The sequence below is a fragment of the Rhinolophus ferrumequinum genome, chromosome 13, assembly GCF_004115265.2.
Source record: "Rhinolophus ferrumequinum isolate MPI-CBG mRhiFer1 chromosome 13, mRhiFer1_v1.p, whole genome shotgun sequence".
Taxonomy (NCBI): domain Eukaryota; kingdom Metazoa; phylum Chordata; class Mammalia; order Chiroptera; family Rhinolophidae; genus Rhinolophus; species Rhinolophus ferrumequinum.
In genome coordinates this window covers 52,320,782-52,583,284 of record NC_046296.1, presented here as the reverse complement: position 1 = coordinate 52,583,284, position 262,503 = coordinate 52,320,782, and the positions used below count along the sequence as shown (strand labels likewise).

Here is a 262,503-nt window from a genome sequence, read left to right as displayed (position 1 = left end):
CTCCAGGAACTGCAGCACAGGCCCAGGGCTGGGGAGGACTCCCCACCAGACCCCATGCTGAGGCTCTCGGCCTGCGTGGGCTGGCGGGTTGCACAACCCAGCCAGCTGCCTCCGCCTGTCTCCCCTGCCTTTTCTACCCACACTGACACCCCAGGCTGCCCTCTAGGGCACCTCCTCTGCCTCGCCTGTTATTGCCCCAGCCACCCAGGCACAGTGGCCCCCCCCCACCCACTCCAGCTGCTGTCAGTCAGCAGACGGCAGCCACCAGGGAGCGACCCCTTTGTAAAACTAACTCCACACTGGAGCCTAGCTCAGGTGAAACCAAGCCCTTGGCTAATTGGCTTGTTGTGGGAGTTGAGGCCGGTGGGCTCTGGAGCCAGCCCACCTGAGTCAAATCCTGTCTCTACCACTTACTAGAGGCGTGAACTTGAGCAAGTCACTTGACCTCAGTTTCCTCCTCTGAGCAATGGGCCACTGCTTACCTCATCCGCTGGCGGAAGGGCTGGGTGAGTTTGGACTTGTGAAATGCTTAGACCAGCACTGGCACATAGTAGGTACTCGGAAAAGGCTGTGTAGTATTACTGCCTTTTGGGTTTGTCTTCCTTACCTTTCATATCCTTGCCCTTAAGCTTCTACTGATCAAAAAAGTCCTTTCGTGCCCCTGCCTTGTCATATAGACGCCAGTCCCTCCTAGAGAGTCTGTGACACCCCCTTCACCAGAGTCTCTCCGTGAGCCTGTGCCAAGCAGCTTGACCTGCGGCCTCCAATTCTTCACTCCCATTAAGCTGCTGGGACCCCTTGTTTCAAAGGTTTTGGCTCTTAAACTGCATGTATTAAGTAATCCTTCATTTCCTCCTCTTTTAACCAATGACATACACTTGCTCACTAGGGATTCCAATGAGCACTAGAGACTGGAAGTTACCTCACTGAGCGGGCATGTTTCCAGTCAGAACGAGAACACGTTATTAGCCAGAGGTTCTTTCTCTCTGGGAAACATACAAAAACCTTAGCCTGCCTTAACATCTTGACTGTCCGTCATGGACCCTTTCACTGCTTTCCAGACTCCGGGTCGGAGAGCCTGGTCTGCCCCAGGCCAGGCCCACAGTATAAGTGGAGAAGCAGGATGAACACGCAGCGCAACCATCACAGCTGTCAGAGATGAAAGCTCCCCTCCAGCACCCTCTCCCACTCACTCGCAGGCCAGCTGCCCTGGTCTGAGAAGCAGGTTTCCAGGGCTGGAGAGAGTAGCGTCATCCAGAAAACTTGAGGAGTGGCCCACACCCATGGAAGGGTAGCCAGGTCTGCAGAAGCTGTAGGAATAGATGCCAGGGCCCTACAGAGCCAGAAGGCCTTGACGAAGATGGGCCTAGTGCGAGCTGGACACAGGTGAGGCTATGCGTCCAGGTTCAGACTGGTTGGGACAGACTAAACACATGTAAACTGGAAAAGCAGTGCTGAGTCAGGCAAGACCACCCGTTTATTGAGCACTTTCTATGTGCCCAGAGGTGGGAGCTGCTGCTTCCAGGGAGAAGCAGGAATTGAATCCCATTTATGCATTTGACAGATGTCTGTGGAGTACCCCTCTGTTCTTGGCACTAGGGGTGTACAGATAAGACCAGCCCTGCTCCCGAAGAGCCAGAAGATAAGGTGAGTACACAGCCTCCAACAAGGGAGGTGGTGATAAGCTGTGTGGGAGAGTAATAGATCTGCACTGTTTACGTTCAGCCCAGGTAAATCAGGTAGGGCTTCCTGGAGGAGGGGCCAGCTGGGCACAGATTCAGCCTCTTGGCCCCACCAATATTTTATCTCTTTGCCTCACTGTGGTGGTTTAGCTTCCTGGTGGGATCTCTCACTGGCCTGTGGAGCACGTGATGCCTAGTTCTCATGCATTGAATTTATTGAGCATCAACTGTTCTAGACACTGGAGATATTAGCATAACAATTCCTGCCCTTGTAGAGCTTCCATTCCCATCAGGGGAGAGAGAGCAGGAACAAGGTACACTGTAAGTTGTGTAGTACAAGAGTGGAGAAGAAAATAGAGCAGGGATGGGTGGGAGTACACTTTTAACTAGGATGGTCGGGGAAGGCCCCATTGAGGTGACATTTGAAACAAGACCTGAGGAGGCAAGTGAAAGAGGCGGGCACAGCTCCCCTCTGCCTCCTCCCGCTCCCAAACCTGCTCCGTTCCCAAGCCCCAGTATGAGCTTGGCTCCTCTCCCACTCCCCCACCCCCCAGGAACCCACCCAGTGGAGTCAGTCCCTGAATCCGGAACATCCAGAGGTGACAGGCCAAGAGCAGTGAAGCAGGAAGCCTGGGCTGAGTCCTAGCCGGCCGCTCGCTGACCACACAGTCCACTAACTTTCCTGAGCCTCAGCTCCCTCCTCTGTAACGTGATGAGCCCTCTTCATAGGCTGGTTATGAGAATCGGCAGATCAGGCTCGGTTATACTCCGGGAAATAGGAAATGTCACAGCTATGTAAGCAGATTGCCACCACTTGACACAGTCTCTACCACTGCCAGGCCTGGGCAGGGACCTGGTGGAGGTGCCCTGAGGACGTGGTGAAAATACCACGAATTGCAAAGGAAATGGGTGCTGACGCCCTTCCTGCCTGCGCTCCCCGGCCCCAGCCCGCCCCTGGAGCTGCCCTGGCACAGACCTGCCAGGTGGAGGGGAGAACAGGGAGCAGGTGTGCCTTCTCCTCCTACTCAGCCCTAGAGGACCTGAGGTGGGCAAACAGGGTGCCTGAGAAAGGCCCACAGTGGGTCCTGCCTGAGAGCTCTGCTTCTGGGGTCGTGGGTCAGCCCGAGGTGGCTGTGACCTGGAAGGCAGGCACCTGGACAGGCGTCACAGTCAGAACGAGTTGCCCACCCTCCCACATCATTTCCATCAAAGCTGTTAGTAGTGATGTCTTTTTCGTGTCATGAAAAGAGCAGAGAACAGAAATCGCTCGAACCCCTCCTCCTAGCAGAACCACATTTAGTGTATACATGTTAACACTGCAACAAATGTTATGTACCTGTTCTGTGGCAGGAAGTGGTATCCCAGATGAGGTCTGAGGAACAAAGGAATTGCCTTCCAATCTTTCGTCCTACTCATTTTTAACATGTTTGAAAACAATATAAAACAATTTTGCATCTGGTTTGGTTTTTTTACCTGATATTATTTCATACATGTTGGCCATCTTGCTAGTGTTTAACCATCTTTAGAATGCTTGCCTCTTATTTCTCCATTGGTCACATACTACTTTCCTTATTTTTGGCTCTTCCAGTTATTTTCCCTGTTACAAATATATGCAATAAATGTTTACTTGTAACCTATTATACTAGAGGCACTTGGGAAGACCAATGCAAGGTGATCAATGAGCAAGGAACAGGGAAAATGAGAGTTTGGGTGGGTGCCAGTTCGTGCCTCAAAGACTTCAGAGTAAGGGGAAATGGGAGAATGTGCTGGAATATTCTGGCAGGGTGGTGGAGGAAGCACTGAGATAGGTGTCTTCAGTGAGACAGTGAGGAGGGTGCTGCAGTTCCAGGCTGGACGCAGGGTGGGGAGTGAGGAGAAGAAAGCAGTCATTGAAAAGGTTGGCTTACCAAGGCTTATGAAGGCCTTCCCAGGAAGGCTGAGGTGTCCAGCTGCGGCAGGCGGAAATGGGGATCCCCGGAAGGCTTGGGAGCAGGGGAGGAACAGGATCCAAGTGACGTTTAAGAAAGGTTCGTCAGTGTGGTGGCTGAGGTCAACCAGCAAAGGGTAAAGGGAGCCTAGGCGGGCAACTTCTGAAGAAATCACACCTTGAAGTGGGGTGGGGGAGGCACATGCAGGGAGTGAACAGGAAGAGATGGGAATGAGAAGGCATTTGAAGAGGTTTCCTCCAGCTTTGCGACCTGTGGGCACAAAGCATGAACAGGGAGGTGAGCAAGGAAAGGTACTGACGCCCAGGCCACATGCCCAGCTGGAGGGTACAGCAGGGAGCAGGGAGCCAGAGCCCTGCTGCCTGGCTGCAAGCCCTGGGAATGGAAGCAGCCCAGAGAGTTGGCATGGGGGCAGGCCTGGGTGGGGGCCCCAGGGAGTGCCCTGAAACCTGGGTCTGTACAGACAGGTGTGGGTGTGAAGGTGGGAGGAGCTCGGAGACCAAAGGGAAGGCTTGGGAGCCCAGAGAGTAGTGGGAATGCCCTCCTCTGCCAGTCTCTTGCCAGCCAGGACTGGGAGGAGGCACAGAGGGTTTTGCATGAACACAGCCCAGACCCCAGGCTGGAGGAAAGGCAGGAAACAGTCAGGGTTATGAGCCCAGGTCTGGAGCCAAAGAGATGAAAATCCTTGCTAAGCCTGTCACTGGCTACCTGACCTTTCCCTCTCTAAACCTCAGTTGCTTTGTCTATAAAATGGGATGATAACAGTACATACCTAACAGGCTGGTTGTACCTACTGGGTGATGTAATGGGCATAAGAAGGAGCCATTGGATGGGAGCTGCTGTTACTATTATTAGTACGATGAAGGAGCCCGGGCACACCTGGGGCCTGGGAGGCTGCAGGCCTGGCTCACTCAGGGCCAGGGCTCCATCCACAGGCCTAGCACATGGCCTGAGCTTCCACGGTGAGAGCCCCGGCCGTCAGCCTCAGTGTTGGGCGTGCCACACTCTCTTCTAGAGCACCCACTATGTTGCCAGGCTCTGTGCTGGGCGCTGAGAGACCACCTCCAAGAGGCAGCAGACCTGGCCTGCTCCCCCAGGGCCCACACAGAGCAGCGACTACATTCCCAGGATGCTCTGGAAGAGGGAGAATCTACAGCAAAGGTAGAAAGGGCTCTTTTTCTTTTTTTTTTCCTTTTTTTTTTTTTTAGTTTCACGTATACAAGTACACAAAGCAACGCAATAGTTAGACATTTATACCCCTCACAAAGTGATAAACCCTCCCAATCTACTACCACTCTGACATCGTATATAGCTGTTACCAATACCATTGACTACATTTCCTATACTGTACTTTACATCCGTGACTATATATATATATTTAATTACAGTTGACATTAATATTATTCTACTCCAGCTTCAGGTGTACAGCGCAGTGGTCAGGCATCTGCACAGTCTATGAGGTGATCCCCCTGATAAGTCCAGTGCCCATCTGGCACCCTACATAATCATTACGACATGATTGATTATATTCCCCAAACTGTACTTCATATCCCTGTGACTATATTGTGGCTACCAATTTGTACTTTCTAATCCCCTCACCTTCTCCCTCATCCCCACCCCTCTCCCATCTAGCAACCATCAGTTTTTTTCTCTATATCTCTAAGTCTATTTCTGTTTTGTTTGCTTGTTTTTTCTATTCTTTAGGTTCCACATATAAGTGAGATCATATGGTATTTGTCTTTCTCAGTCTGACTAATTTCACTTAGCATAATGTTCTCTAGGTCCATCCATGTTGTTGCAAATGGTAAGATTTCATTCTTTTTTGAGGCCGAGAAAAATTCCATTGTATAAATGTACCACAGTTTCTTTATCCAGTCGTCTATCGATTGGCATTTCAGTTGTTTCCATATCTCGGCTATTGTGAATAGTGCTACAATAAACATAGGGGTGCACATATTTTTTTGAATTAGTGTTTTGGATTTCTTTGGATAGATACCCAGCAGTGGAATTGCTGGGTCATACGGTAGTTCCATTTTCAACTTTTTTAGGAATCTACATACTGTTTTCCACAGTGGCTGCATCAATCTGCAATCCCACCAACAGTGCACAAGGGTTCCCTTTTCTCCACATCCTCACCAACACTTGTTGTTTGTTGATTTATTGGTGACAGCCATTCTGACAGGAGTGAGGTGGAATCTCACTGTGGTTTTCATTTACATTTCTCTAATGATTAGTGATGTTGAGCATCTTTTCACATGTCTGTTGGCCATCTGTAAGTCCTCTTTAGAGAAATGTCTCTTCATGTCCTCTGCCCGTTTTTAAATTGGGTTGTTTGTTTTTTTGGTGTTGAGTTGTGTGAGTTTTTTATAAATTTTGTTTATTAACTCCTTATCAGAAGTATCACTGGCAAATTCTTCCCCCATTCAGTAGGATCCCTTTTTGTTTTATTGATTGTTTCCTTTGCTGTGAAAAAAACTTCAGTTTGATATAGTCCCACATCTTTATTTTTTCTTTTGCTCCCCTTGCCTGAGGGGATATATCAGTAAAAATACTACTAATGGCAATGTCTACAAATTTACTTCCTATATTTTCTTCTAGGAGTTTTATGGATTTGGGTCTTACATTTAAGTCTTTAATCCATTTTGAATTTATTCTTGTATATGGAGTAAGAAGGTGGTCCAGTTTCATTTTTTTTTTTTGTATGTATCTGTCCAGTTTTCCCAGCACCGTTTATTAAATAGGCTGTCTTTACCCCAATGTAAATACTTGCTTCCATTGTCATAGATTATATATAACCGTATAGGCATGAGTTTATTTCTGGTCTCTCTATTCTGTTCCATTGATCTATGTGTCTGTTTTTATGCCACTACCATGCTGTTTTGATTACTGTAGCCTTGTAGTATAATTTGATATCAAGTAGCATGATACCTCCCATTTTGTTCTTATTTCTCAAGATTGCCATGGCTATTTGGGGTCTTTTATGATTCCATATAAATTTTAGGATTATTTGTTCTAGTTCTGTGAAAAATGTCATTGGTAATTTGATAGGGATTGCATTGAATCTATATAAGGTCATATTAATAGATGCAGAAAAGTATTTGGCAAAATTCAGTATCCATTTATGATAAAAACTCTTAGGAAAGTGAAAATACAGGGATTGTACCTCACCATAATAAAGGCCATATATTAAAACCCACAACTAACATCTAACTCAACGGGGAAAGGCTGAAACCTTTATCCTTAAGATCAGGAACAAGACGAGGCTGCCCACTTTCACCACTTTTATTCAACATAGTGCTGGAAGTTCTAGCCACAGCAATCAGACAAGAAAAAGAAATAAAAGGCATCCAAATTGGAAAGGAGGAAGTAAAATTGTCATTATTTGCAGATAACATAAAACTATATAGAGAAAACCCCAAAAATTCCACCATAAAACTATTAGAACTGATAAATGAATTTAGTAAAGTAGCAGGATACAAAATTAATATTCAGAAATCAGTTGCATTTGTATACACCAATAACAAACTATCAGAAGGAGAAATTAAGAAAACAACCCCATTTACAATTGCTTCAAAAACAATAAAATACTTAGGAATAAATTTAACCAAGGAAGTAAAAGACCTGTACTCAGAAAATCATAAGACATGGAAGAGAGAAATTAAAGAAGATACAAATAAATGAAATGTACCATGCTCATGGATAGGAAGAATTGATATAGTAAAAACGTCCATTTTTACTATAGATTGAAATAGATTCCAGCTAGGGGATCAAAAAATAACTGGGGAGAAGTGGCACTTGTCTGTCCCAGGGCCTCTGACTGTCAGGAGGGGGCATGGAGAGTTAGGGATCGTCCCAGATAGAGGGAGCCACAGGGGGCCGGCTGGGCCTGGGCAGGGGGTGATGGTGACAGTTCCCGTCTGTTGAGCGTTCTAGCCTGTGCCAGCCCCAGGGCCGACATGCTGACCCACATCATCTCTTGCCCCCACAACGACTCTAAGAGGTAAAGGTTTTTCCCCAATTTTATAGAGAAGAAAACAGAGGCCCCAAAGAATGACTACATGGTTCATAACAGGCATTGCAGGACTGGAACTCTGTCTGGCAGCCCCAAACTTTATGATGCCAGGCTCCCTCTCTCAGATCTCAGGCTGGGCACGTGTGAGGGGCTGGGGTCTGAATGGGGGAGGAGAGGAGCTGAGTCAGGAGGCCACACCCACCTGATCTGGGGGTGTCATCCACTCTGGAAGGGCCATGGAGTCCCTTCTGAGGCATCTCCGAGACCCAGGAGACTCAGGCAGTGGGGAAAGACCTGGAGCCCAGCCCTTCTCATGCTCTCCACATCCTCGATCCCCCTCTGCCTCTTTCCTGGCCAGCCCTCGGGTCCCTGGGTCTCCATTCCTGCCACTCTGTGGGAAAGGCAAGCACAGGGAGCCTCACCCAGGGCTGGGGGCAATCTTTACTTTGGCACCTATCAGTGGGTCGCCCAATGTCTGGGCTTTTAGGGGCCATCAACACCATCTGGTCCAATACTAAGACAGGTGAGCAAATAGGCCAAAGCCCGATCTGACTCCCAGTTTAGTGCTTTCTCACCTGGTCTTTGACTCAGCAAGGCAGGGACCAAGCAGGATGACCCCATCACCATGGGAGTTGGGGGCTGGGGGAGGCGTATGAGGGTAAGGTGAGGAGGAGGACCACAGAGGCCTCAGGAAGGCAGGAGGGTCCTGTACCTGCAGGAGACATTCCAGGTCAGGCCTACCTTATACAGTGAGGTGTGGGGACAGACACCTGTACCCTTGTACGAGGTGCAGTTGGGGAGGGAAGGTGAAAGGGCAACCCAGTCCCCCATCCACTTAGCAAACCCAGGCCCAGGACCACAGCTGCCGGATAGGGGGGACCTTTCTCCAATTCTCCCACAGGCCCTGTATGGCCCACCTGCAACTCTGGGGACTGGCATCACCTGCTCCATTCTGAGCAAGTGGCTACCTCTGGAGCCCCTCTGCCTGGGGGGAGGGTAGGAAGGGCGGTGGCACCTGCGCTGGCCTGGCCCTGGGCTGTTTTTCTCGTTCCCCTGCCTGGCCTGGGAGCTAAGGTTCTGCTTCTGTTTTCAGAGGCTTGTCTGTCCCCCAGGACGGTTAGCTCACACTGTACCCATTCCTGCAAGGGCTGCGGAGACCAGCTTTGGGCTCCTGCCTCTTCTCACCCTGGCCCCTGGCCCACACAGAGTCCCACTGGGGCTGCCCTCACCCAGTGTGTGGGGCTGCCACACCTCTCCGGCAGCAGTGTGCTCTGGACCCCAGGGGGCCTGGCAGCCTCCCCACCCATGCTGTGTGCATGCATCACGTCCCAGCCCAAGCTGGCGAGGCCCTCCATGCATGGGTCAGAGCTGGCCCCCCTCTGCCTTGTGGGCTATGTGACCTGGGGCAAGACGCGTGTCCACGCCCCTTTCTCACAGGATGCCATAGCGGTGGACATGACAGAGGTGACTATCTTCTGCCTGGTGGGACTGGTCACCTCCAGCCCTGTCCCCTCCTCCAGTAAGAGGCTCAGAGCCGCCTGACTGTGACCTGAGACAGCTTTGTGAAGCTTTGTGTTTGGTGCTTCCTTTCTTCAGGGCTCAAAGCACTTTTACAAGCATGCCTTCATCCACCCCAGCTGTTGTCTTGTTTGTGCTTTATACTTTATTGTTAGCTGGGGGTTGTGTTGACCCTTTGGACACCCAACTAGGGGGAATTCCCTAAGCCAGAGCAGGCAGAGGACGCCTCCCCTCCCAGCGTGTCTGGGACCTCTTTTTCTCCTTTCCTGCCTTTGGCCAGGTGTCTGCCGCCAGCACCCACTGCAACCAGCAGGATGAGCTTTGAGACGGTGGACCCAGAGGCAGGGAGGTGTTGTGGGGGGAACATTAAATGGGGAGGGGGAAGCTGGGTTCTGCCAGCTGCTGTTATATGACCTCGGGCAAGTCCCTTCACCTCTGAACCGGGTTTTATTGAAATACACAACAGGGGTAGAGACTCTCGTAAATATCAAATCAGAGCCTGTAAAGGCTAAATAAAGTTCTGTGTAAACGTCCAGGGCCTTGCACCCCACCTGTAGGATGGGGGCTGGAAGAGATGGGGATGTCAGCCTACACCTCTTACTGTGTTCTAGATGGAGCTTGTTTCCTACCTCCCACCCCACCCACCGCACGGCCCTGAGCCTCACCCCTTGGTCCAAGTGGCCAGAGTAGGCTGCAGGGAGGGAGATGGGTTAGAAATCAGCCTCGGGTGCCACCAATAGCTGGCCTGACCTAACGGGGCTCCTTCCGGAGCTCTGAGCCAGGGGGAGCCTATCTTATTCATGACCCCTCAGACGCAGGCCTTCAGCGCATGTCCACACGGGGTAAGGGTGGTATCAACTCCACCAGTGCCCGTGGGCTGCCGGGCCACCCCGTCAGGCTGTGTGGTTTGCTGGCATGGTGCTGGCCTGCCCAGAGGCAGGGATGCCTTTTCTGTGCACAAGGTTGCTGTTTGCCAAGCCTTTCCCCGTGGGCGCTGAGCTTTCCGGGAGGCGCGCTTTATTCTAACTCACACAGAGGTGCCAGTGTCTAATGGAGGCCCTGCCTGTCTGGGATAGTTTCCAAGGGCAGGCCACGGGTGGGCAGCCCAGCTGGGCAGGAGATGTCCAGCCAGCCCTCTCCACGGGGGGCTTACCTTTCCCCCTCTGCCTATACCACCATCGAGCAATGGAAACCATTTTTAGCGTAACTTGTCCTAAACAAGTTTTTATAATAAAAGTACTGTTTCCTCAATCCTATATCTGAAATTCCAAACTCCCCAGAAGCTCTAAAAACCCAAAGTTTTTGTGTGTGTGTGTGTGTTTTACCTTATTTGGCAGCAAAACCTGGCTTGATCAAACGGAAGGCTGCCCGTAACCTTTATTTTTCCCACCTACGGTAATTGTCACAAGTGTTAATGAGGAAGTACCGATGTGTTTGATGATGGAGTATTGCCCAGACCTCACTGGATTAGAAGTGACATAGGGATGTGCATAATATTAACTTTCTAAAAATGCAAAAACAGATAAACTCTGAAATACATGTGGCCAAAGGTTTCAGATAAGAAATTATGGATCTGTGATAAGCAGCATGTAGTAGTATAGGCCTTGTGATACCCAAACCCTCTGCTAAGCATGTCACAGGTCTTGGGTCATGTACAGTGGTCCCTCAGTATCTGGGGGGATAGGTTCTGGGACCCAGCGGATACCAAAATCTGCAGATTCTCAAGTCCCTGATGTAAAATGACGTAGTATTTGCATATAACCTATATTTGCATATAGTCTACTGCAGGGTCTGCCTACACATCACTTTATTCGCGGGGATCCAGCGTAGTGCTCGGTGCATGGCAAATTCAAGTTTTGCTTTCTGGAACTTTCTGGGAATTTTTTTTTTTTTTTTTAATTTATGGTTGGTTGAATCCGTTGATGCAAAACCTGTAGCTGTGGGGGGCCAATTGCAATCTAAACAAATCAATTTACTTCCATTTTATGGATGAAGAAATTGAAGCCTGGGAGGTTTAGTAACTTTGCCAAAGTCACTGAGTTCACTAACGGGTAGTGTCCAAATTTGAACCCAGGCAGTCTGGCTCCCTGCTCTTAACCGTCTGCTGTACAGAAGAGGAGACTGGGGCGCACACGACAGAGGGGTCTTACTCAGGGTCACCCAGTGAATCTGCAGTGGGGCTGGCCCTAGGTCCTGGAGGCCCCCAGCCATGCCTGCTCGTGGGCCAGTGGGGGGGCGGGGGTTGCAGTGGCAAGTCCCCCAGCAGCCGCCCAGGAGCTCCCAGTCCTCCTGGCTGAGTCTGTCCAGCCCATCCGGGAGGTGTTTAAAATAGAAGATGTTCCCGTGGAAAGTTTTAAGATTTCACTAGATTGAAACCAGATGACCCCGTGCAAACAGACCCCAGCAGCAGGCGCAGGGTCTGGATGTGCGCTGAGCTCCCCATGTCTGTTCCCAGCCTGCTCCAGGGAGGGAAACTGCCCTGGGGATTCAGAGAGGCCAGCAACACAGGACACTGGATAGGACTGGACGGGACAGGCATCAGCTGTTGGGAAGGGGCCGGAGACCCTCTTTTCTGCTGATGGAGAAGCAGTCCTACCACTTTCACTGGTCCATCTGTTTTCCAGTTTCTGAAGATGGACAGAGAACTCGGGGAGAGCCTTCCCCCTATTCCCACAGGTTCCCAGTCATTTCTCTGTTCCTCCACTGACTTGTTCTCCCTCAAATTCACTCCTTTATTTGCACCTTTAGTCATATAGCCAACATGCAGAACATCCCCGATGGAGAGCTGGCTGTGTGTGAAACCCTAGGGACACAGAGACGAAACAGACACAATCTTGCCCTTTGGAAATCCCCAGACACACTGAACAGTCATCACAGCAGGGCCGGGGGTTTATGCTGGGAATACAGGCTGGTCAGGGAGGGCTTCACAGAGGAGGTGATGAGCAGGACTCTGAAGGGAGGGAGAAGAAGGGGTGTTCCGAGCCAGGGGACAGGTCTGGCACAGGGGCCTGTGATACCCAAACACTCCAGCAGGCTGGTGCACAGGGCACACACAGAGGGCACACCATGATAAAGGAGATGGAGGAAGACGTGGGGCCTGCTGAAGGGCCTCCCAGCCCCGTCAAGTTGATTCTGAGGGTTCTGGGGAGGCAGGAGAGGATTTTGCTCTTCCTGGATCCAGGCTGGTCTGGAAGACTCCTCTCCAAGCAATGGCCATACAGAAGCGACCTGAGCATTTTCCATGTCATCTCCTCTGGGGCAGTGCCTGTCTTTTTCACCTGTGTAGACTGGCCCCTGACACAGGGCCGAGCTTTTCAGGAAATGATTTCTGAATTGATCTGACCCTGGGGATCATGATACTCTTTCTGCCTTCTTTGTGTGTGTTTGGACTTTTTCATAATTTTAGTTTCAAGTAGAGAGGAACGTGTGAGTTTCTAGGTCACTGACCCCACAAAGCAACTGGCGCTGGGCAGATGTGAACTCGCTCATCCCACATAGGAAGTGGATGGGATTGGGGATCCTCTGGAGTTGGGGTACAAGAACACAGGCCCAGAGGGTCCTCAGGCCTCTGGGTCAGACAGGGCACCCCAACTCCCCCTCTCTCTAATCTACACATCCTACCAGTCACTGGTCCTATTTATTCTATCTCCAAAATCTGTCTCCAATCCACCTACCGACTCCATCCTCTCTGCCCCCATTCGGTCCCCATCGTCACTCACCCATCCTACTCAGCAGCCCCTGCGTGGACTCCCAGGCCGCCCTCCTGCCCCACCAGTCCTAGCACTGCCCACTCCACCCTCGTCCATCCCAGGCCACACACAGCAGGTAGGGACAGTTAGGTCAGCACATGGATACTCATCCCGGCTGTGGGTTTGGTGCTCTGGAGGTTGATGAGATGAACAGAAAAGGCCCCAGGTTGGGAGATGGGACATTGAAGCAGAGAGCAGTGCCCAGGGATGGGGTCCACCTGGGCATCATGCTCTTTGAGAGCAGAGCTTGAGTAGCAGTTCTGCCAGGATGTAGAGCACTGGGCTAGATGGCTTCCATAGAAGCCAAGAGGCTGCTCATTGGCCCCTGTGCCACCCAAGCTTGGCCTGTGCGTGGGCCTCACCTGGCCGGCCCACTATGGGAATGGCAACTGTATCCCATGGGCCTTGTTCCTCCTCGGTTCCAGAGTCAGGGACTGCAGCCCAGCAGCTGGATGACTGGGTGGTATGGAAAAGGCCACCCCCACCCCACCCCACCCCCACCCAGAGCAGCCCCAATTCATTACTGTGGCAGGAGGGAGAGCAAGGAGCATTCTAAAGGACCGAAGGAGGCAAACCTGCTGGGCCCGGCTGCCAGCCCAAGTCTGGATAATTGGAAAAACATTCCTGCTGATCCCTTCAATCTCCACCCAGATGTTTAATGAAGAAAACGGCTTTTCTCTGCCTCCCCAGCTGCCACACACAGCCTGGGCAGGCCCCACGGGGCCTCGAAGGCCCAGCAGCTTGCCTTTCCCAGGCCCCTCCCACCCAGAGCAGGGCCCAGGAGACAGTCTCTCAGTCACGAATCAGCCTGTGAGGCCAGCTCTGCGCCTGGGCCTCCTGCCAGGAGCGTGAGCAAGGAGGAGCCGGGCTCAGACACCGTCTCTGTCCCTGGCGCCTTCGCTCGGGGCTTGCTGTCCTTGGCTCTGCCCCTTCTCCACCTCCAGTCGCCCTTGGACCTGCAGTTCAGCTCAGGGTCTTGCCTGCCTCCACTCTGGGGCCCCAAAGAGCCACTTAGCTGAGATCCAACTCCTGATGATAAAGGAGCAGAGGACGGGGTGACAGGAGAAGGGGGTGGCGGAGGGCAGTGGGCAGAGGAGCTGCTCTGGGCTCTGGCTGTGGAGTGAATCCCAGGAGTGCAGGAAAGGTCTCCCCTGCCCCCCTTCGCCACCCCCCCCTTCGCCACAGGCAGAGTGGGCAGGCAGGCGGCTGTGGTGGCCTAGGAGTAACCCCTGATGACCAAGCAATAACTTTGGGAAGAGTGTGTGTGTGTGGAGGGGAAGGGAGTCTGGAGGCCCTGCAGTCAGCCCAGCCTGCAGCAGGCACACCACTCCCGTTCCAACTGAGCTCCCAGAGCCCAGGCCAAGGACAGAGCCGCCCTGCCTGGTTCTCTCCCAGGCTCTCCCAGAGACCACCCACATGGGCTCTATCAGCTCGGATTAGTCTCCAGATCGCTGGCTCAGCCCACAAAGCCAGCCATCTCCAAGCTGCTGGGCCTTCCTCTCTGGGACTACTTAGTCCTCACAGCTGCCTGGCGACGGCATCTGGACCACAGGGAGGGATGTGAGAGGTTGACGCAGAGAAGAGGAGAGTGGCACATTGCCAGAGGAACTCCCGCCTGGACTGGTCTTTGACCCTGAGGACGCAGCCTTCTGTGAGGAACCCAAGCCTGAGCCAGGGTGGGTGCTGTCACCCAGCCCCCGCTTTGCCTTGGTCTCCCTTCCCAGCCCTGGCTCTGTCCCAGTGGGACTCTGCTGTTCCTCACACCTGCACCATGCACCTTGGCTCGTGCTGGTCCCCTTCTGGAGTACCTTTGCCTGGCATCTGCCAGCCTGCGTGCTGCCTGCCTAGCGTCGCCTCCTGTGCACACTCAACACATCTTTCTGGAACGTGGGTCGCAGTTATTGGGGTGCTGTGGTCCAGAGCACAGTCCTACTGTCTGATTAATGGTCCCAGAGTCAAATCCCAGCTCTGCCACTTCTTACCTGGGTGACCATGAACAAGCGACTGAAGCTCGGTTATGTCATCTCTAAAATGGGAATAATGGCCACTTCACAGGTTGTTTTTCGACAGGGATTAAGTGAGACGTGTGTGACATGCCTCGTATAGGACTTGGCACACAGGACTGCTAGGCAAATACGGGGAATATGAACACAGTGGTGGCGGTGGAGGTGGCCACTGTTGCTGTCACTATCCCTGGAAAGAGTATATGTTCCCTGAGGCTGGGAGCCCTGTCTTTTTGCCCTCATTTCTCATAGTGCCCTGAAGAGTGGATGTGACTGGCACAGGGGGTAGAGGCACAATAAACATTTGGATCAAGTGGAAGGAAATGCGGCCCCGCTGGGAAGACAGAAGGGCCATCGTGTTCCCTAGGAGTGGACAGATCTGAAATAAGATGACTCTGTGTTGCTCTGGCCACCCCCAGCTCCAGCCCGACATCCAAGCTCCTTCCGAGGAGGCCCCAGTCAGTCAGGGCCCTGCGGGAAATGGTCTTGCCCTGTGAGCCCTGGACACCTCTGCTTCTCTGAGGAAAGGTAGCGTCTTGGCTTCGTGCTATTTACCAAACATTCCTGAACACTGACTGTGTCTGCGTTCCAGGCGCATTGCTAACTGGGGCCTTGGGCAAGTCCCAAACCTCTCCGAGCCTTGGGTCTGTCATCTGTCAGCTGAGCACTCTATAAATTATCTACTTCAAAGGGTTGTTGGAACATTAAATGAGAGCCTGGGACAAGGTGGATATTCCACAGATAGGAGCTGCCCCTTCCCATCCCCCTTCCCTGGCACACGGCACCCCTAGTCCGGTGGGCAGCAAAGAAGAGTGGGGAGGGCACGTGCCCTAGTCTGAGGAAGGGGAGGTCTCCCTGAGCTCCCTTTCTGTGTGGATGGTGGCTCAGGGCCTGGTGCTCTGTCACCTGGGGAGAGGATGGGGGAGGGACTCCCAGAGGAGACCTCAGCCCCTGGCCTGTGCCTGATTCCTACATGGAGAGAGCGCTGTCTGAGCCTACGCTAACCCGAGTCCTCAGGGCTCCAGAACCGCCTTCAGCCATCCCAGGTCAGCCTGGCCCTGGGCCAAGCCTGGGGATACATTCCCCAGCCAGGCCACAGCCCAGCTGCCCTCTCTGAACCTTCAGATGACGAGTCAGAGCAGGCACCATTTCCCCAGGACCAGCTGAAACTTTGAGCAGTAAAGTCTCTTCTGGTTTATCTGGAGGAAGGAAAATGACGTCATGAGGTAAACCGCACAGCCTGAAACCACGAGGCTGGGTGTCCTAGTGATGTTTGCTTTTCAGCAACAGTCACTCGTGTGCATGGAGGGGCAGAGAACCTGAGACATTCTGGTCAGAGGGTGGCTGGGAAGACAGAGGGAGATTTTCAAACATGGAACCACAGGAAAGGAGAGGGCCCCAGAAAGAGCGGACGTCAGAGGCCAGCAGAGTGGCTTCCTGGGGGTTGTGGGCAGGTTGCCCACTGGGTGGAGCGACTCTGCTGGCCACTCACGAGGTCCGGGCCTTGGCACCTGAGGTGCTGAGGATCGTGTTGGCTGGTGGGTGTAATGAGAGCCAATAATAATAATAGTACTGATGATAAGTACCATGTGTGTGGGTCAGTACCCTGTTAGCGCCTCCACGGCCCCCGTGAGATGACCCCCACGTGCAGACGGGGGGAGGAGGCTGGTGGGCCTCAGCCCTGTGCCTTCAGCCTCAGAACCACAGAGCTTCTTTGCGGACAGGCTGGGTGTCCGCTCTGGGGTCTGACTGGAGGGGTCCCAGGTTCAAGGCCCAACGCTACCTGCTAACTGCGATACCCTCTGGGAGCCTGGTTTCTTTATCCCCCCCATGTCCTGCCTCACAGGAGATTTCATAAAATGGACCCTGTTCTTCAATATCGTTCCTTACTTTTCAACTCTTTGAGCAGGTTTCTCTGGAGACATTAGCTCCAAAGAGTATGCCCCAGCACTGGTCCTGCTGGGCTAGTGGGTGTGTTGGCTTGGGGGTGCCCACTGTGTAGTGGGGCCCAGTGGACAGAGTGAATGAGGACCGAGAGCTGTCTGAGGAGATCAGGAGGGGCCTCCACACCCCCACTTCAGGGCTGCATGAGTCGGGGGTGGTGCCTAAAGGAAGTCCACGGCGTGTCTAGGTGTGTCTGGGTGGGAGTGTAAGGATAGGTGTGATGCCCACCACGGTGGGTGAGATCCCTGGCCATGCGCACTGACCTGCCCCAGGCGAGGGCCCCAGTCCTGCTACCTCAGGGCAGGGCCACGGGTCCACCTGTGACCAGCTCTGAGGGCCTGCAGGGACTGCTGTCATAGTAAGGGGACTGACGGACGCAGTGCAGGGCATTGGCCCAACTCCTCCTCCCAGGGACATCCTGATGCCAGTGTTTCTTCACTGGAGTCACAGCTGTTTAGACTGAAGCTCACCCTTTTCAGTTCTTTTCCTTTATAACGTAAGTCCGCTAAGGGTGAGGTCGCACCTCATCGTCTTCGACTGTCAGGGTGCAGAGGGATATGTAGACAGCAGCACAAGCCTCTCACTTTACCGAGGAGGAAACTGAGACAAGAGGGGAAAGGATTTGTCTGGGGCCCCACAAAGAGTCGACAGCAGCACAGGAGTGAGAACCCAGGTGTCCTCTAGCTCACAGTGGGGTTTCCCTCCCTGTCAGAGCTGTTATCATTCGAGTAGGAATTGCCCATGAGATCCTTTCTAAGACACCACCAGCTGCAAGCAGAGGGTCAGGTTGGGGTTGAGGAGCATTGGCGTGTGGCTGGGGAGCTGAGGGAGGGTCCCAGCGGTCCTGAGTCAGCTGCCCAAAAGAGACGGAGCCTCTTTTGCCACTTTTCCAGGGCCAACTCAGCACCTTATGTGTGAGGATTAGTCATAAGCCACTACTTGACCCCAAAAGTCATAGTTCACTGAGCTGGTGTCTCAGTGATGCTTTTCTGACTCATGGCCCAGGAGGACAAAGCCCCAAGGGACCAGCTGGAGATCCCTCTGGTCCCACCAGGTGCTCTGGGGTTTCTCTTGCCTGCACCCGCTTGCCTGGTGGCTGGGGCTTTGAGGAAAGAGCGGTGGGCAGTGGGAAGGGCAGGCTGACAGGCGGGCAACCAGGTCCAGCCCTGCATATGCCAGTCGTGAGTTGGGGGCCCCTGGGAATTCTCCTCCCTTCCCCAGCATCAGTTTCCTTGTCGGTAAAATGAAAGGTCAGGTCAGATGGTCTCTGGGTTCCTTCCCAGCTCTGAGAACCAGCTCTGCCTCCGCTGTTCTCAGGGAGGACAGAGTGGCTTGGGCTTCAGGTCTGTGCCCCGCTTCCAGCTCGAAGTACGGCCAGAACTTGGAGCCCTCCCTCCCTGACTTCTCCCGTCCTCAGGGTCTCACTGGGGCCAGGCTGCCGACCTCAGAGCTCACCCGCTGCTTTGGCTCCGTCAGAAAGAAGAGCCACAGTAGGTGTAAACGGACAGGCCTCCCAAGTCCCTGAATCCCACTGTTTCCCAGATGAGCAGAGTGAGGCCCAGAGAAGACAAGGAACCATCCGCAGCCACAGGCAAGTCGGTGACCAGGAGCCCCCGGCCCCCGCGTTAGCTGCCTGGTGGTAGCTCCTGAAGGAACCCTCTCACAGGAGCGCTGCAAACAGCCAGGTGAGGGGGTTCCTCAGGCTCCCACCATCGTCATTACCGGCGTCACGCTGTCCTTCGTCCTCCTCAGTGAATGTGGGCTTTTTTCACTCGCTCTTCCTCAGAGGCAGCATAATGCCAGTGAGGAGGATGCTGGAGCCAGGCCGCCTGTGTACCTGGGGTGAGCTTTAATTGTCACTCTGCTTTAGTCCCTTGGCTGTAAAATGGGCATGCCCATGTCTTCTCATAAGGCTGTTGGGAGGCTTAAGTAAGTCAACGCTGTCGAAGGCGTAGAAGAGGGCCTGGCACTTAATGAACACTCAGTAAATGGCATCATTCATTCATTCACTCACTTGTTCATTCTATCCCCCCTGATTCTAAAAAAAAGATTATAGATGACTCAATGGAAAACACAAATATCATAGGCCTTTTGTAAGGTTAAAGGAATGCAAGGCTAGGATTACGGAGGAGACGGTTATCCCAGAACCCTGCCTGGGCTGAGAAAGCTATTGCATCTGAACACTACTTCCTGGCTGTTTCGCCCAAAAGGTAACGCTGTTGGTATCAACCTCTCCCTTTCTGAGAAAAGGAAGCATACCAGCTTTTCAGGACAATAGGAGATTTTTCTGGTTCAAACTTTTTCAATGCCATTAAACAATGCAGTGGGCAGAGCCTCCCCTCACCTCCTCCCTTCCACCTTTTTGATTCAACCCCAGAGAAACTCGGGGTCTCCTCTTCATCCTATTCCACTCCCCACCTCTAGAGGCTTGGGGAACTGGGAACCAGAATCGTTGCCCAAAGCAACGCTCTCAGCCGTCCCAGAAGAAGGTGCTCAGGGGGCTTGAGGGGGCAGCTTCTGGCACCAGGATAAAGTCTGAGCAAGAGCCAAGCCAGTGAGAGACACGAAGGGCCTTCCCTCTGATGCCGAGTCAGCCCCCTTCCCATTAGCCTGAGAAGTAAGTGCCCGGAGGGGGCCTGTGAATGGCCACTGAGAAATCCCAGAGCTGCCCACACACTTCCCCTTCTCTCAAATGCCAGGAGGACTCCTGCAGCACACAGGAGAGGGAAAGGTGAGCAAGGTACTCTGTCACTGGAAGATTAGGGGACCCAGTTGGGGAGGGTCTCATTTGTCTCCTCCAAGCCCCCTGTTTCTAGGTGTGACCTGAGACCGTCTCCACACACTTAGGTAGACCAGAGAGTGGAAACTTCCCCCCAGTCCGCTTTCCCATCTCCCCACAGTGTATACACACTTCACCAGGGCTCTGCTGCCCGGTCCAGGGGACACTGAGAATCTGGGGTTCTGTGAGGCTCTGCCTCATTTGTCAAAGACTCTTAGAGCCCCCAAGTCTCACCTACCTCTTAACTTGAGGATTCCACCTGAGCGACCTCCCACTCCCCTTCCCAATCCAGGGCCCCCACGGTGTTTTCCCAGCAGCCTGTGGGTTTCCATCCTTAACTTTGGCCTTTGTGCAGTGGGGAAAAAACCCTGCTTGTGTTCCTCACTGCAGAGAGCAGGCAAAGGATCCACTGCTACGTGCACCCACTCCTGGGGCCTCCATCCACTGAGGCCCTAGGACACAACTGCCCCCCAGGCTCCCAGCCCTGTCCCCCGAGTCAGCTGCAGGCAGCAGAGAAGCTGGCCCAGCCATTCTCCCTAGAGCTCTCCCACTGGGTTGGGGAATGCCTTTGGCAGCAGAATGTAACCGGGCAGGATGTGATGATTCGCCCACATGGAGGTCTGCCCATACACCGGTCATTGGAATAGTTTGCCCAGAGGGGTTTTTGAGGGCCAATGCCAGACATGAGTGTGAGGGAAGTCCCAGCCAGTCCTTCAAGCCATCCTATAAAGCTGGTATCCCGAGGCGGGTGGTAATGGGGCGGGGGGGGGGGTGCTGTGTTGAGACAGGGTGGGATTTGGGCTTGGGGCTCGTTGGGTGGGTAGTAGGTAGAGCAGCCAGTCCCTTCTCTCCAGCTTTATCACGTCTTACCTGGACTGTGGCAATAGCCTCCTCACAGGCCTCCCTGCCCAAGCCTCGCCCCTCTGATCAACCCACCCACCTTTGCAATCCTGAAGGATTGTTTAGCTATGCCTGGTGAGCTGATCAAGGGCTGAGTCTCTCTCTGGCTCATAAATCTTCAATGGCTCCCCATTGTCAGTGGAAAACAGAAGACTCTCAAGATCTTGCAGTCGGCCTCAGCCACATTTCCAGCCACTCCTCTCCCCTCCCCTAAGAGAACCGTCTACCTCAACCAAAGGACCTGGGCTCTTCTGGCTCCAGACCTCTCCTGCCCCCGGATGGTCCTCCCTCTCCTTCCCCTTAAGGCACAGCTCAAATTCCACCTCCTCCACAAGGCTTTGCCTGACATCCCATCACCACGGAGAACATTCTCTGAACACTCGGCATTCATTTGTTGGGAGAGCCCAGTGTGGGAGCCAGATAGGCCTGGGTTAGTGTCTCAGCTCAGTTCTGATTCCATTAACCAGCTGGAAGTCACTTTGAGCTTTCATCTCCCACTCAGTACATGGGAGGAAGTCCCGCCCTGCAGGGTGCCTGCGACTGCTGAAGGCTGAGTGACGTCTGTTATTGCGGCCTTCCCAGTGTCCATTCATCTTTCCTGTAATATCGCCTGGGATTTTTGATGGATATGTGGTCCAGGTGGAGCTGACCTCACTTCCTGGTTTCCAGGTGAGGCCTGGCCAATGAGAATATTCCATTGCCCTGGCCACAGAGACAGAGTAACAAGAATGGACAGGTAACTCAAACCAGGCCCGTGGAATCATACTTGGGACTTTGGCTGGAGTCACTGAGACTTTCTTTCCATCCAAGTTACTAGACTGATAGAAAGAAACTACGGTTGTAGGTTGAATTGTGTCCCCAGAAAAGATGTGTTCAAGTCCTAACTCCCTTTGAATGTGGTTGTGTTTGGAAATAGGGTCTTCATAGATGTAAACAAGATAAAGCTATACTAGATTAGGGTAGACCCCAATCCAACGACTGGTGTCCTAAGAAGAGGGAAATTGGGACACACATACTGGAAAGAAGCCACAGGATGACAGAGGTAGATGAAGCTACAAGCCAAGGAACACCAAGGATTGTCCATGACGACCAGAAGCTAGGAGAGAAGTCCGGGACAGTTTCTCCCTCAGCCTCCAGAAAGTACCGACCCTGCCAACACCATGATTTCAGATTTTGGCCTCTATGACTGTGAGAAAATAACTTCCTGTTGTGTTAAGTCACCCAAGTTTGTGGTGATTTGTTACGGCAGTCAAGGAAACTAATACAGCCACCAAATGGTGAGACTGTGCGTGCGTCTGAAGCCAACACTGGAAATCAGAGCCACGGATATATGACAACACTTGGATCCAGTAGTGGCTCAAGCAAGAGGTCTACTTCAGTTACATGAGCCAATATAGTCTCGATTTTACTTAAGCTGTTTCAGCTGAATTTCTGTCTCTTTCAATTGAGAGAGACCTGACTCATCCAGAGACAATGGATGTAGAATACGTGACACAGTGCCTGGCCCATAGGAAGCAGGGTCTTATAATTCCTGTTGTTGATTCTATTCACAGAGTGAGCACTCACAAGAACATGGCCACTCTCTTTTGTCTCTGTCGCAGGCTGGGTTTCCCAGAAGCAGGCTCTGAGACAGAGTTAGCATGCAGGACATTTCTTAGGGAATGGCTTCTGAATCAAGCCCTGTGGACAAGAGGGCAAGGATACAGGACCAGGCAGAGGGAAGCCCACCAGGGACGCCCACCAACAGCCCCATGGTAGTTCTAGAACTAGAACTGCTCTCCAGAGTCATTCGACATTAGCCCTTTATACCCTTGAATCCATCCCTCACTGAATCTGGGCTACCCTGAGAAACAGTGAGATCTTGGGAGAGGCATCTCCCTGCGGCTGAGGCCATCCCTGAAGGGGCAAAGAGTGACCAGCCCTCCCACAGCTAGGGCAACAAGTCCTTTACCAAAGGGAACCTGGGTGGGCCATCACAGGGCCCACCACACTCAGAGCATAACTCAGAGCCTGGAACTTGATAACTTCATTGTTGAAAACATTCATTCATTTGCTCATTCATTCATTTATTCCTTCATTCAAAACCCAAGTTTGATGGGGCAGTCAGGTGGCCCGGTGGTCTGAGCTGATGGAGTCCCTCGGGAGGGAGGTCCTGGCGTGGCTGGGGGTGGGATCAGAGCACGATGGAAACACCAACGGGGCTGGCTGGGACGTTGCCTGGCTCTCGGTAGTTCCAAGTCAGTGGCGAATAATCAGGGTGCTGTGGGCAACCATGTCAATGGCTTTTCTTTAGAACTACAGGGCTATACAACTTCTCTTCTTTTCTGATGTTGACTTCTTTGTGTGTAGGGTGGAAGCTGGAGGCTGGTAAGTCCTTAAAGCCTCCTTTCTTGAGTCTCTCCTGCCTCCTCGGCAGCTCTTCCTACAGTTGTGGTGTCCCCCATATCCCAGCCCCCGGCCCAGCCCCTCCTGAGAAGCCAGGCAACTCCCTCTTATCAGATGAGAGAGGAAGCTAACTGTTCAAAGTAACAGTCAGTGGTTGAGCCAGGAAGCAGGACGCACTTCTCTCTCCTCAGCCTTCCTCGTGCGCAGTGCAAACCACAGCTCAAGCCACAGTCCTGTTTAAGGAGTGTCCGGCCCCTTGGCCTGCAGCTGCTTTGCGTACAGTGGCCCTGGCAGGGGCCAGCACGGGCACCCCTCCCAGGGCTTCTCCAGGACGTTGAGGAGCACCCACGAGGTCCTCTGAGGCCACTGTCCTGCCCCTCCCCCACCTCCTATCACAGGTGAAGGGAAAGTCAAGGTTTCTGAAGTGAGCGCTTTCTGAGGCCACACAGTGAGTTGTCAGTGGGAGCAGAGCCCAGGCTGGTTGTCTTGTTTTCCCTAAAATTGCTCCCATCTCTGAGTTTACATAAAGCCCTTAACTCTATTTTATTTTATCTTATTTTCAAACGGTCTTAAACAACACAAGACTTGGTTTGATTATACCAACTAGACCACAGACTTCTTAAGGGCAGGTTGCCAGCAGGGAAGGGTGTTGGTGCTGGCAAGGGCAAATCACTTCTGTGCTCCCCTGCCCCCCACTCTTATAATCCAGACTGCTCTCTAAGAAGGGGGTTCCTTTTGCTCCGGTTGACTTGGATATACAGAGAAGGGTCTAGAAGGAGTCAAGCAGGAGGAGATGGAGAAGCTAAATGGCCTTCTAACAGAGAGAGGAGACTGGAGAGGGCACGCAGGGAGGGAAAAGGTGGAGGAGGAGACAGGGGAGAGGGCAGAGGGTGCAGAGCCCCTGAGAAGCTGAGGGACTTTGGGACCATGAAGGGAAAAGGCAAGTGAATGTCTCCCAACAGTGAAGTGACCCAGGGCATTGGAAGAACTGAGCGTGCTCTGTTCAGATGGAAGCTCTTTGCTTTTCTGTCCTCCCCATCCACCGCATCCCCACCTCCAGGAGTGGGAGCGGGCTTTTGATGGAAGCCGAGGAAGCGACAGATGAAGTGCCTGGGTAAGCAAGGCTGATGGTGAGGGAGGCCACAGAGGCGGGGCCCGGAGGCTGAGGGGTCCCAGAACCTCATCCCCACTCTGAGCGATCTGCAGAAATCTTGGGGAGGGCTCTGGATTCCTTGGAGCCCAGTATGGAGCTTCATATAGATCTCAGGGCGCTGGGAGACCCCCGCTGACTCTGCGTTATACCTACATTTTCTGATTTGCTCTTTTCCACATCTCTCTGTGGGAGCTAGTATTATCCCGGTTTTCCACCAGAGGCACCTGAGGCCCAGAGAGATTAAGTAACTTGCACGAGACCCTTGACAGTTAGTAGAGTCCAATCTATTGCCCCTATTTGCAGCTCAGCTGTGCTACCTGACCACCCCCCCAACCCCCCAGTCAAGTGCTGGGCTCACCTCGGATGCTCACTAAATATTTGTACACTTCATGTGGGGGGCACCAAAGCATGGGCACTAGGGCTTCATAGATCTAGGTTCGAATCCTGCTCTGACACTAACTCTATTGTTCTAGGTAAGTCAAACTCTCTGATCTTCAGTTTCCTCATCTGTAAAATTGGGGTTCTGATACAGGCACTTGCTGGATGCTGAATGAGTGTTCATATCATCATCATTACTTGCCAGCCAGAGCCCTGACTTGGTCCTTTCCCTGGGAGGGGCTCGTCCTACTGAGGGAGTCGCACCCTTCCTACCCTTTCCTTTTGCTCCCTGGCTCTGTGATAATGTGCTTTAAAGCCTTCAAGTCCACCTTGGCTTTTCCTGCGTGCCCTGTCCCTTGAGATGTGAGGGTTCTACTCACAGGAGGGGCAGCCCTGGCAGGGACCCTAGAAAGGCCTGTGACCACACACGCCTCCCGGAGGAGCCGTAGGATGAGGACCACGGCCAGAAATGGGCGGGATGGAGCCGTGTGGTCATGGCTGGTTGCTTGGTTCCCAGCATAAATGGGGAACTGCAGAGACCACCCACGTAATCACAGGCGAAGGACCTGTGCCTTTCTGTGCTATTACGTCACTGAGTTCCCAGTGTCTGGATCATGTTCCTGGATCGTAGGAATGATGGGTTACTGCCTATATGGACTGAAAAGCCCATTCTCAACACTCTTTTCCTTCTAACTCTTCTGTCTGGGCTACAGGAATCCAGACCCTGGCTGAGGCCCCTTCTGTCTTCCTTTTTCTGCCCTGGGATCTGCTCAGCCTCTGAGCAGCTACCCACCCTGCAGTGCGAATTGGTCTTTGGCTCAGGCGCTAGCAGGATTCAGGTGGCCCGTGGTCCTAGACTGATGCCTTTTTCTAACTCCAAGAGGTGTCATTACTCATTTTACAAATGAGGCCCAAGTTTGTCCAAGTCTATGTAGCTTGTCGGTGGGGCCACTGGAGTTTGAGCGCAAGGACTGGCTGATACCGAAGGCTACCTGAAGGATGTGGAAATAAGAAAGGAAAAGGGAGGGAGGAGGAAAGAATATCTGATTCTTCCTGTAAGCAGATCGTGTCAGGAGTCTGCCTGGAGGTTAAATCTGGGACATTTTGAGCATCAAAATAAATAGTGGTGATAACAGATTCTAACCCCTTGATTAAAATAAGAATCCACGAGTCCATATTGATATAAATGAATGAATGAATGAATGAATGAATGACAGAGAAAGGAAAATTCTTCCTTACAGTAGAATGACAACTAAAAAGTGTAGAACAAGTTGATGAATAGATATTCACCATTTGGCAGCCATCACAGCTGTGGTTGAATAAGGCTGGAGGCATCTAAGGATGAGAAGGCTGGAGGGTGGAGGTTTGATAAGGAGCAGTAGTCTTGGAGGACCTCCCCACCACATGTGTATCAAAGACAAAGGAAAAAATGGTGAGTTCTTGGTGGAGAAACCTGGCAGGCACCCACCTGACCTGGTGATGGAGGTTAACATCCTTACTGGCAGACAGGTCAGTACTGCGTGCCCTGATGTGATACCCTAGGAAGACCACAGCATCCTTTCCGTGGTACTCTTGGGAAGAACGCACAGCCTGAGTGTGGACACAGGACATATTGGGTGGGTCCAGGTTGGGGGGACATCCTGCATAATGAGTGGCCTGTGCTCTTTAAGACTGTCAGTCATGAAAGACAGGCAAAGACTGAGGGTCTGTTCTGGAGTGCAGGAGACTAATGAAATGTGACAACTAAATGCAACTCAGGATCCTGACTTGGATCCTGGACCACAAAGGCAAATCAGGCATCATTGGGCCAGTTGGAGAAATTTGGATGGGGTCCATGGATAGAGTGATGGCATTAAACTAATTTTGATTTCCTGATGTGGAGGTTTGAATGATGGTAACAGTAATTGTAATGAGGAGAGGGTGTAGTTTTGGAGAAATACAGACTGGAGTATAGGGGGTCTTGGGGCACCCTGTCTACAACTTGTTCTCAAATGGTTCAGGGGGAGAAAAGACATATCTATCTATCTATCATCTATCTATCTATCTGGAGAGAGAGAAGAGAGAGAGAAATAGAGAAGGCACAAACGTAAAATATTAACAGAAGATCTGGGTAAAGGGGCTAGAGAAGTTCTTTGTACTGTTCTTGAAATGTTTCTGTATGTTTGAAGTTATTTCAAAATAAATTATTAGTGAATAAACCTAACACCCGCTTACCCTGCTGACGGCTTTCACACAACTCTGCCAACAGGCACCACCATATGAGTGATGCCCAGTGCTCAGGAGTTTTTGACTTCTGGTCAACTGCCCCATTTCATTCCTGACACAGAATTTCCAAACTTCTACCACAGGCCTCAGGCCTCCATCTGTCTCTTTCCTTCCCCTTTTGTCAGATGATCTAACCCATTTTTCAGAGAAAATATAGGCCATCTGAGGGTCTCTCCAAATTCCCCTACATTCTACATTCATCCTTAGCATTTGTTCTCAACACACTGCAGTATGTCTCATTTAACTGGTGACAGAGTGTAAAACTCCCTTCACTATGGCAAATTGGGTAATGGGTCAAGTCCATGACTTTTTTACGCATGGAGACACCCCTTCTGGAGACCTCCATCCTTTGGTTCCAGTCTGGATAGGTTGCTTTCTGTGCCGGACACAGCTGTCACCTGAGACTTCTCTTCACCACTCACCTGTTTAGAGTCCTGATTTCCTAGATCTTCCTCCTTTCCCCCTTGTTTTGGAGAAAGTACATCAAATAACAGAGAATGGATTCACAGAATGTAAACTTCTTTGAGATTGTGCATATCTGAAGATTTTGCTTACTGAGATTTTATATATATATATATTTTAACCCTGACATTTATTAGTTTGAGCATAGGTTAATCATTTTCCTTCACAAGTTTAAAAATATAGCTCCATTGTCTTCTTGTTTTTAACATTGCTGTTGAGAAATCTGATTTCAAGCGAATTCCTGATCCTTTGCACGTGACTAGCTTTCTTTCCACTCCAGAAGTTTGTAGGTTCTCCTCTTTATCTCCATTCTGAAATTTCACAAAGATGTTCCTTGGTGTACATCTTTTTTCATTTAATTGTTAAGCACTTGGTGAGTTCTTTCATATTGATCCCCCATGTCACAAGTCCTGGGAAATCTTTCTTGTATTATTTATTATTTCTTTCATTATTTCTCTCTTCCAATTTCTTTGTTTTTGTTTTTTTTTGTTTTGTTTTCAGGATTATTTACAGGCAGATGTTGGAGCTCTTGGATCCATTCTCTAGTTTTATTATCCTTTTACTTTTTTCTCTTTTCTAATTTTTTGCCTTTTTATTTGATTTTTCCCCAAGTTTTTCAACTTTATCTTCCAACTATTCTATTGGATTTTTTAAGTTTTTCTATAACATTAATTTCAAAGAACTGTTTGTTTTCCAACAAAACCTTTTTTTATTATATCCTCTTGTTCTTATGTCATGGATACGGTAGCTTCTCTCATTTCTCTGAATATCATAGGTCATTCAAAAAAGCGCTCTTGTACTCACTTAAGAGTCTGAGTTTTCTCTTGTTAGTTAGAGGCAGGGGCAGGCTCAGGATTCCATGCTTCAGGTTCCCAGCCAGAGCCTCTATCCTGAGGACTCTTCGTTTGACAGTTCCCTGTCCCCCTTACATTCCCTTCCTTTCATCAAAACCTACCCATCTTATGCTCATTTCCTCAGCAACCTGCAGCCACTTCTCAAGGAAACATCCCAGGAATATAACCCTTGGGGCAGGGATCTCAGCACTCCTTCTCTCCACGTATATCAGGACTCTATTGGAAACAAGGGTTTCATAGCAATTTCTGGTGACTGAGAAAGAGCAATGAAGGAACTACTTTGGGTGAGAGGGACCTCCCAGTTCCCTTCCTATGGTACCAGATAAGCTCCCCCTCTCCTTGGAGAAACAAGTCTTAGGGGAGAGCAGTGTGCAGGAGTGGGCTTGAACCAGTTTAAGAGAGCCAATTGTCAGAGATTCAAGAATTTGGTGAGCTGGTTGATGTCACATGGGTAGCTTGAAGTCAGCCACGGTAAGAGGATTTATACCATGGAAATTGGCAAGCGCTATACATCAGGGATGTTTTGTTTCCTTTCGAACTTGTTCTTAAAGATTCACCAGCATACCACTGAATTCCCTCCATCAGTGCTCTGGTACCTAAAGAGTGGGGTTGAGGAGCAGGACAAGTGCCTGGAGTTGTGCAATATGGCAGCCCTGGTGGGGATTCCTGCTCTGAGGCTGGGTTTGCTGTTGAATACCTCTGCAGCTTGCTGCATTCATGAATTGATTTTACTTTATGTACTTGGGATCATGGGTTGTTATGCAAATAAGTGCAACCTATCTTCAAATTACTAGCTTTGGGACACTCTTTAAAATTATAAATATATAATCACTGTATCCACATAGCAGGATGCCAGAGAGCCAGTCACTAGCATCAGAGGCTCCTGCTTGTTCGCAGGAAGCAAATGGGCCTCTTCCAGGAAAGGCAGACTGGGGACTCTTGTCCACTGAGCTCTCAGTGGGGATGACAGCCTGGCGCCACCTACTTCATCAGCCTTGGAGCTTTGTTCTTCTTCCCTCTTTCGGATGGCCCTGTAGAGGTAGCTTGGGAGGCTGGGCTGGGCTTGGTTCACCTGAGCCTGAATGTGATGCCACCCCCACTGTGACAAGGGGAGTTTGGGGAACCAGGAGAGAAAGGGAGAATCTGTGCTTAGTACCCCAGGGCCATGGGCTGCTCTGGGTCTTGATTCTCCCTGCCCTTCACGCCCTCTGCTTCCATCTCCTGCTGCTGCCCTCTTTCCAGTTCCCTTAGCACCAGCTCTGCTGCCCAGCCAGACTGGAGAGGAGCTGTCCCAGGCATACTCCCGGGGACAGTGTAATGAGGAGGGAAGAATCAGGGAAACAGGTGATGAGGTGCTGCCTCCGAGCCCCTCACCAGCCTCTTGTGGACCCTGGCTGACTGCTCCAAAGAAAAATGCCCAAGTGGACCCTGGGGGTACAAGGAGCCAGGGTGGCAATAGATCCTAGGAATAGTGGGCCAGCTGTTGCCCCTCCTGCCCTGCTCTGATTTAGCTTCTCTCTGTGCTTTGGTTTTCCCATATGTAAAATGGAACCAACCAACCTCAAAACACCCCTGCAAGGTACTAATTATTGTCTGTAGGAGACTTTGAGATCTTTGGATGGAATATAACAGTACTAATAATGGATAATAACACTCTGTCCTTCTCCAGGGCCTTTCATCCATGGATCTCAAAGCCTTTTACAAACCTTAATTAATTCTCACAACACCCCAGTGCAGGAGGCTGATGGTCATTAGCCCTATTTTACTGGTGGGGAAACTGAGAGAAGCCAGGAAATTGGCTTGAGGCCACACAATAAGTTGGCACCCCCGTGAGGGTTAGAACTCACAGCCCCCGGCCCCTTGGAGAGACTCAGACAATATGGGCTTCCACCCAGCCCAGCAGCGGGCAAGCAGGCGGGTGGCCAGTGGCAGAGCCGCCGGCCTGCTGGGGCCCCAGAATGGCTGCCGAAGGGAACCTGGCCTACTGAGCTCTGGGAAGCCTTGGGGAAATAGGCATGGGCCCATACGCACGGGTTTTTCTGGCTTGGCCTAGGAATTAGGGAAGAAAAGTAACATTTATAGGGCACCCAGCGTGCAGACCCTGTACAAGGCATCTTTGTGTTATTTAGTCTCATCCTACCTGTGAGGTAGGGCGTAATGCTGCCAGGGAAGAAACTGGCTTGTTGAAAAAAACCACCATTTATTCTCACCTACTGTGGACCAAGCAGCTTGCTTTTGCCTTCATTGTCACTAATACAATGACATCCAGGCATCCAGGTAGCACTAGGTGTTATTAACCGTCATTTTAGAGATGGGGAAACTGAGGTACATGTAAGCAAGCTGACTTGCTCAAGGGCATGACATTGGACAAGCAATTGTCTTAAACAACCTCTCCCTTCTCCCACCCCACCCCCAAGTCCTCAGAATCCCCCAGCCCCAACTCCCTCCCAACCCCAGTGGGCAGGTGAGGCTGAATGAGATCATGTCAGGAAGGGCTTTGAAGTGCTCTGAGGCCGCAGCCCAGGTCGTCCCAGGGGAAGATGAAAAGCCTCCTGTCCTGGGCTCTGTGTCATCCCACAGGGAAGTTCTCAGAAGAATGGAAATAGCAGGGTCACCTGGGCTGATGGGGGATCACCTGGGGACAGTGGCCCTGTGGATTTCCCTCCAGGCCTCTCGGGTGGCCTCCCATGTCTTGCCTGCGGGCCTCTCTGGGGAGGACCACGCTTCCTGGGACAGAAGGCTGAGCAGTGTACTCCCCACTGGTATGGGGCAGGGAGGGTTGAGGTCCGGGGTGTGACAGGCAGCTCTTGGTCCTCTCCTGACCCAGTTCTCCAAGGGGATCATCTGGGAGACCTCTGAGGTCCCTTCCAGCTCTGACAGTCCCCAATACCCCGCTACCCTGACTCAGAGCCATGAACCCCAGAATCCTGTCTGTGTTTAATAATTGTCCCTGCATGAGCTCAAATAATTCGTTAGAAAGCAGGTTCACCCCAGTGACAGTGGCAGGACCTCTGGGGCCGAGAAGGGTGATGGGAGCCCCTGGCTCTCACAAACATGCTGTATATGGTCTGGACAAGGGCCTGCCTGCTCCTTGACTCAGTTTCTCTGTTGGCAAAAACAGTGGGGAAGGCCAATAGAGTAACTCCCGAGGGGCCTTTTGAAGCCCAGGGGAGAAATGCAGGGGATGGCAAGATCAGCTTCTGTCTTGGTTGGGGAGACAGTGTGCAGAGTAAAATGGGTGGGGTGCAGAGTGTAGTATGGGGAGAGGAGAGTGGAGCAATCTTTGGGGGGAAATGCTAAAATCTCCATTAGTGGTTTTGCTCACAGCCTACTTAATCTTAGTAGAAATACTATGTAACATTTGTATAGCCTTTTACCTAAGTTAGCAAAATAATCTCTCTTATGCTGTCTCTTTGAATGCCCCTCCACATTTGTGGGAGAGGTAGATTAGTACTCCCAATTTACAGATGAGGAAACTGAGGTTCAGAAAGATGAAATAATCTGCTCAAGGACATGTAGATAGTAAGGGGCAGACCGAGGCCTCCAACCCAGGTCTCTCTCTGAGACACACTTTTCTAGAAAGTTCTGCACCACGGAGTCCTTCCTGGAGTCAGTGCTCGGCAGGCGTGTCCTAGGGGTTGAGGGCCTGGATCACAGAGTCCACTTACTGGACCCCTTTCCTCCTCCCAAGGCCCCTTGCGGTAGTGGGCCTGCCCCTGCGGGAGGAATCTTGGATGGCGAGTCCAGGGTGCGGCCAGCAGTGGGCGGGAGGTGCTGGAGGCTTCTGCTGGCTGGGCTGGGCAGGGCAGGGCGGGCACCGGGAACAGTGTGACCTGGACAGTGTGACCTGCGATAATTGAATGAGGCACGCAGTGGTGGCGGTGGCAGGGAGGCCCCTCGATGCCCACAGGTGGCCTCTCAGAGACTGGGGGCCTTCGTGCCTCCCATCCTGCTGATTCCCCTTTGGCCACTGCTGGGCAGCTTCCAAGAGGCGATGTTCTCTCTCCCTCCCAGCAGATCCTCACCTGAGAGCCTGCTCAGACCTGCCCTCCTCACAAAGCACAGTAGCAACTCCCTGGGGCAGAAAATGTCTCTTCTGAAAGCAAGACAAGAGTTTAATTAAGCCCTAAACGCGCACAGTTGAGCCTGAAATTAGGGTGGTGAAGGGAGGGGGAGAAGGCAATAGAGGACAGGGGGTGCTTCAGCCCAGCACTGCCCCAGCTGAGCAAAACAACCCTGCAAGCAAACATTTACAGAGCCCGAGGGCTTGGTTACAAAACATTTCTGACCTAGAAAGGGGAGGATGCCATATTCCCTTCCCCCTGAATTCGTGTTTTGGGTGGGTATTGGGGTTTGTGGAGAATTTGTAAAGTGGAAAGAGGGAACCAGGAAGTCAAGACAGGCCACCTCTGGGACTATCCAGGGTCTCAGAGGGGCCTGTGGGGAGTCCTGCTGAGTGAAGCTGAGCAGGCGGGAACCTTCCCCATCCCTGAGGGCCAGCTGGGCCGCAGGTGAGCCAGTCACACCACATGCACAGGTGTGCCAGGGTTGGGGCTTCTGCCCAGCACCCTGCTTGGCTCGCCCAGGTGGGCAAAACTCACTCTGCTCCCCAAGGAGGGAGGCAGCAGCCATTCCTGATGTCCCTGCCTGTCTGGGCTCCTGGCTTTAGGGACAAAGCAGCCAAGACTTGCTTTACTAATGGCTGTGGGCATTTGGGCAGTCAGCAGCTTTGAGGGGGCACTGGCTGCAGCCTCTCTCTCTCCTGTCCCCAGGTCTCCCCAGGTTGCTGCTGAGACAGTCAAAGCATAGCCTCCTCCTTCACCTGGCAATCAATCCTCCTTTGCCCTGCAACTTGGGTTTGTTCTTACTTTGCCAGGGACTAAAGGCAAGAGGAGACGGGCAGGTGGGCGTGTTATTGCTTGTCTTGGGGCAGAGAGGCTGTTGCGACAGAGCCCAAGTGCGTGTAAAAGTGCATGCATGCAGCAGTGAGGGAACAGGCTGTGCACAGGGGTGCATGCCTGCCCTCCTGTGTGTGTGTGTGTGTGTGTGTGTATGAAGGGGTATCAGGGTGATTTCTGTCACTGAGGCAGGGCACCCAAGGACAGAGAGGGGACCCAAGGACAGGGGGTCCTGCCTGTCAGGCCAGCTGGTCACTTAGCGGAGATGGTCTAGCCCACCGGGGGCCAGAGCCGCTGTAGGTTCTATGAACTTCTGGGATACTATGTTGAAGAGGTCAAAGTGGGGGCCTTTGTTGGTGGCCATGGAAGTACCCACCAGGCTTCCGCCACGGAACTGACTGGGAAGTCCTGCCACAGCTTTCCCAATACGGAATCACAGGTACCTTCCCGGGATGACGGCCGGTGGGCAGCTGGTCAGGAAAGGCCCCGAAGGTCATTCGGTCAGACTCCCTTACCATTTGTGCATCCCTCCCTCTATCGGTTTCCTGTGGCTACCGAAACAAATGACCACAAGCATGGCAGCCTAAAACAACAGAAATATATTCTCTCACAGGTCTGGAGAGCTGAAGTCCAAAATCACGGTGTCGGCTGGGCCTCTTCCAGCGTCTGGAGGCCGTGGCATTCCTTCGCCGCGTCACTCCCATCTCTGCCTCTGCCCTTCCATCTCCTTCTCCTCTGTGTGTCTGATCTTCTCTGTCTCACTCTTGTCATTGAACTTAGGGTCTACCCAGGTAACCTGACATGACCTCCTCTTGCTGAGATCCTTAACTTTATTACATCTGCAGAGAACCTTCTTCCACAGAAGATCACATGCACGGGTCCCAGGGGATTTGGATGTGGACATATTTTTTTTCAGATCCACCATTCAACAGCCTACACCACCCAGTGGTCAGTCAGCTGTGGCCTGGACCCCGCCTGTGGTGGGAAGCTCATTACGTCATGAGTTGGTTCAGTTCACGTCCAGACAGATCTAATTACTTTAAAGTTCTTACTTGGGTGGAGCTGCAGTTCTACTCGGAAGGAACCTCTACCCACTGGCCCTAGTTCTGACCTGCAGAGCACATAAAATACATCTAAATAAATAAACTCCACTCCCACTACCCTCTGTCCCTGATTACAAAGCAAACACAAAGTCAGAAAAGGGGTGAGCCTGCTTAATCCTGATATCGGGGACAGTGTACAGATCCTGAGATCAGGAGACCTTGACTGGCTGGTGGCTCTGTCCCCAAGAACTTGTCCCTCCGTATCCTCACCATAACGCCAGAGCGCTGGCTGAATCATTCTTTCCATGGGATACTTTTGGGAAATGCATCCTGAATATTCACAATTTGCACTGGCATATGAAAAGCTCTGAGAAGTCCTGAGCAGAGAGACGGACTTAAGTCAGTATTTTCCAAACAGTTTGAAAACATAGTCATGTCATTGACTGCCACCTTCTTTTCTCACCCCGCACATCTCCCAAGCTTCTCTGGGAAGCACAGTCTCTGTGATGCCACGCAGTCTAGTCCTGCTTTTACGATCTGTTGAGGTCAAACCAAAGGGTGAAGTGCAGAGTCTTTGGTTCCCATCCTGAGTTGTTGCTAAGCGTTTTTGCTGGAGGTAACGAATGATCCATCACAGGATGAGAGTCAAGAATCTGGAAAATGAGAAGCTCCTCACCCCAGATGGCTAGGCAAGGTTGGGCAATGGCCTCTCCTGCCCCTGTCTGACCCAGAAGTACCACAGAGACAGCATGAAGGAGGAAGCCAGGGGAGGAAGGAGCATTTCCACTGCTCTGCCCTGTAGGACCCGCTCAGATCCAGACCTCACCTTGATCTCAGACTCCACCTGCTCAGACCTCCCACATTAGGTAATGCCACCTCTGAATCTGGCTCTTCCAGAAGCTTTTGCTGAAGGTTCCAACTAAAGCTCCTACCTTTGCTGGGAGACGGGGGTCGGGGGGGGAGTCTCATAAAAGTTGGATCTTATGAGATGGGAGCAAGGATACCTGGACCTCCCAAGGGAAAGACCATGCTGGTGGGGGGAAAGACCCTAAAGGGTGTGTCCTAAGAGGAGAAGGGGAGAGCCTGAGGATGGGATGGGTGGCGGAGGGGACTCCATCGCTGGGCCCAAGAGAAAGACTGAAACCTTGAAATGAATGTTAAATAGGGAGTGTGGAGTGAATTGAAAAGGCCACCACATTTATTCCCCTGTCCTCAAGTGAGCTTATGCCACGGCTGCTATCCTCTACTGTCCTTCAGGCCCCCAGAAGGGTAAGGCTGCTCAGATTCACCTCTCACAGAGCCCATTGCCTGACAGTTTCATTTGCAAATACAGGCTCATTGTGCTCTCAGATACAGCTTCTGGGCTGTTTATTACAGAGTGCTGTGTATCAGGCACTGTACCAACTACTTTCATGCTTATGTTATTTATTCCTCACGACCTCTAAAATTTTACATGCGAACATACCAAGGCTCGGGGAGGTTAAGTATCTCACCAAAAGTCAAGAAGCAAAGTGAGGAGCAGGACTAGCTCTGTCTGGCTCCCAATCCCACCCCACAACTTTCGATGTCATTTAATAATGCACACAGTCTCTGGACCCTGCTGGTGGGGGCAGTTCTCCCTTACATCTGCCCTGAGTCTCTTCTATCCTCATTTGAGTTATAGCCAAAGGAAGCACCACGTAAGTAGGCTGGATCTGCTCCCCACCCAGCCTCGAGACACATTGCCCATCCTCCAGTACAGGTAGTAGCCTTCCAGTTACTGGGGTGGGGAATGTTTGCCTCCTGTTAATGAGAAGAAATAGATGTGATAACAAATAAATGCCCAACCCAGCGCAGTAATCGGTGTCCCTAACAATAGGCCTCTGTGTTTGCTCTCGGCTGTGGGTTCTCTTCATTGGCTGTAGTCACTGCTCGGGAGCCCCTGGGCATGTCATGAGGGTAGGGCCCCAGGCACACTTACGGGGTGAGGGGCAAGCCTTCTTGCCTTAAGCTTCTGGACTTCACCCTGAGAAGTAAGGCTCCTGCAGTCCTGCCTTGGGGTGCCCCAGACTGGAGTGAGGGCGACGTACAAGGCTCTGGTTCATGGGGCCATGGAAATGGTGCCCTGCACTTGGCATCAGGAGTCTGGTCCAGCTCTGCCTCTGCCACCTTGGGTGACCCGAAGCAAACCTGTTTCCCTCCCTGAGCCTCAGTTTCCACATCTGTATAATGAAGGGTTGCAACAAATGATCTCTCATTCATGTTCCTCCAGCTCTGACATGACAGGACCCTGTAACCATGGCTTTTCCTGGAGTTGCTTTATGCTTTAAGCTTGTGGGCTCCTAGCCAGTGGGCGGAAGATCTCAGAGCTCCAAGAACGCAAGCTCTTCCTCTGGGAGGTAGCTGGACGTCCATTCCCACCTCGGCTTCCCTGAACCCATCCCTTCTTCCCCACTTTCTCTAGCTCTCATGTGTACGGAATATTCCAGTTGGAGACATTTTCAGAAACATTATCCCATTTGAGCCTCCGTACAACCCTTCGAGGCAGGCAGGGAAAGGAGTGCATGAGCATAGCAAGCCCTTCCCGTGCTGTCGCACTGAAGCTTCCCCACAGCTGCAGAAATCCTTTTGGGAGTAAGGCAGAGTGCAAATAGACGGTGCATGGATATTTAGATAGATGCATCCATGCCTAATCCTTGGAGATCTTGGTGTTATTATCGTCATCACATCACAAGGGAGGAAAGTGAGGCTCGGAGGGATTCAGTAACTGCCCGGGGTCCCTTGGCTCTCAGGCAGCAGAATCAGGATTGGAACCCAGGCCCTTTCTGTGCATTGAGCTGTGCCCCAAGCAGCATTCTTCACTTCACTTTGCAGATGAATGAATTAGGTGTAGCAGAGATGAAGTGACTTCGTCGAGGTTTTGCAGCTGAGTGGCACACTCAGGGATCAAATTGTCTTTTGCCTACAAACCTAGGGCTGTTTCTGGAAACATCACAGCTGCCCCAAGAGACAAGTGGAGTGTCTTCCTCCCTCCATCTTTTTCTCCCTCCTTCTCTCTTTCCCTCCCTTCCTCCCTCCTTCCTTCCTTGTGTCCTTCTCTCCAGGAACCTCCCCTGCCCTCTAAGTGCTTCTGTGTCCCAGGCAGGAAATCCATGATGTGCTCACTTGTGCAGATAACAGAGCCACCACTCCCAGGCTCTGTGTGTCTTTAGGAGCATTGGGGGTGGGGGTTGGGGGTGCAAGGCCCATGTGGCCGCCCATGTGCCCAGAGACCCACAGTGTGCCAGGGTGGGGTGTGCTGACACATGGGAGGTGGGGGGTGCTCACTCTGTACACTGGCAGTACCTTGTCCCCCGCTGGGTTTCTTGTCTTTGGGGCGTCCCGCTGAGTCTGTGCAGGTCTGCCCTCACCGTCTGAGCATACCCCAGACAGCTGGAGTGGCGGGAACTACCCAGGTTCTGCATTGAACTTGGGACTCTTCCCATCCTCGGCCTACTGAGGTCCTTCCCTACCTGTCTCATCTCAGTCTCCATGCTGGGCTCTTCCTGCCCCCTTCCACCCTCTACCCTGCCACCAGGGTGATCTGCTTAAAGGGAGATTTTTCCAATTCAGGATGCAGCCCATTATATGTCTTTGGAGTGATGAGGAAAAAAAAAATCTCCCCCCGGGGGATTCAACATGATTCAAAATCATTTGGAAATTCAAGCTTATAAGCATAGTTCAGATCACGTCTTCTCTCTCTTCTCAAAAAATTATCAATGGAGGAGGCATATTTGCTTCAGGTTGCTTGCTCTCCCTCCTACATATATATCACAATGCAGATCTCACGTCCTCTCATACACACACACACACACACACGTATATATACACACGTATGTATGTGTATATACATGTATTTATATATACACAGTCACAAAGGATGTGTGAAAAATATATATAATTTCTTCCCCGTTTCTTACTGCAATATTTTAAATCAAAACCCAAACATGACGTCATTTCATCCCTACGTGCTTCAGTATGCATCTAAAAACTACGGATATTATCTGACGTGAGCACAAGGAATGCCACTATCCCACCTAGCAAAATTCCTGGGCGTCATTTACTATCCAGTCCATATTAAAAATTCCCAAATTGTGTATTTATAAAAAATTTCACGGACACAGGTGAAGCTCTGCCCCCATCACTGGTCCTGCCTCTTTTCCTCACTCCTCAAGTTGGTGTGAATTAGCATTGCCTTTGGAATGAAATCCAACCCCTCCAAGGTCAGCCACGGGAGATTTCCATGTCTGGCGCAGAACTCACAAAGCTGCCAGGGTCAGCTGATTCAGACTCCCATCTGGTTTGTGAATCCTCTTTACAACGCCCACCACATCCCAGCCTCTTTTTGAGCATCTCCTCCAAATTTCCCCGGATATTTTCAGGCAGTACAGGCGTCCTCGACTCTACCTCCCTCGACCGTCAGCCTTGGCCTTTGGGGCCATGCTAAGTAAGCCTCACTCTTTTTCCACAAAGAATGCCTTTGGATTCTTGGAGACAGCACAGGGCCAGCCTCTCCTCACCCCAACCCACCCACACCGTACATTTGACACCATTCTCCGGCTCTCAGTCTCATCCGCTTATTCTTGCCCCTGCATTTGCATACTCTCCTGAACCTGGACCGTTCTGAATGCTGTCTGCTCTGCAACCTCCCCCACCTTCACCTGTCAACTTCCCATCAGACTCTTGAGCCCAGTGTCTCTGCCACCACCCTCAAGAGGACTTCTCTGTGTTCCATCTGGTACGTTCTCATCCTCTGCATTAACCAGAGAACCCTGGTAGTTGTCTTGTGGCATGTGTTGTGTTCTGACTTGTTTTCAAGGTATTTGAGAATGTTTCTCATCCTCAGCAGATTCCAAATTCTTTAAAGACAGCCACTTCCTTACCTGTCTTTGTTTTTTCCTTGAAACATCTAGTAAACTGTGCCAACAGTAGGTGCTCTCTGTGTGCTCACTGGTGTGTTAGTCAAGACTCTTGCTTCTGACTGATACCTACCTCAAACTGGCTTGAAAAGAAAAGGGAATTTCTTGCCATATAATTGAAATTCCAGGAGCAGAAACACTTGAGGTGCAGTGGAGTTCAGGTGATCAGACTGTGTCCTCAGCAACTTCTTGTTGTGCATTGCTTGGCCCTGCTTTCCTCTGGGTTGCCTTTCTTCCTCGTAGCCTCTCCCCGAGTAGTAGCAAAGAGTTGGTGTCCCAGTTGAAAAGAGAGTGCTTCTTTCCCAAGGGTTTCAGTCCGAGCGTCAGGTCTGACTCGCAAAGGCCAGTGTTGGGCTAGCTGCGCAATCCTGAACCAATCAGTAACAGCAACAGGGAAGTGGGGTGTCCTGTTTGGCCAGCACTGGATCATGTGTCCTTGTGCCAACCCCTAGAGCTCAAGAGTGGAGTCAATCTATGCCACATAGAATGGCAAAGTGGAGGTTCCCCAAAGGAAAATCAGGGTGCTCTTACCAGAAGAAGGGGAAATGCATGATGGGCCAACCAAATGACAGCAGAGCTGGAGGGAGCCAGAACAAGCAAACGGGCCTCCTGCCCTCTCTTTTCTCTGGGCTCTTCCTGTATTCCCTATGAGCCCAGGACATAGAGGACAAAAGCAGAAGGCCTGGCAGGAGGGAGTCAAGGGACCCGAGTACACCCTGCCCTGCATGCAAGATTGGTGTGACCTTGAGCCCATGACTTACCTAATTTGACCCCCTCAGTTTCTTATTTGGAAAACACGGCTACTTGTGGGCCCTGGCTACTGGATCGGCTGTTCAAAGGATCAGATGAAACCCTGTGTGGGTGACGTGTGTGTGTGAAGACATAATTTGTAATGGTTCAATGCCATACTAACTGGAAGATTGATTAACACCTTCTGGACCAAGAGCCTGGGGCCTGAATGCACACATTCAAATTCCAGCTCTTTTTCTCTTTTGCTCTGAAAACTTGGGTGAGTTTACCCCTCTTGACTTCGGTTTTCTTCGTCTCTTCAATGGGCATAGTAATTGTAACTACTTCATAAAGTTGTTGTGAATATTAACTGAGTTAATATACATGACTCAATTAAAATACTGTCTGGTGCAAAGGAAGCCCTATAAAACGTGTTTATAGGTGTCACCACTGTTATTGCTCCATGCACCCCCCACACACTATTTTGAGTTTTATTCTTTATTCTTCTCAGCGAGATTGCAAGCTGCCAGAGGGCAGGGCCCATCCAGGCTTCAGGATTCTCTTCTGCTCTCCGTTCCCCAATAAGTGCTAGGAAAATCCTGGGGCCAGGCTGATGGATGGCTGTGCCAGTGGGGCAAGGTCCTGGCTCTGACCAAATTAGAAGTGAATGGAGCCTGCCTAGAGCCTCTGGCCTGGACATGGAGCAGGAGAGGGAAAGCTCACACTAGGGCCTGAATAGCCCCTTCCCCTCGACTCCCAGGTCCGCAGAATAAGAGGGTAGGAGAGAGGTGCTTCCAAGTGGGACTTGAAGATGTCTGGCAGGGGACCCATCCTGAATGGAGTAGTGGGAAAGTTTCCCCTTCTTGGCCTTCTGTGCCTCCCTCGCCCTATGACAGGTTCTAGGTTCAGTCCATCGTCTTGATGGCAGACGAGGAAGAGGTCTGAAGATGTCAAGGGACTTAGCCCAGGCCACACAGCCGGCCATAGCTGGGCCATCCTTGGACCTCCGTTCCCCCAACCCGGAGCTGTCTCTCGCTGTGCAGATCTTAGACCCAGAAGGTGAAGCAAGGGAAGTTGTTCTGTTCTTCCTCTCTGGACTCGAAAAACATTCCTACTAGGGGTAACTTCTGTTCTGACTCATAAAGATATTTTTGAATAATAGCACTAGTTACTTTATCTCTGGAATGTATCCGGCATTAAAAAGAAAAAGAAAAAAAAAAGCCTGGGGAAGTACCCTGTTCTGCCTGACTTTTTCTAAGGCAGTGACTTCTCAGAGTCTGCTGGGCTCTGAGCAGGTGGCCAGAAAGTCCTCATTTGCATACGAAGTCTGACAATTAAGATCCCCCGAACTCATCCTAGAAAAAGTGCTACATACCTCATTGTTGAATGTCACTACAGTTACCTTCGAAGTACTCCCCTTGGGAAGCTATGCACCGAAGCCAGCGCCTAGTCCACCCTTCAAAGCAACTTTGGAACTCTTTTTCTGGAGTGGTCATCAGAGCTGTCATCGTATTATCCTTGATGTCCTGAATGTCATCAAATGTCTTCCTTTCAATATTTCCTTTACCTTCAGGTAAAGAAAGAAGTCATTGGGGGCCAGATCAGATGAGTAGGGAGGGTGTTCCAATACAGTTATTTGTTTACTGGCTAAAAACTCCCTCACAGACAGTGGCCATGTAAGCTGGTGCATTGCTGTGATGCAAGAGCCATGAATTGTTGGCAAAAAGTTCAGGTCTTTTTCATCTAACTTTTTCACGCAGCCTTTTCAGCACTTCCAAATAGTAAACTTGGTTAACTGTTTGTGTAGTTGGTACAAATTCATAATGAATAATCCCTCTGATATCAAAAAGATTAGCAACATTGTTTTGACTCTTCATTTGAACTGATGGAACTTTTTTGGTTGTGAAGAATTGGCTGACTTCCATTGTGCACTTTGATGCTTTGTTTCAGGGTTGTATTGATACACCCATGTTTCATCACCAGTGATAACATGGCCCAAAACATCCTCTTGCATGTCCAGAAGGTCTTGGCAAACTTTGACTCTCCTTTGCTTTTGTTCATTGGTGAGCTCCTTCGGGACCATTTTTGTACACACGTTTCTCGGGCCAAGATTTTCATTTAAGATATTCCTAAGTGTTTCTCTATCGATGTTTACTTAGTCTGCTATGCTTTTCACAGTCAGATGACAATTTTGACACACAATTTGATGAATTTTTGCAATATTTTTGTCAGTTCTGCTCATTACTGGCCGCCCTGACCTCTCTTCATCAGTGACGAGTTCTCTCCCTTCAGAAAAACATTTAATCCATTTGTACACAGCTGTTTTCTTCATGGCATTATCCCCATAAACTTGGACTAACATGTCCCTGATTTCGCTTCCACTCTTGCCAAGTTTAATAAGAAAGTTAATGTTTGTTCTTTGCTCTAATTCAAGCTCAGACATTCTCATGATGGCACACAAAAACATGCAACAACAATAATGAACGCCACTCAGCAAGACACCGCCACACGTCGACACGAACACAGCTATGAGACACTGATATACCAAGGTTATGAAACCTCACTGAGCTGTTTGTACAGTGCTGCCAATGTAAGCACACGGTGGCAAATTCATGAACTTAATTGTCAGATCTCGTATGCTTTCTGAGAAGGTTTGTACAAACTTCAGTATAACTCTGAATGTGGTCTAAGGCAACAAAATGATTTCTGTTGTTTGCTTGTTTTTCTTTCAATTGAAGGTAACACACAGTAAAAAAGTGTCCTCATCTTAGAGTCAAGCTTGATGAATTCTTTACATATATGCAGGTGTAACCACCAGCCAGAGGCAGAACGTTCAGTTTTAATATTGCTATTACAATTGCCTCTAGACTGATAGTATCTTGACTTCTTTGTTCTAATTTCTTTTCATTGGTGTATCTCCCATACATGAAATGGGAATCATGGTGGACAAAAGGTACATGTCACATCTCAGAATACTTAAGCTGGGAGGACCCTGTACGGAATTTAAAGGAGGTCATGTAAGGCTACAGAGGAGAGAGTCAGCATTGCTTATTCATCCAGCTGTTTCTCCCAGATGCTGATCTCTTTTGATCAGTGGTTCCCAACTTTTTTCTGCCCCCACACCTGAGGGATACAATGCATCCCCTCCAGATTAGTGGTTCAGTGCATCAGTGACGTTTAAAAAGAGGAGAGGTGTACTTTGAAAAAGCTGTGCAGGTTGTTTTGACGTTCACCCCCACTTCGGGTGAGGTATGAGACTCACTGATTGACTGGCTTTCCCCCAGCCTGAAATGCCACCCATAAGAAGATACATCTGGGTTTAATAGCATCTACACTGGTTATTCCCATTTGCTGAGTGTGTGCCTTCCCCAACACCACCAGATCCACTGTCCACACTCTTCCTCGCCCTTCTCTGTGCCCTGAGAGGCTGACCTCAGTGGACTGCCTTTGGCTAGAGATGGGGGAAGAGATGGGAGAGATGCGTCTGCTGTCCTTCCCACAGCCCCTTCAGCACTCTCTCTGGCAGTGGTTATTTCTTTCCCTCCTGCTGCGTGGCTCTCTTCCATGGCCCCAGTGTACACTCGGCTCTAATAACACTATTTCCTCCCCTTTTCAACCCCAGGGTGGTCAGTTTCCAGCTGCTACTGTGTGAAGTGTCTTTCCCGATGGACTCCTGACTGATCCAGAGGCCTTTGGACAAACAGAAACACTTCCATATTAAACAGTCATTGCTTATAAGATGCACACACTTTGAGAAATGTTAAAACATCATCAAAATGTATGGCTTACTATACAGAAATGATGGCAGATTTGCTTGGGTTTGATGGATAGAGGGCATTTATCATTAAGCAACAGTGTTTGCTTCTGACCTGACAAGGCTGAAGCTGGGAGCACAGGTAACAGGCAGAGAACTGGGTGTAAAGTCAGATGAGATAGGTCTGAGTACAGTTCTGACACCCACAGGCTGGGAAATCTTGAGTAGGCTGCTTTGCCACTCTGTTCCCTGGCCTCCTCTTTGGCAGTCCAGAGTCACCCCAACTGCCATCACATCCCTGCTGGGGATGTTGTGTGTGAGGACAAGTAAGGCCAGGTATGTGAGAAGGCTTCCTGAACTGTCCAGGCTTCAGATGTGTGGGCTAGTGCAGCCCAGAGAAGGCAGCCATTCCGGGACTCAAGTCAGGAGCCAAACACTGGGCTAGAGGGACAAAGGCGGAAACTGGCAAATGGAGGGCAGGGAAGTTACAGAGACCCAAAGACACAATGAGAGGACAGCGCAAGGACCCTTTACTCTGCCTGTACCCCAGCTTCCCTCCTTCCTGTCCCTCACTTGATGTGACCTTTCCTTAGGCTGAAGGATGCTGCGAGGCTGTTTATTTATTCAGCAGAGAATTAAGGAGCACCTCTAGGTATATGACAAAGCCATGTACCAGATGAAGTCCATGCTCTCTGAAGACCTGTAAGAGAAACCAAGACATTCCAGTAGGAGGCAGGTCATGCAGTATCCTGGGTAAGAGGAAGAGCAGGTGTCACAGAGGCCTAGCTGCACTTCCAACCGGGTCACTAGCCAACTAACCAATTCTCCTGGATAAGTGCCTTAATCTCACTTTCTTGATCTGCTACCAGGGAATAATACTCAAAGGTCTGTTGGGAGTTCTGCAAGAGACAATCCCTATAAAGTGTTCAGCCTGGTGTCGGACTCTTGGTAAGCGCTCAATAAACGTTGGCCTCTGTTCTTCTTAGCATGTTATTCCAGGGAGCCCGAGTACTCTAACTATGTGATCTTGGAATGATTTCCCACGGAGGGGTCAGTTAACTGGACTTGGAGTCTGAACTCACAGTTTGGCACACATAGCCTGGCCGAGGCACCAGCTGGACCAGCAGCGGTTCAGTCCCCACAGCACCGGAGCGCAGCTCTGTGTGTCTGGCTCTCCGAGGACTGAAAGGTGAGGGCAGGCTGCGGAAGACAGGCCTCCCCGCGGGCAGAGGGAACCAGCCAAATTCTGGAGCAGGGGAAGACCGGGATCAAAGCGCTCCGAGGTAGGCCCGGGCTCACCAAAGGGAGGCTAGCGACTTGCATCAGCACAGATTCCGTGATGCTCTGCAGACGTCTCGGGGCTGCTGGGCTTTACGGGAACCCACAAGAAAGGAAAGGGCCGGGGAACAGGCAGGGCGGGGGCGGGCGAGGGTGCGCTCTCCCGCCCGCGCGCTCCCAGCGGCGCCTGCCCGGGCTTGGGCGCGCCCGGGACGGCGGAGGGCGCGGAAGAAGCTCCCGCTCCCTTCCCCCTCCTCCTTTCCCCCGCGTTACTGGAAGGACTGTGTGGGAGAGACCCAGAAGCACCCGGATTTTCGAATGCAGGGTGGGGGAGGGCAGGGCAGCCGCTGCCGCTCAAAGGAAAACCAAAAGTGTGTCTTCGCGCCTCTTTGATACGCGGCAGCTCACGGAAAGGCCTTGGACGCCCCGGCTTCGCCTCCCTTTGCCCCCCACCCCCTAAAGACCTCTCTAGGCGGTCAGAGGTCCGTGTGGCGCGGGGAGGACGGAGAAGTGAATGAGAAAGTGTCACGATTTCTTCTGCGCTCCCTCCCACACCGTCCCCACCCCCAGTTTTCTGGGGTTTGCCGCTGCCGCTGGGAAAAGGACTGATTGGTTTTGCGTCAAAGGACTGCATTTACTCAGTCCTGCTGGGAGAGGCGCGTAAACACCCTTGCAGGCAGAACTCAGGGATGACAAAACACACACACACCCCTAAGCCCCCGCGGCTGGTGTGAACACCCGCCTGCCCCACACCCCTCGCCAGAGCCCGCGGAGTTGGGGACTGCCCCGCGGGCGGTGGCGGAGGTTCGAGGAGTCTGGCTAGCCTCGCCTCGCGCGTCCTTGGGGATGGAGCTCAGGACAGAATGTGTTTTATAACTGTAAACAATGACCCCGAGTATTGTTTGGGATTACCGTATCTTGGGGTCATTGGGGCGGCCAGATGCCGCCAGCCGTCCCGGAAACGCCAGCGCTTTATATAGAGTCCCGGGAAAGCATTGAGTTCCCGGCTCTATTTTTCTTTCCTAGCAACACCTCCACTTTACAGATAAGGAAACTGAGGACCGGAACTATGATGTGTTACAGCGTTTCAGTCTTGACGCGTCTTCCCTTTGGGTCCTCCAAGGACCCTGTGGGAGTACAGATGGCGCCACTTGAGATGGGTAAACCGAGACTAAGGCAGAGCCTGGACCAGAACCCAGGTTCCTTGACTCCTACCTAGTACAGTGCTCCTCCGGATCATCTCTGCAGAAGGGTGGAAGTTCCAGAGCTGACAAGGGCCTTACAAGGTCACCTGCCCAACCCCTTCATTTTATAGTAAGAAACTGAGACCCAGAGAGGTTAAGTGACTCGCCCAGTCTCACAGCTCGTAAATACAGCCTGGCGTTCGTACTCGAAGGCCTGTGGTCTTTATCCCGCACCTCGCCCCGCCCCAGGGCGGCGGGAAGACTTAGGAGTCCCGTCTACTTGCTCCTTGAACTTCACTCCAAAACAGCTGAAGACAACGTTGGGCCACACCCTCTCCCAGACCTCCCTCCTTCCCTGTTATTATTATTTTGCAATTCGCAACAGTCTGTTGTTTGCTTATAATACCCGATTGCTTCTAGTAGTGCGTCCTAATTGTCCCGCATAGAGGGCGGCCGGAATGTTGACTGGTTAAATTTTCGTTTTCCAGCTTTCCCCTAATAAATTAATCGTCGGGCCGGGGGAAAAAAAAAGATGGGGGTAAGCAGTGGGCAGCCAGCCACTGAGCGAAGAATAGGCAGGCCGGCCCCGCCCAGAGGCGCTGTGCCCCGCCAAAGCCAGGCCGCAGGGCGGCGCGGGTACCCTGCGTGCCCAGGGCGCCCGCTGCAACCCGCGGCGCCGCGGAGGGCGCCGACGACCACGGGTAGCCGCGCCCTCCCTGCGAGCCGCTCTGCGCGCCGGGCTCCCGGCCTGGCGGTGGCGCCGCACTGAACTGCCAGTCTCGCTCTTCAGGACTGTGATTATTTTCTGAAACCCGGCGCCGAGGCCCGCGCGGCCGCTCTCGGGGGCCCCGCCCCGCGCCCCTTTCCAGGGCTGTGTGTGTGTGTGTGGGGGGGTGGGGGTAGGGGGAGCCCGCGGCGCGCTCGGGAGCCTGCGAGGGAATCCCTCTCCCTCCACGTCACGCGAAAGCAAGGGAACCCGCACTCGCGTCCTCTAACGCAAATGACCATCTTTGGCAACGTGCGCCAATGGAACAGACCAAGGGCGCTGGGCCCAAGGGGTGAGCGGGGGCAGGACAGGGCTGCCGCGGCTCCCCCAAACCGCGCCTGCCGGCCGCTCCCACCCCAACCACAGCCTTCCTTCCTCGTGCGGGGTGTGCGGCTGGCGTCAGCGCGGCCAGGAGCCGGGGCAGGGAGGAGAGCGCCGCGCCCGCCTCCTCCCGCGCCGCCTCCTCCTCCTCCTCCTCCTCCTCCTCCTCGCCTCCCCGCGCGCTCCTCCCTGCAAGGTGGAGTCGGGTTGACGTGAGTGAATCCACATGGTACAGGGGCTGGAGAATAAAGAGTGTGGAGTTGAACTCGTGCCATTGTAGTGACTCATCTCGGGCAGAGCGCAGGGGCTCCGAGCGAACCAGCCAGCAAGCGAGCGGCGCTCGGCGGGGACAGAGAGGGAGAAAGAGAGGACCCGACGGGAGAGGCGGGCCCGTCCGAGAGCGGGCGCCGGGGAAGGGGTGCAGGTCCAGGCGCTGGAACCGCGACACGGGGAGCGGGGCCGCGTCCCTCTCAGCGCCGGTTCAGCTTGAACTCCACGGGCTGGGAGACGGACGCAGGCTGCCTTCTAGTCAAGTGTCCGAGTCGCTCCGAAACTCCGGAGGCGCGTCGGCCACAGGAAGTTTATTCTCAGTTCCTTTTCTAAAAGGAGGAAATAGAAGTTTCTCCAAGCGGGCAGCCTTTCTTTTCGCTTTTTTTTCTTTTCTTTTTTTGCTCCGCTTGAAATCGGAGACCCCAGACCTGGCAGGCGTGACTCTCCGGCCTCCCATTCTTTTTTAATTTCCAATTTTTGATTGGGCCGGCGGTCCTAGCCGAGCTCTGACTGCGCGCGGGGGCGGGAGAGCGCGCGCAGGGGAGGGACGGAGGGACGCGCCGACTTCTTAGTGGGAGGGACTGGGTGGACAACCGGTCCCGCGGCGCTCGTAGAGCAGGGAAGAAGTGCCGCGCGAGGCGCTCAGGGGGCACTGTTCCCGCGTATTGCCGCCTCCCGGTCCGCGCCGGCCGCCGTGGGAGAGAAGCCCGGGAGCAGAGACTGAAGCCCAGGCCCGGGCCGCAGGGAGCGAGCGCGCAGCAGCCGGTGCGCGGCCGCAGCGAGGGCGGGGGAAGAAAAACACCCTGTTTCCTCTCGGGCCCCCACCGCGGATCATGTACCAGGATTATCCCGGGAACTTTGACACCTCGTCCCGGGGCAGCAGCGGCTCTCCTGCGCACGCCGAGTCCTACTCCAGCGGCGGCGGCGGCCAGCAGGTAAGTGCGGGCCCCGGATGCACCTGGCGGCATGGACGGAACCCCCTCCCTCCTCTCGCCGCCACCGCCTCTTTGCTTTCTTTTCCCTTTCTTGGTTTGGTGAGAAATTTCCTACGGGCCACCATTGTAAGTTCTAGATTTTCTTATCCTGCCCACCCCTCCTCCCCCATCACCACCTTAAAACATACACACACACACTCACACACACACAAACGAGCGGGGAGTGGGCTTGAAAGACAACAAACCCTTTCCTTCACTACATCTTATCCAGACAAGCTCTTTGGACACCAAACCTGTTACCTTCTCTCCCAGGAATTACGCGCCCCTTTCCCTCTCTCGGTGCTGGACCAAAAAAAAAAAAAAAAATCTTTGTACCCACTGGCTTCTCCCAATATCCTGGGACTCTATTCCTGCGGGAAAGCCCTCTCCCTCTCTTTCCCCGTTCCCAGCAGCCAGTTAATTTCTGAGCGGTTAGGGACTCGAAAACACGGTTTGGCCTTTTCAAGTAATCCGGAGTGAAGGTGAGGGCTGCCCTGGGAATCAGGTGCGAAGGTCAAGAAGGAGGAGATCAGCCTTGATTGACTGGGTGGTGTCTGTGTGCCCTGGGCCCATCCATCTTCTGTTAGGGTGGGAGCAGGAGGCTGCAAGGCCACTAGAAGGGGTGCCTGGAGGGTCTGGGAGTACCAGGGCCAAGGAGACCTACTGGGAGAAGTGGAGGAAAGAGACCTCGCTTGGGCTCCTGGGTGGTTCTGGAAGCAGAAAAACAACTTGTTTCTAAAGCAGCCGGACTGGTTTGCACTGGAGGGATTGTGCATGCATCTGTGTGTCTATAAATACCAGAAAGGTCCTGGTGGAGTGGTGGTGCTGGTGGGGTGCCTGCCCTCCGCAGCAGCCCCCACCCCCACCCCCAGTCTTGTTAGGGAGCTGGCTTCATACACACAAAGCCACTAGCAGAAGCCCGCAGCGGTCAGGATCTGCGGGGTCTAGCTAACTTGGAGGCAGCAAAAGTTGCTCCGGTAAGGCGTTGGGTGGCCTTGGTCTCTAGAAACCAGCCAGCCTGCCAGAGGGGTTAGGGTGGGCTTCCAGGGAAGGATGGACCCTGCGGTAGAGTAAAATGGAAACAGTTCTCTTTGGGATCTGAATCACCTTGTGCCAGTGATTCCCCATACCTGGTGAGTCCCCCCAAATGACTCTGAATCTTCCCTCTATCTCCCCTGGTGTCCCCATAAGCACTCACGGGAGAGAGCCTAGTCTGAGCATGGAGGGTGCAGTCACTGCACTCTTAATAATGAGCACCAAGGTGATGAGTTTAAAATCTTCTCATAAAAACGTTCGATTTATTTGCCTTCCAGCCCCGTCGGTCGGGAGTTTGTGTTGAATCCATACATCCCTAGGCACGATGGGTTGGAGTCGTTTATACCCATTCTCTCCCTCTCTGATTCAACAAATCCTCCAACGTCCCTCTTCTCCCCAAATCAGGAAGGGATCTTTTGATTTCTTGTCTATTCTTTCGCTGCAGTTTCTGTGACCGTCACTGAAATATGACAGTCTTGCTGCCTGGCTTTGCTCAGACCCTGGGGCCTGGATGGGAAGTCAGACCGGACATCAGTGCCCCAATTGAATAATCTGTGTCACTAGGGCTTTGAGCCCAGGATGTGAGCGGAGGCAATTCCCTGTTTTGGAAGAAAATCAGACAGGAAACCATTGCTAGGAAGAAGGAAGAGAACTGAGTCCAGCGGAGTGTAATGGGGCCTCATCACCGAAGCCAAAAGCAGCTGTTGGCTAATTCCTAGCATGCTGTAACACATGAGGATTTTGCAATTAGCATTAACTAGTGCATGGGGTTCTCGAATATAAGCCTGCCCCTTTGGCCCGACAGCTTGAGCGAGGCGCCTTACAAACCGGAGGGATTGGCAAGGTAATACCACTTTAGATGAGTTTCTCAGCCTGTCCACTCTTCGGGGCAAGGCGGGAGGGTTTTTCCATCATCTCTCCACCTTTGAGCAAAGCTATTTTGTGGTCCTCAGGATTTACTTTTGTTACTTCACAAGTCTGTGCTATGACCCCACCCAGTCTTGGACTCAAGGTAACTTGATTACATACCAGATAAAACCTATAATCACTTTATTTCTCTCAGCTTCCTTTATGGGGAGACTTTCCTGGCAGTTAGTGATGGGCCTTCCTTCTTTATGGCATCTCTATGGACCAATCAGTGTCAGAGTCCTCTGGTTTTTCCTTGGGCAAGTGAATATTATTTTTTCCCAATCTCTTAATGGGGTTTAAGATTCCTGATGTTTGTGTTGTTTACTCAACCCAGAACTTTCCTCATCTCTTGATCTTGGTAAAGCTTGATCTTAACACATGGTCATAAGTTCCAGTGACTGGGGGGCGGGGCGGGGGGAATGGGCAGACAACTCTTTGTTAAAACCTCTGTTCTTGTATATGGCAGGAACTTGAAGCATGAGAAATATTTCCTGTTCCAGTTATAGTTTTAATCTCAAAAGTTGGTCATTGGTGATTTTTTTTGTCAGTAATCATTGCAGACACCTCCCCTCCTGGCCTTTTCTTTGTGTTGTTATTTTCTCTCTCTCCTGACTCTCCTAGGAAAACACCTCCCAGATATATGCCCTGCCTGGCTGCTCCACTATTACGGTTTCAGGGCCTGAGCATTACGCAATCCAGCCAGTTACACAAACACAGGTTATTTCATAACTTGTTTTCATCAGCTGGGCCCCCTTTAATGAAAAAGAAAACAAAACAAAAACAAGACCCAGAAGTTTTACAAGGCTGCCATTTGTCTGTTCCTCAGATAACTTGTGAAAATAAATCAAGGGGACAGTTCCTTTTTGGAGTTAAGGAATACCAGACTACTTCTCTTCTTTGGCAACCACCCTTTCTCAAGAGACAGACAGACAGACAGAGACACACACACACACACACACACACACACACACACACACACACACACAAACACACAATTTCCCGGAGTGAACTTTTGCCAACTGTACCAGGCTGGGACATTCCTCACATCAAAGAACTTTTACCAGAAATGACTATGATTCCCAAGTCAGCCTCAATCATACCTCTCTAGTGCCCCCTACAGGACATTCTGAGAAGAATCATCTGGGGAATGTATTTTTCCAGCCCCAGAGAGTGTTAACTTGGTGAGTTTTCAGAATTCTTAGGATTTTTTTCTTTTTACTTCTGGACAAATAAATGCCATACATTACCAGCAGTTAACTCGAAACTGCTTGATTTTGAGATGCAGTCTTTTAAAAATTTTTCTTTTGTTCTAAATAAAACCTGGTTGAAAAAGGAGTACTTCTTTTCTTTTCCTATTTTGATGTCTGTCTGTTCACTAGGATGCCAGCACAGTGTCTTCCAATTCCCAAAGCTTCCTTTCTTGACGTGTTTGTGTTAGGATATGGGGAATTGTTTTGGTGGGGGGTGGTCTTCAGAATTGGTGAGAAAGTGGGAGGTGTATATTAAGGGTCTGCTTTTTTTGTGTTTTGTTTTTTTTCTGCCTTGATCTCACAGATGTCGTAGATTAGGATCAAACAAAATGTTATCCGAGGAATTTGTCTGTTCCGCTGATTCTTGATGGTGGAAGTCAGCGTCACTTTTTCATCAAAGTGAACGGGGTGAAACAGCAGTCATGTATTGTCTGAATAGCAGTCGAATTTTCCTATCCAAATGGAGTGCATTTCCATTACTTTATTTCTGCCTGCCTTATTATTCAAGGTGAGTGTAAAGTTAGGAGCCTCATTTTTTTTCTTTTCTGTCTTAATAGAAACACCAGAACTTGTACGTCATACTTGTTCCTTGAGGAGACTAAATACTTATTTGAATTCTGTGGCTGTTAGTCAGATGCAGAAAGGTTTTACAACGCCTCTCTCTTGGAATTGCTTACAGCGAATTCTTTTGAAAATCCTCCCCGCTAACACATCTTTGTCCTTTGTGGGTGAATTTGAGATTTGGAAATGATCAAAAGATTTGACATATAAGGAACCACGCCTGACATACCCGGTCTGGGTGATCAGGCTGGGTCCAAAGCGGAGGGTGGCTCCGAGCCCCCTTGGTGTCAGTCTCAGGAGTCTGCCTGGGAGAGCAGTGACCGGGAAAGGCACACCAGAGCAGGCGTCTTTGCCGTCTAAACCTTAGGGTTTTATTCCTCTTAAACAGGAATAAAGATACTGGTTTTGAGAATTCAGGAAACAGACTTTCTGGCCTACTTGTTGAAAGAAAGAAAAAAATAGCATCATTACTTTGTGGACGTGTCTCATGCGTGTTGTATGTGGTATCTTTTGGTGGCCACGCCATTTCACAATGATGGCAGCTGTTCTGATTGAGGCAAATATATCTGTTCCAAACTCCACTTGGTAACTATTCCTCTTCAACTCACTGGGCTGGAGAGGGAAGATAGAAGAATTCTCATGCCCAGCACTGTTTCGATCTGTCATGTGGCCGTGGCTTGGCTGTGCTCCCCCTGCTGTGGTTGTAGGAGGGATGAGATGGCATGCCCTTCCCATGGAGTGCACATATGTCTGAGGATTGGTGGGGGTACGAAAGGGGTCCTCAGAATAGTGGAGAGAATTCCCCGGTCCTTTGGAGTGGGGTTTCTGGCCAAAAGCACCCTGGGAGGAAAGAAAATAGGACCTGAGTGAATAACTCCGTTATCAGCCACTTTCTTCTTTTCCTTGCTTTTTCTTTTCTTCCCTAATTTTCTTCACCCTGGCAGCTCGGTGAAAAAGAAGAGCGTGGTTGTTTCAAATGAACCTGGGTAAAAGAGGAAGTTGACAGGAGGCAGGTTAACTGATATACTAGTGTTAGTATACTGTAAAATTGGGGGAAATCATAAGTTATTAGCACCCATTTCCATTGTGACTAAGTGGTTTTCCTCAAGAGTGAAAGGTCAAAGTGATGTCCAATGCAAAATCTAGAATGCTTTGAAGAACATCCCGAGTTCAATAAAAAATACAGAACATTTGAGTCAAACTGGGCCTCACCCCGGGGGATTCTGGGGCGTGTGAGGGAGCATTTGCACTACCCTCTCCTCTTCCCTAATCCTTTTCCAGTGCTGGAACTCTAAAAAAACGGGGTTCATAAGAGAGAGAACCCAGTCCCTTTCCAAACATGCACAATCATACCTGCCTGCCTGTGGAGGCAGGTCACAGGTATTCGTGGGATTCATGGCTTGAGTGCTTGGTGGCTCAGTTGAGAAGCAATCTGGTAGAGAAATGTCTGGCCGAGGGAATGGGCCAAGAACACCAGCCATGACTCCATCTCAGATGCCGTTTATGCCCCCCTCAGGAGTCTGTGGTGAGCCTTGCCCCATCCTTCTCTGTAGGAAGCCCAAACCCTACTTCTAAGACCCTTCTGCAGAAGGTCATGGTTATAACTCATTTCTGAATCCAAGGCCCTTGTGTAGAGTTCAGAAAGGTCATTTTCCCAAATCAGCAACTGCTGGGCTGCAGGGACCTCTCTGATCTGATGAAGTTGGGTGGCTCTAGGGGCCCTGTGTTCTGAGCTGTCTCTTGTAGGCAGCGGGGGGACGACACGCATACTTACTGAGCAGCCCCATGGTCCCTGTAGACACAGGGTGCTGCAGGGTAAAGGAGGTTCTGATGCCCAAAGACCCACAGCAGGGCTTGTAAGGGTTCACACCTCAGCTTCAGAGTCTGGAGATTCAAGCTGACCAGTGATAGCCCACCCCCTTGACTCCTTGGGTTTGAGGAACACCTCAGGTCTGATTTTTTTGCTTTCTTGTTTTCTCTCTTTATTCTCTTCCACCTCCAACCTGAGCTTGGGAAATGAGAAGGATCCTCCAGGACAGAAGTCACCCGACTATGGCCTCAATATTTTTATAAATAAGGTTTAATGGAACCCAAGCCCGCCTCTTTGCATGTTCTCTGTGGCTGCTTTCACACTGCAATGGCAGGCTTGAGTAGTTGCCACCGAGACAGTGGCCCACAAAGCCTAAAATATATACTGTCTGGCCTTTTACCGCAAAAGTTTGCCAAACTCTGCTCTAAGAGGTCAGTGGGGGGCCAGTTTGTCCTTTTATACGCATTCGTGCCCACCCAGAAGTTGACAGGATGGCACATTTACAGCATTTAGAGGCTTTGCCAGGTTGGAACACCACATAGTCATCCAGCATCTTTGATCCTGTCCATAGAGAAGGAGCTTCCAAGGGGGCTGGAGGGCGCCAGGGGAGTCACGTGAGGTCCTGGGTTACCTCCTCTATCCACCCCCTCCCAGCACACACCTTTGCTGCAGCCAAACTGCGTCAATGCCAGCAACTGGGAAATCCTCTCTTAGTTTCTGTACAGTGCTAACCCGTTCATAGAGAACCATGATTTAGTCCCAGCATGACAGTTGACTGGTTCTTAGGTCTGTTGGCACAGAAGAATGCCAGGCTGACTTCTGTAACCACAAGCTCCTAGCCTCACCTGTTCTCTCCTACCCCAATGTTGCTTTCTGAATAATACCTGCCGAGGTGTGCCAAGACACATCTGACAGATCTCACTTAAACTTTTGTGTGTCTCATGAGAGGCTCCTTGTGGAGACAAAAGCCTTTATCAGAGCCCAGTCCCCTCCCCCTCCCATGGGACATTGTTTTCCTTGCATTTAGAGCCAGTGTGTTATCCAGATGGCTTTACCTCCCTCTGAAACAGGGAGGTACGTGCATTTAGAGGCAATCATTACCTACTGCCTTGCTTTTATTGCTGTCTTGTTTTGTCTAGACCAAGCCATTGCTGCAAGGAGTCTGGCTGGTGGCCGGGGAGCACATTCTGTAGACCTGCTATCACCGAGCGAGTAGGCTGGAGGGCCTTGAGAGGGGCCGAGAATCATCCACTCATTCCTAAGGGATCTTAGTCTCCAAGCTTTGCTTCAGGTTTTTGCTTGCTTCTCCTAGAAATGGGAGCCCTTTTGTTGGTTGGAATGAGGAGTGGATTTCTTGAGTGCTTTCCTGAAAGGAAAGCTGACAGTTTCCCCCACAGAGATGGAGGGTCACGTTAAACTGTCAAACCGTCGTGCCGGGTGCCTCGAGCATTCTTCAAACCCAGAACCTGACTTGGGGAGAGAAATGAAATAAAAATGTTGGGTGCTTCCGAGGAGTGGGAAGCTGGCAGTTGTCCCTGGAGCCACCCCATGCAGGTCGCACAGACTCTTACAATGATGATGCATAATGATGGTGGTGGTGACGGTGATGACAATGCCACCTTCCATTTGTTTGGAGCAGCATTTCTCAATCCTGGCTGCACATTAGAATCTCCTCAGGTGTTTTTGTTTTGTTTTTGTTTTTTTAAAATACCTTATCAGAACCCCACCCCAAACCAGTTATTTTGGAACTCTAATGGTGAGGCTGGCTCCAGCATTGGTGTTTTTAAAAAGCTCCTCAGACTATTCTAACGTGCAAGCAGGGTTGAGAGCCCCTGGTGTGCTTTTATAGCCTGTGATTACAAGTAGCTACTAATTTAATCCCCATGACGGTGCAGTGAGTTTGGTCTTAGTATTCCCCTTTACAGGCAAGGAACCTGAGTCCTCGGTCATTTGCCTCAAATCCAGGCTCCTGACTCCAAGCGCAGCGCTGACTCCCTGCCCACCCCATGTTCACACAGCCCCTCCGTACAGCCCCCCCAAGAGAAACATGGCTGTCTGGGCCTTAGTGCTTCTGCACATGTTCTCAGTACTCTATCTCCTCACAGCCGAGCCCAGTTGTCTGTGCTTTTTCCTCCTTGAAGATCACTTCCCAGTTGGATCCTTCCTTGTTCACTGTACCCTTCCCTCCTTCACACACACACCCACACACCCATATACAGTCAGCTGCTGATAAAAAAAGACCCACTTGTCTTTGCCTTTGGAGGCAACACAGTCTATTGCACTGGTAGCGTCACAGAATCCCACAATTCGTTGCACTGGGTAGCATTCCTCATGGAATCCCAGAATCCATTGTGCTGGGCCACTCTCTTCACTGCATGCCTTTGGCCTGGAGCCCCAGGGCAGCCCAGGAGGTGAGAGGGCCATATTCTACCATCCAGACCCGGGTCAGGCAGCTGTCAGGGGAGTGAGCAGGGAAGAGTCCTCAGGTCCAATGACGTACTCTAAGCTTCCCTTTGTTTATACAACAGAAACCTCGACGGCCGTCACCGGGCAAAGACAGTGGTAGTGGCAGCTGCCATTGCTGCTAATACTTGTAATCCTGGTTGGTGTGAAGGGGCCAGAATGGGGGTAGGGGGGTGGGGTGCTATAGCAACCATGGTAATGACAGCGAGATTTCATCTGGGGTCAAACAGACCTATGGGTCCTCCTGGGTGAGAGAAGTCTGTCGGGACCCTTGGCAGTGGTGACCTGATGCTCTGTCTGAGGGTAGTGGATACTTGCGCTTGGGGCTAGATGTCGGAGGCAGAAAGAAGCAATGCACAGGAGCTTGTGTAGCACCGCGTGTGAGAGCTCTCGGCTCTTAGTCTGGCTCACCTGGGTTTGAATCCTGACCCCACTGCTTATTTGCAATGTGACCTTGGATAAGTTAGGCTCGCTGAGCCTAACTTTCTGCCTCTAAAATGGAGGTAATGATATTTCTTACCTCAGCAGGAGAATGAGTGAGGTGATGTAGGCAAAACACTACTACAGTGCCTGTCATTCAGTAAATGCTCAGCACGTGTGACTTATTGTCGTCGTCATTTTACCCACCAGATTAGGAAAGGAAGGATTTATAGAACCGTTCTGTGGAAACAGGAGTCTTCTGAGGATGAGGGTTCTGATAGGGGAACTTTTCCCTGAAAATCTGAAAGTGGGAGGGTCCTTCCCTTCTCCATCCTTCTCTTAGTTTCTAGTAGCTGCCTTGAAGAAAGGTCAAGCCCAGCTGCTGAGGAGCACGTCCCCGTTTATATTCTTACAATATGTCATCATCTTATATTTTAAATAGAATGCTTCCTGTAGCGTGTTCCAGGGAGCTCTGCAGCGTGGTCTGCACATAAATTCAGAGACAAGGAGACAGTTCTGAGCTAGCAGCACCAAAGTTTCCCACAGACACATCTGTGAACACAGATAGATATGTAGATAGATAGAGACACAGCATGTCTGCCCCAAGCAAGATGGGGGTGGAGGGCAAGGACAGCAAGGGGAAGTTGCCACTTTTCAGTCTTTGGTTGGAGAACACCTTTTCATGGCCCGGCTGTCACCCTGGTGGGGGCATAGTCCTATCCTGTACCTCTTTGGAAAATAACAAAAGCAGGCACAGTAAGTTTCCTGGTGATCTTTGTTGCTGCAAAGCTGTTGGTGTGCAAATTTCCTCCAGGGCTCCTGAACCAGTACCTCGGGGAATGATTGGCAGGTGACCAGAGGCTTGGGAGGCAGGCGGGAAGCCTGCCCTCCTGTAGATTTGGACCTAGCTAGCCCTGGAGGGATGCAGACAGGCCCGGCTGAGTGTGAGTGGCGAGGGAGCGCATCTGTCCTGGAAGGCATCTGGAATAGGACCAGATTCTCACTGAGCCCTACGGGTGGATTTCCCAGGACCTCATTCAGGGATTCAACCTGACATGGGGCCTCTGGAATAGTTAAGATTCTCCTGATTCCTGGATGTGCAGGACTTGTCCAGGGAAGCCCACCCAGTGCCCTGACCTTGGTCCCCCGAGTATTGATCCTGCTTTCTGATGGATTTTACCTCCTGGCTCTGCTTGTACTATTCTTCTCAGTAATTATTGGCTCAATCCTATTTTTCTCCTCATTTCAGAAATTCCGGGTAGATATGCCTGGCTCAGGCAGCGCCTTCATCCCCACCATCAACGCCATCACGACCAGCCAGGACCTGCAGTGGATGGTGCAGCCCACGGTGATCACCTCCATGTCCAACCCGTACCCCCGCTCACACCCCTACAGCCCGCTGCCGGGCCTGGCCTCTGTCCCTGGGCACATGGCCCTCCCGAGACCGGGCGTGATCAAGACCATTGGCACCACCGTGGGTCGCAGAAGGAGAGACGAGCAGGTACAGCTCAGATCAGCATAAAAGAGCCACATCGGTGGCTTTCAGGGCTTCGTAACACAGTGTGTTTTTCTGGGAACACTGGGAAGAAGAGGGAGCTGGGGACCAGGAGCACATGGCCCTCCTCATTGGAGGCGGAGCTGGAGACCCAAGGGTCAGGCCTGGCTCTGTCATCTTATCCATGTCCCTTAGAATCTCTGAGTCTCAGTTTCCTCAGCTGTAAAATGGGGATTATGGTACCTGCCAGCCCAGACTCGTTGCCACTCAAATGCGATCATGTGTGGGAAAGCATATTACGAGAGGTGAGGTGTCAGCAAATGGGAAGGACTGTTAGGACCTGCCTACAGCAGTGTCCTTGGCAGAGGGGCCATGGGACGAGCAGCCAACGAGCCCTGGCCAGCAGCTTTTGGGGATTAGCCCGTAACTGTCTCCTGGTATCTGGTGCAGACAGACCCCTAAAGGGTCACACTCTAGGCCAGTACTGCCTGCAGCGCTTTACATTCCTCCTTGGTGTCCCAGGCCTCCTACTCAAGTGCATGTTCCAGAAATGCAGTGACTCTGGGGTCCTGGGAGCCTGCTCAGCTGCTTTAGCTGACCAGGGGTGAGGGTGGGAGGTCGACATCAGCCTATTGTTCCTCAAGGGGATCAGCTTTGAGAAGGAGTCAGCCTGGCTGGAAGGGACACCAGAAAGTGGTGGTGCCTCCGCTCTCTAGGCGGCACCCAGCCAACACTCAAAAGGCCCATTTTCTGCATCAACAGTGCGCCAGAGCAACGATGGGCCCCCTGATTGTAGGAAGAGACATTGAAATCATGCATAATTCTAGAAAGGAGGGAATGAGCCGTCAAAGTGCCCCATCTGTCCCCCTTCACAAATGACAGAATTAAAGCCCAGACACACCTGCCCGGGGGCCACTCAACAAGTGAGTGGGGAAGTCTGGACTAGAACCCAGCTCCCTGGACTCCCTGGACATTGCTCTTCCTACAGCGCCATGCTACCATGAGTCTAGGAAAGGGAAAATACTTTAGCCGTGGAATCCCCTTTTCAAATGAAACGTTAACCTAGAGAACTCCAGTTTCACACCGGAACCTCTCTCCATTTTATCCACTGTCCCACCTCCACTCTGGGATGGCCAGCTTGACAGTATTCTAATACAAGGACCTTTAAACATGGCTCCACCCTAATGGATAATCATGGATCCAGTGCCACTAGTTCCCAGGATATTTAGAATTATAAGGATCCTCTCCAAGGAACTGGAAGCTTTCGCAGGGGCCCTGTTCCTCTGAAGACAAAGCTGGGCCTTGTAGCCACTGCACGTTGATTTGTTCTGTTAACATCAGGACCCATGCAGGGTGGCGTGGGGAGGTGTGTGCAGTAGACGCTGTAACAGATACAGCTCACGGTTGCTGTTGGGCAAGTGGCCAATATCCCCTCACTGTTGCTTTCCATAATTGCAGTTGTAAATACTGCAGTAGTAGTGATCTTAATGTCCTTTATAAATATGCCTCCTTCAGGGAGCCCACGGTGCCAAGCTTTACAGTCACTGGTGAGCTGGATTCTTCCTGTATGTGACTCCTGAGGGACAGCCAGGCTTGTGAGAGCGAGTTTTTTTTGGCTAGCAGGAGAACAAAGAAAGATGTGCTGCACACTCTTCATTCTTTTCTGGGCCTAGCTCACACCAAATTTAGATGTTTATATCTGGAAGATACTTTGGAGACCAGCTCTTCTAATTTTCCCTGTGCACCCATTTTAAAGATGAGGAAACTCAGGCTCAGAAAGGAGAAGGGTCCCTGGCCAGGGTCACACGGTGAGTTAGTAACAGAGCCAGGACTGGAATCCACCTCCTTTGACCTTCAGTCTCGTGGTTTTCCCACCGCACACCTAGGCATGCCCTGAGACAATCTGTCTGGAAAATTTCCTTCCTTTATTTGAGAGGGAAGGAGAAAGGAGCATTTTATTTCACCACATTGTCCATTGGGAGTTCAGACAATCTAGCAGCTAGGAGGAAGCCTGGGCAGTACCATCCTAGGACTTTGGTTCTTTGGTTCCTAGCCCCAGGGTCTTTTCCCTGAAGCTTACTTCCGCCTTCCTGACCTTGCCCCCCCATCCCTCACAGGGGAGGGGCCTGTTACCAGGAGCCAGCCTGTTGCCTCATTGCTTACCTCCCAAGCCTGCCCCAAGGCTCCCTCTGAGGCCAGTGGCAATGACTGAGAAGGCAGGGAGGGGAGGGTGTGTGTGGCTTGTGGGTGGGTACATGCTGCTGACACACTCAAGCTGTAACTGTGTTGATGTCACCGCCCCTGAACACTTCCTATACTGACAGCTCCCACAAGGTGCCCCACACCTCACCAGATAGGGAAGAGACTTCTAGGCCAATCGAGAGGCCAGAAGTTGTCCAGAAGCAGCCAAGGGGGAAGGGAGGCCAAAGTGGACCAGTCAGTGGCGGGGAGGGGGCTACCTGGGCCTCAAGGGGAGCCCTGAACTCTGGGCCGTGGGGCCATCAGGCTCGTGGTAACTCTGCTGGGCTCAGGGTGAGACAGGTTGAGGAGCAGCAAGTATTCAGGGCCTCAGCCAAGTGGCCTCAACCAGGCAGCCGGCCCCTGCACAGAGCAGGGCGTTGGAGTCTGTGGACTCGGGTCTCCATCCACTTGGACTCTTTCAGGACTCAGAAAAAGTACCAGAGACCTCTGAATTGCGTCTTTCTGGCACTTTCTCCTTTAGAGAGAACTGTCACACTGCGTCTCATCGGATTGTCACACTTCGTGGAAGGCAGGGCTGGTCCTGTTATTCCATTTTACAAATGGAAAACCTGAGGCTCACAAGGTTCAGAGCTTTATCCCGGGCCACACAGAAATGCCGTTATCTGTCCTTTGCACCTCTCAGAGGAGAGTGTGGAGCCTCTGGCTCTGTTGGGGAGACAGAGGATTTCAGAGGCTGGGATTGGGGCTGGGACTTTGAAAGGGGCTTGAGGACTCAGGGATGTGACCAGCTACACTGCTTGGTGCGTTCCACCTGGAGACCACTGCAAGCCGGAAGGGACTCAGTGAGGGAGGAGCCAGAGAGAGAGGGAAGCTGGGCCTGGCTCCTTCATTCCAGTGAGGTGGGAGCCACCGAGGATGTGACAGAGCATGGTCAGGATGTCTTGGGAGTGAAGGTGGTCCCTAAGGCAGACAGAGATAGGTGTGAGCACAGCCCAGCGGAAGCCCCGGGAGACAGGGACCTGAGGTATCAGGAGGCCCTGGAGGTCTCTCCAGCCTGCCAGGCTTCCTGCCTCTCTATGAGCCCCATGCCTTGGCAGCTAGGGGAGCATTTGAAAGGCGGGAAGGCTTGATGAGCTTCTCTGTGCTTAAAAGGCCTCGGAGAGACTTCATGTCTGAGCAGTTGACAGGCACATTTTCATATCAGTATTTGGAGGATTTAGATATAGGACTCTAGCACCATGGGGCCATAGCGTCACCTCAGTGTAGACAGGGATGGGTTTGTCCTGTCTGATGCTGTGCCCTGCTCTGCTGTTCAGGACATCACAGCCATAGACCTGCAGGGCTGCCGGCAGCGTCCTGGGGACTCAGGCCTGGGCTCTCACCCTCAGGGTGGCTGGAGCATCCCTCAGTGGGGCAGCTTCTCTCATTGCCTCCACAAGTGGCTTTGGCTTTTTCCCCAAGTGTTCCTAGAGAGTGGGACCCAGGTCTGCTTCCCCTCAGAATCTTCTGTGCCCCCAGTCCTGCTCTTGGCACCTAGTAGATATGCCGACTGTCTGATAACTGAATGGGATGGTCTTTCCTTTTGAATTTGTTTCTGCCTTGGCTCACAGCCATCTCTTCGTGTCACCTCTGCCTGCAAGGTCATAGGCCTGGGTCACAGCCCTGGGCCTCAGCCCTGGAAGGGCTGTGTGTAAACAGTCCTGCTTAGTGGCATGAGCCCCAGTCCCCTAACTGGATTCTCTGGAAGGACCTAGACTGTGAGCTCTGCAGAGGGATTTTCGTTCATTGGGTTCTCCGATAAACCTCGAACCCCCCAAACTGTGCCTGGCACATAGCAGGTGCTTATTTGTTGAATGAGTGGACATGGCGGGCAGCAGGATTTAATGTGCCTCAGGGCTCCTTTCCCCTTTGCCCATCCTGTCCAGGCTAGCACTGTGCCAGGCACACTGCTGGGTTCTCAGGGTTGAACTGTGAGCACCTGGCACTCCAGGGCCAGCAGAGGAAAACAGAAGTGGGGTGGCATCCGTGAACCTCTCTTTGGCAACAGGACATTCTCCCCTGGGTGGTTCTTACTCTGGGCCCAGCTACTTAACCAAATGGGGATAATGAGGCTTGCAGAGCAGGCAGAGTGCTAGAGAGGAATAATTAGCCAGGGTTTGGAAGAAGCTGCTTAAGTGGGTAGGGCCAGGCCTAGCTAGCATGAGGGGATGTGGGGAAGCAGTCCAGCTCCTCCTCCCTGGCCTTGGCTCTGAATCAGGGCTGACGTGACAAATGCTGCTGTCCTCATGCCTGGGCTGGTTTGTCCCTGACCCACTGCTGTCCTGTTCTCCAAACATGGGGCATCATGTTTGGGGACCCTCTGAGTCCGGCCACATGACTCTGGCCTTCCTCCCTCCCTTTCCCAGTCCCAGAAGGGCTTCCTGCCCTACGTAAAATGCAGTTAAAGAAAAAAAAAAAAAAAACCTCCCAAAAAGCTGGTGAACCATTTACCTGACCCTAATTATTTTCCTCTACCTTGGCTTCTAGCTGTCCCCTGAAGAGGAGGAGAAGCGTCGAATCCGGAGGGAGAGGAACAAGCTGGCAGCAGCCAAGTGCCGGAACCGACGCCGGGAGCTGACGGAGAAGCTGCAGGCGGTGAGGAGCTCTGCGTGGGGTGGGGGCACCTCTGGGTGGGCCCCAGCATGAGCCCCTGGGCTCCTGGCCCTCCCCCCCTCCTTGCCCACTAGTGGCCTACAGATGAGTCAGTGGACACAGACATTCCTTCATTGAGCACATGGCTTACCATTGTTCTGATTCAAGAAAAGAGAAAGATGGACGGAGGGAGCTGGCCTTTGGCACCAGCCTGGGCGCAGAGAGAGAGCTAGACATCCTCACTGGGCTTAGCACCCTTTCTCATTCAGCGCCTGAGTGTTCCCTGCTCTCGGACCGGCTGGGGCTCCTGGGTAAGGGATGCCAGAGGGTGTGGGCATTGCTAGGCCCCAGGAGCCACGGCAGGCCCAGACCTGCCCCCTCCAGGGCTGCTTCCCAAGGTGCCAGCCGCCCCTAGGCCTGTGCCGGCAGGAGTGGCTCAGCCTACCTTACGGGATCTAGTTTGGACAGGGGACCGGCCATGTGGGCTTCTTCATCTCTGTAGGGGTCTTGATACTTTCTGGTTCTCATGGAGATGGCTCACATGCTGCCTTGTACTATCTTGAGGTTTTCTCATATCCTTCATGGGCAGGAGGGTTTCCCGCCCCTGCTATGAGCCTGAAGCTGTGACCTTGGTACCTCATTCTGCCCTTGTGAGTCACTCTCCCCTGCTGCCTAATTGCCCACACCTGGGGGCCCGTGGCCCTGCCCTTCCCTCTCGAAAGCTTGAGCTGACCGACGTCACGTAACTCCCTCCAGAGCCTCGCCCTACAGCACGGGCTGTATGCCGTGTGGAGGAAGCCCACAGCCAGGACTGACTCTCCTCTGTGGAATGTCTTCAGAGGGAGAGGAGGAGGGCTGGCATGGGCTTTACCGTGAGCAGCCCGGAGGGGCCTCGGAAATCGCAAGTTCCCTGCACATCCCATCACTTTATTTAATCCTCCCAGGTACCATTCACCGGTTTCAGCTTCCCTTTGTCCATCCTGCAGCCCTTGCTCTTGGGTACGGAATGTGTACTGCGTGAATTCCGTGGTGGCTGTACTAATGTCCCGTGGAAGCGTTAGTTAAAGTCAGGGAGGATGAGTGGGAGTTCTCTGTTGCCAGGTGAGGGGGATCCATTAGTGATTAACACTCCATGGGGAGACTCACCCAGGAGAGCCCTCCTCCCCACCAGCCTTGCAAGGATCCGGGCCCTCTGGGTCTACCCTGGACGCTGCTTCCCAGCAGCCCCAGAATAGCTCCACCCACCGAGGCCCCTCTGCTTTCCTCTCCTCCCTCCCCCAGAAGCCTCACACCCTACTCCCCCGCTCCCTACCCCTGGCCCAGCCACCCAGGCCCCCGAGCCACATCCTCCACAGGAAACCTCTCGTAAGCTCATGACGTTCGTCAGACCCTTGAGACAGATGGAAACTTTTTTTTACTCCGGAATATGCTGTACTCCGTTTAGTGAAGCTCTGGCCTTGTACCATCTCGTTCTTGAAGAGGAACCTGTGTTAGGGGAAAAGTGGGGAGGAGGCTGGTGACACACACCTTCTCGTCTTCCACAACTACCCCTTCCACGTGCATTTGCTGCTTCTCTGGCTTTGTGTAAAAGGAGGGCTGAGGTCCTTGCTGTGGGACCCTGCTGTCATCTTCACATGCCCCTTCAGGCTGCCATGACCCTCATCTGTTAAGCACAGGGGCTGAACTGAATGTTCTCCAGGGTTCTGTGAGTCCTGAAACAGATATTAGAGTGAAAAAGTGAAGCGGAGGTGTGATAATTTGATGATCCTACCAGGATTGATTGAACAAGCCAGGCACTGTCCTAGGCTGTGTGTCCAAACAGTCTCCACTGTCACATAACTTGGAGTTTAGTGTGTATGCAGCCCCAAGCAGGCAGGACAGGGTTGAGGAAGTATGAGGAGGAGAGAGGCGTGTTGCTGTATGCTGTGCTCCCTTTCCTCTCCATATCTCTCAATTACCCCTTTCAGGGGTCCTCAGGGGGCGGTCCTGCCACCAAGGCAGTAGAATGTAGCAGCATATGGACTCTGGAGTCAGATACATTGAAGTGGAGTCAAATCTGGGCTACCCTACCTGCTGGCTCTGTGACTTTCTGCAAATTACTACACTTTCCTGCACCTCAGTGTCCTAATCTGCTAAATGGGTTGATGATAATACCTGCTTCAAAAAACTACTAGAGGATTGAATGAGATAATGCCTCTGAAATGCTTAACACAGTGCCTGGCCTAGTCACAGCAACTACAGTTGTTATTTCGTCCCTCCTCCAAGCTGACTTGCCTCCTTTATCAGTCTGGAGTGCTCGAAATAGACTTTTGAGCCTCCAGGTGACTCAGAGCCAGTGGGGCTGCAGCCAGGTATGTGAGCTGGCTGCTTTCACGGTCGGTCCTCTGAGGACATTGCTGATTTTCCCTTTCTCCCCTGGATTTCAACCCCATCCCTGCACCCCACACTCCCTGGCAGGCTGCTGTCCCTTACATGGCTGTCTCTCTCCTGTAGGAGACGGAGGAACTGGAGGAGGAGAAGTCTGGCCTGCAGAAAGAGATCGCCGAGCTGCAGAAGGAGAAGGAAAAGCTGGAGTTCATGTTGGTGGCCCACGGGCCTGTGTGTAAGATCAGCCCTGAGGAGCGCCGGTCGCCCCCCGCTTCGGGGCTGCAGCCCCTGCGCAGTGGGGTTGGTGGCGTGGGTGCCGTGGTGGTGAAACAGGAGCCCCTGGAAGAGGACAGCCCTTCGTCCTCGACAGCGGGGCTGGACAAGGCCCAGCGCTCTGTCATCAAGCCCATCAGCATTGCGGGGGGCTTCTACGGGGAGGAGCCCCTGCACACCCCCATCGTGGTCACCTCCACGCCTGCCATCACTCCGGGCACCTCGAACCTCGTCTTCACCTACCCCAGCGTCCTGGAACAGGAATCGCCCGCGTCTCCCTCCGAGTCCTGCTCCAAGGCTCACCGCAGAAGCAGTAGCAGTGGGGACCAGTCATCAGACTCCTTGAACTCCCCCACTCTGCTGGCTCTGTAACCCAGCTCCCGGGGGGTCCTCGTCACTGCCTCCTTCCCAGGGACCAGTACCTTTAAGTGCTCCAGGGCTGTGAGGGCAAGAGGGGGACCCTGCCAGAGAGCTCCCTGGCTCTGGGGGGACCTAGGTGGGATTTGGCAATGAGGCACTAGAGAACTTGGATGGTCTCTTGGAAGTCATGGGACCTCCTCCCTTGTTTATCTTGCGAAGCAAATCCTGTTTCTTGAAAAGCCTTGGAGAACTTGGTTCCGTGGACTCGGGCATCTCTGGCTTCTGAAGAGCCTGAAGCTGGTGTGGACCATTCCTGTCCCTTTGTTATGAAATGTCTCTGGCGTGATGGTGTCCTCCTCCACCCCACCAAGCATGCTCAGTGCCTGTTGGTTTCACCTTCCCTCTATTTGCCTCTTCCTGCCCCCAGTGTCAATTTCACTTCCTCTTGGTTTTTATCAAATTTGCCATGACATTTCATCTGGGTGGTCTGAATATTAAAGCTCTTCATTTCTGGAGATCGGGCAGCAGGTGGCTCTTCTGCCGGGGCTGACTTGTCCAGACGGAGACAGTCAATGTGCAATACAGAACTTCCCCTCCCGACACGCCCCGGTGCACTGCCATCTCCAGAACCACCAGCAGAGCTCCCTGAGCTCTCCAGGAGATGCCACCGTCACTGGGAGGCTCAGAGGACCCTTCCTCCCCATCCTTGGAGACGGCTCTTGGAGGAGCAGCTTGGCCAGAAGAAAGGGTATGAGTGAGACAGCCGGGGCACAGGTTGGGTTTGCCAAACGCCTAATTACCAGACCAGGAATAGTGCCAACAAGCCACATGGTGTCCCAGCTGGCTTCCCTTCACCTGGTGTCTGGAACAGGACGTCTCCTCTAATTACTGCCTCGCCATTCTGCCCCTGGACCCTTCTCTCCAGACCAGGGAGGCGCCCCTCCCTAGGAACCACACATCACTCCACAGTCCCTGCTGCCTCCAGCCTCCCCCACCCTGGCTCTCAGGGTGACGCCACCCACAGAGATTTAATGAGCGTGGGCCTGGACCCTCCCCAGATTGCTGCCAGGTGGCCCCTCCCCAAGCCTCAAAGCCACCTTTGCTGTGGATGGAAAGGCAGGGGAGGGAAGAGGGAGGCGATTGGAGTGGGATTCGCCTCACACCAGCCCTGGCACCCGCCTTGCCCTGTCCTGGCTGCTCACCTCTTTGAAGTGCCCCTTGTCACGGGATGGATCAAGTGCTTTCTCTTTATACTGTTCCAGCCCCTCACGTCCCTGTGCTCCTCAGGTCCAACAGCTGGCCCAGAGTTGTTGCTGTGGTTTGTGACTTACTCTCCATTCCTGGGGGCTGCTGAAATGGGAGATAAGATGTGTGGCTGACCCCTGCCCGTAGGTGGGGGTGGGTAAGGGGGTCCTCCTGGTCCCACAAGAGCATAGCTCAGCGGGGTCCCTGCCTCCCACCCCTCTGAGCCTTTTTCTCCCCAGGACATAGCTCCCTGATCTTCCAGAATTAGCTTCTGCTGGGCTCGTGCTCTGAGGGAGACTCTGCTGTTGTGATTCAGCTGTAGAGATTATTGTATGATAATTTAAAACTATATAGCTGTTATTTAAATTAAACCCAGCGGGGGTTAACTTTCAGTCAGACGTGGGAGAGAGCAGTCGCACTTAAAGCTCGCGTGTTCCTTTCACACACCTGGTCTTCTGTGCTGGTCATTATTTAATGCCCGTTACCTGCTTACCATGCACTGTTCACACAGAACGAAATGGCTTATGCTTAAAATACATAGCCCACTACGACTGGAAGTGACGTGTGGAAGGATGGGCCACGTAGAGAGAGGAGATTAAAAGAAAAAAGATTTTGTCCAAAAATACTTTTAAAATGTTATTTCCTACGTTTCTTGGCTGTGATGCTGCCCTCACGGTTTTCTGTGGTTCTGGCAGAGGCATGTCTAATAAGAGTGGGCAGCTGGATTTCTGGCTTCAGATTAATCAGAGAAGCAGAAGTCAGCCAGCAGGAGATGGGCAAAGAAAACAGGTGCACTCAGCTCTGGAACGCTTAATCATCTCAAGTGGTATCCTGTTGCCCTGAAAATAAGACCTAGCCGGACCATCAGCTCCAATGCGTCTTTTGGAGCAAAAATTAATGTAAGACCTGGTCTTATGTTAGATAAGACCCAGTCTTATATTACAGTAAAATAAGACCGGGTCTTATATTAATTTTTGCTCCAAAAGATGCATTAGAGCTGATGGTCTGGCTAGGTCTTATTTTCGGGGAAACACGGTATTTGTGGCCACGTGGGGGCTATTTGCTTCTTTGTGCATATATATATGAATGTATGTGTGTGTGTGGTGTGTGTGTGTATGTATGTATGTGTGTGTGTGTGTATATACACACACACACACACACACATATATATCTATGTAATTTCTTAAATGAAGCTGCTTTCTGGTGTTTAATTTCTAAAAGTCGCTTTATGCCCCAGTTTGCACAGCACTGATCCCAAGGCAGGTCACAATCTGTGACTTGGGGCCAGGCTGGATGTTTCTGAGACAGTTTGGCTTTAGTTCAGGTTTCAAGCTGTGTTGGCTTTGGGACCAGCAGAAGGCAAAACCCAGCCACCCCTTAGGACTTTAGAGGCTTCCAGATTCGTTCCCAGTCAGGACCTCTGGCTTTGTTCTAGGAGGTGATTTGGAGGTTGGGGAAGGCTGACTATTACACCTAAATCATGAGCATATCCTCAGGTACTTCCTCTGGCTTGTTCTCCAAGTTCATGAGCACACACGTTGCCCCAGAATCACCAGACACCACCAGGCCTGCTGCTTCCTCCTCCATGGCTCCAGCTAAGGGAACAGCTGCGGTGGGCGGGAGGGGTCTTTGTGCTTGGCTGGGAACTGCTGTGCTTCCCCTGTGTCCTCAGCAGGGAGGCAGCTGGTGTGGACATCAGTTGGGCTGCAGGCAGCTGTGGGACAGCATAGGGCAGTCATTCCTTGACAAGCTAGTGTGAAACACACAGTTTTCTTGGCCACCTGGCTGGTCTCTCTGGGAACAGTTCTCTTCCTGGCTGGGTGGATGGGGACAGCTGTTGGCACAGGAAAGAGGGGAGGTCCCAGGTGAATCTTAGGAAATTGCCGGAGCCAGCTCTAAGCAGGGAATTCACTGGGGAGGTTTTCGGAGAGAAATTATTGTTCTGCCTGTGTAAAAGGTCAGGTGTGTCCACTGTGGTCAGTCATACAAGCAGCCATCAGAGGCTGCTGCTTTTTTTAGGCTTTGGGGAAAGGAGTTTCCTCTCTGCTCCCACTTGGCTCCAAGTGGATGGGTGGGCTCACTTCCATATGCATTGAGACTTTTCTACCCTGTCCTCGAAGGACCAACAGTGCTGCTTGCAATCTCACCATTGAACTTTCAGGCGGATTTCCTTCCTGATCAGATATCTGTGGGGCCCCTTTAAGAAAGTAAAAAAAATAAGTACCTACTATGTGCCAAGCACTGTGTTAGGCCCTGTTATATACTTCTTTAGGATGAGACTAAGGGATAAGGACATCCTTTATTAAAGGCCCCCAGGAAATGGATAAACAAAAACTTGGAGGTGAGAAGATCTCTCTTCAAAAATCCAAGGCAAGATAGTCTTTAGTCCGAGATTTGTTCTCAAAGACCTATTCCTACAATATCCTCCCACCTCTAAATTTCTTCTTTCCCTCTACCCAGTGCTGTGCTCCTCTGCACTCCTCAGATGGCTGGAGGGGTAACCTGTGTCCTTAGAGAATTTGTGGGCCAATAGGATATGTAGTATGTGTCATTTTGTTTTAAAAATGTAAGTAAAGGGGTCTTGCTACTTTCTGCTTGTTGAATTCTTCTTGGCATTGATCTTAAAAGCCAGCATCTCACTATTTATTGACAGCTTGGGGTATGTGTGCGTGTGTGTGTGTTTGTGCACGTGTGTGGACATTTCCAGGTGTGCCCATGTCCTCCTGCAGCTTTTAAAAAGGAAATCCAGTCATCCCACTACTAATTTGACATCTTCTCATGCTTCTAGTGTTTTGGCATACATCAACAAAGGGTTTTAATTTTCCCATGCTGACATGTTCAGGAGGGGCTGGGTCAAATTTTGAGGGGGGTATGGGAAGGGGAGGGGGAGAAAAAAAATCGACATTTATTTTATTATTTATTTTAAATGTTTACATCTTTGTGTTGTACCAAGCCTAAATAGAAACAGATAGCATTAAAGTGCTCAGTTCCTCGCTCCCTCTTTTTCTTCCTTATTTTTAAAACATTTAGGCTAATGATGCTTTTTGTTTGTTTGTTTCTAAAATGATTTGTGACTCGTGCTGTATAAACTGTATAAAAAAAGTTCTGTTTTTAAAGATGGATTGTCATTCCTCTGGGACAGTAGTTACCAAGAACTCTACATTGTAAGAACACAACTCAAGATCCTGCCCTGTTCCTTAAAACGTATTTTCTCTATATGATTAAAAGTTTATTCCAGTTATTTCAGCTTGTGGTTACTTGATGTCAAAGAAGAAAATATTCACCTTTGTATAAAGAGTTAGATATCAGGGTGTCTGTTCTGCAGTGGGAGATGTATATATAGTATTTTGGCATATAGTGGAAAATCATAAGCTTTGTGCATCTGTATTTGAGATATGTCACTGATGTGTGGAGTAAAGTCTGCTATAAGATCCTGGAGGCAAACAAATTGTACAAGATTCCTATCACCCTGTGGGGAATTTAATTACTTTCCTGAGCATTTTTTTTTTTTTAAGTATTGGTGAAATGGTCCCATTGGAAAGGCTTGTAAATAGGGCCTCTCCAGGCAGGACCATCAGCTCAAAAATCTTTGTATAGTTTTGAAAATTGAGGAGTATCTCTGTTCTGAAGCATCTCTGGTGGTGTTTTCTGTTCTTGTTCTGTTATTTTACTGTAATACAAGCCTACAGTACTTGCACTAAAGAAAGCTTGTTAGGAAAAGCTTGCTGCTATGGAAGAAAGAACATATTAAACTTTTTTTCCTTTGCAATTTTTTTTTTTTGGTTAGCTTTTCCATTTTCAATTGAGTAGCATTTTGTAGAATAAAACAAATTAAGATTGAAGAGCCTCTGATGGTTGGTTTATTCCATCTTTTCTTCTTTTCTTTCCTGTCACTTCTCTTTTCCTTCTAGTCTTTTCTACTTTTGGCTTTGTGGGGGTAGAGTTGGTGTCTAGTGGGTGAGGGAAGCAGGGAATGCCTTGCCTGGAGCCTCTTTCTGCAAAACTGAGGTGTGTTGCTGGGAGGGGTGTAGAGCACCCTCACCTCCTTTCTCATGCTCTTTTTCCTCTTGACCATTTCCCACCCCCTCCCAATCCTGTTTCCTACTTCTCAGGGCCTGGTCATCAGCTAGCTGCCAACTACTGCCAAGGTGTGAGCCAATGAAAGTGCAAGGTGCTTTCCCTTCCTGGGGATATTTTGTCTGAACAGGTCTCTGGAAACCCAAGAATCTTCAAGGAACCAATGAAAGGTATCGCTCAGATTCTCCAGGTGCTCAAATGAGATCATGAGCAGGAAAGGGCCCTGAAAACAAGCAAGGCATGCAAATACGTAGAATGATCACATCCTTAGATTTCCTTTTTGAATGGACATATGCTGTTAGGTGTGGAACACGCAGAAATGTCAGCCCCCATTGTTCTGTAGACCAGGAAACCCAGGGTAAGTGGGGCACATTATTCTGAGTACTTTTCCCTTGCAGTGTAAATGGTAGGGAGGCATACCAGTGATTAGTTAATGCTCGTAGTGGTTGGCAGCTGGCTGAAAATTAGGCCCTGACTTGACACCACTTACTCCAAAGCTCCTTCAGGCAAGCTCTGCGTGCAGGCCTCATTCTCTGGAGGACCGAAGAGCACAGGACTGTGAGTCAAAGGGGCCCCGAATCCTAGGCTGTCCCCTCTACTCATTGGCAGTTGAGGTCTGGAGAAAGCCACTCAACCTCTTTGAGCTTCGGTTTTCTTGTTCGGGAGAGAGGGAATGAGAGTCTCACGATATCTCCTTTCCCTTTGAGAGGGCCCGGGGTACTCTTCCGCCTGAGCAGACAACACAGACTCGGGGGCATCTCAGTGGTACTTGTACTTTCCTGAGCAACGGCTGTGTCTCCTTGTGTCGTAAGTGTCAAGGAGGCAGTTACTTGGAACGTTCGCACTGGCTGCTGTAGGCCTCGGGGTTTATGCTGTCCAGAGAAGCCTGTGCTCCTGTGTCTATGCTTGTCTCTCATGCTGAGGCGCTTGCATAACATGTTTCATTTTCCAGCAGCACTTCGAAATCTGCTCCGTCTGTTAAAATTTCCACCTCTCCCCCCCTCCCCCGCCCCGTGGCACATAGGGAGGTCCATGTTCACCGGGCACTTAATAGAAGGAGTCCTAAGCAGACCTGCGGCTTTGTGAAGCTATTAAGTGCCTTAAAAGCATCCGGACAGCTTTTCCGTCTTTTCTTGAGTCAAACAATAAGGGGCCACCTCCTTAGGGTTCCCAAACCTAACAGGGTCCGTCAGGGCATTTCGCAGTCACCTCTGAGTCTGGGCTGTCTTGGTCCAAACCCAATCAGGGACCTGGATTGGTGGCCAACTCTATTGATGACATTCCCAACAGAGTTGGAGTTTTAGGGACTAATCAGAGTCCTCTCCCTCAGGGGAGAGGTCTTGGCAAGGGATTCCTAGGAATATCCCTTTTTGCTGGACCTAGGGTTCCCTGAGAGAGCCCAACTTTGTCAGTAGGCTTTCTTTGTTCATTGGACTGCCACCGCATAAGGGAAAAGGGCATTTCTTCTGGAGCCAGTATTTTCCAAGGTGTTCAGCAGCATTTGTCTCTTGGGCTACTGAACGAGATGATGTCTGTGAAGGCATCTGAGAAGTGCTAAAATAAGGAGGAGACTTCAATGGTTAAACCCTACAGACCTTGGTAATAAAGGCAACTAATGCAACTTGATTATGCTACAGCCATGGGGCTCTGGGCTCCAGAGTCATGTTTGAAATGGAAGGGTGTGATTTCCCTTTGGGCGCTATGTGTTTCAAGGATGGATGGGGTGGTTGGACGTGGGCACTGGCCCAGGGCCCCGCCGGGTGCACAGGCAGCAGGCCCCAGCGAGGAAGGGGGCTGATGGCCTCCCCTCTGGCCAGCCATGCACCTGATCTGGAGGCTGCTCTCACTCCTGCCCTTGCGCTTGCTGACAGAGTCTGTTCCACCCCTGACAAGACAACACAAGGACTGTTTTCTGAGAAACCGTGAGCTGTTAGGACAGGCCCATCTCCCCTTCTTTACAGTCAGCCTTTGCGTTTGCAGAACCTGCCTGGGGTGGAGAGAAGCTGTAGCCATGACTCTGCCCTTCGTGCAGGGTAGCTCCTCCCTCGTCTCCACTGGGCCCTGGTGGTCAGACACCCCAGTGAAACGATGGGGCTCTATGCACATCTGCAAGTTGCTGTCTCTGGAAAGTTCCACTTGTTTAAAGGAAAAAGAAAAGAAAAAAACAAACCTGCTTCAGGTTCCACCTCTGGAACTAGAAAGTCCTTAATCAAACTAAACACCTTCCCAAGTCCTTGTGTCACCCGAAGAAGAAACAAAATGTTTGGCCTGGTTTGTGGTGATTGCTCAGCTGAGTGTCTCTGAGGACACTTTGAGGACATGGCCGCATTTGTACATGAGGGACCCTACTCCTTATCCAAAGGCAAAGTATACGGTGCTGTGGGCCCTTGGATCTGGGGCTGTTCTAGAATACAGCAGTGCCTTGTCCTGTAGGGCATTTAGAAAGTGTTGTGTTATGTAGGCGATAATGTAAATTTTTTTTTTTTTATTGAGGTGAAATTCACAAAACACAAAAGCAACTATTTTAAAGTGAACAATTCAGAGACATTTAGTATTATACTAGATTCGCAGTGTTGTACAGCCACCACCTCTGTCTAGTTCCAAAACATTTTCATCGCTCCGAAAGGAAATCCTGACCCCATTAAACAGCCACCTCCCGTTCCCCTCTCTCCTCAGCCCTTGGCAACCACTCTTTCGGTCTCCATGGATTTATATTTAGGTAGTATTTTTAAGGATCCCAATGGCTCTATTTTCTGAACTAAAAACAATCATGAAACACTCGCATGGAAAATAAACTAATGGCTATGAATAGCAATATAGTCCCCTCCTTATTTTAGTGCTTCGTAGATTTCCTGTGCTTCACATTCGTGGGGTTATTCAGACGTCCAAGAGACAAACGTCGCTGAACGTATTGGCAATTGTCAGCTGTGGGAGAAATTCCTTTTCCCTTACACAGTGGCACGTCTGGTACACTGGCAAACAGAGTCACTACCTTGATCCACGGCATAAGGCCTGCATTTGTTTCTCAAGTAAAGCTGGAATAAACCTGAAGAGACAGACTATTCCCCGATGAAAACAGACACCTTTTTCGTGTTGTTAACATGGGAGAACCACATTTAAATTAATTTTAAAAATTAATGTGTAGATGAAGACGGTCACCATCATATTCTTACGGGTTTAAGGGAGAAAATATCTCGTTCATTCAAAACTATTTTTGTGTCCCTACTAAGTACATGACACCCATGAAAGTCACTACTGGGGACAGTTGTGTAAGACACTATTTATACAAGTGTTATATGAGGGATCTCCGCTTTACAGTCAGATGTTCTCATTTGAAATATCAGTTAAGTACACATCAGAAACTTCCCTCAAGGAGGTTACAGTCTGATCGGAGTGGAAGAACCAGGAAGATAGATGCTTACGTGGTTTGGCCCGTGGCGAGTGGGGCGTTTCAGAGAAGATTCCGCAGGGGAAGGGGCCCTGGGCTGGAAGGAGCAGGGGAAGTCTACAAGATGGAGGGGAGAGCAAGTATGCCCAGCAGAGGGAAGAGTCTGAGCAAAGACCTGGTGGGAGAGGAAAGCAGGAGGCATCTTTGGGGACCAGAAAGGAGCCCCCAATATCTGGAGCATGGGCTGATGTGAGGGGGTGATGGGAAGTTAACCTGAGCTCTGGAGGGCCTGAACGACAGGCTGGAATCTTTCCATCACTCAGTCATCCCAATGTAGTGTCTGTGCCAGGCACTGTCCTCCCTGCTGGGGAGATAGAAGTGAGAGGGACACACACACGCACACACACACACACACACACACACTCACACTCACACACAGCTGCCATCACTAATGGGGGTAGGCGTAAGTAGTTACAAGTGCACTGAGTCTCTCAAAGAAAATGTATAAAGTGTCATGGGTGCAGGTACCATGGGACTTTCCCTAATCTGGGAGGTGAGGGGTAGGGGGGAAGCTTTTCAGAACTAATGGTATTTAAGCTGAGACCCCAAAAGTAAGTGGAAACAAGAGCTTTATTTTGAGGTATTGGAGTTCCAGAAGGGATCTGAATGGGAGGGGAGGTGTCGTGGCCACAGCCACACTCCAGGAAGATTAATGCAGGGGGCGAGCGGGTGGGAGGAGTGAGGCCAGGGGCAGGGAGTCTATGAGGAGGCTCTGCCAACAGCCCAGTGAAGATCCAGCACCAGCAGTGGGGTCCGGAGGGCGAGGAGGTGCTCCTGGGAGTCCAAGATGTCTGGTCCCAGGAATAGAAAGTGTGAAGCAGGAGGAGGAGCTGGTGAGGGTGGGGAGGCCTGGTTCAGTGTAGGCGTATTATGAGGAACTTGCTGGATTTGCAGGTGTGCATGTGTCGCTGCAGTGCAAAGGCAGGCCTGGAGCTTTGGAGCAGGGCACCCAGGTTAGGGATTTCCTTCTGGAGAAAATCACAGAACCTTGCCGAGTGGTGCCACCATGAGTTCATGTTTGCAACCTGGCCTGGACCTCAGCACTTTGTGTTTTCCTGGCCAGTTCTCTCTCTTGTTCCCCAGAAGGGGTGCTCAGACCGCTTCCTCTCTCTCAAACCTTCCCCCAAACTCCGTGCTCTCCATGGATGACATCACCTCCCACTTCATAGAAAACGGCGGCCATCAGAAGGGGATCTCCTCAACCTGCCATTGCTGAATCCTCAAACCTATCAGCTTGTCTCCCCACCTTCCCTCCTTCACCTGCTTTAACAGAGAGGGGTCCCTCTGGCTCCCCAAGGCTCATTCCTCCACCTAGCTCTGGGTCCCATTACACTCCTTCTTCTCGGGGACGCTTGTCAATTAGTTTCCTCCTCCTTGTCTGTCACTGACCTCTGTCTCTCCAAGGGCCCCTTTCCATCAGCGTTAAATGAGGTCCAGTCTTGCCCATCTTAAAAATGACAAGCACCCTCCCTCGACCCCACCCCTCATCTCAGCCTCCCAGACAGAGTCTCAGAGGAGTTATCTTTTCTTGTGGTGCTACTTCCTCACGCCCCACTCTTCCTTCACCCACTCAAGTCTGCATCTCCCCTCACTGCCTCGAGACTACTTCCTTGTGACCAAATCCTACAGACGCATCCCCTTGACCGAGGCCCAGCAGCCCACACTGCTAACTGCTCCTTCTTTGAAATGCCACGTGCCTTGGCTTCCCTCTTCCTGCCCTTGACTCTCGTCTCTCCCTCACCGCCACCAAGAACAGTCTTTCCTCCCAAATATGTTTCAGATCTGAATGTGCCAGCCAGCCCTGCCGTCGCCATCCTCATGTAAGCCCCCGTGATCTCTCATCTGGACAACTGCGGCTGCCTCCAGTCCCCCACTCTGCAGCCAAAACACCAAACTGATTTTGCGTGTTCACAGCCTACTTTCTGCAGGTTCTGGGCCCGTGGATTACATTAAGAATGAACTGTGAAGACTAGGACAGGCCATAGTCAATGCTTTTTGTCTACTGCATTTTCCTTAAAAGCTTAGCAAGCTTTTAATTGGTCTGCTTCTGGTTCAGTTCTCATATAAAATTCACAGCTAAAGATCTAGGACAGGCATCGTTTTAACACCACATGGGAATCTAGGGCGGTTTGAGAAGGTGAAATTAAAACCTTCCCTGTGCCTAGCTACACCAAACCACCAAGTTGACTTTGATGTGAAGACCTCTAGGTAGATTTGTGCTGAAGTCTCTTCCCAGGGCCCGAGGAGGGCCACCCCTCCCTTCTTTCCTCCCTCCCTCCCTCATCTAACACACCTTTGCTCTCTGGGACTTCAACTGGAAGATGGACAAGTAGGAGGTACACCTGACTTCCTTCCATACCTGCTTCCTCTCTCGTCCCCACTACCCTCCAGACCACAGGTCAGGGCTTTCTCTTTTGTTCTCCTGTTTAGGTAAAGCTCTACAACCAATTCTGTTAGGCTTGCTTCTTGATATCTTAAAGAGGAAGTTAAAAGACATCCAGCGTATCCTTTTTCTTAACAAAGACTGTCTTTTGAGAGTATCGTCTGGCTGGAAAATCTTGTTTTGGATGTCAGAAGCTAACTATTCTGCTCTATATTTGTTTATTTGATAATCCCAACTCGACTTCCAAGACAAACAGATGATTGCGTGGATCAGGAAGAAGTCTCATGCACAGAAATGCAAAAGAGAAATGCAAGTTATCCTATTTTTCACAATAGGATGTTATATCATTACAGACTTCCTATTTTGCTTAGGGTGAGTCCAAAATGTGTAAGAGGGTTCTTTGGGGTCTGAGCCATGCTTATCTCTGCGGCCTCGTCTGAGCAAACTTGCAGCCTCACTTTCACATCCACCACCCTGGACTTTTCTCGGTTCCTTCAGCACATTTTGTTCAGGACCTTCCTACAAGCTTTAGCGTAGTCTGGAAAGCTCTTTGCCTCTCTCTCTTTAATTGACCAACTCCTACTCATTTCTCAGGTTTTGATTTAAAGGTCATTGTCTTGGAGAGGCTGTCCCTGACCCATGGCATCTCTCAGAGCACCTTGTACCCTTGTGACTATTTATTATTTTAATGATGTGTTAAGTACCTCTGTTCTCCACTGGAACATCAGCTGCAAGAGTGATGTCTGTTTTGTCTGCCTGGCACATCCTTAGGTCATCGTCGTCTCTAATCTAGATGAGAAAGATGAGCTTCTAAAATGCGAATCTGCTTGAAACCCTTCTGTGGTTCCTCCTTTTACTCAGGTTAAAGTCAAGGGCCTTTACGTACCTTCCAAGGCACTACACCATCTGGCCCGTCTCCTCCTACGTGCCTCTGGACTGAACGTCTTTCAGTGTATTGCAGGGGCTGAACCTTTGCCTGCAATTCTTCAGACATGCTCTATCCAGTATACACAACCTCTCATTTATCCTTCAGGTCTTAGCTGAGAGCTGCATTGATTGATCAATGATTGATCGATTGATTGGATTTGAACAGTTCATTCATCCTGTTCTGGGTGCCAGGAACCATGGTAAGTGCTAAGGAAACAGGGTAAACAAGACAAATCAAAGCCCTGGTCTCCTCCATGTTATCTTCCGTAACCACCCTCACCCTGAAGCTGTTGCATGTCTCCCCTCTGGGCTTCCCTGTGCCCTGAAAACCCCCTAACACTGCCTTATCACACTGCTGTAGTGACTGTTTATCTGTCCATTTCCCCTGCTAGCCCATGAGCTATTTGAATGAATCTATGAACCATCCCAGTCCTCTGCTCAGAGTAGTTAAAAAACAGGAAATGGCATAGAATGGATGAGCTGGGCCACAGAGGCTGCGGGCAGGAGCACAGGGCAATGTGGATCAGAGGGCGGAGATGGAGGCAAAGGAAGAAGAAGAGGTCCCCATTCCTCCTTCTTCCTTGGGGAGTGTGGTCTGAGAAATGTGCTTGGAGCCAGACACAAAAGGTCACATATTGCGTGATTCCATTAGGGGAATTGGTAAACCCAAAGGGACAGGAAGCAGGTTGGTAGTTGCCAAGGGCTAGGATGAGGGAGGAAGGGGGAGTGACCGTTTAGTGGGTATGGGGTTTTCCTTTGGGGTGAAGAAACTGTTTTAGAACTAGGTGGAGGTGGTCACAGCACATCATTCTGAATGTACTGAATGCCACTGAATTGTACACTTTTAAAGTGATTAATTTTGTTATGCGAATTTTACCTCAATGAGGAAGGAAGGAAGGAAGGAAGGAAGGAAGGAAGGAAGGAAGGAAGGAAGGAAAGAAGGAAGGAAGGAAGGGAGGGAGGGAGGGAGGGAGAGACGGGGGGAGGGAGTGAGGAAGAATGAGAGGGCGGGAGGAAGGGAAGGGAAGGGAAATGAAAGGAAGGGAAGGGACTTGGAGGGTGGGGAAGATGTGGGGTCGTTTCTTTCCCTCTGTCAGTCCTGAAGTCACAGTGACCTCTCAGACTCTGCGGCTGGCTGGGTCTGCTTTGACAGGAGGCAGGGCTTCCCAGAGCCACCTGGTTCTTCTCCAGGTACAGGTCAGCTTGGAACACCAGGGTACCGGCCCCTGTATGCACCTGGGGACTCTGTAAGAACATCACAACTTCTCAGACATAGGGGCTAGATGGTGGGGCTAGTCAGCCATCCAAGGCTTCGAGTCCCAGCTGGGCAGGGCACTTATTAGCTGAGTGTCCTTGGACAAGTCATCTGATTCTTCTGAACTGCCATTTTCTCATCTCCAAAAATGAGGATACAAATACCTATTCCATAGGGTTCTTGTGGGGATTATGTGAGATAATGCACTTAAGGTGACCCAAACACAGTAAGTCCTGAGTAATGATGAATGCTGTCACTCTGCAGCCATCCTTCCTCATTACAACATGAAGGAGGTGGAACCCAGAGAGTGGAAGCAACTCATTCACGGCCACACAGCTAGCTCGGGACAGGCCCTAGCTTCCTCTGCAATCATTTCCACCCCTGTCTTGATCAAGCCTTTTCTGAGAATCCCTAACTGATCAGATGAATTGATAGCCTGCCCTTCACACACTGATCGGTTACCCCACCCCCATTTGGCAATGGAATTAGAAAACCACAGGCTGCTGCTATTTTCCAGCCCTGCCACTAACTTATGCAAACAAGCACAGAATGGTGACGTTACCTGCCCAAATTTAAACAGCAAGTAAGTCGCTAAGCCATGTCAGGGAATTGCCTGTTCATATTATTTGCATATTGTTTAATGAGGTAGTTCTTTTTGGTTTGCAGGGTACACAGGTACTCAGCACGATTTGGTGGAAGGTATGAGTGGGAGCAGCTCCAGGACTCCTAGAACGGGGCCAAGCCTGAAGTCTGGAGGTGCCCTTCTCCCAGGTTGGCAGCAAATGCCTCCAGGGGGAAAACAAAATCCAAGGAAGGGATGGGTGGCCAGGAGGGGTGGTGGGAGAGGGAAGGTGCCCCTCTATTCACCAACAGAGTAGACTTTCTGAAGGAGGAGGTTGTTCTGGTTTTTCCTAACCCTGAGGGAACTATGGCAGACAGTTTTGTACGTTGGGGTGTTCCATGGACAGTGCTAGTATCAAATCTTCCCACCTGTAAATCCAGATTTTGGATTCCAGGTACGCAGAAGTCCCAAGAGAGCTCCTTCTCAATATGAAACGTGCAGGCCAGCTGCAAAGGAAGGATGGCCGGTGACTCAGGCAGCTGTCTCCTGGATGCAGGTGGCTAGGCGATACCCATAGCCAAGGCAGGGCTTGCCTTGACCAAGCCTGACAGTGACTCATTTTGGTCACTGTGGCAGAGGGGACAGATGCTCACGAGGCTCGGGCAGGTCTCTGACTGTTTGGGAATGCCCCAGTTACCTCTCAGGGAGGGTGGGTAACCATGGCCTCGAAGCACTCAGACCTCAGTACATGGAGCTCCAGAAAAACCTTCCCAGGTCAGACCCTCAGCTTGCTGTGGTCTGGGGGCTACCACACACCCCGCATCCCTGCCTTTGACCCCGTCCCCAACTCTGTCCCAGTCTGTAACAGCAGTTGGTAGAGACACTCAGTAACAACTATCTCTTGACTCAATAGGGCATTCATAGAGGGGAATCCAGGGTTTGAATAGAAGCTGGAATAGTTCTCATTTCATCATAGGCTCTTGGTGTGAGGAATTGTGCATATTATGTGTCCCCTTTCTTCCACATTCTCAGCATTCCAGGGGTTGAATTTCCTCTATAACATTCCCAGGGCAGAATGGTTACCCAATTTTTGCCTTGAACTCCTCCAGTGACAGAGAGCTTACTTCCTTACAAAGCAGCCAGTAACATCCCCAGGCAGTTCTCATGTTTGGAGAGTTCATCCTTACACTGGTCCTTCCCTACGCTGTGTCCCATCTGCTTCCTGCTTCTTTCATTCATGGTCCCCACAGAAGATAGCCATTCCCTATTGCCCATGGCTTTCAGAGGTTTGAAGACATCTAATGGGTCTTTCTCTAAGAGAGACCACCATAGGGTTTAGCAGGAGGAACGAAATCCGGTCCTTTCGGTCCTCAGGGAAGATTTGCCCTGAGACAGGCCCGCGACAAAGAGGCTTTCTTTGCCTTCTTTCTCTGTGGACCTGCACGTGGGCCCAAGATAACAGTGTGGTGGCTCTTGAGCCCTATGGATGGAGGACACAGAGCCTTGTTAGCTGGAAAGGCCTCAGCCCATTGATTCCCAGTAGAGCATTTCTGGATCCCTGGGGCTGAGGGACATGGTGTCCTAGAGAGAGCACTGTCCTTGGAATTTGACCACGAGGCTCCCAGTTCTGGTTTTATCACTTCCTGATTGGGATCCGTTAAGCAAGTTGCTTAAACTTTCTGAGCTATAATTTTTCTGCTATAATATGAGAAAATATCTTACTATTTTTAAGCAGATCAAATGACATCATGTATGGGAAAATGCCTTGTCAACCAAAACACGCCCTACAAATAATTCAAGTGGTAAGCAAAGGGGCTCTGAGCTTGGAGCGTGTGGTCTGGGCCTTCCCAGTGGGTGAATGTGGCGGAGTCTGTTTGAAGAGAACTTCAGACTCCTCCAGCCCTGTGCCTTGTCCTTGGCACCCTGTGGGGCTCCCTACTTTGGAGCTCACAGCTCCCCATCCTGCCCAAGTGCCTCAGACCTGGCTTTGGAGACCTGGAGAGAATGGGTGAACCTCAAAGGGTTGGGGTTTGGGGTGGGGGCCAGGCAGGAGGTGCAGGCAGGGTCCCCTGGCTTTCAGTTGGTTCTCTTCTCTCAGGAGGCCCCAGGGCTGCCTGCCCAAAGCTGCACCTGCACAGCCACTGCCCTTCATAGCTGCCATCACTCCCTACCCAGCCTTTAATTTAGACAGAGACTAATTCTAATCCCCCAATTAGAATGGGTTTTATTGAGAGAAGCAGTGGAGGGACTGGGACTCAGAGAACCCAGCCTAATGACAGTGGAGGCATCATAAAGACGGAAGATCTCATCTAATCCAGCCCTCTTATTGGACAGATGAGGCCCCAGGACGGGGCGGCTGCCCAGGCTGGGTAGTACCCTGGGCTGAGTCTGCTGCACTGGGGTCTCCCAGGTCCCTAACATCTTGCCACCTCTCTGCAGACTCGCTGCCTCCAGCCTGCGGCCTGTGACTACACACATCCTGGCTCACTGGTAAGCCTGAGTCTCGTGACTGGGCAGAGATGGCTGCTGCCCTTACCCTCCTGGTGTCACGGGAGCAGAAAGGCCAGGAGCCTCCACAAATAGCAGCATGTTGTCACCCGCCTAACCCCAATCCGGTTTATCCTGAGTTAGCAGAAGCACCCGTGGGTTGTACTTCCCAGGCGGGGCTGGGTGGGCAGCCCTGTCCTTCCTCATGCCACACGGTGCCCTGAGGGTGGAAGAGCTACAAACAAGAGGGAACACTGGAGGAAGGAGAGCGAGGTCTGCATTATCTTGAAGAGGGGGTGTGAGCTGAGATGGGCTGGGGCTCAGGTAGCCTGTCTCAGTGGGGCCACATCTCCACCCTGCGGGGGCAGCCCCCATCCCCCGGGCAGCGGCCTTGGCTCAGCTGTGGTCAGACATGAGGCAGATGCTGGGCAGAGCTGGTGGCCTCAGTCTTTTTGTCCTCCCACCCTCTCAGCTTGGGTTCCCCAGCTGTAAAGCAGGAACAAGTCCCATCCCTTACCTGCCTGGGGGGACATTGAGCAGGAGTGAGATAATGTCTGCACTGGCTCAGTCCTCCACTGAGGGAGGAAGCTTCTAAACACACGTCTATTTTTACTGCCTAGAGCTCTGCCTGGCTCCATCTGGGGGTCCCTGCTGCTCCCCGGCCCCACAGAAGCAGTCTGCAGGCCCCACAGGCCCATCCTAGGCATGGCTGAGGGAGCTCCAAAGGCTCAGCTCTCTGGGGCCTGTGGCCCTGGGCCTGAATTAATAGCCCATTGTTCAGGGTTCAAGGAGCCACCACCCGCCCCTGGCATTCTGGTTCAGCCAGGAGTCTGGGCGACCAGGCGTGGCCTGGGCCTAATGAGCAGGGTGTGCCCTGAGGAGTTGTTAGGAGTAGGGTGACAGCTGTGGGCAGGTCCCCACCCACGGCCAACTGGTGGGCGGACTGGCTTACACAACAGTCACCTGTGCTAGGGGCACTGCATGGCATCCTTGCCTAGTGTTTATTTTCAAAAAATAAATACTCAACTTTAGTGGTGGGGGTGGGAATTATTTCCAAGTGTTTAAAAAGCCATCATGCTAATAACACTTTTTAAATCCCCAGATCTATTGTATTAGGAAAGCTGATGTAGGTTTGTAGGATTTCCACCAATTACAAAGAGTGTAGAATGCCAGAACATAGCTGGCTTCTTGTGTTCCTCAGCTAACTCCTTTCCCTCAACTTGCCAAAGGAAGAGACTTCTGCAGTCACTGGGGCCGTGTGGGGGGTGGGCCTTACACCTGGCCATCCTCCACACCTCTGTCAGGACGAGCTTGCGGCTCTCTGGCTCTGTGGGCAAACAGAACCGCAGCTCAGCCTCCTGTTGTCCTTTCGTGGGTTGAAAACTTTTGGCAGGACGATGGGCTTCCTGGGCTTGCCTAGTTTTCGTGCATAGGGCTGTCATTTAAAATCTCTGGAAGCTCATGGAGTTTTGGACCCAATCAGTTTCTAAGTATCAGCCAAGTGGACTCAAGGTGCTGTCCACCTACTATTGTGTCTTGGGGGGACAATTCTGTTTGCGAGAAGCTGGCCTTCTGCCTTTCAACAGAGGTTCGTTTGGTTGGTATGTGGGAGTGGGTCTGTCGAGCACCACAGGTGAGGTGCCTGTGTGTGCACACGGAGTCTTGCATTCCGGGTCCTGCTATTAGCTGGGGGGTTTCCAGTTTAGAAATTGGATTGTAGAATCCAATGGGAAAGCTATGGCAAAAACAAGGGTAGGTGAGGCTGAGAAGAAAACTGTGGTGGAAAAATGTATTCCTGCTCCTCAGGTGGAGGATACTGGGTCTAGCAACAGAGTGAGAATGTGGAAACACCATACTTCCACGTGGGGCGGGGCCAGAATAGAGGCTGTTCCTCTAGAATCTCTTTCCAATATCCTAGGTGCCCTGGCCACAGTGAGGGCGTCTGCTAACACTCAGTCAGCCACTTCCTTCATCCAATAGTTTTGCAGTTCAAGGTGACAGGCTCTGGAGATACCGAAAGACCAAGCAATCCTTGGGAGAGCTCTTGTCAGCACAACTTCTGATCTAGCGCTGGACCAGATCTCTCTTCTGAGCCCCAAACCCCATCAGGCTGCCCACTGACACCCCTAGTCCAGTCTTCAGGGAGCGGCAGGGGGATACCATCTGCTGAAAACAGGAATTAAATGCAAACGCCTCCCCTGTGCTCCAGACACCATGGCCCATTCAGGCTCCAGGGCATGCTAAGCTCATTTTTCCATCTACCTTTGCAACACACTATAATTGCTATTCTTACTTCTGTTTTTCCAATGTACTTCTGAAAAACTGAAATCTCTCCTTCCCTCTTCTGGGGAGCATTCTTCAACCAAACCCTTAAAATCGATCTCAGTGGAGGGAGTTCCCATCGCCAGCAAAGGAAGGGGTGTTGATTAATTGTTAAGTTAGGGGACAGCTGGTAGTGGGGGGTCAGAGGAGAAAATTCAGAAGTAGCTTCAGTCTTGCAAGTGAGACAATTATATATTATGATGAAGGGAGTGAGGTAAGGGGGGCAGGGGCCACGCCTAATTTAGTGGGAGACCTTGGGCAAGTGCTTGTCTTATTCTAAGCCTCAATCACCCACCTACAAATTGGGAATGATGAATCCCACCTCTGAGGGTATTGCGAGGACCAAATGATATAACCGTTATGAAAACGTTTAACCCGACCCTGACCTGCAGGAGATACTTATAAATGACAGCTCTCCTTTCCTTTCCCACAAGGCAGAAGCCCACTGCAAAGGCCAGGAGAGCCTGCTAAGTACCCCCAAAGCGTTTACAACCCACAGGGCACTCTTAGGACCATGAGGAGGTGGAAGGTCTAATCCACAGGGGTGATGGGGATTGGGAAAACTGGGCGTTAACAAATTGTCCAGCACGTGGCCATCATACCTATCTCTTCATTAGCCTGAGTTGATGGACACCACTACTTGTCAACGATACCCTGTTTACCTTCCCTCCACCTGGGCCAGACAGTTGCTGTCACCCCTTTCCACTGTCCACATCACCACTCAGCCACACAGCAGGTCTAGAAGTCAGTTCCATGCCAGAGAGGGGGTCAGCTCTCCTCAGTCCCCTGAGCCCCCAGCCCCACCCCTGTCTGGCTCCTGGACCAGCAGAGCTAGAGGGGTGTCCCTGCCAGGGCTGAGGATCTCAGTATAGAAAGCCCTGAGCTCGTTCCCCCACCCCACTTTTTATTAACAGATACAGGACCTGGCAAAGGCCACGCAGGGTGTTACAAGTCCTAACTTGTAGGCTGAGGCCTCCCAGGGCAGGGGCTCATCACGTTCCCTCACCTACTTCCTTCCCTCAGCCCCTCTGCACAGGACACACCTGAGGCAGGGCCTTCTCCTCTTTGTATATACTAACCTCTAGGGGGCTGGCTGAGCTTGTGGGACCAGGGTATCAGATAATGGGTTCATGGGAGAGGTCTCCTGAACCTTCCTACTCCATCCCTGTCTGTCTTCTGGTGAACTGAGGTGGCAGAGACTCAAATTGAAAGGGTCCACGACGTTCCTCAGCCCTAGAGCCTGGCAGCCCCTCGGAGAGTCCTTCACAGCCACTCAGGCACTCCCTTATTCCTCCACTACCCTCCATGCCCACTGCTTAATAAGTCACCAGCACGACGCTGGGCTGGCGTGGGTGGAGAAGATGCAGGCTGAGTGCACAGGTATAGCAATAATTGAAGTAGAGAGAGCAAGGTCAACCTCTAGAAGATTCAAGACAACTCCCCCACCCCTTCCTCAATTCTACTTTCTCCCAAATGTCTACAAATCCAAAGAGCATGATGTTGGGCATTGTAGCGAGACATGCAGAACAACATTGTCCTGTGCCTGGGACAGAAGGGAAGACAAGCCAGACGCGGCCTCCTTGTCCGGGAGGCTCACACGGCAAGTATGGACAAACGGGCTTCAGGGCTCAGGGTCCCCACTGGCCAGCCCCTTCACTTGAATGAGGTCTACAGCGTCCAGAGGGCAGGATGTGGGAGTTGCCACTGTATAAAGTGTTGTCTGGGTCCAGGGTGTGAGGTGGAAATGGGGGAGAGTTGGAGTAAAAAAGACCCAATATGGAGACACAAGAAACCAGGCTCTTCAGGGTAGAATTCAGCAGGAAGCCCTTCTGGAACTTCTTTCTCCCACTAGCACAAGCCATATTAGCATTTGAGAACCTTCCAAATCCATTGTGATGCCATATGGAAAGCCGTGACACTGTGGGGAGACCCTAACTGCCAACAGGCAGACAGAGCCAGGGTTTGGGTGCCCTCAGAGCAGGATCACGGCAACGCTGCATGGTTTATTTTATTTTATTTTATTTTATTTTGTATTGTACTGTGGTAAAATATATACAACAAACAACTTATCTTGACTCTTTGACTTCAAGAGACTACATAACTGTGACATTAAGAAATTGAGTTGTCTGTGTTTGAACTCTCATGAATAAGCTTTGTACATAGTTCGTTTGTTTTGTAAAAGGTGGTAAAATACACATAACATAAAAAATTACCATTTTAACTGTTTCTAAGTATGCAATTGGGTAGTGTTAAGTATATTCACATTGTTTTGCACCCATCTCTAGAGCTTTTTCATCTTGCAAAACTGAAACTATACCCATTAAACATAGCTGTCCATTAACCCTCTCTACAGCCCCTGGCAACTGTTTTTTGTTTTTTTCATTGAGGTATAGTCTACATACGGGAAATGCATAAATCTTAAGTGTAACATTCAGTGAATTTTGACAGATGCATTCACCAATATAACTACATCTCCAATCAAGGTACAGCATATTTTCATGACCTCACAAACTTGCTTTTTTCCCTTTTCTTTTTTTAAAGTATTATTAATTATAATCAAAATCACCGGGCTATACATTAGATTCCCAGAACTTCTCTGTTGATCCCCACCCCCTACCTCTAGGCAACCAATGTTCTGATTTCTATCATCACAGGTTAGTTTTGCCTGTTCTAGAACTTCATTTAAATATCATCCGATATGTACTCTTTTGTGCTGGCTTCTTTCTTTCAACCATGTTGAAAGAAAGCAAGGTTGTTGAGATCCATCCATGTAGCATCTATTAGTAGTTTGTTCATTTCTTAAAAATAATTTTTTAATTTCTCAATTACAGTTGACATACAATATTATATTAGTTTTCGGTCTATAACAGTGATTAGACATTTATATAATTTACGAAGTGATCACCCTGATAAATCTAGTACCCATCTGACACCATACATAGCTGTTACAATATTATTGACTATATATCTTATGCTGTACTTTACATTCCCATGACTATTTTGTAACTACCAATTTGCACTTCTTAATCCCTTCCCCCTTTTCACTCATCTTCCAAACCCCCTTCCACCTGGCAACCTTCAAAATGTTCTCTGTATCTATGAGTCTGTTTCCATTTTGCGTGCTCCTTTATTTTATTGTTTAGGTTCCACGTATAAGTGAACTCATATGGCATTTGTCTTTCTTTGTCTGACTTAGTCCACTCAGCACAATACCTTCTAGATCCATCCATGTTGTTTCAGGTGGCAAGATTTCATTTTTTATGGCTGAGTAATATTCCATTATATATATATATATATATATATATATATATATATATATATATATATATATATATATATCACATCCTTTTTATCCATTCATCCCTTGATGGACTCCTAGGTTGCCTCCATAACTTGGCTATTGTAAATAATGCTGAAATGAACATATAGATGCACATGTCCCTCCGAAGTAGTGTTTTGGGTTTCTTCAGATAAATACCCAGAAGTGGGATTACTAGGTCATTCTTTGCCTCTTGTTATAGCCTTTGTTTTAAAGTCTATTTTGCCTGGTATAAGTATTGGTAGCCCAGCTTTTATGTTTGTTTGTTTGTTTCCATTTTCATAAAATATCTTTTTCCATCCCTTTACTTTCACAGTGTGTGTGTCTTTTGATCTGAAGTGAGTCTCTTGTAGGCAGCATATGTAAGAGTTTTGTTTTCTTATCCATTCAGCCACCCTATGTCTTTTGATTGGAGCATTTAATCCAATTACATTTAAAGTAATTGTTAATAGATATGTAGTTACTACCATTTTATTATTCATATTTTTGTTTCTTCTTCTTTTTCTTCCTCTTCTCCTCCTCCTCCTTCTTCTTCGTCATCTTCTTCAAGAAGTCCCTTTAACATTTCTTATAATACTAGTTTGGTGGTAATGAACTCCTTTAGCTTTTTTTTGTCTGAGAACCTCTTTATCTCTCCTTCAATTTTAAATGATAACTTCGCTGGGTAGAATAATCTTGGTTGTAGGTCCTTGCTTTCTATCACTGAATATTTTGTGCCAATCCCTTCTGGCCTGCAAAGTTTCTGTTGAGAAGTTAGCTGACCATTTTATGTGAGCTCCCTTGTAGGTAACTACCATGTTTCCCCCAAAATAAGACCTAGCCAGACCATCAGCTCTAATGCATCTTTTGGAGCAAAAATTCATATAAGACCCAGTCTTATTTTAATATAATATAAGACCAGGTCATACTATAATATAATATAATATAATATAATATAATATAATATAATATAATATAATATAATATACTGTAATGTAATGTAATGTAATATAATATAATATAATATAATATAATATAATATAATAGTGAGTCTAATATAATATAATGTAATATAATATAATATAATACCAGGTCTTAAATTTTGCTCCAAAAGACGCATTAGAGCTGATGGTCCGGCTAGCTCTTATTTTGGGGGAAACATGGGTAGTTGCCTTTCTCTTGCTGCTTTTAAGATTCTGTCTTTTTCTTTCATCTTTGGCATTTTAATTATGTGTCTTTGTGTGGGCCTTTTTGGGTTCATCTTGTTTGGGACTCTCTGTACTTCCTAGGCTTTTATGTCTACTTCTTTCACCAGGTTAGGGAAGTTTTCCATCATTATTTCTTTAAATAGATTTTCAATTCCTTGCTCTCTCTCCTCTCCTTCTGGTACCTCTACAATGTGAATGTTGGTATGCTTGATGTTGTCCCAGAGACCCCTTAAACTATCTTCATTTTTTTTTTTTTGATTCTTTTTTCTTTTTGCTGTTCTGATTGGGTGTTTTCTGCTATCTTATCTTTTAAATTGTTGATTCGAACCTCTGCTTCATCTAATTTACTTTTGATTTCCTCTAATGTAGTCTTTATTTCAGTTACTGTAGTTTTCATTGTTGACTGGTTCTTTTTTATATTTTCTATCTCCATTTTTATGTTTCCTATCTTTTTTTTGTTCTCACTAAGATCACTGAGCGTCCTTATAACCAGTGTTTTGAACTGTGCATCTGGTAGATTGCTTGTCTCCATTTTGTTTAGTTCTTTTTCTGGAGCTTCGTTCTGTTTTTTCATTTGGGACATTTCTTTGTCTCTCATTTTGGCTGCCTTCCTGTGTTTGTCTCTATGTATTAGGTAGAGCTGCTATGTCTCCCAGGCTCAGTAGAGTGGCTTTATGTAGTAGATATCCTGTGGGGCCCAGTGGTGCAGTCTCCTTGGTCACCTGAGTTGGGTGCTCCAGGTGTGTCCCTTGTGTGGGTTGTGTGTGTCTTACTGTTGTAGTTGAGCCTTGGTTGCTGTTTACACATCAATGGAAAGATTTAACCTTCGTGTTCATTAGTTATCAGGACTGGCCATGACTACAGGGGAGGAGCTGTTGTGCAGGGATTGACCCTACAGAGCAGGATTTGCTTTATCAGGGCTCTGGTGCCTGCCTAGTCTGCCCTTTGAGTGTATCATCTGTGGAGGTGGCCTGGTGGTACTCCAACTTGGTCTGAAGCCAGCCACAAGGCAGGCTGGCCCCAGAGCCTCCTGGGAGGGACCCTGCTGCAGACCAAATTCAGTCACTGCCTGGGGCCACCTGGCATGAGCCACAAAGCAATACACAGATGTCTTCCACCTGTGTTTGGAGAGGCTAAGCTATGAACCGAGGCCAGTTGCCACTAGTGCCAGGATTGGGGCTGCTTATTAGCAAGAGGTATGGCACACACTGAGGCCAGCTGAAGCCTGTTTGGGGTTTGTGAATCTTTGAGAGGTTTTAGGAAAGACTGCAGTGTGAGACAAGGCAGGTTGTTTGTGGAAAAGACACTAGAAGCGGCTTGGGTGAACCTGCAAGTTGGTAGGGGAGGGGTCTCAGGGAGTCACCAGGGCAGGGATAATGGCATTAGCCAGGTTGATGGACACTCAGATATGGCGGCTGCCTGCTTCTGCATGCTGGGAGAGGGAAGGGCTCAATAAAGAAACAATGGCTTCTGCCAGCACTTCCGTCTGGAAGAAAGCTTCCCCTCCATCCCTTGCCTGGAAGCCAGACATTTCAGTTCCTCCCTTTATGTCTCTGGCACCTTTCAAGCTGCTGCCCCAGTGCTGGAACTCAGAGCAAGTGAGTCTGTCAGTGATTAAATCCGTGTGCGAGCCTTTTGAGAGGAATGCTTGGCCACCCTCCACAGGGGAGACTTTGACTGGTCTCACTCAGCCACAATCTCCCCTGGTTTTCACAGAAGTTGTGAGGACTTCTCTTCCCAGCAATGCAACCCTGGGCTGGGGAACCTGGTGTGGGGCTGGGACCCCTCACTCCTCAGGGGTGACCTCTGCAACTGAGATATACCTCCCAATTTTTAACCACCACACGTGGGTATGGAGACCAGCCCATTCTGTGTCACCACCCCTCCTACCAGTCTCGATGTGGCTTCTTCTGTATATCCTTAATTATAGGACTTCTGTTCAGCTAGGCTTCAGGTGATTCTGAATGATGGTTGTTCTGTAGTTTAGTTGTAATTTTGATGTGGTGGTGAGAGAATGCAAGCACAGAGTTTATCTATTCTTCCATCTTGACCAGAAAATCAGTAATTTGTTCATTTCTAATTGCTGAGTAGTAGTCCATTGTATGAAGATACCAAAATTTGTTCATTTTTCCACATGTGGGTGGACATTTGGCTTGTACTCCAGTTTTTGCTATTGTGAATAAAACTGCTATGAAAATTATTGGGCAACTTTGTTTTGTGAATATGTGCTTTCATTTCTCTTGGGTAAATAGTTGGGAATGGAATTGGTGAATTAAAGGATAGGTCTATGTTTAACTTTATAAGAAAGTGCCAAACAGTTTTCCACAATGGTTGTACCATTTTACACCCCCACCAAAAATGTCTGAGTTCCAGTTGCTCCAGGTCCTTGCCAACATTCAGTATTGTTGGTCTTTTAAGTTTAGCTATTCCAGTGGGTGTAAAATGTTATTGCACTGTGGTTTTAATTTGCATCTCCTGATTAACACAGTGATGTTGAGCAATTTTCATTTGTTTATTGACCATTTGTAATCTTATTTTGTGACACGTCTGGTCAAGTTTTTTCTCCTTTATTTTTTGTGAGGTTTTCATTTTTCAGTATTTTATTATTGATCTGTTGGTATTCTTTATATATTCTGCATACTAGAACTTTGTCAGATATATATCTTGTGAATATTTCTGTGTAGACTGGCTTACCTATTTTCTTAACAATATCTTTTCTTTTTTTTTTTGAATAAGGGTTAAGCACTGAGATATTCTTTTTTTTCTTTTTAATTGGGGAATATTGGGGGGCAGTGTGTTTCTCCAGGCAGTTGTTCTTCAATCTAGTTGTGGAGGGCGTAGTTCAGTTCCAAATCCAGTCGCTGTTTTTAGTCTTTTGTTGCAGGGGGCACAGCCCACAATCCCATGCGGGAATTGAACCAGCAATGTTGTTGAGAGCTTGCGCTCTAACCAACTGAGCCATCTGGTCGCCCCTTAACAACATCTTTTGATTTAATAATTTTTTTTGATGAAGTCTATTTTATCAATCCTTTTTTTAAAAAAATTTTTTTTGTATTTTTTTAAATTTATTTTTTAATTTATTGGGGTGACAATTGTTAGTAAAATTACATAGATTTCAGGTGTACAATTCTGTATCACATCATCTATAAATTACATTGTGTGTTCACCACCCAGAGTCAGTTCTCCTTTCATCACCATATATTTGATCCCCCTTACCCTCATCTCCCACCCCCTAACCCCCTTACCCTCTGGTAACCACTAAATTACGTTCCCCAGATTAATTTTCAAAACCCCATGGCCATCTTGTGGTTACTGATTGTTTTATAATCCCCTCACCTTCCCCCTTAACCCCACCCCCCCGCCCATCTAGCAACCCTCAGTTTTTCCTCTTTGTCTCCAAAACTGTTTCTGATTATTTCATTCACTTATTCTTTTCTTTAGATTCCGCATATAAGTGAGATCATATGGTACTTATCTTTCTCTGTCTGACTTATTTCACTTAACATAATGTTCTCTAGGTCCATCCATGTTGTTGCAAATGGTAAGATTTCTTTCTTCTTTATGGCTGCATAATACTCCATTGTATAAATGTACCACAGTTTCTTAATCCAGTCATCTACCGATGGGCATTTTGGTTGTTTCCATGTCTTAGCTATTGTGTATAGTGCTGCAATAAACATAGGAGTACATAAAGATTTTTGAATTGGAGTTTTGAATTTCTCCGGATAGATACCTAGGAGTGGAATTACTGGATCATAGGGTAGTTCCATTTTCAGATTTTTGAGATACCTCCATACTGTTTTCCATAGTGGCTGCACCAATCTGCAATCCCACCAACAGTGCACAAGCGTTCCCTTTTCTCCACATCTGCGCCAGCACTTGTTGTTTGTTGATTTATTGATGATAGCCATTTTGACTGGGATGAGGTGGTATCTCATTGTGGTTTTTATTTGCATTTCTCTGATGGTTAGTGAGGTTGAGCATTTCTTCATATGTCTGTTTGCCATCTGTATGTCCTTTTTAGAAAAATGTCTCTTCAAGTCCTCTGCCCATTTTTTAATTGGGTCGTTTGTTTTTTTGGAGTTGAGTTGAGTGAGTTTTTTATAGATTTGTGATATTAATCCCTTATCAGATATATCATTGGCAAATATCTTTTCCCATTCAGTAGGATCCCTTTTTGTTTTATTGATGGTTTCCTTTGCTGTGAAAAAACTTTTTAGTTTGATATAATCCCACATGTTTATTTTTTCTCTTACTTCCCTTGCGCGAGGGGATATATCAGTAAAAATCTTACTCCGGGTAATGTCTGTGAAGTTCCTATATTTTCTTCTAGGTATTTTTATCAATCCTTTTTTTAAAAATGGTTTTTGCTTTTTTGTGACCTGTTTAAGAAAACTTTGCCTTCTGCAAAGTCATGAAAAATTTCCCTTCTGTTCTCTTTTAGAAAATTTTAAAAAGTTTTAGGTTGTATGCTTAGGTCTATAATCCATCTTAAAATATTTTGTGTGTATGATGTGAGGTAAGGGTCAATGATCATTTTTTAAAATATAAGAATATCCAGTTGTTCTAGCACCATGTGAAATTAAAAAGACTTTCTTTCCCCCATTGAATTACCTTAGTTCTTTTGTTGATAATCAGTTAACCATGTGCAGCTCTACTTCTGAACTCTGTTACCTTGATCCCATTTTATATTCTTATGCGAAGACCACACTGTCTTGATTACTATATCTTCACAGGAAGTCCTAAGTCAAGTGGTGAAAATCTTCCATGAGGGAACTGTTTTTAAAATACCAACCCATCCCCCCCCAATATTATCCTTTGCCCTTTTGACCCACAAGAAGTTCTTTGCTGATCGCCAAGGGGAAGTGAACACATTCCCAAGATGCAGGGCAGACAAGAAGGGGCCCTTCCTGGGGCCGACCCAGTGGCTCAGGTGGTTGGAACGCTGTGCTCTTAACGCAGTGGCCGGTGTGATTCCCACATGGGCCAGTGAGCTGCGCCCTCTACAGCTAAGATTGTGAACCACACAGACAGCATGATAGAGAACATCTCTCCCTCCACTGCCAGTGGACAACCCTGCTTAGACTAGGATGAGTAAAAGGAATTAGAGTGACTATGAACCCCTATGTCCAGGGTTGGGGTCTCAAGAGCCATCAAGACCTCAGGGGGCCTGGGGTAGCTTTGCAGAGCCTCTCTATGGGCCAGGAGCAGCAACATGAATCCTGGACCCTCACCAAGGCCTGGGGAGAGCTGTGTCTTAAAGGGGCTGTGGGATTGGAACAACGGCCATCCTAGCAGATGTATGGACAGGTGGCCCTAAGAAAAATTGCCCCAGTGCTTTGACTCTCTGTAAACCTCCCAGAAAAATCAGTCCTGACAGGAAGAAACAAGGGCAGAGGGATCATAGATTGACTGTGATTCATGTTCTGCCACTCTGGTGACAAGAGGTCTCAGCTGATTTATAGGAAAGGAAAGAACGTGAGCTCTCTTCAACACCTGAGTTTTTGCTTAAGGTTTATTCTGGCTTTACATGAAGCTTCTAACAAATGACATTTAAATGACTAAGCCTAATGTTAATAAAAAGTGATGGTGGTGAGAGGACCCATCCTTTCCAAGGGGAGAGGAGCAGGCTGGGAAGAATGAGGGCGTGCCTCAGCCAGTCAGCTTGTCTTCCTCACTTATGTTCCAGCCCCCATGTTGAGAATTCATCCACATAATATTTTCTTCTGAGTTCTAGTTCCTCTGTCCTAGAACAACTGAATGAAGTCTTTCTTTTCAATGCACCACCCTTGTCTTGAGCAACTCAAAGGATATTACAGTGGGTCCCAAGTAACACCTCAGTATCCTTGTGGAGCAAAGCTTGGGGGTGAGCCCCATTTTCTACATGGGAGTGACTGAGGAGCTGAGGCTCAGAGTGAGAACAACGTCTTGAAGGCAGAGAACATTGAGGTGGGGCTGCCTCGTGCTTCACAGTCCTGGCGTTATTTTCCATGCCATCGTTGTCCTGACTACACCCATTCTAGGAATGGGGAAACTGATGCTTCAGCCCTATTTATTAAGTGCCAGGACAGTCTAGATTGCATGTTGTTTTGTTTATATTAGCAGGTTCAGCTTGCATCTGAACTCCAAGAATGTAAAATAGACATTTCAAAATGCATTGAATTAATACATTCCTTTGCTGTGATTCGATTTCCACTAAATGTTCAGAAATGAGACACATGGAAAATGGAAAACAGACCAAAAATATTTGCTTGTCTGGCACTATGGGTTAGGGTTTAGAGGACAGTGTGAACACACACCCACTGCATATACGCACCCTGCTGGTTGGGCCCCGGATTAGGGCCCTTTCAAAACAGCCAAGGCTGGGCTTCCAAGTTCAGGGCTGCCCCAGGCTTGGCTGTGCTGGGGTGAGGCCAGGGGTGCTTAGATCAGAGAAGCACAGTGTGCTGGAGTTCAGTGAGAGCTTCTGCACCCACCGTTCAGACAGCCCAGAAAGGTGTTGGGGCTGTTACTCCCCAGTGGGAAGGCCTTCATCACTCAGGAGTTGGAAGGAAGCAGGGAGGATATGGCACAGGAGTTCCGAGCTTATTGCTAAATAAAGCTGAGTTCCTCTCTAGGGTCTTGTTGCCCCTTCCCCCAGCAAGGACCCTGGCACATGTCTAAGTGCCCTGCTCAAGGGATCACTGAACTCATTCACCCTCCCAGCAGTCAGGCTATGACGCGCGTGAGCCTCTTACTCATCCTGAAGTCATCAGTCATGTTTCCAAGAGTGTGAGTAATTTGGGGCGGGCGGGGGAGGGGGAGTGGACTCCAGGGTGGGGGTGAGATGATGTTGAAGACACAGTCTGTCCTAGAATGAGCCCTCATGTCTCTTACTCCAAAACTGGAAATTCTACTCTTTTTGAGAAGGGATGTATCCTTAATCTGCTCCAAAGTATGGGTGTGTGTGTGTGTGTGTGTTGTGTGTGTGTGTGTGTGTGTGTGTGTAGAATGGTGGCAGTTTAGGGAAACTGGAAACCAAAGCAACTTCTCCTTTCATTTCTAGGTAGCTGACAAAGTGCAGCCCAGAGGAGGGATGCCAGGAGGGTACCTTTTGGACTTATTAATAAAATATGAACTCACATTTGTCTAACGCCTTATGCCATTTGTCCCTGGGAGGGGAACTGAAGCTCAGAGAGGTCCCATGAGTTCCTAATGTCCCACCCTTGGGAAATATTGGAACTGGGATTAGGACCCAGGTCCCTTGACTAGTCCAGCATCTACACCACTGGACTGCAAGGGTTTCCTCCGCACAGAGGGCTTTGCCAGCCTTTGGACTTGTTTTCTCTGCAAGATCAGCTTTCTATAGCTGGGCTCAGCCTGGACCCAACAGTTGTCCCCAGGGTTTCCTACACCACACTGTCACAGAAGTCTCGGCAGTGAGAGCTCTTGGTGAGGTTCAAATCCAGATCATTTTTCCCTCCTCCTGTTCTGGGGTTTGATGACCTTCAAGGTAGAACCTTTTCCAAAGCAGTAATAGGTGGGAGAGCCAGGAGACATGTAAAATGGAGGTGGTGAGCTGGGCAGCCAAGACTATGAGAGGTGACCAAGGGTCCTTCTGACCCAAGTTTGAGGAATTAAGTACAGCAGTCAGGCATTTCAGCTATGCATTGGCTGAGGAACCTGGCATCTTACCCCTGAGTGCCAGAATTTCTGAGGTTTCCCAGCACACTCCTCCCCAGAGAATAGTTGGAATGCATCCTTAGTTCACTGAAAGAGGAAACCCTGCAGGAAATACCTGGAAAGGGACCTCCCATTTTATGGGCACCTACTATGTTCCCGAACATTGGGCTATGTGTTACATGTATTACCTTTTTGGGTCTTCACAAAACTCCCCTGTGAGACAGGTAGTATTATCCTCACTATACTGATGAGGAAAGTGAGGCTTCAGAGGTTATGTAACTTGGGCTACAACACCCAACTTGTAAGTGAAGGAGGCAAAATTTGAATCCACATCTGATGGTTCAGGGCTCATTCCACCAAATCATCCTGCCTTAGAAATTCTATAGTAGTGTGGGAAATGTATCCTAAAACCACCTCATCCCAGACGCTAACCTCAGATCAAGATCAAAGAGAAAGACATTGTCATGGGAGAATGGCCTCTTGAGATCGGAGCTTCTTATCAGCTGAATTGTCCATGTGTCTCATTTCTGAAGTCCTAATTTGGAGATAGGGTCTTTAAAAAGGTAATTAAGTTAAAAATGAGGTCCTATGGATGGGTTCTAATTCAATGCAACTGGGGGTCCTCATAAAAAGAGATTAGGACACAGATACATACAGAGGGAAGCCCATGTGAAAACACAGGGAGAAGGAGGGCTTTTAAAAGGCTTCAAAAGGAACCATCCCTGCAGACCCCGTGATCTTGGACGTCTCGCTTCTAGAACTGTGAGAAAATAAATTTCTGCATTTAAGCCACCCAGTCTGTGGTACTTTGTTGTGGCAGCCCTAGCAAATTAATTCAGAGCCCCTCCTAAAAATCACCTCTGTGTTCCTAGCCCCTGCACACAGCAGGTCCCGAGTCCATGTTTGTTGACAGGTTTAAGGAAGTGCCATGAACACTGTGTGTCTCCAATAGGCAGAGGGAATTCAAATTTTGATTTTTGCAACCAGCCTCTGCCCTCCTGTTGAAACTTCCTGTTTCTGAGGAACAGAGATTTTCACAGATCCCAGAGGACATCCAGTAAACCCAGCAGCTATTACCAAATAATTCTGGTTTTGATGAGCTCAGCGGGTATGAATCAGAAGCAGGCAGAGTGGCGTTTCCCTTGAAATACACTCAAGGTTAAATATTAGAGGGAGAAGCAAAGGTATGTTGGGAATTTATTGCCAGCAAGGAAAGACTGGCAATGTCGGCACCCTCAGCCATGTGGAAATGGTCTTTCCTTCCTTCTGTGTGAACAAGAGCCACCGTGGGCCTGGGCAAGTCTGAAGCTGCTGTTGCTCCAGCAGAAGCAACCTCTCGGTATCCAGCAGCGCATCCTGGGTCTCTATTTGAAAAAGAGAATTCCAGGGGTGAGGGTCGCTCCTAGGAGATCTCGTCATCTTGGTGGGCATAAACTAGAGGAGGATCTGGCTCCATTTCCTCTAGGAGGGAGTCCTGGGAGCTTCCCCAGAGATATGGATGTTTGAGATCAACAGAGCACACAGCTGGGAGCCCCCCAGCCCTTGACTCGGGGAGTCAGGGCTCCTCGTCCTGAGATGGGATCAGACAGGGCATGCATGGGAGGGTCGAGGCTGGGTGGGCCACACATCACAGGGAAGCCCAGCTGTTTTTAAGGGCATCCTGTGAAACAGGCCATGGCCGAGGAAGAGCTGTAAAAATCTGGAAAGTGAGTTCAGGCAGGAGGTCCTCGCAAAGCTTCATGGTAGCCGGATTTGGAAGCAGCTAAGAGCTCAGACGGCCCTGGCTGCTAATTCTGGCTCAGCCACTTGTTGACCGGGAGTCCTGGCCAAGCTCCAGTGCCTCCTGCTTGTCAGCCTTTTCATCCATCCGCTGGGGGAAATTGGAGCTGCCTCGGAGGGTCACTGTAGGGTGGTGTGGAGTGAGGCACAGGCCAGACCCCTGTAAGAGCTCCATAACTGAAACCAGTCCAGTTTCCTGAGTAAGCAAGTCACCCATCTATCAGAGGCACTTGCTCGCTCCCCACGAAGAGTCTCCTCTCCCAAGAAGGGACCGGACTACGCTCTCCTGGGTTTACACCTTCAGGAGGCCTCACTGCCTGGAGAAAAACATCTCAGCTCCTGTAGGGTCTGGTTTCCTTTACCTCTTTAATCTCATTTCTCGCCACTGCTTGCTTCACCCTCTCAGGAACTAGTTACAGTTCCCCAAACCTCCCCCCCCACCCCAACCTCCGTGCCTTCAAGCACGATGCTCCTTCCTCTGCCTGAAACTTCCTTCCCCTCCCTCGTCTGCCTACTCCTCCCACACTACAGATCCCAGACATCCCCTCCCACCCTCACCTTCCTTCCTGGGGGCAGTGTTTTCTGGCCACTCCCTCTGGATGGAGCCGTGCCCATATCTCCATCTGCCCCCTGCACACCTATACTCTGCAGGGGAACTTTCTTTCCCTTCTCGACTCCCCCCGCCAGCTCTCAGGTCCTATCAGTTCTCTCTCCCTCCCCGGTGCCTAATCTAGTGTCTGAAACACAACAGCTCAAAAAAGGTGTACTGAAAGAACTGATGACTTGTTAGACAAATGACTTCTGGATATGGGGGCCTGTCTCATAAATGACTCACAGGGCCCGAGTCACCGGGCCGTGCCCCCACCCACCGACCCGGCGAAACACAGCCCGTGATGACATCACAGGTTACCTTTAATTCTCAGAATCACCCATGCCTTCTTCTTTCTGCTCCTTTTGCTCCTATCTGCTTCTCACCCTTCCCCCTCCTTCCTTTTCTTCCTCCTCTGGGGGCGGCACATCTAAATAAAGCACTATTCCCCACTGTCACCCAGCCGGTATATTATCATGATTTTTACCCAGTTATGACCCTGGGGTAATGGTGAGGTAGGATCATGAGCTCGATGCCCAGATAAGAAGGTGGGACAGATGAGATTCCACTGGGAAGCCTAGAGTTGGACTGATATGGAGACTCCGCTGCCAGTGTGGTTGCTGATGCTCTCCAGCTAACTGCGTAGGGACCTAGGAGGACGTAGGGTTCCCGAGAAATATAGCCGAGGATTACTGAGAAGGCCTGGGCCAAGGAGAATGGGCACGGGGTGTGGGAACCTAGCAGAAGGTTTTGGCCTTGCATGCCTGGCTCTGGCGTGGGTAGGGAGGGGGCACCACCCTTGCTGTTACAACTCACACCTGGTTGCCTATGGTCCCTGGGGAAGGGAACTCTCCTCCTCCTCCTCCTCCTCCTCCTCCTCCTCCTCCTCCTCCTCTTCCTCCTCTTCCTCCCCCAACCCAATTCAGATGATGAGGCAGAGGCCTGGACAACCACCAGGGACATCACTGCCTCTTTCATCTTGTTTTCTCTCCTTTGCTCCTCCTTTCCTTTTCCCTAAGGAAATGTCATGGAGGTATTTCTGGCATAAGTTACGAGGTGCTGGCCGTTCAGAGCGTGCCTCTAGATCATTGCCGTTTTCCTATTGTGTACTTTTCCATGAGAATGAAAACAATAAATTAGGACCCTGCTTCTGGAAAATTGATGTTTATGGGATCGTGAAGAGAACAGATGTGATGTTTGTGACTCTTGAAGAAAAAAACACACAAAAAACCCCACAAATATCTGAATAGAAGGCAGCATCTGAGGCTGGAGAAAAATAATATAATGAATAGAAGGATTGCTACCTCATTGTATCTGGTGGAAAATGTATTGCATGAATTAACCCCCCAAAATTGGTTTGTAAATAAGTAAAAGTAAATAAACCAAGGAGGGTACCTAAATCGAAGGATGTTTCTTGGCAGCTTCTGCAGGAGTGGGGGGTGGGGGGCGGGGTGTTAGTTGGCCCCACAGCAGCCTCTTAGGCCCCACCTTCTCACACTGCATTCTGATTGTCTCCTGGTCTGTTTCCTCACTGGACAGTGAGCCCTAGAGGGCAGGGACTGTGTGTATCGTCTTTCTCTCCATCCCCAGTGCCTAGTACAGGACCTGGCACAGTAGGTAGGTTGATCATAAAATTTATCATCCAAACTGGGACACTTTGAGTGAAAGGAAGCTTTTAATAATAATGTCAGGACAACGGTTGTAATCTGGGACGAATAAATGAATGAATGAATGAATGAATGAATGAATGAATGATTCTTGAAGAGGTTCAGGCTGTTGGCACTGAAGCATCCATGGCTTCCTATATCTGTTGATGCCACTGCCACATAGAAAATTCGTCTGTGTGCATATTGCATTTTAAAGTCCATCTTTGTTCCCTTGCAGATGAGGACTCCTATTACTGAGGGAAAAGCTGGGCTGAGACCGAAGGGCCCTGCTGGTAATGCTCAGAGGGTCCTCCACTGTGTGTGCAGCTCACGTGGGTGCCAGGCGCTGACCTAGGCACTTCAGCTTCTTTCTTACATTTGATCCTCACACTGGCCTTGTGAAATAGATGCGCTTATTGCCTTTTGTGATGAGTCAGTAGAGGCTTAGAGACATGAAATAGCATACTCCAAATCACACAGTGTGGGGACAGAGCCCCAAAAAGCAGTTTCCAGGCTCTCGGCCTCCCATAGAAAGGTGCTGGCTCAGGTAGTAAATGGCCATCGACTGTGATCAAATGGCCATCAGCTGTGGCTAGTTGGCCGTCAGCTGTAATCAGTGAGCCATTGGCCACTAATATTACTTCCGCGGCTACGGAGGGAAGTCGAGGAGAGAGGAGGAGACTGAAGGAGAGTGGAGGAGAGTCGGTCGGTTGGCAGCAAAGCGGACAGCAGGTCGCACGTCGTGTAAACCCAGCCTCCAGTGAGACCATAGTGGTATGACTCCCCTACCTATGGCTCCGTGGGTGTTCCTTTTTGGCCTCACCATATCCTGCGTTCTGATGTGGGGAGCGGGAGCTGAGACCCTGCAGGCCGCCCCGCGTGACACACAGCTACCACTATCAGAGTGGCAATCCATACCCAAGACTGCTGGGCACTAAAGTGTGTGTGGTTTTAATAGTCCCAACCCTGCTTGTGTGCATCCTGCTCTTGGTAAGAGGACTTAGAGCAGAGGCCTGGGGCTTCGTGTCGAAGGAAGCAGGCCTGCTCACCCCTGCTCCGAGCCTCGGTGCCCTGGTACCCTCAGGTCCATCGGCTGAAGCGAAGTCATCTGGGCTGGAGCCAGAGCCTTGTCCAAATGGGAACAGAGAGTTTGCCCCCCTGGAAGCCAATTCTATGTCCAATTGCAGGGCTGCATCTTGGATGGCACAGTGGCCAGGCCAGGAAGGTGAGAAGTGGGCTCTTCATAGGCCCCTCTGCGGGTAAGGATGCTGAGACCTGAGCGTTCCTGAGTCCTCACTGCTAGTGAGGGTGGGTTAAGGAGCAGAAGGCAGATCCAGACTACTAACAAAATGCTCAGGCAGTCGTCCAGCCCCTGCCTCACCCACCCCTTGGAGGGCTGTGGAATTTCCTTGATACCTGGCCATTTTTCCAGAAAGGCCATCTGTGGCCCAGTTCTAGCCCATCAGGCCCAGTGGTCTGAGGTCTCCAGACCAGGGTGGATCATGCTGCATCTGAGACGCTGGGGGACAGGCAGGCTGGCAGGGGCCTGGCCAGGCTGATTCTCTTACTGGAGAGTGGCTCTCCTCGGCACGGTGTCCCGGTTCTTGGCGTCTCGAGCAAAGAATTGAACGAGATACTGAGGTAAAGTAGTGAAGAAGCAGTTTATTAGAAGACATAGTACACTCCAAAGAAATAGGAGTGGACCCGAGCAGTAGAGAATGGCTCAAGGGCCCAAGGTGGCATTATTAAGAGAAAAAGTACACTCCAAAGTGTTTGGAGTGGACCCCTGAGCAAAAGCAAGGCTCTGGAGGCTAAAAGGGCTCAAGGTTCATAAAAAAGGACTGACTGGGGCGCACTTGGAGTTTTTATCCCTTTTTCTCTAGAATGGGCTGTTCCTTTCTGGGCACGGGACCACTTGATTGACACCTGTGATCGACAAGAGGCTATTACCTCCTCTTTTTAGACTGCACATGTTCTTTCCCGGTATTCAGTCTGTTATAATGAACTTCCGGGCATATGCATGATATTATAATAATGGTATAATGAGGCCCAGGTGAAATGGAGGTCACTGTGGCCTTTATTGCACAAGTGTCAGCGGCCGGTTTAATCTAGTTGGGTATTTTGTACCCATTTGTTCCTCACAGGGGTAGATAATTACAATGAAAAGTGGAAGTTTTGGACGGAGGGGAGGTCTTTTGGGTGGTCGCATTCTGTGGGTTGTGCAGGAATGCAGAGACCCGATGCCCGTCTCTAACTGCCTGCCTTGTTCTCCCCTTGAGAGACATGGTCACCATAAAATCTCTATGGGAAGTTGAGGGACAGAAGGTCTTTTCTTCTGTATCTGCTTCATGCTGGATAGGGGCGTAGAGCTGTCGCTACCTATTGGGGGATTCACGGACCTCTCACCCTATCTGATCTCAGATGAGAGGAAGGGGTCTCAGGATCCTCCTGGAAGACCGTGTTAGCTTCTTGGGTCACGACCGGCAATCTTGCTGGGGTATCCTCTGTATCCCCAAGGCCCCTCAATGAGGAAAAATAGATTTTATTTAATAAATCCGTTAGCTCTATAGAGCCTGTGGTCATTCAACCAGTCATTCAGGTGGCGTCAATTGTCCAGGAGCTGGGCCCAGAATGGGTTGGAAAGAACACTAGGCTTCCATGATTACAATCAACAAGTACCCTGGCCTGCGGGGTCCGGAATGGCGTGGGGGATGCTGAGATGTCACAGGCTTTTACGTACATAGTTACCTGAGAGACGTTCTGTGATTCAGGCCAGGAGCAATCTTTAGTGTAGGATTCAGAAACTGATTAGAAGAGTAATCAAAACCAGGGGAAAATTTCTATAGTGGGAGAGGCTTAAAACCTTTGTAGTGAGGGAGCTCTCCCATAGCAAAAGAGTAGGGGGAGGCAATGCCAGAACTCCTCTTCCCTTGCAAGATTCCCTTGGATGAGAGGGCTTCACCTGTTCAGTCACTCTGGGCTGACGGGGGGAGTGAGAGGAGCTGGGCCTAGACCAGGAAGGGGCTCAGCCAGGACTCTGCTGGGCACTGTCCCAGCTCATCCTCCACTTGTAGCTCTCTTCAAATAGGCCTTGCCCACCGGCTGCCAGCGGGCACCATCCTGGAGACTGCTGTCCAAACACAGCTAACTGGCGCCCTCTAGTGCCTACCTCTCATGGCCAGTTGCCCCTCTGGGCGCCTCACACCCAGCTCCCCTGAGGCAGGCCCCATGAACAGGTTACTCTCCCAAATCTACCATTTAGCTTCCAAACCAGGACACTTCTGAGAACGGGAGAGATAATTTGTTGATAATGATACTGGGACAACAGATATAAAACAGGACTTTCCCAGGCAAGTTGGGCATCTGGTCACCCCACTCAGGTCAGAATCACCCTCCTCACCGTCAGCACCAGAACCATCTCTGAGAGCCACACTGTTAAGTTAAACGAGATACCATATGTGAGGTCCTTAGCACAAGGCCTGGGAAAGTCGGTCAAGGAACACTTGTTAGCTACACTTGGTGGTAGTACTCATCTGTGTGGTCCAGCTCTGGGGCCGTTTCCAGCTGGGTGGATAGGGCAAGCTGCGTCGGAAGCTCCCTGTGAAGCAGGAAGGCGGATTCTAAGTTCTAGAGTTGGGTACCTCGCAGGAGGGCGGGCCGTGGGGCAGGCGTGTGCTGGCTGATAGAGCAAACCCAAGACATCAGTGTGTGATTAATCAAGACATTCCTCTTCTTGCAATTTGGGGTCTTGATTTGGAGAAAAGCTGCCCCTCCAGTGAGAGAAGGACATTTTGACATGGCACTTTCCCCACTGGTTTTGCAGAGGGGCCCTGCCTCTCCTCACGCGTCCCCCTTGCACCAGCTTTAGAGAGGACCTGTGCTGTGCTGGGCGCCCTCGGTGACTAACACAGGTAAGTGTGTGGGCCGCCACCCATCCTGGTCTCCACCCCCTCGCCCCCCTCCATTTCCTCATCACTGCCACGTGGCTTCCGGGGATAAGGCCTCAGGGAGGTGTGATAACTGCTGATTTGCCAGGGCTCTCTGACATGGGCTGATGCAAGGTGGCAGACATCTGTGACCACCGCACCAGGCAGGGCTCAGCATGTGGACTTGAGTCTTGCCCTTGGGGAGCCAGCAGTGACAGAGGAAGCAGTCACACATACAGATAAATCTCATGGAAAGCCCCAGTGTCAGAGCCGGGGCAAGGGGACCAAAGCTGGCTTTGGAGTGCAGAAGAAGGAAGCACAAGGGAGATCCCATAGGATGGGGACAACGGATTTCCACAGATGGCAGTGGGGTGGGGACATGACAGGGCTTAGCTGGGGGCTCCCAGGGGGAGGAATCTGGGGTAGCACGGTGTGTGTCTGTATCTGTCTGTCCCTGTGTGGGTATGAGTTGGAGAGACATAGATGTGACTTGAGAGATGTCAGGGAGATTTGGAGTCTGGGCATATGTCATTTTGAAGAATTCTTGACATCCGGATGATGTGGTGGGGGCAGGTCTGGTGCCTTCCGTGGGAAAGGGAAGAAAGATCTGAGGTGGGTTTTTTTGTGTTCCTCAAACCAGTTTGCCCACATCCTTGGCATCTGTGCCCCGTGAACGACCTGTTTGGAGCCGTGCATGTCTGGGCCTGAGGGCTGGTGGTGCCTACGTGAGGCCAGCGGTCTCTCCAGCCGCTTCAAGGTCACCAGCAACGGCTGGAGTGGAGGGAGGGTTGGGCTCTGCCTTCTACACTACACTTAAAAAGGTTCCTCCCTACACTTCAAAGGTAAAGGAATGTCCTCCTCCCCCTCACTCAGCCCCGCCCACCCACACCAGCCAGAGGGCAGAGCTGGCCGTCACAATCCGCAGGTGAGGGCTGTGGGTTCAGCGCCATGCGGGCTCCAGTCATGGGCGGCTCTTCTCTCTGCTCCACATTTTCTCTCCTCAGGACCCTGCACTAACAGAAGGTTTTTACTCTTGCTCACACTCAGACCTTTGCCTGACCAGCAAGACACACACATTGGGTCTGGAGCAGAAAAAACCTGGGTTTGACATCAGGCTCTGCTAATTTACCAGTTATGTGGCCTTGGGCAGGTCAAACTCTTTGAGCCTCAGTTATCTCATCTGTAAACTGGGGATAATAACACTTAATGGTCCTTATCTCACAGGGCTGTCATGAGGCTAAAGTGAGACAATGCATGTGCAAACACTGCAAAGGGCTCTGCCAGTGGACGGGATTGTTATTGGGGCTCCCAGACCACACACGATAGAAGGAGAACACTCACCCACGAATGGAAACACATGTGTGAGTGCTGGCACTGCTCCTTTACTCCTTCAGTAACTATCTGTTGGGCCTACTATGTGCCAGTCACTCTTCTAGGTACATGGGCTGTACAAATAACTAAAATGCACGATCCCTGCTGTCTTGACACGCTCATGTTCTAGGGGAGGAACCCCCCCCCGCACCTCAGTCTACCCAGCACACACTCTGAGCTCTCTCTTGTATCTGCAAACCTAGCCTGAAATGTCAGGCGACATCGCGCTGCTAGAAATTCCCTTCCTAAGCACCTCACAGTCACCTGATGGCCTGGCAGCAGCCCTCGCTCGAGTGGAAAAACAAGGGCATTTTGATACTTACTAGAATACTCAGAGCGTTATGGCATAAAGACAGCACAATCACTAAGTCTAATTGCCCATTTTCCAGATGAGGAAATTGGGGTCTAGGAAAGTTTAATTGCCTTGCCCTAGGTTATGCAGCTGGTCAGTAACAATTATGCATTCACTCAACAAACATTTATTGAGCTCCTATTCTGTGCCACCCACCGTTCCGGGCACGAGAGGCACGGCTCTGTCTTGGTGGGGCTTACCTTCTGGTAGGGGGTGATATAAAAGAAGTATGTAAGTAAGTAAGCTAATTGCAGGTAGTGCTGAAAGCTGAGCAGGACATCAGACAGGATAATGGAAGAGGGGGTGACTCGGGGTTCGGTGATCAGGGGAGGCCTAGTCAGGAGGGGGCATTTAAGCTGAGGAACTGAGTGGAGGGTATGGAGGACTCCAGAGAAGCCCTCCCCACCCTTAAAAAGGCTAAGGAATGCCTCTCCCTTCTGCCCACTGGGAAAAGGAAATGTTATCAGAATAGTGAACTGGGCTCTGAGCCTCTCTGGGGGAGAGCAAGGCTTTCTGAGCTTAGAGCTGGGTAACTGGTGTGTGGAACGAGGTGGCCTTCCTTGTTACACAGAGCTCAGGGTATCTGGGGTTGCTTGGTGTTTTTTGTTGTTGTTTTAATAGACTTTATTTTTTTTAGAGCAGTTTTAGGTTCACAGCAAATGGAGCAGAAAGCACAGAGAGTTCCCATATGCCCCATAGTCTCACGTATACAGTGGTCTCCCTGTGCCCACGGTCAACCATGTTCTGAAAGTATTGAATGGAAAATTCTGGAAGTAATTCATAAGTTTTAAATTGCGTGCTATTCTGAATAGTGTGATGAAATTTTGCGCCGTCTGGCTCCATCCCACCGGGATGTGAATCATCCCTTTGTCCAGGGTACCCACGCTGTATATGCTCACTTAGCAGCCATTTGGGTTATCAGATTGACTGTCATGATATCTAGTACTTGTGTTCAAGTCACCCTTATTTTACTTAATAATGGCCCCAAAGTTCAAGAGTAGTGATGCTGGCAATTTGGATATGCCAAAGAGAAGCCGTAAAGTGTATGTATGTATGTATGTATATGTGTACGTATAGGGAAAAGAAACATGGTATGTATAGGGTTTGGTTCTAGCTGCAGTTTCAGAAATCCACTGGGGGAACGTATCCCCCAAGGATAAGGGGGGACTACTGTAACCCCTGCCACCCCCACTCACAGCCGACCCCACCATCAACATCCCTTCACCAGAGTGATATATCCCTTACCGTCCATGAACCTACACTGACCCAAAGTCCATAGTTTTCATTAGGGTTCACTCTTGGTGTTGTACTCTCTATGGGTTTGGACAAATGTATAATGACCTGTATCCACCATGATAGTGTCATACACAGTGGTTTCATTGCCCTAAAATGCCCCATGCTCCACCTCTTCATCCCTCCCTCTCTCCTAACCCCTGGCAACAACTGATCTTTTTACTGCCTCCACACTTTTGCCTTTTCCAGAATATCATGTAGTTGGAATCATGCAGTGGGTAGGCTTTGCGGATGGCTTCTTTCACTTATCACTTTGCATTTAAATTTCCTCCATGTCTTTTCATGGCAAGCTTGATCGCTCATTTCTTGTTAGCACGGAATAAAATCCCATTGTTTGGATATGGGGGCTGCTATTGTTTTGTTTTTCGTTTTTTCATTTGGGCTTTTATCTAGATTTTTTTCTTGCAGCAATCTCAGCCTGCAAGCCCTTTCCCAGGGATGGAGTGGAGCAGGGATGTTGGGTGGTGCTTGCAGCTGGCCTATCCAGGAAAGGTGTATGGCTTCTCTGGGCCCCAAGACTGCAGTACTGCCAGTGCTCAACAGGTGGCCACACCACCCTGTTCTGGCCGGCTTCCACCTGTAGCTGGCAATGACTGACTGAGACAGGATTCTTGAGAGATGGTGTGAGGAAGCAAGGTAGAAAGGGTGCCAGTTCCCCTTGGGCCACTTCTCTCTCGCTCTCCCTAGGCAACTTGGGCAGTGGAGCTACATGGTTTGGGGAAGGGGAGGGGCCTGGAGCATTTTGCCATTTCTATCTTCTAGAAGACTGTAAACTTTCAGAAGTATGGTCCTCACAATGGAATCTGATCCCAAGTAGGTAGTGCCCCGTGCAGAGAGCCCCATTTGCATGGGGAGAGCGTCCGTAGGGCAAGGAGAAAAGATGCTGGTATATTTCGCTCTTGGAGCTGGCAGCCTAAAGGGAAACATATTTCTGCTGAAACAGGCTGCTGCCTTTTGTCAGCAAGATTAAACTGAAGCCACAGTGAATGGATACACAAAACGTGGTATAGTCACACAATGGAATATTGTTCAGCCTTAAAAAGGAATGAAATTCTGACACATGCTACAAAATGAATGAAACATGAAAACATTTTGCCAAGTGAACTAAGCCAGTCACCAAAGGACAAATATGGGATGATTCTACATCTATGAGGTATGCTCAATAGTTAAATTTATAAGACAGAAAGTGGAATGGTGACTGCCAGCGCCTGGGGGGCGGGGGGAATGGGGAGTTAGCATTTGATAGAGACAGAGTTTCAGTTTGGGGTGCTGAAAGTTCTGGAGATGGATGGTGGTAATAGTGGCACAACAACATTGTGAATGTCCTTAATGCCACTGAACTGTACACTTAAAAATGATTAAGATGCTAAATTTTATGTTATATATATTTTACTACCATAGGAAACGATAAAAAAGTAGAATTGAACCAGGATTATAGTCCACAGAGCCCAGCTTGTTCTTTTCCCTGCTGTTCACACAATCCCCCTCTACAACAATCTCACATGAGTGGGGCAGCTTCCACCAAACTCTACAAGATGAAGATCTCACTACCTTGAAAGAGCAATGAACCTCAAGTGGCAAGTCCTTTGTTCGTGCCTAATCGATGAGCCTCACCTTCCTCATATATACAATGGGGAAAATAATACTTGCCCTATCCTGTGTTACGGAAGTGTCACAGGACCCATGAGGTGTCATATGTGAAAGTACTTGTAAACTCAAACGCACTCCAGACAGACAAGGAATTGTTAGCGTTATTATCCTTATCCCCTTGCTAGGTCGTTGGCTCCATTTGGGGACAGCTCTAAATTGTTGGAAATTCAGGCTGACTTATGAGGGAGCAAAGGTTGCTCTTGATATCACTTCACCTCTTAGAATGTCTCTCTACTTTTAGCATCTTCATACTCCATCCCAACCCCTTGTTACCATGAGCAGTGCTAACTTTCTGCCTGTATCTTGTCCCGTGGGAACTATGTTAGGTAAAGCCCGCTTCCGCGGTGTGTTTCCTCCACTCTCACACTGCTCTCACACTCACAACACTTCTTATACCAGCTGTGTGGGGGTTTTCCCCCACACCAAGCAGTTCTGTGACACCATCTTGGTATCCTATACATCAATTCAGTTCTGACACTGGCTACCCAGTGATAGTGTCAGACCCCACAGGTTAAGAGCTTAGTCCCACGAGACTGCCCCACCCCCTTCAGATGCCAATTGCAAGTCCAGGTTGTCACCTGTGCTGCTGACTGACTGGCTATAAATCAGAGGTTCTCATGACCCTCTCCTTGGGTTCAACTAATTTGCTAGAGTGGCTCACAGAACTCAGGAAAACAGTTTACTTACCGTTTACCCATTTATTACAAAAGGTTTAACTCAGGAACAGCCAGATGAAAGAGACACATAGTGCAAGGTATGTGGGAGGGGTGAGGACATCCAGGCCCTCTCTGAGCACTTCCACAAGTCTAACCTGGAAGCTCTCTAAACTCCGGATTTAGGGGATTTTTATACAGGCTTCACCACATAGGCAGGATAGATCATCAGCTCCATTTCCAGCCCCTCTCCCCTCTCTGGAGGATGGGACATGGGTCTGAAAATTCCAAGCTTCTAATCATGGCTTGGTCTTTCTAGTGACCAGCCCTCATCCAAGAACCCAACAAAAGTCACCTCATTAGAACACACGACACTGCTATCACCCAGGAAATCCCAAGGAAATCTGTGTCAGGAGCCAGGGACAAAGACCAAATATTATAACAAAAGATGTTCCTAGGGCTCCTACCACTTAATTACAGGGGTTTTTTAAGGAGCTCTGTGCCAGGAACCAGGGGCAGAGACATACACATACGAATATATATATATATATACATTGACTATGAAGGCAATAAGTGTTAAGAAAACTAAAGCAGGGTAAGGAGGAAGAGAATGAGTATTGTAATGCTCATTCATTTAGGGTGGTTAGGAAAGACCTCAGTGATAAGGCATCATTTAGGCAGGAAACTGAAGGAGTGATACACATATCAGAGATTATTGGGGCAAGAACAAAGTCCCTGAGGCAGGAACATAATGGTGTGTTTGACTAACAGCAAGGAAGCCAAAGTGGCCAGATCAGAGAGAGCAAGAGAGGGAGGGGGGAAGAATGGATGAGCGGCAGGAGCCTTTGTAGATGGTGGTAAGAACTCTTGTTTCTTGGTGAGGGGGGAAGCCAGTGGAGTGTTAAGCACAGAGTGAAAGAACTGACACAGGTTTCAAAAGGATCCCTTTGGCTGCTGTATCCTGTGCCACTGATTGTAGTGTATCAAGGGCAGAAATAGGGAGATGGAGTAGTAGGCTCTGCAACAATCCAGGCAAGAGATAATAGTGGTTTGGACCAGGAAGGCAAATGGAGGTAAAAACAATGGTCAGATTCTGAATGCACTCATATATTGACTTGAAGGTAGAGCCGAGAGTACTTGCTGGGGTGTGAGAGACGGTGCTAAAACCCAGGTTTTGGCCTCGGGAATGATGAAGATGGTTTCCATCATTGAGACAAGCAAAGCTACAGGAAAAGCAGGTTTGGGTGGAGCAGAATGAAAATTAGGAATTTGGTTTGGTATTTACCTAGTTATTTACCATGTCCCGTGCTCTTCATTTGTTTCTAATGAGTTGAATTTCACTCTTGCATTATTTCCCTTCAACCTGAGAGCTTTCTTTGGAATTTTTTTTTTTTGTTTGTAGTGAAGATCTGCAAATGGTACATTTTTAAAGATTCCTTTATCTGGAAATATCTTCATTTTACCTTTATTTTTGAAAGATATTTTTCCTGGACATAGAATTCTGGATTGAAAGTTTTTACTTTTAGTACTTTAGAGATGTAGGTCCACTGTTTTCTGGCTTCTATTGTTTTGTTTTGGTTTCAGCTTTATTAAGGTATAACTGACAAAATTATATATATCTAAAATGTACAACTTGATGATTTGATATAGGTATATATCGTGAAAGGATTCACCCCATCAAGTTAATTAGCACATAAATCACCTCACATATTTACTGTTTGAGGGAAGGTGAGAACACGTAAGTTTCACCTGTCTTAGACTTCTTCAATTATTCAATATAGTTTTATTAACTTTAGTCACTATGCTGTACATTAGATCCTCAGACAATATTCATCTCGTAGCTGAGCTTTGTACCCTTTTATCAACCTCTCCCTGTTCTCTTACCCCCAGCCCCTTGCAACCACTTTTCTACTCTCTGTTTCTATAAGTTCACCCCCTCCTTTAAAAAATAAGATGGCACATATAAATTATACCATGTAGTATTTGTCTTTCTCTGTATGACTTATTTCACTTAGCATAATGCTCTCCAGGTTTATTCATATTGTTGTAAATGGTAAGATTTCCTTCTTTTTTAAAGCTGAACAATATAGTCCATTGTGAATGTGTATATATATACATGCGCATATACACCACATGTTCTTTATCCATTTATCTGTTGATGGATACTTCGGTTATTTCCATACCTTGGCTATTGTGAAATGCTCCAGTGAACATTAGAATACAGATATCTCTTCAAGATAGTGATTTTGTTTCTTTTGGCTAAATACCCAGAAGTGGAATTGCTGAATCATATGGTAATTCTATTTTAATTTCTTGAGGAGCCTCCTTAATGTTTTCCATAGTGGGGAGACCAATTTACTTTCCCACCAACAGTGTACAAGGGTTCCCTTTTTCCCATATCCACACCAGCAATTGTTATCTCTTGTCTTTTTTATAATAGCCACTCGAACAGGTGTGAAGTGATATCTCTTTGTGGTTTTGATGACTAATCTGATGATTAGTGATGGTGAGCACCTTTTCATGTATCTGTTGTCCATTTGTATGTCTTCTTTGCAAAAATGTCTATTCAGGTCTGCTCAGTTTTTAATTGGGTTGTGTGTTTGTTTGCTATTTAGTTGTATGAAATTCCTTGTATATATTGTATTAACCCCTTAGCAGATATTGGCCTTTATTGTTTCTGATGAGAAATCATTTGAGTTGTTTTTAACTCTCTGTATGTAATGTATCTTTTTTCCTCTGGACACTTTCAGGTTTTTTTCTTTATCTTTGGTTTTCAGCAGTTTGACTACAATGTGCCTAAGGGAAGTTTTCTTTGTATTTATTCTTCTTGGTTCATACTGGGCTAAATGAATCTTTAAATGCATGTCTTTCATGAAATTTTGGGGAAATTTTGGCTATTATTTCTTCAAAAATATTTCCTGTTTAATAGTCTCTCTCCTTTTCTTCAGGGATTCCAATTACATATGTTAGATTGCTTTTTCTTTTTATTAGTTTCAGGTGTAATAGACATTCACACCCCTCACAAAGTGATAACCCCTCCTCCAATCTACTACCTTTCTGACATTGTATATATGGGAGAAGATATTTGTTAATGATACATCTAACAAGGGGTTAATATCCAAATTTATAAAAAACTCATTCAACTCAAAACCAAAAAACCAAACACCCAGTTTAAAAATGAACTAATCAGAAACAGTTTTGGAGACAAAGAGGAAAAACTGAGGGTTGCTAGATGGGCGGGGGGGTGGGGGGTGCGGGGGAGGATGAGGGGATTGGAAGGCAGTCGGTGACCACAGGATGGCCATGGGGTTTGAAAATTCATCTGGGGAACTTAATTTAGTGGTTACCAGAGGGTAAGGGGGTTGGGGGGTGGGGGATGAGGGTAAGGGGGGTCAAATATATGGTGATGGAAAGGGAACTGACTCTGGGTGGTGAACACACAATGTAATTTATAGATGATGTGATACAGAATTGCACACCTGAAATCTATGTAATTTTACTAACAATTGTCACCCCAATACATTTAAAAATTAAAATTTTAAAAAAAATGGGTAGAGGACATAAAGAGACATTTTTCTAAAGAGGACATACAGATGGCCAACAGACATATGAAAAGATGCTCAACCTCACTAATCATTAGAGAAATGCAAATAAAACCCACAATGAGATACCACCTCACTCCAGTGAGAATGGCTATCATCAATAAATCAACAAACAACAAGTGCTGGTGAGGATGTGGACATTTTGATATTGCTTTTTTAGATCTCTGAGATGCTGTTCAGTTTTTTCTTCTAATTTTTTTCTCTTTATTCTTCATATTGGATATTTTTTACTTATCTAACTTCAAGGTCATTTGATTCTTTCCTCTGTTACCTCCATTCTGTTGGTAAGCCTATCTAGCAAATTTTTTTATTTCAAACATTGTCTTTTTAAGTTAATTTTCATGAAGTTAATTCCATTAAGCTTTTTAAAAATAGAGTTTATTTCTCTGCTAAGGTTTCTTATCTTTTCATTTGTTACAAACATATAATCCCTTACTTCATGAAGCATAGTTGGAACAGCTACTTTAGAATTGTGATCTGCTAATTCTAATAGCTGGGTCATCTCGGCATCAGTCTGGTGATCATCTTCTCTATTGAGCATGGGTCAAATTTTCCATTTTCTTCATGTGCCAACTAATTTTGGGGTAGTCTGGACATTGAGATTGTTAAATTGTGGAGACTCTGAATTCTATTATACAGCTTCCCCAAAATGCTGATTGGGTGAAACTGTAAACTGTCTCTTGGACCACAGTTCAAATCTCAGTTCAGTTCTTTTATTCTTATTTGGGCTTCTTAAGCCTGTCTCATGTATGCACGGTTCAGGAGTTGGCCAGAGATTTGAACAGTTTATATACAGAACGTGTGGTTCTTCTTTTCTGGATCTTTCTTTTATTGGATTCCTCCCCTCACTTTCCAAAGGCTTTAGACACAAGTATCTAGTCTACTGGGGACCATTGCTGTCTTTGTTTCATTTAACTGAGAAAATTACTCAATGACTTGAGATAACATGTGTAGAATATTCTGAATATCTCTGGAGGGATACTTAAGAAACTGATGACAGAGGTTTCAATGGTGTGTGCGTGGGCGAGGAGGGAAGGGGGTGGAGATTGGTTGAGCGGGGGAAGTGGGGGGAGGGAGGCTTGCCTTCTACTTGCAGTGAAAAGGGTCTACATTCTTTTGTTCCTTTGAATTTTGAAATGTGTCCGTGTATTACCTATCCCCAAAACTTGTAGGAAAATTTAAGAGATTTCAAAGTAGTTGCTGATTTACTACTGGCATTCGATTTCAAGACAAACCCATTGTAGGGTCCAGTTACACGAGCTACATAGCGTCCTGGTTTTTAATGTCCATTCAGGGCACTCACCATGAATGAGAGTGGGTAGAAATGGGCTTTTGACAGAACAAATTCCAACATGAAATGCAAAAATCATTGTATAATTCTGACACAGCTGCAGTTTTTGTAAAATGACATCTAAACAACTTGCTCCGGCCCTTAGTTGAGCTACAACAGGATACTTTCTTCCATACAAATACTGATGGCCATGGTGTCTTCCAGGAGGGTCCTTTAGGAGCAGCTGCTCCTGGCAGCCAGTTACGGCAGGGAGAAAAGCCCCGCACAGCTCTGCCACAGGCCACACCACTGTTCTTTTTTTGGTTGGTTCCTTCAGTCTGCAGATAATAGTAAATAAGCCTATTCAACAGGTTAAATAATTCAGGCAACTGAAGGGAGAGGGTACGGATTACATAGCTAATTCTATGCCATAACTCAGAAACCTAGGTTATCTTGGGTGAAAGGCATCAAGGGGCTGAAATTGGAAGGGTCGAGGGAACAGAGCTGGTTATGGGCAGACTCCAGAGGCATGAAGGACGCAGAAGCCTCTGGCTTGATCCTGGGATGAGGTGAGCTGTGGTCAATATAAAAGCGTTGAGACGGTGGCTGTCATCATGGAGAGGTATGTCTATAAGTGGCAGGACACTCACGACAATGATCTCATTCAAGAAGATTGACAGCATCTTTCTGAGGAGTCTGGGCTCTGCCTGTGTCTTCTGCAGCTGCCACCTCGGCCTGGGAATGGAGCCCATCAAAGGGCTGGTCCTGGACCCGTCTGTCGCTTTGTTCCAATCAGAAGTATACTTGGCTGTCATCTGAGCCTGACCAGATAAAATTAATCCAACAGTAGTAACTCATCTCACCCTTTTTTCACATGACTGACCTTCATGTGTCCAAAGGAAGGAATCCCGTTGCCTGAATCTACTCTTTTCTCTCCTACACATCCCCAGTTCTGTTGATCCTTCCTGGCATATGTGGTGTCCTGACCCTTCTCATCCAGCTCAATGTATCATACTGAGGCAGGTGGGTCTCTAACAGGTTGATGCTTCTGTGAACACGCAAGCCTTCAGAATTGGACTCCTTGTGCAGGTCACAAGGGCCCAGAACAGGGACTCTCACCTCTGACGAACTGCATGCTTGGCAGCTAATAATGCTGCCCAAGATCATTAATAGCTCACATCAGAGCAGAAGAGAGGCCTGCAAGCACAAATAAAGGAGTGGGAGGGGTGGCATCCTTCCCTCAGAGCACATTCCCTGTATTAACAAGCTGGCATCCTGGAAGGCATCGGGCCTGCAGGAGTGTGGTAGCCCACCCAGGAGGAGCTCAATATCCAGTGGCTGCACCAGGTATCTCAGACTCAGGGAGACAGAAGGAGGGGCGGGACCGCGACGAGCTCGGGTGCCACACTCCATCCAAGGGAGAAAGCGTTCCCTCTGCTCAAGCCAGTTATTACCGCACCGGAGTGTGGGCCCTCATGTTTCACGATTATCCACATTTTCAAAAGAAGCCAGAAGTATAAAGTTTTAAAGAATCATCCCATTTTAAAATGTCAACTAATTCAGAATTTTTTTCAATATATGGTGGGAGATAACAGTGTCTAGGCTAGACAGAACCGCAGTGACCGTCCGTTCTCCTTTGGACCTCTGTTCTCTCTGCCCAGAGGTGGGGGGAAGGGGAGGGCGGGGTGGGGGAGCCTGGGTGGAGCCTGGTGACTGGCCCACCCACCTTTCACTCCAGTCTGTCCAAACAGCTTTCAAGTCACTGCTGCCGCCAGCGCCAAATTCGGGAAAAACAGCTGTTATTTGAGCAGCCAGAGAGAGCTTGCCTGAGTCTCACCTCGTGTTTTCTGGGGAGACAGAAAGAGCGATTGTGCCTGGAATACCTGGAATACCGCGTGGAGGAAGGTCTTTGAATGGGATCTAGTCTCCCCCACCCCCTCCCCCCTCCAAGGGGCAGGAACAGTGAAGTATCTGCCTGCTTGTTGGAGGAGAAGGAAATCAGGCTTTGCTTGGCCTCTGGCTTCCTTCATGACTTCAAACTCTCCTTTGCAAAGACTGTTTGCTTATCTCTTTGCAAAGCAGTGAACCTAAAAATGTTTTGTGTTTTCAGATATAAAACATGTGATCACAGGGTAATAATGTAGTTGCTTATCACAAAATTTTAGATTCATTATGCACCCACAGAGTCATAGACTTTAGAGCAAGAAAGGCACCTTTCAATCAGCTAGCTGGCCAAATTAGGTAGACGGAGGCAAAGAGGAATTTGCCTAAAGCCTTGCTGCTGGTTCACGGGCTCCTCGGCTTCAGGTAATCCTCCCAGTGCCTTGGAAAAATGAACTGTAACTGCCCCCACCCACTTAGACACTTTACAGCTTACACACTTTACAGCTGGCCTGATCGACTCACCTTAGAGATAGCGTTGTATTTTATGCCAAACAAAACGTGCATAAAATATTAATAACATTTGAAAGATATTTTATTTTACAATATGAATAAAGGCTCCATAAAATAATGTGACTACCCAAAACTTTTAAAAATGCTTCACAAATTGTATCATTTGAAACCTGGCGGCCAAGTGAGTTGTAAACGGTGTATGCTATTGCCACCTGGTTGATATAACTTCAGCTAGTAAGCAGAAACCATTACCACACTTTGTCAGGATTGGTTTTAATTTATGGGAACTTTAAACTGTTTTCAGAAGGTATCTTTCCCTTAAATTGAACTGCCTGGTACGCCACTGAACAGGTTTTCTTGTTTTCCCAGTTGGATGAAAGCTGCTCTGGCCTCAGAGGGTCTCGGTGATGATGGCTGGCTGCCTCACCAACAGCCATTTCTCCTTTCTACCTTGTGAGTAAAATCCCAATTCTGTCTAGATATTGATCAACAATATGATCAAGGTAGGTAATACCAGCCCTAGGAGATGAGTCATGCTTGGTCTTGGCTGGTCAGTATGATCCCATCTCCTTTGCTAGGAATTGGTTTAGGAGTGGTAACAATGTGACCCAGTTCTGCTTAGTGAGGCCTGAGGAGGAGTTGGCTAGAGACCTCTGGGAAAGATTTTCTCTGACCAATCAGAAAGGTACACACAAAAATTGCTTTTTCTTTCTGTCTTTGGATATCGTTATGTAAAAGTGGGATGCTTGGAGATGTGACCACCATTTTGCAACTGTGAGAGAAAGCAAAGAGAGTCATAGAGAACCCCTAGTTTATGCCAGGTGGAAACGTGTTTCATGGTGACAAGAAAGGCAGAAAGAAGAAAATGACATAGGCACAGAAAGGTGAGGCCTACAGAGCCAGACCCTTTCGGCAAGTCAGGAGCAAAGCTGGGATGATTGCGTTCCCATTTCTTCGTCTCTGAGCTCTTCGTCCTACACGAGCAATGTGAAAGAAACACATGTGCTTGGAGTGGGAGCAGAGAGCACGTGGGAGGAGTGGGGCTGTGAAGGACCCAGTATGTCCCGTGCACACTGAGGGGAGTGTGTGGGACACACCCACATGTGCCATGAGCCATAGAAAGTGTGCTCTGGAAAAGACACCAAAGCTTCACTGTGTCCCACAGATATATATGGAATTGTGGGATAACGTGGAACATTCCTAGGGAATTAAGCCATTCATCAATTCACTCAGTCATTTTACTAATTTACAAAATGCTGACTTTGGGCCACACACTGTGCTGCTTCTAGGGAGAGGAACCATGCGTGCAAATAAGTAGGAACCAAGACAGGACAAGTCAAATACCAGGTGAAGGGACTAGGCAGCCAGGGCTTGGGGGTTCAGAGATGGGAGTGGTCCCTGGAACCTTGTTAGTCAGGAAGGGCTTCATGGAGGTGAAGGGTGAGAAAAAGAAGGAGTCAAATGGTAGAGGTTTGTGACCTGGAAGACAAAACAGAGACTCTCAGTTTGGAATGTCAGGAAAAGGAGGCTTTACTTGTTTTACTTGCACCAATGGGAGGAGTGTAACTTCTAGGTCTTTATCTTCTAATTCATGGCTTCATGCATCACAACACATTTTTATTGAGCAGCTACTATGTGCCAGTATGTACTGGCGATGGGGGATATACAGAGGCAGATCCCTTAAGGAGCTCTGCATCTGTGTTGAACAGACGTGTAATCAGCCAAAGGCTGGGGATAGTCTGTTAACAGAAGGAAACACAGGGCACCCCTGAGCCTGGCCAGAGGAGAGACACCACGGAAGGTAGGGGGAATGGCAGGGTGGTTTTTCAGGGGCACCGATTAAAATTTATCCTGGAATTCTAGAGAATCCTCTAGGCTGGCGATGCTGTTAGCCTGCTGATTAATGTATCCCCACTCGACTTTCTAGTAAGGTCCTATACCCCTGGATAAGAACTCACCCTTGTGTCTCTGAATCACCCCCCTGATCAGTCCAGATGATTTTGGTCTCTCAGCCCGGAGGAAGGGGGCTGAATAAGGAGAGACTCAACTTTGCCACCCTGAGCAAATTCTCTTTGTTTTGAGTTGTATGGACATCTGGAAGTAGACACGTATTGTCCTGGGGTGAGGAAGAGTGTGTCAGGAGAGTGTGGGCACGTCCTCCTCACATATTCCTTTGTAGGCAGAGCTTGAAGGCCACTGGGAGGAGGTGGGCGGCTGTTCAGTGGCCCTGAGCTGCCTGGGGAGCCTGCCTCCTGCTCATTGGGGACCATCAACTCCACATCTCTAATGAGTGGCAGTGGCTCCATCTGAGGTCAACGGGTGGGAAAGAACACTGAGGCCTTGGGAAGGAAACTCCCAGAGTATGGCATTCAATTTGCACAGTACAAAGAGATGATGACATGTTGAGTGGACAAGCTGGACCCATTGGGGCACAGCTGCTTCTTTGGCCATTATTGGGGGGGGTCATCTCTGCTCAGCCAGGCCCATTCCTGCCCAACATCATTGTGCTGGTGGGACAGGAGGAACCAGGAAGTGGCCAAAGGGGTCTGATACTCTGAGATGAGGTGTGGGATGAAACAATGAGCTGGTGTCAGTGTCAGAAAGCAGGTGATGGCCTTTGTTGGCTTTGGAGCATCGCCAGCCACAGGGAAGCATTTGTTCTCCCCAGGAGGGATCATTACAGGCCTGTCAACAATTGTCATTTCCATTCCACAAATATCTTTTGTGTAACACCCAAGGGGGTACAGAAGGAGCTCCTGTTTTAGAGGAGTTTACGACCTATAATAGATGGCCAATTTGGGTGCTGGCAGAGACAAAAAATGTTCTAGAACTTCAAAGAAGGGTGAGATCAGAGCTGGTGGGAGGAAACAAGCTCCAACAGTAAGCACTCCTGAGTCCCTGCCAGGATCCAGGTGCTACGCTGAGTACTTCATACACCTGATTTCATTTAAACCCCACCTCTGTAAGGTATGGGTCATCCCTTTTTTGATAGACTGGAAAACAGGCTCAGAAGACATGAAGTGAGTTGCCCAGGGGCACACAGCTGCCAGGTGGCCAAGCAGAGGTAAAATCAGATGTCTCTAAGTCTGAAGTGCATATTCACGAGATGGATGGGGTTTGAGATGAATCTGGAGGGTGGGAAGGAGCTCGTCAGTTGAAGACGGGGGAAGGCACTGCAGGCTGAAGGTACAGCCTGAGCAGAGGTTGGCAGAGGTTGGGAGGCAATGTGGGACCAGAAACATGTGGTGAGCTCAGAGGGAGTCCTAGGGTAAGGCCAGAAGGAAAGGTTTGGGTGTATTGTGAAAGGCCTTTGGAGACTGGGCCAGGGACTTGTCCCCCTTCCAGAAGCCACCGAAGTCACTGGTAGAGGGAAGAGGCCCAATGATGAAAAGAAGACATGAGGACAGAAAAGGGAAGAGGAAACCAGACCATGGGGGAAGGAAGGCATGCTGGAGATATGGGCTGGAGTCAAGAGGAAAGGGGGAGGAGTTGCCTCCCTCATGTGGGCAGTGGAACTTCTTGGAGAAGAGCCGCCCAGAGACACTTGTCCTGGGCTGAAGGTGCAGCAGGGATACCTCAGGGAGGAGCTCAGCAGCACCCCCCACCCAGGGAAGGAGATCGAAAGGCTGCGCGTGAGGCCGATAGAAAGAAGAAAGGGGCTCGTGAACAGTCAAGGTGAGGAACGATCTTCTCTTGATTTGTTTTGGGGGACAAAGATGGAATAGGTCTGGTGAGAACCACACTGTCAACGTTTACCGTGTTTCCCCCAAAATAAGACCTAGCCAGACAATCAGCTCTAATACATCTTTTCGAGCAAAAATTAATATAAGATCCGGTCTTATTTTACTGTAAGACCGGGTCTTTAATATAATATAACATAACATAACATAACATAACATAACATAACATAACATAACATAACATAATATAATATAATAATATAATACAGGGTCTTATATTAATTTTTGCTCCAAAAGATGCATTAAAGCTGATTGTCTGGCTAGGTCTTATTTTCAGGGAAACACGGTAGACATTTTCCTCAGACCCAGCTCTGGCTGTGATGTGCGGGGAGTCTGTAAGTCTGTGTACCTTGTCAGGTCTGAAGTGACTTTTGGGGGTGCAGGTTCCTACAGGGTGATACCTGCTTTTGCTTGTCCCATGTGACATTGGACCTGTGGCACTAGCTATGCATTGGGCCAAGTTCTGTGCCCTGCACCCAGACTGAAGCAGCCGTGCCCATGACACCCAGTCAGATCTTCCAGGCCAACCCCTCATCGGTCGGCGCACAGCTGACCGCCATGCCTTTGCTGAAGCTCCTCCCGTCAGCATACATCACGTCTAGACCTGGCTCTTGGTTCACCTATTCCACGCAGGAGCCCTCAACCCCTCACTCTGCACTAGGCTGCTTTGTGTACACTTGTGCAATCTTTCCTCCTGTTCATGGCCTCTAGATTTTATTTTCCATCTATGTTCATCTGATCTCCCCAAAGAGATGGTAAGGTCGTGAGAATAAGGATCATATCTTCTATCTCTTCTGTCTCCCACATATCACCTAAATTTGGCTCAGAGAATGTTGAATGAGTGGAAATTCCACCTACATATGGGCCGTATGGCTCCAGGAATGTGACCCCAAAACATATCCAGAGGATGTGGTGAGATGCAGGCAGGGAACAGAGCCAGGGAGGAGCTGAAGCATGCCTCCGCCATGATGGTCCTCTGGAATGATGCTCAGCTGGGAGGGACCTTGGTGATGATTCTGCCCTTTTCCTCCCCTGAAAGGCAAAGAGAAGTCGCAGGTAGGACACAGGTGCCCAGGAGCACAGAGCTGAGCCAGGGCTCTGGGGAGCACCACCAAGTCCAGCAATGGTCCTTTGCTAAGACCCAGTTTTCCAGGCCTCAGACACTTTGCAGCAGCATCAGCATTTGGGAAACGCTCTTTTCTCCATGACACAAACCTGCAGTCATTGGGGTTTTCTCTTTCTAATCTCTATCCTCTCTCCCTAGGCAGATGTATCCACAAAAGCTGGAATGGCCCCTTCGGGCTTCCACATAGCTCTGGCCCAGAATTCTCTTCTGAGTGTCTGATCCATCTATCTTCCTTACTCTTTGGCATCTCTTAAGTGTCTGTCCTAAAGGTACGTCGCACTCAGTATGTCCAAGCTTGAAGCTGTGACTTCCCTTCCTCCAGAAGAACTCATCCTGCCCAGCGGTCCCTACTCAGTGCAGGAACCACGCCCCTGCCCTTGCACAGGCCAGACATCGAGGCATCACCTTTTCCCTCTTACATGGAACCCATCAGTTTTACTTCCTGAGTATCTCTTTTCCTACTTCTCTCCATCGCCACCTCACCAGCCTGTTTCAAGCCTCCTCCACCTCCTGCCTGGGCTCTCAGCTTCCTTCCTTGTCTCTCCACCGACCATTCCCCACCACACAACCATCAGTCGTCTTTTTAAAACATTGAGCAGATCTTGTCCCTTCGCCTCTTAAAACCCTTTCTTGGCTTCTTGCTTCTCTTAGGGTAAAGGCCCAGATGTTAGCAAGGCCTACGTGACCTCGAATGGCCGCACCCTGCCTCTCCTGCCCTCACCTCTGCTCTGCAGCAACCTGCCCTTTTCCTTCGTGGAATTCCTCAAGATTTCACAGAGCCTTGAAATGGAAGAGGCCCCCGGTCACATGTTTCCACAGTCTCACTCGTAACACTCTTTAATTAGGATTTCTCTCTCTACCTGCCTAGAGTATAAGTTCCATGGATCAGGGGCCTGACCTGGCACATAGAAGCAGTTCAGGAAGTATGTGTCCCTCCTTAGGCCTCGCTCAGGAATCACGCTCCCGGGTTCTGGTCCCCGAGCTACAGGACAAAAGCAAGTTGTCCCTGTCCTGGTTAAGGTGTGAACACCTGGGCCCAGCATTGGAGGCGGTGGACAGGGGCTGAGAGGGACTGGAGGTGATGGTCACAGGGAAAGAAAAGAGACAATGACCAAGAGATTTGGTCTTGAATTGGGGGCAGAATTGTTTTATTTCCTGGCAACATGAGACAGGGGGAAGGAGAGTCCACACTGAGCCTTTATCACGAGATGGGTGGCCCTTATGTTCTCTTTAAATCATTGTCACACGTTGGCGACTCAGTCAAATCCTCTGTCAGGAGCCCTGCTTACTGGGGCAATTACAGAGAGCCTGAGAGCCTTTTCAGCAGGTGGGGTTCTACCTGCAGGCGAAGCTAAGAGGGGCTAAGACAGAAAAGGCTCCCCGTTCTGTGCTTAGCACAGTTAGAGCAGGGTTTTTCTTAGCCCGCAGGGAGGAAGCAGAATGTTACCAGGTGCTGCTATTCCAGGGCCCCTTGGGCAGGATGGGCTCCTAGGCGGGGCCCATACGACACACAGGGTCTTGTATTTGGAAGATTTGGAACACTGGTGAAGAGCTTGCGTGACATCTGAGTTTTGAAATCTTCCAATGGGGCAGGGGCAATGTGCAGATCCTACAAGCTGGGCTGCAGCATGAAACACAAACAGAGAAAGGCTTGACTCCTGGAGGAGGCTCAGTTCACGTGTGTGGAAGCACAGCTAGGTTACTAACCCAAATAAGCCAGGGAAAACCCAGGTGATCACTTTGCTGAGCTCTGGACACATGGCACAAGCAGAAATTCTTATCAGCCCCTGCAAACCTTTCTTTGGAGGCATTCTTCTCTGCAGGGAAAACCGCAGGCAGCTCCCATCCGTTTTTAGTCCTTCTCATGTAAAATACCTAGCCCTGTAGGATAACAAAACTGCAAGCTCTGTTCTGTTGAAAATGTCTCCTCCACCCAGGCAGTCTGGGGAGGCTGTGGGGGGCAGAGAAAAATAGCTTGTTCTCTTTCCACCTGCTTTCCCTCTTCTGGGGGAGCTAGGCTGCTCCAGGGTGGAGGGCTCAGGCAAGAAAGGGGAGGGCGGGCAAGGAAGGGTCTGCTTGCCTTTACGGCTGTGTGTGGCATTGTGCCCTCAGGTAGGCAGACTGCAAAGCTAGGTTTTCTCGTGGGGGCCTCTGTGGTCACGTTGGAGCCTCTCCTAGCCCTGAGGTTCTTTGACCTAGAGTTCTCGGACACAGGCCACACCTCCTCGGCCCAGTCACACAGGATCTCTGGCTCCACCAGTCCTCACTTGGTCTTACAGGGTCGTCTTCTGCAGGTGGTCTATATCTGCCTTCCACACTTGTCCTTGCTCCACCAAACCCTGTGTGATATTGTGGTTTATAATAAGAAATATACCGGGGGTGCCAAAAAAATGTATACAAGTGGATACTTTGGTCAACGTTGCTCAAGCAGCAGTTTGCCATAATCAGAAGTGTCTGGACGCTGATGGGAACCACTTTGAGCACCTCTGGTGATTGTAGAAGTCAAACATGACTTGTATTCATCTTTTGTTATTGGTATATATTATTACAATTTTCACACAGTTTTCCTTTTTTAAAATGTGTGTCCATTTTTTGGGCACCCTTTGTATATTTGGTCTTTTTCCAGGCAACGGGCTCTAAAACCCTTGGAATTTCAGAAGTGAGGAGCACAATAAGGGCGTCACTTGTTATGTTAATGAGGTGACTTTTGGAAAGCTCCTAAGTGACCAAAGGCTAAACCTAAAGTCGCCAAGGGAACAAACCATAGGATCAGAGGGATGGAACTTGCAGTCCTAGCCCTGCCCTACAGCACCTCTGGGAAGGAGAAGGGACTGGAGATCGAGTTCAGTCACCGGTGGCCAATGATTTAATCAATCATGCCTGTGTAATGAAGCCTTCACAAAATTCCAAAAGGATGGGCTTCGGAGAGCTTCTGGGTTGGTGAACACATGGAGATTTGGGGAGAGGGATGTGCCTGGAGAGAGCATGGAAGCTATGTGTCCCTTCCCTCGTGCTTGCCCTCTGCATCTCTTCCATCGGGCCATTCCTGATGATATCCTTTTATAATAAACGGGTAAACAGTAAGTAAACTGTTTTCCTGATTTCTGTGAGCCGCTCTAGCAAATTAATCAAACCCCAGCCAGGAGGGGGTGGTGAGAGCCGCTGATTTATAGTGGGTTGGTCAGAAGCTGAGATGACAATTTGAACTTGTGATTGGTGTCTGAAGTATGTGTGGGGGGAGTCTTATGGGACTAAGCCCTTCACCTGACAGTGTCAGAGTTGAGTCGAATTGTAGGACACCCCGCTGGAGTCACAGAACTGCTTGGTGTGGGAAGGGAACCTCCACACATCTGGTGCCAGAACATCTGGTGGTCCTAGTGTGAGAGCCAAGGAGACACTCAGAAACGAGAGGTTTCCCAACACTCTGGAAGCTCAGGCCCTTCTGTCCTCGACAATTTTCCTCAATTCTTGTCTTCTTGAAAGAAAGAACTCAGTCAAGAGACAAAAGTCAAGCAAGCAGGAGACAGCAAGTTTCTTAGCAAAGCAAGTACACTCTGAGCGTGGAACAGGCTGAGCCGAGGGTGGGTAGCAGCACAATGTTTCTGGGACCCTAGCCTCACATCCTATAGATCGAGTTACCCTCCTCCCCACCTTTTCCTGTTTTTCTCCTCATCCTGCAGTCTCCTTCATCACAGTGTGTTTGTACTAGCCCAAGTTTTTGTTCTGGCTGCTGGCTTCCTGGGTTTGTAACAGGACATTGATGATGCCAGCAGGTTACCTGTGATGGCCCCTTAGTTCCTTTTCCTCCTGCTCATGTCTACCTTCCTACCTACTCTGTCACTTCCAAGGCACTCTCTCTTTTCCCAGGCACTCCCTCTCACACTGAGGCTTTCAGGGGTCAGACACCACTTCTTGCGCTCCTCAAGCTCCCCGGGACACCTGTCAAATTCTGTGAGATCTCCTACCCTCATAGGTCTCCTACCCTTCTGGCGGGAGGATGGGGGTGATACACAGCCCACAGATAACTTCTCTTCAGAGAAAGCCTGATGATGTGCCTCTTCAATGTCCTGAGGAACTGGAGGTGAAGCCCGGGCTGATGTTGGCACGATTGATACCTCAGACTCTTACTCAAACAACATTGGGCATCTAGCATCCCGAGGTAGGGTGCAGTGTGTTTGGCACCTACTGAATTGTCCTTGGCCTTTCGGGGCTCTGCCTAGATGCCAAGACAAAAGGAAGAGTCATTTGTGTCCTCCAATTTCATGAACATCATAAAAGTCAAGGATGAGTTGAAAAAAAAAAAAGTTGGGGCAGGAGAGTAAGGCAAGTATAGGGAGAGAATCCAGAGCAGGAGAGGCACAAACAGATGTTGGAAAGGGGAGCGGTGTGGATGGAAGCCACAGAGAGGACAGTAACCTGATATTGACATGGCACCGTGAGCCCCCAAAAGAGTCTCATTTCCTTTTGTTGACTCTTTCATCAACACTGGGGGAGGATATTAATACCCATTTTAGAGATGAGATGGGAAAACTGAAGCTCCCAAATGCAAGGGACCCATAAGGCAAGTATTTGGGTGTCAATCTAAGTTAATCAGTACATCTCCTAGAAGGTCCCAATTGTTTTCCCCTTTAAAAATAATTTCTACTTAAATGGGTATTATTGGAATATATTCTCCATGTTAAAAAGATAAATAAAACTTTAATGATAAATGTAAAGACCCCTTTGACCACCAGCCCTTAAGCAGTGGTCATATGGTAACCGTTGGTATGACCTTTGAAATATCCTTATAGGGCTTTTCCTCTATAACCCCCTCCACACACACACCTGCTCACATATATATACACAGATGTAGCTTCCCATTGGAAAAATGTAGTATTTTATTGGTTGTTTTTTTGAGAAAAGATCTCTCACTGTACATACCTTTGGCTCCTTCATTTCTTCATTCATCATTATACCCTGAAAAGTGTTCGTTAGGAAACACTGACCAACCCCATTCTTTTTTGTTACTGTGTAATATGGTATTTCACCAGCTTGTTTAGTCACTCCCCGCTTTGTGAGTCATTAAAGAGTTTCTAATATTTCAAATAACAGGTGCATTGTTTAAAAGAACTGCAACGTTGCAGGAATCTGTGTAGGCAAGTCTCAGTACTGAAGAGGGACTCTGATCAGACTTACTTGGTAATGAGAAGGGACAGGAGTCAGGGTGATGGGGAAAGCTCTGCATCAGCAGTCAGGTTGCCTGAGTTTGAGGCCACTTCCCTTCTCTGGGCTTCTGTGTCCCCTTCTCTACAACAAAAGGGTTTTGATGCCAGTGGTTCTCAGCCCTAGTTACTCATCTGAATCACCTGGGGAGCTCTAAATAAACAAACAAAAAAAGAAACAACAACAACAACAACAACAAAAAAACAGTGCCTGGGCCCCATTGATTTATTGGTCTGGGACAGGGCTCTTTCACAGGTCACATTAGGCGACTCTAATATGCAGCCAGGTCGGAGAGCCACTGTTCTAGATCAAGGCTTCTCAAACTCTAAAGTGCCCACAGAACACGTGGGGACCTTCTGAAGCTGCACTTCCTGGTTCGGTAGGTCTGGGCTGAGCCTGAGAAGATTCCACCTTTGTAAAAAGCTCCCAGATGACACCAGTATCGCTGTTTCTAGACCGTATTTTGAGCAGGAGATTAGATTCTCTAAGTTCTCTTTCAATTCTAATGTCCTTTTTGACCACCCTTTTTCCATACTGACCCTCAGCCAACTAATGTAGCGTGTGCCTGAGAACTGAGCTGCAAAACAGAATGAATGGTTCCCAAGGACCGTGCAGGGCAGCTGGGAAGCCCAGGGGTTTGGTCCCAGCTGTGGGTATATCAGGCCCAGAAGACAGCAGGCAGAGGGTTGGCCGGGCTTGTGAGGTCTAGCTCCAAAGTAGGTACTCCTGTATCAGCCATAATTTAGGCAACAGTTGGCCCAGGGGCCTTCAAGAGGAGGCCATAGTTTCCAATCAGGCCATCTGAGCCAAGCTGCAAGGAATTCAGGGCAGGTCCTGGGAGGAGGCCGGCCTCTAGGCAACTATATCAGATACCAGGAAGGGGGTTTCCCGAACAAGATAAGGTAGCATAAACCCAGTCTTTTTTTCCAGTGTCCCTTCTGTTTACAATATTTATAGACATCTCTAGCAATGGGGGGTCAATTAGAATTAGGACCACCCAATTGTTTTCCCTGCAAAGCCATGCGTTTATTTTGAGTTTTATATTGTTTTTGTTCCGAAGTCCTTTTAAACTATCCACTAGATGTTATAGTTTAGACAGTGAGGCTATCTTCCATTCTACCTTTTGCTTACAAAAAACTCTCCGATTTTCAGTTTAACCCATTTACAAAAAGAGATGAGTAGACTGCTGTTACATCAGCTTGGAGACTGACTCCTGAATCTTGTTGGAAGTTAATTTCTAGTCTGTCCCTAAAATCTTCTTTCGATTCATCTTTTCTCTGCTTACAAGACTGAATTAAAACTCAGTCAGTTTTTTTGTTATTTAATTTTTAAATAAATTTTTATTTTTAGAGCAGTTTTATCTTCACAGCAAAATTGAAAGTACAGAGAGTTCCCACATAGTCGGTGTCCACACTCAACCCTGCCACACCCTCACAGCCACCCCGACTTTCAACATCCTGCACCAGAGTGTACATTTGTTATACTCTACTTCAGTGAACCTACTTCAATACATTATCACCCAAAGTCCACAGTTTACATTAGAGGTTACTTTTGGTGTGGTACATTCTATGGGTTTTGACAAATGTATAAAGTCATGTATCCACCATTATAGCATTATACAGAAATAGTTTCACTGCGCTAGAAATCCTCTGTGCTCTACCTATTCATCCCTCCTTCCCACCAACCCCTATCTATAGTTTTGCCTTTTCTAGAATGTCATATAATTGGAATGATAAAAGATTCTGTCTTCAGTTTGGCTTTTTCCACTTAGTAAAATGCATTTAAGATTCCTCTACATCTTTCCATGGCTTGATCCCTCATTTCTTTTTAGCACTGAATAATAGTCCATTGTCTGGATGTACCACAGTTTATTTACCCATCCAACTACTGAAGGACATCTTGGTTGCTTCCAAGTTCTGGCAATTATGAATGAAGCTGCTATAAACATCTATGTGCAAGTTTTTGTGTAGACATATTTTCAACTCTTTTGGGCAAATACCAAGAAGTAGTTGCAGGACAGTACAGTAAAAGTATGTTTAGTTTTATAAGAAACTGCCACATTATCTTTCAAAATGGCTGCACCATTTTGCATTCCTACCAGAAGTCAACGAGAGTTCCTGTTGCTCCACATCCTCGCTAGCTTTTGGTGTTGTCAGTGTTTTGGATTTGGCCACTTTAATAGGCGTGTAGTGTTATCTCATTATTGTTTTAATTTGCATTTCCCTAATAACATATGATATGGAGCATCTTTTCATGCACTCATTTGCCAACTGTGTGTCTTCTTTGGTGAGGTGTTTGTTCAGGTCTTTTGCCCATTTTTTTTTTTAAAATCAGGTTGTTCATGTTCTTCTTGTTGAGTTTTAAGAATTCTTTGTATATTTTGGATAACAGTCCTATATCAGATATCTCTTTTGTAAATATTTTCGCTCTGTTTGTGGCTTATCTTATCATTCTCTTGATTGCAATAATTTTTTACAGGGAAGTTCCCAGAAATCACTTTTAGTAAATTCTGACCTGTTTCTGGACTCTTTCAAAGCCTGCTGGTTTCGCATGCATGCTGGGATCCCTTAAGTCTGACCTTGGATTAGTCTATTTTGCCTTTTTTATTGATAATTTAGCATTTGATCTTCCTACCAACATGTGAACTAGTTGGCAGAGATCTGGCAGACCTGAGTTATAGCCCCCTGGGAGATTCTGAATTTTTCAGTAAAGAGGTGTCTGTCTTGTCAGGGTTTGGGGAAATCTTGGACAATAACTATTAGTTCTGCTGAGAACAGAGTTTAAACTCTGTGGTAGAAGGCATGTGTGATTCTCAAACAAGATGCACTTTTAAAGGAAACTGATGTTTGGGGGATGGAGGGGGCTTGTTAAGAAAAGACAAAGGATCCAGGAGAGGGGAAGGAAGAGGTAGAGGGGTAAAGGGACTGGGGTCAGATCCGTCTGGGAGTGGAAGAGGGGGGCTGGTGAAGAATAAGGGGTGCTAGAGGGTTTAACGAAGAAGGCAGTTTTATTTCAAGTAGTGTTTATACTTTAAGTCATCAGGTACCTTGTTTAAATTTGTCAAAAAAAATTCTTTAAAGAATTGGAGTTCTATTTAGAAGCATCAGGGTACCAATCAAAAAGTGCTGCTCAATGGGCCTGAGGAATTTTATTCTGTTTTGTTCTAAGGCACCTCTCAAATGAACAGTTCTAGTTAAGTGTTCCCCAAACTGTCCATTGAAAGTCCAAATCATTCTTAGTAAAGTTCTGCCATTTAACCCTTTCACTGCGTTAATTGATTTCAAGTTTTTTTTCCAAATGTGTCAAAAATCCACAAAAAATAAAAAGTTGATATTTTGACTATTTTATGCATATATACTCAAACTCCGCAGTAGAGGGAAAAATTCTTTTGAGCGTGTAGGGTAAACTCGAACGCTGCAGTCAGTGGATTGTAAATATTCATTCGGATATATCTGAATGTCACAGCAAAGGAGTTAAAGAAATGTAAGAGTTATAATGGTAATGGGACACCTGAAAAAGGCAGTTTTTCCCAGAGGGGGACATAGGTTAGATGGCCCCCAGAGATGACTCTGGGTTACAGTGGGTTGAAAGTTCCAGACAGTTGAAGTCGCTCGTACAAACATGTGTCTTGGGCCCCTGACGTAAGGGTCTGTGACCTCTGAATACAAACACAACGATCTGAGTCCCTGGCAGGTAGCATATATCAGGGAGAGGATGCCGTCTCTGAATCAAAACCAACTCTCAGGATAAATAGCCAGGACGGGAGGACAATCTTACCTGATTTTATTGGTGACCCACAGCAAAATTTGTCCTCAGAGAGTGCTGGTCTGGAGAGAAGTGCCAACGCTGCAGACTGTGGCGCTGGCTCAAACAGCCAACTTACAGGACCAGTGCGTTCCACTCTGTGACCCTCTTCCTCATGACAAAATAAAACGTGACGACTGGGACAAAACAAAGGGAAAAGCAGAAGTAAATCGCCAAGGATGCAGCCCTGAAGGGGAACATTAACCAAATATAAATACCCAAGATTTGACAAATGAATAAAACAGCCAAGGAACTCAACACAAAGAGAGCAGAGTTGAGGGCTGGCTGGAAATTGAAATGTAGGAATCATTGCTGCAGAGATTTTATATGAAGCCATTGGCGGGAGAGAAGGGAAGATCACCTTGAGAGACAGAGAGAAGGAGGATGGTCCAGGCCAGAATCCTGAGGAGCTCCAGCCACACAGGAGCTGGCCAAGGAGGCTGAGAAGGAACACCCAGAGAGAAGAAACCAGGGAACTGGAAGCATGGAGGCCAAGGGCAGAGTGTTCCAAGAATAGGAGTAGAGGTCAGCTGTCAAATGCTGCTGAGATGTCAAGTAAGATGAGGCCTGAGGACCTTACTGTCCATGTGGTCTTTTTGATGTGGATGATATTTCATGGGCAGTGAGACTCAAGGGGCCTTGGTGGGCATCACACTTGGACTAGATCCAAGGTCTACAGTGACAACAGGTCAGGCTGGATCTGAGTCACAGCACCAAGATTACAGTGAGAAATCAAACAAAACCTGAGATAATATTAACCATGGCTGTTTGTTTATAAACGTGCAGCTAGAAGGGAACCATCTGCAGTTGCTTTCATTTCAGCAGCGGTTCAGAGGTGTCTCAAAGGGGAGTAAGTTTAAAAAAAAAAGAAAGAGGCAATACTGACAGTGTATGATTGGCAAGCAGTCTATTAGGAGGCCTTTCAGAAACAGGGGAGCTTTGGATTGGCCTTCAAGTACATTTGGCTATCCTTGATTGTTCACTATCCATCATTTACAAGACTGGGTAATTTTCAGGTTTTCTTTTTTAGGAGGATTATTTTAAGAGATTTCTTAACTCTGGGGGAAGGGGTGTAAGAAGATATCTGGGTCAGGCAGAGGTCAAACAGGGCTCTCCTCTTCCTTTGTGTAGCAATGTGTTGTTCTTGGTCCCAAGAAAGCAATTCTGGGGACACAGTTTCCTACTGTGTGCAAAGCTGCTGTGTTAGGGAATGTGCAGGCAGTTACAAAGGTGAATGAAGCATTGGCCATAACCTTTGCAGCAAAGGAGACAGCTCCAATGGAACAATGTTTTGTGGAGTTATCGTTGTTCAATTTGTTGTAAATTCCAGGGGAGATTTCCAGAGGCTCACCTCACGCCGCCATTTTGATGATGTGTTAAACCATCTGCTCAGAACAATGTTTTGATCACTGACAAGATAATGTAAGTGATGTCACGGAGCAACAGAGAGGCCAGGAGTAGTTAATCAACTGAGGGAGGACTTGCTTCTGTGTACCAAAGGCCCTGGAGGAGTGCCTGGAATGAGGCTGCGTATTTTCATCCGTGTAGCAATTGTTGAGCACTTGCTGATGTCAGGCCCTGTGCTAAGTGCTGGGGACACAGCCGCGGACCACTTGGTCCTTGTCCTCCTGGAGCTCATAGTCAGACAGACAGGATAGCTTTTGAACAAATAATTACAAATGTGCTGAGTATTGGAGAAGCACAGAAAACCAGGGGTACATGAGACTCTTACATTGACTGGGCTAGAGAAAGCATGTCATAATTATGAAATAGTTTAACTAAGCCTGGAAGGCGAGTTAGTGAGGCCGGGATGTAGCAAGGGGATTGGTGTGGCCTGAGAGTTCCAGGCAGAGGGAACAGCATGTGTTAGCCTCTGAGGTAGCAAAAAAGGATGACATGTTTTAGGAAGTGAAAGGAACCCAGTGAGCCTGGGGTCAGAGAAGAAGGGGAGAATGGGGCTTGAAGCTGAAGAGGAGGAGGACATGCAAAGCCTTATAAGCCATACTAAGATGGTTGGACTCTGTCCATGGGCAGTGGGAAGCTGTTGAAGGGTTTTATACAAAACTGTGACATTGGATTTGCACTTGGAAAAGACCATTTAGGCTGCCGTGTGGGGAAAAAAATCGACTGGAACAAGCAGAAGCAGCTATTGCAGCCCTTCAGGGAAGCAAAGATGGCAGCTTGGGCCCAGGTTGGGGTGGTGAAGACGTAGAATGGTGAGTGGTTTCATGAGGCGATTTAGGATATAGAATTTATGGGACTCAGCAATTGATGATTTGTTGGGGCCAAGGAGAGGAAGTTTTCAAAGGTCATTTCCGGGTCTGTCTAGAACAACTGTTGCCATTTCCTGTAGGGGTGCAAATGAGTAGGGGAAGATCCTACCTTTAATTTTTAACTCCTTGAGTGTGAGGTGCCTATGAAACATCAAAGTGGAGATGCTGAGTCAGTGAATGAGTTCATGGGGTTTGAAGGTTAGATGAAAGGGCTGGCTGGAAATTGAAATGTAGGAATCATTGCTGCATGGATTTTAAATGAAGCCATGGAGGGTGGGAGTAGATCACCTTGAGAGACAGAGAGAAGGAGGGTGGTCCAGGCCAGAGTCCTGAGGAGCTCCAGCAGCAGAGGAAGAGCTGGCCAAGGAGGCTGAGAAGGAAGAACAAGAGAGAAGAAACCAGGGAACTGGAAGCATGGAGGCCAAGGGCAGAGTGTTCCAAGAATAGGGGTAGAGGTCAGCTGTCAAATGCTGCTGAGATGTCAAGTAAGATGAGGTCTGAGGACCTTACTGTCCACTGGAGTGAACAAACTGTTGACCTTAGAACATTTCTGGTAGGTCGGTGGGGGCAGAAGCCACACTGAGGGGGGTAGAGACAAGTGAGTAGAAGGGGTTTTAAAAGGTCATCCTTGGATGGGTGGGGATTGGGGCAGCCAACCTGCAGGGATTGGTACAGGCATCCAGGTAAGAGATGTTAAAGTTCCAGAACTTGGAGCCTCACTCTAGTTAAGAAATCATGGATCTCAGTGTCAACAGAAAGGAACAATTGGCTCAAGGTGGCTCCCAGAGGCAAAGAAGAAAGTGAATGGGAAGGAGAAGCAGCCATCTGGGACCCCACAGAGAACATGCCTAGATGCCAGCCTCTCTCTGAAGAGCCTACGATTAAGGTCCACGTCCCTGTGTGTTCCTGGTCACACGTGCCCCGTGGAGGCCTCTAAGGGTCAATTAAGAAACAAACTGAAATGAACAAAAGTAAGGAAGTGCTGTGTTTTGGATTAACAGAACTGGCCTTTGGAGTAGAAAACCCAGTATTAAAAATTCATCTGCACCAGCTGCTTTCTGTCGATCTGGGGCAAGTTTCTAAACATTTCTGTGGATTATGAAACAGAGGCTGTTTTCAGAAATGTTGTATGAGAAAACATTTTAGTATGAGAAAATGTGCATGGATTAGAATGGAGGAAGTATGGAATTTTCCTTTTCCTCGGGTTTTCCCTTCTGGGTGCTACCCCTCCAGTTATGGACAAGGCCTTTCCTGAATCCCTGAAGGAAAAAGGAACGAGTGTTTGACCTACGTCTGCTGGCAGTGCCCAGAGGCAGAGGCGCACAGGTACTCCCTGGGAAACAGATCCTGAGGTGACAAAGCTCCTCAGTGCTGTGCCCAATCCAGCCTGGCTGTCCCGATGGCTGGAGCTCAGATCAGATCTGCCCCCTTGGCCCAGCCTGGCCCAGCAGGCCTATATGCTTCTGGGCCGTGCGACAGAAGGCCAGCCCTCACCCTAGGTGGCACCATCAAAGGTAAACAGAAGGCCTGCCCAGGTTGCTGGCAAAGCAAACACATTTATGTATCATCATCATTGTTAAAGCTAATGTTAATGGCACGTGTGTGTGGCAGTGTGTGGGCCAGCTGGTGACGTCACGCCACAGCAATCCCCTGCCCCATAGCCAAACGCCCAGGGCCCCATCCTGGAGCAGCAACGTGGATGGAAGGATGTCCCCAGCCGGTGGTAGGGATGCTCTCTTCCTTCCCAGACCCCCTGCTCTGAACACAGGCCAGGGAGACATGCGGGCTCAGAGCGTGATGACTGGGGCTGTGGGAGCAAGGGGCCTCCCAGCATAGTCTGAAGCATGTGCTATTTGTTCCCTGGAAAGACTGGGAGACTTTGATTATTCCCTTTGGATTTGAAGAACAGATCACAACTCTCGTGGACAGGATGCAAAGGGAATTGAGTGCGGGAGAGATGATCCACATCACAGAAGTTCCCTTGGGATCCCCCTGGTGGGCAGAGTCCTCTCACACCACTTCTCTCCCCAGAGCACTCTGTGGGCCCTGCCACGTGGGTCTCAGCTATGGAAGATCCGGGGGAGAGCTTCACCCTTGTGCCAGGGCTACGGGCCACACTGGGTGGCCTGTCTCCATGGGACTGCCCCCTTCCCAGAATGGAGAGTGGGCCCTGGGCTTTATGTGGGTGTCTGCTAATGCTGAGTCTGTGCCTTGGCAGCAGAGATGGAACCCCCTACATCCCTTAGTTAGAAGCGCTACCCAGCCCTGGGTCCAAGGGAGCAGGGGCCCTCAGCCCAGGCTGCACATCAGAATCCATCAGTGAACTTTAAAAAGGTCCTGTGCTCAAGCCCCATCCTAGACCAATTAATTCAGAATGTCTGAGGGCGAAGCCCAGGCATTTTTCCTAAAAGCTCCCCAGGTGATTCCAATATGCAGCCAGGCCTGAGGACCACTGTGTGCACGGATAATGGTGTTCTTCTTGATATTCTTCTCTTCTTGGAGGAAGAGCTGTGAGCCGTGAGCCTCAGTGTTGCTTCTCCAATGTTTTTCTACCATCACACTTCATGGTATTGGGGCAATGTGTCTCTCTCTTTTTTCCTTAGTTTTCTATCCTAAAATGTGATTTGTATTCCTTTTGTCTTTTCTATTCTGTTGTGTTGAGCTGATCTTTTTATAGTAGTCTTGGTCTTTTTCCTTTTATTCTACCTTTCATATATTTATTGATTTATCATCCAACGTTTAATGAATGCCTGCTATGATAGGTAGTGTGCTAGCTGCTGGGGATGTAGCAAGAACAAGAAGGCCAGGCCTCGTGGAGTGCGTGTTCTACGGGGATTTGCCCTGTCATTCTTTCTCTTTCCTCTTTTTTTCTGGGACATTTGAAATTTGTATGTTTTTATAGAAATACATTGCTGGTCCCTTCTTCATTTTGTCTCTTTTGCACTCCTCAATTAAGCTCTTCTTGTCTTAAGTGTATTGATTATAAACAAAGCCTGTACCCAAGGGAAATGAAATCTGCTCAGTTACTTATATTGGACAGTGTTTTGTATGTGTGTGTGTGTGTGTGTGTGTGTACACACAGGTCTTGTGTATGCATGGGGACACTGGCATCTGGAGAACCTTTGGGTTTAGAGATTCCTAATCCATGCCTGCTTTTACTCCTGTGACTGGGATGGGTCTTAGAGAACATAGACGTGGCTAAACCAGTTAAATCTTTGCCCCTGGAGAGTAGTCAACCAATGATGAGGATTTATTGAGGGCCTTGTATGTGCAGGACACTGAGCTAGATGCTGTCTGGTGGGGAAGTGTTCGTACTGAGTCTGAGTTTTCCCCAGATTCGTGCCTGAGAAACCACAAGCCCAAAAAACACACCAGGTGTCTGAGTGTGACATGGGTTTATTGAGACATAGATGGTGGGGAGTCTCCAGTGGTGGCCAGCCAGAGGGCAAGTTACCTACACGCAGGCAGAAAGAAGCAAGGTTATACGGGGACAGTAAAACAGAGCATTTCATGGGAGAAATCATCTGGCAGGCCCTGAATCCCAAGAAGCCGGGAGACCTTGACTGGCAGCCAGTGTACAGAGCTGGCTGTGAGATAAGCAGTGTTCCCATGTTGCTGGGAGACCTTGACTGCTTGCTAGCTTATCTGCCTGTGAGCCAGGATCCCTACATGAAAGGTTCTGACGGTGCCAAGATGGCAGGAAGAGAAAGGCTCAGCATCTCCCTCATGAAGCCCACTGGGAACTTATGGCTACTTCCATGCAGGAGCAAGCGATACAAGGCCATCATGGTGAGGGCCAGTAGGTACTTCAGGAAGGACGAAGCTTGGGGCAGGCACTTCTCTGGTCATTACTGATATCAATGCACGTTGTCTGAGCTAGGCAGTACTGTGGTTCCACTCCTCCCAGAGTTCTGGTGTGTACTTCCTCTCTCAGCGGTACATCTTCTATAAAATAGTCACCAGTGGGTACTAGTCCTAGGTGATGGGCTACTGATACACACTTATACCGCATTGGCAGAGGTCACCCAGGAGCCAGGGACTAAGTTTATCTTGTTGAAAGAAGAGGACAATTTCACTTACTGTCTGCTCACAACCATTACAAAATTTGATTTGTACTTTCTTGCCCAGACCCAGAACCAAGCACAGGCGTTGTTTCTAGCTCCAGCACTAGGGAATTCAGTGTTAGCTGCATCTTATAACCAGAGGGAAAAACAAACCTGTTTCCTTTTTCTCAAAGTCTAGGGGTTTCTTTGTGGATCTGCTCTCCTATTCTCTGAGGTAGTGGTTTTCAATTTTTATTTTTATTTTTTGCTTTGACCTATATTAAGAAATACATATTATATCACCACATGCAGCTGAAACAAATTTCCCAAAACATTACTTGCCCTTACCAAATGCAATGCCCTCGGATATTTTATATTCTGTTTAATTTTGTTTTAATGGGTTGATCATTCACCAAATTAAATTTATGGCATAATAATGGGTTGTAACCCCCAGTGTGAAGAATAAATCTTCCACGGCCTGCTCTGCTTTAATCCACATGGTTGGTCTAGCACCCCCTTGTGGATGCCTGGGTAACAGCAAACACAGCTTTTTCAGTCATCAAGATGCCTGCTGAGCAAGGTGTGCACTGCCGTCCTTAAAAGATTTGAATTCATGGGACTGTGCCTTTCCCAAAAGGAACATCTGCTGATTGTGGTTCAAAACTGAAATTAAGCATCTTCCCTCCTCTAGAATATGTCCTCTTAGGAGATTTTAGTAGCAAAAACCAGAGAACAAAAATGCATAAACCAGTGATGGAGCTGTCTCTGGCTTTTGATGAGTGTTTTCTGCATTGTTTTCATGGCTGCTAATAGATCAAACAGATAACAGGTGTTAATTAAGCTAACATATGTAAAGAGTCTACCACACGCCTGATCAGAGTGTCCAAGGAACGTTATTCCCCTACTGCCTCACAGTTCATGCAAATTCCCTTTGACAGGACTCAAAGATTTCTCATATCTAAGAGGAAATTCAGTCATATATCAAATGCCTCACAAAGGCTCAAAATGTTTTTAAGTCATTTCTCAATTTTTCTAAAAGTAAACGAGGTTACGTTGGTATGTGTGCCGGCCCCGTTGGGCTGTGGTGGTCATGCAGAAAAGCAGGAAGAGACAGCAGTGAACACATGGCTTGCAGACGCAGGCTATTCCTGCCCATTTCCCATCATGCTTACCACCCCCACCTCCCACTGGCCTAAGCATGAGCGGGGACCTATGGTCTGACCTATGAACACTGATTCAGTCCAAGTAGGTTCAGGGATGCTCCTCAAAGCTGCTAGCGGCATAGAGCTGGGTGGACTCCTGACATTTTTAGTAGGACAGCAGCTTTGGGCCTTTTATTGTGCGTGTGGGCAGTTTAGTGAAGATACCTTGGTATCAGAAGCTTAGGAGTTCCTCTGCCCAAATGGCCTCTGCAGACCTGGCCATGGGGATATTTTCTTCTTCCTTCTCTGTGTGTGCCACTCTGTCAGCCGCTGGGACCAGCCCACAGACTCCTGCTGTGACCTGAGACCTCTGTGCTGCCCTGAAAGTGAGCCTTTTTCCTGGCTAAATCCGTGGTCACCCACAAGCCACATTTTCCTGAGCAGATAAAAAAGGAAGACAACATTTTAATAATCAGGGAGCTAGGAACAAAGAGTTGCCCACTTAGTCTTTACTTTCTAATCCAGATAGCCAAGCTATAACTGTGATTTTAAACATATGAGAAACGTGTCAGCCGATGGAGAGCTGAGGTTGGGTAACAGAAACCTGCTGCAGACTCCTAGCTAGATCTCAGAAGGCAGGCTCCCAGCCTTGCTGCCATAAGGGTGGCCCAATGCAAGGATGATTTAAATATATTTCTTCATGTTAACCACAGGCAATTATTCCTTGATATTTGTGTGAAAAAATTTTAATTTCACCCTCAAGGGTATTTTGTCATCCAGCTCTGCCTGTCCAGTTTAGACCCGGCCCAACATTCCAACTGTGTTTGCCCAAAAGGAAACTGCTGATTCTGTGGAATGAGTTGCATGACTCACCTCTGGCTTGTCTCTCTCAGACAATAGATGTGTGGTATGCACTTCAGTCCAACACTTCCAGCCACCCATGCTTTGGGGGTGGGTGAGAGGGGGCCAGAAGTAAACCTCTCTCCATCATGGAGACCAGGGTACACAGTGGCCCTCCAGAGACAAGGTGGGAACACATTCACACTAAGAAATCTCACGTTCGGAAGAGGCTTCAGGGTTTACAGTTGTTACAACGCACTTTCACTCCTTTCATGGCTTTTATTTCCATAGCTTACAGCTAAGAAGCTGAGGCCATGTTAACGGATGTCCCCGAGTTCTCACAGCTTTGGCCCTGGTGGGATTCCAGCCCCATGCTCCTCTCAGCAGACCAGCCCCCAACACTGGCAATTTCTAGGCACCCACATTCCGGGGGTGGGGGTCGGATGATGGGAGCTGTGTCCCTGATCTTAAATGCCTTTGTCTAGAACATGCTACCCATCTTTGACCCATCTACCTTGAGAAATCTTCTGCCTAAATGTTAATATTTATCATTTACAGCTGGCCACTTCCCCCTTTCAAAGGTGAACACAGTAAAATTTATGGCAGGCACACTATCAGACAACAGAGGAGCATAAAAGGAAGAAGAGTGACAGCCCGTCCATCTGCGGACACGGTTCATCTGAGGCCCACGACACCTGGAGGATTCTGGCATGGGGCTGCAGCCGCACGTTTTCCTCCTGGGGCTGCTGCTGCTTCTGGGACAAGGTAAGTCTACCCTGACTCAGCCCTGCTGCTGTCCCATGTTGCTAAGGCATGGGGTATGGGAGCAGAATGTGTCCTGTTCATGAGCACAAAATGCACATGTCAGACCCAATAGGCTGGAGTGCTGAGGTTAAATGCCTAAGGCTGTGGGATGAGAAAGGTCTCGTATAGGTGAGAAGGGATGGGCAGCAGCTCCATGATGGGGAAAGAAGCCAGGGGTGGAGCGAGTCACAAAGACCTGGATTCTGGTTTTCTGTGCTGTGTGGTCTTGGGCAAGCGCTATATCCCTGGAGGTTGATTTTTGTCATTCTTCACATGGAAATACTACTACTACAGACCATTTGATTGTTACTGTTTATGGGCTTAGTGTTGTTTTTACTGAAAGGACAGAGGAAGGTGGATTTTAGGATAATAAATTCTAGGATTGCCCACATTCATTCGTGCTATTGACCCTGATGGAAAAGAGTGGGTTACCTGCCAGGACTTTGGGGTTCTCCTGACAATAGTAATTAGGAGAAGATTGTGCCTTTGCCACAATCGCTCTCTGTCCCCCTTCACCTGACCCTGGCTCTTTTCTCCTCCCTTTGTTTAGAAAGGCAGAATCTTTTACGCTCAGAAGGACCATAAAGATGATTTTATTTAGCCTCTCCCCCAAATGAAAGAACTGGGAAAGCAGAGTGAGAAAGCAGTTGCCCTAAAGCATCCAGAGGGAAAGGAAGAGGTTATGGGACAGAGACCTAGGCCTGGCTGTCATCCCTGCACCAGTCCTGCTGCTGACCAGGGACAAGTCAATGGCCCTCTCTGAGTCTAGGGAGCGTGTTGTGTGCAAGGTGGGGGGCTGCAAGTTGGGAGGATTGGGGTGGGGGTGCAAGATGGGGAGAACTGAGATAATGCTACTGTATTCACTGCACAGAGTGATTGCATTTTCCTGATTGCTAATGAGACCGAGGAGCTTTACACAAAAAATGTTTGTTGACCATTTGAATTCCTCTTTTGTGAAGTTCCTGTTCAAGTGTGTTTCCCATCTTTCTATGGGTTTGTCCTTTTTCCATTGATTTTTAGGAGTTTTTCCTACATGCCTCGCACTTGCTCTTCGTTGGTTATAAATAGGGCAGATATCATCTACTCTGAGGCTTGTTTTTCCACTCTCTTTATGGAGACTTTAGATGAGCATAACTCTTAATTTGGGGGTGGGGGGAGGGAATGAAGATGAAGACCATTCAAATGAGAACACATGGGGGCCGTTTATTCAGAGGTTGCTATAGCAAGCGGATCGGCCACTATCACTTGTACTGGGCAGACATTCCAAGGCAGGCAAGCGAGTGGGAAAGCTTGAGAGTGAAAAGTGGAAGGTTTCAGGTGCGCCCTGGTTGGAGGTTGTTGCCATGGGGAAGCTGGAGGCCGGCTAACTAGAAACCAGGCCTCTCGAGCGATTCGTTTCGGGAACATATCTGGCTCTCTCTGGTTGGTCCTAAGTGGGAAGCTGCAGTCATGGACCGAGGCTGAGTGCTGCACAGGCGGTGGCTGGGCTTCCTAGACTGGCTGCCGCAGATGTGTGGGTGGGTCAGAGTTCTGTGGTCACCTACTGTCGGGCAGTCGTCTGGGTGTATAGTCAGTCTCTCTATTTCTAAACTTTTTAATCTTTTTCTTTATGGTTTGTGCTCTTTGTGTCTTATTTAAGAACTCCTTTCCTGCCTTGCGGTCATGAAGCTATCATCCTATATTTCCTTCTAAAAACTATACATTTGTTTTTCTCATTTGAGGTTTTAATACATCGAGGATTGACTTTCATGACTCGTGTAAGAGAGGAAGCCAATTATATATAATTATTTTCGTGCAGATACATAGTTATCTCAGCACAACTACTGAATAATTGTTTCTTCATTGCTCTGAGGAGCCACCTCTGTTTATATATAAAGGATTTATATGTTCTTGCATCTGTTTCAGACTGTTTTACTTTATTAATCCATTTGTCTATCCCTGTGCTAATAGCACATTGTCTTAATTCAATAGCTTTATAGCTTTTATGATTTGGGAAAAGAAGTCTATTTTTCTTCTCTGTTAGGACTGACTTGGCTTTGAACTTCCATATAAATTTTACTACCAGTTTGTCAAGTTCTACCAAAAAAAAAAAGCTGTTTGAATTTTGATAGAAATTGAATTCTATGAACTAAGTTGGGGAAAATAGACATGGTTACAATACTGAGCCTTTCAAACCATGAGTATGTACTGAGATCTTTAATGCATCTCAAAGTTTTATCAGTTTCTTTGTTGAGGTCTTGCATATGTTTTACTCAAGTTATTCTTAGGTATGTGATATTTTTGCATGATAAATGGTTTAAAAATTTTTATTTTGAAAATGTTGATATATAGAAATAAAATTGATTTTTATATATTGATTTTGAACCCAATTAAACTTACACATTTTAATGTTATCTGTATATTCTTTTGGATGTTTTACATACATAAGCCTGCCAATCATGACAGTTTTGTTTCTTTTCAATCTGTGTGATCTGTGTATCTTTTCTTTCTTTGACCTTGCTGTGCTGGCTGTGCTTCCATGACAATTTTTCACAGAAGTGATGGTTGGAGGTATTCTTATTCCCAAGTGCAAAAGAAAAGTGTTTAATGTTTTATCATAAAGTATGGTGTTTTGCTACCAGCTTTTCTGTAAATATTCTTTATGAAACGAAGAAAGTTCTATTGTATTCCTAATTTGCTAAGAGGTTTTTTTTTTTTTAAAAAAAGTCATGAGTTGATGTTGAATTATATCTGATACTTTTTCTGCACTAATTAAAATGACTGTATGACTTACTTCTGCAATTGTCTAATGTGGTGAATTAAATTAGTTGATTTTTTATTTTGTCTATTTTTTCAGTCTTTGCTCATTAGATTTACCAAAGACCACACATTGCATTTAATTGTCCTGCCACTTGAATCTCTTTTAATCTAGAACAATGCTTTACCTTTTTTGTTTGTTTATTCCTTTCTTTTGTGTCATTGAAAAATGTAAGCTGGCTTTTGTCCCTTGCACTTCAATTTGGATTCGTCCAAATTGTCTCTTTATTGATAGAATCGGAGTAAAGTCTGGGTAGAAGTACAATATCGATAATGTTGCATCCTAAGTGAGTCTTGTTAGGGATGCACCTGATGTTGGTAAATACCCTAATTGATGATGTTAAATTTGGTAATTTGAGTAAGGTGGTGTCTGCCAGATTTCTGCTTTGTGATGGTAGCTTCCCCCATGTGATTTGTGTTATCTGTGGGGAAATACTGTGATACCGTGTGACTGTTCTTGTACCCAAGGTTTTAGCATCCGCTGATGATTCTTGCCTGAGTTGATTACCATGTTGAGTGTAAAATGGTCATTTTAAAATGTCTCATTCCTTCTAATATTATTAGTTGGCATTCCTTCATAAAAAAAGAGATTCTTGCCCCACTCTTTTTATGTTTTATCTTTTAAATATAAAATGGACCTATGGATTCTTTTATTAATCAGTGTGTTATAATCCAGTCCTGTCATTATTCTTTTTGATGCTCAAGTCATTATAGATTTGGCCAGTGAGAAACCTTTCAAGCTGACTTCTGTGTCCCCATCAATTTTTTAGCACTTTTTAACTTTATGGAATAAGCTATTCAGGCTAATCTTGTATTTTTCCTTTCGTGGCCATGAAGTTTAGCTGTTTCTTCATGGTTCCAATTGATAGGGAATTTTACTTAGAAACCAAGATCTGAGCCCTAGGGGCGTTCATTGCTGCTGGAGTGTCATTATATCTGAGACTTCTGAGTAGACAGAGCTAAGAAATATAGTTTTCTTTTTTAAAAAATTAATTTACACATATATCTCTAATTTTAATTAGAATTAGGCTTTTATCTTTTTCCATTCCGTATTTGTATTTTCCTTCTCCCACAGTGCAAACCAGGGTTACAAAAACATTGATAATTTTATTCATTTGCTGAATCCTATGACATATACACCATACTATTGGAATTACTGCAACAGTAACACCACCACTAACAAATGAAGTTCAAAATTTCTTTGCCGTTCCTTTGTCCTTAGAATATATCTCACCCAGGGTGTATAATCAAAATACTTTGTTCAAAATCACTTGGATTAATTCTTTTTCTTTTTTTCTCTTTGTGTGGTTATGTTATTTATTTGACATATAGTTAAGTTTGTCTCTGTATTCAGTTATGGGGTTACTGCCATTCTTGTTGATTTTACTTTATTTTTGAATATATAAAATATTCACATGGTTCAGCAGTCAAAAGATATACTCCTGGTGTAAAGTTCTCTAGAACGGCCAAGCCCCACACTAAGCAATGTACATATATTACAGCTTCCCTTTAAGAGGAATGTACTATTATGCCCATTTTACAGATGAGAAAACTGAGACTCAGAAATTAATTAACTAATCCAAGCTCATCCAGCTAATAAGTATAGGAGCCAGAAGTTAGTCCTGAATCCAGATCCAGGGACTTCACCACCACCCTGCATTATAATTGAGCCCAAAGGTTGAAAAAAATCACAATTAAAGCTTTGTATTTAAGCTTTAAAATGGTCCCAACAAACAACACATATGAAAGCAGATTCCTGCTCTGAAAGTTTGGGTTTATAAAACTAAAAACACCATTATCTCAAAATTGTAATTGGCAAAAGCAAGTTGGCAAGAGATCACTGTATCTCATAAAATACAACTTTCACCTGAATTTCATTTTCCTGGAATGGGTCAGGAGTTCTCCAGGAGATTGTCATACTTGTGAATGAAAACTCGTTGCCTTGGTAATGCACTGATGCCAGGCCTGTCACTGCAAAGCCAAAGGTGGGAGCTGGGCGAAGTCATTGTGTGAGGAAAAGAATATCTCTTTTATTATTAGAGCAAGTAAAGCTAGTCAGTCAACATTCACTTTACAGAGGCCTAGAGTGCTTCCTAGAGGTTGCCAGCCCAACCTTCTAGAAATACTATCTTTCCAAATAAGAGTAGAAAGCAACCTTGGAGAACTTTTGGTGCCCCGAGTCCTTTCAGTTATTGAGAGAGGGAACGGGACTTGGTTCGAGTCACATATCTAGTTGGTGGCACCCCCATCCCCACTCCAACTCACATACAGTTGTCTCCCAATTCCTGTGCTGCGTAGGAAGCCCAGGAATGGGATTGTCTCGGGGGGCTCCAGAGACCTGCATTCCTGAAGCCATCTGTACCTTGTAGATTTTTAGGACTTTATTGTCAATCATCATTTTCATCGAGTGCATTTTTGCTACTGTCAGTTAACTGAGGATCCTTGTAAGAACCGAAATTAGGCTGAGCCTGGCTGGGAGATGATAAACCAAATGTAAGAAACCCTCTGGGGAAAGAGAACGAATATGCATAAAATCACTGCAGAAGAATAAAGTACCAAAATATAGGTGCAAGTAGCTGTACTAAAAGCAACAGGATTCAGAGCACTGAGACATGAATGTGGGCTGGAGGAGTTCCACGTGGGAAGTGAAACTCGATTGAGTGCTGAAGGATGAGCGGGATTACGATAAACACAGAGGAACAGGGAGGACGTCCAAGTGTGGGGAGCAGTACAGCCAGAGGCAACGCGGGGGCTTGCCATGATGATGAGGGGCAGGGTGCAGAACTGAACTGGAGCGGGGTTGGTGTTGAGGGAGGTGAGGAGTTAGATGAAGAGGGATTTTGAAATCCCAAGACGAGGAGAACAATAGAGATGACCATAGTGTCTTTTGGCTGAAAGAGACTTCTAGTGATTTAATCCAAATCTTTTATTTTACATTTACCCAATCTGAACCCTACCGAGGTTAAGTGAGAGGCCCAAGGTCATGCAGCCAGCCTAAAATTTGAATTTGCTGTAGTGGGAAGGGAGAGCTATTAAAGGTTCGTCAGCAGGGGAGTAGTCTAATGCAAGTGGGATTTTGGGCAAGATGAGCCTGCTAGCTGCTGGCACGAGTCAAAAGAAGCAATACACTGGTGAATCAGCGTGCCTGGCTCCTAGAAAGAGGCCCAGCCTGGAGTTTCCTGGGCTCTGGGAAGTCCATGTGCTTCTCGTCTTCCTTAGGCAACCATTTCCTCTTGCGTTCCTGCATCTCACTGAAAAGCAGTGGTCCTCAAGCCACGCTCCCTTCTTCATACCAGAAACTCACACTTGTCTCTGGGAGGAGACCTTCCTGATGGGGGACACCATGTGGCCCCCACACAGTTCCCTGAGAGTCTCTTCCTGTTGAAACTCACTAATCATTGCTACTGTCCCCTCCAGCTTTGAGGGTCCATGGTCCCTTTTAAAGTTCTGGCTCGTGGTGGCATGGCAACGTGGGGGATCTCAGTACGGGAGGAGTCAGGGCTCCGGCTGGCCACTGCCGAGGCATTACTTGTTTACATTTACCACAGAACCCAGGACCCTTTTCTTCAGGTTGTTCCTTCCTGACTCTGGGTCTGCCTCAATTGTCCCCATGAAGCGATTGAGGAAAATACAATCTAAAAGCGAAGCGTTCTATGTCTGAGGTTATAAAGTGAGTCAACAGCAAAACCTCAAGTCCCCTTGGAATGTGTTCTCTCCTGGTAGGACTGCCCCCTGGAGCCTCCTTCCCTCTCTGAGGGCACAGGGGTAGGTGATGGATGTTGGCTGGACCTCAGGAGATGAAGACAGGAGGGTGTGCTGGTCTCTGCCTGGAACGGAATCTGTAATGGATGGTGGTGGTGTCTCCCCGTGGTTGTCGGCCCAGGACATGGAGTATTTAGGAAATGGCGGTTAGAGGTGTTCCACGTCCTCTCTAATGTTTTTTGTGATCTTCTCAGACTAGAGGTTGTGTCTACTCCAAGGCTGTGTCAGTGTGAATGCTTTATCGTTCTTTGGCATCCTGGTGATAAATCTAGATTGTTGGGGAAGGGCAGCTGAAATTACTGGTCTGGTAGATATGGCAACAGAATACATTTCCGTATGCTGGGAACTTGGGTTATAGAACAACACACATAATCATGAGCCTTTTTATAGGCTCTTTTCAAAAGACTTTGGTCCCAAGGAAAGCATACCAGAGAAGATTAAGGAGAATTGAGCTTCCCCACGTGACCTTTTTAATAACTTGTTGAGCAGTCTTTGACAAGTTTGCTCACCTCCCTGGATCTTAGTTTCCAGAGGTGTTAAATGAGATGATTTCAAAAATCTGCCCACCTTGGCCATTCCGGAATTCTAAGACAATCATTCAGAGGTCAGTCTAGCTACCCCAGAAAGGTTCTCTGTCCTCAGTGTCACCTTCCACGGACTGTGGCATGTGACTCCTCAAGTACCACGCTGATGGAGGGACGTTAACTTCCTGTGTTCCTCAGAGCACCAGGCATTCGTGTGTTGGAGCAGCAGCCAGGTGTGACTCCTTGTTTCTGACTCAGCAACCACAGATAGTCACGTGCCACGCCTGCTCACAGGTCGCCAGCCGTGTACCACAGGCCCTGGGTGTGAATGGCAATGACATGTCGCATGGGCAACAGATAAAACCCAGACCTGCTTACAGTTCCAAATGGGGACATACCCTGGCATCCTGGGACCCTCCTCTTCCCAGCTCACCGGTACAGCTCACTGCCTAGTGGATGGCCGTGCTGGCGGGTGGTCTGCCCCTGCCCTTGGTCTGTGCTTCTGGTGGAAGTCAGCTAACCTTTTTGAGCTCATAAGAGTGCCAACAGGGTCCTAAATCCTGCCTCTACCTACTCGTTAGGGTTGCTATGAGGACAGTATGCACTTTTCAAAGAGTCCAAGAATTTCATGTACACTGAAGAGTGGCCTTACTTCCACCCGTGTGGGCCTTGACAGTCTGCCTCACTGCCTGGGGCAAGCGCCTTCCTCTCATCTGGGAGACAATTCACCCCTCACATGTGTATAGCCCTCTCCTTCTCACACAGCACTTTCCTCTTCTGTGATCCTCAGCACAATCCCAAAAAGTAAGCAGGGAAGCCAGTCTTACCCCATTTTAGAGACGAGGAAGTCAAGGTTCAAAGAGAGTAATGCTTGATCAAGGTCACAAAATGGCTACCTTTCCTCAAGGCAGGGACGGGGGTGGACAGTTGTGCTCCAGACATGGTATAAGGAGACAAACAGAAAGGAAATCTATAAATTCTGAGAGCGTGGTTTCACTCTATCTACCCCGGGCCAGCTGTTGGGCTAACACACTTTGGGTTTCTTTGAAGAGTTGGGGCTCTCAAACTCAGAAGTACATGTACATCATTCAAAGGACTTTTAAAAACTGTGGGTGTCCCGCACACCCAGGCCCCAACCCCAGGCCAGTGAAATCTGCATTTCTGTGTTGGGGGCCTACGCAGCAGGAGCTAGGTTGAGAATCACTGCTTCAGAAGGCACGTCCCTAAGGGAGACCTGTATGTGACTTTCCTGAGCCAAGGCCTGCTGCTCCAGAGTCTCTTTGTCAGTTCCAGAGCCCTAGTGGTAATAGCTGTGTCCCACATGGATGACTGATCTCAGTGAAGCCTGTTTCTCAGAGTGTGCACAGATGTCTTTCTCTTTCATTTCCGTCAGGGTGGAAAAGTACATGTTTTTTTCCTTTACTGGCTTTACGAGGTGGGAGTTTTTCAGGGAGTTCTAAGCCTTTCAGAGATCCATGATCTTGAGGTTAAAACAACCTTCCAAAAGGGAAAAAATTCCCTTGGGATTCAATGGTTGGGATTCAGTCATGTCACAGGTGTTTTGACAATTTCTTTCACAATGCCTCAGGGCGCTGCAGGAATCGGCAAGAAATTTTCTGACCATTTACCTGGTGGGAAGCAGAGAACTGGCGTGAGGGCTCAAGTCACTCCCAGGATTCAGTAAGAACAGGACTAAGAGGTCCTAAGTTTCCATGTGGGTCTTAGGTCTGGACATTCAACGTTTAGATTCCAAGTACAGCCTCTCTGTGACACGCCAGGACAGTTCTTATAGGTGATTCAGACTAAGTTAAAAACTGTAGCTATATGAAGAAATTCCAGAATATGAAGGCTGGAAGGGCCTGGAAAATAGAGTATGCTAAGCATCTCTCTAATACTGAAATTCTAATAATCCTAAGTACCAATTACTGCACCTTTACCACGTGTCAGATACTGTGCTTTGTGTTCACATGAATTTAATCCTTACAGCAACTCCACGAGGCAGGTAGCATCAACCTCATCTTCTAGGTTAGGAAATGGACGCATGGAAAGAGTGACCAGACTGAGGGTGTCCAGGCTCTTCACATCTGCCTGGCGTGTGTGCCACATGGCTGCCACGATCTCCAGCCTCTGCTTGCACCAGTGCCCTGGGTGGCCCATTCTTGTTCAGGTAGCTCTGGCTTTTCTACCAAGGGACAACCTGTGCCCACTGGTCCAGTCCTGGTTTGGGAGTCTCGTGGAACAAAGCCAGCCCTTTTGGCATCCAGCCCTTTAGATGCTGAAGGACGTTCTCGTACACCGTGCCCTGCCCCCAGCTTCTCTTTCCTGGTTTTCCCAAGTGTGTTTAAATATGATATCTGACTATTTGTTTCAATGTGTCCTACCTGTTCTATGACCTTTTCTCCTCCTTTCTTTCAATTTTTTTTTTTTTTTTGGTTTCTGTTCCACCACCAACATTAGCTTGTTGATGAAATATTTTCTCTTATTTGGGCATTTAAGATTACAACGTGCATCCTCGATTAAAGTCTAATGTAAGTGAGTACACTTCCCAGATAAAGGGGAAACCTTATAACAGTGTAACTCCATTAACTCCATCCAAATCTGGCCATAAAGCAATATGTTAGATCTATTTTAAACTCTACACTACATTATTTTTGTTGTTTGTATTGGGGTTGGCAAACTTTTTCTGTAAAGGGCCAAATGGTAAACATTTTAGGTTTTGTGGATCATTTTCGGTCTCTGTCACATACTCTTTTTTATTTTATTTTTTTCATAACTTTTTAAATATGTAAAAGCCATTCTTATTTAGAGAGCCATACAAAAACAGGCTGTGGGCTGAGCTGGCCTACGGGTCATAGTTTTCTGGTTACTCTTTTAAACAGTCAATACTACTTTGGGTTTGCCTACATATTTAGTCTTTCTTTTCTTCCTTCTGACATTACCATGCTTCCCTCTGGGGCCGTTTTCCTCTTAGGATTAGGGGTGTGTCCTTCCACTGTCTTCTGGCCCCTACTGTGTCTGATGACAAGATGGCCATTAATCATAATGTTGGGCTCACGTATGTGAAAAGTTGTTTTTCTTCTGCTGTTTTTGAGAATTTTTTTCCCCTTGGCTTTAGGACTACACCTAGACACATCAGTTGTTATAGCTGAGGTGTCTTCGTGAAATTCCGTGTCGTTCCTACCTAAAGTCTTTTTCAGCTTCTTTTACCTGTGGCTTAATGTTTTTCCTCAAATGTGGGAAGTTTTCAGCCATTATCTCTTTAAATATTTTTCTACTTCTTTCTCTCTCTCTGCTTCTCCTGGGACTCAGTACCTGTATGTTTGTATGCTTGACAATAGTCACAGATTCCTGAGGCTCTGCTTATTTTTCTTCAATCTTGTTTATCCTCTGCATTTTTCAGACATGTACTTTCTATTGATCTATCTTTACGTTTACAGATTCTTTTTTCTGCCATCTCAGGTCTGTTGCTGAGTCCATCTAGTAAGTCCTTCAGTTATTGTATTTTTCTACATTGGGATTTCCATATAAATATAATATTTATTATAAATATATATAAAAGAACATATTTATATCTTCTATTTATTGAGTCTTTAGTCTTCATGGTTTTCTACAGTTCTTTGAACATAGTTTCTTTTATTCTTTGAGTGTGTGTGTGTGTGTGTGTGTGTGTGTGTGTGTGTGTAAAAGCTGCTTTGAAGACTTTGCCGGCAAAATCCAACATCTGAACCCATGCAGTTTCCATTCACTGCTTTTTTTCATGAGACTCACTTTTCAGTTTCAAGTCTAGTAACTTTTGGTTGAAAACTGGATGTATTTGATAAAATTAGCAATCCTGGATTCTGTTTTATTTTTATGAAGGTTGGTCTATTTTGAGTAACTTGCCTGGACTTAAACTGTGGAATCTGTTTCCTTCATAATGTGTAGCCACTGATGTCTTTGCTCAGTCTTTTTATTCCTTGTGTTTATTTTTTTAACCTGACATCCTAGGGGGTCATGCCTGGGTTTGCATGGTTTAGTGATCAACAAATGATTTGGACAGAGGCTGTGCTCAAACACCTAGAGTTTGTAAGGCTGTGTTTATTGGTGTGTGTAGGGGTTGGAAAATAAACACAAAGTTGCAGCCAATTCTCCACTTTCTCTCCACTTTAATTTTACATGAGGCTCTTGCAGGTCTTTTCAGTACATAGGTAGATTTCCAGTGAGCTGGGGATATGTGAAGAGCATACCTGAGTTGCCCCATTAAATATCTGATTGGTTCACTTCTATCGCAAACTGGGAACAAAATATCAGGCTAACAAAGCTGAAGATATTACTCATTTGTTCCCACATTAGTTTACCACTTTTCACTGTCTAATTGTCTGGTCTCTCTCTCTCTCTCTCTCTCTCTCTCTCTCTCTCTCTCTCTTTCTCTCTCTCTCTCTCTCTCTCTCTCTCTCTCTCTCTTTTTCTCATTGTCTCCTGTTGTTTTTTTTTTTAATTGAAAGACAGGCATTATATATGAGAAATTAGAAAGATAATTTCATGTCCTGAATGATGCTATCTGCTTCCATAAAGGCTTTATTTTTTGCTTTTGGCAGGTGCTCAGGTAGGGGCAAATCACCTCAATCTAATCAGGAATCAGACTGATTGAAAGCTGGGCTTCAGTCTTTTTGGAGGCTGGTCTATTTCAAGTTTATCCCGACTCCAAGGGTCTGCTTCTTTGAAATCCCAACTGAAGGGCTGGTGTATGTGGCCCCTCCCCCTTGATGGGCACTGAACAATATTTTCCCCACCTCCATGGAAGTGCCTGAAGCTCTGCACAGCATATTAGCCTCCTACCTGCTGATATCTGATGCCCGTGATTTGGCAAATACTTCAAGGGTAAAAACAGCATTAAATGTTGGGGTTACTCTTTTCACTTCTCTGCTCTCTGGCTCTTGATCCCTCAATTCTTGCTGTCTTTATAACTCTCAACAGATGTGTTCTCGTTCTCTCTCTCTCTTTCTCTCTCTCTCTCTCTCACACACACACACACACACACGGAATGCAGAAATGCATAATAGAATGTCTGCAGAAAGAGAAAATAAGGCCCAGAAGATTCTGTAACAGTTGCAAGAAAAGATGTCAGGATCCATTGATTGTCTCCGAAACCAGCCTCCTTTGAGCCCCTTTAAAACCTTTGAGAACTAGAGTCGGTAGATAGGAGCTCTCAACTCAGCCACACCTCTTCCACTTTTGCTGCTATAAAATTATACTAATCATGACATCTATCTCCCTAGGTTGTTTTGATGATAAAGCAACAGCACCTTTCATCAAAGTTAACATATTTCAATACATACTTTATGCAGGCACTGGGCTAGATCTCTTGTTTATATTATTATTCGATTTAAAATTTTAGACTTCTGAGTATATTTGCTGTCATAAAAATCTTTTTTTTTTTCCCCCAAAACTACTATATATGCCAGGGCACCAAAGGCTTCCTTTGAAGGGCAATTTTTTATTTCTCAGACTTGGAGCCTGGAGGACGAGAGGTGCTGAATGGGACATTTCTCAAAAAACCAGGGTAGAGTTGGTTTCTAGCAGCAGTATTCCTCCATCTGTGAAGGTCCTGGCAAAGCCAGGAGTTTTGGCAGCAGCAACCAGCCTGGTAATCTAGAGGTAGATCCCAGCTCCCACCTGGGATCCCCGGGGCGCAGGGCTACTGCTGATCGGAGATGCCATTCTCCCCTTTCACCTTGAGGACTACTTTTCTGTTGCAGTCTAGATCCAGCATTGGTTGGCAAATAATGGCCCAGGGGCCAAATCCAGCCTGCTGCCTGTTTTTGTATGACATGTGAGCTAAGAATGGGTTTTACAGTTTTAGATTCATTTTTTTATTTTACATATGGATATCTAGTTGTTCCAGCACCATTTGTTGAACAGACCATCTTTTTTATTATTATTATTATTGTCTTGCCTTTGTTCTTTTATCAAAAATCAGTTCAGTCTATTTATGTGGGTTTTCTGGGCTCTCCATTTTGTTCCATGGATCTATTTGTCTATTCCTTTGCCAATACCACACTGTCTTGATTACTGTAGCTTCATAGTAAGTCTTGAAGTTTGGCAGTGTTGGGCCTCTGACTTTGTTCTTCTCCTTCGAACTTCTGTTGGCTATTCTGGATCTTTTTGCCTTTCCATATAAACTTTAAAGCTAGTTTGGTGATATCCACAAAGGTTTTTTACCTTTTTTAATAGTTGGGAAAAATAAAAAGAAGGTTATTTCACAACATGTGAAAATTATATGAAATTCTAATTTTGGTCCCCATAAAGTTAATTTGTTTACATGTTGTCTAGGCTGCTTTCACACTACAACAGCAGAGCTGAGTAGTTGCGAAAAAAACCGTATGGTCTGCAACACGTATCGACTGTCTGGCCCTTTGCAGAAAAAGTTTGCTGATCCCTGGTCTCGATCTTAAGCTGTAACGTAGCCTGTTCATTACGAGCCCAGCTCATCCTTCCTCACCATTTGCTAACTGTATCCCCTTTAAAATGCCACTTAACCTTGCTGTGCCCTTATCTGTAAGGTGGGGATAATAGCATTTATCTCAGAGAGTTGTTAGGATTCAATGAATTATGTAATATAAGTACTTAGAATAGCGCTTGGTGCATAGAAGCTGCATGTAAGTGTTGGCTACCATATAGATTTCTTATCCTGGCTTAACAAGAATACTACCAACATAGTCTCAGATCTCTGCCCTGCTAATTCATCTATCCCACTACTCCCAGAGTGATTGATCGTCTTAAAATATGCCGTAATACTTGTCTCTCCAAAGCCCGGTCACGGCTCCCTGTTGCTCACGGAGTAGCCTGGCATGCAGCTCCGCAGCCCAGCGGCTGTCTTCTGTCTCTGTAGCCTTGTCTGCAATCCCCTCCCCTCCCCCGCCCTCCAGTTCCAAGCTCTGGGCTCCAGCCTTTTCCTGCGCTCTGTGCACACCTCTGCACCTTCCCTTCGTGCGGCTCTTTCTGCTCAGAAAGCTTTCTTCTGGGAATTTCAAAAGGGTCACTGAGATCTGGGGGCAGGTTCCGGCCATTATTCCTATATCTCCAAAGTGGAAATTAGGGTCTGATCTCACAGTGGGTTTGAACTGGAAACATACGCTTGCTCCTCATGAAACCCCAGGTACATTCTTTTCCCTGTGTGAAAAAGTAAAGCTGCAGAAGAAGGCTGGGGTAGAAAAGAAATCAAGCCTACTCCCCCATGTCAGGATTCCCTGCGGCGTTGCCTAATGTTGTGTGGGGGTTCTGGTGTGGTGTGCCCTTATAAGGAGAGTGCATCTGGGGCAGAGAACTGGGTGGGGAGAAGGCAGAGGATGCAAGGGACGCAGATGAGTGATTACATATCAGGATCATAAATGTATCATGAAGCTGTTGACATAAACATCAAGATTATAAAACATGAAAAATGATAGTCACTGTACAGGAGCTTGCAGAATACAAAATTGCATCCATATTGATTACAACTGGGTGTAAAGTGTACCTGATGGTGGGTACGAGCATGTGAACAAATGAAATCACTTTTGGTTGTAGGGGTGGTGGTACCGTGGGTGATGTTTTTTGGTTTCCTTATTTAGAGTGCTGTTAACGATACTGTACTATTATTTGTATATTTGAAAGGTTAAATGTTTTATGGGAAAAAAACACTGAGCTGTACAATTAAAACGAGTCTATTTTATTGTATGTAAATTATGTTTTTAAAAAGTAAAAGAAAATGTTTTAAAAGACTGGCCCAGAGTAAGCTGGGATGAGGAGGGTGTGTTTGCAGTCTCCCTGCCTCTCTGTTCTCCCCCTTCACTTACCTTCAGCAAGACCCCCGGAGACAGCCCCTGTCCGGCCATTATGTACAGTCACGGCTGCTGGGGAGTCTAGGATTAGTTCTTCTCCTAAGCATGCATCACCCTTCAAACTATTCTAGAATGTCCTTTGCCCTCCCTGCTTTGCTCCCCAAAGGACAGCAGCTATTTGTTCAACACTACCTTCCTCAAGAGTCCTGCCCTTCACTAAGGAGCAAAGAAAGGAATCTGTGATGATGTGCCTGTGCATGGTCTCAGGTTATTGCAAACTGTGTCACCTTCTAAATACCACTTTTGCTTTTTAACTTGGGGATTCTGCCTTAATAGGCTGCATTAATGGAAGCACAGTGTTCCAAACAATGGAGGTGATAATTGGAGGAATGGAATCTTGACTTTCCTAACATAAGGGACGTTACTAAGCTGGGCGTACAGGTGGGGTTGGCAGGAAGGCTGTGAAATGTACAAGTCTGGGTGGGAGTTAATTCCAGCTAAATAACCTGAACTGGTTTTGCTTTTTTTCAAGGGACTACCCAGGCCAATTCCTCTCCTGGAGAGAACACATTGGAAAAACAGCTATGGACAGAGGTAAGAACTTTGTCCTCAGGGGAGACACTGGAGAAGGGTTCCTTTTAGTGAGTAAATCCAAGTCATGATACAAGTTGCCGGGTCCCCTCCTGAGGCCTTGAGAGAATGGGCTGGACTGACTAGCACAGCAGAGATGGCACAACTGTGTCTCCTGGAATTTGGGGCTCATCATTCCTGTAGACTGAATGGGTGGTGCCCAGAATGCCCAGAAAGTTATAAATGGGCATGTTATCTCTATGAACCTTGAAGCAGATGCTATGGGTTATCTGAAGGAATCTGGGTGAGGTCTTCCCAGAGTATCCACAAGATAAAAAGAGTTGAGAGTAAATGCTTTATCTCTTACTGCAATCAGTAATTCAAGAGACATTAACTTGTGTATTCTTGTGATAGTGAGATGTGGTCAAGGAGCTCATTTATTGCCTGCTGTCTCCTGTTGGAGTATAAGTCCTCACTTAAGGTCATCAGTAGGTTCTGTGGTGAAACGACCTGGAATGAAACGAGTTTCACTATAGGCTAATTGATACAGGAGAGTTAAGTTCTACAGCATTTCACCAATGTTATAATGAAACGACATTGAATGAAATGACATTATTTGAGAACCTTCTGTATTTCCTCTTCCACTGTCAGTTCGGGGAGAAAACACGTGGTCTCCCTACCCAAAGCCTTCCAAGTGGTTCACAGAAGCAGAGGCTGCTGTGGATTCCCACAATCCTCTGAGGAGGCCCGAGTGGTCTCGAGGACCCAACCTCCTCTGCTCTCCGTGGCCCCTCTGGGCTCAGGACACGCCAGTCGGGTGGAGACAGAAGAGTCCCAGTTTCAAGTTTACCCAATTTCCAGCAGCATACATATACCTGCTTTTGTGTAAATAATCAAATTAAAAGTAGATAATACAAATATAATAAGCATCAGTGGGTTTTTTGAATCTCTTAACTAGGTATATTGGGTCTCTTTTTAATGATTTCTTTTTCTTTATTGTGGTAAAATGTACATAATAAATTTACCATTTTAATCATTTTTGAATGTATAATTCAATGGTATTACATTCACGGGTGTGCAACCACCATTACTGTCCATCTCCAGAAACTTGTCATCATCCCAGGAGTTGGTTTTTATTCTCCTTTTTCATCCTCCCTCCTTCTCTATCTCATTGTTTGGAGGCATCCTTACCTGCCACCTGCTAGAAGCATTGCCAAAAGACACGTCGCCTTTTACTGGGTGAACTGGGTATGGAGTTAGAAGAACGTGACTATGGACAATTGTGGCTTCTGGATTTTGAGCCTAGATAGAACAAGTACATAGTCATGTCTACACCAAATTTTCAGGACCTGCAATATTTCCACACAAGGCAGTTGATGTTTCTGATGTTTGGTTTCAGTTTCCAGCCCTGAAGAATTTTCCATTCCTATGCAACCCAAAGAAGTCAGGATCCAACATGCCTTCTGAGTCAGGTACGTGACCTCCAAGCCAGGACCTGGCATCTTCTCTCTGGTGTGGCCAGTAGAGGCTCCAACCCGACTTCTCTTGTACCTTTTGGCCATTCACGACCTCCCTCTTCCTCATCCTCAGTCCCTCACACCTCCTCCTTCCCCCCTCATTTATTTCTATGGAGGGACAGTGACACAGCACTCAGAGATAAAACCAACATGGCCCCACAGTGGCTTGCCTAGTGAGGGCGGCCCCCAGGAGCGCTTATCTCCAGGTGGGAGGACAGTGTCTTGGGAGCTATGGGTTGGAGCCTAGTCACTGGTAGGTCTTCCCTGATTCTGTGAGCAGGCAGGGTGGCTACTCTAGACATTCTTTTTCCTATAACGGCCTAGGTTTTCTAACACCTGAAAGCAGCTCTTGAGCTGGTCATCTCCTCTGGCTTTATCCTATTAAGTGGCCACATTATAGACTGTTCAGTGGCTTTATTTGTGTTTGCATTGCACTGGCTTACCAGTGTTTCCAGTTAAGCGTGCTATTCTTATTCTTTTGTGTAAGGAGTATAGGTAGAAATCAATTCTCTTCTTAGGATGTGGCTTCTTCAGGAGCCCGGAACATGACCAGGGAGTCTGTCAGTGGTTTCTAGAGAGATGTAATTCTAAAAATGCTGGTGGCCGAAGTGGGTCACGGAGGCTTCCTGGTGCATCATTTGCATATAGCTTGCATCTGATGTTTATGGGTGTTCACAGGCTTTGAGTGATGTTCTCAAGCCAGTGTGATCCTTTGTGTAACCAGGTGGTTTCTATTTTAATTTGTTGCCCTCTTACTTATTAATGGTGGCCCAGAAATGCAGAGCCATGGGATGAAGGGAAGCGAGAGGCAGAAATAATGGAGGGAAGGCCAGGTGAGAGGAGAAAATGAGGACCATGAGTGACCTTCCATGGAGGGTCACTGTTTGGAGATCCTAAGTCCAGTTAACAATACGGCCTCCAGAGAGGAGTAAGCCTCCTTGGAGCAGGTTCCTAGGGCTCCCAGCAACTGCTGGTCTTTCGCTCTCCAATCCCATGGCCAACAGACTCAACCTTCACAGCTGGCCTCTGACTGGGGGACATGGGTCTGTCCCTCCCATTGGGTGTCCTTGTCCCACATTGTAGAAATGTAGACCTGACCTTCTTGCCTGTGTTCTTGCCTTCACAGTCCACTCTCTGAGACCTTCTGACATTAAATTTGTGGGAGCCATTGGCAATGTTGAAACTGTGAGTATTTCAAGGTAGTGGAGGTGGGAGGCGGGGCTTGGGACTGATGAGCCTCTGAATGAGGTCCTGGTAACCAGGCAGAATGTCTCATGTGGGGGAGGGAAAAAAAACAGCCTCTGAGTTGGAGAAATCCTCAGAATTAGGGGGTTCTGAGTTTGTTTTTCTTTTCTTCTCTAATCAAATGAATGCCTCCATTTATGTTAGGTGATGAAACTTTTGGAATTTTTCATTAATAAATTAAACCCACTGATAAGTCAAAGATCACAGAGAATTTTTAAAGTAATCTCTTAAACTTTCTATTTATGAGATAAAGGAAAAAATGTCCATATCTGCTTGGTAAATTTTTTTAAAAAAATCCATCTTTGCTAATACAGTTTAAGTGGTATATTTAACATGGTCAGGTAAAGGAGAAAGAAAGCAATAAGAAGAGAAAGATGGAGCGAGAGGGATGAACAGAAGACAAGCATCTGGAGAGAAGAGGGCTGGAAGGCAGAGGGAATGCTAATGTGATTCCCCCAGTCAGCCCTGGCTTCCCACAATCCCCGCTGCCCTGGTCTTAGTAAAGGCCCACAGTCCTGCTGCCCCTCCCCCCCAAGTCCCAGTGACCCTCAGCTGGACAGACCACTTATCCGGTGTTCTCGCTCTGCCCCAGAGCTCTGCTGGACCTTCCACATCTGAACCAGGACATCCCCTCCCCTCCAGTGTCTTCCTCCCACCTCCGCCTGCCAGTCTCCTTCCCGATGTCCCTCCCCTGTCTCTGCTTAGGGCTGTGCTCCCTGCAGCCTCAGCTCCTTCCCCTGGGCCCAGCCTCCCACGGCGCTGCAGGCCCCAGCCTACTACCCCATGTGCAGTGCCAGCTGTGTGTAAAGTATGAGACTCCACATTAGAAAACTGACCATGGGCCCAGTGACATCAGGCAGGCAGAGCTACCCATCCTCGTTTAATTCTCTCTGTGGCCGTGGTGTTAAAGCCATACGAGTGACTAAGTGTAGATGGGGATGGAGGTTTACTGCTGGGAGAGATAGAAAACGGGAGAAGGGAATAAATGAGAAAAGAGGTTTCATGTCACGGATAGCACATTGCCTTGGCTGAGGTCGTGTGTCCCTGCATGCTGATGGGTACATTCCAGAGCCCAGAATGTGTGACACTCGCAGGAGGACTCGTATTCTTCCACTTTGGGCAGGGAAATTCACTGCAGGGAAACCTGCACCCCCAAGTCAGGTTTCTAAAGTTAAACCAATCAGTGGCTTCCGCTCTTTGATCCCAGCTCTGGAAGAGCTTCTTATTTATGAATTATTCAGAACCCACAGCTCCCGCCTGTCACTCAAGTCATCCTTTCTCCTTATGTGAGCCCGAGGCCCATGGCGCTGGAATACAGCTCCAGTCCATGACGGTTTCCCAGCCCAGAATCATTATCATTACACTGATGGACACCTCAACCTGCAGGATACAGCCTGAAAACCCAACTCCTAGAAGGCTGCCTTCCTCTGTCTGCCCCAGAGCCGCTATCATGAACCGGCGTATAAAACATCAGGCCAGGGAAAAATAATGGAAGACAGTGAATTTAAAAAGGAAAAAGTTCATAATGCTGATGCTTTTCCCGGAGCCTTCTGTAACCAAGGCACAATCACTTACCTGTGACTATAACTAGTACTTGTTTGATTGCTCTGGACTCCCTTTTCCTCATAGATTTTTAAAGAACAGATTTGTAAATGTTCATAAAAATTATTTGCAAACTAACATTTACGATACATGTTCGATAAAAGAAAAAATCAAACAAAACACATCTATATAGTACAAAAAACTGAAGACCCCGTTTACACCTTCTATTCCCCTGCTTCAACACACACACACACACACACACACACACACACACACACACATGCACGCGTGCGAAGTCTGACAATTAAGTTTGCGAAGTTATCCTAGGAAAAGTGCTACGTACCTCATTGCTGAATATCTCTATGGTCACCTTTGAAGTACTCCCCTTGGGAAGCTATGCACTGACGCCCATGCCTAGTCCACCCTTCAAAGCAATTTTGGAACTCTTTTTCTGGAATGGACATTAGAGCTGTCATTGTATTACCCTTGGTGTCCTGAATGTCATCAAAATGTCTTCCTTTCAATATTTCCTTTATCTTTGGGTAAAGAAAGAAGTCATTGGGGGCCAGATCAGGTGAGTAGGGAGGGTGTTCCAATACAGTTATTTGTTTACTGGCTAAAAACTCCCTCACAGACAGTGCCCTGTGAGCTGGTGCATTGTTGTGATGCCAGAGCTTCAGGACCATTTTTGGACACACGTTTCTAATGCCAAGATTTTCAGTTAAGATTTTCCTAACTGTTTATCGATGTCTACTTCGTCTGCTGTGCTTCTCACACTCAGCCGACAATTTTGACACACAATGCGATGAAGTTTTGCAATGTCTTTGTGAGTTCTGCTCGTTACTGGCCACACTGACCTCGCTTCATCAATGACGTGTTTTCTCCTCTCAGAAAAACATTTAATCCATTTGTACACAGCCGTTTTCTTCATGGCATTATCACCATACACTTGGACTAACATGTCCCTGATTTCGCTTCCACTCTTGCCAAGTTTAACAAGAAATTTAATGTTTGTTCGTTGCTATAATTCAAGCTCAGACAGTCTCGTGACAGCACACAAAAACATGCAACAACAATAATGAACAACACTCAGCAAGACACCGCCACACGTCGACACAAACACAGCTGTGAGACACTGATACACCAAGGTTATGAAAACCTACCGAGTGGTTTGTACGGTGCTGCTAGTGTAAGCGCACAGTGGCCAGTTCACGAACCTAATTGTCAGACTGCATGGTTGCGTGCGTGTGTGCGTGCGTGCATGTGTGTGTGTGTGTGTGTGTGTGTGTTTTAGGAAGGGAGGAAGCGGGAGGGATGGAGGGTGAGGGAGGAAGAGAGAGGCTATGTGTGTGTCTGTGTGTGTAACCCAAGTATGGTCATACTGTTGTATACTATCTGTGACTTGGTTTTTTGTTTAACTGTCCTAGACATTGTTCTGTGCCAGGGAGGTTACAATCGACTGTATCAAATTCCTTGAAGGCAAGACCTGTGTCTGATTTCACTTTGTGTCTCCAGTGCCATAATCCCTGCCACAGGGCAGGCATTCAGCCCATAAAGGGTGGCGAGGAAATGGCTGACAGCAGGCAAAATGGAGACAGAGGAGTTTGCGGGTCTGCCCAGCTTTTCCTTTCTCACTGAGCTCCTCCCCGCACTTTGAGCCTTGTTTCTCTCGTTCTCCTCCGTCCTTCCCCTCTTCACCCCTCCGCCCCATCAAGCTTGTTCTGAGGAAGGCCTGTGTATCAGATGCCCTTTGGTTGGCCTGCTTCCCTCACGACTTCACCTGTCTGGCATCTTTATGATCCCTGACTGGTATTTTAGTGTGATTTTTATTTCACTTGCTACCTTTTCCTGGACACTTTGCCTTTCACCCTCCTTCTTACTGAGGGGTAAAGGACTCTATCCCCAGTGAGAGATATGTCACGGTCAGCCTGCCCTCCCAAGAGGGCTCCTGAGGCATGACCCAGTTTTATAGATTGGCTGTCATTTCAGCTGGGTGGTTAAGGATAGACAGACTCTTTAAAGAGAAGCAGCAGCAGGTTGGGAAAGGCAGTGTGGGTACAGCTGTCACCTGTCATCACCATACCTGAAGACACTGTCTTCTAGGAATTTAAATCTATGAAAATAATACTACTGACAACAAGCTAATGTGTACTGAGCATTTTCTATGTACAGGGTAGGGTTCCACACATCCCCAGGACCTTGCAAAGGACATGATTTTCAGGTGGGTTACCATGATCTCACCTCCAGCCCTGCAACCAGGGCACCTCTCCAACAGGGAGGGTCCTGTGTCAGCTACCATTTTATCAAGAGGAAAATCAGAAATGTATTTTGTTTATTCAAAAACTATTTATTGAACAAATATTTACTGAGTACTTATGATATGTCAGGCTTTATTCCAGGCCCACGGAATATAGTCAAGAGCCAAACAGAAATTCCTGCCCTCATGGCACTTACATTCTAGTCAGGGGAAGACAGACAATAAACAAAATAAATTTAGATTATGGACGGTCACAAAGAAACCATCTCTTTTGCTTCTACATAGAATGTTAATTGGGGTTTTATGATGTACTTAAATCTAAGCTCGCCTGCCCCTGTGTTCTGTTCTGAGGGAAACATTCACACCTTCTATTGCTCTGAGTTCTGGCCGACATGCTGCAGAGGAAGCATGAGGTTCCCTGGCAGATTTGACCTTTCTCTGGATCCGTGGGTTCCCTTTTATCAGTGGGCGGGGCTGTTTGATAGACAGCTCAGGTCTCATAGGCTCTGCCACCTTCCCTAGCTGCGTTATTGACACCTCTTTTCTTTTCCAGTTTCCAGACTCAGGGACAGCCAAAGTGGAGAAGCACCAATGGTAACTATCTTGGAATCACAGAGCAGTAGAGTTGAGAGGAGCCTCGGTGATGACGTGCTCACACCTCCGTGATTCAAGGATGGGGAAACCTGAGGGCCAGGGAGGCAAGGCCTTGTTCCAGGCTCTCTTAAGAGCATGTGGCAGAGCAGGGAGAGAACCCAGCCTCTTGCCTTCCTGTCCAACATTCCCTGTGCCTGTGAATCCCCCTGGCTCCCCTGGGTGAATAAGGGGAAAAGCAGGAAAGGCCGAATGCAGGATTCTTGCTTCTCACCACCAGGCTCCTTGCTCTGCTCAGGGTCAGCACGCAGGGTGTACCAGGATCAGTCTCATTCTACACAGGGATCTGCAGCCCCTTCCAGCTTTGGGCCAGACTGAAGACATGGGGAGAAGGATCCAGATGGAGATGTACACCCTGTTTGGGCAAATCCATTGCTTTCTGAGCTGTGTCTCTGACTCCAGCAAAGATAACCCCAGAACCGGAGACAGGCTGAGCTGAAGCTTGTCATGAAACAGGCCACAGCAGCCCAGGGGGAAGGGTTGTTGGCAGGAGACAAATGCAGTCTGACGCTTACATGTTTGCTTCTACTTGCAGGAATGGAGAAAGGTCACAGCAGACATGCATGGGAATGGTGGCAGGTGAGTTCTGTGTATTCGTGGCCAGATTCCAGATTGTCCCCATCCCTCCCAACATGACAGCATTTCAGTTAATGAAGAGAATGTACTCTATTGGCCACTTCATCATGGAGCATGAGGAGAAAGGAGGAGGCATTCTGAGATGACAGATTGGAAACCTGGGCATGAAAACTCACACACCCTGAAAGGAGAGGGTGTGAGAAACATGTTTGAGGGTCTCTGAGCAAAGAGAAGCTAGGAGGCATTGGGTTAGGTTAGAGGCCATGGGATGGGGGTCGGGGGTAGCTGGGCCAGAGTCCGGAGGCTCCTTCTCCCCCGGGACCCCAGGACCAGACTTGTAGCACTTCATCCAGGAAAACTGCCCTCTATTCATTGCTTACCCCCAACCATGGAGAAGAACCCCAGTCTAATTTTCAGCCTATTTCATTTTGTAATAACTCCTTCGTTTTTAAAATAAATATTTCAGTTGGTTTCAGAAAAATGAAATGGAGAAAATGAAAATCAACTATATCTCATTATCTAGAGATAATCCTTGTTAACATTTATGGCCTTTTTACGTATGAATGTGCTTATGAATATGCTCTCTGTAGCCTGTTTTATTTTGGATTTTTTTCATTTAACATCAGATGTCCCTTATGACTCCATTCAGTCATCCTGAAACCCTGAGTCCCTTAATGCCAGCTGAATTAGCCTAGTGGGACACTAGAATTGCCCCTGCTTGGTGCTCACAGGTCAGGAAGCCACTGTTCACAGTTAGAGAGAGAAGGCTTAGACCACAATGCACATGCTTGGCTGAGCTGACACTTGTGCCAGAGTAATGACCGAGGAGGCTAGTGCCCTGTCGATTCAGCCAGTGAGTTTCACCAAGGACCTGGGAATTATTTGGCTCCCTGCAAAGGACAGGGATGAAGAAGACACCGGCCCCACCTTCAGCCTTCCCCGTCTAGCAGAGGAGGTTGAGGCCTGGTGTCCAGCCCTCCAGGATCTGATTGACAGGCGGTGGCCAAATTGGCAAGAGGGTCCCCTTGCAAGGGGTCAAAGAGTTCTGAAAGAGGAGGCCCCTGCTGAGTTAGTGACTGTCGCAGCTCTGCCTAGGTTTGGCCCTGTTTACTTTTAAATGGTAGGAAGAAAGAAATGAAGCGCTGTATTTGTGGTGTCTGGGAAGATGGGATGTAGTTTAGACCCCGAAACCACAAATACAGCTGCTTGGCCTGGCTTTTCAATTTGTCTCCTTTTTGTGTCCTTCACCCACCTGGTAACAAGTCCTGACTGCCCCTGCATAAGCAGAGAGTGAGCAGGAGTCCCACCTGGCCAGAGGTGCAGCAGACGACTGGGCAGTGAGGGCTGATCTGGCACCTGAATGTCCCCAGAAGCAGGGCTCACCGTAGCTGCAGTGAACCCAGCCTACCAACTGGGGGTGCAGGGGGGGAGGAGTGGAGGGTGGGTCTTGGAAGCTCAGCTGAGTGGCCCAGCCAGCAGAGAAGCACCTGGTCTTCCAAGGAGAAAGTGCTCCGGGAACACACAGGCCCAGCAGTGTCCGAGGGGGTCCGCCTGAGCTCAGCCTACCTGTCCTTCAATGCCAGAATCCTAGAGCTCTTCAAATCTAGCCATGCCTTCGCCTACCACAGCAGTGTTCAGAGGGGAAACTGAGTCCGGGCAGGGGGTTAGGCTGTGGGGTGGGGACGTGCTCAAGGTTACGTGATCACTACATGGCAGAGTCCCTGTGAATGCAGGTGGTCCTACCCCACAGCCTAGGCCCTTTGTTCTGACTCCTCTGACCACTCAGAGAGAGGCAGAGAGTACAGAGCAGATGTAAAACAAAATGACAAGCAGATTTATGTGAAAAGATCCAAGGTCCTATTTGACCACGAAGAAGCAATACAATAACACCTTTAAGTAGAAAGCACTTCTTTCAAAGACCTAGCACCAGATCTTCATGTTTAGTCATTCACCTTCACAGACTAAACTCTCCTGAGGTGAGGGAGGGAAAGTCTTCTCCCACACACTCACACACACTCACACACACAGTCATGCACAGGTATGCACACACATTGTCCGTCTTCCACTGGCCTCAGAGCTTTCCATTTTCTCATCACATGTGGGAATGGGTTCCTTCTGCAAACTGGTCAGAGCTTAGAAAAGGAAGCTCATGAGTTTGGGACAAGATCGAGTTCCACACAACTTGGGTGGCTGCCCATGCTGGCGAAGCTGAGTGAGTGACCAGTCTCCTGACTTCCAGCCCAGCTCTCCCTGCCCCACCACCCCTTCTCTGTCTGCTGTCTGCACAGTGTCAGCTCCCTTTAAAGGGAGCCCCTTTAAAGCTGCCATCTGGATTCTGCTCCCACGAAGCCCCAGGCACTTCTGGATGGGGGAAGAAAGCAAGGGGGACTGGCAAGGGGGTGGAGGCATCTCCTTCCCCTGACACTTTCCCCACTCTGCCCTCTCCTCTCTCAGGAGCAAGACGCCACTGCTCTTGACAGCACTATTTTTAGCGGTCCTCAGGCTGTCAGCTCTGGGACATGTTCTCTGTGTGTTCCCTGGAGATTTCCCACCCTGCTGTCACTCTCAGGAGGAGGGAGAGGGACTGGGAAGGCAGCCTGCCTGGGTCTTGGTCCCAGCGCGCTTTCCCTGGTGGGTTGATAGTGCACAACAGTGAGAAGCGTCTGAGAGCTCTGGTTCAAATCCCAGCACTTCAGTTAGCCTCGACACCTTGGGTAGGTGGCCTAGCTCTTCTCAAGCTCAGTTTCCCCTTCATATATGTAAGACGCTTAGCGCTGGACCTGACCTAGCACCTGACAGCTGTTACTTTTTAGTCTGCTAATTTCCAGGACCTGCTGTAAGGCTGACCTCACAGCCTGAGGCGCGGTATGGAGGTCCTGCTTTGGAATAGGGGCAGCAACCTTGGCACCTCACCCCAGTCTGTACAGGTGACCTCCAGCTGGCAGAGCCCCAGCCTCAAACCTGCTCTCTCTTTAGTCCTTTCAGAAGTCATCAGACACTTCAACCCCTCTGTTCTGAGGCCCGTGTGCAGCCCTGGGAAGAGTGTACTATCCCACAACAGTGCTAAGTAAGTCCCTTTTCGGGTTCTCTCCAGGGTTGTGTATTCCTGTCAGTCTCGGGCATCTGGGCAAGAGGAATCGGGCAAGGGGTCAGGGGGGTGGCATAGTCAAAGCGGTTTAAAAATAGAGGTCTGCATTAAGTCAAAACCAAAATGCATCTCCTGAGCTGATTTCAGTCTGCCTGACGGGCCTAATTTTAAAAATCAGGTCGACATCTGCCCTCTAGGAGGCAGGGATGGTGGAGTGTAGTCTTGGGCTCCGAGGCTGGCATCTGGGCTGGGGCACGGGGCGAGCTTCCAGCCCTGGGCAAAGTTATATTTTGTCCAATAAACTGTTTTTCTCTCTGCTCTCCTCCCTCTGTGCAGAGACTTGTGGATTCAGGCAAAAGAACTGGTGAGAAGCATGAAGGAGAACCAGGTAAGAATCCGTCTGACTCTGGTTGGGGCTGCCCGTGTCTGCTGCGAGGCAATCCGACCAAACACACCAGCCGTGGCCCCGCAGCCATTGCGCCCTGAACTCGGTAACCAGGCCGGCCTGGGTGCTCCAAAAATGCCTCCTATGGTGACTGGAGGCCATTAAAACACCGGGCCGTTCTGTGCACAGTGGTGTTCTGGGTGGTCCTCCCAAAAGTCAGCAGATAGACTCAGTGACCCCTCCCGTAAGGAGGTGGTTGAGAGCTTGGGTTCCAGAGGGAGACTGGTTTGAGTGGGAACCTTGAATTCTCCACCTATTAGCTGTGCGATATTAGGTAAGGCTCTGAACCTCTCTAAGCCTTGGTTTTCCCATTTATGAACCGGGCATAATAAAAGAGGCTGCAGCACAGGACTTAGGGAGGATTCCATGAGGTGTTGGGCGTCCCTGGCACAGAGGCAATGCTCAATGAAAGCCTGCAGTTGTCATTGCCGTTGAGGTGGAGATTGAACGACCATATTCATTTTAGTTCTGAGTTGGAGTCTTCTGTAACATACATGCCGGGGCCCTAGTACCCACTCTTCTAGCAGTTCACACACTTTTTACTTGGTAACTCATGAGTTTGTAATAAGGATTCTCCAATCTTTGTGCTCTCCTTATGGGCAAGTATCAAATCAGGGCAAGCCCTGCTGCCAAGCTGGCTCTAGCCAAGAGCTGAGCCTGGACCGCTGGAACCAAGGCCAGCTGCTGTCTCAACCAGCCATGCATTCATTAAAGAGCTTAGGCATTAAAACCAGCTTATATAGGGACAGGGACAAATACAGGAACTATAAACCAAAGAGTTGGTTTCCCCCTAACAAGAGAAGTTGAGAATTTCTGGAGTAATCATAACATTCTGGAAAAGCTGGGAGATCTTGAATCCAACTCCGTAATTTTACAGATGAGGAAACTGAAGTCCAGAAGTCATGTGACCTGTCCACGTTCACACAGCTGGTTAGAGCTAAACACTAAAGTGTCTGATTCACAGTCCAGTGCCCCTCAACTCCATCACGCTACCTCTCAAAGAACAAAACACAAGTTGATTTTTGGTTCCACAAGCGACACATGTTTATTACAGAAAAATCAGAAAATATAGGTAAACACAAAGAATCTTATCCAGAGATGACTACTACTGACAACTCGGTGTACATCCCCTTCTCCAGCTTTTCCAAGCACATATGTATATTTTATAAAACAAGGATGTTATTAGATGTAGATAGTTTTTATAGCCTGCTTTTCTCAATATGATATTTCCCATGACAATAATTACATTTTCCAACATAATTTTAATAGCTTCATAGCATTTCATTTTATGAGTGTTTCATGATTTACACAGCAATTCCCTATTTTAGACATTTATGTTGTTTCTAGTTTTTTACGGTTATGAGCAAGGCTTAGTTGTTGTAGCTAAATCTTTCATGTATTCTTATTTCCTTAAAATACATTTTGGGAAATGGAATTGTTGGATCAAAGGGTATGCTCTTAAAAAATACTTTTTGATGTATTTTGCCAATTTCTCTTCTAGAGTGGTAATACCACTTTAGATTTCTACCATATACTTCTTTTGGAAAAAAATCCATAAATATGATTTTATGGGAGTCAGTGTATGAAATTGAAAGACAAGGACAGAAAGTTCTTTTGGTACAAGGTCTTACTGCTCTCTCTTTTTGATGCTGTTGCCCTTTTCTTCAGCAACTTGACTTTCAAAATGACTGGAAGCTCATCAATGTGTTCTTCAGTAATGCGAACCAGTGTCACCTGTGTCTCCCCACCCAACAGGTAAACTGCAAGTTGGGAGGCAGAGGGATTGAAAACAGGTACAGAGTGAATGAACTAAACCTGCCTGATCTACACCTGTCAGGCTGGGCCTGATAGTACCTATTTCATAGTTAAGATAGGTGGGTGGATGGATGGGTGAGTGGGTTGTTGGGGGATGGATGGATGGATGGATGGATAGATAGATGGATAGATAGATAGATAGATAGACAGATAGATACATAGATAGATAGACAGATAGATAGATAGATAGATACATGTCAAGCACCATATACAGGGACAGGCGTTTTTAACTTATGCATACTTCATATCAGGAAAATGAAAATTGAGCTACAGATAAGTTGAGTCAACAATCATTCTGCAACTGAAGAAAATAGGCTTCCTAATTAAAAATCATTTTTCCTCTTTTAACTCTGATTTCGTTTAAGTACTGAATTTAGGAAATAAAGCAGGATGTGTACTCTTGTTATCACCTCTTGAACTCTACTACACCGTGAACTCTAGTTGAAACGGGAAGCCTACTGTTTATGTAGGTAGATTGTATTCTCCAGGCTCTTTAGCTTTCCTGGAAACAGGGCAGGAAAGATGTGGCTTCATTTATTATTTATGTCGGTGACAATCCAGGACTTCATTCTTTGTTGAAGATTGTCAGGATTAGAATCAATTGAAAGTGTAAGGGGTGGCTTAGATACCTAGGCTACAGTGATATAAATGGCACACAGACTCTTCTTCAGGAGTCTGAAACTGGCCCTGCCACTTATGGCAGACCAAGTACCTGCCGACTATCCTCTCAACCACCTTCCAGGTCTCTGCCAGGCTGTGGCACAGGCATGGGTTGAAGTTTCTTTAGGTTCCTTTACCCTTCTCCCATAGCATACACTCTGGCCCTCCTCCAAATGCCCCGTGGTCCGCCTGACTCCTGGCCCATCACTACACCCCGCTTCCTTTAGTGATGTTGGGTCCTGGGAGAATGCTGACAGAAGCCTACCTTCCATGACCAGCTCTCGTTGAACAATATTCCTGCAGATCTCCTGGGTTTGCAGCATATAGATCTTGAAGGTTCATTTTACTGCACCCTCTGTTTTCTCCCATGCCAAGGGAAATTTACATGCTCTGTTTATTCTCTGCCACCTTTCGGTCATTATGTACACCAACATTTCTTCATGATTTTACACATTCATGCATTAAAGTGCTCAAACAAGCATTTAGGCATTGCTGTATGCCTCTATGTATCCACTCATTCATCCTTAAGTTGCCTATTTATGTATAATTTCATTCTTTCTTTATATGCAGGCAATGCTGGTGTATTTATGATGAGTATGTTCATGATAGCTCTTGTTTGAGTTTTTTTTGTTTGAATGCATTCATTGATGTTTACACTTATTTATGATTTCTTCCACATTTTTTTGCATTCAAGCATTTCTATGTGAATTCTTGCATTCTTTCCTGTATTAATACTTTCAAGCACTCTTGATCACATGATGCATTCCTGTGTGCATGTATCCATTTATTCATTGTCTACTTTTATTAGTTTTTAGTGACATATGCAATGCACAAATGTTTTCTCCTTTTAAGAAACTAAAACATAGTTAAAGCTAAAATACCCTTTGGCTGCCACCTTCAATCCTCTCCCTTTTCATTTCCAAGCCTTATACATATCTATGAATCCTAATATTATTTTTCATGTGTGTGAGAATGAGAAAGATTTACTATGAATAGTACTACATCATATGCACTATTGAGTTTTTCAGTAACCAAGTATTTTTGAGATTTAGTCACGTTAGTATGTATGGATTGAATTTATTTGCTAAATAGTGTTCTATTGCGTAAATTTACTACATTTTATTTCATCATTTCCCTATTGATGGTCATTTAGGTGTTTCTAGTTTTCTACTATTATAAATAACCTTGTTTATTTACTTCAACATATGTGCTTTTCTAAATACGGTGATTTTCAGATTGTAGATTGAAGTATATTATGAGTCAAAAATCAGTTTCAAAGATTGCAACCAAAATTATAAATATAGAAATAGAATAAACTATAACATATCAGTATTCATTGCATATGGCAAGGTAAGTGTAGGTTCATGATTATTTTTGCGTCATTTCTAGATAGATATGTATCCTGGGTTATGATGTGAAACATCTAACACTGTGGGTCGTGTTCAAAATAATCTGAAGAAAAGTGCCTAGCGTAGATTCTTAAACATAGAATTATTGCTCATTTGATGCACATACTTTAAGTTTTAATGGGTAGTGACTATCTAACTGCCCTCCAATGTAGCTGAACCCATTTATATTCTAATATTCTGGGACCAATTCCAATGTGCGGGGTGTTTTCCACACCAGCAAGCAATTGTCAGACACCAGCTGGGTGTCCTACAATTCAACTCGATTCTGACACTGTCTACCTGGAGATAGTTCAGATCCCACAGATGAAGGACTCCTACAAGACCTCCCTCCCACTACACACACACACACACACACACACACACACACACACACTCACACTCACTCACACTCACTCACTCTTCAGACACCAGTACAAATTTCAGATTGTCACCTAAGCTTCTGACCAACTGGTTATAGTTTGAAGCTTCCAATAACCCCCTCCTTGGGTTCGGTTAATTTTCTAGAGCAGCTCACAGAACTCAGAGAAACATTTTACTTACTAGATTATCAGTTTATTACAGAAGGATATAACTCAGGCACAGCCAGATGGAAGAGATGCATAGGGCAAGGTATGGGGAACGGGTAGAAGGGTGCAGAGCTGCCATGCCTTCTCCAGGCACCACTTCCCCAGCACCTCCATGTGTTTACCAATTGGGGAAACTCTCTGAATCCATCCTTTTTGGTTTTTACGAAGGCTTCATTACATAAGCATGATGGATAAAATCATTGGCCATTGGCAATGGATTCAACCTCCAGACTCTCTCGCCTTCCCCAGAGGTCAGAGGGGTGGGACTGAAAGGTCCCACCTTCTAATCACATGGTTGGTTCTCCTGGCAACCAGTCCCCATCCTTAGGTGAGGTCCAAAATTCACATCATTAACGTAAAAAAGACACCTCTCATCAGGAAATTTCTGTGGTTTTAGGAGCTGTGCCAGAAAAGGGGATGGAGACCAAATAAATATTTATTATAAATCACAATATCACATATCTCACCAGTGTGTGAGAGCACCCATTCCCTATCACCTTTCTGATATTTGTTAGCAAACTTATTAATTTTTGTCAATATGTGAAATTCCCTCAAGATCTAGTCATGTTGCTATACACATATGGATTGAGTTTATTCACACTTAGCACCTCATACTTTTAACTGGTTGTAAACACGTAACAAAAGTTATCATGCCTTACTCCTAGTTTCTAAATGGCTACACACCAGTGACTTGATCTCCATAAATTTAGCTCATTGTACCAATGCTTATTGGCATCAACTCAAGTTCCCTCTTTATTGCATTTTGTCTTTCGTCTTGATTTTCCTTTTGCACAAAGGCTACCAAGGCTTTGGAGCCTAGAATAAATCCCACCTCCACTTCTATTTCTCCCAAAGGACTTTGTGGCTCCTACGTCTGGCTCTCAGCCCTTTGGCCTGGGCCTGCCAGCTCCTCTCTTCACGCCACCTGTCCCATGTCTGCTGCCCAGACCCATCACTCACCTCCTGGTATTCCTGTGGGTGCCCCTGGCTACAGGTCCCTCTTCAAGCTCACCCAGTGGCTTGGCTCACACCCCATCAGAGAAGCCCTTACACAGCATTTTTGCATCCCTAAAGCACATCCCAGGCACCGTCTCTCCCTCAGGCCTTGTTCTACGAGTCCCAAGGTGCCTCTGAGCACAAGGGCAAGGCTGAGAGGGGGGCTCCAGGCTTCTAGATGACTTCTCAGAGCAGCCCTCCCTTACCTGTGTCACAGGTAAAGTTTCCTGAAGTCGTTCATATGAAAAAAAGGTGTTTTCCTTTTAAGAAGAAATGATACACTCCCGTCTGCCCTTCGTAGGACCTGGAATTTTTCTTCCCTAAGAGGCCTTTGCGCTCCTTTTATAGGAAATAGACAAGAGCCCATGTCCACATTTATTCTTTAGGGGTTTCTTAAGACCAAAGTCCTAAGAGAGGAAGAACAGGAGCCATCCACTAGGCAGTGACAACGCTTCTTCGGGGCTGCTATGGTGGGTCCAGCTATTCAAAGGCAGGTGTTTCAGAGGTAACTGGTAACCTGGCTTATTGCAGTGGCGTGGGCATGCGTTTAGGGTCTGCACTCTATTTACTGCTCTCCAGTTAATGGCTAGTTTCGTTAACAAGTTAAGATAAAAAATCAGTTAAGAGAAGAGGGGAAAACAATGAAGGAAGAAAACTCAAAGCCAATGACAGTGCAAGAAAATATACACATTTATTTGTTGTAAATGCCTTTAGAAGCAGGTACCCACATTTTCGAGGGTACACTGGCAGGATGATTCAAGAAACCTAAAAGGGTGTGATCTTTTGACTGAATACTCCTACCCCTTAGAATGAATCCCAAGGAAATAATTTATTAGAAAAAGCTAAGTCTTGTCTCAGGCACAAGGTTGATAATAGAGTGTCCTTCTGATTCTGGGGGCAAAAGATATAAATGGAAACATGCAAGTTCATTGGGAAAAATAAGCTTTTTCCTGACTTTGGGTTCAAGGGGGAGTTTATTATGTGTGACCTTAGAGACGAGGGACATTTTATAGGAGTGCAATGTCTTCCACTAAGAAACAGGGACAGTCAGTTGGTAGCCAAGTGACAACCATTCAGTACCTGGAGTGACTGGGTGGGCCCCGTCTGCAGGACTTCAGGACTTCATTCTGCAGTCCTGAACAAGCACCTTAACGAAGAGGTTTCTAAAGCAGGGTTTGCAGTCGGGGGGAAACCATGCAGGGATCCCCAGTGTCCCTGGGGAAGAGGGATCCCCTGGATGTGGTATAGATGGGCAGCGAGGACCTTTCGAGACAGAGTTCCCAAAGCTCTTCAGAAGGACGAGTGAGTTGTTTAATGCCGTGCTCTGGGAGAGACTCACTTAGACTGAAGAAGATGAGGCAAGAGTCTTCATTGCTGGCTGTGGCCACAGAGTGAGCAGAACTAGCTTCCAGAGGACAACCTGGCACCAAAGCACGGAGTTGGGAGTGGGGAGACTGCCCTACAGGCGGTCCCAGCCCGAGGGACAGTCAGCTGTCTCCAGAGTCACTGCCTATGTCCCCCCAGGAAACAGAACAGCTCCTGGGCCTTCCTTGTCTTTCTGTCTGAGCCAAGTCACCTCAGGGGATAGCCAGTTTACAGGCAGCGTCTTGTTATGAAATTTATTTCTGTTGGCTGTTTTTTGTTTGTTTGTTTTGTTTATTTACCCTGAAAAGGTTAACCAGTGTCTGTTTTTTTTTTTTTTTTTCGTTTTTCTTTTTTACCAGCATCTGTTTTTAAGGTGCTCTTATTTACTTATTTTCATTACTTGCAAAGAATTGGGTGGGTAGGGGATATCTTGAAATATTCCGTGCAGGAGGCCTTTTCTTACTCAGGGAAAATGTGGCAGGGGAGGTCTAGGAAAAGAGTGCCACGTAGAAGTTTTGAGGTCCATCTGGGTCCTTAAATCCAAGTGTAATCATGTTCCCCCTTTAACCTGATTTTCTTCAGATAAAAGTGTTAGTTTCTGGGAGGAAGTCCTCTCTCCCATCCCTTGATGTGATTTTTAGAATTGTCTTGACCTTGAGTTTGCCCTTCCCTAATACGGAGCTTCTCATTTGGTGGAGGTTGGTTATTTTCCTGGTGAATGATGGGTTGGGGAAGTCAGATAATGGACAAAAATCCTAAGAAGCTTTGGGAACTCTCCCCTCGTTTGCGAGAAACTGGGGCTAGTTAGGGCCTTTGGCACTGTTGAGGGCGGAAGTTGGGGAGAAGAGAAGCCAGGCCTGTGCGACCCCCATGTTGCCTGTCCCAACCTACACTCAGCACATTTCTCCTCTCACAGCAAAGACACATGAAGGCTAGCATGGACAAGCTGACTAGGACACTGGACTACCTGCTCCACGAGGTAAGGCTTGCAGCTTCCCCAGCTCTGTGGGACCACGCACCCAGAGCTTTCTTATGGATGCCTTCTGTAGCCAAGAGAAAGCTGCCCTTCCGAGGGCTGGCAGGGCAGGTTCTGGTTACTCTCAAATGGCCTCCACTAGGGTGAGAAAAATGGAGAGGTGCCAGACCTGCCATGAGAGAGATCAAGGCCCTAGGGAAAGGATCTGGAGGAGCCAGTCTTTTACCCTTTTAATGAAAACCCAGGTCAGCTAGGGAGCCCTTCATTCTTACAAAAGGTGTTTCGGACACAGACTTCTGGGGGAGGAAGAAGGAATAGAGCACAGTTCTTCCTGGGGGACTTGGTGACTCCACTCTCTCTGGAGGCCTTTCTGTGACTGCGTCTGGGCAGTGATAGCCTGGATAGGCCTTGAGAACCTTCAGGGCTTCCCTTTCTCGAGTGACCACAGTGAACTGCAAGTTCTGAGACTCCAAGGGGAACTCTGTGGCTCGCACCCACCCCTTAGCTCCCGGGGGAGGCAGTGTTTCTGTTGGAGGGGGCCTTGAGTCCTGGCATCACCATGGTCCTGCTCCTCTGTTGACACGTGGTGGGAGGTGCCCTGCCCATCATGAGGGATGGTGAATGACACATTTCTGCACAACCAGCAGGCTGGCAGCTTTGGAAAAACCCCAACGAAATACCTGTCAAAGAGGCTCCATCATGCTCAGCCAGACCCCAAAAGGGCTAAACCCGGGGTTCCCTGGCCAGTGATGGTGACTTTGCAAATGTTCATTTTTCTCTCTTGTCTTCTCTTAGGTCCCCAAAGCGTTTGTGAACCTGGTGGATCTCTCTGAGGCTGTAGGGGTGTCTCGCTGGCATCAGGGGACCCAGCTCAGGTAAAAAGGGGAGTGGAATGGGACCAGCATAGGTTGAATGGCTGCCAGGTACCAGATACTGCATGGGGCACTTCACGTGCGTTAATCCTATGAGGGAAATTCAAAGGATAGAAGCTGAGAGAGAGTAAGCGATGTGTGCGAAGCGCACGAGATCACGCAGCTAGTGGGTGAAGTCCACCACGTATTGTTTGGGGGACTGAGTCAAAGGATGAACTATTCAGTCTGGCTGATGTAGTGCCAGTGACCGGCCCCCACCACAGTGATTTGAGATTTTAAAAAACAGGTTTGGCAAAGCATCCACAAGCCAAGAAGTGATAACTTCTAGAAATTGGAAAGAACAAAATTTAGCCTAAATGTATTTTACCTTCACAGGACACGATTCTCGTATATTTCTGATATTTGTCATAGAATTTAAACTCCTTTAACCCAAGTCCTAAGATTTCTGGGTTTGCACCCAGAAAAGAAGTTCACGTGAATAAAAGTCAGGGTAGAAACTGCTGAAAGTGGTGGCAATGGAAAGGAGGGTTTTGAAGAGAAAGGACACACAGAGTCGGGGGAGGAAGAACTGGAAGTGGGTTTCTGGTGTGGAAGCAATGAGGGAGGCGGTGTATCATGAGGTGGTGAGAGGGCGCCTGACTCCATATCCCTTCCCCACCCCGAGGAAGGGACAGTTGGGAACCAGATCACAGCGTACCTTTCCACTCTACCCTTTATTTTCTTCAACATGTGCTTCCTTCCTTTTGCACCCTCTAAGACTTCCAAATTCTCCTTCCCCACTCCCTGGGCAACGCCCAGGTCCCTCTGGCTCCCTTGTTTTCCCATGGGCAGCCTGAATGGCCTCCGCTCACATTTCCTGCTTGTTTTAACCTGCAGCTCTGCAGCAAAGCCCTGCCACTGCTCAGGGGACACCTCGAAGCTGTCCAAGGTTGTGTCACAGTGGTTCTATCAGGTGAGCCCATTCTGGGAAACTGGCAGGTGGCTCCTAGGGCCGGGGTGTCATGGAAGAGGGCGGGGCGGTAGGGACTATTAGGGTGCGAATTTGCTATAGTAGGACTTCTCCAACTGAGTTCAGGTCCAGAGACAGCTACTCTCAGTTCACTCCCCGTGATGACCCTGTATTCCTGTCTGTAAAGTGGGGATGACAGTACTGGCAGATTGGGGTGGGGTGGGGGGCCGAGGGGACAGGGAAAAGGTAGTAAAGGACTTTGCAGATTCCTTCAGAAACGGTTCTGCTTCTCATCACTGCTTACACCACTGCATCTGTGGCTGGTGAGCTGGTTTTGCCCAGACTGGGCTTTTACCCCAGACTACAGCCCAAGGGCAATCCAGGGTTCCCAAAGATGTGCTTTCTAGTTTAGAGAACAGACCCCAGGAGAGTGAGGATGGCTCAGTGGAGGCCACCGTCCCTATCAGCACATGGCTCACTGTTGGCATGTGTTCACATGATTTTTGTTTAAGAAGAAAGTTATATATAAGCTGTGTGGCACTTCTCTCACTCCAGAAATAACATGTTCTGAATGGTAAATGGCGCATCCCTCTACAGAACGTGGCCCTTGGACAGAGCACGGGGGCCCTACCCGTGTGCCGGGCTGGTGTAGCCTTGAGCTCCCAGAGAATATATTTCAGGTCTATCTATCTCTGGTATTACCTGAAGCTGGGGCTTCGGAGGAAAATGAAAACCCGATTTAGTTCATCAAAGGGCCTGAAGGGTGAGACAAGAGGGAGCTTCCTAATAGCCTTCAATTCAGAACAGCGCGTGATGGTGACTGTGACCGCGGGGCTGCTGAGAACTCCCTGGTCGGACCATGGGGCCGGCTGTGGCTTGCGCATGCTCCTCAGTACACATCTCTGCTCCCTTCTTCAGGAAAGCTGGGACCGTCTCCTGGCCTCCAGCAAGTACAATGAGCAGGAGTCCTTCGCAGTGGTTTTCCAGCCCTTCTTCTACGAGACACTCTCGGTGAGTGAGGGTGGCCGTGAGAGCCTGGCCCACACACGCTCCCCCTCCCGCCCAGTTGGGCTTCACCGAGCCCAGGATTATAGTCTGGGGGAGGGGGGGTGCTGCTATTCTGTTAGACTTTTTTCATGATTTTCCCACGGGCTTGGAGAGCTCCACAAGGCAGAGCGGCACCGAGGTAAAGAGCATGGATACGAGCCAGACGGCTCCTGGCTCTGAAATGGGCCAGCTGTGTGACCTTGGGCAAGGTGTTGGAACTCTGTAGCTTGATTCCTCATCTGTGAAATCAGTGCCACTATTAACATTCCCTCCCTCTAGGGTGGTTGTCAGGATCGCATGAGGAAATGTGTGTGAGGAACTTAGAGCAGGGCCCGGTGCTTGGGAAACCCTCAGGACCTCTTAGCTATTGTGACTTTTCAGGGTAAGAATTTCCAGGGCACCACATCACCCTCCTCCCTCTGCAGGGAGGGTAGTTTGTGTCACTTCCCCCACCCCAAGGTCACTGGGCAGATGCCCCTGGCCCCAGTGGAGTACCATGGTGGTGTGTCAACGCATGCTCAGCAGGGTCTCTCTGACACGGCTGAGGCTTCGCTGTGTGTCTGGGACAGTCCCTCCCTCTAGGCTTCTGCCTATTGGAGTCACTGTGCCCCCTCCAGGACTTAAACGATGTTTAAATAGTGGTTTAAAAGGAGGGAGAGGAATATCAGCTCCCATCCCCTGCTCCTGTTCAGACCACATGTGACACTTTCCTGTCACCGCTCCTTCTGCTATTTAATTCCGTTATGGAGAACCGCCTGATAATGACAAGCAGCCAGAGGTTGACCTGCTCCTGCAATCCCTCACCTCTGAGCCCTGATTCCAGACAGCAGTCCTCTAAGTGCCCGCCATTATTGATGTGGAAAGGGGCTGAGAGAAAGAGCCTGGACAGATCAGGACCACCCCATGCCAGGGAGAGCCTCAAAGGGCATGGCAGGTGCACCCCATCGTTGGGGGCGCACAAGGTTCTTATCTGGTTCTTTTTCAGAGGCAACGGCCACTTCAGGATCCCACCACACTCGCCTTGAACCTCTGGAACAACATGGTGAGTGGCTAGGGTCCCGGGAGGCTGCTGTGCCAACTGGGGATTTGACCTACAGAAGGAGAGGCAAGGCTACCACCACTGCACCTACTCTGCCCTCTGCTTTGAGGCAGGAGCTGCAGGATGCCAACAGGATCCCAGGGCGATGATTCTGGGCCACCAGGGAGCCTCCTCACATCTGGTGACAGCCCAGCTCTGGCAGCTGGGAGTTTCACCTCCTTGTCTCAGGGCTGAGCTGCAGCCCTGACAGTGCAGCCCCAGTCCCACTCTTCCCAGAGGCAGGGAAGTTTCCTCGGAGTCTGTGTGGGAGACTTCAGTTGGAGTGGGGCACTAGGGAACGGCTCACACAGCAGTTGCAGGCCAGCTTTCCCTCACTGTACACTTAAGTGCCATGGTGTGGTTTCCAAGGCCCAGGATGGTGCCTGGGATGCACGTGGACTTTAGAGTGATGAAGACCTGGGTTCAAATCCTAATTCTGGCTCTCAAAAGTTGTGTGCACTTAGGGTCTCAACTCCCTTTCTGCAAAACCCAACACATGTCAAGTGTATAGCTCACTCCTGACCCACAGTGAGTACTTGATACAAGTTGGCCCTTTTTACTAGAACTATGACAAGCTTTCCCCACACCTTGAACGTTGCCCAGGGCTATCTGGGATTCATCAGCGGATGGAATATAATGTCAAAACTTTGAGACTTTCCAGGGCACCAGACAGAGACCTGATTTTGCCATTTACTTTTTTCCCCATCCACGCTGCCCTATTTTTAGAATTCCAGTGACAGAAACTTGGTTTTCTTCTCCTTTGGATTAGAAACTTTCTTCTCCACCTTTTCAACTGATGTACTATGCTGAGTACTACGAGCAGCTGAGTTTTAGTATGCATTTGCCAGTAAGACAGAAAGCAGAAAAGGGGGCGGGACCTGCCCCGGACAGCCCGTATCAGTGGCAACATACTGTCCTTGAAGAAAGCGTTTCTTTGAACAAGGACCCTTGTCAGTGAGCCTGACCCCTGGGTGGAATATTTCCCCCAGGAAATTGTTGCTGATTTCCTGTGAAGGGCAGAGAAAAGGAACCTGACCTCTCCTGCAGGAGCTGTCCTCCCTCTACCCTCTCTCTCTGGGCGAGAAGGGCCCATTATTCCAGCTCAGCCAAACCTATCTCCTCCTCTTCCTATGTCACCTCTCCCCCAAGCAACAAAAGGGCACCTACGACATGCCTTGCCCTGTACCCAGGAAGGTACAGACACACACCAAATGAACTATGACCTCATTGAGCCTAGGGTGTAGCTGGAAGGGTCAGGCGACCCAGAGGAACAAGAGTAAACTTCCACTCCGCCAGCAGTGATGTGCCGGGCTCTGAACCCAGCCAGACGTGATACGGGCAAGAGGTCAGGAGAGCCCCCACGATGGTGAGATTTGACCTTGTAGGATGTGTCAGAGGAGGTCAGGACAGACATTTTTATCCGGAGGACATTTATGAGCCAAGGACATGGAGAAAAGGAGCCCAATGCATTAGCAAGAGGCAGCAGGAGGCTGGTCCGATGAGAGGAAACCGTGGGGATAAGGGAGCCCCGAGAGCCAACGAAGCACCTTGAACACCAGAAAGAGAAGCTGGGGACAGCGGATAGGGAGGAAGGGCTCCTCTCTCCCTCTTTCTCTCTTCATCTCTCTTGCTAGTGAGTGTCACCAGTGGTGGTGGCAGCGGCGATAGCTACCTTTGTTGAGCCTGAGTAATGTCCCTTCACACAGGCATGCACAGTGCCAACAGCCCATTTGAGGATGAGCACAGAGAGGAACAAAAGGTCTCACACTCAAGGCCAAAGGACTGGGACACAGTAGATGTCACCAGGCTATGAAGAGAAAGAGGTGGCTTTCCTGGGTGGACAGTGCCCCCGCTCTCTCCAGACCTGCCCACCCGATTACCAGTCATTTCCCAGTGAGAGTTCTCAGGGTTCTTGCAGCCAGGCCACAGAAAAGGGAGGGGTCTCCCCAGGCGTGTCTGTCCCCTGGCTTCCTCACCGGGGAATGGCCAGATCATCCCATGACTCCTGGAGCGAGCACAGTGGCCAGAACGCATGGCCAGCTCCTGCAGACATGGACTAGTCCATGGGAAACTGGGAGTGTAAGCGATTAGGGCAAAGGCCATTGGGTGAGGAGCCAGAAAACCTGGATTCTGGTTCCAACTGTTTTCGGGCGTTTCTTGAGGTGAGTCATGTGACCTTTCTCGGTCTCCATTTTCTCTATTTGCCAAAAGGCTTTAATGACCCTCAGCCAGCCTCCAAGGGCCTTGGGAAAATATAGGAGCGGTTCACCCTTGGGTTCATCTTGTGTCCTCCCAGGGACATGGGGAAGCCAGGAGCCTCTCTGCATTCACCTCCTTCAGCCCTGCTGTGCTGGGCTTAGCCACAGAGGTAAAAGCCAGATATGTCCGTCCATGCCCACATTCGCAGACACACAGCCCCTCATGTATGGGGAGCAGAGAGAGACCAGCGGAGCTGCTGAGACCGCAGGGGCCCAAGTCCTACGCTCCTGTCCTTCCTCACGCCCAGGGCTCAATGGTAGGGGTGGCTGTGCAGGGCCATGCCAGGGTCTCCCCCCTGCCCCCCGAAAGCCCCGGCAGAGGCGTAAGCTCTGAGGGCCTGTGGAGGTCGAGTCCACACACTTGCGTGCTTCTGAAACACACTGTCCCGGCAGAATGAGCCCCCGACACAGAAGCTGAGCTCCGGACATAAAGCTGAGGAAGATTTTGTGTTGGGGACATATTCCTTTCCCTAGGCCCTTCCTGCCTTCTCCTCAATGTTTTCTGATCATGTTTATACAACAGTAATTTTTAAAAGACCCACCTTTGGGGAACTCGTTTCCCAGATCCTTCCAGCCATCACTGACCCCCACCTTGTGCCAAGGCTTGTGCAGGGTGCGAGAGCCACAGGGCAGGATGAGAACCCTCAGAAATTGCTCCCAACTGAGTGGGCATTCTACGTGGACAGAATGTCTAAGGTCTCCTTCCCACCCCTCCCCCACCCCAGGTAATTTCAGGGCATCAGGGAAGCGGTACACAGCAGATATGAGTAATTAAAAGGCTGAAAAGTGGAGTAAGAACACAAATATTCCTGGCATGTGCGTGCATTTGTGTGTTGCGTGGGTGGGAGGAGAGACACGTCAGGAGTCGTTTGAAGAAGCACATCATTCTCCATCCTCTCTGAGGACACAGGGTCAGGGTGGGTGTAAAGGGGAGCAGTGGAAGCAGGAAGGATGTAGGTGAATGATGAACATTTAGGACAAGGTCCTTAATGAAAATGGCTCTATTGGGAAAACCTATGAATTTTCCTTCTTTGAGGACCTTAAAAAAATGCTCTGCTGTATCTATTCTAACAGAATCATTAAGATGTGGCTCTTTCAATGTTTCTTTCTAGACTCTACCGTGTTTTCCTGAAAGCAAGATTGGGTCTTATATTAATTTTTGCTCCAAAAGACACATTAGGGCTTCTGTTCAGGGGATGTCATCCTGAAAATTCATGCTAGGGCTTGTTTTCTGGTTAGGTCTTATTTTCAGGGAAACATGGTATTATTGATTAAATTCTTGAAAGACTGAAGAGAAGAAAGCAAGCTAGATGGACGCCTGGCCACCAACTCACTAAACGCTCCCTTCCAGAGCAGGCCTCAGCACTTGGAGTGGGACCTCCCATTTCTAGGTGTGTCTACCATCAGAATAAAACTGAAAGAAACTGGAGGCCCCACTTCCTCCTCCAGCCCTTGAGCTAAAGCGTTGCCACTCCTTTTCCAAATGATTAATTATACCCTCTTACCATATTTGGTCCATTTGGGGGAAGACCCAGTCCCAAGAAGGGTAAAGTTCTTTCCTGCTTCTTGTTTAGTGGGCACAGATTCTGGGATAAGATATTGCTGAAGAATCTCAAGTTCTCATGGAGAATGGCAAAGCCCGTAGCTGAGCCAGACAGGCTGCTCCAGCCTGTGCCCTCCGGCCTCTGTGCCCCTGTCAAGGTCCTTGGAAGGGAAAGTGAAAGACAAAGGTGTCAGGGGAGCCTAGCACCTGTGGGCAGGCAGGCTGACAGCAAACACGAGGTTCTGCCATGGTAGAGACAGTGCGTGCAAAAGAAAATATGTGATCTCTCAAAGCCACTCTTTTTAAGTGTTTACGTACATAAAGTGATCATTTAAAATAACAAAAGGAATTTTTAAAAAATCGATCCTGCATCAAGTTCTTCAACTGCCTTCACTTTCCCCTCGTCCCCACAAGGCTTTCATGTGAGCTTTATCATCAGCTCGTGTCCCCTGTTGGTCCACCGCACCCTATTTGTTGACGTTGTTAGGTAGGCTGTGGTTATCATTTAAGTAGCTGCCTGTATCAGAGCTGATGCCACCATCACGCATTCCTAAATCACCAGACATTCTAGTTGTTTGTGAGGGCGGAGATCGTGCTGTGTCCCATGTCACTGTACTTCCGTGTCCCAGTTCAAGATGTGAGACTTGACCCGGGACCCATAAGTGGCTTCACTCGCACTTGTATAAGCAGTTCTCAGGACATAGAGGGTATCTTTCGTTCCCTACTGGACATGAGTTTACACCCACAGAGGGGAGGCGAGCCCTGGGTCGAGGGCCCGTGCTTTACACAAGAGCCATGTGTTATCCTTCCTTGCCATCCTGCTCTCCTCTCCAAGGGAAGTTGAGTCAATGAGCCAGCCAACAGATGGGCAGCAAGAAGAGGGGACAAGAAGGCAAGCTGAATAACCGGTCCCAGGATGATCAGGAAGCCATGTGACTCACTGAGACATGTGGTTGGATCCAGGACACCAATGTCCTAGCCCCAGTCCGACCTCTCTGGGGTTCAGTTTCTCCTTCTGTGACATCAGGATGGGGTGGGCTAGGAATCATTCATTTCTCTCGTGCATATGGTCCCTACGCCAGAGTTTCTGACTAAGCAGGTCTGGGATGGAGGCTGGACATTTGATGCTGCTGGTCCAGAGTCAAGCTCTGAGAAATGTTGGACAAATGAGGCTTTCTCGGTGGTACCCAGGGAGGCTGCCACCTGTGCATAACTTTTCTGTTCTAAAGATCACCTTCTTTTCTAGATGGAGCCAGCAGGAGAGAAAGATGAGCCAATCAGTGCAAAACAGAGGAAGCTGGTGAAATGTCCCTCTCAGGTAGGCAAGGGCTGGGGAGGAGAGGAAATCTTTTGCTGAATTGGAGAAAGAATTGGGGTAGGCTTTGCTGTGAAGTGGGATCTTACCTGGCTGGGACATAAGTGCATTTAGAATCTTAGGTCTGTTCTTCTGAGCCTAGGCACAGATTTGCATTTTTGGCACAATTAAGGTTTACGCTTTTGGGCCAGGAGAGCCGTTTTAGCAAAACTGAAGCTCTCTCCACGCCTGTGGAGGGCCTAGCAACAAAGCCGCATCTCACCTGACCCCAAATGTAAAGATGGGTTTCTTAAACATGTACCTAATATATAGTAGGCATATAATTAATGTTTGTTGCTGTATAAATGGATAAGAAAAATAACATAAATGAGTAGAATTCTTTTTAGCGTTTAATGCTAGTCAAAGTTTTGGCTTTCTTGATGAATTGGTAAGTTTTTTGTGACTACGTTATGAAAACTATATAATTCATCCTGTTTCCCTCTTTGCTCTGGCTGCCAGGAAGCTTACAATTAAGTTCTCTTTTCATGGAAATATATGTACTTTGCCTGGTAGCATGGACCTCCTGGTAGAGAGCATGAGATGCTGACTATTGCAAATGGAAAATTTTGAAGCATTAATGGTTTCCTTCAGGGAACTCAAAGGCAGTAGTACAGAGAAGAAAAGCCAGAGAATGGTTTTCATTTAAACGATGGTATGAATGTTCCAAATTAGCCAAAGTCATTGCTGGATGATAAAATCTGATGATTAAATGATACAGATCTCTGGGTCATGGTTACAACAGATTACTTTTCTCTGCAGGAGAATCCGTATCTGTTCACCTACAGGAATAGCAACTACCTGCCCAGGTTGATGAAACCCCATGGGAAGCTTGAGGTATGGAGAAGTTTTCTGTGATTGATAAACATGCTAGTGAACCAGGGGCCATACCCCTTGTGGAGTCTTTGGGACCTCCCTCAGGGTTCTTTCTGTCCTGAAACCCCAGGAGCAGCATGGAAAGGGTGAAGGAGCAGGTGTGTTCCTGTTTCCTTGATGCTTGAAGCAGGTCTGCCCCGTGGCTCTGTCTCTAGAAAGGCCTCTCTACGGGGTGTGTGGAGGCTCAGCACAGCCTGTTCCCTGTCAGTTTTGATGTAAGGCAGGATTCTCCAGGCCCTTCCCAAATATCTGACAAGTCCTTTGAAACTCACCTGAGGCGTTAATCTGAAGAGAATGTTAAGAAAATGCAGAGAAATGTGGTGAAATCTAAAACCAGACAGCATGGAGACCAAAAGGCCTCAGAAATTGGTCTACACCTCATATCTACTCACGTCTTTGCTTATTGCTTATCTCGTGACTCTTTCTGATACTTCCTGTCAAGATTAGATAGGGCACCCTGCACTCCCCGGAGGAACCGAGAAACTCTTGTGGGTTGATACCCTCTTTCTCAGAGGACTGGGGACTGAGATGGGTTGCGACAAATTCCGTCCTAGTACCACCCCTGTCTCCCTATTGTAAAATGAGGATGAAAGTTGCTCAAGGTGATAACCTCCACCGCAGAGCCCAGGAGATACAGTGCGAAAGATTTGACTTATCAACGTGTCCCACACTTTCTAACTACCATTGGCAATGAGGGTATATCTGAGAGGCAGCATGGCACAGTAAGGTAAGAGAACAGGCTCTGGGTTCAAATCCAGGCCCTTCCACTTACTGGCTCTGTGTCAATGGACAAGATACTTAACTCTCTCTGTGCCTTGTTTTTTTTAATCATAGTCCTACCTCATGGAGTTGTTATGAAGTTGTAATAAATAATAAGTATAAAGCATGTCTAATAGATCAGGCATTCGTAAGTTCTGTATAAGTGTTGCTATTATCATGTGATAATAGGGAGTGGTACATTCCTTCTGGGTACAGTTATTGCTTACCTGCTATGTACCACTCGCATACAAGGTCAGCGAGGGCAGGGACTCAGAGCAGGTACCTAATCATTATTAGTTGAAGGACGAAGTGGGTGGTGGAAAGATGGGTACTAGACATAGGAGATAAAAACATCAATACAAAACTTGCTTGTCCTAAGGAACTTGGTCTAGTGAAGTCAACCAGTGATTATAGCACAATGGAGTAAGTGTATAATTAAGGTTCCCATGGAGTTTTCTGAGAACGCAGAGTCTGAGCAACTAACTCAGACAAGAGAGAGTTGAAGAAGCCTTCCCAAAGAGTACCCATGACCTTAGGCTTGAAGGGTGACTAAGGCTGAGCCCGGTGAATGGGTGTGTGGGGAAATGGAGAGAGGGAAAGGGAAGGGGAGACTAGAGGTAAGTGCTTGAGCAAAGACGTGGAGGCATGGAGAGTACCCAGAATTGGGTCAACTCTGATGGTTTAGAATATCTGGGGCCTCTTAGGCCATGCTAAGAAGGATGGATTTTATGCTGATGTTAATACAGAGTAGAAATATATTTACTGTTCAACCAACAAATACCAGGGGTGCCAAAAAATGTATTCAAGTGGACACTTTGGTCAACGTTGCTCAAGCAGTAGTTCGCCATAATCAAAAGTGTCTGGACACTGATGGTCACCACTTTGAGCACCTCTTGTAATTGCAGAAGCCAAATGTGACTTATATTCGTCTTTTGTTATCAGTATATATGGAGTATGACAATTTTAATACAGTTTTCCTTTCTTAAAATGTGTATACATTGTTTTGGCACCTTCTGTATTTATTGAGCATCTATTGTGCACTGTTCTAGGCTCTGGGGATACAACAAGACCCAAAACAGATAAAAACCCCTGCTTTCACTGAGAATTTGGCCAGGGGAATGCCACAGTTCTGTTATGTTGAGAGAGAGATTCCTCTGAACGGATTCAGAGGCAGAGGAGGAAGCTCCCAGGGCCGACGTTGTGACCACTGCAGGATTGCAGTAAATCAGTAACAGGCCTGTCTTAGGCTGAGGTAGAGGGTCTAGGACAGAGTGGACATGTTCGGGAACATTTGGAAAGGATGTTGTAGACACCCGGATATGAATATTGAAGGAGAGGGAGAGATCTTAAAAGATACTTAGGTTTCTATATTAAGTGATATTTTCCAAAGTAGTGATCCCACTTCTCACCCAAATTTCCATGTTCCCTTCCTGCTTATTCCTCTTTGTCTCCTTTCAGGTGAATGATGGAATAGAAATCAAGTGCCCTGACAAGGATCCCTCCGACAGGATTCCCACCTCAGGTACACGGCTTGAGTCAAGTGATTTTTAAACTCATTTGAGGCCTAAGTAAAGTAAGAGCAACCTTAGGATGACAGGACTTTCTGTACAATCTGATATGCACCAAGATTTTTCAAGGATAATAAAAGTAGCTCTGAATGTACAGGTACACCTCGTCTTATTGCACTTCATAGGTGTTGCAGTTTTGTGGGGTTTTTTTTTTACAAATTGAAGGCAAGAGTCTCTATCAGCGAAAAGATTACAACTCACTTTAGTGCAATACTGACTTTATTGTGGGGGTCTGAAACCAAACCCACAAGTTCTCCAAATTATGCCTGCATATTTGTAAGTTTATGCCTATACTTGATTACTCTTTAACTAAAATGTGATATGCTATGGTGTGGTATGATACGATATGATATGGTATGACATGATATGAGACGAGATGAGATAGGAGGTGATAACATTATCAGAAAGCATTTACTAAGCATTACCAGGTCGTGGTTAGCAAAGAGCACAGTGTTACTTCAGTGAGCTGATGTCATTGTCCCTGCCTTTAAGCCTTGATGAAGTGAATTTGTTCTCCAAAAAGCAAAACTACCTCGAAGCAGGAAGCAAAAATAACCAGTCCACGCTCCCTGTTGGAGCCATATGCAGGATGCACTCAAACACCACACAGAACAGGAAAACACGCTGTCTTATTTTTTTTATTTTTTTTTTTTTAATTTATTGGGGTGACAATTGTTAGTAAAGTTACATAGGTTTCAGGTGTACAATTCTGTATTACATCATCTATAAATCCCATTGTGTGTTCACCACCCAGAGTCACTTCTCCTTCCATCACCATATATTTGATCCCCCTCACCCTCATCTCCCACCCCCCACCCCCCTTACCCTCTGGTAACCACTAAACTATTGTCTGTGTCTATGAGTTTTTGTTTCTCATTTGTTTGTCTTGTTCTTTTGTTGTTTTTGGTTTATATACCACATATCAGTGAAATCATATGGTTCTCTGCTTTTTCTGTCTGACTTATTTCGCTTAGCGTTATACTCTCAAGATCCATCCATGTTGTCACAAATGTTCCTATATCTTCTTTTCTTACCACCGAATAGTATTCCATTGTGTATATATACCACAACTTCTTTATCCATTCATCTGTCGAAGGACATTTTGGTTGTTTCCATGTCTTGGCCACCGTAAACAAAGCTGCAATGAACATTGGAGCACATGTGTCTTTATGTATAAATGTTTTCAGATTTTTTGGGTAAATACCCAGGAAAGGAATTGCTGGGTCACATGGTAGTTCTATTCGTAATTTTTTGAGGAACCTCCACACTGCCTTCCATAGCGGCTGCACCAGTCTGCATTCCCACCAACAGTGTATGAGGGTTCCTTTTTCTCCACAGCCTCTCCAACACTTGTTACTATTTCTCTTGTTGATGATATGCTGTCTTATTAATGTGCCATTTTTACTGCTGTTCAGTATTTCCAAAATGACTGTTGTTGGGCCATGAAAATGAGAGTCATGGAATGTTCTAGGCAGAGACCTTCCCAAAGAGGATTTGCCTAAGGCCGAGCCTTTTCCTCAAGGCCAGCCAGTCTGGGAGGGGTGGCTGTGTGCATGTGACTATGGGAACTCACGGGAGGGCTGCAGGGTGACCTGCACAACTCAAATCACCAGCCCAGGAGCAATTCTGCAGCAGTGAGGTAGGGTCCTGGAGGATGACTCATTTTTTCTTTTATTGATTTGTTCACTTGTTCATTTATTTATCAGATGCTTTGTTGAGTGCCTCCTATGTGCCTTGCAAGGTAGAAAATTAAGTTTGGAGCTGTCACAGTGACTAGCAGGAATCTTTCGGGGATACAAATCTTTGTCGTCAGGTTGCCTCCTTTTGCAGAGTGTTAGAACAAATGAATGCCGTGGCTGTCAGCCTGCACCTCACGCATGTCTCAGCTCTACACAGTCAAATAAAGCCAAATGACCGGCAAGTCAGTCAAAAATCTTCTGACCCAAACTCTGGTGTATAACTGGCTCTTGTTCTATGTTGCAGAATAAAGGAATAGCTGATCAAGATCTTACACACACACACTCACATTCTCTCACACTCACACACTCACACTCTCACTCAGTCTTTTAACTTTTTCCACCACACTTGGTGACAACTCACACCTATTGGCTAGTTTACTAGCAGGATTTTAGTGGCAGGAGCAAATGACTAGCTTCATGCGTAGGCCCTCCAAAACTCCAAGATGTACTTATATATGTAGGTACTTATGTATGTGTGTACGTACAGAGAGAGAATGTGGATGTTTTAATAGCCGTGCTCTTTGCAGTGAAATATCCATCTCCTTTTAATCTTATCGTTCTGAAAGGATGAGCTGTAAAGTATTTTGCAATCTGTCTAGATTACGTTCCTGTCATGACAATGATAACCAACCAGTCCCTGAGAGCCTATCTCAACATCAAAAAGCCAAATAAAATGTGAACCTCTCCTTTGTTCCCGGACCCTGACGATTGTTGGTTATTGGCACTTGAAGGTGTAAGTGCAAGAAATCTCAAGACCTTGAGACCTGAGATACTCTGGTGATAGGAGCAGTTTGAATAAGCAGATGGATAGATTTAGGCCTGCTTGATCTAACCAGGTGGGCCTGGGACCAAAACACTCTCTCTCCAACTACGTAGGAGGCAATACTTATAGATCAATGCCGGGTCTGTACTTCTGAGTCCCACCTGAAAAGTGTCATAGACAAATGGCCGCAGCTCCCTAGACTATAATGAGAAACATATTTCATTACTGTGCATAATCTAGGATGAGACATTTTAATCATACTTGTGACTGCTGGGGTAAGCAAGAGGACTTAGCACAGGGCCACATTATTATTTTCCCTTGATTATTGTCATATTTCTGGTGAGGTCGTTCACTCTTCTGGAGATCACGTTTGCAATTTCTAATCAAGATGAAGGCATCTGATACATACTTATAAGAGCAGGTTGTCTTATCTTTAGATTCCCAATGACTCAGCACTTGGTAGGAACCCATAAATATTTGTTGTCCTAATCTGAATTGTCCAGTATTTCTAATTCAGCCAATCAACAATTCTCAGGGTTGAAAAATATCTTAAAAACCGGCTCGACCAAAGAAACTTCTGTTAAAACGATTTTTCTTATGAAATAATTACTTTGCCTTCAGAGTTGTTTCCAAAAACCTTCTTTGTTGGTCCCCTTTCCTAGTGTTTCTCTCAAACCATCCACAGATATACCTAGCTAAACACCTAGGTGTTTCAAAACAGGAAACTGCCTCCATCAACAGGCCGGGGCAGCCAGGGTGCCTCACTCTCATTCCAGCAGAGCCCACAGGTGATAAACCTCTTCCACTGATCCGTGGGAAGATACATTGAGTTGATGTAAGTAGTTTTTTTAATGATCAGTTTGCATTTGGCAGCTAATGAATGCAAGCTTCTATTTTTTTCATCCTATTCAGTTCACACGTGCAGTTTGCTGGGTGGTATCTCCTGTGGGCTTTATAATGTCGTAAATTCTTGTGTCATTTTATATGACTCCGTGGCCCTAATATAGCTGGGATAACTGAAAAAAATTATGTTGGGCCTAGTAGTTGATTTAAGGTTTTCCCAGTAAGAAAAGGAGTAGCACTTTGCACACAAAAGAGTGGTAATAATAAGGAGCCAGAGGGGACATGGCTCCTGGACTATCCTTTGAAGTTGGCTGTCTTGAAGGCAAGCTGCTAATTCCATGTGGGGGGTGGGGATGCGGGGGTGGGAGGCAATTCATAGTATTTGGAAAGTAGGAATCCACAATGCTAATTACATGTCAGTGTCACCAATAGTGTGAATCAGAATCATTCATTCATTTAAGCCATTGATTCCGTTCTAAGTCCCTGATGTCATTTATTTCACCCATTTGGCTAAAATGAGCTCTTCAAAAGCTGAGATGAAAAATGCCCCAGGTCACAGCACTGGGTGATCCCTAGGGGGTTCACTTCATTGTGAACCAGCAGTGTGATGTCCAGGGTAGACCCTGAAGCTGTTTCTATAGTCACCCCTGCTCGTGGGACATGCGACTTAACATAGTCTGTGACTAGGAAATAATGACGTCCCACAGGGAATGACAGCCTGCTTGTCCTTAGGTGGGACCAGTCTACTAAGCAAGTTCAAACTCACCCCAAGATGTTTGGATGAATAAGTGTTTCTGTTCCCTGTAGTTTCCATCACTTAAAGTTTCAATTGCTGTCAGATCCCTGATACAGAGCCCCTTACTTAGCTTTTCATTTAATTTAACACATTTCTTGAGCTCCTCCTATGTGCAAGACACATATTTCTTCATATAAATTCACACTGAAACATTTCAAAGGCAGAAACAAGGTTCCAACCTTGTGCCAGCAGTTTACCACCATTGCGAAAGCCTTTATATAAGTCTCTAAAATCAGAAAGCTTATGGGTTGAGCAGCCCTAGCTGACAATTGAGAAGAAGTTGGTTTTTCAGATTATGGCCATGGGTGGTTTAAGTTGTTGAGTTACACAAGACAAAATTCCAAAGTGCCAAGTCTTTTTCCTGGGTGTAACTCTTCATGTATAGAGGGTAGTTTCCCTAATTCTGTAGTCTAGTCTACCATTTCCTTGCTATTCATGATATTTCATCATGATTTGGACGGCCTTCTGATAAGAGGTCCCCTCTGTAGAAATCTTGATGAGTTAATGATGTGTTTATCAATCTCTTTCAAGGTGGTGGACAGTTTGTACCAGATAATGGTTAGCTAATCCACCCACACAATTTTAATCTTATCTCTAAATAGTTCTTACCCCAAGGAGAGCAATTGCTAAAGTGTCTTTGTCATATATGATGATATTACCGAAGCTTAAATCAAGGTCTACAGATACTAAACCAATGGTGTGTTGGGCTCTATCTTAATAAGATCCCAGATAAGTCAAACTCCTCCCATCCTAGTCTTGGCTCATTTGGTTTATTATCTCTTGCAGAAAATCCTTTAAAAAGGCTAACAGGACAACCATGCCCCCCATCACACACGTCAATCCATCTGCCCACACATACCATGGACACAGATAGAGGCATGTGTGTGCATGTACATGTGTGTTTTCTGTCTGTTACCAATTTCGGAGACAGGAATGGCCAGTTTCAGCTGCCTCTTTATCAGACTGTAATGTGCTTTTGATGCAAATCTATCCACCTCTTCCTTATTTTGCCAGGCCCACAGATTTCCCCTCTGCTTTGCACACTTGCTAGTGTTCACAGAATTCACTGTATTACACATTACGGCAAACAAGAATATGGTGATTGACTGTCATTACTAGGAACTAAAATAAACCCTCTAGAGTTGATGGAAAGAGGTCTTATTTTCTGTTTTGTTGCCCTGCCCCCCTCTTTTTACCCACAGCCTGATTTCTTTGAGGGGAGGTCATTTTTAAATTCTCAGGCTCAGCCCCATGGATATGTGCTAATGTGTGCAGCTGGCTTTGTGATTTGATATTGTTCTTCTAACCACATATCCTTGGGCCCACCGCAAACTTACTAAATCAGAAATTCTGAGGGTCAGACCAACCATCTGTGTTTTAACAAACTCTCCAGATGATTCTGATGCATGCTCAAATTTGAGGATCATGAATCTATGTATTTTGCATACACACATTCACAATTATGTACGTCAGTGTGCGTGCTTTCGTAGGAAAAGGCAGGGACTTTTGCTTTTCCATGAGAGCAAATCCTCGGTGGGAGTGGCAGTTCCCCATCTGCCGCCAGCATGGAAGTCAGGTAGACAAGACGTCTCCATGGAAGGAGGCAAGACCTGGATCTCCAAGTCCCTTTGAACATTGTTTCCACTGAGTGTTGACGCAGCTTCCTCTGCAGGTATAATTAGACAACCATGATTTGGATGTTGATGAGTGAAGTGGGCTACATGTAATCTAGTTGTGTTGAAAGCATCTTGTGTTTTCTGTATTTCACTGCGTGTTTATAGAGTAACTTGGCAAAGAAGAGCTGTTAGAAAGCCGCCTTGCACACAAGTTTCAGTTTATCCATCTTGAGCACTGGCCCACTGAAGGGTTTCTTTCCCCTGGGAGCGAGTCACTCCCTGGTGCAAATAATATATTAGACTTCTCCCAAGGCAGGCAAGCTATTTGACAGTGTAGTTCAGCGTTGATCCACTAGAGGCAATGGAAAGCACATTGAAGAGGAAAGATGGAGCTATAGCAAAGTCAGGGTTACTATGGGAGTCAGGTACTCTAGGGGAGTGGGAGGTATTGGGGAGAGTGAGAGATGAGCTTGTGATTTGAGGTGGCAGAGCTACATGTGACATAAGGAATCTTAGGTGTGATCCCCAAAATGTACTTGGATTCACATGCATATGTGTATAAGGTAAAGGGGTAGATAGATATAGTACAAGTGTATGTATGCAGGTTATTGTATATATGTGTATATGTGTATATGTATATGTACATATATATATATGCACAATATATATACACATATATATTTAGAGAGAGAGAGAATGAGAGAGGGCTCATGCAATATTCATGTTAGTCAGGCATCAAAGACCTGTGGCCCTAACCTACCTTTCAATGTTATTTTTCGTTAGTTTCCTTCTATACCCTTCATTTAAGCCAAAATGTATGACTGTCTGTTCTTCACAGACATCACATGCTTTACCATCCTTTATGCTTTCCTCTCCATCACCCACCTCACTCTGCCGCATCCTTACCTCCAACGTCCTGAGGCTCAGTTCAAACACCACCTCCTCCACAAAGCCTTCTCTGAGCCACCCCACCGTACCCCTCGAGGCAGATCACCCCTCAGCTCCAGAACTTCATATCACTTTATATTGCTGAGTGTTTATCAGCCTATAAATTATTGTAACTACGGAGTCCTTCTTAGCCTGTGGGCTTCTTGAAGGCATTCAACATTTCTGATTACTGCGTAGTCCCCAGTGTACCCTGCCACTGCTTGGTGTTGAATATGTTTGTCACATGAGTAAATAGCTGCTTAGAGACATCACAGTACGTGCTCAAACTCAAGAGATACAGTCAGGCTGTGAAAAACAGTTTGGTGGTTCCTCAAAAAGCTAAACATAGGATTAGCATATGACCCACCAAGTCCATTCCGAGGTGTACGCCTGAAATAATGGAAAAGGCATTTATATAAATACTTGTACCTGAAAGTTCATAGCTGCATTATTCACAATCGCTCAAAAGGTGGAAACAACCCAAATGTCCACTAAGTGATGAATGAATAAACAAAATGTGGTATGTCCATACAATGGAATATTATTCCGCCATAAAAAGGAATGAAGTACTGGTGGCACATGCTATTAACATAAGAGGGGTGAGCCTTGAAAACGTGCAAAGTGGAAGAAGCCAGACACAAAAGGCCACCTATTGTATGACTCCATTTATATGAAATATCCAGAATAGGTAAACCCATAGACAGAAAACAGGTTAGTGGTTGTCAAGGGCTGGGGGACGAGGGGAAAAAGGGAGGGAATGCCTAATGGGTGCAGGGCTCCTCTGAAGCTAATGAAAATGTTTTGGAACGAGATAGAGGTGGTGGTTGCACAACATTGTGAATACGGTACTAAATGCCACTGAATGGTTGACTTTAAAATGGTTAATTTTATATTATGTGAATTTCACCTTGATTTAAAAGAAGTGGTATAAAAGCATTTCCCTTTTTCCTTTAGAGAAACTGGCTTTTTTAGTAGGATGATGTGATATTTTATCCCCAATATGACCAGATCCTAGAATAAATTATCAAGTGTTGGTTGCGTGTCCACAATTCCTTCCTTACTCCTGAATCATGCTGCCCAGGGCTATTTCATGCCCTGAGGGTGACTGCCCACCTTGTGACTTCAGGTTCCATCACAAGCCAGTAGACGTCCGTTGAGGAGACTGGCAGTCAGGCTCCACGGTTGCTGTTGCTGAGCCTTCTGACAAGAATGGGCTCTTAATATCTTTGTCCAAGCTGAATTGCAGTTAAAAATAGACTTGTAGCTTTCCTGGACGATCTTCATTTGTTTTCTGAGGAGCTAGGAAGCCCGATCTTCCGTTCACTCCTGCTTGATTCTCAGTTCACAGGCTGAAGCTGGCGGACATCAAGGTGATCGCAGCCCTGGGCGACTCTATCACTGTGAGTTACCCCGGCTGTAGAAGGAAGGGGCAGGAGAGGAGCTGGCCTTGATTCCCTGGAGAACGTGGAGAGAGGAAACCTCACTCCCAGCCCTTACATGTTGCTATTTCGGGTCCTGATCTGCAGTCCCTTTCCACCCCCCTCCACCCCCTCACCCCTGGAACCAGCATTCCTTGCCCATCTCGTTTTCCCACCTCCACTTTAACCTCATCGTTCCTCTCCCAATGCTGGAATGGAGGGAAGAGCGGGAAGTAGGGGGACCCCAGAGGGAGCATCTGTAACAGAAGTGACCCAGCCCAAATCGCAGAGTCTGTCGGTGGAGGGGTAGAAATGGACTATGTCTCCCACCCACATGTATTGCTCCTTCAAAGATCTGGTGCTTTGTTTGTCCGTGTAGAAAAGTTAAGGGTGGGGATGAAGAGAGGCTAAGACAGGAACAAGTGTCCGTGGGGGTGGAGTGTGAGTCAGTGGGTCAGTGGAAGAGCCAGAGCCACTAAAAATGATCCCAGCCCCTCCCTGCAGTCGCTCTGTGGTGACACCCCAGGCCCTGCAAAGAGCTATCCATGAAAAGCCAAATCAGGCCCTTCGAGAGCCTGGGTGGGGTGTGCCAGAGGCTCCCAGACAGAAGCTTCCGTTCAATAGTGGTTCATTAGAGAGGAGTCCAGCTGCTGTTCTCTGGGCCAGTAGAAGTCGGGGCCTCCTCCTGAGTATTCCCCAGAGACCAGCTGGCACTTTTCACGTCTATGGCCTGTTCACACTGATATTATCTCACTCAGTATCCTCAACAAGATCCTGTGAAGTACGACTGTTCTTAAACTTAGCCAATAAAGAAGATGAAGCAGGGTGAGGTAAAGTCTGTGCCCATGGCCACACTGGACCAGGACTAGAACTCACCGGTCCTGACTCGAAGTCCAGAATTCTATCCCTGCACTACAGCTGTCCCCTCCAGGACTCCGCCGTACTGCTCATAACCCTCCGGGAAGGACAGGCAGGCCGGTCTTAGCGTGGCTTATCCCACTCCCTGCCTGCTGCTGTAGTCCAATGTCACCTCCCCACCACTCCATCGCTCCTTGGCTCCTTGAGATGCTGTGGGAATAAGGAGTCTCAAAAGTCAGCACAGCTGTTCAGGACTTCCTGGGGAGGCAGCACTTTGAATGTGACATATCTGGCAGGTGGCAGAGGAATTGGGCCACCGGAGCAGGGATCACACCAAAGAGGGGGAACCTCTCATTGAGGCGCAGCCTCCTCCAAAGCCCTCCTTCCGAGGCTGCCTGGAAGGCCAGCCTTCAGCGTGCCCTGAGGAATGGCCTTCTCGTAACAGAAATGATAGCTATGATAGCTGGCATCATTATTAAAGGGCTTTGGGCAAGGGACATGTACCTGCAGAGTGGGTCCACATTGTGGTTTTAAAAGACCCTGCTTTTTCTTCAGCTGAGGGGTAGGTCCATGGTATTTCATCGGATTAATTTTTTAAATTGCACACGTTAGATATATTGATATAAAAGGATTACAATATGCTTCCTTTTATGACAGACTTCATAATTTTTTTCTTTAAATGAGGAAAACAGGACCTGGAAACGTGTCCTTTTGGAAAATAGACACCTCAGTCTAATTTTCAGATACACTTTTGCTAGCCTCGTGTCACTTGATCTTGGTCTGGACAGCATTTCTTAGGGTGAGGCCGAGCTGTGGCTGGTACAGGATTCCCAGCAGGAGCTCTCACTCATCTCTGAAAAGGCAGGACGTCTATCAAGATGGGATGCTGTGTGGCCTCAGGATTCTAGAAAGGACCCGGGGATTCCCGGCCAAGACAAGATGCGGACCTTCTGGCCAATGGGCAGGGAAACTCATGCCTTTGTCATTCCCTCTCAGGCAGGTAATGGGGCCGGGTCCAAGCCTGGGGATGTCTTGGATGTCCTTACTCAATACCGAGGCCTGTCTTGGAGGTGAGTAAGGGAGTGGCAAGGCCCTGAAGACCTCTCATGGCAGGGCACGGTGGACCGCTGGGATTATAGAAAACCATTCCTCTAGCAGATGGTTGAGCCACCTAGTGTTTTTCATGAGAAACTTCCAGGTTTAATTCAAAGAAGGTATTTATCAGCTTCCCCAAACCACTGCACTCCCCAGAATAAGAGCTGGGACCTGAGTAGGAGGAGTTTGGGGGAGAAACTATATAAACATTTGTGTTACAAAAGCTTCTGTAGCTTCCATTTCTCCTTCTGGGAAGTAATTTCGAAAGGAGGCAGTGGTCTTTGGAATCAAAGTTAAGTCTGAACCCTGGCTGTGCGGCTCTGTGCAACCTTGGGCAAGTTACTTAACCTCTCTGAGCTTGTCATCTTCGATGCAGAGATAATGTTGCCTGAGCACTGTCATGAGTATTAGAGAGAATTTAAGCACCCAGCACAGTGCCTGACACAAAGTAGATATAAACGGGAGCTGGTGTCATTATTAAAGGGCCTTCGTTTTACAGACGAGAAAGCAAAGCTCCAAGAGGGCAAGTAACCTCCAACATTACACAGCCAGATGGTAAAAAGAGCAAGTAGTAGAGTACATGGTTCCTGATGCCTGACTTGGCACGTTCCCCCATCGTGTGTTGCTTCCTGCAGGCTTGTTCCTGCCCTGGCTGAAATCAAATCCAGGCTGCCACAAACTACAGTGATCTGTGCTTTGACCTCTGTGCTTTGAACCCTAGGCTCATGCCAAGCATGAGAGGGCAGGTTTGGTGTTTCCTCAACCTGGAATCTGGCTTCTCTTAAACTTTGGTGTTGAATCCCTGGCATCTTCCCTCGTGATGCTGCACAGAATTAAATCCCAAACACTCTCAGAACTTTTAAAATGTTCCCAGGCGCACTTGGCATAGGATAAGGGAAGAGGGAAAAGCAGGGAATCCAATAAACTCTGGAATGTTCCATGTTTTCATGCCTAGAAACCCATCCAACTTGGATTTCCTTGGCATTTTAGACATGGCTTGGAAGATGGGTTGCTTTCTAGAAGATGCCCCTTAAAAAAATGGGTTTTCCCAAGCCAAACGGGAAGAGAACCATGAGGGCAAACCTTTTTGCTGTGTTTTCAGTAATAATAGCAACGCGCAGCTGCAGTGGCTAGTGGGGTGAGGCTGGCATCTGCACGCAAGGGTGACTCACTTGCCGTTTGGGAGATGGGAAGAAGGGAGCCCACTTGGTTCCCTGCCCCAGTGTTAATAATGCTCAGAGTTAAAACCCAACTGTCAGCCAGGACCATTTAAATCAGTTTCTTCTGTGGATGTTCCGTTTGTGAGGAGAAGGGAGAGGAGTTGCTGTACTCTGGTTTGTTTTTCAGGGTTTGTTTGTTTTAAACTGAAACAGGGCAGGCTCCAAGTCCCCGGGGTGTTTCTCAGAAGGGTCTGTCTCGGTGGTGTCTGAGGTATTTCAGCGTTGCTGGCATTTTCAACCTTCATTTTATGTTTTGTTCCCACAACACAGCGTTGGCGGAGATCACAACCTCAGCAGCGTCATCACCTTGGCCAGTGAGTACTTGCTCCCGCAGGGATTTAGGGCGGGCTCTGGCGGCCACCCTGCATGTCACGTTTCTGCAGCTCCCTCTGGTGGTGGCCGCGGACTTAGCAGGAAACCGGGCGGCGGGACACAGTTGTATTCAGCAGGGGGCGCTGCTTCCCGCAGGCGGTATACCTGTTCGGCTTCTTGAGAGTGACTTTAAGCATGGAAGATTTTTTTTTATTTTTATTTTTTAAGAGAGATTGTATTTGTCCAAGGAAGGAAGAGAGAGAGGAAAAGACAACTCAGGCCAAATCTTAGTGCAAATCATTATTAAGAAATTATTCAAGAAAGAAGGAAAGGAAACCCATCTCTGCTTTGCCTGTCATTCTGAGCAGAGCACCTTTCTGAGAGGCATTGATCTCGACTTGGGCTGCATTGGACACAGTTGCGTGCAAAGACGTTGAATTTCTGTGTGTTGCTTTAGAAACGCTGTTCTTGCAGCAGTAAGAGAGGAAGTTGTTCAAGCTGTGCAAACACAGCCGTATTTGGGGCCTGAAGTTTTCCTTAAATTATTTCACCAACAACTTGCTTGGAATGATTTTTTGAAGACTGGCTATATTCTCTGACGGACCTTGTCTTACTTATCTTTTATTCTCCTTAGTGTATATACATCACAGTGCTTGTTCTTAAAGTATACTTGTGATAAATGTTTATAATGAATTATTTTCCCTTCAAATCCTCTGGCAAATAATTTTGCCTGAGGGGAATTTTATTGGCCCCATTCTCATTTACTTTTCTTGCACTTATTCCTTTGTAATATATCTTTAGAAGCTAAGAAATTGTTTGAGCTATAAACTCACTCCGACTTTGAGGAGAGGGATGCTTCATCTCCACAAAGGCAGAGCTGATTGACCTTCACATTTGATACGTTTTTGCTATTCGCAAATCCTGTTTAAGTAGATGCCCTGGCACAAGAACTCCCTGTCTTCTTTATTTCTAGGTCTACACACAAGAGCTATAAATAAGCTCTCCTATTGCTAGGAGATGGTTTGGGTGGCTTTTGTGAGTGTGACTGACTGTCTGTGAGCTGGCCCGGCATACACAACAGCTTGCTGCGCTCTCTGATTCCCATGTTATTTTTATGGATAACATAATTGGAAATCAGTGGGCTCAAGGTCTTTCACTAAAGTGATTTACAAAAGATAGACAATATCACCCCTCAGGTGGACTCTCCTGACCCATTTAAGCTGTGTGAGGACCATTCAGTAGGGCAACGAATAGTCTTTTCAATAAATGGTGCTGGAACAACTGGATAGCTACATGTAAAGAATGAAGTTGGACACCACCCCCCCACACCTCACACCAGATACAAAAATTAACTCGAAATGAAACGTAAACCTAAATGTAAAAGCTAAAACTAACTCTTAAAAGAAAATAGAGGACCAAATCCTTATGACCCTCGGTTAACAAAGCCTTATTAGATACAACACCTTAGATAACAAAGCCTTATTAGATACAACACGAGTGATAAAAAGAAAAAAATAGATATATTGGACAAAGTTAAACACTTTTGTGCTTCAAAGGAAACAAACAACCCAAAGAAAGTAAAAGAGACAACGCAAAGTGTGGGAGAAAATATTTGAAAATTATCTATTTGATAAACTTGTACCTAGAAAATATAAAGAATTCCTTAAGTCAACAATAAAAACACAATCCAATTAAAAATGGGCAAAGGCAACACTATAAATGTATTTAATACCACTGAACTGTATGCTTAAAAATAGTTAAGATGGTAAATTTTGTTCTGTGTGTTTTACCACACTGAAAAAATAATGGGCAAAGGATTTGAATTGACATTTCTCCAAAGAAGATATACAAATCGCCAATAAACACATGAAAAGATACTCAAAATCAGTAACCATCAATGCAAATCAAACCCAACGAGGTACCATTTCATATCCAGTAGAATGGTTATAATAAAAAGACAACAGATAATAACAAGTATTGGTAAAGATGTGCAGAAACTGAAACCCTTATTTGCTGCTGATGGGAACATAAAATGGTACAGCTGCTTTAGGAAAAGTTCTGTAAGTTCTTCAAAAGGTTAAACAAATGATGCAGCAATTCTTCTCCTAGGCGTATATCCAAGAAAACCCACACAAAACTTGTACATAAATGTTCATAGCCACATTATTCATAATAGCCAAAAAAAGTGGGAATAATCCAGATGTCCTTCAACTGACGAATGGATAGATAAAATGTGATCTATCCATGCAATGGGATATTATTTGGCAATAAAAAGGAATGAAGTCCTAGTACACGCTACAACATGGGTGAATGTTGAAAACATTATGCTAAGTGAAAGGAAGCCAGACACAAGAGACATGTTGTATGATTCCATTTATATGCAATGTCCAGAATAAGCAAATTTATATATAGAGAAAGTATATTAATGGCTGCTGTGAGGTTAGAGGGAATGGGGAGTCTCTGCTCAAAGGTTTCTACGGTTGATTGTGGTAATGGATGTACAACTGTATGAATGTACTAAAGCTATTGAACTGTAGGGTTTAAATTGGTGATTTTTATGGTACGTGAATTATCTCAATAAGTTATTATATATTTAGAAAAAAGGAAAATGCATGAGAGAAGCACCTGCCCAGACTCACATTTATTCAACAACAATTCATTAAGTACCCAGGTGTGCTGCCCAGGCAGTTAAACATCAGCCTGCTGGGCATTTTCTTTCCGTGCTGAGTGAGGAATAGTCAGGGGAAGGGCTGTGGGTGGGGGCTCTGCTTGGTCCTGAACACTCACTGGTGCTTATTAAAGGAATTTGAGGATTGCTTTGGGGTAGTTACTAAGCACATCTCTTCCTTGGGTTTCCAGACCTCCTCCGGGAATTCAACCCTTCCCTCCAGGGCTTCTCTGTTGGCACCGGGAAAGAAGACAGTCCTGGAGCCTTCTTCAACCAGGCCGTGGCTGGAGAACGAGCTGAGTGAGCAGGGGAGCCTTGGGGGTGAAAAGCATAGGTCTTCTGGGGACCCAGTGGGGGCTTAGCCTAGACTGGGATATATAGCTGAAGGCTGGGGGGCTTGGTCTAGGGAAGGGGTCTGAAGGTCAAAGACTGGATTGGATGGGCTGTCTTGGGGATCCCTTGCTGTGGGACACAGGAAGCTGCTAACCCATCCCCAACTCCACCCCAGGGACTAGTCACACTTGACTCTGATGCTTTGAGCAAATCACTTTTTCTCCTCTGTGAATCTCATGTCCACATAAGACAGTGGCCCTAAGAGGGCTCACTCTGAGTCTCAGTTTTTATTGCTCTGTCAGTCTCCATCTTTTGTATCCTTTCTCCCTCCCTTCCTCAGACATGCTTTTCGGGAAGCTTGTTCAGGCTCTAGATTTGGCATCCCTCCTAGGTCATGGGAAGAGCATCAGTTCCCTGAGTCTGAGTCCTGCCCCTCTCCCACCCCCCACCCCGCCACTAAGCCTTAGCCTCTACGAGATGGGCTGTTGTGAGGCTCAATGCATGTTGAATGCAGAAGTTCTGGTGAGCTGTAAATAGCGCACATGTGTTGGATCAGGACGGTTGTTCCAGCAGCAATGCAGCAGGGCTGCAGGACCCACCTGGGAAACCTGTTAGTGAACAATGGAACCATCGTGTCATGGTCCGTGGCACTGAATGGCAGGTTCACAAGGGCAGGGTCGGCTTTCCTGGGTCCTACAGCTCCATTTCTCCCAAGGAGCCTTGAGTGATTCTTTGGGTTTGCTGCCTGGTCAGAGAATAAGTGAATGCCACGCCATTTACTTTTCCAGGAAAAATAAATGGAAAGATCCTCTCTGGTTCTTAACCCTATTCTTCTTCCAGAATAATCACAAACCTCACTTTACTGTGTAGTTCCTAGGGATTTCTGGGTTCTGGTTTCTAGATTCCCTGACGTCATTCTCCCACTTCTCAACCCCATCCTGAATCTGTGAGCCACCCAAGTAACTCTCATGTGTTCATGACAGGAAAGGTGACAGATCATCCAAAGCAGAGATCTCTCAGAACCTGATGGTTTTAGAATGATTTCGGTGGCTTTGCTTTCCTTTTAGTGGGGGCGGGAGTGAAAGGCGACCAAGTTACTGCTTATAAATTTGGGCTTACTTTAATATCACCATGATTTTGCTTTTTTCCCCACGCATATGTCAGCTGGTGGTATGAGAAGAAAGGTGTTTCTGGGCATGACTAGGTCAGAAGGCATCCAAGAATGAACCCTTAGTTGAGATCATAAAAGTGACCTAAGCAGAGTGTGATTCATATGGCCCTGGATTTCTTCCCTGCTTTCCCCCTAGGCCTTTGGGGCTCTTTGGTGCAAGCAATCCATTTGTCCAGGCACATCCTGAGGTGTAGGGAACAGTTGGAGATGATTATTCCCATATCACAGATGGAGACATTGAAGCGCCGAGAGGCAAAGTGGCCTGCACGGATGCATCCATTCAGTCACGTGGTCTGTTGGCTTTGTGCCCTGCAGGCTTTATCCCAAGCCAGACAATAAACCCTCATACATATACAACAGTGTCCAAGTTACAGAATACCTTCATGTCTATTATTCCTGGTATTCCGGACAGTAACTGTGACACGGACAGAGCAGAGGGTCAGATACCCATGTTTTCTTAATGATGGCACTGAGGCACAGAGAGGTTAGGTAATCATCCTCAAATCTGTCTATAGAAAGAGCAGCTGCCCTGATAACTTCAGATCTACAGCTGAGGAAACTGAGGCTCAAAGAGGTTATGTAGCTAACTCAGAATTCCCACCCAGGTTAGCTGATACGTAGTGTACTATGACTAAGACCAGGCCAGTTGGGCTGATAGTTAAGAGAGGGAGGCGATGACAACCAATGTTTCCTGCTGGGCATTGTGCCAGGGGCTTAACTGATGATAATGGTGACGATGGTGGTGGTGACGATGGTAGAAATAATTCAGTGGATTATTTGTAATATGGATGCTTACCATACGCTGTTCTAAGTTCTTTATGGGCACCTTATTTAATCTACCCAACAGCTCTATGAAGGTATGCGTGTCCTCCCCATTTTAGAAAGGAAAAAACTGAGGGTTTGCAAGGTTAAATACTGCGTCAAGGTCTCAGAGCTGGTCAGTGGTGGAACCAGGCTTCAAACCCATGCCGTCTGGCAGCAGTAGTGGCTCTTACTCCATTGGGCTGCTTTGCCCATCTCGCTGCTCCTGATGACCCTCTAAGATTGGGGATTTAGCTCCATGGTTACCGTCTTTTTGGACTGGGAACTTAAGTCATATCCCCACAGTTAGCAAGAGGTTAGTAGATGTCAAACCCAGGTGTGTCTGACTCAACCATGTCACCTTGAGGATGAGGGCCCTTTGAGGCTGAGATCATAGCACCCACAGAAACGGGCTTATGCTGACCCGTGCATGATGTGAAACACTCACACGCCGCCTTCTGTTTGCCCCCACATGAGCCTGGCTTGGGAGAGAAAGAAAAGTATGTAAAAACATTGCCAATCAGAAAACCATTCCACTAACAGTCTGCTTCTTGTATGTGGAGTACTCTGTCCTTCCCAAAGCACAGCCACAACACTCCACCCCACCCTCACCCCCAGTGGAGGCTGAATGGAGAAGCAGCTCTGATGGGAGCCTGGCTTTCAGTCCAGAGTTCCTGCTCCGTATTTGATTCCTGTTCTCTCTGCTAAGTTCCCTCCCAGCCCCAGCTTTAGTGTCCCCACTCCTCACAGGACTTCTTCCTATGTCTGCCCGCAGGGATTTAGCTAAGCAGGCCAGGAGGCTGGTGAACCTAATGAAGAATGACACTGTAAGTCTGGGCGAGGCACCACCTTGAGGGAGGAGTCCCCAGAACTGGGAGAGGGCAGGAGAAATCCATGACAACAGACAGGGTCACCTCTGGGAAAAGGACAGGGCCACATGGAAATCCAGAGTCTACCTTTAAAACAACACCAAGAACAACAACAACTAATGACTGAACACCTACGGCCTGTGACCTCTGACCTCAGGATCCCCAAACCAAAGAACAGAAAACATTACTGTTCACTAAACCCTGTGGTGTATGAGGACCCATCCCTGCCCGTGTGTAGCCCTTTGTGTTTTCCTTGACTCGACTCTGGGGTAAGGCTTTTATTTACTTGTTTGTTTCCTATTCATTTCAGAGGATAAATTTTCAGGAAGATTGGAAGATAATAACCCTGTTTATAGGAGGCAATGACCTCTGTGATTTCTGCGAGGACCCGGTAGGTCTCCAGGCCCTTAATTCAAAACTCCCTCCTGGAAAGATTTCTACCCCAGGTCCCTGGAGCAGTGTAGCTGGGTTGGGACTTGGGGCTTGTGGTCTGGCATGGATCCAGCCTGAGATTAACTCCAAGACCGAGAGGACATTCACCTCCAGTGAGAGATTCAACAGGACAAGCAGGACTGATTGTAAGATGAATCGTGATTAGGTTTCCTATCAGGGGAGCTTGATCATATCATTCTAGAAACCAAGATAACGTTCCAACGATCTTGAAAAATCTGGCATATCTTCATACATCATTCTAAGTCAGCTCCTTTTCCAATATTGAACTGCTTCCCTATTACTTCTATGGGAAAGTTGATTTCCTAATGTAGGCATTTAGGCCATGTTTGGAGCCTAACAGTTATTCTGGGCTGATGGGAAATCCAAGAGTCAGACTGCTGCCCTGTGGGTGCAGTGCTTCTTCCTGGAACCCCAGATTCCCTGAGCTGGAAGAAACCCACAAGCCATAATGACCAGTCTCCCACCCACGGCAGGAATGCCTTCCACAGAATTCAATTGTTGAACATTTCCAGCGATGGGCCGCTCTTTAATTTGCAAGGTGGCCCTAATTAGTATCATGAGTAGGCGCAAACTCTTTTGTGGTGTTTCTTTGTGTTAAGCCCAAATCTACCTCCTGTGACTTCTGCCTTTACTGGGCACTTCATCTATATCAATTCAGCTGCCTTTAAAAATAATAGTTGTTTTTTTTTTTTTTTATTGTACAAGCAATATACACAGAAAACATATCAAAGTATAGAGGGAAAAAAATATTGTCTGTAATGTGATTACAACATCCAGAAAGGCCATTGTTAACATTTCAATAAATGTCTCTAGCATTTTCTGTGAATAGAGAGAAATTGCTTTATTATTTTCTAAAAATGCTATATCATCCTGAAAATATTGTTTGGTAACCTGCTTTTTTACAATAGCAACACATTGGGAGGATATTCCTATGTCAATATTTATTTTTCTATACAATAATTCTTAATGACTGTATAGTAACCCATAATATAGGTTGGCTCTTATTTACATAACCAGTCCCCACTACTGAGTACTTAGCTTACATTACTTCTAGTTATGCCTATTATAAATAACACCAGGGTAAACATCCATCTTTATGTACATCCATAATTGTTTCCTGGTATATATTCTAAGTAGTAAGCTTTTTAAGCAAAAAGATATATATACTTCTCCCAATGTTTCATTATGAAAATTTCCAAACACACTGAGAAATTGAAAGACTTGTGTAGTAAATGCCCATGTGCCCACTACCTAGATTTTACAGTTGTTAACATTGTGCTATATTAATTTAACACATATCCATCCGTCTTATTTTTTGGTGACTCTACATTTGTAATACTTGGGATACATATTGCTAAGTTGCTCCCAGAATGTTTGTACCAATTATGCTTATTTCCCTACTTCACAAGTGGCAATGTATGTTATTTAATAGCTGCAAATCTGATAAATGAAAAAATTGTGTCTTGTTTTCAAATTTTGCATTTATTTTCTTACTAGGTGGGAACAAACTTTTATTTCCCTTTTTTAATGCTCACTTGAATTTCTCCTGTTGATAAATTCTATACTATGCCTATCAGCCATTTTCTGTTAAGGTACTTATTATTATTAATCTGTAAAAAAAAAAAGGCCTGTATTAAGTATACTAACCCATTATCAAACATGTTGCCTATTTTTTATTTTCCATTTAATTTTGTTTACAGTGTTTTCCGATAAATAGAACATTTTTTATTTCGAGTACCATTCACTGGGCATGTTATTATATGCCAGGCACTGTACTGGGAGCTAAGCAGGCAAGTGAAACAAAGATTCTGTCTTCAAGGAACTCACAATGTCAGGGGAAGGAGACAGACAATTCATAACACGATGAGAAAAACATCACGATGCGCTTCTAGTGATGCACACAGAGATCTGAAGTCAGAATTGCCATGGAAATTTGGGGTGGGGGGAAAGGGTGTCAGCCGTTTACACACAGCTGGAGACCTTCCAACTGGGACGTGAAGTTGAGGATGGTTGTCAGGGGCCAGCAGAGCAAAGTTTAAGAAGTGGCCTCCCAGCACCTGCCCTGAGGGGCAACCCTGCCCCCCACACCCTTCACAGCCTTCTTTCCTGGCATCAAAGTCACCAGAGCCTGGGGTTTTCAAGCTGTTATGTGAAGGGATCTCAGTGTGGAGTCCGGGGGCTGCTGGGAGGGGTGGGGAGGTGGGACCATGGGCCTTCCCCCATTTCCCTGCAGCTTTAATCGATTTGGTAGAGCAGGGCTCTTGGTTAGATTTCATTCAGAGAAAGGGTTCCATAGCTTTAAAAACAAAACGTTTAAGAACCACAAGTATCAAAAGCAAAAGAAATAACCACACAACGTGTTTATGCTTAGGACCTGGGTTTCACGGGACTCTCTTCCCCTCTATCACTCCTTAAGTGATTTGATTGGGCTGTGGGTCCCCAGGACGGGGGGATCCAAGCAGAAGAGATCACACCGTAGGACCAGAGGATGTTCAAGCTGCAGGGGATCTTAGAGGTCCTCTGTGCCAACACCCCGTTTTAAAGGGGCCCAGATATGTGATGTGCCTTTGTGAAGGCCCTACATCTAGCTAATAAAAAGTGGATCCCAGAGCTTTCCATAGCTCCATGTAGAAGAAAGGGGTCACAGCTATGACAAGCCCAAGGACCACGGGGTTGGTTTGGAGGCAAACCTACATTTTAGTGTTGCCCATTCTGGCTGAAACACAGGGAGGAGGGGGCCCAAGAGAGGAGTGGCCCTGGTCTGCAGAGAGAATGGGTGACGAATGGTGTTAGACATTTCCTCTTCCTGCAGGTTCACTATTCTCCCCAGAACTTCACAGACAACATTCAGAAGGCCCTGGACATCCTCCATGCTGAGGTACAGAGGCTCGGTCACATGACCTCCAAGCAGCTCAACCACAGTCCTCCTTGGGCCTCAGACAGCCTGGAGGTGGCTCTGGCTTTGGTTGAGGCCTCCCTGCTGGGTCCCCTTTGCCTGGAGACCAGCACTGACCATGCTGTCAGTCCTGGTCTCAGCGGCCTAAACACATAGGTGCTGATGGGAAGCAGAGGGGCGGGAGAGGCAGGGATGAAGGGAGTGGATGGGGCCAGATGGAAGGCCACAGACCTGACGTCTAGCAGGAAGGACTGCCCAGCCTCGATCCTCTTGGGAACTGGTCTTGCCTTTGCTCAGGTTCCTCGGGCATTCGTCAACCTGGTCAAGGTGGTGGAGATCGTCAAACTGAGGGAGCTGTACCTCGAGAAGAAAGTCAACTGCCCAAGGCTGATTCTTAGGTAAGATGGAAGCTTCTTCCCCTGTTCTTGAAAGGGCCATAGGACGCTTAGTAGAAAGTGACTATGGTTAGCAGGGCAGAAGTTTGAGGAGTGCAGAGACCACCCCATTTTCTAACCGGACAAGGCCTAATGGGGGAGATTTTTCTGAGCGCAATATGGGCCTCAGCTACCCTTGGAGTATGCTTTTACAACCCAGCCATGCTTCTGTTGTCATGTCAGTTCAGGACACCCTTCAGTCCTCCAAGGGAGGAGTCAAGCATGAGGACTGCAGTGGGCCTGTGTGGGCCAGGCTCCCTGGCCACTGCGAGGGCCTACTTTTAAGTGTGTCCAAAGCTTCCTCTCCCAGGGACCCATCTCCAGGACAGAGGGAGCCATTGTTTGGTGTGGGTGCTCCAGGCTGGGCATTCACAAATGTAGGGCTATTGCCACTTGTTGAGGAAAGTGTGGACAAATCAGATCAGCAGGGTTTAGAGGCCAGTGTCTTCCCCAGAGACACTTCCCCAGTGTCTTCCCCAGTGTCTTCCCTGGTCCTGGGAAGGCCCCGCAAGGCCTTCTTTATCCTGTCTTTATCCCAGAGCCAAACAAAGGTGGGTGCTCCCGCTCTAGTAGTACACATTTCCAGGAAGTGAGAAGATGTTCTCCTAACCCAAACATGACCATTTCTCACAGCGTTGCTTCCTACCAGGCCTCCTCTGGACCATTAGCCGGGGTCATGGTGGCAGGGCCCATTCCCCCCGCCCCCACCCAGCTCTGTACCGCCCCACACACCATAATCCTGAACACGTCACATGGTAATTATTCCTGTGCCTCTCCTCCACAGCCCTGCGCTCTGGGTCTGAGTCACTGCCAGCGCGGCATAGGGGCTCAGCTGCTGTTCGCTGAACGGCTGAATGAATAATTCACAAGGGCTAGATTTGCTCTTGGAAATTAAGGGGTAGCTTGGTTGCTCCCCTAAAGATCCCTGCCAATGCTCACCTGGGGGTCCAGACTGCACAGGTCCCCTCGGGAGGCCTGAGGATGCTGGGAGCAGGAGGATGGCTGCTGGATGACACATGCCTATTAATGCAGCTGGTGTCAGCCATGCTATTTTGAGCTGCTGACTCATCTCCTGGCTCCCACTTTCTCCAGTCACTGGGCCACACGGGGTTCAGTGTATTCATTAGGTTTCAGAGCAGCTCACCCCTTGCCATGGATCACTGCAAGGGTTTTCGACAATTAAATCTAAAGGTTCAGAGTAGGCATTTGCCAGGTCCATTCTGAGAACTGCAATGGCCAAGTCACTGACTGTGGGTGAGCCAGGCTCAGGGTCACTTTGTCCTGCCACCTCTGCAGTGCTCTGCTCTCCCCGCCTCTCCTCTGATCTGCCTCCGTGGTAGTGTTTTCCTTGGCGGTGCCGAGTCTACACTGGACCATCCATGCTGTAATCATCTCATCTCCCTGGACCAAATTTGCAAGAGGCCAGCCAGATCAGAGCTACAGACTGGACAGGAGCAGTTTAACTAGGGATTAAGAGCTCCAGTTCAGACCAGACAGACTTGAGTTCAAGTCCTGGCTCCGACACTTAGCATCCATGTGACTTTAAGAAAGCACTGAACCACACTGAGCCTCAGTTTTCTCATCTATAAAATGGGGATAGTGACAATACAGCTTCTAGAATAGCTAAAGAGGATTAAACAGGTTATACCCATAAAACTCTTGGCACAGTAAGTATTTGATATGTGTTAACCATGATTGTTTTCATTGTTGTCACCATTGTTATTTAAAAGGAGGTGTGTCTTATCTATACTGCACTGTCCTCTGACAGTCATAAGGTAACTCAGCATCTTAAAAGTCACTCCTGAAGATGTCAGAAGAAGTAACTATTTTATTTTCATGAGCCAATCCAGGCCTGGGAAATTTTCTTCAGCTTCTTCTGGTACAGTTAACAATCAGCCAGAGCCTCCATTAGCACAGACTCCTGATTAGCTCCCAAGTTAAATATATTCTGAATGTCAAGCCACTATTTCTGTGTCATGCACTCAGGTGATGATTTTGGTGGGGTGGGGCATTTCTTCTGTTTGGTCTGCAGGAATTTGTGTCCCTGTGTCCTGAAGTTTGATGATAACTCAACAGAACTTGCCTCCTCATTGAAACAAATAAGAATTATCAGGTGAGCCGAGAAAGGGTTTTGAGCTGCACAGGAATTGCTGTGTGGTTTGGTTGCTCTGGGTGGAATATGAACATGTGCTTACGTTATTTTCACCCTGACGGGGAGTGAGGTTACCACTGACCAGTTTACAGATTTAAAATACACTGTGAGGCAGCAGGGACTGTGGTTCCATTTATTTGAATCAAGCTATAGAGCCAAGCCACCAAAGATGCTTCAGCAAGTCTCAGTTCCTGGCCTTGCACAGAAACAAATATTTTCAGTTGTCCATGGGAATGTGTGTGAGCTTCCAGCTCCCGGGTGGGAAACCTTTTCCAGACTCCAAGAGAGTCTGGAGGATTCTGTGAAATAACATCCATTGCCTCTGCCCTCCCCTCCGAGAGAAACAGGTGTTATTGGGGAGCATGGGGGAAAGTCAGCAGGTGCTCTCCATACATCCTATGGGTTGTTCATTTAAGGCCTATCTCTGTCAAATCTTTGACCAGAGCAGCTGATTCCCTTGACTCCATCTTGGGTTTCCCCCAAATAATTGTCCAGTCAAGAGGACAGTGGTGGCCTTCCAGCCCTTCTAGAGTGGGCTGCAAACAGCTCCAGGGTGGATCCATGCTTCAAGCTCAAGGACTCCTTGGAGCGGAACCACTTCCCTGAAGACTCTTGGGGGCAGCCATACCTGCCAGGGGATCAGGGCTCAGGAGAATGGACCTGTTTATCAACCTTGGATGTCCTCACCCAGTCCTCTGGTGCCTCCCCAGTTGTACTTCCTTCTGCCGTGAGCAGGTACCTATGTCTCCATGGCCCACACAGGAGAGGGAAGGCAGCCGAGGTTATGGCCATGAAAGCTCACCTGTCCCAGGTGGGCTTTTTGTGTGCAAGCAACAAAAGCTTAGGAGTTCTGGTAACTTAAGCAGAATATCTGGAAGAGCTAGAAAACTAGGGTCAGAGGCCAAGCCACCAGAGTCATGGGATTTCAGGGGCCAAGCCATAGGAATCAAAAATCAGGACAAAGAATGAGTCCAGTGAAGATACCATGGACACCACTGTCCCTGCTGCTTCTAGGGACTGGATGCAGCTACCACCCTCAGCAGCATAAAGTCTGTGCTGTCCCTTTATCTTTCTGTCACTAGCTTCCAAGCCCAAGCTGCAGGTGGACGCATTGATTGAGGACCCTTGGGCACGTGCCTGTACCCTAGCTGCGAGGGGCATTAGGGAAGCCAGCGTTTGCCTTTCTCACCTTCTACAGTGAGAGGCAGGCTGCTCTTCATACAATGGGTTTTTCAAAACACAGGAAGTGGGTTCAGATGCTAGGGAGACAAAAAGAAGGCGAACTAGTCACCAAAAATTACCTTCACCAACCTTTCTAGATTGGCCAGCTCTTGCCAGGTCTGCTCTTGGTTACCGACCACTGAGACCCTTACTTAGCATCCTGGAGAAGCTCACAGCTCAGCCCCGTGAGGCCATCATGCCCCGTCTCAGAATCCTCTCCTTTCCTACTTCCTGGAAAAGCTACTGTTCCCACCACTCTCCCTGGAGATAATCACTGCTATTAGTACTACCAGGCGCCAGGCATTCTAGACACTACTTCTTTCATTTCTCAAGAGGTGCATGGCGCCACTGTGAGCCACTGTGGCTCCCCAGAGTAAAAAGTAGCTTTGGAAAGGATTTAAGGGATGGTCCAGTCCTTGCTAAACATCTTCCATTTACAGATGAGGAAATAGAGGTCCAGAGAGGGACAGGACAATACCACTAACTAGCTGTATGATTTTTTTTTGCTGAAAATCATACAGCTAGTTAGTGGTATTGTACCTTCTGCCTTCCCCAAGGCTCTGCCTCTAACGAGGAGACTGCCCCAGGAGGTCCGGGGTAAGGCATCCCTAGGACAGAGGCTCTCTCTGGCTAACTCTGGGAAAAGGAAGTTCACCAGGTCTTCTGAAGTGACCACACTAATGTATTCAAGCCTGACTTCCTTCTCTAGCCAGGATTTTGGCCCCAAATGGTAGAAACCTGGCAAGCAGTGAAATAGCAGAATCTCGTAGAAGAGAGAGCCAAAACTGGGGTATTAGTCCTCTTGGAACTGAGCCCAAGTGGAAGCTGTGAGAGTAAACACCTCTATTACCCTCCTAGACAGATCTGAGAGTCTCAAAGGAGTGTGAAGGCACAGGAGCGTGCGTGCTCTCACACACACACACCATGCACACGCAATATAAATAGGCATTACATGTTGTTGTTGATTCACCTTTGATTTTTCTGAACAAATGTAGGACAGAACTGTAAGGATGATCCAAACAAGTCATTTAATCAAATACATAGCTCCTCCCCCAGTCTTCATCCAGAAGCTTTAAAAGGGGGATCAAGCCGATGGACTTAGGTTTCTTCTTCCCTTCCCTTTTTTCCCACCACCTAGGTCAAATATATGCAATTGCAGCAGAGATTGAGGGCAGGGTTTGAAATAAAGGTTGATCTAAAAAGTAATTAGCTGGCTCCTGATCAGTTGAGATTTTGCTGCAGATTGATTTCACTCAAAGGTCAGACTGTTTAATTCTATGGCAGAGAAAGAGGTCACACAAAGACCAGGCAGATGCAGGGATCCCTCTGACTGTGGTCCCCTTGCCTCCTGCAGGAGAAAACTGACCAGATGGTTGAGAGTGGGCGATACGACACGAGGGAAGATTTCACAGTGGTCATACAGCCATTCTTCGAAAAGTGAACCTGCCAAAGACCTCGGTAAAGAAAACGAGCATCATGGATAAATGGGGGGCCTAGAGAGCGCCCCCGCTGTTTCTGGGTGCCGTCTGTGTTACCCAACGCCTCATAACATGGCCCCTCTTGTCTGCCCGGTGACCAGGAGGGCTTGCCCGACAACACTTTCTTCGCCCCTGACTGTTTCCACTTCAGCAGCAAGTCTCATGCCCACGCAGCCAGTGCCCTCTGGAACAATTATGGTAAGATGACTGAGGTAGGAAAAATTATTCTCCCTCTAATAAGAAAAGACTCTGGAAAGCTTCTGTTGGACTTCAGAGGCCCGTCACCCATGCTGTGTGAGTCCCGGCACAGCAATGATGATAAATCCATTTCCTTTGTCCCTCCCTCCTTCTCCAGCCCTGACCTCTCCATTCTTGCCGCCCCTATCTCATACCCCGTCTTCTTGCTTCTTGGTTTAGCTGGAACCCATTGGCCAGAAGGCAACAGAGAGTAATTTGAAAGAAGATCAATATCACATGTCCAAACCAGGTAGAGTGAAAAGCGCATCCTTGTAACTGTTCCATCTAAAGCATCTTTTCCAGCCTTTTAAAAGTCTGGAATGCCAGGGTCTCACCCTCCTCCCCAGCTCTGTTTACCTATCCACTCATTCCAGACTCCGGTTAACCATCCCCAGTGTCCCATCTGGTGTTCTGTGATGGGTGACAGCCCTTTGTGTCAGGGAAGCCCTAGAGCACTCTTCTGTCTGTATGTCACAGCGAGCCCTAGCCCATGTCTGGGCCGCACACAGCTCTTTCTAGCCAGAAAGAGGAATGTGGCAGCACCATCCAGCTCTCCTTTTAAAGGTGAGGGGCAGGGAGAACATCAAGGGCAGGATGGGACAGAAGGACTCCGCATCTCCATGTAACCACTGTCCCATGGCAGGATAGGGAGAGCAAGGAACTGAGACCTAGAATAATATCTACTAGGACGGAGGTGGGGGTGGGGGTGTCACTGGGATGCTGGAGCTAAAAAGCACACATTCACCGGGATTGCAAAGCAGATCAAGACCCCCGTGTTCACTCACAAATTGTCAGAAAGATTCCTGGACCTCTGCAGCTGCTCCCTCACCTCTGTGAATTCCTCTATATTCCCAGTGGGGTCCCACTGAGCTGGGTCTTGCATGGGCAGGACCTCAGAGCACCTGACTTTTCTTATCTGGGCAGGAAGGAGCCCAGGCGGCTATAGGGTACGAGTGGCATGGGGTGGCAAGGGGACCTAAGGAGTAGGGACATGGGCTTATATTAGCAGAAAGTAGTGCTCTTTTGGGAGGGGCCAGAGTTGAGAAAGAGAGGTGACACAGCCACCCCAGCCAGCTGGGTGGGAGGTGAAGAACAAGCGTGGTCATTCCTGGGAGCTGCTGTAGGGTTTATTCTGATTGGTCGTGTGGGTTCAGGTTAGGTTGGGGTTACAGAGAAGGCCCCTGTACATCACAGGGTAGGCCTGGCAGGGGGGCGCTCGCATTGTAGAGCCCGGAGGAGGCGGAAGGTGTTGAAAGTATTTATGCCGAGGTCGGCACTTCTGGAGGGCGGGGGAGAGCAAAGAGCAGTGCTGGAAGCAAGCCGAAGTCTCAGTGGTTCTCACCTGCCTCTTCTCGTAGGACTGGCCGTTTCTGAGCACCTACAAGAACAGTGTGCAGGTATTTGCATGTTGCTTTCTTTCCACTCACCAGCCAATGCAGTGGGCAGCCCCTGGGCTGGAACTGGCCCAACAGGGTGGGTGGGAACAAAGCGGTTCACAGTCTTTTATAAAGTCCATCCACATACACCTCAGATGGGGTGGAGTGAGCTCCATCAATGGCAGCCCAGATGGGGGGCCAGCCCGCCAACTCACAACCTCATTAAAGACCTAAGTAAAGACCCTCTCCTCCTCATAAAGCTGCTGTAGAAGCAGGGACGGGGTGGGGTGAGGTCATTTTGTTGACGTCCCAAGTCTTGCGTTGGATGGTGGAAGGGTCCAAACCAGGTTAGCAGGTCCCAGGCTGGCTGATGTTTAGAATCACCTAGGAAGCCTTCTTCAAATGCCCTTCTAGGCTTCTCCCCGGTGGGGGTGGGGGGGTTGGGCAGGAGTCTGTTAAAGCTCTCTGGGTGAGTCTGATGCCCAGCCAGCCTCTCTGGTCCCTTTCACCCCTGAGATTCATTCTATACTCTTAGGGTCATGGGAGCCAGCTGCTGTGCCGGGACAGAGCCCCTTCCACCTCAGTGCCTACCTCAGGTAAGCTCCCTGGGATACACCAGCACCCAGGACCTCTCCACAAGGACTCAGAGACCAATGAGTGCTCTGACAAGACTTTTTGCACGTAACTAAGTGACACAGTGATGGCCAGTGCTTGCTTCCTATCTGGGTGGTCTTCTGGAACAAGTCCCTGATTTGTTCCTCTCCACCTTGTAGCGATGTCTTACTCATCAGGCCCAAGGCGGCCAGGCCAGGGACTGTTTGCTGCCCTCTCAATTAAGCCCCTTAAAGGGAACACAAGTGGAGGAGCCATGTGAGCTCCCCGTTCAGTGACCCAGCCCTGTGGTGTGACCTCACTGAGGCCCAGAGATGGGGAGTGGGGTGCTGTGGGGATCCCAAGAGGGAGCCAGCTCTGCAGTAGTCCTGGGGCCCCAGGCTCTGCAATTATTTCCATCTGCAGGGGTGGAAAGTTCCCTGAAGTCTTCAGAAGACACTTGGGGGCACAGAAAGGCACTACACGATTATTTCTGAGATTCTTGGTGGAAATCCAGAACCCAGCTCTAACTGGGCTGTGCGTGAGGCTCTGAACTTCATCTCAGATGGTCCACTACCCATCTGGTTGTGCACTCAGGTCACAGCTGATATCCCATATAACTGCTGGGATCCCACTGTGCCTTCTCTAACATCCATCCATCCATCCATCCATCCATCCATCCATCCCCTTTCCTTCTCCCTCTCTCTCAGCACCTCTGCCTCCACATAAGTGCAGGATTCCTTTATTGTGTCTATTATGGGCAAAATCTGTCTTCATGTACCCTCTGCCTCCAGGGCACCATGGACACTCAGTCCTGTGTGGCCCAAATGCACGTGCAGATGGTGTTTCTGGTCTTGCTTAGAGCAAGAAGCCCTAGACTCTGACTGCAGCTTCCTTGCCACGGATTCAAGTATGTCAAATTGTCTCTGCAGTGCACGCCTTGAGACCTGCAGATATCCGAGTCGTAGCTGCTCTGGGGGATTCTCTGACTGTAAGGACTCGGGCCCTGCGTGGGGTGGGGGTAGCTATGTCAGTTCCAGGTCCCAGCCCTCCTAACCCTGCATTATCCCACCCCTCTCTCCCAATTCTAGCAATCCAAGAACGTGGCAGTGGTTTGTTTGCAGCCACTTTCTCACTCAAGTGTGCAAAGGGAACTCTTTTTTAGGGTGACCTGAATTATCTCAGATAGTAGAGGTTTTGAACACCTAACAATACTTTTTTAACAATTGCAAGAATATGTCCCTTTGACTCCAAAAACCTTCTATACATGCCTGTGTGGATGCTCTTTTCCCTTGGGATGATGCTTTACAAGCCACCCAGACCCTCCTACCTGTTTCCTCTTCGCATCTGCACAGAAAGCAGTGAGGACTCCAGCATGGTGGCTAAAGCTCTACTCCTAAGTTTTGAGAAATAAGGCCAGGTTGCCAAGCCTGAGGACCACTTCCTGGCAGCACTTTTAAGTCCATGAGGTTGCCTTGCAGAAAGTCCCAGAAGGAAAGAGGAGAAATGTGAAGCTTAGAAGCAATCTGCCCACTGCCGTCCACTCAAATCTATGAGCTTTTTCTTCATGGCTTATGAAGACCTGAGTAATGATAGAACAGTGTATCACATTTGTAAAGCACGTTAGAGTCTTCCAAACTGTTTTTACAAGTCTCATCCAATTTGGTCATTAAACAACCCCTGTGAGACAAGCAGGGCGTGTCCTCAGTGTAATAAGGAGGCAGCCGCAGTTCACAGAGTAAGAGTCCAGGTCCTCCGACTCCCCATCCAGTGCTCTGCTGACATGAGGAACGTGCTGGGAACCACCAGCAGATGTCCTGCACGTTCCCAGCCTCTCGTTGCTTTCACTTGCTGATTTCCCTGTGGATTTTGGTGTGTTTTCAAAGGCTGGCAATGGAATTGGCTCCAAACCAGACGACCTTCCTGATGTCACCACTCAGTATCGCGGGCTGTCATATAGGTAATGTTACCCCTCGACCCTCTTTCGCCCCCTGCTCACACCCAGAGATTGGGTAGGGGTGTGTCTCCTGTAAATGCCGAAATACCAACGAGCAAGGACCAGGTCTGGAAGGGGCTTTCAGAAGGCAAACCTATATACATCTACTGATTATGACAGTTTGGTGAGTGGAGAGGATCTTTTACTGTTGATGACCTTCTTTCTTCTTTTTCTTTTTTAAAATTGTGCAGAAAAGCATCCCAGGGTTCTCATCAGACCCTGGGTCAGCAAATCCAACAGGAGATGCCCCTGAAAAGCACCAACTCTCTGAGTCTCCACCTGCCCGTTTCCATGTATATGTTCGTGTGTGGATGTACCTACGTCTCTGTTTACTGTCTATATGTATTCTTGTGGTTCTGAAGTCACATCTCTGCCTTTACATGTATGTACACATCTGTATAGAAAACTCCGAAATACGACACATACTTCAGGAGGAAATAACCGAGACAAAAATCACAACCAACAGGTGTTGAATGAGGGGGCATACGGGAAGCTCAGGGAACTGGTTATTCTCATTGGCAAGGGCTCCGTGAAAATAAAAGCTGTCTGAGTGGACCGTAGAAGAGGGAATGACCAACCCTGGCAGCAGGGACTAGAAGGCACGCCAGTCGTGTCCTGACAGGCTAGCAATGAGATAGACGGAAAGGATGAGCAAGACTGTTCCAGACACAGAAGTAGAAAAGCTCTAGGTGTCAGGTGAGTAGCTGGATTGTGGGTATTCTTAAATTTCCTTCTTACCTAATGAAGTTCCTGTTTACGTAGGCTTCACAGTAATTGGCCTTTAGCTCAGACTTCAAAACGAGAACAAAGCCAGCCACGAGAGGGCAGAGTGCTAGTGAGAAGCGGGGTGGCCCAGCCACGCACTTGCCTCCTCCCTTTTCTTCGGAGAGGATTTAAATGAAATGTTTCTTCCCAGAAAGTGAGAGGGAACTGCGTGGGGGTAATTAGGATTGTGATAGTTCTCCGGCCAATCCTGAGACAGTCCCAGAGAGAAAGGTTTTCCTGGGTGAGAGAGGTGTCGTCAGGCTGTAGCCACCCACACAGAGAATCCAGAGCAGGGTGTGTAGCACGAGGACTTCACCCGCTGAGAGCTGAAGTAAATGCCTCCCAGCTCCCGAGGTCCCCCAGGTTTCCACAGACCTCAGCCAGGGAGGTGGTCTCTAAGAGGGGGCCTAGGTCGTCTCTAAGGGGCTGCCCTGAAACAAAACAGAGCCTCACTGGCCACCTGACCACTCTGCCCCAAATGTTACTGAGGCTGCAAGAAACAGAAAAGCCAGACGAAGAGAAAGACAGCAGAGCTATTACTAAATCATGAAAAAGCACGAGATTGTAGCTGCTGCACTTAGTCTTAGCTAAAGAAGGCCATGGCCTCACATCAGTGTGGGAAAATAGAAATAAAGGAGACAAAGCAGCCAACAGTGATGGATAAGCTGTATCTGGTGGTACAGTCTGGGGAAGTGAGGTGACATGCCAGTTTTACACAGTTTCAACCAGACAGTTCAATCTTCTGCTAAATATTTCTCTCTGCAGCAATGGAAACATTTAGCCATTGCTTGGTTTCTTCCTACAAGTGAGGCCCAGGAAGGCCTAATGTTTCAGTCTTCTAATGCTCATTCCAAGGCCCCCTATATTCAATGGCTGCTGTCCCTTTAGACCCTTGGTTCTAAATGTTTCAAATACCTGCCCCAATGATTATATTATAGAGTCACATGTATCTGGAAGCTCTGGGTCAGAGTCTGAGAGACAGTCTGACACTTGGTGAAATGCTGTATAGACTAGTGTTTCCCAAAGTGTGTTCAATGGAACACCAACCCCGGCCATGTTCCTGAAGAAAGCAAAATTCTATTTTTTTGAAAACATTACCTACTGTATTCTTCCTCTGAGGAATTCACATGCATGCTGGCATGTCAAAGGCTGCGAGAAGCCCTACAACGAAGATATCTGTCTAAACTGTATCTGTGTCATCCAGAGTTTCCCTTAGTCCCAGAATTCTTTCCTTGTTCGTATGCCTATTAGCGTCCCCTGTGAAAAGTCCATGAAATATACTGATCTGAGAAAGGCAATTTTCTGAAACCATTAAAGCTTCCGGATTGGGAATACTAGGCAATGAATGGGAATACTAGGTAAATAAGAATGGAATTTGAGCCTTTTTCCCCAAGGAAGCAAAGTGGAGAGAGTGGGCCTCATGGAGTTGGACTGGGGAGAAGTGGACCCAGGACCTACAGAAGGAGGTTTGACTTATATTTCCAAGGCTTCTTGACCTGTGAGAATTATATATCTTAATAGTGTGGCAGGGCCCAGCGGTCTTTAGAGCATTGTCTTTTCTTTAGTTGAAATAAGTTTGCTTGGTTTGCACCACTCAAAGGACCCAAAATAAAATTATTTACCAAAAATTGCATTTCTCTGCCTTGTTAATTAGGAGTTCAATCACAATTTACTGAAACTCCTTTAGCAATGTTATTGAACATCTACTCTGTACTTCTCTGTGCACTGTGGGTAACAGCAGATGAACAAAGTCCAGCCATGGGACTCATGGTACAATATAAATTACACTAATCTGAAGGTCGCATGTAGACTAGCTGCTTCATATGGATCTATTTTCTTTCATGTTTCACATAGTTTCTGATCCAAATGAAGGCTTACATATTTTTTGCTCCATATTTATTTCTATAATTCATTCCTTTCTCCTGGGAATGTTGACTCTAAAATGGGCTCAGAGAGAGAATTCTGTAGCCTGTGGGTCTTGATCAGCCACCACACTTTGTTTTAGAACAAAAGATACCTTTAGACAAGAAAAGCCTTTGTACAAGTAGAACGGACTTGGACCGTGTTTACGTTATCTCGCTGTTTTATGTTACTTGTTTATTGAAGGAGAAAAGGAAGCAATGTTAGAACACAGTGATTGGAGAAGGTATATGATTTATAATTTCCTTTCAAATGTGAAGTCTTCTGATTAAATGCTTTTAATCCAAGAAAGAAGGATCGGGAAGCAGCTAAAGCAGCAGCTTTTTTGCAGTGAGAGAAGAATCTTGAGTTCAAACAAATACCCAACCACTGGTCCACTTAGGTTCAGACATCTGCTGAGAGGTGGGAGAGAGAATACCTGAGTGAGGTCAAAAGGGCAAGGCATACCTGGCTTCTTTCTCTCCACCACCTGGGGATGTTGAGCCTTTGGCTTATGCCCTTGAGCACTCTGGAATGAAATAGTCAACTTCATTCCAAGCATTCCTTGAAGGAAGAACAGCCATGACTTTGATTCATGGCCTTTCCTTTGGAAGTCTCTACTGGTGAGCTAGATGCTAACACTGTGTTTTCAAAATCTATTGGCCTGGAATAACATGCTGGGACTGAGGCAGGTGGGGCAGAAGAAAAATAACAGTAAATACAGTACATCTGAACATTGGGACTTTGTTAAAATAGAAATACTTCTTGCTTCCCACATGTGTTCAATTTGAATGCATGAAGGAAAGGAAATTTTGAGTGTGTCCTGGGGTTAGAATGAGGGCCATAAAACTCTATTAGATTACATAAAATTAGATTGGGCATTGGAAGGCAGTGAGAGGCCATCCCCCAGAACCTCCCCGTGGCATTTACCTCACCACCGGGCAGAGAAGAGCTCATCCATTTTCTAGAGGTTTCCAGCTCAAACTGGTTTTTAGTTACCTTTATGGTTTTTAGTTGCCTTTAGAAAGGTAATGAACCCCTATGAATCTCAGCTTCCTACTCTCTAAAATGGAGGTAGTCCCAGCTACACCATAAGCTTGCTGGGTGATGTGACACAATTAATACATGGACTCTAGTTCCTGGCTGGGCACATAATATATACTCAGCTAAGTGCTCTCTCTCCTGATTTGGTGGAGAAAAGAAACAGCTCTCTTTTGCCTTCAAATCCTGGATTTCGGGGGGAAACAACCCACTGGGGAATTCACATTTTCCAGAATCCCTCAAACATCTTACAGGTGCTGATGGTGTGGGCACTTAGAAAGATGGGGGTGCTCTTTTGTAAAACTTACGTATGATTCAATCTCACTGGCTTGCTCACTCCCTTACAGTTCAGGAGGAGATGGCTCCCTGGAGACCGTGACCACCTTACCAAGTAAGTAACCACCAGGGGCACTCCTTGCACCTGATCCCCAGCGTTCTTGAGAGTGCTTTCAGCTAAGAAATAGCATCTTCCTTTGAACTACCATTGAAATGGGAGGAGAGGCCCATAAACAGGCAGCCGAAGGGGGTGGTATAAACTGTATTTGGAGCCCAGACACCTGGGTTCAAGCCCTGGCCCTTCTATGTGCTTGCCAGGTGACCGAGGGCAAGTTACCAAACATTCTGGACCTCAGGTTTCTTCAACTGGTCCAGAGGGTGCAGAGACAATCAAATGAAATAGGATTCTCTGCACAATGCTCTGTCAAAAAAAGAGGAAGGAAGGAAGGAAGGAAGGAAGGAAGGAAGGAGGGAAGGAAGGAAGGAAGGAAAGAAGGAAGGAAGAGAGAGAAGAGAGAGAGAGAGAGAGAGAGAGAGAGAGAGAGAGAGAGAGAGAAAGAAAGAAAGAGGAAAAGGAAAAAGCTGAGAGGCTCCTGTTGCCTTGGCCCATCCTGTCATCAAGTCATTTCAGCTCAGGCTCCAAGTCCCGCTCGGGCACACATTCCGCCTGCCCTCCCTGGGCTGCATGAGGATGGCAACAGCTCACAGTGGGGACCCTAGACCAGAGAAGACGTCCTGGCCTTCCACCCTAAGCTTTCTGTGCCCTATTCACCCCTCCTCTTCCAGATATTCTTCGGAAGTTTAACAGAAACCTCACAGGTTATGCGGTGGGCACAGGGGACGCCAATGACACCAATGCGTTCCTCAATCAGGCTGTTCCTGGAGCAAAGGCTGAGTATGGGATTTGGGGACGTGGGGTAGGGAGTGGGAGGCACGTGGTCACCTTTAAGATTGTAATACTGACCTCCTGTGCTATGGGGACATTTATCCACTTACAGCAGTGATTTGAGAGGCTCTCCGCTGCTCTCGCCCTGTGACTGAGGAGAGAACAGACCCATGCTCCCAATGGCTGAACTCCTGACCTTGCTTTCCTGTGCAGCGTATTCTAATCACTTGACTCACTGACCAGACTTACCCAATGTTTGAACTCGCCATGGCATAATGGTGCTTGAGAGATTCATTTACTCCAAAGCCTCACAAGAGGCAATTCTCTCAAAAGACCAGGGCGTGCTAACCAAATGCATGGGCAAGCCAGAATCTCCAGCCCTAAAGGTCTCTGGGGCAACAAGTGCTGTCCTGTGCCTAACCCCGCCGTGGAGCTAACAGGAAGTGCAGCTGAGACGCAGAGGCAGCTAAAGCAGAAGTGCTCAGCCTCCCAGAAGGATCTCCCAGGGAGACCTCTCATCCTGCTCCCAGAGGTCCCAGCAGACTGGGTTCCTGTATTCCTGGCTCAACTGTCTGAGCCTCTGTCACATTGCTCAGGCCCATACCCTTCTGGTAGATGGGCACAGCCCCCACACCTGTTCACCCAGCCTGGGGAGAGCCTTCTTAGTAATAGAAATCGCGGGGGACAGATGAACCCACCACAGGTCCCCAGAGATCACAGTGCTATGGATCCATCTCACCCAGACCTGTAACAGGGACCTGAGCTAGCGGGGAGCTCAGGATGCCCAAGATCTAGTCCTTCCAGGAATTATAACCCCAGGCACGTGTACAGTGTACATTTATTCCCCATCTCTTTGTAGAAGAAGCATTTAGATAAGTTTATTTAAAAACACATATACACAAATATCATATACTTAAGAGAAAAATCACAGCCACTACGGGGGAGAAAGAGGAAGCAATTCTGTCAGTATGAACATTTTTACGGTTATTGTGCCTGGGCATCAAACTCTCAGCTTCCTGGCAGCCAGGGTAAAAAGAAAAAGCATGCTCAAACTCATAGATCTAAGTTCAGGATCTAAACCAGTCCTCAGAGGAGACCAGTGGTTTCCTAGCATGGAATCTGTAAAGACGCTTTGCATGTGGAGTCCTAGAAAGGCCGTGAGCCACAAATGTAGTTGGCAGTGCGTTTGACTGCAGCTTTAGGACAGACACACAATTGGCTTTTCAAAGGGTTATTTGTTGTAATGACTCTCAGAACAGGTAAGTGCCTCTTTGTCCTTGAGCTTCAGGGTCTCTGCCAGCTCATGCAGTGGGGACAATGCCATGGAAACCTCCAGTACAGGCCCTTTAGGAGCAAAAATCTGGGCACTGTTCTTCCGCAGGACTGATGTCTTCTCCTTCTCAGGGCACTTACGAGCCAAGTCCAGTCTCTGGTGCAGAGGATGAGAGATGACCATGTGAGTCAGATTTATGTTCATTTTTAAACACAGATTTTCTAAGCCACCAAAGTCCCCAAATGGAATGATCTGTCATGAAAACAGTGAGCCCGCTGTCATTAGAGGCCTGCAAGCAACAAGGGCAGCCCTTATTGGAGGCCCTCTGAATGGAGTGAGGTTTGTTGCTGATGAGCTTGAAAGTCCCTCCTGATGCTAAAATTCTGTGGTCGATACACCTCAAATGCTTTCAGTTCTGAGATTCTGATCCTATTATTTTAAGTGGGCAAGGAAGTCTTAGAGGGTTGAATGGATTTCCTAGAGCTTTGGTTGTTTTATTTGTTTGTTTGAAATCATTAAGCATTTTCCTCCCTCTGCAGAGAATAAATTTCCATGAGGACTGGAAAGTCATCACGGTGCTGATTGGAGGCAGTGACTTATGTGACTACTGCACGGATTCGGTAATGGGGCGGGCCAGGCCTGCTCACTGCTCCTGGCTTTGACCTGTGGGCCTTGGAGATCCTCCTTGAGAACAGTCTTTAGAATCAACCCAAGGATTGTCCAACAAGACCTGTGTGTGTATGCACACGTGCACATGCACAGTTCACACACGTGTATGTGCACACAGGTGCACCTACACACTTTGTACCCCGTGACCCTCAGGCGTCTGGCTCCACCTCCATGTCCTAGGTGGTGTGAGGTGGCAGGTGGCAGATAGATGGTGTTTCTACCCCGCTCTCTTACAATTTCTCAGAATTCAGAAAGAGAAGAAACTGTAAACCCCAAGCAGTGGGAAGGAAGCCTCTACTTTCTGCTCCTGAACTAAAGCTCTGGCTGAAGGTTCCAGTCTTCTGGCTGGCCCATCTTTGACAACAGCGAGTAGTCAACTGCTCATCTCAGATTCTGATGTGATGAGCTGGTGACAGCTGAGGCCAGAAAGAGAACAAGTCCTTGGGGTTGGACCCGGAAGGGCCCTCTCCCTCTAACCGGCTCTCCCTCCTGTCTCTTCCTAGAATCTGTATTCTTCTGCCAACTTTTATGACCATCTCCGTAATGCCTTGGATGTCCTGCATAGAGAGGTGGGTGGTAACATCCCCAGCCATGGTGAGGGCAAAGGTGGACAGGGGAAAGAAGGTGAAATATCCTCTCCCCTGAAGGAGACCGCCAAGGGCATGGACTCCTTCCCTTTCCAGAGCTTGGGTCCTACCCCGAAGGCAGCCTTGTTCCGTTTGGAATCAGCCCAGAAGGATCTCAGGCTTGAGGAAGGGAAGGCAGTGTGTGCACTAATTCTCCCCCCCCCCCAATACCTGGCATATTCCCTGGTGGCTACAGCTGGCTGGCTCCAGACTGGGCACTGTACTCTGGGCCATAGGATGTGACTAGAGCAAGCCCCTCTCTGGTCCTGTGCCCAGCGATGTGCTCTGTCCCCACCCCCAGCCTAGGCAAGCTGCCTTTCTACTCTGACCGCCAGATGCTTCTCGGCGGGGCTGAGTCCCTGGGCCTGCTCAGCAGAGCTAGTCCAGGTGGGGCTACAGGGAAATGGTCAAGAGCTAATGTCCTGGCAAATGGAGTACCTATCTTACCAAATTTAAAGCTAATAGATTTGGGTTCACTAACTGATGGCTGAACGGGCCTGAGTCTCAGCATTTAGACTCAGGTCTGCCATATTGTCCCACTCCAGGAGGTGCCATCCACACTGCAGCCTATGTGGGTGGCATGGCCTGCAGGGCCCTAGGTGGCAGCCCTGTGGAGACACCTCCCCAGAACTCTACTCAGGGACAACTGAGCTGCAGTTCAATGGGGACCCTAGAACCTGTTCCCACTTCTCAGGGCTGTAAGGCAGCTAGAGGAAGGAGCTCCTGGAGTCCCTCTCTCACCTCCGGTCTTGCCCTCAGGTGCCCAGAGCCCTGGTCAACCTCGTGGACTTCATGAGCCCCAGTGTCATGCGGCAGGTGTTCCTGGGGAACCCAGACAAATGCCCGGTGCCACAGGCCAGGTAGGCAGGTGCTGGCTGCCCCCGGCTGGAGGAACACTTACCGCCTACCTGCCCCCACCCCTCCTCCCCATCTGGCTCATGCAGCCGTGACTCCTTGGGGTCTTTGTGACTTGGTCTGTCCAGGTGTCCAAGTCTATAAAGGGGGTCTTGAGCCAGGACTACCCCTTTCTGGGAGGTTGGAGCCATGCCCCCTCTTATCCAACCTCAGGGTACCAGAAGGAACCTCTGATATGGGGGAACCCAGGGGGAGAGGTCAGGGCTGGGGCAAAGACTAGTACTTGAGAGACAGTGTGGCCCAGCCTGTGAAAGGGCAGCATGTAGGGTTGTGCGTGGACGTACACGGTCAAAGTGAAACAGAAGGTGAGGAAATGAGATGTACAATCCCGTTACCTCTGGGGAGGAAGCAGATTGGGGAGGGACACAGGGAACTGGAGCGCGGGAGGGTTTGTTTCTTCAGCTGGGTGAGAGGTACAAAGGCGTGTGTTTTATTATCCTTCATACCTTATATGGAGATGTATTTAACAAATAAAGATAGTGTACCAGGTACTGTGCTGAGTGCTTTAGAGATAATATCTCTTTTAACATTAACTATATTTTATGGGCATGAAATAATTCATAACGAAATAAAAGGAGACACAGTGGGGCACTCATATGAACTAAAGATTTGGTCGCATATCATCAGACCAAAATACCAGCTCCAATAACAGTGGCTGCATTCTTGTTTTATTTAAAAAGTTAAATATTGCATTTTCATTGCCTAAATTCAATTATTCAGAGTAATTTGCTGCAGGCCCACACACACCTGCCGTCCAGTACTTGTACTACGTTAGGAGGGGAGGGTGCTGATCCATACACCCTTAGGACCTTATCCAGTCCCCACATCAGGCCTGAAACCTGCGCCTGAGCATGTGCGTCAGAGCCTCCGGCCACATGTGCTCCTAAGCCTGGGCTGGAGTGAGCGCCTTGACAAGAGAAACAGCCCATGACCAGAACTTCAGCCGCAGGTCCTCCTGCCTCCCTCTCTTCATGCAGCATTTTGTGTAACTGCATCCTGACCCCTCGGGAGAGCTCCCAAGAGCTGGCCAGATTGGAGGACATCACCAGAGCCTACCAGGTGAGACCAAGAATATCACCATTGGTGTGTTCTCTCCCTACTTGATTAATACACCAGCCCAGAGCGCCCTAGGGGAGGCACACAGGGGAGGGAAGAGTTCACGGTTTGAAGGAGGTCTTCACCATCCGGGCCCTTCCCTCTGCCCTACCTGGCTCAGGTGTCTCAGTCCCCCGGTTGGAGTCATCCCAAAGGAACTCAGGTTGCAAAGCCCTCATGGCCCAGCTGCCCATGGTGGCTTAACCCCAACAGTTGGCCTGAGGAGGCCAGTAACCCTGGATGCCCCATGGACTGCCTTTCCTTTCTCTGCACCCTGGGGGCCCCAGCTGCCCCTACCCCTCAACGGGCAGACCACCAGTAGGGAGACTGCAGGTCCCAAGGCTGGAGGCTCCCTGGTGACTCTTCCCAGGTTTGTATTCCTGTGGGACTTCCTGCCGGGCCCTTCAGAGCTTGTAGTTCACTTCAAAGCAAAACAAAACGATGGCCTAACCTATTTCTAATTTTCTGGAAAGAGCTTTGCAATCGAGTGTTTTTGTGTTCTCAAGGGAAGGGCTGAGTTAGCACCCCCATCCCTACGGAGATGGGGACAGGGATTCTGCCCACCCTTGCCCCCTTGGGCTCTCAGGCCACCAAGAGCCTGTGCTGAAGGCACCTATGCATGTGTCCTCAGAGCAGCATGCGCGAGCTGGTGGAGTCAGGCCGCTATGACACGCGGGAGGACTTCTCTGTGGTGCTGCAGCCCTTCTTCCACAATACCCGGCTCCCCATCCTGGAGGTATGCTCCCTGCCCCCCGCAGTGGGGCTTCTGGAGGGAAGAGGAAATTCAGAGCAGAAATGTCACATGCTTCCATGACACTGTGAATAAAATGGGAAAGACACAGGCAACTTTCTGGGTGCTGGTCTGGTGGGTGCAACCCCCTTGAACAGCTGAGCTGCATTTCCAGAGGCAGCCTGTGTAGGATGTTCTCAGTGGGGAGTAGCTTCCATTTTATTGAGACCTACTATGTGCCAAGCATTGTGCTTGCCATACATAAAATCTTCACAACTACCTTTTGAGGTGAGTTTTATCATCCCCATGTAACGGAGGCTCAGAGATGTGAAGTAGTAGCCTTCTTAAAATCATAGGAAATATGGGACAGAGAGGCAAGATTTGAAAGTGTCCAGCTCCAGAATATTCACTTTCTGCCACACTTGTGACACTGCAGCCATAAAAGAGGGCACTGGATATTCAGTTCCGCCCTGGTTATGCTCTCCGCTGACACTCCCACTATGAGCAGAAGAGCTCTGTGAGTGGACCACGGTGGGGACTTGGTTCTGTCTACCTGGGTGTCCTTCCTAAGGGCCTCACCTAACTGAAGGGAGCTTCGAGCAACCCTGAGTGCCTTGAGAGAGGAGGGTGGCATGCTGCCCTGGAATTGGCATTGTGTAGGCCTGCCCTATTCTTCCCCCCAAGACCTCTGGGACCAGCTGGTCAAAGGCTGGGAAGTAGCTTTTCCCAGCTGGCTGGCCCAGACTTCCTTAGGGACTAGACCTCATTTCCCCAACCATGGTCGGGGCTAGGGGATCATACAAATGTGCCTACAAACAAATATGGCACTTTTTTAATTAAATAAGGGGGACTTGAGGGACAGAAAGGAGGATGGGGATTTGGGGCCACCCCAGGCTATTGATCTGTGGGATTGCTCTGATCCCCCTCTTGATATGAGAAGGCCTTGTGGAAGGCCAAGGGCTTGGAGCACCCCCAGGGGAGGAGGGCATTGAGGGGTCAATCTCAAGGTCAGGCCAATCACCTGTGGCTTTCTCCGCCATCTGCACCAATAGGATCTTGAAGTATGTTTCTCTCCTCCAGGATGGACAACTGGATATGTCCTTCTTCGCCCCAGACTGCATCCACCCAAGTCAGAAATTCCACTCTCAGCTCTCCAGAGCCCTTTGGGTCAATATGGTAAAATAAGTGGGGTGCCCCTGGGTCTCTGGGGTTCTAGTGTAGAGCAAAGCACCCGCCCCATAGAATGTAGCTTGTTCTTGGTCTCTTTTTGCCAGCAGAGTATAGAGGAGTAGTGGCTGGCAGATGTGTAGAAGTCTGGAGTGTGAAAATATGGAGTCCTGAAGATCCCAGGAGCTACTGTACCTTCTCCTCTGTGCTTTGAACTCTGTTGAGGGACTCTTTGCATGAATGCAAGGCAGAACCTTCACATTTATTCAACATTTTCTATGTGCCGGCACTGTGCTAGCCAGTTTAAGCCATGTTGTCTCATTAAAGCTTGTCCACAGCCCTGCTAGAGTATTATAAGTTTATGAGGAAGCTGAATCCTAGAGAAGCTGAGAGACTTGCCCAGTATCCCACAGCTGGCAACTGGCAGAGCCAGGAGTGGAAGCCAAATTCCCAGAAATCAAGTTCAGAGCTTTCCCACTGCAGGATGCGTCCAGCGAGTGTTCACATCAGTGGAAACAAATGAATACATCCATGTCTCTTTTCTCCCCCAACCAGCTTGAACCACTAGGAAGGAAAACAGATACCCTGGACATGAAAGCAGATATACCCCTCTCCTGTCCCACTCAGGTAATAACGAATGATCTGCCTTCTTCCTCTCCAGAAACCTAGAGCTCTGACCTTGCCCTTCCTATTTCATTCTCCAACACAGCTTTTTTGTTGCCCATCTTGCCCCTTGACTGGGAGCAGATGGACTTTGGAGGATGGAAAGAATGAATAGAAAGGGGAGAGGAGGGTACAGAAGCACTTATTTGGGGGGAATGGGCGATGCAGGTGGGAGAGGAGGACTGAGACCCCAGCGGATGTAAAAGATCAGGGTGAGAGAGATAATTCTTGAGAGGGGGAGGCAAGAAGCCAGAAGGATGGCAAGAAGGCTTGTTTTAGCAGTGGCATGTGGAGCAGACGGGAAAGCTGGACTGCAGGTTGAGGCCTAGCAAGAAGCCAGCCGGGGGTAGAGCCCGAACGGGAGTTTCCAGCAGGCTTAGGGTCAAAGAGGAGAGCCCAGGAGCTATGTGGAGGGGAGGCAAGTAGGAGTGGCCTTGGAGGGCTCCAGCGAGGCTTCAGCTCCTTTTAAGGAGGAAAATGCAAGTCGTTCAACTTGATTTCAACTCTAGGGGTGAGGGTAGGTTCATGTTCCCACTGCCTTCAGCTCCCTTTTCTAGGTCACGTCTTACGGCTTTTTAACCAAATAAGGCCTAGGGCTGACAGCCCTCAGCAGCAATAAAAGCAGAAGGGCCTGACCCAGTCTGGGAGGCTGGGTTTCCCTCCTGGGTCAGCTGGCTCCCATCCTCCTGGCGGAGCAGGGAATGGCCCTGCAGCTCCCTCCTGTGTCTACCAGGGCTCTAGAGAAGGTGGCAACCCTGCCAGGACACATGTGCCCTGTCTGCTACCTTCCTCACCCCAGTCTGCGGCCCAGGCTGAGCCTTGGGTGCCATCAGTCTCATCGGGACAACCAGAGTGGTGGGAAACGGGGGTGAGGTGGAAGTGAGGGCAGTGGCAGCAGAGGGCTCGGTTCCTGGGTCTGGTGATTGGAGCAAAGGAGACGATCAAATGGTGTAATAATCAGTGCCCCACGGATGCTTCCAGTCCAAACGCCAGATGCTGCAAAAGTCTGGGGCAAGGGCCTAGCGGGCTCGTACTGTGCCCGGTGTAAATGGTTTCATTGCAAGATCCTGAGCATGCCCAAGAGGTGGGAGGGGCGGGACCAGGCACCCTCCATAGTGTGGGCATTTGAAGACTCAGAGCAGAGGCTGTAAACCGTGCAGGAGGCAAGTGTTTCAATATTTGTACAACCCACATCCACACACTGAGCATCGGCCATAGAAAACCCTCTCTAATCTGCCGAGTCAACCTTCCGTTAAATAATAACAGTAATAACCCGTTTCAGGGAGCATCATTTGCTCTTCCTCCCCACCAACATTTATTAAGTACCAGGTTGGAGCCTAGGCACTGGGTCAGGAAGAGCCCTGTTACCACAGGACTCAAGGTGACCTGTGCCACGCTTTGCCCCAGATCAGGCAAGGAGCCTGGAAACGGTGCCACTCCACCAGCACACTCAGTGGGGTTTGCTCCTCCTTCTGGACAGAGCCTGCCTGAGCCATCAGGAGCAGGGGAGAGCAAATCCAGCCTCCTGGAACCTTAAAAGCCCCGCCTGGGAGAAGCGGTTGCTAGGCAACCCCAGAGCCCATTCCCAAAAGCTCCATCTGTTGGCTAACCCAATTTCACTGCACCAGGCAAAGTAGCATTCTGTGTTCCTCAGGTCCATCTGCTCCCTCCCGTGTGCCTTAGAGCTATATAAAAGTCCACCAGCATTTCAATGTTAGCTGACAGGGGCCAGGAAGCACATATTTTAGTGCTAGCTGTGTCTAAACATAGAGGCAACGGGCAGGACCCAGCGGGGAGGAGAGGGCCGAGATGTATGTGAGCACTGGGGAGCTTTCTCAGCCTCCTCCTGGCTCCTCCCCGGCCCCAGTCAACTGCAAGTGCATTCTGCCCAGACAGGTTGGCCATTTAATAGCACTCCATGGATTTCTGTTAGACTTTCAGGTTGGACCAATGATTTTATAGTCAACTTTTGAATAGCTGCTCTGTGCATTGTGACTAGTCCCCTTCCTGCCTTCCTCGCCTCTCTGCCCAGGGCCACCGGCAGTGGCTCCTCAGGCTTTGAAGGAAGCAGCTGAAAGACCAGCACAGTCCTTTTTCAGCTCTTATTCATCTACCTTCTCTAAGCATCTGACAAAGTTAACCACCTCCTCTGTTTGTTTCCTGGATGCGAAAGTACCTCCGTTGTTCTGTTTTGCTAGTTGCTGCCCCTTCTCGTTTCCTTTAATGACCCTGTTCCTTCTTCCAGCCTCAAAAATGTGGACATTCTCCAACTTTCATGTCTCAGCCCTATTCTCTTTTCTCTCCTGCCCCATCCCCTGACTCCGAGATTTGTCCATTTCCAGGGTTTCCTGATAAATTTCTTTGCATGGGACTCCCCAATCTGTCTTCATTTCTTATTTCTTCCCCAAACTCCACCTCTGTATTTCTAACCCATAAGAGCTGTTTTCCCCCTGGATGCCCTATAGGGTGTAAGGTTACCCAGAAGGCAGCTTAAATGTACTCGTATGGTCAGGGTATCAACAAAGGAGGGGAACCAAAGAGATGGAAAGAGGAGGGACAGACAGAGAGGCAGAGAAAGACAGAAACCGAAATAATTCCAAGTGACATTTCATCCCATCTTTTATCCTGGAAAAAGCAGAGTTTTGTTGGATTCCCCTATATGTACTTATTGTTTAGCAGTGTTTCTGTTTGGAATTACAAATGGGACACACCATTATCTTTTGAATGCTTTGGACTTCTAAACCTCTGACTCCTGCCCCGACTTCATCACCTCAAACTCAACAAACCCGTTCATTCAGAAAATAATGTTTGAGTGAGGAGTATCAAAATCAGAACTAAATATTTGTCTTCCCAGATTCTCCGATCCTTAGGACTTTCCTATTTCTGTCACCGTTATGGTGGGTTTTGCCATTCTGCAGACATGAACCATCAGGCAGGAACCCTATCTGATAGGATGCTTGCTGGCGCCACTCGGCCTTCCTCCCCTTCCATTCCCATTGCCACCATCCCAGTTCAGATCCCTCTCTGGTCCTACGTCTCCATCATAAAATAATAGAGAGCTGTGTGTAGGATCTCAGTGGGGAAGGCCTGCACGTCCCGTTTATGTCATCTCTCCTAGAATAACTGAATTACTCTACCACGTCCCTCCCAAGGCATCACCACAGCCTCTGCTTAAACATCCACACTCTCAGGGCAGTGCTTTCCAGACTGCCACGTGGCTGCCCACTGACAGCCTAGTTACTGGGCCCTAGTAGGTCATGAACCAGCATGTATGGAATGGGGTGGGACGGGATAGGTTGGCATGGGATGGGATGGGATGCAGTCAGAAATGTCAGAGAGTATTCCATGTAGTACTGTTACCGTGTTTCCCCGAAAATAAGACCAGCTCTTATATTAATTTTCGCTCCAAAAGACGCATTAGGGCTTATGTTCTGGGGATGTCATCCTGAAAATTCATGCCAGGGCTTATTTTCCAGTCAGATCTGATTTTCAGGGAAACACAGTAAGTCCTCCTGCCGCCACTGCCATGCTTCCCTGAGGCTTCTCCTCAGTTCTCTCAACCGTGTATCGCAGACAAGCCTTCCAAACCCTGTCTCATGTAGCAGGTATGTCTCCTTGGAACACAGCCTCTCTTTACGTTGGTGCCCAGACCTGCCTGTGCACTCCAGTTCGGTCTGAGCACAGAACAGGAAAAAAAGAAAAGAAAACCCAGCGCTCTTTCACTGTGGAACTTTACACCTCGTAACACAGCCAAGAGGAACACGACCTTTTCCCAAGCCACTGACTCATGTTGCTGACTCACAGTGGGCGGCCGTCCAGCTCTGTCCCATCCCAGGCAGGCCGCACTGTCTTTGCACAAGCTTCCTTGTGCTGGCATTTAATGGGCTTCACTTTCCAATGACGAGTATTAGAAACGGAGCCTACGAGAGCCGGTCACACTAAGTGGAACCCCTCCTCCACACAGTCCGCTCAACTCCGGGCCTTTAAACCCGTCTGACTCACGCGCACACACCACACAGCCTATGGTCAATAAAACAAGCCCTGGGCACCCCACGCCACATGTCTGCCACTGCCCTGGACCTGTTCTTACTGTTCCCACTCTGGCCTCCCTCTTCAGCACAGTCCAGTGTCTCCCTGACCTCTAGCCTCTTTGACTCGGTCTCCCCTCTCTGGCTCCTCCCTCAACCCTTGGATCATGAGACCAGTCAGACTGTCCAGTTTGACTTTCAGCACTCCCCAAAGGGCAGGGTGCACCTCTGCCCTCTGGTTCTTCCTGTGCTGGCCTACGCCCGGGCAGGGCTGCCTTGGAGCAGTGGGGAAGGGGAGAATATTAATTATTGACCCCCCCCCCCGCACTGCATCTCATCTTTGAGGACCATACATCCCCAGATCTTGCAGCCATTCCTCAGCAATCACAGCGCTTACTGGCCACACTATCTTTGATGCTTCACTGCCAGCCTGTTACTTCTCATGCTTTCCGCCTGCCTGGGTCATATGCCTCTTTGTATCCTGCCCTCATCCTAGCACCTAGAACAGTGCTCTGAACACTTGGGGGCTCAACAAACGTGGGTCAGTTATTTCTAGAATGCTCCCAGATTGCCCTCATCTGATGGTGCATGCTTAGGGGATGCTAAATAACATTTGTTAGAGACAAACCTAATTCGCCGTGGTGACATGCCAATGGAAGCCCTCTTTTCTGCCTTGTACTGTCGCAGAGGTGACTGCTCAGTCCCTCTCCGTCTGGCCAACGGAGTCTTTTGTTGGCCTGACCCCAGTGTGAGGAACGGAAGCAGGACATTCCTGGTCAGGACGGCCGGCCAGGCCAGGCCCCAGCTCTGCACTCACGGCTTGCTCTCTACCTGGAACAGGTCCCTTCCCCGCTGTGGGCCTCAGCTGCTCCTCATCTGTAACGGGGAGGCTTTCAGGGGTTGCAAACTCAGCTATGAGACCAGCAACCCACCTGATGGTGTGAATGGGATCACGCAGGAGGCGAGAGGAAGTGGGAGGGCCAGAACGGAGGAGACCACGCCGGGCTTCGGAAAGCGTTCAGATTCTTCTTCTCTCCCCCTTCTCCTCCTCCTCCTTTGTTAACACCATTCAAGCCAAAATAAAGCAGAACAAAGCAAAACGTCTCCTGGAAGGGTTCCGCCTGTGGGCAGTCAGTTTTCAACCCCTGGAATTGATCTCCAATGACCTCTTCTCCAACATTTTGGTTCTTTCTTCTTATTCCCATTTTATTCCCAAAAGTTCAGACCATGGCCCTCCTACTCCACTGACTGCATCTAGTGAAAGAGTGGACAGCCTGGGCCACTTGGTATTTCCTGATCTCTGTCTTACTGACTGGTTCTTGCTTCACTATCCTTTTTACATTTCCTTATTACCTTGTTTTTCCCGTTTCTCCTTTGCCTAGTCCTTCTTCCTTCTTGATGAACCCATCACCTGCAGCTGAATAGACTTGGACCCTTGACTGGGCTTGTGTGAAAACCAATTGTGAAATAGATAGATGAGTAGGGAATGAAGAGGTGTCTTGAGAAAAAAAAAAAATGACCAAAATAAATGAAGTCAACCTGAAGGGGGTAAGACACATAGTTCAAGGGGGGGGGGATATATTAAAATATGTTGATAACCATAACACTTTTTAGGAAAAAAAAAATGCTCTAATGTGACTCTCTTGCCAGAGAAATTACAAAGGAAAGAAAATAGATCATTGTGATCACTGGGGAGATGTTGAGGTGCTAGGGTGAAAATGAAAGCGTAGAACACACATGGAACCCTTTTTAGACCTTCCGTTGTGCATCCCTTGCCAAAGCTGATATGTAAAACCCTCTGGGGGATGAAGGAAATGGCATTTATACAGTTCTTTCTGTTTGAGTGCAGAAAAATCATGTTAAATAAACCTAGAAGACAAGATTATTTGTTATTATCTTTCTTAAGCAAACTTCAATGATGTCAGATAATCTCTCCCTGTGGTTTCTTTTCTCTCTTAGAACGAACCTTTTCTGAGAACCTTCCGGAACAGCAACTATACATACCCCACCAAGCCAGCCATTGAGGTAACCCTTGATACACGTCTGCCTCTCTCAGGGAAAAACCATTTCCACCTGCCAGTGACTCGGGGTGGGATGCGGGTTTCAGAGGGTTAGCGTAAGCAGAAATGTACCTGTCTTACATCCTGGAATTTGGAATATAAAGAAAAAAGTCTCCTGAACTACAAAGTCCCCATATTGTCCTAACATGTCCTAACACGTGCTTAGCTGATGTCAGCAACCAACAAAAGAAAGTACCCATGGATCAGTTTTCTTTGACCTTTGTACAAACAGCATTTCTGATTAGGTAGCTCAACATTTCCAGAAGGGATGAAGGGAAGATAGTAGGTATGATGCACCCTTGACTTCCTGTAAGGTGGGAGCTGGGTAGAAAGAATCGCAATTCCAGGGGTTTTTTCCATTAGGAAACTGACACATATCCAGGTGTCCCCAAGGCTTGTTTGGTTCAAGTCCATCATACTGGCTCTGAAGAACTCCAAAGGACTCAGGGCCCATGGCTCTCAGGACTGCTACTCCAGGTTTACAGGACAAACCTGGTCCAGACCAGATCTGTTGGCCACCAGGACAGGAGTTCAACCACCAGATTCAGTAGAGCACCTATGGCATGTCCAGTCTTGTGTTAGGAGCTGGAGGGAACTCAGAGAAGTATCAGACGTGGTCTTGCCCTTGGAGAGTTAGAGGTCATTCCATACTTAGCACCTACTATGTGACAAGCGCTGTTCCAGGAGATAGAGCAGAAGACCAGACAGATGGATCCCACCTCTCCTGGAGCTTACACTCTACTAAAGGAAGCATTCAATAAGAAACTAAACACAATCATTTCAGATAGTGATAACAGCTGTGAGAAAGGTGATGCAAGAAAGTGTGATGGTGCAAGGAAGGGAAGAGTGGCAAGTCCCACTGAGCTGGGCAGGCCAGGCCAGTCCTTTCTGAGGAGGAAAGATTTGAGCTAGGACATACGTGATGAAGAGACACCAGCTGTCTGAAGAGCCAGAGTCCCAGGCAGGACCAGGGAACACAAAGTTTCAAAACTGGAGCCGAGTTGGGTGTATTGAAGGAAGAGGAAAAGGTCAGAGGGCTGTGGGCGTGTGAATGATGTGGAGAGTGCTGGTGAGATCAGAGAGGTTGTTAGGTGAAGGGCACAGAATCTGCATCCTGAAGTAGGACGGCTGGACTTCAGGTGGGAAGCCACTGGAGGTTCTAGGAGAAGGTGACATCATCTGGGTCACCTTTATAAAAGATCTTCCTGACTAGTGTGGAAAATGGATTGGGAGCACCAGGAGTGATTGAGGAAGGACCCTTTACAGGCCAACTGAAGCACTGAGACTAACCTATAGGAAATAATTGAAGAAATGTTACATTCTAAGTTCTGGGGTCCCAGCCATGACAGCTTCATGGCTGAGCTAATGCCACCATCCAGCCTCTCTGGATTCTCTCAGGCTCACGTAAGCCAAGGGAACCTTGTCCTAGGCAAACCACTGACCAAAACTCATTATAATTGAATGTCAGCTCTGTCTTGTCAATGAGGCATTTGTTTATCTAACATTTAGTTATTGGATGTCTAAATGGAGCAGGCACTGTGCTAAGTGCTGGGGACACAAGGTGAGCCAAGTGGGTCTGGGCCTGCCCTCTGGGATCTTACAGTCTCATGTATCTTTGCTTCTGCTGCTGGAAGATTTAGAAACTCAGTACAGGGTGGTGGGGTGTTTTTGTTTTGTTTCGGTTTTTTAGTATCTTGCTGTTTAAAGGAGCACAGACAGGCAACATCAACATTACCTGGGAACTTGTTAGAAATGCAGTCCTGGGCACCACCCTAGTCTCCTGAATTAGAATCTACATTTAGCAAGACCCCCATGGCATTTGGGTGGCTGGTGTAGGATGTGGCGTGTGGTTCTCCCTTGTGACCGAAGTCCAACCTGTATCCGTTTATCTGCATGGAACCTACTTGTCTCTGGCTCCCCGGCTACGTGATATATTTCTAAAGTGCTCACGGCTATAGAACTTTTTTTTTTTTAATTGCATTTTCCCCGATGTTTATCATCGGTATACAAGCATGGATGTTCTTGATTTCAGTAGAACATCCGGACAGAAGAAGGAATCCATTAGTGTGATAAATTGAGGAATCCCTTGGAATAAACTAAATTATATCAGATTAAGCAAATAATATTTAAGAGAAGTTTTCATTTTTGGTCCCTCGTGACAGGAGTGTTTCAACAGGCTTATCTTCCTCATCATCTTATAACCGATGATATAAGCCTCCAAGGCCTCTGGCAGGCACATCCCCGGGGAATCAGCCAACCAGTCAGTGCCTGTATGTGGAGCCCTACTGTGCGCTCAGCACTGGGCTTGTCTCTCCAGCTCTCCTGGGCATATGCAGATGTTTGGGACTCTGAGCAAAAGACTGTTTCTCCCCCAACCTGCTGGCACTGGTTGTTTCTGTGCCCTCTGCCTCCCACTACATCCGTTCCTCCAACACCTGGAAAAGGTGCTCTGTATTCCAGAGACAAGGGGATTTGACGAAAGGTTATTGGCATTAATTTGTACACATCCAAGGAAGTGGTCAGCTACTCAGTTAAATGTGAAAAAGGATATACATAGGTACAGAGAAGATATGCGAAAACCAGGAACTTTGCAGTTGTAAAAATGTTATGTTCTTTTCCTAAAAATATTCTAATTGTTGTTTCAGCCCTAGAATTGTAATAAGTGTGCATTAGCTTAATGTTAAACAACAGCAAAACTCATCTGTAATCTGTCATCTCTTATTAGGCATCCAAATCTGTGTTCCTCTGGGAGACCCCCTGGGGCCTGACCTCACTGTTTGTCCCCTGCTTTGGTCCCCGCTGGCTTCATTTAAGGGTGCAGATAAGTTGAGACAGGAAAGAGTGTGTGGGTGTGCACGTGCACGCCCACACATTATGTGTTTTGTGCATAGGGGTAGGCAGACCCCATTTTCTCCTCTCTAATTTCCCTCCACTCCATCTACAACTAACAGATCTTGCGCTCATACGATCCCTTACAGTGACAATTCTAGCCTCTGTGGAAAATTCCTTAGCTAGTGCTTCTTGGGCTGAAGCTAAGCTCCTGTACAATGAGTGTTGGACATTGGGTCTTTCCACCTCTTGATTTAGAACTGGGGCAGTGACTTCCTGTGTATGGAGTGGAATCCTTCCGACAGTGTTCCCACCTCGGGTGAGTGAAACATCATTCCATCCTTCAGTTAAGGGCCTTGCTAAGTGTGGGTGGTGGGAGACCCTATAAACACACCTTGGAGCCTTGAGCAGGCCTCGCTGATTCCCATGCAATGCAGACCTAGACTGGGGCAGCCCGTGAAAAGGTGCCCTGCAACCATTGATCACACTTCTCATCTCCACTTAGTCCCAGTGGCAGCCCCTCAGTCCTCCCTGCCCAGTGAAGTCAGGGATTGGGGTCCTCTCTGCCGATGCTCATAACTCCTGCAGCTGGAACTTACCTGGACCACTCCAGTATGAATCGGGCTTCGCTCAGAATGGACAATAGCCATCAAGCTCATTGCCTTCAGTGCCTTGGTTGCTCTGAGTGGACGCAAAGGGCAAATTTGCTAAAGCTCTAGTCTGGAAATAAGTGTAATAGAGACCTGTGGGACTAGAACAGAATCTCGGACTCCTAGTCAAGTTTCTACTTTTAAAGGGAGCCCTCCCCCTGACCTTCCATCTTTTTGCCTATCTATCCTAGTTCATGAGCTCCGACCAGCAGACATCAAGGTGGTAGCTGCCCTGGGTGATGCACTGACTGTAAGTACTGACTGAGCTGTGCCAGGCACGGGCATCAGCCAAGTCCTGTGCAGAATTAGCTGTCCCTCTGCACCAGCTCTGCATTCAGCTTGTAGCGGACACTATGGAGAACATACCTATCTCAGGCACTGAAACACAGCCAGGCGGCCACAAGACATCACCAGGCAATCTAGAATGCCCTGCCCTCTACCCTTCTACAGTCCCACCCAAACACCACCTCTTCCATAAGACCTCCCCTCTATCCCCAGGTAGATGCAGTCCACCCCCTTTTCCCCACTGTCCCCAAGCATTTCGTCTCTGTGTTACGGTACTCATCCAAGTTATCCTGCCTTTATCAAGGAACTCCTCTCCATCTTCCTGACTCATAGAGTGGTGGGTCTCACCCACACGTTATTCAGCACCTCCTCACCCCATTTAAAGCTGAGTTCTTTGGGGCAGAGAGAACCCAGTTCCTGCACACAGCGCGGTTTCGCTAAGTGAATCATATTAGCCAACTATTTAGCTATCGCTGTGTGCAAGACACTCTGCTAGCGATTCTGAGGGGAAAGAAGTATAAGGCATACATAGTTGTACCTCTCAAGAAACTTGTCCAGCTGGGAAAACAAGAAACTTACACAGGAGGAGCTACACAGTCATATAGATGACATACAGGACTTTTTAAATCAGGTATTCATTTCTGTAAAAACAAACAACTTCCCCATATGTGTGTGAATGTGTTTGAATGTTGGGATGAACGTGGAGAACGTTATAGAAGGAGGTACACCAGGCTCTTTACCATTGATTAGCTCTGGTGGTGTGTATGTGTGGGTAAGGAACGAGGAGGGGATGGAGAACCTGTGGCAGGGGGCAAGATTAGTCAAGTGGGGGGTAGATTTTTAATGTTTAGAAATCTTTGTATCATTTCATTAGTTATGGTGAATATGTGTTATTTTTGTAAGTTTCAAAGAATTTCTCTCTTTTTTTAAGATAGGCTTTATAGAGAACGTAGAAACTGACAAAAGTCTTAGAGATTGAATTCAAAATTTCAGGGCTGGACAGGAGGCAGTTTAGCATTTCGAACCCTTCTGTGTTCAACATTCTGGAAGGGTTGGAGTGGGCGGTACTGGGGCAGGCTGGTCCAAGGCCTTCATACTTCGGATCAATATGCTTAGACCTAAAGGCTTGTGTGGACAGAAAAGGAGGGTGTGGTGAATGAGGGAAGGAAAGGGGAAACCAAGTTACAGAGAGCTCAGAACATTGGTGAAGGGGGTTGGCTTTGGCCCTGTGGGTAAGGGAGACCCATTTGAAAGGTCAGATTCGGGGAGGTATTTAAAAAGAGATGTGCTCAGAAGAGCAGGTGGACAACCTGGGGAGAAGGGAACTGGAGACTGGGGGGTCAGATAGGAGGCCAGACAGTTGTTTATGGCAAGGAGACGAGTGTTTCACCTCTCATCTGGCAAAGAAAGGGAAAAAATGGGAGCTAGAGAGGTTAGAAAGGAAGAATCTTGGTTTTTCCAGGACTTGGTTACTCTCTCTGTGTAGAGGACTGGGGAGTCAGGATGACTCAGAGACTCAGTGGCCTGGAGAAAAGCTGGTACCATTTTCAGAGAAGGTAAATCCAGGTCATGGCTGCTACACAGGAGGAAGGGCCCTTGGCCTGCACCTGGGCCCAGCCCAGGTCTGCAGCCTTCTCTTTACCTTTCACAGGCAGCGGTGGGAGCCCGCCCAAGCAACTCCAGTGACATACTCATGTCCTGGCGGGGACTCTCCTGGAGGTGAGGCTGTTCTCTGCTTATTTTCTATTGATGATGCTCCCCCCAAAGAGGCACGAGTGGTGTGCTTCCCTGTCATTCCTCCAGAGGCGAGGCCAGTTTCCATCACCTGGCTCTGAGATGCAAGGAGACCCACTGATGCCCGTGTTAGTCCTAAGGGTGATGGGAATCATGCACCAGATGCAGACTCTCTGGTTCTGACTCAGAAATATGGAGTATGTGGAGCAGCCGGTCGGGGGATTTTGACAAATGTGTTTCTCTTCCCCAGCATTGGAGGGGATGGCATTTTGGAGACCCACACCACACTGCCCAGTAAGTAGCAACACAGAGAAGCACCATCAGTACGACCCTAACAACCCTCACTGAGGCCAGGGCCTTCCCCCTGAGCAAGGGCAGAGAAGGTTATGTGCGAGGAGAGAAGTCAGCCGGCCCTGGACAGGCCTAGAACAGCCCTGCCCCCCACCTGTGCCCCATCACTGCATGTTCACCTCCGTCTCACCTGCGCTGTCTGCTTCCTCCCCTTTAAAAGACATTCTGAAGAAGTTCAACCCTCGTATCCTTGGGTTCTCCACCGGCACAGAGGAGGAGACGGCAGGCCTGAATGTAGCAATGGAAGGGGCCAGAGCTCGGTGAGTAGGCATGGGTGGAGGAGGGAGAGCAGAGGGCAAGCCTGGGAGCTCAGGGTGGTGTCTGGGAGCCTGGCCCCAGATGGGCAGTCCTAAATAGCTGCCATGCACGGAGTACTTCTGTGTGCCTGGCCCTGAGATCACCCCTCAGGTGGATTAACTCATGCAATCCTCGTGCCCTTCGAGATGGATACTAGCATGAGGATACTGAGGCTTAGAAAGTTTCCTGAATGGTCCATGGTTATCAGAGCAAGTTATCAGAGGAGCCAGGATCAGACCAGGCTGAATGCGGGCCTTTGTTCTGCCCACTGTGCTGTTACTACACTCGGGGCAGCAGGAGGAAGCACTTGGTGGCTTGACAGGAAGCTCCCCGCCCCGCCGTTCTGCTGACTCCAGCTGACCTCCCTGCCCAGCGGAGGTTCAGGTCAAATGTTCAGGGCACTTCTCAGCACCTCGGGAACTCAGTGCGTGACCCCAGGGGCAGCCACCCTTCCTCTCCCCACCTTGCCTCGGAACCTCCAGTCCTTGACTTTAAAAAGCTGTTATTTTGACAGCAAGGACTTAGATATTCAGGGCCCCCCTGAAAAAGCATGGCAGTTGTTTGTTTTCACTCAGATTTCTGTGGTTGACAACAACCCAGATAATTAAAGCTGAAATGCCTGACAGAGTTCATTGATTTTTCTGCACAGAGCGTACCGGGTATTTGCTTTGTAGCAGAATTGGTGCACTCAGATCACCAAGGAAACGACACTGGCTTGACTCATTCTGTTTATAGGGAACGTTCCTTTCAGACGGCGGTTGGGAGGGCCCCAGATTGGTTTGAGTCTGAGCCACAGGAAGCATGTCAGTTCCTCAACGTCATAAGCAGGAAGAACTTATTTTTTCTGCAAAAAGCTGGGCTTCGTGGGGCCATAATGTCAGCATCTAACCGCTGTTATCACCATTGCCATCATCCTCATCATCTCATCCTCGTTTTATTATTATTCTACCTCCCAGGCTTCATTAACTAGGAGGTGACGCCTCAATCTGTTAACATTCAAGCCCCTTCCCCCTTTTCCCTTTCACTTCTTTTACTGACTTTTCTATTTTACTGCTGCTTGGTGCCTCCACCAGAACAAATCATTGGCAGGGGAAGTAGCCGAGCCGTGCAGCTTCTCCTTAGTGTCTCTGTGTCCCGTGTTAGGGGAAAGGAGAGTAAGCAAGAGTAGGGGAAAGGAGATAAGTAAGCAAGGTTGGAGAATTGTTCTGTCTCTCCTTTGTCTGCATTCTGTCACTTAGTATGGTGTGGATAAGGAAAGATGAGTACTTCAACAGAGCAACTGAGATCACGGGGCCTGGGGTCAGACCATCTGTGTCCAGATCCCAGCTCCCACACTTGCTGGCTGTGTCACTTAGCGTCTCTGAATCTTAGTTTCATCATCTATAAATGGGGATAATAATAGTACCTACTTCTCAGGGTTGTTATAAGGATTAAATGAGGTAATAATCCGCAGAAAGTATTTAGTACAGTATATAATCTGCATGCAAAAAAAGTTTGCCATTATTAGGATATTTAGTTTCAACATTTCATTCAACGTCTAACTTCCCTACCGTCAACCAATGAGCAAGAATTTATTGAACACCTGCCAAGGGCAGAACCGGGAGATGGTTACTAAAAGATACCAAAGAATCCAAAGGTAAGCTCTCTACCTACAAAGAATTTGCTGACTAGTTAAAGAGAGTAAACAAATAACTTTCTTTGGGGGGAACAGTGTTGGGTATGTGAACGTTGCAGACAGACATGACTTTGTACTTCAGAATACAACCAACAGGAACGTGTAGAGTGCAGACTGGGCAATCCAAGTACAGATGCAGACTCAGAAGGGACCCTGGAAACCATCTAGTCCCATCTCTTCGTTTAAAAGATGAAAAAGGATTCAGTAACTTGGGCAGGGTCACCCTGCAAGTTTATAGCAGAGCTGAAAGAAGAACCCCGGTCCCATAACTCCCAGAGCAGGGTTCGTTGCACCAGCATAGAAAAGGAAATGGAGGAGGTGTGGAGAACTGAGCTCAGAGAGGAGGCTCACGGGGGAGGTAGGCAGGACTTGTTCTGAGCTTGCAGGTGGGAAGAGCATGGCTGAGAAGAGGGGAGGACGTGGGCTTTCCTCATTTCCTTAGTGCTCATGAGAGCTCATCACCCATGAATTCCTCTAGTCACGTCTTGATTAAAAAGTTATCAGCACTTCACCTCTGTGGTCACCTTTAACCAGGACAGGCTTTCTTTACAGGCTTCTGATACACCCATCCATCCATAACAGTAGTGTATGGGGTGTGAGCTGGATGTATAAATGAAAAGGGTAGGGATGGTGCCACGTGAGCTTGGCCATGTGCCCAGCTCATGGTGGGCAGGCAGAGATGTAAAATGGCCATCCTGTACCAGGGACTGCTTCTATGACTTCTTCCAAGGAAGCCTCTGCTGGCGGTATCCCTTTGCTGACATAACTTCTCATATACATGTCTTTTAAAAAAAACACAGCTTTAACGAACATACGATACACTCTACACTTGATAAGTTTTATATATGCATATACCCATGAAACCGTCACTGCAATCCACACAAGAAACACATCCACCACCCCCAAAATGTCCATGTACCCCACTGTAATCTCTCCCTCCGGCTCCTTTGTCTCTGCCCCACTCTAGGCAACCACTGACCTGCTTTCTGACACTATAGGTTAGTCTTAATTTTCTAGAATTTTACATAAATGGCATCCCAGACTATGCGCTCCTTTCTTGTCTAACCTTTCACCCAGCACAATTATTTTAAGATTCATCTGTGTTGTCATGTGCGTCAGTGATCCATTCCTCTTTATTGCTGAGTCGTACTCCACTGACATACGGCTCTCATCCAGAGCATTCATTTCCTTGTTCATGCCTGACATCTGGAAGATGAAGGGAGAGCGAATCCTGTCCATTTTGTCTCCCCCGTCTTGTTTTGTTGGGGATGGGGAGGGATGGGGAGATGGAGAATGGTATGGAAATAACAAAGTAATTAGAGAAGAAATATCAAGGGTTAAAGGAACAGAGAGGGGACTCAGAAGTAAAGGTTAAAGGAGTCGTGAAGCCAGAAGGGAGAAAGCTGAGGGATAATTTAGGGCGATGACTTCTTTTTCAAACGTACAAAAGGTTATTTTTAAAACAGGCAGCCGAATAAGAAGTGAACAGTCTCAGCTTGCAATGAAAGAGCTGGATGAATATAAGGGAACATCCCTGCCAGGAAGGTTGAGTAGATCCCACCCCCAAGGGGCCAAATTGGACAGGCCTGTAGAAAGATTAGCCCCTGGCAGGGTCTGGATCCATGTGGCTCCAGGTCCATGGCACATCTTTGATTGTTACCAGGTTGAGATTTCTTGAGAATCAAGCCTTTCAATACATCCTGGAGGAATGGACTTTATATAACATTTGTCTTCCTGAAACACATCCTTGCCAGGCCAAACTCCTATAGCTTGAGTGCTTGCTTCTGAGCCAGTTCTAATGTCCCCTTCTCTTCTCCTGCAGGGACATGCCGACCCAGGCCCGGGACCTGGTGGACCGAATGAAAAACAGCCCTGTGAGTACAGGACCCTGGGCTACCCTGAAAGGCGCTGGGTCTCCAGCTGGGGTGGGTGCAGCAGCCCAAAGAGTCCCCTCTGTACCACTGAGCCCCTGCTCTTGGCTTGTCTTTAAGAGGGGCCAAGTGAGCCACAGGAAGCAGGCCTTACCACAGAGGTGCCCTCTTTGCTGCCCACTTCCACTTCGGCCTCAGTTCTGACACCCCCACCCGGGGGGCCGGCTGCAGGAGGGAGAGATGGAGCAGAGAGCTGGAGATCACTGGCCTTGGTCTTGGCCTTGGCTGCTGGCAGCTCCCCACTTTACCCAGAGTTGGCTTTGCAGAGCCCTATTATGTAAATGCTGGATTCTAAAAATAGGCTTTTCATTCCAATCCTTCCTCCTTCCCGCTCACCCGGCCCCTCTGAACCTTCTCACTAGTGCTTTTTTTTGAAGCTCTGTGTTTATGCCTTGGAATTCAGCTCCTGGCAGGACTCCTATTATGGTGGTGGCTGAGTGGAAAGCAGGCCCCTGGGAGGGCCACCCAACCCCCAGCCCACCTCTCAGCCTGCCCTGGGCTCTCCCTCCAGGAGGATCCCTGGTCCCAGACCTGAGGAGCTCCCCCAAAAGGCAGCTCTGGGCTTTTGCTTCTGGCTGCATCTTTTGCCCTCAGTTCCTTTGAAGACCTTCAGATCAGGTTTCAGGGGTGTGTTAATGCACTGTACTTTATATGGCACTGTAGCTTCCTGAAGAGGATTTCAAGGGAAAGTAGTCCTCGTCAACGTGTGAGCAGACACACACACACACACACACACACACACTCACACACACACACACTCACACACACACACACTCACACACACACACACACACTCTCACACTCACACACACACACACACTCACACACACACACACACACTCTCACACTCACACACACACACACACTCACACACACACACACACACTCTCTCACACTCACACACACACACACTCACACACACACACTCACACACACACACACTCACACACTCACACACACACACACACTCACACACACACACTCACACACACTCACACACACACACACACACACTCACACACACACACACACACTCACACACACACACACTCACACACACTCACACACACACACACTCACACACACACACACACACAAGCATGTTCTCTCTCCCCCCCCGCCCCAGCACTAAGGTGAGGGAGCCTCCCCTTGGCAGCTTGTCTCCATTGTGACATAGAGAGGGCGAGAGGCGCTTGGGGGGCTGTCTGTCCTGTGAGGACCACCTGCATGTGCCCCTCAACAAGCCCTACCTGAGGATCTTCTGTCCCCTCAGGAAATCGACCTGGAGAAAGACTGGAAGCTGATCACACTCTTCGTTGGGAGCAACGACTTGTGTCATTACTGCGAGAATCCGGTAGGGCCCTGACCAGCGCCGTCGGGGACCTGGGAAGGGGGCTGCTGACCAATGCCATCGTCTGTGCCCAGGGCACTGAGCTCCCTCAGGCTCTCCCAGGCACCTGAGTCTGCCCAGACAGCCCCTGGCCCTTCCCACTGCGGAGAGGCCCCTGGGAGAGCAGCTGCCTGGTTCCCCAATTCCAGAAGTATCTAGGTGCACCCACTCTTCAGGCGCTGCTGATGGGCGGCCTCTCACATGCACACAAATACTGGTCTCTGGTGTCCAGTGGGTAACCAGCGGGCCCCGCCCCATACCTGCTTGCAGCTCCTGCTCCTGCATTTTGGTGGTTTGTGTGGTGGGTGTAGGCTGTGCAGGAGGAGGCTGGATCAATGGGGTCAGTGGGGTTGGATAAACGGGGTTGGCTCCTTTTGGGAACCCGTCCCAATAGGATGGTTTGCTGCCCTGCAGGGACATCACGAGTGAACCAACCTCAGTCGCTGGCCTGGGAACCCAACCTTGTTCTGTGGGGAAATAAGTCCAGACTTAAAAACTTTGGGAAGTTGTAACGTTTGGAATACATCTCGTTCTAAGTTGAGAACGTCTTGTGTTTTATTTGGCCAGAAAAAGGCAGCTGCCATAACTCAGAGGCTGTGGTGGGATGCTTGACAGGCACAGGCTGGGGGAGAGGGAATCTATCATTCCTTGTGGGTCAGAAAGACAACCACCGAAGGGGTGATAAGAATTCCCTCCCGCACACAGGGGTTCATTCTTGCAGGCCTCTTCCCCTCCGTTCTCTCCCTTACTGCCCAGACTCTAGAGGCAGAAGTGACCCAATCCTATGGGAATTTAAATGTCATTGTGTCCTAGACTCAGTGGGGTCCAGGGAGCCAGAAGGGACGCCACAGCCACCTGTGGACACTTGGTATAGGAAAATGCCTCTACTCGCCCCCGAATACCTGTCCCTTATGCAAATAAGCTTATACTCCTGAGAGCAATTTTGTGAAGAGGACCTGAAGCCACCAGGCACAGGAAGGGGCTAAATCAGCCTCTAATCAGTCAGGAGATCGGTCAGGGGAGACCCCGGAGCTGAGTCACAAGGGATAGTAGGAACTCGGGGGGCTGCCAGGGGGCCAGCATGGCCAAGTCCACAGGAAAGAAAGCACGGCCATCAGGGGCATCGTGGTGGTTGGAGAAGGTTGAGGCTGGTGACAGATGGGACTGGGGAAGTGGCAGGGCCCTGCACTTCTTCAGTTGAGTTACCAGGGAGCGGGTGGGGTGGGGATTGTTCTTGGTGTCTAGTAGGGGTCGGGGGATGATTTCTTACAAAAGACACTGTTCACCAGCAACAAGGGTTGGGCTGCCCAGCCCATCCAGTGCCATCAAAGCCCCTGTGTCCCCACTCTGCCAGCACCCCAGGGCTCTCCTATGCTGGGCATCTCTCCTCCTCTTGAGGAAAACCCTGGGCCTGAACAGAACCCCCTTCTTTCTTCACAGAAGGCCCACTCAGCCGAGGAGTATGTTCGGCACGTCCAGCAGGCCCTGGACATCTTCTACGAGGAGGTAGGAAAGCGCAGAGGCGTGTTCCTGGGTCCCATTTCCTGCCAGCAACCTGCCTGCCTGTTCTCTCCCTGGGGCTGCTCCCAGGGTGCATTCAAGCCAGGTGTGTTCTGTGAGATGCACGCTGAGCAGACCTCAGGATGGGAGGAGGCGGAGGCCAAGCTCCTCTGAGGGGGGAATTCTAACTGGATGAGACTGTGCTGTTTGGCAGCAAAGAGCAGGCCTCTGCAGCCAGGTGGCCTTGCTTGCAGCCAGGTGCTCTGGCTTACTAGCAATGTGACTTCGAGCAAGTGACGTCTGTTTCCTAATCTAGCATGTGGGGCCAATAAAGAAGATGCAGTGAGATAATACAAGTCACGTCCCCTTGCTGGGCCTTGGTTTCTTCACCTGTAAAATGTGGGAGGGGGAAGTTGAGAGGTAGACGGGCCCCTAGGCTCCTCCCAGCCGTATCTAGTGCCCGTCCCTACAACTCCCTGCAGACTAACGAAGCCCCTCCCTCTGCTCTCCTCAGCTTCCGAGGGCGTTCATCAACGTGGTGGAGGTCATGGAGCTGGCAGGCCTGCACCAGGGCCACGGTGGGAAATGTGGCACGCCACTGGCAGCTCAGTAAGTACACTGTCACGGTCCCAGGGGGCGGGCCCCTGGGGAGAACAGGGCTCACAGATGCCAAAGACCAGACCGTTCAAGACAGAGCAGACCGTTCTGGCCAGAGGGCAACATCAGCAATTAGCCAGGGGCTTGGAAAACCATTTGGAATTGCCTCTACGTTATCGAAAGCCTACTGTATCCAAGTCACTTCATTTCTCTGGACCCCAGTTTGCTTTTCTGTAACGTGAGACAGAAAGACCAAATGATCCTTAACGCCCCCTGACATTGTCTACCTTTCCAAACTCCAACTCCAGTGAGCGGTCCCATGTTAGAGAGGCAGCACAGGGCAATGAGCTTTCCAGACAGCTAGATCTGGCCTCAAATCCTGGTTCTGCCCTTTTAGGAGCTGTGGAACCTTGCGCAAACCACCTAACCCTCTCTGGGCCTTCTACTCCTCACCTGTAAAATCTTCTTGCAAAGTAGATGTGAGGTCTAGAGGAAATGCATGTAAAGTGCCTGGCCCAGTGGGGCAGACTCCCGGGAAATAGTGGCTTTTATAATGTCCTTGAAAGCCAGGCTTGGAGCTAACGTAATAATGTGCAAGACGAGAATTTCTGTTGGGGTTGATTTGAATTGATTTAAAGCTCAGCTGCAACCCTGGCAGGAAGTTGCCATCCTCTGAGGCCAGAGGGTTGCCCAGAGTTTTGCTTTGGGGGAGGAGATTTTATAGGGCATTGAGGGGTCCTATCTGGGGTCACATGGATTTGCTGGGAAGGTAACCAGCTGGTTCCCCTCCTTGCTCGGAACCTGGCCCCCGTGTGGAGCGGCCAGTGGCTGGGCGGTATGACGGGCTCCTCCAGAGGTTTCTGATCTTCTATTCCACCTTGTCAGGGTATCTCAAGCTGGTTGGCCCTCCCCAGCTCCCCCAAACTGCAGCCCCCTCCACAGCTGGTCCTTCCTTAGAGAAACGCCAGGAGCGACAGCCTTGGGATGGAGCCGTCAGGCAGCACAGGGAGTGAGCAGCCTGTCCACAAGCAGCGTGGGCATAGGGCGCCAACTCTTCCACCTTTTCTCTCAACAAGCACGCCCTGGGCCTCATGACCCTGACTGTTGGTTCTGAGACCTGGGTCCCTGAGTCAGCAAGTCTGTGCTGGGGGGGCACCTGTGTGTTACCACCTTCCCATGTGAGGCAGTACCGCGTCCAGGACCCTGTGGGTAGTGGCCTTCCCAGGGGTGCAGAGCCAGGCTGCCCCCAGGGAGCTTCTCCACAGGACTCCTTATCTTACAGGAGCAACTGTACTTGCTTTAAACGCTCCCAGGAGAACTTCCTGGAGATGCAAGAACTGAAGAAAGTGAACTGGAACTTCCAGGTAATTCTGCCCCCTTTCTAGTCCTGGCCCAAGTGAGAGAACCCTTTACTCCAGAGCAAGGATTCAAGGTCAAGTATTCAGCAGGGTTTTCCTGAGAGCAAGGCCATTCCCTAAAGGCAGATCATGGACCCTGAAAGATTTATCCAGGCGAGTTGAAACCAGGGCTGGTGGGGGGAGCGGTGGTTTCAGAGGGAAGCTGGGAGAACTCACAGCCCCAGGTCAGCTCCCAGGTGGCTCCCTCCCCCACCCAGAAGAGGGAGGGGTAATTACACCGACTGTTGGTCTCTCTCCCTCCTTAAGAACTTAAGGCTTGGCCCTCCCCCACTTACTGTCCTCTCCCTTGACCTGCCCACCCTGAGCCTTTCTGCAGTGTATCCATCTCACGAACACGGCGTTTCTTCTCTCCACTTCCCCTAACTAAACCTCACCCTACACTTCACTGACCCTAAAGCACTACATGGTTTTCAAGGTTTTTTGTTTGTTTGTTTTATCTTGTCTCATTTTCCCAGATAGACACTAAGCTCCTTGAGGATAAGCACATCTTGTCTATCCCTTTTGGAGTCCACATTTTGGCACTTAATAAATCCAAAGACTTTGAACACTCGGCCCTCAAGTTCACAGGCATTTGGGGAGCTGATGTTGAAATGCTCCCCATCTGAGCTAGATTTGAACTGGAGCCAGTGTTCTCATTCACCTCTCCGTGCCGTGAGAACAGGGGAAGCCTTTGGCCCATGAGTCTGGTCAGCGGCTCAGACCCAGCCTTACAGAGACATCAGAGTGGACCTAGGTGGTGGTCCTGCGTGGGTGCAGACGCAATGGATGCGTGCGTGCACACCTGAGCAGGCCCGTTAAGTCACCTTTGTCCAGGGCAGGTTGGCCCCCCTCACCACCAGCCCCAGGCAGCAGGACTAGAACCTGTCTGTCCAGCCTTGCCAGGATGGTTGAACTGCCTCTCTCTCCATTCCCAGAGTGGTGTCTCCAAGTTCTCCTACTGGCACCAATACCTGCAGCGTGAGGATTTCACGGTGGTCGTGCAGCCTTTCTTCCGAAACACCCTCGTCCCCCTGAACGAGGTAAGCTGCAGGCATTTCTGGGAAGCACACGTGTAGAGGTTGTATCTTAGGTGATGTATTTCCTTCTCTACATGGGCTTTTTTTTACCCTCTCCCTCCAAAAGGACTCCCAACGGGTGGTTTTGTCTGCTTTTCCTCTTCCCCTCTACCCTTTTTTGGAGTATGATTAGAACCTCGATGTACTTGGAAAGAAAAGGAGAAAATCAACATTGACCAAGCTCCCCGGGCATAGCCCTGCTATTTGCTGAATTGAGCTAGAATGGAAAGCTTCCTAAAAATATGATTACTCTTTTTCAATTATTTAGGCAGGGATGCTGAAGGAAAATGGATGAATTGTGGGTAGCTATAATTCATGTTTATTTAAAAGATAAAAATTCAAATTGTGGAATTTCTCCATCAATATCTGAGCTAGTTGGCAGCAGAGTTGCAAGGAGGAGAGAAGAAATGCCCAGAGCACCTGCTGGGTGGGGGGCCAGGTAGCAGCGAGCTTGTCCCCGGAAGATAATCCCCTTGTCTTTGGTCACAGAGAGGGGGCGCTGACCTCACCTTCTTCTCCGAGGACTGTTTGCACTTCTCCGCACGTGGTCAAGCTGAGCTGGCCATAGCACTCTGGAACAATATGGTGAGTGCTGAGGGCCTAGTGGGTTTGGATCACAGTGGGCAACCCCTGGAGGTTGACTGTTTCCCACAACAAAAACCTACTGGCTGACATCGCTCCTTTCTCCCCAAAGCTCAACAGGGCAGCGCACCTTATTTGTCCTGACAGATCTGATTCTTTCAGTAATGCCCCAGGACTGTGGCGGGATAACTTGGTAATCAGATAGACTGGATGAAAATAACAGCTTCCCGTGTGACCTTGGGCAAATGATGTCTCTCTGGCCATCTGTAAAAACAATGAAAACGACACAGATCTCAGAAATTTGAGATGTGTGAACAGCACCCAGCACCATAATTAATATTCAACAAATGTCAGCCCCATTGCTCCAGTCTCAACCGATTCCCAACTATTATTTCTTTGAACAGCAAAAAGAAAAGAGCCACCCAGATTGTTTTCCCAGGCTGCCACCTAGTCTCATCCTTTCTGAAGGTGGTAAAGGGGACTGTATACCATGAACATACAGCCCAGTGACCCCTGGCCTCTCACTATGGGACCGTCAGCTACATTTGCATAGAGCTCGACTATATCCTTCTGCACAGAGCAAATGAAATGCTTTTCCAAGCCACTGGCTTCTTTGATCTAGGCTCACTGGGTAACCCAATCCCCAATCTGCATGCTCCCTGATATCGCCCAGGGAGACTCAAGTCTATACTCCTGCTCCTTTCACTGCAGTTTCAGGTCCGCTGTCTCTGACAACCACCACTGTGCAAATATTCCCACACCTGTCAACTCATCCAATAGGTCACAATATTGACTTTCTCCTTAGCTACACCACCACCTCCCTCTCTAGCAACCTGTTCTTCTCAGAACAGCTTGTAAGCAGGTTTTAGCCTGAGGCCTTCTTAATTGCAGACTCAGTCTTCCTCTACTTTTGTTTTTCTGGTGTTTTCCTCCTGCTGACATCACATTCCGCCTGCTCCTAAATCTTCCATCACACCCTGTCAGCCCAGGACTCTGAATTTCAGTTCCCTCCCACCCAACCTCCACAGTAATTTTTTAAATCCATGTGGGCACTGTATAACTCATTTCTTTTGTAGGTTTTTGTTTTAAAGTCCAGTTGGTCCTTCAGTGGCTGAGTCATGCAACCTCATTCCTTTTAAAATCTTCCCCCAAAGAATGAGCATCTATACACAGTCCCATTTATCCCCCCAAGATCTCAAATATAAAGCTCTTGCATCCTGCCAACTTTTGAGATCATCTTCTTACTGGAATTTCACCTGTAAATGACAAAACAAATAGGCCATTCGAAGTAGAAAGGATCTTAGATGTCATCTAGCCAGAATGCTCTGTAACTAAAATACAGAGACAGGAAGCAATTTGCCCAGGATTACACAGCCAGTCAGTGGCAGTGCAGGGAGTAGAACCCAGGTCTAATTGCTTAGTGTCCTGGACACAGCACCACCTGGCCTTTCTGCTCCCAACAAGATACGCACATACATAACTGCTGAATTCATGTCTCCTAATTAGAGTCCAATGACACAGTGTCTGCAGGCTTTGGCTGACACTCCCAAGGCACCCTACTGTGGCAACAAGTACACTTTCAACTTTTCATCTCCTGCCTCTCCTCTTAACAGTTCACACCCCCTCCAGAGACTTTTGCAAAGCCAGAAACACCAACAGTACCAGGAACTGCTTTCTCTTTTCCTTCTGTGGACTTTTCATAAACAGTTTTTCCTTTGTTTCTGATACCTGTTCTCCACTGCTGGCTGCTCCCTCCTGTGGAAATCCCACTCTCATCTAATATTTGCATTTCCCCAGATGTTGGGTGACAACCTAGCCTCCTGATTGGTGTCCCTGTCTCCAGGTTTAAAGCCCTTAGAACAGCCAATCTCCACTCTTGCTGTAGAATAGAACCATCTGGAGACTTTACAAACAATTCATGCCTACAACCACTGTGGTAAACTCTTTGGCACATCTACTGAAGCTGAAAATGTATTTCCTGTAGCCCCAAAATTCCACTCCTGGGTATATCCCCATCAGGAAGGAACACACGGGTTCACAAAAAGATGCATGAAAGAATTTTCAGAGCAGCATTCTTCATTATCCCAAACATTCACCAACAGGAGAATGGATAAACAAACTGGCACGTTTAAGCAATGGAATACTTTCAACAATGAGAACAAACAAGCCAACAAATGCAGCAATATATATCAATTTCAAAAATAAGCAAATTAATATATGGTCCTTTTGGGGTGTGAACTGTAGTGGAAGTGGGTGGCATGGGGGCTCCCAGTGCTGGTAATATTTTGTTCCTTGATCCAGATGCTGGCTACATGGGGATGTTCACTTCGTCACAATTTATCATCTTCTCACTTATGATTTGTACATGTTACTATATATGTGTTAGCTTCAATAAAAACTTTACTTAAAAAAGAAAAAAAAATCCAACAGTGCCTAGGCCTCATCCCTAGAAATTCTGACTTAATCAGGAGTGGCACCTGTGTTCAGTATATTTTAAAAGCTCCCCAGGTGACATTATTGTACAAGGTTTGCAAACCATTGCCTGAGATTTATTCACCACAGGGCAACGACAGTAGTCAGCAGAAATGAAAATCTGAGCAAGTCCCAGCCTGCTTTCAAACGTCCAAGGCCTGCTTCTCCCAGAGGAAAAAAGGCCAGGCCCCGTAGCTCACTAGGCCTTCTGGGACTTGGCCCCAGTTAACCTGTCCAGCAGCTGCCCCACCACCCTCTGATTTGCACTTGGCAATCTAATAAGGAATGACGTTTCCTGTGCCTCCCTGGCTGTCTCTGCCTCTGTGTGTCTGCTCTCGCTAATCCCCTTATCTTGGACTGCCCTGCCAACCTGCCTCTCCTGGCGAACTCTGACTCATCTCAACACTTGACTCCAGTGCCAGTTCCTACAGGAAGCCTCTGAATCCCCAGAGCGGTCTAGAGGCCCACTCAACCCACTGCACCCTGTCCCAGTCCTGTCATTTGGCACTTTGTTGGTGTCTGGCTTAGGAAAGGTGGGTTCTAGGAAAAACAAGTCCATATCCTGTGGCCAGACCCAGGCCTTCTCAAGCGCAGAGCTGCTCCACTCCGGTCTCTGTGATTCTAGTTCATCCATCCACTCACTGAACAACTATTTACTGAGTACCACTATGTGGTAAGTACTGTCGCAGGTGCTAAGGGAATGCAGCAGTGAAAAATGTCCCTGTTTTAATAGACATTCCAGTCTAGTGTGTAAGAGCAGATAAAAAAACAAACTAACAAGGTGATTTCTGACCACATCAGGGCTTGAAAAACTATAAAGCAGGGTGATGTGACAGAGTAATGGTGGGGGAGAAGGCGGCCTCCCCGAAGAAGTGACATGTGAACTGAGAGCGACTGCCAGGCGTGCAGAGCTCTGGGCCAGAGTGTTCCAGGCAGAGGAAATAGGACCTGTGTGGGCCTGGAGTCAGGAATTAGCTAGAAGTTTCTGAGGAACCTAAAGGCTAGTGTGACTCGAGGGAAGCAAGTAAGGTCAGAGGTGAACAGGGGCTAGTCCTTGGATGGCTTTCGACAGGAGAGCTATATGACCTGGGTTACCCTCTGTCTGCTGTGTAGCGATGGACTGGAAGGAAGCAAGAGTGGAACTGGAAAGACCGTTAGGAGGCTGCTGGAGTCTGGGTGAAAGATGAATATGGCTGGGATCAGGGTGATGGCATAGAGGAGAGACGTGGTCAGACTTGGGATATGTTTTAGACTGACTGATGGATGAGGTCAAAGAAGAATAAAGGATGACTCCTCAGTAGGGGTGGAGGAAATTGGGTGGATGGTTGAGGTGGCAGAAATAGGCTAGGGCAGGAAAACCAAAGTTCCATTTTGGCCGTGGTAAAGCGTGAGCTGCCTTCCAGACATCCACCTGGAGTTTTCAGGTAAGCTGTTAAATATATGCGTCTGGAGTTCAGAGAGTTGGTCAGGGGTAGAGATTTCGGGAAAAAATGTGGATGTTTCTAACATTGAGGTGGTCTGCAAAACCACAGGATTAACAGAATTCCTAGAGAAAGAATAGGTGGCAAGGAGTGTACGACCAACTACCAGCCCTAGGACATGCTTTTCCAACTTTTGACACCAGCAACAGAGGAGGAAGAAGGGGAACAAGAAGAACGCCATATCCAGGGAGTCAAGAGAAGTATTGTGAAAGGGACGCATCAATTTTGACAAATGCTGCTGGAAAGTCAAGCAAGACGATGACAAAAAAAGGGACCAGTGGATCTGACAATATGGAGGCCACTGGTGACCTTGATCAGAGTTTCAGTCACGTGAGGGAAACTGAAGACTGAGTGGAATGGGTGTTGGAGAAAAGGAGGTTTGGGAAGTGCAGCCAGTGGCTACAAACGACTCTTCTCAGAGTTATAAGGGGTAATGACGAAGGTGCTTAGAGGGGATGTGATGGGGGGCGGGGGGGGGATGGTGAAAGGATGGGAGACAGAATCGGTTGAGCTCTGACGGCAAGGAGCCAGTAGTAAGGGAGAAACTCATGCAATCAAACCCATACAATCATCGCCTTCCTCTGCCCCAATTTCACTGGGAACCAGCCAACTTGACCTATAGCATCCACCTGACACTAGGTGGTTCTGTTACAATCGTGCTAAGTAGAAATGATACTGTCTTATATATATAAGCCTCCCCCTGCTCACACATACTTTCATTTCTTCTTCTCATTGGAGGCTCACAACAACCCAATGTGGAGATGTCAAGACAGGGGTTAGTGCCCAGCCCCTAACCTTGGGGACAATTTAGGAGCCTGCCTAGCACCACACCGGTCATTGTCAGCAGAGCTAGGACCCCAGCGGATGTGCGCACTGGTGCTCTGTCCAGTGACATGGTGTCTCCTCCACGGCCAGAGCAGTCCTTCCTCCTATAATTGTGTTACTAAGGAACATACGCATATATCAAAGGCTAAGACAACAAAAGGAAGACTATGGATTAGGTGCGGTCATTAGCTGGCACAGCACTTACCTCATAGGTAGTACCCGGGGGTCAGGAGCTGATGAGGTCAGGAACAGGCAGAGACGCAGATGAGAATGGTAGAGGCCAGATGCTCAGGACAGAATCTGAATAGATGAGAGAGCCGTGCGCCCATCCTTGGTGCTGGCCACATGTCCGGGGGCAGGCTACTGGCTAAAGATGCTGGGAGGAGGGGGTACAGCTGCCAGACCCCCAGAATGTCTTCCGTACAGCAGAACGTCTCTGAACTACAATTGCTCCCAGGAATGTTTCGAGTAAACCTTTTCTTCTGTGGGAAAAACATACAAAGGAGCTGTAGTGAGTAAACTCCGATTCCTTAAGGTTGATAAGCCAAGTGTAGGAACGGTGTCATGGTAACCAATGTTTTCAAAGTTTTCCTGAACTTGACTAGCCCCACACACTTCAAGAAGTTGGTAAATATAATTATCATCATTTTATAAAATTGAAAATGCAGCGTGTCTGTGATTACAGCCACCCCCAAGGGAAGCAGGAAATGGAGGTTCTGGGCCCTGCCTTTCCATTCACTGCAGCCTCTGGACTGGTCAGTCTCTCCCGGGCTTCAGTGTCCTCCTTAGTAAATTCAGAACACAGACTTGGCGGCCCCCCTGCTCAGACAGGCTCTGACCCGTCATGCTGTGAGTGCAAATCAGGTCCAGCTCTGGCCTTGGGGCTGTTGGTGTCTGCCGTGGGTCTTGCTCCTTAGCTGGTTTCAACCTTGCAAAGAGAGGAAATCTGGTGTGAGAGAGTCCTCCTAACAGGGCGGACACCCCCAGCCTTGGAGGTAATCAAGGTTTCCTTTTTCTCTCCTCAGCTGGAACCAGTGGGCCATAAGACGACCTCCAACAACTTCACCTACAGCCGAACCAAACTCAAGTGTCCCTCTGCTGTGAGTTGAGGTCCTGCCTGTCCAGCGTGGAACAGATGCTTGGGGCTTGGGTGGGGGGCAGAGGTGTCATATAGCACCTGGAGATGCAAAAATCCCCTGGGAGGCTTTGTCATCATGCACCTTCATTCACTGCTACCATTCTCCAATCTCACCTCTCCTCACTGCCCCTGATGCTTCTCAGCTCTTCTGAGAAGCCATGACTGAGGGGAAGGAGAAAGCAAGTCTTACTACAGTGGAAAGAGGCACTCAAGGAGGCAGACAGCACTGGCCAGAACCTTGAGTCACCTCCACCCCTGAGGGGTCTACGTCATCCTGTGTCATAAACACGGCTGAGGAGCTCTCTCGTGCCAGACATGCTACGAGGAATGGGGGCGGGGAGGGCGTTGGGAGGCAGAGAAATAAGATAAGACACCGTGTCTGTTCTGTGAGCCTGCAGGCTTTTGCCTCCCTTTCCACCACAGCCGTTTTCCAGGCCCTTATTGGCCTTCCCTTACTTGGACCCCTGAAAAATGCCTCACTTGCTCTCCAGCTCTCCTCTCTCCCTTCTCCATCTGTCCCCTAATCACTGCCTACCTGGCACAGAGCAGCCTACCTGGAAGTAACTCCAATCTTGTCAAGACTGCTTGAAAGTCTTCCCTGGTCCCTGCTGCCCACTGAAGAGGGTTCAGATGGGAGGCCCCTTTCTCCATCGCCTTAGACACTCTCTGCTCCTGGAAAATGGAGCAGATTCTCTGATGAGCCCCACGATTGCCCATGTCTGTGCTTTTACTCCTGCCATCCGCTCCTCCTGGAGGCTCGTCCCCATCTCTGTCTATGAAATATGTTCACATCCTTCAAGGTCCAGATGTTGCCCTCCCTGGGCTACTCTGCCGCCTTATCTCACCCTACCGATCCTGCCCCAGACACACAACTGCCTTGGTCTCTCTTTTCTGTTTGCACCTCTCATAAGACGCTGGCTCCTTTGGGATGTGATTATTTCTCAACATGTCTTATCTCCTGACTGGATAACGGCAGATGTCACATCTTAACCCTCAGTTAGTCTTCCAGCTCCCAGCACAGGGCTCCACACAGCAGGCACTCAGCATTCACTGACATGGAGGAAAGGACCCGGGAGACAAGCCCAAATGCCTCCTCTCCCAGCCCTTCTCATTTTGGGTTCTCCAATCTACTATAGAACCAGCTGTTCTTCCACACTGAACTCTGCTCCTGGCACCCCTGGAAGGGAGGATGAGGACAGTGTCCAGGGGTGAGCCAGAGGAAACAGGTGGGAGCTCTGCCAGCTCCCCAGGATTCTCTCTCTTCCACTGGTCACCTATCAGTTCCCAATCTTTCAAACTCGGGTTGACAGGAAAGGAGATGCCGGTGAGACACCACAGGAGGATTTAGCTGGGTACTGACCACTTTGGATACCCATCCTCCTTCAGGAGATCTGGGCACAGTGCAGGTGAAGGAGCTTTACAAACGATGAGCTGGGAAAATGTGCAGTTATTGTAGCATCTCTGGGATGGGGACTATGCGCGCCTCCGGTGGGCAGATGGATGGTTTTCCGAGGCCTTTAACCCCTGGCCCTCTCCTCCCCCACAGGAGAGCCCTTACCTCCACACCCTGAGGAACAGTCGCCTACTCCAAGAGCAGGCGGAAGCAGTGCCTGACGCGCTCTCCTGGGCCGTGCCCGTGGCAACAGGAGGCAGCGGCCTTGTAATTGGAATCAGTGCAGCGATGGCATGGAAAGCCTTGAAAGGTCGTCGGAAGACGGAAAATCATCCAATAAGCCTGAACACTGTCAGCTTCTAGACCTGCCAGCCGTGTGCAGGAGCTCATCCTACCCCCCCAGCCACACTCCTCATCAGCCCTCTACCTCAGCCTCCCCTTACCACCACAGACAGCACTTGTTTCAGCACCCAGTGACCTAGGAAGCCAAAGGGACAATCATGGCTTCTTGGGGTCTGGGCCTACGCTCCTGGAACTGCCAAATTTAAATAAAGGCCAAAGCCGTTTTGTTCTTGGTTAACCCACTTACAGCTCTCGCCTTCCATCTATTGTGCGGCACAGGTGTGTGAGCCTTTCATGTCCCGTCTCAGCCCGAGCTGCCCAAGTGATGGCCAATGTAGCCCAGACCAACCCTTGTCAGGCTCCAGCCCAGCACTGCAGGAGCACATCCTCAGTCACCAAATCCACTGTTTCAAAGACAGGAAAAACATTGTTCACCAGGTGGTGGCTGGAATTTTGGAGCTGGCGGGCCACCATCCAATACAGTCCAACACATACCTGTTATGCCCCTGTTTTGTACCCAGGACAATGTAGAGCCTTGTGGTGACTCCATACATGTCACAGCCTGGCTTGTCTTTCAAAAGACAAGAAGCTTGGTGAGTGCAGAGGAAGACGTCCTGCCTTCCTCTTACAAGGTTCATCATCTTATTTCTCTTTGTAATACAGAATAGAGTCCCCAGAGGACTTAGGTCCCATCCCAGTGTTCTTCTAGCTTCAAATTTGTTTCTGTACAATGGGGACAACATACTTGCCTCACTTCTTCCTATGGACCAAAAAAAACCGTAGTGACTAAATTACACACGTCCGAAAGAACCACCACATGCCAGCTTGTGTTCCTGGCTTACCACTGTGTAACAACAAAGAGAACTCATTAAATCCAAGAGTTCACTCGCTGCCTCTATTTTCCCTCGAGCTTCTACTCCTCGAATAGCTCCCACTTCAAAGAATCATGGAATTCATACCCATGAATCCCCTTACTTGGGTTGGGGTTGGAATTTACGCTCCCTGCATAATCCAGGAGTCCCCAGTCTGAAAATTTAACAAAAACAGTGACCCCAGGATGGTAACCAAGGAACATTTGTCAGAAACAAAGAGAAATCCTCTCTGGAGGGACATAAGTACAAGCCAGGCCCCAAATTCCCACCAAATAAATGCTAAAAATCCAAAAATTTAAAATACATGAGAGTACCTACTTGACTCAGTAGTAGTGTATATACATTGGCTACGTGCAGTGTCCAGTACCTACATGAAAATGTTCCGTCAAGTTAGAACGATACCCACAGCCACACCATAAATGAAGCCATCAAATCCTGAGAAAGCTACACTCCGTGGTCCTCTCCATAGAGGCTTTTGAGTTCAAAAGAGATTCATGTGGATTGAATTTGGTTAAAAGCCTTCCTAAAGGACATGGAACTTTAATTGAGCTCTGAAAGTTGGAGAGCTGATCTGGTCAGAAGCCAAAAAGAATGGGTTTTTGGAGACTAGGAAAACTTCATCTAAACAGAGAAATGAACACAAGCATGGTGTGTATAGGGGACAAGAAAATGAGAAAAAATGAGGATGGATGAGCCAGATATAGCTGGATTAGAGGGACGCTATGGAAAGAGCAAGGTGTTGAGAGAGATTATATTGTTATAATGGTTGTAATATCAGGTTGCATTTTATTTGGGACTATAAATATTATTGGGAAAAGATTAGTCAAGGAAAAATAATACCAATAAAAGCTGACAGAGTGCTTACACTGTGACATGCATGATGTTCCACAATAATTAAAATTTCTACTTCCCGATTATCCCCTTTTTACAGAGGAGAAAAACCAAGAGAAGAGGTGACTGGCCCACAGTTACATACTTTCATTACATAATGGGACATTCATCAAAATAGTGTCCAGGGTACGGGAATAACCCCAAAACATAAAACAGATGATTCCATCAGTGAATTGGGCCAAATTACAAATGAATGTGATATAAAATAAAAATCTAGAAAAGGAAGATATTGTCTTCACAAGTCTGTGATAGTACCACGAGTTCCTCTGCTTTCAGTTGGTCTGAAGAACTCAGCTATCTCCAGTTAATAAGCTATGATTTAAAAAAAAATTAACTAAAGGGACTAAGATGTATTTTACTGGAGTGTATGTGGAGTTATAGCAGCAGGCAAACCTTTTTAATTAGAAAAAAAATGAAGAAACAATCACTGTGAAAACCAGTAGATAACAAACGGCAGGATTAGACGCACATGTTAACGTAAGTCTTATAACAGTATTGAAGATAGACTATACGTATGCTTAGAAAGATTAAAGACAAAAGGAATGTAAAACGTAAGACAAGAATAAAGCATTATTTTTAAAAATAAAGGCAGATTTGTGAAAGAACTAACAACCAAATAGAACTTCTGGAAATCAAATATATTGGTATTAAAGAAAATTAAACTTCAGTAGATGTGTTCCCATAACAGATTAAACACGTGGTGAACCAACATTTCCTGTGTATTTGCTGTATACTAGGCGTTGTTTTGAGCAGTAAGTCTGTATTATGCATCAATTCTCACAACAGTCCAGTGAAGTACATACTACTATTACCCCCATCTTACAGAGAAACTAAAGCAGAGTCTAGTTCTTACAAAAAGACTGAAAAGACATGAACAAGATAAAAACAATAGTTTAAAAGACAGATATTCAATAATTAATTCCCTTCCTCTATCAGTATGAATTCCAATAGATTATTTAAGGGGCTTTGTAAAACAACCATAGTAACGAAAATATATTTGGCATCTTACAGTTTACAAAGCACTTTAATATATTCTAATTTGATCTTCACTGCAAACTTGAAAGTATTAAGAAACACCCCAAACTTAGAAAGAAGGCAGGAGAGTGACCACTTGTCCTGTCAATGTCATTGTTTCATAAGCTCATCTAAGAGATATTTAGTTATCTAGAACACCTTGTATGATTTTGCTGTTTACTATTCGACGAGAGCCCAGACACTATGAAGTTATGTTGACTAGCAGATTTCT

The 262,503-nt window shown here is 48.2% G+C and overlaps 2 protein-coding genes across 5 annotated transcripts; both read left to right on the top strand.

Annotated features, from left to right (window-relative positions):
- The first annotated feature begins 44,473 nt into the window (after positions 1–44,473).
- Positions 44,474–68,106, top strand: FOSL2 (FOS like 2, AP-1 transcription factor subunit). Of its 4 annotated transcripts, none has more exons than XM_033124481.1 (4): positions 44,474–44,674; positions 57,882–58,133; positions 62,856–62,963; positions 65,454–68,106. In XM_033124481.1, the coding sequence occupies exons 2-4, from the start codon at positions 57,897–57,899 to the stop codon at positions 65,970–65,972; spliced, it is 864 nt and encodes a 287-aa protein (XP_032980372.1). In that variant the 5' UTR covers positions 44,474–44,674; positions 57,882–57,896; the 3' UTR covers positions 65,973–68,106. The 4 variants fall into 4 exon arrangements, with proteins under 4 accessions (XP_032980372.1, XP_032980370.1, XP_032980373.1 ...); XM_033124479.1 differs by lacking the exon at positions 44,474–44,674 and adding an exon at positions 46,990–48,145 and having other exon boundaries at positions 65,454–66,475; XM_033124482.1 differs by lacking the exon at positions 44,474–44,674 and adding an exon at positions 49,678–50,063.
- A 52,808-nt stretch (positions 68,107–120,914) lies between these two features.
- PLB1 (phospholipase B1) lies at positions 120,915–259,729 on the top strand. Its single transcript, XM_033125525.1, is given in 62 exon segments — positions 120,915–121,034; positions 140,088–140,294; positions 155,747–155,808; positions 157,184–157,256; positions 158,428–158,486; positions 162,899–162,939; positions 163,532–163,575; positions 166,549–166,639; positions 166,997–167,048; positions 168,774–168,860; positions 174,833–174,895; positions 175,688–175,767; positions 176,641–176,716; positions 177,632–177,724; positions 178,746–178,802; positions 183,886–183,957; positions 184,753–184,827; positions 187,084–187,147; positions 195,219–195,277; positions 197,150–197,223; positions 198,739–198,782; positions 201,640–201,748; positions 204,529–204,580; positions 204,933–205,013; positions 207,888–207,953; positions 208,269–208,369; positions 210,438–210,487; positions 210,490–210,518; positions 213,133–213,211; positions 213,214–213,236; positions 213,358–213,468; positions 213,674–213,714; positions 213,716–213,743; positions 214,852–214,890; positions 215,405–215,465; positions 216,393–216,451; positions 217,347–217,420; positions 221,509–221,552; positions 222,224–222,332; positions 223,728–223,779; positions 224,136–224,216; positions 224,769–224,834; positions 225,651–225,751; positions 226,784–226,865; positions 227,533–227,637; positions 228,712–228,807; positions 229,354–229,425; positions 235,449–235,514; positions 238,637–238,697; positions 239,220–239,278; positions 240,965–241,032; positions 241,298–241,341; positions 241,559–241,658; positions 245,193–245,244; positions 246,575–246,655; positions 248,132–248,197; positions 248,706–248,800; positions 250,071–250,152; positions 251,121–251,225; positions 251,751–251,846; positions 257,647–257,721; positions 259,306–259,729. Coding segments are annotated over 61 exon segments (4,392 nt in total). The 5' UTR covers positions 120,915–121,034; positions 140,088–140,239; the 3' UTR covers positions 259,516–259,729.
- Positions 259,730–262,503: the final 2,774 nt, after the last annotated feature.

Coding starts and splice junctions, on each gene's coding strand:
- FOSL2 (XM_033124479.1), top strand. CDS start 48,044: ATGTACCAGGATTATCCCGGGAACTTTGACACCTCGTCCCGGGGCAGC. Junction 48,146..57,881: donor GCGGCGGCGGCGGCCAGCAG/GTAAGTGCGGGC, acceptor TCCTCATTTCAG/AAATTCCGGGTAGATATGCC. Junction 62,964..65,453: donor TGACGGAGAAGCTGCAGGCG/GTGAGGAGCTCT, acceptor TCTCTCCTGTAG/GAGACGGAGGAACTGGAGGA.